This window comes from Stegodyphus dumicola, chromosome 2, assembly GCF_044657685.1.
Source record: "Stegodyphus dumicola isolate Sdum_Otavi_A_Nest chromosome 2, ASM4465768v1".
NCBI lineage: Eukaryota > Metazoa > Arthropoda > Arachnida > Araneae > Eresidae > Stegodyphus > Stegodyphus dumicola.
This window is the reverse complement of record NC_140769.1, coordinates 254,285,666-254,492,793: the sequence shown is the minus strand read 5'-3', so window position 1 is coordinate 254,492,793 and position 207,128 is coordinate 254,285,666. Positions and strand designations below refer to the sequence as shown.

At 32.9% G+C, this 207,128-nt stretch overlaps 2 protein-coding genes across 6 annotated transcripts; one reads left to right on the top strand and one right to left on the bottom strand.

Moving 5' to 3' along the window:
• Positions 1–5,386: 5,386 nt before the first annotated feature.
• Positions 5,387–151,044, bottom strand: LOC118199801 (uncharacterized). Of its 5 annotated transcripts, none has more exons than XM_035371662.2 (22): positions 150,662–151,044; positions 150,389–150,581; positions 143,211–143,381; positions 126,121–126,309; positions 119,973–120,143; positions 110,747–110,872; positions 104,381–104,551; positions 100,734–100,920; positions 93,858–93,928; positions 86,347–86,530; positions 84,476–84,546; positions 73,834–74,029; positions 68,981–69,048; positions 61,571–61,772; positions 53,463–53,494; positions 48,446–48,503; positions 43,970–44,037; positions 35,249–35,527; positions 29,662–30,307; positions 18,216–18,303; positions 17,392–17,446; positions 5,387–12,919 (listed from the first exon to the last, which is right to left on the bottom strand). In XM_035371662.2, exons 1-22 carry the CDS (start codon positions 150,694–150,696, stop codon positions 12,890–12,892), a joined length of 3,291 nt encoding a protein of 1,096 aa, XP_035227553.2. In that variant the 5' UTR covers positions 150,697–151,044; the 3' UTR covers positions 5,387–12,889. The 5 variants fall into 5 exon arrangements, with proteins under 5 accessions (XP_035227553.2, XP_035227552.2, XP_085668183.1 ...); XM_035371661.2 differs by having other exon boundaries at positions 48,419–48,503; positions 150,662–151,043; XM_085812057.1 differs by lacking the exon at positions 5,387–12,919 and adding an exon at positions 16,413–16,464 and having other exon boundaries at positions 48,419–48,503.
• Positions 151,045–151,488: 444 nt separating this feature from the next.
• LOC118199802 (macrophage migration inhibitory factor-like) lies at positions 151,489–180,941 on the top strand. The gene is made up of 3 exons (XM_035371664.2): positions 151,489–151,715; positions 158,326–158,498; positions 180,705–180,941. The coding sequence occupies exons 1-3, from the start codon at positions 151,608–151,610 to the stop codon at positions 180,775–180,777; spliced, it is 354 nt and encodes a 117-aa protein (XP_035227555.1). The 5' UTR covers positions 151,489–151,607; the 3' UTR covers positions 180,778–180,941.
• The last annotated feature ends 26,187 nt before the right edge of the window (positions 180,942–207,128 follow it).

The window sequence follows — 207,128 nt, the reverse complement described above, 5'->3', positions numbered from 1 at the left end:
CAATTAGAGAACAGGCTAAAAAGCTTTTAAAGAAAAGCTGAAAAAAAAAGTTTCATTAAAGAAGGAAATGTAAAATAAACTTTCTATTCGATTTGGGGGCCAGGGGCAACTGCCTTAGTCAGGCTGCTACTTGAATGCAATTTTAAGGGTTTCTGATGTAGTTGACAAAATTCTTCCCTCAAAGCATATGCTTAATTTCTTTTTTTTTTTTTCTTTTTTCTTTTTCTTTTTTTTTTTTTTTTTTTTGGAGGAGTATATAGCAGAGTTCATAGAGCATAAGTGGACCAATTCTTTGATTTACTTAGTTTTTGAGATTTACTTAGTTTAGCTGAATAGCAGGCTATAAGTTCCCATTGTTGTGTAACGAGTTGCATGAGCGAGCCGCCGGTTGCTACATCAGACGCATCAACCCATATACTTAATTGTGCACTGGGAATGGGATGCCGTAACAACATTGCTTTAGCGATATATTCCTTAGATACTTTGAAGGAGAGTGTTGCTTCATCATCCCAGTAAGTAATCGCTTGTTAGAAGATTTGGAACGAGGATGTCTTTTTTAATAGTATGGCCTCCAAGGAATTTGACTAAGGGTGTTAGAATGTGTGAATTTAGGAATACAGCGTCAATAAAAATTAAATAAACCTAAGAATCGGCGTAATTGTGTGAGAGTCTGGGGCTGAGGAAAATGTAGGATGCATTTTACACGATCAGGGAGGAGTTCAATTCCTTCACTCGATAACTTAAATCCTGGGAAATCTTTGGTAGATTGACCAAATTTGCATTTCTTGACATTTATACATAAACCATATTCCTAAAGTTTGGAAAATAACATGTTTAAATGCTCTATGTTCTCATGTTTACTATTAGAAGACACATTAAAAGGTTGACAAAACACTACAAAGACCAAACCGTATCCTCAAACTTTCAAACAAACCAAAGGGGGTACATATAGCTGTTTTACGCACATAATCAAAATTGAATGAAAGTATTGAAATTTGGTTATATGCTTTGATGAGATCAATGTGAATAAACATTTGTTTACCATGCAGATGAGGTAAAATCAGCTTTACATGGAATAGGATACTATTCTTCGAAAGACTATGCATTAAGAACGCAATAGTGGGCAACAAGTCCCCATTCAACAGCCTTTCTTGGGCACCATATGCAAAGGCGAAGAGTAGGAGCTTTTTGAATGTCTCATATGACCCAGTAGAATCATGAGCTGAAATTCAGGTTTAGCAATTTCGAAGCGGTCAGCAACTAACTGTCTAGGTTTAACAGCAACTGGAGGATCTTTAGTATTTTAAATAATGCCCAGTATTGTGTTTCACAGGTTGATCAGGATCCAGTAACATCATGATATTGTAACAATAATTTACCAAATACGTTATTAACACATGTGAATTTTACAAAAAGAATATTATAAATATTTAATTTCGCAAGTACTTTAAAATTTGTTGTTAAATCAAGTAGATGTTTATTACGTCAATCAGGAGATAAATATAAGAAATATAAAAAATCTGCATTTATCATCGAGCAGGTAACATTACAAATATAAAAAGAGAAAGTAAAAATGTGTCTTAAACCAAAATTAACAGTTACTGTTTCACGACTATTATTACACAGATATTAATGGATGATCCATTCGCAGCACGAAAAGTTGGGAGTACTGGTGTTTTCAGTTCAGATTTATTGGCAATCAAGAATAACTGGATTTTGAATTCTTTGAATGTGAAATATCCTTTTGATTGCACCACAACTTGCTTTTTCCCAGAGTGTTGTTCTCTTTTTCCTAAATGAAAAGCAGTTTTCAAAAGAGACAGATTGCCTTTTCATTTGCCAGAAAACTATCTTTCACTAAGCACAACCTTTGAAACCTCAAGAGATTACTAACCAAGAGTATTTCTATTTTTATTTATTTCTCTACTTCTATTTTATTTTTGAAACTCATTTTCTGTGTCTCTTGTTCGGAGGTGTCCCTCACAGGAGATACTACTGTATATACACACACCTTCTTAAGTTTGATATTTTTTTAAAGAAAAGAATACAAAAGTAATAAAAAATATATAAAATACATTTAAAAATTACTTTAACGAGAAAATGCAAGCTTTTCCTATGTTTCAGTTAATACTTCTGCTTTTAACAAATTTTACCATATTAAAGTATGTTTTTTAAAATTAGCCTTGTAAATAGTAATAAAGCATGTAATTACAAGACCGCATTATAAATTTCATTTTCTCCCAACAAATAGATTATAACTTAACTGTTTAAAACTGAATATATACAATACTATTAGAGAAATTTCTACTGAAGTAAATGCTAGATTTTAACATATCAGACTCGGAAAATGAACATAAAATCTGTCATATCATAAATATACATAATGAGCATTAAAACTCAAAGAAAAACATGACACTATTTCTTTAAATAGTAGCTGATCTCTTACTCATCTCACTTAGGCAATCAGTTACTTGATCAATAGCTAATATTACTTTAATGGAACTGAAATCATAGTCATAATAAAAATTTGATATGATAAAGGAGAGTTGCACAAAAGAGTTCAAAAGTGATATTTTCGAAGCTAAGCTGAAAATATCACTACTTATATTTGAACTTTTGAGCTGATATAAGTTTATAAGAAAAAATGCCCTCTATGTAAAATTTCTCAATCACATCTGATTTTCTCTCTAACAGATAAAACTACTCTCTGAAATACAAAAGAGTAAGCAGTTTCAGTTATAAAAAAATCAAACATTATTGGTTACTTACAACAGACAGATATCCTTCAAAAATTAATAATTCCCCACTTAACTAGTTATTTGATAAAATAACAGGCTACATCTCCTTAAAGAGTAAACTAACTGCCATGATTCATCTTACTTTATAAGATTCTAGCTAATTTGTAATTAATTCTAGCTGAGTTGTTTGGAGGCTAGATCTTAACTTGAAACGTGTAGCAACTATTAGCTACGTTCAACTTGGAACAACATACAAGAAGGGTAAAAAGACCCTTTTATTTCAACTCAAGAATAATATGAACAGTTAGCACCTCTGATGCATACAGGACTTCATTTTGGCAGCAACTCAAAATAGAAAACGCAAAATTAAAAACTGATCCTAAATTGAATAAATTAGCCGCAGCTGTACAGAGATATTTAATGTGTAGTAGGCTCTTAGCTACATATTCATAGACTAACTGTCAATTAATATGCACAGCCATAAAATAGCAAGTTTAACTAGCAGAGAAACAACACGGCTGAAAAGCAGACCATGCTCTTAAGATGCTCTGTCTGAAGTAACTCACACACCAGTTTAAACAGTAACTTCCTACCCTATTTTGCATAATGCCTGAAACTAAAATCTCATTCTGGCAAGGAAGCATGGGTTGAAAAAAAAAAGTTTATAGGAAAGGTTGCTTCCAAAATAAAATTAACTGTTAGTTAAAATTAGATGAAACTCAATTTGTTAGTATTAGCTACAGTATTGAGATATACAGAGTAATTTTAATCAAAGTTATAAATTCAGTAATGAAATTCACTGGTCAAACGCAGAATGCTATTATCAACTCACTATAACATGATATATAATAATAATAATGCTTAAGAATTATTTTGCTTAAGAGCAATAATATTTAAGAACACAGTCAATTTAGAAAACTGTTTGTGAAGAAGACAAAGTCGTGCAGAAGAAGTTGCACCTAAGGAAAGAGAAAACTATAAAGAAAGTTAAGAAAATGAAATTACTGCCTGATAAATCTCACTTTGAAGTCTCTGTGGGACTTACAGTCTGTTCCTCAGTACCTGAAGTTGACAGAAGAAGAAGTGAAGTGATGTCTCTTCTTCTGTCAACTTCAGGTACTGAGAAACTATTTAAGCTGCTGTTATGAAAACAATAAAAGAAGGATTTTTTTTTTTCATATTGGAACAAGAAATGCCAACATAAAACAGTTATATTCCTAATCCCACCTTAAGTCTGACAAAAACTAATTATGATCAAAGAAGTGACGGATATATAAAAATTGCTCTAGTTGGTTGCTGCATCTGAAGTTTAGGTACTGGTGACATATTTAAAAAATGTTCACATAAAAACACAGTGTGTCAATAAAATACTATGAGATTTGGTTTAGAAATAATGTTCTATGCAGTTCCCAGTGCCATTTTACTAATTTCTTTTGCTACAAATGATTTTATTGTGTCTTTGTATACATGGCATTTTGCATACTGTGTAATTGAGTTAAATAGCTTATTTTACAATTTAACTGCCTATCATATTTAATTTATTAAATACAAATTTATCAATGAAATAACTGGTTAAAGCATGGAATTATTAATTTATTACACATTTTTACTGAACTGATCAGTTATTTCATGAAATAACGAAGTATTCTGTGAAAAAACAGAATTGCACAAATTAATGATAACATACACGGTTTTCAGACTGTTAATTAAAAAATAAAACTATAATTCACTTTCTTTGATTTTTAGACTGCAATTATTATTTTAAAATATTTTCAGTTTGTTATAGATTTTATATGAATTATTTGCATAAAGGGAATTTCAGGGAAACATGATTTTTTAAATTTATTTAATACCTTACAATTCTGAAGAACTGAATCCTCTGAAATTATAAAGCCTAACTATATATATGTAAGAAAAATAAAGAATATGTAAAAGATTAAATTAGCAGCATAAATTGGTTTTCCTTCTCTATTCTAAAAATAGTAATCTCTCTACACTGTGTCATTTCGAGATTAATCCATGTATTATGACTCTTACATAATTCTGATGATGTAAATGAAACTAAAGCAGCCAATAGTAATTTTACAGCAGCATTAATTATCTAATCAAAATGCACTGAAAACCAAAACTCAGTCAGAATTAAGATTTCACCCTGAACATTACACACTTGCTTTCTACTCTTTGGCTAACTGGACTGCAGACCGTTTGCTCCTTCTTTCTTATTGCAAATTTATCAAAAATGTAAACTTTTGGAATAGGCATAAATACTGTGCCAACTTGTTTGTGGCCACAACATGTTTGCTGAAATAAAAATTGAATTAAATCTATCTCGACTGCCAAATTTCTTATTCACTGTGGACTGCAGTTTCAACATCTCTTAAGGCATTAAAATTCCCGTTGTTCATTATGGATTCATATTATATAATCTATTACATATATATATATATATATGTATATATCCTTAATCTGAGAAATTTTTAATTTTATAATAATAAAATTCTTTTTATTTCAGACATCACCTAAATATTATATATAATTCTAAATGCTTTGCTAGAAAATTCAAAATCATTTTTTTACATATAATTTAATTTCAATCAATTAAAATATGCAGGTGGATATTTTACTCTAACAAAATGAAAAACAAATAATAATCATAAAAAATTATATTTCACTATATTATTAAAAATGCTAAACAAAAACTAAAAGCAATAATGAAAAATATTAAGACTTAAGGAGTTACAGGAGTATAGAATACAGTCTAGCTACATTAATTACACACAGAATAGTTCCTAAACAATTACAAACAACGATTACAAAAACCAAAAGAAGAATTTCAGATTAGACATGAACACAACAATTTTACAGATGAAGAAAAATCACACTAGTAGCATCTATAATTCATTTTAAGGGGAAAAAATTTATTACACCTCTTTTATTTTCAGCATTCTGTGATTTATACAGAAAAATAAATGGTATTTAAAAACATATCTGACAGTAAAGTGTAAATTCTTTACTGTGTCATATGTGTAAATATTTCATTTTACATTTTCCCAAAACATCTGCTACTTCAGGTACATGAAATGTGAGAATCTAAAAATACACAACCATCATAAAAATCTGCATATAATTAGAGATTATTCTTTCAGACAAAAATGATTCTTGTTCTCCATGTGAAAAATTCAAGTGAAACTTAATGGATGCAAACAAACAATTCTAAATTATGTAAACCAGTTATATGAAGTTTTAAATACAAAAATGTATAAATATTAAGACATTCAGAATTTCCAGATCATATAAATACATCTAGAAATAAAATGCAGGATTTCCCTGAAATAAAGAGCAATCCTAATCTAATCAAAATACTTTAGGTAAAATTATGGAAAATTGCACTACTAAATGAGTAATACACATATGTAAAATGATAATGTGTATTTATTTGAACTGTGCAAAGTATTTATGTTAATTAACCGGTTATTTTATGTTACGAATCTATACTTCCACTTCTTTCTTTCCATTTTCCTGCCAGAATGCAAATTTAGCTCATGAGTATTTAAGTGGCGGTTTGGGGTTGTTTTAGTCAGAGCATGTTCTGCTTGCTGAAGGCCAAGTTACTATTAATTATTCTACAATAAAGATTCCTGTCTATGGTGTTGCTTTATTAGTACTGACTGTGCTGCCACAGTAGTGTAGGTTAACAGCCAACTTGCATGTTTAAATATCTCAGTATACCCTTTGGCTTAGTAAGACTTAAATTTAGCTTAATTTTGTTTGATTTAGATTTAGTTTGATTTGAAATTCTACTTTTGAATTCATGCCATAAATGATGGCTGATTTGTAAACACCGGAAGTTTCTTCTGTTCAACTTACTGAGTTCATAATAAAATTAACTTTTACACCTCAGTATTCTGCTTACCTAGACATAGCAATAAGTCACTTAAGTTTGCATAGGTGTCATGACATAATGTATGTTACCAAAATAAGTGAGACTACAATTGTAACAAAAGAAGAATACTTTACATGTTTATTACTATTGTTGATCTTACGATGCTCTTTTTGTTCAGCTACAAGTTCTATCCTAGGCCAACTTTAAGTTATTTTGTAGTTTCTACAAATATAATAATTCTTCTAAGATGACCAACCATAGTTATAGACAATTTTGGTAGAAACCTTCTGTACAGGTGACCACTCATATTCAAAGGTGTACATCACAAGGAAATCACTGCGCATATATGTGATATTTTGAATTATTTAGTACTTATTACAGCTTAACTGTTTATTTAACTGTATCTTAAAAAAAAAAAAAAAACTTAAGGATGGGATGTGTAAAAGGTAACCACAGGCACTTTTTGGGGGTAGAGGAGGGAAGCTAGTTGTTGTGTTGTACAATCTGTGCGCTATGTCTTAATTCAGATTTTAAATTTAAGAATCTCTGGATGTTTTAGATTGTTTTTGTTCCCTTAATCGTTACCTACCACTAGCTGAAAATGTTTAGTTAAAAACCATTACAGATATGCAGACTTCAGCAAAATTAACATGACCTTTTTAAAATTCTTTATCAATTCAATGATGTAAAGTTACCTAACATGATGAAAACAAAAATCAGACAATATAAGATATTAGAAGTCTTACGTGAGTAAATGAAAATTTAAAACAACTTCTAATTTTAACCACAAATTCATATTAATATCAATAAATTTATATAACTGCCTCTAAAGCTAAATAAAACAGAAAAATTAAATTTAAAAAAAAAAAAAAAAAAAAAAAAAAAAAAAAAACACCTTAAGCCAAATCACATGCTGTATGCTGCACTAATTCAATGGTAAGAATTAAAATCAAAACAAATTTAAATATTATATACAGTTTGGCCAATAAAAAACTGAATTGATATAAAATTTTTTTGAAAATCTGTAAACGTCAAATTAATGGCTGTATCAATTGATAACAATGTAAAACACTTTAAAATGAAATCTGGTTGAAATTCTAATTCCATCATCCAAAAACAAAACAAGAGTAATTCTAAAACCAACAGATATATCCATGCAGTGTGAAAATGAAACTCAACCATAAGCCCATTCAAATATCAATTATATTTTTAAGTATTTCGCAAAACAATTTTTAATAGAGTGGGGTGTATTCTGGAGGAAAACAAATTGTGTAAAACAAAGAATTATCATTACAGTTTTAGGAAAAGAAGGTATCTCAATTTCTAAATTTTTGAACAGAATTTACACACTATATGGGGGGTAGTATCTGTCACACATACGCAAAGAGAAAAACCTGCAACATCACAGTTATAAAGCAATTTAGTCATTGGTATTTTTGTAGGATCATTACTGCTACAGTTTGACAGTGGATATGCACCCATCCAAGCACTTTCTTTCAGACGAGTAGAAACCAGAAAATTATGGAAGAAGTATTACAGCATGTAAGCTTTACTTTGAATAATAACATGATTTTCAAATACTGTATTTCTTGCAAATTTCCTTCCTTTTCTTCCAACTTTTTATCATCCGAAAATCCAGAAGAGTGAATAATTTAACTTTGAATGGATGTGAATATAACTAATCAAAAGTAGAGATGGATAAATCACAGATAACTATCACAATATCATTTCTTTAATAGAAACCTACATTCAAATAAGAAAGCATACTAATATTAACAATATCTAATAAAATATCTTCATTTCTACTTCCCTGAAACATGAATCTTGGTAAATTTTACTGCTTCTGCTATTCCTTAGACCTCAAATCATTCACAGGCAATTTAGGGAAGATGAATGTGCAGCTGACTCATCGAAATCCTAGACTGATTGTCAATTCATGTTTGCTTTGCTATGATGGGTTGTATTAAGCTGGCATAAAGTTCCACTACCACACACACATACAAAAAAGTTTGACATGAAATTTTCAGGTAGTTTGTGAGGTTTTGTCTTTGTTTAAGACTAAAACAATCACTATGTGGGTAAAATTTAGGGTAATTTGTTCTCTGAATGCACAAAGACGCAAATATTTAAAAAAAATTTCAGAACTTGGTACTAAAAGGCTAGGGAAAAGCAAGATGATATGGTATATAATCATTACACTTTTTGAACCATTCCAGTTGTTTAGGCCATATTTTGAATACCCTAATATATATAAATATACATGCCTGTGTATGCAAGTGTGTGTATACACACACACACACACATATATATATATATAAAATACAAAGTTCGAGAACCGGATGTCCAATATCCAGACCTCAAAGCCACAAACAATTTCCTTTTTTTTTTTAGTACGCACATTTGATTTTTCTCACATAATAAAACATGTGGAGAGACCCGATTCTTAATTTCACTTCCACACTAAATAAAATACCTAGTAGTAAATAGTAAGTTGATTTTATACTTGCTAATATTTTAATATCCCTGATGCCAACCTGGTGAACCATTATTTATTATATTTTGCTTTCATCACCGCATGCTTATCAACACATGGCAACTTGAGAAATGACTCATGTAGCAATGCCTAAACATTTTTTTATATTAGTAGTATATTCAATAATAAAGAGTATAATATCCTTTTATGTTGACATTATGCTTGGGGATAATTACAGATTTAAGTTAAATGTGCTAACAAATGTTGATGAGGGAAAATTTAAGAAAAATTTCTTTCCATACGCTAAAAATAAATTATGTTAATGATACTCATAGGCTACAAGATTACATTTAGTGCTATTTGAAATAAGAGTAACTTAGTTATTTACATAAGCCCAAAACCGATGGCAAAGTTTGTAAGGCCAATCCAGGTGGAAGAGTTTACAGAAGATTTTTGGAATTTCAAGAAGCACCAAGCAACAAAATTAAGGGATGAACAATTTAGGGAAAGCACTGGGACTCAAAATTTAGAAGTGGCAAAAATTTAGAACAGAACTTAGGGAGGGGATTGGTAGCAGACCTGCAGAGACTGAATTAGGTGGTAAGAGATCTAGTGCAGGCTACTGCCAAGCCTTAAGTATATATAGGAATTTATTTATTCAGAACTCTGATGAGCTTTAAGCATGTGCAAGAATTGGAAGTAAGCATAATAAATAAATAAACTAATAAAAGTTAGGCTTAATTTTTCTCAGTGTGCGACAGAAGCAAGACAAAATTTAATGGAACAACTTATCTTTCGTCGCCAATCTCATGACACATAACCAATAATGTATAATGGAAGTTGTTTAGTTAAGTTAATATTATACTTTACTGATTCCAAAAAATTTCAGTTAATATAACAGATTGTGCTGTTCTTTAAATTTCTGATTTGATCCCTTTTTTTTTACACTCTTATTATTACAATAATTTTACGAAAGTTAAGGTTTGAATTTCCGATTATGTTGAAAAGAGTATCTAATTTTGGAGCTGCAACAGGATCTACAAAGCAAATTCAATGTCCACTAAACAAAAAGTGGAATTACAGAAAAAAGTGGATAAAGATATACCTGTCTCAAAATTATGCAAGGAGTATGGCAGTAGGAAGTCAACTGTATATAAGAAAATGGAAAAAGTAATTTTTCGTAGATTCTAACACCCCACTCGCATGAACAACGGAAAAATGATTTGTCATGCTAAAAGTGACGATCATGACAAAGTGATGACTGAATGGGTCAGACAGCATCGCAACAAGGGCGCGCCTTGATGGATCCAATAATGATGGCTCAATCCAAAATATTTCATGAAGAAAATTAACTTAAATTGAGCACACATATTCCAAAAGTTCACTAACCAATTTAAATTCACCATGTTAAGAGGCAATTAAAAATTTTAGGTGAAAAAGCTTCAGCTGATACTGAAACTGCTGAACTATTTACAGATGAATTCACTGAATTCCTTAAGGGTGAAAAGTTATTTCCAGAACAAATTTACAATGCTAATGAAATTGGTCTTTTCTGGCAATATGTACCGCGAATACCTTGGAAAACTCTACAGTAAAGGCTCCAAACTAGTGCCAAAGATTCCAAAGTGAGACTAACAATTTTACCATGCGCCAATACTGAAGGAATGCACAGGTGTATACTTTTTGTTAATCAGAAAAAATACATGACCTTGATCATTTAAAGAGTAAAGATTTTCCTCTTTATATATCGTGCAATAAAAAAGTATGGATGAAACAAGTGTTAATCAATGATTGGTTTGAAAATCATTTCATACCAGAGGTTCAGCAACATTTTAATTTGGTTGGTTTAAATGATATCTCAAAAATTGTCCTAATTGTAGACAACTGTTACGCTCATACTTCATTTAAAGATAATGTATCTGTATTATTTTTTCCTCCAAATTGTACGTTCAGAATAATGCGCGAACTGAAATGCAAATATAAAGTAGCATTTTTAAAATCCATGTTAAATTTCTTGACTAATAGCAAGATTATTCAAGAATTTTTGAAATATTTTAGCATAAAATCTGCTGTGTGGAGCATCGTAAGATCATGGGAGGATGTATCTCCAGATACTTAAAAAAATGCTTGGCATAATTTATGGCCAGCTACCATATTTCATTGTGAGGATGATCATGTAGGTTTTTGGATATCACACACCAAAGGTGAAATTTTCAAATTAATGTATTTTGTAAAGAAATTAGGAGAAGCGGTAATAAATGAAGATGATATAACAGAAGTTTTTCATAACCATGACAATGGCAAAATCATCAATTAATTAATGGACGGCAAAATCTGTAATATGGTTATAGATATAAAAAATACCGCTATCAATAGTGAAGAAAGTGACAGAGAAGCTATTGAAAATAAGAAATTTCGATTGACAAATTAATCGAAATTCTAGACACAGCAATTACAATGGAACTTTGTAAGTAAACAAGATATTATATCTGTCTAGAGGAAGTATTAGTACAAAAAATGAAGCAATTTAAGCAACTTTCATTGAAAGAAATGATTAAAGTAAACAAATATTAAGACTTTTTGTTGTTGTAAATTTTGATACCTTTTAGATCATAAATACTTCATTCTTTCATAAATCATGATTTCATATTTTTAATTTTATAACTTCTACATGCCACCTTACTAGATTTAAATTGATGATATAATATTGGGAAAAATCCCAAGGCCGGATCTCGGACTTTGTACTGTATAATTTTGCCAAATTTATGTACATACATATTATATTAATGTGAGAAAATGTAATATTAAAGAGAAAAAATACAGCACTTACATATTAACTATTTAAACAATTATTTAAACATCCAATATTAAGATTTTATGCTAAAACATATTAATTTCACACATATACAAAACAATAAATGCAAAACTAACTGTCCCTACATACTGCAATGCTAATTAATAAATGATTTAATTATATATATTTGCACACATTTTAACAATTTTAATGTATAAAACAGAATAAATGTTTTACAAACAAAGTACAATTTTATTTAATAAAAATAAATATCTATAAAAATTCTCTCACAGCATATAAAACAGTTATAAAAAATTTCTAGATATAAAAACAACAATAAAATCTGCAATTTTACAGTTAACAAAAGATATAACTTTTAAATTCTTAAGATAGTGTTAGATAAACAAGTTTGAAATTAGAAGAATAAAACCAATCAGCACAATTAGCTTTTTTCTTACTTGCTATAAACCTGAATAATAAAGTGAAGACAAATTTTTTTGACAGCATTGTGTTTCTTATTACTGCACTATTACAATCAGAGAAACAAATGCAAACAGTTAATCATATTTCTATTAAATAACAAATATATTTATTTTTTTAGTACACTTCACACAAATAACCGACTTAAAAATATTTTAAAATTTCCCATTTTGGACACATGACACTAGCATGTATCAAAGCAGCTTTTTTAATTATAGACACTTCATGCATTCATAATGTCATAAAATCTGAGAATATAAAATATCTTTACATGCATTAGAAATATTACATCATGAAGTATTTAAACTCTAACTATATCACATTTAACGTTAACAGATTTTTGTATTTTTGAAATGGTTATGGAAAAAATTGCTCAGATTTTGAGAGAAAAATCTCTGATTTGCTTATCAATTAGCATCTAAACATTTAATATTTATACAAAAATAATGCAAAGAGATTTAATTTCTTAGGGAACAAAAAATTTATCTTTTCGGTGAGGCACTTTCTTCATTCTTCTAAGCTCATTCACTATCAGATGCTTTGCTTCTCCACTACAAAAATAAAAATTAAAATAAAAAAAAAAAAAAATAAATAAAAATTAAAAATTAAAAAAAAAAAACTTTAAAAGGAAATTACTGAAATGAAATAGCTATCATATTATTTCATTCATAATAATAAAAACTGAATCAAATGATAACATAATATGGTTTTGTTATATTTTTATTTTAATGCAAACAAACATTTTTACATACAAGAGCAGCTTAAAACTCAAATTTAAGGGTCATCACAAAATACTGAAATGAAATGAATATGCATTTGAATCTTAATTTTCCTTGAAAGAGTCTAATCTTTCTTTTAAATTTATTTAATATCATAACAAGAAAGACAAGCATCATTTTAATATTTCAAATTATGCATGAGGATTATAGATCATATCATAATAAGATATTCAGAATATTCAGATAATCAGATTCAGATATTCAGATGAGAAGATTTCATCTTCTTGATATATCAGATAGTCTCCATGGGAATTAGTCTACGTAATTTTCAGATCATTAAATTAAAATTAACAGATAACATTAAAAATATAAACTCTTGTTTTATTTGCTAGGTATTTCAGTTTCATGAAGTAACGTTATGCCAGATTACTCATATTACGCATGTTAAAAGTACAGAGGGTGTTCACACATTTTTTGTAACAATTTTGATTTTCTCTATGAATTTAAATATTAATTTCAAAATATACACCTGATTTGCATCCAGTTGGACTATGGTTTAGTTATCGTCTGCAGCATTAAAAATATTCTTTTTTTAAAAAATGTTACTGAAAAATAAACAATAGATCAAAGGCAATATTTTTGCACTGTCCGAAGAGAAATACACGTATTCAATAATTTAAAAAAATTATGTGAAAAGCATGGTTTTAATATTTCTGCACATAAAATAAGTGACATAATTAATATGTAAGAAAGAAATGTCAAAGTTTACATCTGACTGGAAAAAAGGCAAAAAATGCACAGCCAACAAAGGTGCATACAGCTCTTATTAAATTTAAAGTCGCCTCTCATGCTTTAAAGGAAATTCAGCCCCCCCCCAAAGAGCTACTGCAAAATCTTTAAATATCTCTGTAGGAATTGAGAACAAAATTATAAAATCTGATTTAAAGCTAATCACAACAAAAAAACCTGATGTTCATCACCTAATTGCGAAACACGTTTCTCAGCGTAAAATACTATGTGAAGATTGCTATATGAAAATTATTTGGCAGGTGAAAAATGGAAATGTATGGTTTCAATTGATGAGGTTTGGATATACTTATCTGACTGCAATAGAAAAAAGATCGATTTACAACCGAAAAAGAGGAGAAAAATACTTAATATGTTGGTTAAGAGAAAACAAGAAAACATTTTCTAAAAGTTTTGTGCTTATTACTGGATTCTGTTATAACGAAAACTTAAAATAAGGAAAGTAAAAAAAAAATGTCAAAATTAATTTGGATTACTATCAGAAATATGTTTTAATACCAATTTTTTAAAAAAGAAATTCCATCTCTTTACCCAAACAATTTTCACTAAGTTCCATCAAGATAAGGCTCCAAGCCATACCTCTAATCATATCACTCTATTTTCTGAAAAAAATAATAAAATGAAACCAGAATTAAAGCTAATTCCTTTAAACACATCCCACCCAAGTTCCCTGATGTGTCTTCTATGGATTATTGGGCATTTGGACTTTTAAAACAAGCCCTTTATAAGCGGAATCCCCAAACATTGGATGGTCTCTGGAAGATTGTGAAGGAGGAGTGGAAAAAAATCAACCTTCATGGTTTTAAGAAAAGGACCTTTATCTTGAAAATCGAGATGCAATTTGTTACTTCTACGTATTGTGTGCACAACAAAAACATGTGAACACCCTTTGTATATGTACTCTTATCACATAGTTAATAAGCAATTAAACAAAGAAAACAACACATGAATAAAAATGCTAATCTTAGATTATCATTTTTAATCTTTTCTAATTTTAATATAAGATTCTATGAAAAAAAATACTGTATCTACTAAATCTATAAATCTTTGAAAATGTAAGAGTACAGAGACATTGCACAATTAACATCTGTTTAATAGCTACATTAAGCTGTAAGTACCACTGTGAAATACTTTTAATTTTCATATCTTCTGATATAAATGTTTCAGATATTTTGACTTAAGACCAGACAATAAAAGTTCATATTTTAGAACTAAAAACAATATTTATAAAAAATTATAACACAATTCTTTTGTTAACTCTGACTATATTTTACAACTCATGAGGGAAAAAAAGAATGCTTTAGCAATTAAAACAATTATGTAAGCATGGTGGAAACAGATATGGTTCTTTAGAAGAATACAAGCTATAAGATACTTGAGAAAAAACAATTAAATACGCTCTAGCTAGAAATAATAAATCTTATGGTAGACCTAAAATTACAACCATTTGTTTTCTGTTGCTAGTTAAAATATAATATTTTAACTCCAGTCTAAATGTTTTCATATTTAAACTTAAATTAGAGGCCTGAACAAATTTTAAAGTTTTCCAACTCCGAGTCCTGATAGGTTCTCAACTTTCTTGAATCTTTTACATAATAATATTAATAATAATGAAATCTTATTAATTAAAGCAAAATTTGACACCTGCATTAAATGAAAAATAAATTTCAGAACAGTTTTTTAAAACAAATCTATATTTACAAGACACTGATGAAATTTAATTAATCAAACACATAATTCAAATATCAGAGTCTTGCGGTTCAACTTTCTCAGAAAAATCAGACAAAAATATTTGAGCAACAATTTTCCTTTCTTTTATTTTCCAGAATATTTTCTAATGAATGCAAGTATTGAAGTGAGACACAGATGAACACTGAATGTGGAACATAAATTATCTCCAGAAAATGAAGTGTGGGACATTCAGGGCCTCCACGAAATAATTTTAGCAAACTAAGCCCCGCTGTAACTACAACAATCAAGTTTTTCTTTTAATTAATGTTTCTACTAGGTATCACTAAAAAAAATCTCTCTCAGGATTCAAGTTAGAACATTTAAACAGTTTTTTAGGTTATGATTTGAAAGATTTGAATAATGAAATAAAGTGTAAAGATTCAAATTTTCTTCATGAATCTTAAATTTTTTTAAAGATTTACCAGATTTGAGGATTTCAATGTCTTACTTCTATTTTAAATCTAGATAAAACTGAAATATAGATAATTTACACCATTTGCAAGTATCATACAGTAAGCTCCACTTTACAAAATTAAATTTTCAAGGCTTTGAAAGAGTGAAAATGCAATTACTTAAACTGCACACATAAGACAATATTATTACACCAATATTATAAACAATATTATTAACCAGAAAAGCATAAGATACACATTCTTAAACATCAAAAATAGAAGTATTATAAAACATGGGTTCACAATTCAACTAAATATGGCAATTTCTCGATACTAGATTTACTATTCAAACTTACATAAAAAAGTGTGGGATGTTCAGAAAACTGCTGCAGAAAGATTAATATAATGTATAATGATAGATCAAAATTGCCAACAAAATGACACATCCTAATGCAGATGATAACATGAAAAAAAAAAAAAAATTTTTATTTCATGCTAAAAAGATATGATGATTGCCTTCATATCAAAACATTATACATTATATACATAAAATATGGATATATCTTCAAATGAATTATAAAATTCAGATATAATAAAATGATAAAGCATATCCGACAACCAAAATCCACAGAAAATTCTGATTTATACATCTGGAAAATGAGTTCAAAATCAGCAGTTTTCCATTTAAATTTTAGAAATGTTTCCAACAGCAATGAAATCATTCTGAAAATTAGGCTACGGTAGAGAAATTACAGCATTAAAAATGAAATATATGAAGCATGGGTTGACATGCATTAGAAAATTTTGAAAAGTGAATGTAACTATGAATGTCTTTTGTCGTATAAATACCAATGCAGATATACTCAGTCAGACTGAATATATATATATATACTCAGAACGAATAGCTATCAAAAGTGTTTATCATATGTTTCTATTCAAAATACAAAAGATATCATTATAAGAGCAAAAATGACCGAATCAATAAGAGATGACTCAAAGTGTTAAAAATATTCTTATAGATCATATCCTGAATTAACAAATACATAATAAAATCTTTTCTTTATTTTTCATACAGTATATAAAATTAAAGATGTCAGAAAAATCCTGCAATTAAAATAATGAAGATACATATGAATTGTAAAAAGGGAAAAAAAAATCACTGACAAACTCATTACTTTTTATTTATTTCATATTTAGTGATAAAACTTTTAATTCATACTTAAAAAAATTTTAAATCTCATACTTTATCTCTTAAAAAGAGCTATTAGATAAACAGAAATAGGATTGCAACATAGAAAAATGATGTTAATATATTGTTAACATGCACCAATGATTTACATAAGAAGCACTGAATAGATAATCAGTTTTACATACTTTATTCCAGTCATCATTTGAAGATGGTCTTATAACTGAATTATACTTTGAAGTCCTAAAAGAAAGCGATTTAATAAGGTATGAAAACCAAAGAATCAAGAAACGTTAATAATTATTAATAATATTATTAGTACAACAAATAAAAGACCAGATATCTACACTGAAGAGCTGCAGGAGGCTTCTATGAAGCCTTTATTAAATTTACAGCTAAATTTTGTTTTTGTTGTTTGCCTGTTTATTTGTTCCAAAAAATCATGTCTTGCATAGAATCATACACTGACTAACATTAAATTTTACTTTAAGGCATGAAATAAAAACTTATTACTTTCGGTCAATGGCAGAGCCTATTACTAATAGTCAACACATTTAGAAGAAATAAAATCTCAGAGTCTAGAAGATGTTTTTTTTTTTAAAGAAGAAGAAAATAATATGTGGCGGGCATTGGCATAAACTGTGCCACATAATTAAATTTACTCATTATTTTATGTAATTTATGAGATATTTTGCAATTTTTAAAAATTTCTTTTTCGATTTTAAAACTTGTTTTTAATTTAAAAAAGCTTTTTGTTTATGCACAGTTATTTGTATTTTCTATTTTTGTGAAAGGTAAAACACAATTGGAATTTTATTTTTTATTTTTTGTTTGTTTACATGACAGACTGCAAGCCATTTGTTAAAATTTTCATAGTTTACCACCAAAATCACTCATAAAATAGGGGAATAAATATGAGAAATCTCAAAATTTTATGAAAAAGGAAATAAAACTTTAAAACTTCTTAGCAATTCAGAATAATACGCAATTTATTACTCAAACTTTTTCTTACGTTTCCCTAGAGATCTCCTTTGAAGTCAAATACTTTGCATGCTCAGAAAGATTTTCAGACAAAGTTTCGTTTTCATTCATATGAGCATCTGAGAAAGAAAAAGTATTAAACAATGAGTTAGAAATATTTGGATTACAATATAGTATATTTGGGTACTTTGTTTTCCAAATAAATAATTACACAGAAAATTTAAAAAAATTCATAACAATATGAAAATTTTTAAAAGAATTAATATTCAAAAATTTAAAATCAGGATTTTTGGAACTATTACAATGATATAACTAATCTCAATTGAAAAGGTTCTAAATAAAGCAAATTAAAACACTAAGTAAATGAGCACAGAAAGATGATAATAAATATCTTGTGAGTATTTTTTATTATTTTGTGAGTGGTGGCTAGAAAATTTTCTAAAGAAATTTTAATTTCGTGATTTTTTCAGGCCACTTCTTTCTTGACCTAAAATAATAAAAGACCCCCCTCAGAATATTATTTATCTTCCAACTTTTTGAGATGCTTAGTGTCTTAATAATTCCAGCTTTTATCCAGCTAAATATGTATTCTGCTGCCACATTCTACTGTCAATTTTAAGGCAAATACATAAAGCATACATTTGCAGCAGTCAACAAAATAGGCTTGTAGCTTGGAATCAGCAGGTTCATTCATCTCTCTGCTTGCATTGCATTAAAGTGTTCTATTCTACAAATGATGCCTTATTTAGGCATAATTTGACATATATCATCACTTAAGAATTTGACTTATGACATACATCACCAGTCCTAACACCATCTACCCTTTTTCCATACCACCACATTAAATTTCTATTATTACTCCAATATATATTTACATTTCCAATTATGAAATATACTACAAAATTTAGGCTCATGAAAATTTCAAACAGTTACTAATATTGCTCATGATATTTGGGTTATATATGGAAATTATGTAAAAGCTTTGATGAAAGTCTGTAACATTACATCGAAAATACTATCTTTATTTAAAATATATATATATATATATATATATATCTAATGAACATGCATCCTCTTAAAAGAATTCTCTCTTAAATCCCATTTCATTCCATTTCCCTCATTAAACTATATTTACTCACCTCTCATTCTCAGTTTCCTTTCGATCTTACATTCTATTGAACAATTACATCAAATATACAAATGTTATCAAGTAAAATGTAAGCAAATTCTACATACTAACTATTCTGCTGTAATATATAACTTACTTTTTTGATTAAGGAACTTACATATATACTTTAACTCTTAAGTTATAAATTTACTCTTTAAAACAGTGATAATTACAGCCACTTGCAATAATTTAAATTCAATTTACACATTATATCAAAGGTTCTCAACCAGGATTTCTCAGACGCTTGATATTCCTAAAAGAGAGGGACTACAAGAATTTAAATCACATCAAATTTTGCAAGACATTATGATGAATAAGCTAATAACATGTAATCATATTGAGTGAATTTTTTTTTTGCTTAAATTCAGATTTATAATTTCATTATATATTATTACATTGTATTAAAATCTTAAATCTGTTATAGTGTTTAGGAGTGTAATGATCACAGACAATAAATTTAGTACTACCTGTACAACACCATAGTAAAACCAAGAACATGATGTATGACCAATCACATTCTTTCAAGAAATACCTTTCAGGAGTCAATGTATAAAAGATCACATATTCTCAAATTCTAATGTCACCAAAAATGTGAAATATAAATTAAAAACTCAAACATATCTTCATTCAATTCAAGGAAGATCCCATAAATACCTAAACAATTATTTGTTACAGTTCTCCTTAACCTATTAGTTTCCTCATTAAATGACTTTCAAATATCGGCAGCACAAATTACACTTAGCAATTTGGAAGCTAGGTATTAAAACAATTAACCAGCTATGAAATTCTTTCTGCCATTTATTAAAAATTACAAAACTTTTTAGGAACCTTAAAATGAATGATATATTAGTTCCATATACAGAAATAATATATATTCTTATTTGCAAAAGAAAAATACACTATTTTCTTCCCTAAATTACTCAACAATTCATATGGTTATGACTTTATACATTTTTTTCTTTTTTATTTTAAGCTCTAGGCTTCTTTTGTCATTTGAAATGAGTTTTCATCGTACAATGTAGTATATGTGCAATATATTGCAATATCTGCACAAATCTACCATATTAACTAATACTGGAAAAGCACTTTCACTCGTAATTTTCCTTTTCAAAGTAAAATCTGGGTAGTTCTCTTCTTTTTCATTTGCATGCTTTCATGGTTAAAATTTATTTCTGATTCCTCCTTCTCATTACTGTCCCCACTAATAGCAGAGTGGTTAAGATCACCAAATCCTGGTAGTTTGAGCTGGGTTTGTATCCAGGAGAATGCACTGGCTGCATGATTGTTTTATTCCATGAGTGACATGAATATAAATTAATTGCTCTTAAAAATCTTCCATGACGGTATTCCTCCTCTTAGGCAGATAGACCTAGGACCGGTTAATGGGCTCCACAACTGCGCAATAGGCTGACTTTCTCACTGACACAATACTTTTGTATTTTAAAATTTTCAAATCTTGCATGCACTAAAAATAAAAGGATTAGTGATAATAAATTACATAACAGTCTGACCATGCCACAGATATAATTTCAACAGAACTTATAATTTCAAAAGAAAACTTGTTAGGGAGCCACATCTCCCAGCTGGGTGTTCCAAAATTTCGTAAATTGACCCTTGATAAATCTCATGTGCTTTGTTATAGTTAAACAATCTAACTTTTCTCCACAGTAATTCTGACACAACCTATTTAGCATTTTTAAAAATTAATTTACATAGAGATAAATAAAGTAAGCATGAGAAAGCCAAAAAATGTACAGTGGATTGGTATGAAAAAATAGCAACTGACTGCTAAAATAAATTTTGGATCTGAAATATATGAAGATTATGATCTTGAGCAAATGAAAATTTCACCTGCACTATTTGTTGATTAGATACATTTCAGTTTGCTATAAGAAAATGCATGGTATAGCTATAAGAAAAAGTGAAAATCAGTATGAAATTTATGATATGAGGGGCCATTTCTCCCGAATTTTGGGGGATTATAATCATCTTAAGATATACATTATGCTTAATAGCTTTTTAATTAATGATTCAGGTGCCATTGGAAAGCAGGCTTTTACCATGAATAACAGAACTGAGCATTCCAAAACAGGGTTTATAAAAATTTGATCTAAAAAACATGGGATGATGTACAAAGAAATTGACACGTTAATTTTTATATAAAGCATTAAACATGTTATCCTGTCTCAAAGATCTTTAAAAGGAACTTCTTTCTGTTCATTTTTAGCATGAGGGAAACAGCAAAAATCCCTTTTAACATCAGATTATAAATGGATGAGTTATAAACTACCAATGTTGGAAAACTAACACTGCCCATTCAGCCAACAAGAAGTTGCAATATACACACACACACTGGCCAATGAATTAGAAACCCAAGATCAATATTTTATTGGACCACCTTTTGCATGGATAACTGCTCTGATTCATTTCGGCATTGAGTCTACATGCTTCTGGAGTGCATTTAAATCTTGTAAATTATATGGAAGAGGACAGTACTGTCAGATGCATCTTTTCAATATATCCCACACATTTTCTATGGGAATAATATCTGGGCTATGCAGTGGCCAGGGAAGGTGTTGGAAGTCAGACTGATGTTCAGGAAACCAATTTTGAAAATTCTGGCATGATGTATAGTTGCATTATAGTCCATGAAATATCCATTGCCATTAGGGTAAAAATGCAACATTGCAAGGTGCACTTGATCTGCCAGAATATCCAGGTATCTCATGACTATTTGCTTACCCTCGAGGGCACCACTTCCATGTCAGTAGAACATGCCCATATTACGATACTCCCCTTAGACCCTTGCACAGTGAGAGTAAGGCAAGATGGATTCATCTTCATGGGGTTCTTGTCAAATTAGATGTCTTCCATCAGTGCAAAATAAGATGTTGAGCAATTCATTCGACCACATTACCCGTTTCCAATCCTCAGATGTCCAGTGTTTTCTTTCCCAACACCACTGCAAACAAATTCTTGCATGTTGGGCAGAAATGGGTGTTTTTCTCACAGGCACCCGACTATGCATTCCTATCCTCTGCAATTCTCTGAGCATGGTTTGAGCTGAAATCTATTTGAAAGAGCCTTGGTTGACCATCTGTGTCAGAGTTGACAATCTGAGTCCATCTGAGTTGGTTGACCATCTGAGTCCCTGTTCTGCCATACAATTCGCTGGAGACAACGGCGATCACACTTTCGGAAAACTGTGCTCGAACCGCAGTTATGTCTTCTACAGAAGGACTGTGGGTTCAGATTCCAACTTCTGAAAAGCCTTTGATATGGCTGTTTTAGTGAGATTGACTGTCTTTGAAATCAAGGCCCCTGCTAAACAGGCACCAATAATAAGCCCTTTTTCAAATGGCGTTTTTCCCATTTTACTTTATTCATTGTGAAAAGCACTCTTACAACCTACTTATACTAGCATTCTAACCACACGTAACCCATGCAATAAAAAATTTGCGTACTTCATCCCTAGCATGCATTCAAATGAAAATCTCAAAGAATTCATTGGCCAGCATGTGTATAACATAATAATGTATATTTGGCAAAGTAAATAGTATGAAGAAAATAGAGATTATCATCTGAAAAATTCCTAAATGAACAAATATTGTATGCACACAAGACATTTTAAAATATAAGCGTTTTTTTTTTTTTTTTTATTTTTTATTTTCCTTTCGGTTTTAATCTTGGTTTACATTACTGCAAGATTTTCATATGGTAATTTACATCTATATAAAATTTCTATGAATTGTTCAAACAGAAAGTATAACTTTGTTTATATTCCATTTCATTATGCTTGCTCGGGGGCTCCATTATGCGTGCTTGAACTGACATGAAAGATAAACAAAAACAAAAAAAAAGGCAAGTTAGCAAGGCAGTAGCATTTATTAAGCAACAAATAAATAGCAAATTTGAAAATTTTAGATTTAATTAATTGATTGTAAGTACAATCATACCACAATGGAACCTTATAGCGATTCTGACTTTCAGAGTGGAAAGTATTACAGTACAAAGTCTTTAATCCGGACATCCATAATCTGGAATTAGCTATAATCTGCACCTCAAAGCTACAAACTTCCTGCGCATGCACGTTTAATGTAAAACAGACGGTATAAGCTAGGCTAAAATTATGTAATTATATATTTCAGTTACTGTTACAGATTGTGCTGTTCCTTCATCTTCTAATTGGATCCGGCTTATTATTTTTTGCAGACTGTTAGAGCAATTTTATAAAAAGTAAGCTTGAACTTACAATTATGTCAAAAAGAATTTCCGATTCTGAAGCTATCAAAGGATCTACAAAGCGAAAGCATGTTTCGATGTCCATCAAACAAAAAGTCGAATTACTGCAAAAAATGGATAAAGGCATATCCGTCTCAAAATTATGACAGGAGTATGACATTGGAAAGTCAAAAGTATTTGACATACCGCTTCCGATAGTGGAGAAAGTGACATAGAGGTTATTGAAAACGAAAAAAATTTCGATTGACAAGTCAGTCGGTATTCTCGACACAGCAACCGACTGATTTGTCAATCGAAATTTTTTTCGTTTTCAATAACCTCTATGTCACTTTCTCCACTATCGGAAGCGGTATGTCAAATACTTTTGACTTTCCAATGTCATACTCCTGGCATAATTTTGAGACGGATATGCCTTTATCCATTTTTTGCAGTAATTCCACTTTTTGTTTGATGGACATCGAAACATGCTTTCGCTTTGTAGATCCTTGGATAGCTTCAGAATCGGAAATTCTTTTTGACATAATTGTAAGTTCAAGCTTACTTTTTATAAAATTGCTCTAACAGTCTGCAAAAAATAATAAGCCGGATCCAATTAGAAGATGAAGGAACAGCGCAATCTGTACAGCAATTACAGGACTTGAACAGTGGAACTTTGTAAATGAACAAGAAATTATGTCTGTTTATAGAATTAAAAAGAAAGTATTAGCACAGGACTCGTCGTGACTTCGGCGATTCCGGATTATCGGTTTTTCTGGATTATAGATCATCAGTTTAAATCTGGTAAGATGGCATGCAGAAATTATAAAATTAAAAATATGAAACCGTAATTAATGAAATAAAGAGTAATTATGATCTAAAGAGTATCAAAATTTACAAAAAAAGTTTAATATTTATTTGTTTACTTTATTAAACATTTCTTTCAATGTAAGTTGTTTAAGTTGCTTCGATTTTTGTGCTACAGTCAAAAGTCTTTAATCCGGACGTCCATAATCCGGAATGATCTATAATCTGGACCTCAAAGCTACAAACTTTCTGCGCATGCGTAAATGCATCGCATACGCGTTTATGCACGCATATAAACCTTTACGCATGCGCATAATACGTTTGTACATGTGTGTTTAATGTATAGCGGACGGTATAAACTAAGCTAAAATTATCTATTTAAGTTACGAAATTGCCTTAAATATTTGGTTTAATTTGATCACTTCAAATATTAAGATATTCTATCAAAAAGTATCCAGAGAAAGGATTTTCCTTTTAACTGAAAAATATGTTGCAAATTTCTTCTCTCTAATTTTCTTTTTAACATGTACTTGTTTACATAAATGCTGAAAGAAAGTAAAATAACGAAGTAACATTTATTGAACAAATAAATTACCAGAAACTAAGAACCAATCTCATAATGTAACTTTAGAAATCACTTGAAGCTAGCAATCAAATCTTTTTTAATTATTTGATGATTATAAGAAATTTGTACGAGATGTGAATTATACTATTAAAACATACTTCTTTTTGCTTTCTTACTTCAAGCACAGTTATTACAATAGGTAAAAGGTCCTTTATTAATAAAACTCAATACCACATTTTATGATGATACTTCACATTTGATCTGTAGACATTGTAAAGAAGCTCTTTAATCATAGAAAGAACCTAAACTATATAAAGTATTAATAGCTACTTATTACACTACCTTTACTATTAACCTCACTGTGTTTGTAATTTCTGTTGCAGATATAGAGGGTTTTATTTTTTCTATTAATATTACTATGCCTATAACTACGCTTTCTTCTGTAAATAAATTTAAAAATGATCCATAGAAGTTATGGGATGAAATGATATTCAACATGCAATGAAGTTTTAACAATCAGCAGAGAGGGTAAAATTCTCTTCTCCAGCAAAGTGATTTTCAAGATTATATTACAAAAGAAGCGTCTATATCTGAAACTGATTTTTCATTTTCAACAAGATAAAGAAACTTAGGATAACAGAATGTGAATTTTTTATCTTTTTGCTTATCATGTGATGCTTTAAACTAACTTTTCTTAAAAATGTTCCTAACCTTTAGGTCTATTTTATGCATTATAGTCAGAAAGCAAATAGAAAAATCTTTGTTTTTTAAAAAAGGTAGATCCTTCAAGTAGTTTAACATTTAAACAATCTTAAATCCGAACAAAAATTTCAGCAGGTTCTAATTTGAAACTCAAATGAAAAATAACGACTGCCTTATCTCCTTGGACATATGTGCAGTGATTGGGGTCAAGTCTCACATGATTTGAGCTATGAAACATCTTGGACATTACTTCTTCTTAAAAATGTTTCTTTGCTATCTTTACATTATCCTTTCCCTCTGGAGTTGATCATACTGGCTCATTTGTCATTGTCACTATGACAGCCTTCATTTGAGGGCATAAAATAATCAACCCATCCCTACTGCCCAAAAGGACACCCTATGCTGTCCTGGAGGATAGTGGCATATATCATCAGAGTAGGTAGCGCCATAGCCATTTATGGTTTCAATACTCCCCACACCAATCATGGTGTCCATGCTCCCAGGAGAGCTGATTTTGGAAAGGTAATTCAGCATTGGATGTGAAGAGAGAGAGTTTAATTTAAAGTCTGCCATCTTTGGAGTGGGGTCCAGAGCTGTAGCTAGGGTTTTCAGTGCCCGGAAACAAATGAAGATTTCACACATTGCTTGCTGACAATGAAAATATTTCATTCTAAAATTTTTTGGATACTGTGCCTTAATGCAGATCTGCCCCTTTGACTGTCCCTAGCTAGGCCACTGGTGGGATTCCAGGGGTGTTGCAGCCAAGTATGACTTCTAAACTCCTCTCAGAGGAGCTGCAGATGTAAGCCCACTTTTCACCTCATACAGAAGGGGTAAACATTAAGGCAGAGTATGTAAGACAATAATAATTATTATTATATTATTCTTAATAATATCTATTTACAATGGCACCAAAGAAAATTACCAGTGTAGAGATTACTCAATTTTTACAAACAGAAAATATGAGAAAATCAGCGATGCCCTCACCAGTATTCAAATGTTAGACCTTCCAACTGCTAGCAAGCCATGCTTCCAATTACTCAACGAAGGCATGCAATAAAGCGAGAGAAAAACCTTACATTCTTCTCCCACTTAGAGAGTAACTGCGGAAGATGAAACTCAATCTTGGTGGTGGCAAACTATAATTTATAGCAGCATCTTTTAGATCCAGCCCCACATGTACAGCCATTAAAATTTTTAGGAACAAGAAAATGAGAAAAGTAGTGCCTTCATCAGGATTCAAACTTTGGACCTACTGAGTACTAGCCAGATGTGCTCCCAATTACAGCATGAAGGTATGCAATAAGGCAGGGGAAAAAACCTTATATCAGCAGTGAAAAACGCAACAGGAAAGTCATAGTATCCATAAAATAAGTGAAAACAATGCTTATTACTGTATGACAAATCTAAAATATATCCCATGTGATACAGGAAATGTACTTGTGCATCATCTAAAAGTGCATAAGTGTTAAGTATAAAATTTGGTTTTATTTATGTGAATTTCATGCTCCCAACACATTCCTCTCATTAGCACTATGGATCTAATACATTATCTCTAATTTGAAGAAATTTTACATAAAGAAACATTTCCAAACATGGCTGGAGATGATTTTGCCATTTCACTGCATTCCATTGCATAAGGATTATATGCTAAACCTGAGATCAAATATTTTCTTCCCCAAACAAAAATAAAATGGTGTTAATATTAACAAATCATAACTTACAATTAGTAGATTCTTGATGAATGAAGGGTAATTTTTTTTGAATGATCAGTAACACCCATTCTACTAATAGTATTGATTGAATTATGGTATAATATTTTTATTATGCACTATTACACATAAAAAGCATTCAATGAATGAAATTTACTTGCCAATTCGATAATTGAAATTTACTTTGCATTTTATTGCAATAGGTACTTAAAATGTTTTATAATACGTATATCGTTTGGGAATCTAGAAGAGATTAATTCAATTAGCATTATATTTCCCTCCCCTCAAAAATTTACGCTGAAAGTCTAACTAAATTTGGAAGCGAACTGTTTTTGAGTTCAAGGATAACTGGACTTCTTCCCCCATTTTCATATTAATCATTGTGAAAGTACTGTTAATTAATTAATTAACTATCGTTTAACAATGGCTGAATTGTTAAAGCCATGAAAAACTCCTAGCTTTCCTTATGTTTTCTAATGAGGAACTGCAACAGGGGGAACTGAACAGGGTCACTGCAAATGCTTTTTTATGTTTCCCCCATATAAACATAATTATACATGTAACATAAATATGAATCAGTATCTATCAGAAAGTCCTCTATAATGTATCCCTCCCTTAGTGTATTCAGCCATAATTAAATATTCCAGTTAAATAATTATGTCAAAGTAATACAGCCAGACAGTAAATAAAGATCAGCTCTGAAGTTATTCTATTTCTACCAACTTAGAATTTTTGTATATAGAAAAGTTCATATATTTTTTTCATCTGACCAAATTTATAGCAGACAACTCTATACATACCATATAAAAATGTCAAAGATGTTCTTTATGTATTTTTAAGACAATTATAATAGAAAAGTAATCACTTCAGCAATGCCTGCGCCAAAAGGAATAAATAACTTTCCACAAAATATCATTATAAAGGGCCAAACTTAAAAGGTTGTTGAATCACCTAGACTGTTCACGGTAATATTAAAAAGAATCAATTGCTAATTGACATTTACATTAATATAGTCAACGTTCTAAAATTAAGACTAAATATATATTTTTAAATATAATTATTCTAATATAAAATTCACATTGTGTTTACATAAAATAAATATGATATGCAAAAATACAGGAATGACTCAATTTACACCAAACCATAGCTTCTGAGATTCTGGCATAAAAGGAAGCAATGTACACTGAATCAAACATATAATGAGATCATATGCAAGTAGATGTTGTTTATGTATCAAGACTTCCAATGAACAACACAAATGCTTGAAAATTTTTATTTTTGAAATTTATGTATTAAAAATTATGTAATATTAAATACATTTCATTATAAATGATAGAAGAGATGCTTGTCTGGTCTTCATCTTTTCTGATAATCAGCTTCAATTTGGCTGTAGAACAACTGAATTCTACTTTTTTTAAAGGTAGAACTAAAATTAATGTTCCCAGTTAGGGTTAATTATTAAAAATTTTCCATTCTTTACTAAAATGTAACATCTTCTAACATTGATTTCATTATTAAGAATTCTAACTGGGCTGCAGAGTAACATTTATTGCTAGATTTTCATTGGATAGTTCCAAAGCAAATCTCTTCTGTTTAAAGTTCTTCACTATGACTCACAAATGACTCTTATGTTCAGAACTTTAAGCCCAAGCTTAACATTTATTATTGATTTCTTTACAATATAAATTTTATAATGATGCCAGGATTCTGAATCAAGTAAAGCGAACACTTCCTTCTGTTAAGATTGACATCAGGCATAAAAATGAAATTGATATCAACTGAGGCAGTGAAAATTGAGCCATAGCTGTACTTATATTTTCCTTAAGACTCAACATTATTTTTTATAATCAGTTTACTGCTTTCTTCTTCATTTCATTAAAAATTTATTTCTTTCAATTATGTCAACTACTTTTTATATTTTATTTCATTAAATTATTTAAATATTTATGGTTGCTTTTATAAAGGGCTTCTGTATTTTTCACAAAATAAGCTCTGCTTATAACCATTGAAAAATCCTTCATTGAACATACACAAAAAGTATAAGGATAGTTTTGGGATGTAAATTACATAATACACAAATAAAGTAACACACATAATTACAGATTTAAAATGTTTATAAATATCCCATGACCACTGTCTGAATAATTAAAATATTAACTATGATAATAATAGATAAATAAAAGTTTTATAAAATCAAGTCTCTTCAACAATTTTAATCATTGGGTAATATTAAATCAATAGTTTAAAATAATTAACTGACTAATTAGAATGCAAATAATGGCTAAAATGAAACAATAAAAGGTACCTTTGGACGAATTTTTTTCAGCTGAATGCACATCAGTAATTTCAGAAGAACAATCTTCATTCATCTTAACTGCACTTATATAAGAACTGCGAAATTTCTTCCAAGTTGATGCATCACCATTATAAACTTCATTTTTTACACAGATATTTGTTTGTTTTCCAATATTGGACCCTTCAGTACTTTTTAAAAATTTAATACATTCTTCCAAGTCTTCTTCTTCACTACTCAGAGAAAAACGGTACTCTAAATTCATATTTTTCAAACTTTCAATTTTTTCTTTATCAGCTTTGCTTAAAACTTCTACACAAGGTTTCAATCTACTGCTTTCATACAAGTCAGTAAATTTCTTTTCATTTATGCAACTGCCCGGTTTGTCAGTATTAATCTCACCATTGCTATTATTTGATTCTTCTGTTGAATTCATATAACTATTTTTCTTACCTTTGAAATCAAGATGTTTCATATTTGGATTTTTAATATCAGCTTCAGTTTTTGAAACCATGCCTGTTTTACCAGAACAAAGAATCTTTTCATCACACGCTTTAATTTCTTTATGTAACTTTAAATTATCACAGCCTGTTCGTCTAGCAGATGTAGTCATTTTCGTATTATATGTTCTGTTGTCAGAGGAAGCAACTTCATGTTCCTATCAGGAAAATAAGAAAAGTTTTAACTTTTCAGATTTAAGAAAAATTCTGAACAATAAAATATACACAGAGATTAAGAGTATAAAAAATAAATAGAAAACTATTACAGAATGAAACATTCAGAGAACATTTTAAAAATCATTTATGACTGTTTGTTCTCTTTATGTTTTCATGGTACACAATTAATCAGCATAGTTAATACAATCAAAAGTCTTTAATCCGGACGTCCATACTCCGGAATGATCTATAATCCGGACCTCAAAGCTACAAACTTTCTGCGCATGCGTCAATGCATAATGCGTTAACGCATGTGCATAATATCTTTACGCATGTGCATATGTGTCTACGCATGCGCATAATATGTTTACGCAAGCGTGTTTAATGTATAATGGACGGTATAAGCTAAGCTAAAATTATCTATTTCAGCTAATGTTGCAGATTGCGTAGTTCCTTAATCTTTTAATTGAATCCGGCTTATTATTTTTTGCAGACTGTTAGAGCAATTTTATAAAAAGTAAGCTTGAACTTTCGATTATGTCAAAAAGAATTTCCGATTCTGGAGCTACCAAAGGATCTACAAAGCGAAAGCATGTTTCGATGTCCATCAAAGAAAAATTGGAATTGCTGCAAAAAATGGATAAAGGCATATCCTTTGATTCTTTAACCATTCTGAAATAGGCTTATCAATTTCACACTGCTCTGTGGGGGGGGGGAGACGACACAGCGCGCAATGAAATGGAAGTTGATCTGTCAGCACTATCTTTATTTTCAAGGCAGATGTTTTTATTTTATTTGGCTTATAATTTCTTACTAAATGTAGTATTTCATCTCGATGTACTCGGTCTTTGATACGATTTAAATCAAATTCCTCATCATTATAAATATCACGAATACACATCAAATAGTTTTCTGGTTGCAATATTCTAATTTCGACTATGCGTAATGTATGCTTTACGCATGCGCACGTTGAAAGAAATGTTCAATAAAGAAAACAAATAAATATTAAGCTTTTTTTTTGTAAATTTTGATACCCTTTAGATCATAATTCCTCTTTATTTCATAAATTGCGGTTTCATATTTTAAATTTTATAATTTCTGCATGCCATCTTACCAGATTTAAACTGATGATCTATAATCCGGAAAAACCGATAATCCGGAATCGCCGAAGTCCCGACAAGTCCGGATTAAAGACTTTTGACTGTATAAAAATGAGAAATAATAACGTGCCAGTAAAACTAAATATGAATAAAATAATGTTATTTTTCACCAGTCTTTTACTATGAAATAAAAAAAAAATTAAGTAAAATAAAGAAGTGACACAAAATAATATAGTTTTACTTACACTTGGCATGAAAATGTTTTTAAAATTGGGGAATGCCAAGGTAAAAATAAAAAGTAGAATAAAAGAGAAATACACTTTCTTAAAAAAGTGTTAAAGTCAAAAGTCTTTAATCCGTACTCGTCGGGACTTCGGCGATTCCGGATTATCGGTTTTTCAGGATTATAGACCATCAATTTAAATCTGGTAAGATGGCACGCAGAAATTATAAAATTAAAAATATGAAACCGTAATTTATGAAATAAAGAGCAATTATGATCTAAAAGGTATCAAAATTTACAAAAAAAAAGCTTAATATTTATTTGCTTACATTATTAAACATTTCTTTCAACGCGCGCATGCGTAAAGCATACATTACGCATAGTCGAAATTAGAAAATTGCAACCAGAAAACTATTTGATATGTATTCGTGATATTTATAATGACAAATTATAATTAGAATAATTAAATCATATCAAAGACAGAGTACATCGAGATGAAATATTACAGTAAGAAATTAGTAAGAAATTATAAGCTGAATAAAATAAAAACATCTGCCCTGAAGATGAGGATAGTGCTGACAGATCAACTTCCAGTTCATTGTGCCCTGCGGCGTTCCCCCCTCCCAACCCCGCAGAGCAGCTTGAAATTGATAAACAGATTTTGGAATGGTTAGATAAACAAAGGATATACCTTTATCCATTTTTTGCAGCAATTCCACTTTTTGTTTGATGGACATCGAAACATGGTTTCGCTTTGTAGATCCTTTGGCAGCTCCAGAATCGAAAATTCTTTTCAAACTCACTTTTATAAAATTGCTCTAACAGTCTGCAAAAAATAATAAGCCAGATCCAATTTGAAGATTAAGTAACGACACAATCTGCAACATTAACTGAAATAGATAATTAGATAATTTTAGCTTAGCTTATACCATCCGTTATACATTACACGCTCATGCGTAAAGGTATTATGTGCATGCGTAAATGCATATGCACATGCATAAACGCATTATGCTTTTACGCATGCGCAGAAAGTTTGTAGCTTTGAGGTACAAATTATAAATCATTCCGGATTACGGACGTCCGGATTAACGACTTTTGACTGTATATATATATATATATATATATAATTTAATAATTCTAACTAAAAGCAAATCATCCACGATACACATTAAGAAGACTCTGAGCAAAACTTTTGAAATGTGAGATTTGGATAAAATAAAACAATATTAAGGCATTAACATAGAACAAAATAAAAATGTATAAATTAGATAAATTCAGTACATAAAAAAACCTTTCGGCTAAATACAATATGCAAGAACATCAGCCTATATCAATACAGTTAAACCCTAACATTAAACTATTGAAATCATCAAACATTGCCAAAGAAAATGAAAATGTAAACAAACAAAAAAAAAAATGTACCAATCCTTAATTGGATAGTTAATTTATTTAGCTGTAGCTACATAATCTGACACTGAAAATTCTGTTAGGAGATATTAAAAACACAATATAGCAGAGAGTGGTTACTTACATGCATGAGAATAAATAACACACAACATATGTGTTGGGAGTTTGGAACACAAGTGAATTCCAAGTTCCTCTTTTGCTGTGATTATCAACCAAAATGCACAATTTGTTCCGGCTGTCATCAAGTGATTGCACAAAGGGCGCAGAAAGTAAACTGAGGTCAAGTGAAGTTTTATTGGATTGCATAGTTACAGAAGTATATAAAACAGTGGTGCCATCTATGGGCCAAGAACACATTTAAAGCTAACTTTTTTTACAGTATATTTAGTCAATTTAACAATAACTCCAAAAACTTTCAGTAAATTCAAGCAACCACGTACTACAATACCTTTACATCTCTTAGATACATGGTTCTTACTTCAGACACAGAAAGAATATGGTTATCTGCCTTAGATCATAGTGCAAAAGTTTACGAAATTCAAAACAGCCATTCTGTTGGTATGATTTTGAAGCTTCTGAGTTGAAAATTAACTTCAGAATGCACCACGGCATGTATAAGGATTCAATCATGATTTTCTGTTAAATGTAACTACAGCTTCTATATGATTACAGAAGGCTTCTTAAAGGAGGTCATTATGTTGAACAGTTACTTAATTAAGTAATTCTCATAGCATGTCCTAGTAAACAATGCTGGACATGCAAATTCAGTTTGTTACAGGAAAATACATGGACATGAAAACATGAAAGTGGAACTTCGAACAATGAGGTTCTAAACATCCCGCCCATTGGCATAAATAAGTGTACGCAAGGTATGCTGCTGCCCAAAGCTTTTGAGGGACCATAAGCACTCTCTTATGCTGAATAACATTTACATGTTTATACTTTAAACAAAAAATGGCATCTATGAAATATGAACATACTACGATAAGGACCCTTAGATATATTATATAAAAAAAGCTGTACCACTATGTTATGCACATCAAAATTTCAAATGAAAGCAAATTTGAATACAAAACAAAATAAGCTGAGATATTTGTTTTGATTCCTTGTCAGATGAACACTTTCAAATCATTACTGATAAAGATCATTAACAGTATTTGATGACAAGCTGGTGCTCAAGTTTACTGTAAGATATGTTCTAAGTTTCTCGAGGCAAACAAGCACGTGGGAAAGGTGGAAAAATAGGATGGTAAGGTACAGATGGTCAGGACCACCTGCAGTTCACTAGCAAAGAACTTCAAAGAAGAACTATAGGAATTTCTTTGCTAGAACTCTCAGAATTCCTGTTTTATGAAAGTGATTTTGCACTATCGCCACATATCAAATTTTCTCGTAAATAAAAAGTGTATGCTAGCTTAGGTTAAGGATTACTAATACTGACAATAAAATCTTATTCAGTACCATTAATAAGGTATTTAAAATAGTTGCAAATATATTTTAACCTATTGCAACACACAGAAAAGTAAGTACATAATAATGAATGATCAGGATCGCAAAAACTGATTTAATATTCTCGACAACTGTGACTCTTTTATGAAAATCCCACAATTCAGGAGATTTTACGACTTAATGAGTCGTTGTAATGGAATGGTCATTTTAACAAGCCTAGATACTATACTAACATTACCAGCATGCTTGATTTAGGAATAAAGATACGTAGATATTCACTGTCCAAATCAAAGAAACATTAAAGGAAATAGATGAAACTCAAATTATTTTAAAATAAAAACTGCATGTTTCCCTGAAAAATTAAGTCATAGCCAGATGTTCTTAAAAATATCAAATGACTGCCATCATCCATCAAAGGCCAGCTTAATGATCATTAATCCCTACTTGGCCGATTAACAGCATCCTGGTAGCAAGTAACATCGCCGGCAGATCTGCACTATTGCAAGGGATGATTAGACATTTCTTATATAAAATATTTTGAAGACATTAAGATAAATTATTGGCATAATGGGAATTTTCAACACATTTCATAAAATTTCTTCACGATTCATATATTACCATAATTTTAGTTTTAAAATAAATATACAGAAATTTATATAATCTTGGATTTTCAGCGATCTTAGCTGAATAAATCAAATTCTTAAAATATTTAAAATATTAAATACACAATACACATGCTAATTTTAGTAGAAAAATATACTAACTTCCTTGCACTGAGAGTAACCTTCAAGGAATTCTCCAGGAATGGCGTATGTTGAGGGCGGAGTGCTTTGTCTGTCAATGCGTATAAGTCCCTGCTTCCTTCCACCATAAGCATCTGCAGATATATGTTCTTCAAAATTCATTACTTTACTGGTTGTTGCATCCTCTTTAATATCAAAAGCAGATTTTTTACTCCAGATTGTTGCATTTATTTTTCTTATGGCTCCTTGAGCTTCAGCAACCTCCTTAGGAAAACTGACCAAATCAGGTCGGCAACCTGACTGAAATATCAATGACATTATCAGTACATTTTCCCCCACAATTAAATACATATTGGTTTGCATACATAAAGATTTATTTGCAAAACTAAAATTCAAAAAATAAATCTAAGAATCTAATACAGTACGAAGTCCGAAATCCGGACTGGTCGGGACTTCGACGATTCCGGATAATAGATCATCAATTTAAATCTGGTAAGATGGCATGCAGAAATTATACAATTAAAAATATGAAATCATAATTTATGAAATAAAGAACAATTATGATCTAAAGGGTATCAAATTTACAAAAAAAAAAAAAAAAGCTTAATATTTATTTGTTTACTTTATTAAACATTTCTTTCAAGCTAAGTTGTTTAAGATGCTTCCACAAAAAATTCAAAAAGTTCCTTTTTCTTTTTTCTTGTGTCATATATAGTGGACTTTCCAATGCCATACTCCCAGCATAATTTGGAGACGAATATGCCTTTATCCACTTTTTGCAGCAATTCCACTTTTTGTTTAATGGACAACGAAACATGGTTTCTTTTGTAGATCCTCTGGCAACTTTTTTCAACATAAACGAAAGTTCAAGCTGAGTTTTTATAAAATTGCTGTTATGATAACAGTCTTCAAAAAATAATAAGCTAGATCAAATTAGAAGATCAGGGAGCAGCGCAGTCTGCTATTGAAATGCCTTAGAATCAGTAAACATAATTTTACCCTAGCTTAATAGTGTCTGTTGTACATTATTGGCTGTGTATAACAAGTTTGGCGAAGAAAGCCAAGTTGTTTCGCTAAATTATGTCTTGCTTCTATTGCGTACTAAATTAAGCCTGAACTGTATTAGTTATTTACTATACCTACATTTATTTCTTGCGCATGCTTCAAACTAATCCGAGTCCTGAATAAATAAACTCCCACATATACTTAAGGCTTTATCTAGGGCCGGCGCTCGATACCACCTGGTGCAGTCTCTACGGGTCCTAAGTTCAGCTACAAAAAGCTTTCTTAAGTTCTAAATTTTCACCGTGCCTAAACTTTGGATCCCAGTGCTTTCCCTAAATCATAAAAACCTTTCATCCCTTTATTTTGCCGCTCCGTGCTTTCCCTAAATTCCAAAAATTTCGTCTTTCCTAAATTCTGCCATCCTGTGTCGACATATTCTGCTGCCGCTTCTGGGTTTACGGTGAATAACATAGCAATTATTAGTCCAAAGGGGATTTGACCCTCAAGGACTATTGTTTTTGTTTTGCGATTTTGCGTTGAATCACTATAAATGTCCGTTTCACTTTTCAAACTGTTGCCACCAAATTTTATAGTCCTGCATTATATTTGAAGAAATTAAATAATGGTAAATCTGCATAAATGTATGTATATTTCTCGCATTGTGATAAAACAACGGTACATACAGCCATCGAATTTTGAATGACGCAATCCTATAGCAAATATGGGTATGTGGAAGCCCACATTTCAGATTTGGAATTTTATTTTCGATTTCATATTTTGTAAAACTTTAACGAATTTTTGAGTAACGAACTCAAAGATTTGAAAGCGAGCAATAGCAACAATCTACCGGGGGAGGGGGGACCTTTTTATCTCCAGCATGTGGAACTGTCTATCAGAAATTCTAAAGATAGGCTCATTTTAAAATTATTTTGCAACATTGCTATTGAACTGAAATTTATGGTTTAAGTGTGAAGAACATGATATTTAAAAATAACACACAAAACGTTAAAAAAAAGCCCCTTTGGACGTAATTTAAAATCTGAAACCTTTCAGATTTTCTTAATTTTTTTCTTAATTAAAATAGCACTAAATGTAATCTTTTGGCCTATGAGTTTCATTAACAAAATCTATTTTTAGCATATGAAAAGAAATTTTTGTTGAATTTTTCCTCGTCAACATTTCTTAGAGCATTTAAAAATCTATAATCATCACCATGCAGTCCCGGATCTAATGGGGGGGGGGGGCAGGCCGAGGTTCTTGCCCAGGGCGGCAAATTCAAATATAATGCTGGATCGTTTTGGTATGTTGTTCGCTAAAACAGCTCTCTAATTTTAGTACAATGTTAATAGTTTTAAGGCCAAGTTTAAAAAACCTCTTTTAAGAAGATTTATAATTAAATACTAAGAACCCTTTTAAAGGAACATGAGTTAAAATAAAGTTAAGTACAGCCAATTACAACTATAAGGTCAGAAAGAGGCCAATAGAGGGACTCCAGGCGTCACTGATAGAATCAGACTGACCTTATCAGTAACATCTGGAGCTGGAGTCCCTATATCATTTGCTGTCTGGGCCAGGTGTATTCAAATAAGAAATAGAATGATAGCTTGTTGAAGAAGTCGTCTGGTTCCCATAGCAACGTCTGCTGGAAAATGGAGAAGCATTGTAACTATTTTTTAAGAGCTTACCCCAAAAATTAACCTTGGGCCATCCTGGACAAATGAAATAATTCAAATTAATATTTGTCGAGTATATACAAGACACAGGCATTATGTCTTCAAGATGAAGCAAAGCATTTAGATTTTTTTGCAGCTAGTCACCAACTTAGGCTCACCTTTGGTTTGACTCGGAACAGCAGATCGCATTTTGGATTTTAAAGCTAGATTTACTACTTTCATTTTTTTTTTTTTTCAGTTTTCAGGTCTCTTCTGTAATCCTTTTTTTTAAAGATATGCTTGCTTTTAATAGCCAGCACTATATTTAACAAGATGCAACCCTTTATTTAGGACTGTTCAGTGTAATTATGTCAATTCTTAGTTATTAAGGCAAATTCATTGTGAATTTCATTTAGATTAAAAGAAATCATCTGCGCGCCAAGGGGGAGAAAAGCAGAATGCAGAAAACGAGACAACGACCAAACAGAGAAAACAAATTTCAGCTAAGATGAAAAGATAACTTCATGGAAGAAGCAAATCGTCAGATCCTGCCGCAGTTCCAATTATGCTGAGATTCTAGAGGATATTAATATTTCTTGCAATTTGCACAACCAACAGTCTACAAGTCAGCATTTGAAAGAACAACCTTCTTCATCGACATCAAACGAATAGCTGGAGGACGTGAAACCATGATATAAAGATCTCTTCATTTAGTTGGGGCGGCCCAGAGGCGTAGCTGAGGTTTTCAGTGCCCGGGGACATCTAAAGATTTTGCGCCCCTTTCTGTGTTTCAAGAATGGAAAGCATTTCATTCTGAAATGTGTATCATCAATTTGGCGCCCCCTGGATGCTGCGCCCGGGGATGGATGTTCCCCCTTGCACCCACCCTAGCTATGCCACTGGGGCGGGCAGCAGAAAGACGAAAAGCTAAAAATTATTGATTTGTTGGACGCATGCAATTGCCTGGTCATAGAAAAAAATGAACGGTCACCAACAATCTTTCTTAAGCAGTCAATCAGTATTATTAGCCGGTAATCATCCGGTAAAACGTAAACCTCAATCCCATTAAACGTGATGTCAGATATTTGACATGTAATACAGAACATTAGTAAGTACTGAAAAGCTTAGATCTTGGTTTACATATTCAAAATTACATTCATATAACAAAAATGCAATTTTTTGTACACCATACAAGATTTATTAGAAACGTGGTACTGCCGTTACACCATACAACAGGATTCATTAATTGGAGAAAAGTTTTAGCAAGATTAACTGAGCGTGAAGTGTCTGGAATCCACAGAGGTGCATGATTAAGTGGAAAATTCGAGTACAGTAAATGAAATCGTGGTGAGGCATCGATCACGACATTGAGCAACTTATTCATACAAAGAAAGAAAAATAGCGAAAAATTCTATATACAGTCACAGATGCGGTACTATATCTTTCAACAAACTGTCGTTCTTTTCTTGGGTCTGATGAAATCCCATGTAGCGTGTTCACAAAGTGTCCTTGACCTAGCGAAGGAAATTCACTTACCAAGCATAATTCAACTCTTAAGTACCAGTCAAAGCACCTAACAAAGGGAAAGGAATCATATTTACCCGATATGTGTCTCACACAGAAAAAAATGAACCAGGTGACTCAATACATATAAATGTGCGGTGATTGTGTGAGATAAAGTAAAATTTAATTGATTTCAAAGAAGTTGGTGGAAAGATAGGAGAATGTATTTCTGAACGCATTGTAGAAAATTAGTGTCTTAATTGACACTTGATGGTTTAGATATTGGGCAATGTCAGTGTCAGTCTTACGAAAACGGGTCTAATATGGCTGGCATTTCTAAAACAGTACAAGCTAGAATTAGAGAAATGATAAAGCTGGAGGAATTTGTGCCATGTTTGGCTCACTCCTCGTACTATATCAGTATGCAGTGTCAGGATGCATTCTGCTTCTTCATGCCTGAAAGCAGTTAATCTATTTGAGATTACTCAGAAAATACTTCACTTTTTTGTTGGATGCACTACTCGATGGTATATTATGAAAAAATGTACAAAATACAACTTAAAAGGAAGCAGCCAGACGAAATGGTCGGAAAAATATGTGGCTGTGAAAGTCCTTCTAATGAATTTACCGGAAATATTCAAATATTTAAAAGAAATTAAAGATATTTCTCTTGATGCAGAATCAAAGCATGAGATAAGACATCTGATACATGCTGTGAAAAATTTGAATTTACTATCAACCTGAAAATTTCAGCTAATATTTTTCCAGAGTTCAATCGAGTATATAGAAATTCAAAAGGAATTCCTCTTCCGCGTTCTGTGTAGTTGACGAAAGAACTGACTAAAACTGAGGAATTATAAAGACAGAAAAATCCTATGGAATATTGGATACAATACAGCAGCCAAAAAAATTGCAGTTGAGTCTATTCTGACAAAGAAAGAATTCCAAAGCACAAAAAGCAATCTGATGAACTGTTTTAGGACAAATCACGAATACTTCAACCTGTTCAGATCAAAGTTTCAGCAAATTAAAACATATTGAAAATTATCTACGATCATTGGTGAGCAAGGATCGTTTATCAAGTCTCGCGATTCTGGCAACTGAAAATCAAACCGCAGATCAAATTATGACGATTCCATGCACTTATTTGCAGAACAAAAGGCTTATAGAATAAAGTTTTAATTTTAGTTACTAATTTTGTGATATTTTAATAGTGTTAAGGCAGGTAAGAACTTAAAATTACTTATGAAATAATAAGTATGAAAAACAAGACAGGAAGCACGAATAATCTCAGTAATAGCCATATTCTGTATAATCGTTACAGAATACTTCCTCTCGGCAATAACCCATATTTTGTAAGCAATGTCCCCATTAGTGGCTGAGCAATAAAAGACGCTAAGCACTAGTAGTTCGGTCCGAGGGTCAAGTATAGGTGAATGGGCTGGCTGTAGGAGCATTTCCGTGATCTTCCCCGTGTAACATAGATACAAGCCAGTTTCCCTTACAAAGTTTTTTCCACGGGATATTCCTCCTTTTTCACACAGAGCTTAATGGTGAAACGCATAGTAAATAATCAGACAAATGTCCTCAGCAGTGGCCGAGTGATTAAGACCGCTGTATACTGGTAGTTTGACCTTGCCTGGATTCAAACCCAGGTGAACGGGCTGGCTACATGGTTTGTTTTCGTGGCTTTTCTCATGTGTAATGTGAATACGAACGAGTTTCCTTTAAACATTCCTCCACAAAAGCACTTCTCCTCTAAGCAGATACGAGTCAGTTTGCCTTAAAAAATATTTCCACAAGGCATTCCACCTTTTCCATGCAGTGCCTAATGGCGAAACACATAGCAAATAATGAAACAAATGTCCTGAGCAGTGGCCGAGTGATTAAGACCGCTGAATACTGGTAGTTCAACCTTGCCTGGGTTCAAACCCAGAAAAACGGGCTGGCTGCATGGTTTCTTTTCGTGAATTTCCTCATGTGTAACGTGAATATGAGCCAGTTTCCTTTAAAAAATTCCTCCACGAAAGCATCTCTCTTCTAAGCAGGTAGCCCTTTTGTCTGGTAGCCCTCCTGTAACCAGTAATGCAATAATACGGAACAGTGAGAAGCTTAGGGGATGCCCATTGTCCCTAGAACAGAAAACAAATGGTGGCGAGGACTGGAGGGTTAGAAGCACTCAGAATTAGAGTTAGGATTAGGCTTGAATCTAAAAGTAAACTCACCAGAAAGGCGATTCTCCTGGGAGGGGACGATTTTCTAATTATGTAACTTTGGTACGTATTTTTACTTTATAGCCAAAAAAAAGGCACATGAAGAATTTAGTATAAAATAGAGTTTATGTTTTTACCGAAAATCCTAACTATTTCTGTATTTATTAAAAAAATTAAAACTTTTTAGAGAAACTTAAAGGATGATGGGTGAGGGCTGCAGTTTTAGCTTTTGCCCCAGATCATAAAAATCAAAAATTCGGTGCTGTCACCATGTGTAATGTTAGCATAAAAGGTTGCCATACTCTTGTTATTCAATTACTAATATAAACAAGAGCAATGGCCACCATCAAATTAGGCTTAGCGTCACGTAAACAATTTTAAAATTGCTGATGATTCTAAAAATATTGCACACAGATTTACTAAAGGCATAAAATCCTTAACTGGAAGATAAAAACAATATAATTCAATCATTTTTAAAGAAAAAAATGTACAATTTACAAACATATAAGAGTAAAGAAACTGAGATCACTGAGCTGGGTAATAGAGTGGATATATTTATAAATATATTTATATACGTTTGGCGCAGCCAATTGAAACCAAAATACGAGATGCACATCTACATGCTATGGTAGTCTTATATACAAAATTTCAACGTTCTGAGGCTACTCGTTTTTGAGTTATGCGAGATACGTACGTACATACGTTCGTACAGACACCACGAAAAATTCTCTTCAGAATTCATTTTAAAGCAGTTTTTTAGTTTTTTTGGAGGAAAAGAGTCTTTTATTCTGTCCTTACGTACAGATATCACACAAAAACATTGTTAAATTGCATTCGAAAGCAGTCAAAGTGGATATTTTCGTTGAAATATGCTGCCTGAAGCTTTTCGCGATTACAATACTTCCTTTTTACTTCATACAAGGAAGTAAAAAAGTTTAGACATCACAACATGAGTTATTACTGAAGCTGTATTGATAAACATGCGGTGATGAAAGCAAAATACAATAAATAATGACTCGCCAGGTCGGCGTCAGAGGTATAAAGTAGGTGAATATTTTGGTTTGAGATGTATGCCAAGGACTTACTCAGCTACGGAGCCAAATTATTAATCTCATTAATTTATGCTTACATTATTGTTTTTCCATAACGAGGTATTTTATTTAGTGCCTAAGTGAAATTAAGAATCAGAATTTTTAATTGAAAATCTCAACATGTTTTATTATGGAAGGGAAAATCAAATGCGCATGCATAAAGCAATAATAAAAAAAAAATATGTTTGTGGCTTTGAGGTCCGGATTTTAGATCATTCTGGATAATGGGCATCCGGATTTTGAACTTTGTACTGTATCTTTTATACGTGTAACAAAAATTTACAATACTTTCCTTTAAATATTAAAAAATTATACATCCATGTAAATTTTGTCATGATATGTGATTTCTTTTAGAGTATCAAATGTGAATATATATGCTGACATTTTGAAAAGGTAGTTGTGAGCTTTATTTCTTTAAATAATGATAAAAGTAATGTTCTATACTTAAAATTAACAAAATTTTATAAAGTAAAATGCAGATATTTACCAATCAGCAACATAACATATATTAAGTTAAAAAATATAATTTTTTTATGGCTTCTAAGAGTAGAAACTCTAATTAGTCAAATATAATTTATGCTCTAATTAATTTTGAAAAATCCATACTCTAAAAAGCAAAATTTATGGAAATATTTCAGAATGAATAGGGTTACTTTTCCAGGTATATCCTTAACATAAACATTTTTTTTGGGGGGGAGGATTCAAGAACTTGCTGCAAAAGAAAATAGTTTTGTTTTCACAATTGATAATTTTGTCCCGAGTAAAATAAGCCATCATTAAATTTACAGATGACTCCTATTTCCAATGAACATGTTTATTGATCATTCATGTTAAGAGTAAATCTTAGATGTAAAGACGCAGAACATTTTGTTTTTAATTAACTAAACCACAATACATATTTTATAAATTAGAACATTTCCTCTCTCTCTTTTTATACTGATTAACTCCCTATTCATGTTTAAAACTGATTTTCTATAATTATGTACTTTATTTTATAATTTTAATTACAAGGAGTAGGATTAATACATTTAAAGAAATAAAGCCAGCAGAACAATATTTTTCAGATACCCTGTTTATATGCATAAAATCTTATACACAAGTTCTTAATTTCCTATATTATTCAGCTGCCTATACATTTAAAACAAAGATCATGAAGTCAAATTAAAAAAAAAAAAAAAAACTTTGCTTTTTTAGACAATGAATAATTTAAAAACAATGTTGGGAAAAAATAAATAAATACATTTACATAAAAATAAATAATATATATTTATTAAATACCTCATGTTCAATTATATACTCTGGACTAAACGTTTTCTGACAAAACTCGCATGGTATCAGCACTTCATCTAAAAAACATTAAAAAGAAAAATTACATTAAAAATTATGCTAATGTGAAATTAATTTGTAAAATTAACTACTTAATTCTCAGTATAATTTACTATAACCATATCAGAACCAATCCTTAAGACTTGAAAAAGGTGATATATTGTTTTCACTTGGTTTTAGATAATTTACAAATTGGCTATTTCATAATTAGCATATACTTTAGAAAATATATTGTTATTAGCATATTTTTAAGTTTGAATGAATACACTACATAATATACAAATGCAATTTTCAAATCATAGCAACATAATATGGTCCAAAAACAGCTTGAAACAATTTTTGCTCTCTTCAAATGGAACTTAACACTAAATTACATATTTCTACGTAATCAGAAATAAACAAAACACCCTGTAAAAGTTTTTCAAATGTGGGAACAGAATACTCCTCACAGACATAGAACTATTTTCTGAAATTTTCACAGCCTCTTTTCAAAAAAGGAAAGTGATTACTCTTCATATCTTCTATGATTGCAAAGTCCTAAATGCGCTAAAACAGGGCCTGTATTAGTAAAAAAACTGAATTAACTAAAAATTATTTGCAAGAGATAGTTGCATAAACATGTCAAAACTTGTCTTTATACCAGTTTTAGTTAGAAACAGGGTTCATAGCCATATTTTAGTTAAAAAAATAAGCACCTATAAGCACTTTTCAAGCACATTTTAAGAAAAAAATAAGCACCTGTCTAATTACATTATACACAACTGCACAACCTTAAAAATTAGTAATTTAAAATATGAGAAATGCAGTATTTATTAAGAGAGCCTCAACCATGGAAAATAATTACTTTTTTTAAATTTTAAATAACAGTTCAATTTACAGAACTAGTTTACAATGAGAGAAAAAAAACTATGCAGAACTAAACTATATTACAAGATTTAATGATGAAATTTCAGTTCAAAATAGAGAAAATAAATAATAATAAGGCATATTTATTGTATTTGCTTGGAACCTAATAATAAATACAATTTATTTTTCCACTCATATTGATATTTAAATAATTTAAATCTAAATTCTGAACATTTTTTAAATTTTCGTTATATATCAGTTTTATCTTAACAGATATTGCAAGCAAAGTAATTTAAGTAAAAAAGAGGAACATTTCTGAAATCAGAAGACAGAAATTTGCTTCATGCAGTCATCTTTAATAGTAAAAGCTTAACTAACCAGCATACTTGGAAATTGACGAATATTCAGACAGTCGAGTGTAACTTCAAAAAGAGGAGCGGAGGGGGGGAGTAGACTGTAGCCGCTCTTTAGATTTTTCCGCTAAATAAGTGCTTTTGACATTTCGATATGTGCATCATATAAAAATAAACCAATGGAACTGAAAAATATTCTGCTTAGCAAGCACAGTAAAACTCTTTTAAGTGTTCATAAACAAATCTCGGACAGAACATCAAAATTAATTATCTCTGCAAAATATTGCAAATGTTATTGTGCAATACATGTGCCGTAATTCTTCCCTACGTGATATTACGCAATCGGAATCAACAGCTGCCGGTATTGGGAGTATAAAGAACTAAATAACTGGGGTGCTTTTAATTCTAATTTTCAACAAACGGCGTTAAATTTCCGGAATAGAATCATTCTTCACTTGGGTTGGTAGACTGTAGAACTTTTAGTCCTATTCAATCCAGATTGGAAACTGGAGGAAAAAAAAAAAAAAAAAAAAAAGTCTTTTGCTTGTTTTGCAGCGAACTGTAACAGTTTCAATACTCGAGATTTTGCGGAGAAAGGGGAGAACCTCCCAATCTTCGTACTGTATGATGTATTGGCCAAAAAATTACATTATTCTGACTATTCGATTACTTTCCCTTTATTTAAGCCATTCCAAATATTATTCCTTAGAAAGCTAATCTGGTTTAAAACACAACCATTTTTGGAAGTTTACTATATTTCAGCAGTTACTGCAACTATGTTATTATAAACATTCATACATATGCTCATAATATAAGCATAATGATCATAATAAACACGAATATGAACTGACCAAGCAGAATGAGAATGCAAATTATTAAGATCTTGATAGAAATTCAAACGTGTTTCGTATTTGGGAGGGTGGAAAAGAATGCCGAATGTACCGGAATTTTATACTGCTTTCGCAATTCTTTGACCAACGACGGGCACCTGTCCGTACTCTTCGTGCACACCAAAGGTTATGTTAATGCAGAGAGAGGGGGAAAAGCTATTTCCGGGAGTATGATTCACCATCTGACATTCCATATTAGGAAGAAAAGTTGCTTATTTAGCTTCGGCTTTGGTACGGGGAAAAATAGCGCGTTCATTAAAAAAAAAAAAAAAGCACTAAAAGCAAAAAATAAGCACTAAAAACAAAAAATAAGGGCTTTAAAGAAAAAGTAAGCACCTATAAGGGCCTTTATATTTCATTTTCAAATATAAGGACTTATAAGCACTTATAAGGACTGCTACAAATCCTGTAGAAAACTGAAACAGACTAAACAATATTTGGAAGTGATAGGTGCATAAACATGTGAAGACATGTCTTTGGCCAACAGCATTGCTTAGAACAGAATTCTTAGAACTCTGGAAACACCTCATGTGTACTTAGCCTACACAACTTTATAATAATCTTCATATTATAAATGATGAACTAAAGTGTTCACTGTAATTGTCCCTTTCCAGCCACATATTCAATTCAATTGTCATAAAATGTCTATTTACGTGATAAACATAATTCTTAAATCACCAGACCAGATAGCTCTTCTACAGAGATTCCCTGTTCATCTACATCTGTGTAATATACAATGACTACATTAATATATATTACAACTAAAACAGTTTTGTACTAACCATATATATACCATTAAAAAATTAAAATGTAAGGAAGGACTATTAACAATCCTACACCTTGTTCAAACATTGTGTTTCGTCCTTGCTATGCATATGCAAATCAAAAGCAGAAATTAAATTAAATATAAATTCCCCAAATTTAGCATACTCATATGCATATCAAGAATTTCCTTACATGTAAAGTAATTTAAATTATTTGGGACGAGAAACCTTATTAAAATGCAAATATACTTTTAGAACAAAACGTAAGTATCGTATCAATGAGATGAGCATAACATAATATAATTCAATCCAGTCCATATCATTGTTGGTGGAATATCGCAGAAGACTCACAACGTTTCGGGCTCCTGATGCATCTGCCCAAATGGCGCCTGACATGGACATGTCCAAAACAATGATAAAGGGACCTAAATTGGTAAGAATTGGTAAGGGAGTGACCAATTGCCACAAGGAAGAAAAACGAAATCCAAATAAAAGCTGCAGACCAGGAGAAGCAAGTGTTGGTGAGTAGCAAGTCCTAATAGTTGTGAGGTGAGTGGGTAAACAACAGCAAATATAAAAATACAATTTAATACATTCAAACAAATAAGAAATAAAATACATATGATACATAAGTGAAAACATATGTAGAATATATATACAAAGTGTATTGATTACATAGGAAAGTTACAGTCACAAAAAAGGGCTGTTAAAGCTCATTTTTGTGAGCTTTCACCAGAGCTTTCACCACTAAAGCTTATATAGTTCTGTCCTCAGTGAGAATCATATAGTCAAATATTTTTCCATATGCAGGTATTTTAATGCTTTACTGAAAAAATTCTCGTTAACTTTATGAAGAAAGGTTTTTGACTCTTTCGATTTTAAGGTCCCGATGGAGCGTACCATTGGAAACATAAAAGTGGGCATTCGTCATAAGCCTTAAAAACTTATTTTGCATAACTTGAAGCTTATTCATATCATTCTTAGAAATTGCCACCTAAGCAGGGGAGGCATATGAAAAAATGGGTCGAATTATTGCTGTGTGCAGATGTCTTTTCCGCAGCAAGTTCAATTTTGAGAACTTACCAAGTAGTAGCATAAGGCATTTCATGCCTGCAATAAATTTCCTTTTGACATTTTTAATGTGCTCAGTTCAGGTGAATTTATGACTAATAATTACACCTAAGTAGCTTGCTTTTTTCATGATGGGAACCTCCATATCAAAAAGTGTAAGTCTGATCTCTAGTGGTGCTCTGGTAGTTTTCTTTCTGATGATTAGTAGATTTGACTTTGAGGAGTTGATATATATATATATATATATATATATATATATTACATATGCTAAAGAACAATCTGAGAAAAATTTTTAGACTGCTTTGTACTAACAAAACGTATATCATATATAATATATCACACATAATAAAAAAAACAAATTGAATTTTAATATATGTTATAATTAAAATAACATTATATAATAAAACAAATAATAAATTATACATAACACTGAAATATTAAAATTAAAAAAATATACTAAAATTTAAAAGTGATAACCTTTAAAGGTTTTGCATATATGTTTACTTGGATTTGGTTCAATAAATGTATCTGGTACTTTACTTTCAGGCAAAGAATTCTTCTTCTATGAAGGGGAAAATAATACATAAATAAATAGTTTTAAAATTTTAACAATTTAAAATCAAAATTACTATAAAAATTTCTACAAATATTTGAAAATACTGCATTTTTCTATTTTTTTAATTTGTTTCAATGTAAACCTTAGCTATCAATATAAGGCTTCAATGTAAATTTTAGCTATAAATAATATTTATGTTTCAATATAAATTTTAGCTGTAAACAATATTTATGTTTAAATGTAAACCTTAGTATGAATATAATTCTCAGCTACACCAGTAGCACTGAATATTGTCATTTAGAGAACCTGTCAAAATATTACAAACAGATTTTCAGATTCTTTTTATTAGATCTTGTATGTGCAAAAGCTTAGGAAATCTGGAATTTCCTTGACCTTCCTCGACTTCTACCCCAGAGATTTTATGCTAATTTACAGATGAATACAGGTAAATGATTACCATTCTTCATTCTTCAGATTCAGTCAAATTTTTAGTTGACTGGATTAGAGATAGCTGCTTGAGTGCTTACTTTATACTACTTCACTTTCATCACAGACTTCAACTAAGGAAAAAAAAAAAAAAAAACTGAAGAGGGTGTTAATTTTTCCATGAGTGAGAGAATTAATCTTTTCTGTTCATTTTATCCAATGAATTCAGGAAAGTAAGACTTTCACTGGTAAAGAGCACATGTGTTTATAGCAGTTTTTCAGGATGCTTTTACTGTTTGTGTGCTGTGCACTATGAAAAGAATATATCTAACAATGATTATACTAAATTTATTAAAACATTTTACGGAAACCTAACACAAAATAAATATCAACTGTTGATACTAGGTCAAGCAGACAGCAAATCTAAGGAAGCAGTGACCTGATTCATAAGAAATAAAAATAATATATTATTAAAATATCTTTTTCAAATTATACGTTTTGTATCTCCTACTACTGAAAGACTCCAAGGATATATTTCATGCAATATTGTTATTTCCATTACCTTTTAGTTTTCCAATGAGCTCACTGTCTTTTTAGTTTTGAAGAGTGAAATTATCATCCAGTGAGTGCAAATATATGATTGATCTATAGCTATCTTCCTTGGCTTTTGATAATGACATATATTTTGTTCGCAAGCATTTCAAAATAATTTAACTACCATATTTTTATCGAGTCGCGAAACACTAAATGTATCAAGAGAACAGCCAGCAGTGTCAAATTATAACATTGGGAAATTTTTGCTTTCTCTGATTATAATGACAGATATGCTTCCTATCATTACACTAGTTCCGTTGAAATAAAATGTAATAATATTTTATTTTTAAAAATTTACAAGAAAATTTGAGCATATATACAGTTTTAGTTTCTAATGATATAAGATTAATAAAGCATCTATATTTCTGAAACTCCTAAATAAATGCCCCCCTTCAAAACAACTGATTGATAGATATTCTCATTTCATCAGCATACACTGAAATTTTTCTGTCAATTTGGAAAACACTTTTAATTTTATATCTTTCAAAATTTTAACGCCCCAAAATTTCAGAATAGCTGATATCAATATGCTGTTTCTAATAAATACGACAAATTGGACATCTAATGCCTTCCTTTTAAAACAGCAGAGATTTAAAAAGGGAGGAATTCTATTTCTTTAAAGCTTCTAAATTAGATGTTATGCATTTGATTTATTTAATTTTTCATTTTATTCCAAGGATTTAATTATATACAACTGTCTCTTGTCTTCAGTTTAATCACTAATGGCAAATATCACATCCATCCTCCTCCCTTATATTTATTTATTAATATGTCAATAAAAAAGAAAGTAACTATTTATTAATGTATATACTCCATAAATAAAAATAATAACTCAGCTTGTCATTAATTTTTTTTTCCATTCATTTTAATTTCCTTTCAAATTCAAACTGTCCAACAAAAACTGGAGTTGGAGTCTGTTTTTAGCGACTCCAGCTCCAACTCATTTTACTCCAAAATCTGCCCCACTTCGATTCCAACTCCACAGCCCTGTCTATAACTCACTGATAACTATTTATGCATAAGATCCAATGAATACTATATAAGCATTAACTCGCTGAATACTAAGTACATATATTATGTACTCTTAACAAAAGATCCTACATAAATTAATTACAATATATGGCATTGAGTGTTTAGAGCAATTAGGCTTGTCTCGTCAGTTTTCAACAAACCAGTGTCTTTCCTGTGCATTACTTTATCCCTGTGAGCCATTAGGTTAATCTATTACATTTGATTTTCGTTTAACATTATGTATTTATATTAAGCCAGAAATGTTGGCTTGTGTAAACCCAAGTTGAGTCATTGTTACTTTTTTGTGTTCAAGTAAAAAAATCTTATACACCCTTCTTCTGACTTTTGTTTCTGTAATCACAAGATGTGAAGATAATTCTTCTACTTTTAAAGTCACGAATGCTTCCTAAGAATAGCAGACTTCAGATTCATATTAGGCTTAACTTCAAAATGCGCTCAGGCACACAGATGTTTCAGTGGTTCGAGGTCATGGGCCTATGCAAGAACTTCATTCTTCCAGTAGTGGCAGTATAACCGGCATTTTTGAGAAAGTTCTTCCAGTTTGTATTGTTTGCCCACTTGCCCCATTTGGGTATTTGCTTCTCCCATTCCATACGGTTGCTGGAATCTCTAATTTTTGAAAGTGGTTGGAGTTCCTCTTTTTGTTTAAATTTCTCTTTGATCCTTTTGACATATTTTTTGTGCAAAAATTGCTAATATTCTGTTGCATTAATAGTGCTGTTTCATTTTGTACTGATTTGCTTCCTTCAGTTTCCTTGTTTCTGTGTTTTTCTTCATAATATTTTCTCCACCAGTTTTTCGCACTTGTTCCTCTTTAGGAACATGTCAACAGACAGGAACTTACATTTATAAGTTACTTGAAATCACATGAAAAATTCACTTGAACTCACTTGAATTTCATATGACTTGAACATATGAAATTCTTAAACCATCTGCATTTTTTGCTTAATTGCAAACACTAGAATATCATTATCAAATTTATACAAGTCAAATGTAATCTTATCTTCTTTTCACATTAAAAAAATTATGCATAAATTCAAATTGTCACTTTTTTGTCACATTATAAGATAAACACACATTTTTTGTCTGAAACTGAATACGAATTATATTACCTTCATCTAAAACTTGCTAAATCTACTTTAAATTTTCCCTCTTTTGATCATAAATCTTGCTCTAGAACTGAGAACGCTTGTCAACGCTTAGAAAAAGTCCTTGCTTCTGAATTTCAAAAGCTCATATCCCAGTTAACTTGTCCTCCCCCATCTTGTTAATCTTCCCATTGTAAAAAATAATCCCATCATTACAAAGTTAATAATGATTATGATGATATAATATTAGATAAAGAGGAAAATTCAAATGGAAGCCCTGAAAATGTTTCTGTGCCTGTTAAATATAGGAAATCAACAGAATAATATATCCAATAATACAATAACAAGAAGTGGATGGTTGATTAGACAACCTTCAAGATATAGAGACTTTGTCATGGAATAAAATAATGTAACGTATTGCATGTATCATTTTTATGTAACTTTTTTTTATTGTATGTCATATTGTGAATATATTTGTATTGATATTATTTGCTATTTTTATTATTGTCTATAAACTGGAGGATGGGATGTGACATATATTCAAAATAACTACAACTATAACTGTAACTGTAAATAACTATAATGGCGCTCATGCTATGCGATTCCGTTGTTGTGATGCACGTGTTACTGTGCCAGCTGAATGTCATGTGAACTGTTTAAAAATGTAATAATAAAAGTTTTGAATTCTTGAGATATACTCATTAGTTGAGTCTACTTTGAAAGTATAGAAGTTATCAAGTTTAACAAACTAAACAAGAAGTTACATTTTTAAAGGAGAGAACCGAACCTAGGCCTTGCACAGAAACAAGAGAGCTTGCAGAGCTGGGCCTGGGAAAAAAAAAATTACCCACCCCACGATTCGACTTAATAGTATTTTTCGGGATCAATCTATGCATTTCTCAGGGAATGACAGTAAGTTTCTGACAAAACGGAACCCTGGAGAAGTTCTTGTGTGTGCTCATCATGGATCATTCTGCTCTCCAACACTATGCAAGAATTCCACAGTTATCACAAAGTTTCAACCTTCTCATCGGGATTAGGGTACATATTTTTTATAAGAAACGTATTATTAAAGTATATCAGTTTATGAAACACATTATTCAGGTTTACTATTCATTTTGATTAATATCGTTCAAATAAAAGTTTTCTTTATGTAGAATTATCATTCATTAACCTCCGCTAGATAAATGGTCTCAAACTGCACGCAAGCCAAACGCAAAATCTGAAAATAGCTTTAAAAAAATATAGTGAAATTGAGTTTTCTTATTTAGATAAGAAAACTCAATTTCACTTTAAAACAAAAAGACAATTCCCCCCGCCCATCAGCTTTAAATAACAAAACTGTCGCCCAGATTGGAAAGCGCTTAGTGACTCTGACTGCCATACCGAAGGGTCGAGGTTCGAATCCCAGAGAAGGCATGGAGATAAATTATCTGTCTCTTCACTGAAGGCAATGGTGGATGACCTATTAAGTGCCTCCATAATAATGTGATCACCGCTTCCAGCTTTAGCAGAACCAAAGTCTAAGACGACTTGTGCCCGCTGTTTGGGAGGGGGGGGGAACTCAATTTCAATTTTTAAAAAAATGTAAAAATTCAATCTAAAAATAAAAAAATTATATAAAATTAAAATCATTACTGCATTTAACAAATGTTAAAACAGCTTAAAATTAAACTATTTAAAAAAAAAACTTCCTATTCAAAATGTTTTCTGTAGATTTCTTAACATTTTTAGGCTAGATCTGTTTGGATGTAATTACAATAAAATTACTGAAAATGCAATATTCTTTTAAAGGCAAATGGTGGGAATTCAAAAAGGAACTTACAGCCTTTTTCTGACGTTTTTTGTCTTTTTTACCTGAAAATAAATAAATAATATAATACACACACACACACACACACACACAAAAAAGTTCACAATTAAATATAAATTCAAGAAAAAAGCTTACAATCTGAAGAAACTATTTAAAAAAAGTCATATTCCTAAATTTATTAACCATTTTTGACTTTTAAGAAGCTTGCAACATTAGAGAATGCATAACTTTATTTTGGCAACATTAAATAATAAATGTTATAAAACTTATCTAACCCATTCTTTGTTAGCAAAGAGAATTAAAAACAATTTCTAAATTAGTTTAAATGACTTCGTGATCTAGGTACCAGAGATCAACCAGATTTAATCAGAGATTAAATTTAATTATAAGATTTTTGATGAATGTTGTCTCCTCGAGAAAAGCATATTCTTAATTTACAAAAATTTAATCTGCTATAAAACAATCACAAAATTCAACATTTGTAATTAGTTCATTTTCAGCACATTATTCTCTCATTTTAACAAAGGAAGGAATGCTAGTCAGACTGCTTATAAAATTTTATGCTGTATACAAATAGAGTTTTGTTTCTGATTTGTCTGCTTGTTTTGTACAAAGTCAGATACAGAATATGTAAGAAATTCTACTCTAGGAAAGAGAATCTTAGTTTTAGACAAAACGCTGTCAAACTCAAAGATCCAGATATTTTTAAAAGGTATAAGTTTAAGTTATCCATGCTTAAAAACAGAAACCAAAACTGTGATGTGAGATGACACCCCGTAAAAGAAATAATACTGAGATAGCACTTGGAACACTTCCAAGTCTAAAACCTTGTACAAAAAATGATTAATTTGCTATTAAGTACAAAAGAAGCCAATGAAAACAAAAACAAGGCTTACAGAATGATGATACAGAAAACACCATACTAGAAATTATTCAGAAAGATATCAGGATATGAGGAAAGTGGAAAAGAAGCTACATGAAAAGAGCTTTCCAGGAGAAAATGTTAAAAAAAAACTTCGAAAATGTGAATAACTACAGAGAATCTAGGAGGTTCTATAAGATACTCAATAGTACTATAAGAAAAGAATTCAAATCAAGAACTATTATATGCACAAGTAAGAATGGAGAACTTGCTTCATGAGGTATTGAATGTATGGAAGGCATATTTTCAAGATCTGCTGGAGGACAGAAATGAAATTGGCATCTTCCTTGGAATCTTTGAAGAACCAAATTCTTCCCATGAACATAGAAATGGATCCTTACCCATCTTTAGATTAAGTTATGCTTGCAATTAAAAAACTTAAACACAAAAAATCAGCTGGTCACAACTATATACCATCTGAACTACTGAAGCTTGACAAACCAGTGTTTATAATTGGCATTCAAAATATTATGACCAATGTCTAGATTTCGGAAAAAATACCCATTGAATAGGCAGAAGGCTCCATTTGCTTTATTTTAAAAAAGGAGATCAACTTGAATGCTATAACTTTACTGGCATTAAACTTCAAAATATAACAATGGAGATGTACAAGGCCATGCCGGCTCACTCATGGTCTGGAGTGTTTCCTCTTGGCAATGTTTGGGATGTTTGGTACTTATACCAACCTCCCTCCATATGATTCAGGACGTAGAGTCAATGGGCGATCATCTCCATCCATTTATGTTGTCCAGTCTTTCGCGTGGAAATGGAATTCCCGTAGAAGGCTTCCGCAAACTTTGTGAATCTATGCCTTGTTGTGTAGCAGCCATTATCAAGGCCAGAAGAGACCCAACTCTTTATTGACTTCCTATCCCTAATTCAGTGGCACTTCAGTACAGTTTAAGATGGTTGGATAATGTTTGGAAAAGCCAGAAAATTAAAACTGAGGGCATTAAAAAAAACTGAGGGATCCCAAACTAGAGATCACTAACTAGATAGTTAGATGACCTTGAAAAAAGACTTTGAAACTTTGAAAGTTAAAAAATTTAGTGAAATTGTTGCTGATAGAAGACACTGGAAGAAGCGTCTCGTTGAGGCAGCCAAAGCTTGTAAGGAGCTGTTGTGCTTCTAAAAAAGATAAAAGCCGCCATTTACTTTGATTTTTGCCAGGAAAGATACGGAGAACATTACTTCAAGTCGCTTGCATAAATTACAGCCTATGATTACATTCATAGATGACAATTTGAGTATTGGAAATTTTCTTTTGAATTTAAAACATATTCGGCACACATGTGCAACATTTTGGATCTAATTATGTGTTTGAAAGAGATAACTCTGGCAACAATTTCAAAAGCATTAAGACATTCAAATTTAAATTCATAACTTTCAAGTTATATATACAGGGTGTCCCGTAAATGTTGCAATAAACATCTGGGGAAGGTACAGCACATCACAAGGATTAAGAATTGCATAGGAAGGCATGCCCAGAAACATCATTGTACCTGCCAGAGGGGCTGTACAAGAGAGTGCTAGTGGAAAGTGAGGATTGCCTCATTTGAGCGATAGGTACCATGCGAAGAGCATGGAATGCTATACGAACCGGGAGCTTGCAGACATGCACTTAGTGTATGAAACAGCTGAGGATAATGGACGAACCGCTGCAGGCATTTATCGAGAACGCTTCTCCGACAGACATTAACTATACCACAGTTTGTTTGCACATCTGCATCAAAATTTGTGCAACTACGGGTCAGTCATTAAGAAGTGGACTCATTTTGGACAGTATGTTCGTAGCCATCTGAATAGATCATCCCTGCATCGATGGACTGGGAGTGGTGGATCAGTTACCTGGGCCCCCACGCTCACCAGATTTATGGAGTCTCGATTTCTTTTTGTGGGAAGCCATCAAAAATGTAAAATGTTATGTATTGCGATCCTGAAATGGATCTCATGGCAAGACAAGCCTGTGCAGCTGCTACAATCAAAGAGACCCCCCGGTGTGTTTGAACATGTCTGGTAATAAATGGTTTAATTAAGACACAATAACACACAACAAATACTAATTCAGAAGTCAAACAACAAAAATCAGCATTATATTTTCAAAATTTTCACAGGACTAGTTTCGATGGTTTTACTGAACCACCATCCTCAGCTGCAAAACTGAAAATGAACAAGATAGGAAATAATGATTAGATAAGATAAGAAAGCCAGGACAAGAATAAGCAAGTGGCCCCATCTGTTGGTGAAACCAGAACTAAAACATAATTTCTTTAAAGGCCGAAGGCAAAGATGGATTGGAATTAGGATCGTTAACTAGAACAGAAAGATTTTTTTGAATGTGAAATGCCTCTAGAAAATCTAGTTCTCCAATGGAAGATGTTTTTTGAATAATTTTGGCAGCAGAAAAATTGAAAGTGTGATTTTTGGACCAACAATGTTGAGCAACAGAAGACTTCTGTGTTTCCTTTTTTCTAACATATGCCTCATGTTCCTTGATGCAAAATTTTAAGGCTCTCTTAGTTTGGCCAATGTAAATTAAATCACACTAGCAAGGAATCCTATAAATACCCCAGGAATTCATATCCGGAATGGGGTCCTTGAATATGGAACTTGGAATTTTATTGATGGGAGAATAAATGACCCGAAAGTTAAATTTCTGCAAAATATGTGCAACTTTAGAGCTAATTGATGGAAAGAAGGGAATGACAACAGAATTTTTATAATCTCCTAAAACAAGAGTGTGCCTTTTAGTGTATTGAGATGAGAATTTTTTAACTGCTTGATTAATAATGTTGGGTGAAAAGCCCCTGTCAATAGCTATTGCTTTTAAATAATTTAGTTCTTCATCAAGGGATAGTTTGGAGGAGCAAACCTGAAGAGCACGGAAAACATAGGAATAAAATGAAGCTAACTTTTGTTTAGTCGGATGACATGATTTAAAGTGTGGTGGAAGGCAAACTGATGATGGTTTACGGTAAACCGTAGTACTGAAATTGGATGTGTTACGTGTGACCAGAATGTCGAGAAACGGAAGAGAATTGCAAGTTAAGTGAACTGAATAGCAGGATCAATAGAATTCATTGTTGAAAGAACTTTATTTAAATCATATTTATTACCTTTAAACAGGGTAAAAGTATCGTCTACATAGCAGAACCAAACCAGAAAGTTTAAAGTTTCAAACAATTATGATTCATAAATGATTTTACATCAAAAGAAAAAATGAGTAAATTTCTAGGAGAAATGTTTTCAACCTTTTTTACAAACTCTATTGAATTTTTTATGGTGTAAATGTTATTGTCTAATAGATTTGAAAATCTAGAAACTAAATATTTAGCTATTGGATACAAGGCAGTACCTAAATTTGATACAATAGGGCAGAAAGGAATACCACTTTTATGAGTTTTGGGAAGAGCATATAATCTAGCACAATTCGCAACATATGGGATAAGCGAATGTTTAAGTTGCTAACATTCGCTTATCCCATCTGGAACAAGAAACTTTGCATTCTCTTGATAGTTGCCATTTCTCATCAGTTGTTGGTATCTGTCTAATAAAATGTCTTTCAATCAAATGGTTTAGATTGTCCTCCAAGCTTGGCCGGCCTCTTTTTGAAATGGTGTCTGAGGATTGATACATTTCACTAAGTTCATCTACTAAAGATAAACGAAACATCAAATGGGATTTTTTTCTGCCCTATCTTTTGTAAATAAGATACAAGTTCAAAATAATTTGGTCTAACAAATGAAAAAATATTTTCTTATAATATTTCTTTCCTCTTTTTCGAGCAATAGAGTAATCTCCAAGATACTGGTCTACAATATCTATCTACCGCTCCCATATTTTTATTGTAATCTGTGACAATTGTCATTTTTTTGAAAACTTTGTTATGACAGCGTACATCTACTATGTCATTTGTGTGAACTGTTGTTAGCATGGTCACATCTTTCTTATCTTTCCACTTCATGGCAAGAAATTTACCTCGACGAAAAGCAACATTTTCACCTTTTGCAATTCTCTTTTTTACTAATTCTTGAGGAATTTCTTTTCGGTTTAGTTTTACAATTCCATAAGCGTCTGTTTAAAATTTTAAAAGTATGTCTGCCAAATCTGGTGAGGTATAAAAATTGTCTGTTGTCAGACAATATCCTTGTTTTAGCAGGGGCTTGATAAGTGACATCACAACTTGAATTGATTGGGGCAGATCTTTACATTTTGCATCAAAAAGCGCACCTTTTCCAGTATATAAAATTTGTGACCATACATACCCTGAACTTGATTCACATAACAAAAACGATTTTACTCCAAAACGGGATCTCTTTTTCGGCTGTGCCGAGAATACCGACTAACTTGTCAATCGAAATTTTTTCGTTTTCACTAACCTCTCTGTCACATTCTTCATGTCTTGCAGCAATTCCGCTTTTTGTTTGATGGACATCGAAACATGCTTTCGTTTTGTGCGATCCTTTGGCAGCTCCAGATTCGGAAGTTCTATTTGACATAATCGAAAGTTCAAGTTTACTTTTATAGTATTGCTCTTACAGTCTGCAAAAAATAATAAGCCGGATCCAATTCGAAAATTAAGGAACAACGCAATCATCAACATTAACTGAAATAGATAATTAGATAATTTTAGCTTATACCGTTCGTTATACATAAAACGAGCGTGCGAAAACGTATTCTGCGCTTGCGCACACGCAAATGCGCAGTTGTAAGAGGTCTTACGCGCACGGGTAAACGCCTATGCGCATGTGTCAATGCGGCGCATGCGCAGCAAGTTTTTAGCTTTGAGGTCCGGATTATAGATCATTCCGGATTATGGGTGTCCAAATTAACGACTTTTGACTGTATTATTCTGGTACTGCCTAAAATGAGAAAAAAAACTTTTTCTAGGCAAAAGAAATGAATAGGTTTTAATCCTTTTAGCATGTTGCTTTTAAACTTTCCAGCCCGGAAAAATCACGGGCACAAGAAATAGAGAGTGAAACCTCACCCCATCTTTTTGACAGGAGCAAGAAGGAAGGGGTTAATAACGGCCGATAGACCAAAATATCTTATCCAGAATCAGTGACTCTTGCCACTAATTAAGAGAAATTCTACTGTATGTACACTCTGCACAAAAGGATAGGGGACAGTTCTATATCTTCTATTCTATAGCCAGAAAATATTGATGCTGTGCGTGAACTGATAAAGCAAGATCGTCATCTGACATACCATTAGACTAAGGAATCTCTGGGCATTAGTATGACAAGCATATTAAATGAACCATAAAAAAGATTTGTTTGTGTTGGATACTACATAATTTGACAAATGCTCAAGAGAAGGCTAGTGTTGATTGGTGCAAAGAAAATGTTGGAAAAATATGTTCAAGGTGCATCAAAGGCTGTCTATAACATCTACACACGGCCCTTATAAGAAATAGACCAACCCAAATGGCTTTTCTCCCTCTTCTGACGCATTCCTGGCTGTCACCTTAATCACCAGTAGGGACGACTTGCAGAAACTTACAGTGGTTGGCTATAGCAGTGTGTATAATTGTCAATAAAAAGTTGGTTGTAGCGCCTCATTTTACAAATTAGAATATTTAGATATTTTTATTTTTGAAACTGAGGTTAATTAAAAAAAAATTTAGCATATTTATCAAGCATAATTAATGTTCCAAATAATTATAAAGCTGTGCATGCTTTCAGGCTTGGCTATTTTTTTAGCTTTTCCTATGCTGTAAGGAAATTTGTAACTACTTCTTTTAGAAAAAAATATTTTTAATCTGAACTAATAGAAAATTTCAAACAAAGAATTTTCTCTTATATTTTTTACGCTTTTTATTGGTGTAAATAAGTAAAAAATACCTAAAAAATGAATGTTTGAAAGTTTTTGCTTAAAATTATAGGTTTATTGCTTTTTTAAAATTATAGGTGAATATTATAGCATATTTTTTATAAAGGAGTTTTATTTCAATTAAATTTCACAGTACATCATAATAATAAACACATAACACATAACACATAACATCATAACAACTCCTTAACAATTTTTATACATTTATTCTAATGTCAAAATTGTAAACTGCAATGATTGATTGTGCTAACATTTTAGGTGATTATTTTTTTAAGATTTTTTTTTATTTACTGTGAATTAATTTATTAGCCTAAAGGGGCGGTAGTCCAGAAAGGCAATTAGTTTCGAAACGGCATTTTGCGCTGCTTCATAAACGTCCATTTCACTTTGCAAATTGTTGCCACTGAATATTATCACCTTTTATTATATTTAAAGAAATTTAATAATGAATATATGTATGCTTCTGGCACTGTGAAAAAACGACGGTATCTACAGCCATCATATTTTGAATAATGCAATCCTCCACTGGAACAGCCAAACATTGAATTTGTTCTAATATATTTCATATTTTGTAAAACTTCAACGAATTTTTGATTAAGAAACTCAATGAGTTCATAGCGAGCAATGGCAACATTGTACGGGAAAAAAAAAAAAAAACATTTTTATCTTCAGCGAGGAAATTCTAAAGATATGCTGTCTAAAGATAAAATGGGATAGAATACCATATTCCCTCCACACCTTTAAAGAAATTACATTGCTTTCAGACACGAATAACTTGCCTCTCATTAAAACTTCTTTTCATCCAAGAAATCGCTTTTTTCTTCGTTTGTTTTGTTCACTTTCATAACATGTATAAAATGTGAATTCTTTTCCCTCAACAAAAAATGAACATAAAATTTAATTATCTTTTCTTTCATTCACTTGAAGCACAGCACTGTTGTTAGTAAAATCTGTCCCCTGCCCCTCAAAAAAGAACATTTATAACATTTATTATTTTAAAAGATATGTAGAAACAAATTATATTTATTTCTACAATAAGTTGTGTAAAATAGTACCATAAAATATCCAAATTAGATCCAATCCATTAGCTCAGATTAAAAAAAAATCTTAAGAAAGTGCTGCTAGTTTAAGTGCCAAATTTAAGAATTCAAAATTAACCTTTGAGCAAAGTTTTAAATAATAGTGCAACAAGTAAGGTTGGCATATCCTTTTACAACCCTCCAATTTCTTGTGGAGCAAACTTTAGCACAAACAGCTGGCATTAAAGTTTTGCTCATTTGGTGCAAAAAAAAAAAAAAAAAAAAAAGTATTTCTTAGCTGTAATAAGATATGACCATTATGCTATTAAAGAAAACCTTCTTACTTTTATGAAAAGTAGCAGAATCACTTTTCACTTTACTGCATTCTTGCAAATGCATTTTTTCATAGGCCACATTAAAATGCAATCCACAGAATTTACATTCTTTAGTATTATTTAAACAATGCGCTAAATGATCTTCAAATTTAATTTCTGAAATGCTAAAACCACAGCATGGGCATTTTTTTATATCAATTTCCATACGGGCCTGAAAAAATGCAATAGACATTTAATATTAATATAAATAAACACAAACAGAAAATGTGGCATACAAAAAATTTCCACAAAACAAAGAAATATTTTCATACTTTAATCTTGATGGTAATGAAGAACAAGAACACTTTACATTCAAATGAGCTAGTTAGTGTTAGAGTGGTAATTTCCTAGTTAATGGTAAATTAACAAAATTGTCAAAAAATTGTTAATTTAATGATAGATGATAAAATTTAATGCGCTTAATTTCTCATATCGACTTCTTTCTTAATTTATTTACCTGACTTAGTGCAATAAATGGGGGGTAATGTTACCCACGTCCGTGATTATCCTTAAGTCACACGTGCCCCCTGGGTGGTGCTAAATGGGTAACTGTCACAAAGTCCTGTGGCATACTGAGGTTTAGTGGGATGAGGTTCGGCCTGATGATGAGTAATCTTATGACGACCCAACGGACTGCTCTTCCCTGGGAAAACCGACGATTGTGGGGAGGATTTGAAATTCCGAGGACCTTTGATCTGGAGAGGAGGGGTCTTGGAGGAAGCAGCCATGTAGAGGATACAGGAGAAAAGCTGAGTTTTGCGTCTCAGGCCGCCAGATAGTACAGGAGCCCGGGGCAGCCTAACCAGCATGTCCTGGCTGCTCTATCAGCTGGTGTATAATCTCGCCTGCCTTGTAGTTCCAGGTGGTGCCTGGGTGGGGTCCTGCATGGCAAAGCGGGGGGCTCTTCCGAGGTCACTACTGGCTGCTGAAATCTGGGGCTAGCGCCTCCAAACTGGCTCTTAGAAAATCGGAAGGAATTTTTCTCCCCCTTCTTTCAATCTTATACCAAAATGGATTCTTGTAGTACAAAATTAGATAAAAATGCATCTTCTGAAATCCCCACTATAACCACTGTAATTCGTTCTGAGGGAGTGAATGTGCCCTCGGGTGCGGACGCTCTTCTCTTCAGGAATACAGAAACCAGAACCGCTGGTGAAAGGGTGAATGTGCCTTCGGACACGGACGCCTTGAACCCAGTGAGGATGGATACTGACTCCTCTGTCAGAAGTACTGTGCCAGATGCGCAAGCGGATGACCAGTCACCAATGATAGAGGTTGTAAATAAAAGAAGAGAAAAAAGGCAACGCCAGAAAGAGCGGAAACGACTGGAGAGGGCCATGGAAGGGATCTCGATCTCTGGGGAGAAGGGAACGAAAGAGAAAACAGATAAAGCTGGGACCTCTGGAGCAATCTCCAAACCGGTGAGGAAGAACCATCCAAGCAATGAAGAGTCTCGTAAGAGAGAACGCATTGCTAGTGACACCCCGGAAATGGCCCTCAAGAAACGACGGCTATATAGTCAAGCTGCAAGAAAGGCAATCACTCTGCGAATCGTCTGCAAGGATGATTCCAGAGACATAACATCGGTGGATTCAGATTTCATCACCTCAATAATTGATGACCGAATTATCGATGGTTCTATCACCACCTGCAGGGTCCACAAGACAGTCCTGCAGCCGAATGGCCTCAACATTGCATGTGAGGACCAGGAGACTGTGGACGTCCTAAAAACTTTAATTAATGATCTACCCGGCCCTGAAGAAAACCATCCAGGTTATCATGCCATGGCTCCCGGAGACAGACCCCCCATGAAGAAGTTTTTCGATTGGTTTCCTGGTAACAGGTCACCAAAAGATAACACCAAGCTCCTTCATGCCTGTAACAAGGGCCTTGATGTTAAGAAGATCGCCATCAAGGCAGTTATCCCTGGAGACGGAGGTAATACCTTGGTGCTGGGAGTAGAACATGAACTTATGGATTATCTGGAGGCCCAGAATTTCAAACTTTTTTGTGGTGCCCGTGGCTGTGTACAGTTGAAGGAACCAAGGCAACAGGAGAAATCAATTCCTTCGCCCAAGGATCCTCCAAAGAAACAGTTGACGGAAGAAAGGGAGACCGAAAAGGAGTCGGAACCAGAGCTTTCTTTGGAGGCTCTGGAGAAGACATCTGAATAGGTCTCCCTTGTCACTACTTCCTTTGAAGTAGTATGCTAAGGATGCGGCTTTTAACTAAGTCTCTCCTAAAATCCTTAAGAGTAAGTTCTTTTCTTTCATTTAACCTGTTTTAATGGTTAAGGTTAGTCAGTTAAACCTGCAACATAGCAGAGCAGCTTCATACAATTTAGCTGCTCAATTAGGTAAGCAAGGCACTTTTGTTGCCTTAATTCAAGAACCTTGGGTGTACAAGGGTAAAATCCTTGGTAGGCCCATGAACGCGCACTTCTTTTCGACAGAGGGACCTGATAAAAGACCTAGAACTAGCATTTACATTTCTAAAAATATAAAGGCTATGAAATTATCCCAATTTACATCAGAGGACTTAACTGCTATTTTAATTAAGGACATGAACAGTTCACTGAGAGGAAACATTTGTTTTTGCTCGGTTTACATGGCTTATGACCTTAACATTCCACAAGAATTTATAGATTTTGTGAGTTTCTGTGAAATAAACAATATTCCTATGGTTATTGGGGGTGATGTTAATGCTCACCACCTGTCATGGGGCAGTTCTGATACTAATCCTAGAGGAGAAAAACTCATGGAACTTATAATGAATACCAACCTAACTTGGGTAAATAGGGGAAATCGCCCCACCTTTGTTAACAGAAGAAGAGAAGAAGTCATTGACCTCACATTAACAATCTGATATTTATAACTTTATTGAGAATTGGCATGTAAGTGACAATCCCTGGAAACTGGCAGATTTATATCTGGGTTACCAGATTATTAGGCGTAAGGAATGCGTTAAATACCTAGGATGTTACCTGGATAGTAAACTTACATGGATCACCCATATAAAAGAAAAGGCACAAACGGCCACAAATGTTCTAGTACTTTGTAGGCGAATCGTTGGTAAACATTGGGGCCTTAACCCAAAATCTACTCTATGGATTTATACTGCCATTGTCCGGCCAATGCTTTCTTACGGATGCGTGGTCTGGATTAATGTTATTAACAAAAGCACGTATTTAAACATTTTACAAAAGGTGCAAAGACTTGCTTGCCTAAGCATTAGTGGGGCTTTAAATAGTACCCCTACTGCTGCATTAGAATTTTTACTGCAAATTCCACCCTTGAAATTATTCTTGAGCGGAGAAGCAATTAAAGCCATGTATAGATTGAATAAAAATGGCACATGGTGCCAAAGGACAGGTTTTGGTCATAAAAGCCACCTGAAAAGCCACATTGACATATGTCTGGACTTGGGCAATGAGATCCCTATAATCTATATACCCAAAGATGCAATTACTAAAACAATAGTTCCAGATAAACTATTCTCAACTCATATACCAAAAAGGAATGAGATAGAATCTCTAATTGACCTAATTCCAACAGGATCAACTGAATGTTACACAGATGGATCAAAATCCAACTTTACTGGAGCTGGAGCTATTATTAGGACCAAGGGATCTGAAGAAGATTTCATTAGATTTCATCTATACCTTGGTAAATTTACAACTGTTTTCCAAGCCGAGGTTCTGGCGATCAATATGGTCGCCAGGGAGCTCTTAGCTAAAAATACAGTTGGATAAGCATATATATATTCTCTCTGACAGCCAATCAGCCATCCTTGCCCTGGCTAATCGTGTCAAGTTACAAAACTGTGTTTTGAACTGTACTCAAGATCTCAATTCTCTGGCTCAGGCCCATAATACCATTAGTTTAGTCTGGGTCCCAGGTCATTGTAATTTTGTTGGAAAATGAACTAGCTGATAAAGTAGCTAAAGATGCTTCGCAACTACCCATGTCTGGTCCAGAACCATTTTACCCAGTTTCATATCAAACGGTTAAAAAAGAAGTAAGAAGCTGGATAAAGAACAAACATGATGATATATGGTCTAAACTTCCAGACTGTGCTCATTCTAAATTGGTGCTCAGTACACTTAACTTTTCAGGTAAACTCATACACCTCAGTAGAACTAACTTACGCCAGGTAATTCAAATTGTTACTGGACATGCTTATCTAGCTAAGCATCTCCACAAATGTGGTCTTGTCGAATCTCCTCTCTGCCCAGCTTGTGGAGAAGAAGAGGAAACACCTTTTCACTTTCTGGGACGATGTCCGGTGTTCTCTGTCCCTAGAAATAAATTCCTTGGGTTTCCCTATATTACCTTTGATCAAGCCCTTTTATACAAAGGGCTCTCTGGCATAATAGGGTTTCTGATGTATACTAAACACCTACAGGCAAGGTGAATATGGAACCACAAGAAACAAGCATTGAGACGCCCTATGAGTTCTTTTTTTTTTTTTTTTTTTTTTGAAAAGAAACTATGCAGGGATTTCCCTCTCATAGCTGTGTTTTGGAATATAATGATACCAAATCTTTATACACTACCTGGCCATTTGGCTTGAGAATGCACCTCTGCCCTCCTTATTTATTTATTTATTTATTTGACTCTCCATCGCACTCTTGTTTGGTCAAGAATTTGCGTTTGGTGGTTTGGGAGGGATTGAATCGGTTTTCCATCCAATAGGGAAGTTTTCACGATCCAGCCGACACCTTGAACTTAGAGATGGGATCTTTTGCTGATACTATAGATTTGGTGTCAGTTTGAGATCTTATCTATTTATTACTTACCTTTTACGGGAGTTACCATTTAAATCCCTTGATTTAAATGATCAAATGGCGGAAGAGTAATGGGCAATTTTGCCTAAACTCTTTTCCTTCTTTTCATAAGAAGGAAGTGCCCCTATTGTTATGTTATGTTAGTGCAATAAATACAGGGTGTTTCATAGATCATGGGACCAACTTGGAGGGGTGGTGGAGCATACAAAAACATGCATTTTTTTATAGGAATGCAAGGTTTAAAGTTACGGGTTAAGGAATGAACACAAAAAAAGGACAAAAGAGGAAAATGTGTTTATGTACAAAACCAATGCAAAGTGCTTCTTTGTAGCAATGCAGTATTCACAATAAATGTTCAAAATTGCGACCACCAGCAATAATACATGCTTGGTAACGTCACAAAAGAGATTGATGAACATTTTGAAAAATGACAGGCATATCACGCACGCTTACAGCCGCAATGGATAGTCGTGCAATGAGGTCCTCCAGTGAGCCAATGGGAGTCTCGTAAACGATGCTCTTCAGACGGCCCCATAAAAAAAAATCCAAGCTGGATAAATCTAGCGAATGGTGTGGCGATCAAACGGGTCCACCGTGGCCAATCCATCGGCCCGGAAATGTCCCAAGTAATTGGGGACGTGGTTATGGGCTGGTGCATCATCATGAACGACAGTCGGGACATCCTGCAGCAATTCCGGTAGCACCTCTTGCAGAAAAATATAATAACATAAGCCATTTGTACATGCAGGTAAAAGGTATGGGCCTATGAGGTATTCATTAACAATATGCGCCACACATTCACGGAGAGACGGGTTTGGAATGCATGTGGACGTGTGCCATGTGGATTATGAGTTGCCCACATGTGCGTGTTGTGGCTATTGAAGATGCCATCCTGTGAGAAAGTTGCCTCGTCCGTGAATAGCACATCCGATGGCAAATTTGCCTGCACCGCATACTGCTGCAAGAAGCAATGACAGAAATGAATTTGAAGAGGGTAATCTTGCAAGGCTTGGACTCTCTGCAAATGGTATGGGTGCAAACAATTTTCATGAGCTACTCTCCAAACGGTGGAATGACTCAGCTGCAGACGACGTGCAACAGTTCTTGTACTTGTCTAAGGTAATTCATGCACAATGTTCAAGATGGATTCTTCAATGCGAGGTTGTCGTGCACTTCTTCTTCCACTCCTAGTGTCAGAGATGGCTTCAAATGACACACTTTCACACAGAGACCGATGACACCTCTCGAACATTGTGCGCTTCGGTACATGCCTGTTTGGAAACTGTTCCTGGTACAACCGTAGTCGTTCCCATTATACTGCCGTTCCCATTAGCAACACCATACACGAGATGGATGTCAGCTTTTTCCCCTTGCAGAAACTCACGCATCACGTTCAACATCAGAGTTGTGATTGATCCTCTGATGCGTCAGATCGTAGTTTGTCCGGCTCACTACCGCTGCATTGCCAGCCAATCACAGCCGTAGTTCCTATTACTGTGAGTGTTCCCTTTTTGAACATTCATTGTGAATACTGTATTGCTGCAAAGAAGCACTTTGCGCTGATTTTGTACATAAACACATTTTCCTCTCATGTTACTGTTTTTTTTTTTTTTTTTTTTTTTTTTTTTTTTTTGTGTGTGTTCCTGCCTTAACTCGTCACGTTAGACAATACATTCCTATACAAAAAATGCATGCTTTAGTACGCTCTACCACCACTCCAAGTTTCTCCCATGATCTATGAAACACCCTGTATATAACATATTATTTATATAACAGTATATTGTCTTATAGCACAAGAGGTAAAAGCATTATTAAAAGTTGTGATGGAGTGATTTAAAACCTGAAATGATTGCTAATGTATAAAAGTATAAGATATTAGGTATATAAATACAGATGGAAAAAATAATTATCTATATATTTAGTGGTTTTAATGCAGAAAAAAAATCATACTCATGTGAAAATTAAAAGATCCACTTTACATGTCAAACATTTCCTGCAGAGCAATTTCTAGCTTCTTTTTTGAAAACTGTATTGAATATTACTCTCATAAAGTACTGACAACTGAAAAATAATCCATATATTTTTGTTGTTATTAATTCTTACTATAATATAGCATTATATCACTTAATAATTGGCAACGGTATTTTGCATGCATTTTAACTCGAAAAGGATCTTTTAACCTTTAATCTTTCTAAGCTAAAATGTACAAATTTTGCAAGATTAAAACACATCAAAGATTTGCCATCATCTAGAACAGTGGTAGCCAACTTTTGTACCATCAAGGACATTCTGTGCATCAAGTCATCTATTGTGATCACAGCCCACATATTACATTATTTTAGCAAATATTTAGCAATGTGCCTCAGAATAATAAACATCACTAGCTTCAAGATTCTTACATCATTAATTATAAATTGCCTTAGGGTGTTCTTAAATATTCTTAAATTCAACCAATATTAACAAATTGTTACTTTAACAATGGACTGCAGAAAAAGACCTCACAGATTGCATGCAGCTTTACGGTCATAAGTTGGTCATCACTAATCCCAAAACTCAATCATTTGTGAAATTAAGTGAGAAAAATAAAGTATTACTTTTCCAGCTTTAAATTCTTCATTATTAAATGATTTTAGCTTTTCATCAGTGTTTGTACTTGAAGCACCTAAAGATAAATTTTATAAAAGTATAAAAAACATATATATAAATATCTGAATATATACACATATATATAAAATAGAAAAATAATAATATACACAAAAAGCAGTTTATTTATAGAAGTTTTCAAGTAGCATTACTGAAAAGATTTCATTCAAGAAAGGATAAGTAAAACTAAATCTTGTGAAACAGCAAGTACTTCAAAGAAAATAACCAAGTCAGTATCTTTGTTAAAAGCCATGTTTGTCCATGTCAATACATTCATATGTAGGGGAGAAGTCTCTCAAAACACACTTAAAGATTTCTTCTGAAAATGCTGCTCTTACTTAGCAGAGTGTTAGATGAGTTGCAAGTCATAAACAACATTCTGGAGGAAATGTGGTGAGATATGACGATTCATATTTAGAATACTCTGCAAATCATGATCATTTTGGAATAACATATGCAAAAAATGATAACAGTATTATAAAAAATATTAAAAGAAGCTGCAGAAACAATGAAAGTGATACAGAAATGAGTGCCAACTGGCCAACCAATAAAGCTAATATCACAATTTGAAATACAAAGACTGCTATTTGTTAAACTCAGCAGTTTAATAAACTCAAATATTTTTGAACAGAAGTGATTTTAATAAGCAGCAGGTACTATAACTATAATTATCTGCCAAATGATAAGTACATTTCTCGATGCTTCACAGTGACCATCCTAAGGCACAAAAACAAACTTTCTCTCTACAATAATGGATCTAGAGAAATGTTGTTATCGATCCTTTGCAAAAGATACTTCATTACGGAAATGAGATCGGCCCGATAAAATCAAAAGACCAGCTTTAGCTGATTAGGTGGGCTGGGCCATGCCCAACATTAGTACCACTCATTGTTATGAAGGACAACAGAATTTGTCACCTGAGACGTCATCTACATCCAGCATTCACTCAGGAGAAAATCACAACATCTGCTGATGACAGCATATCTTCCACAATAATGCATGGCAATGCAAGTGCTATCAAGAACCTCCTGCAATGATGGCAAGAGGAAGTACTGGAATATCTGTTATACTGGCCAGATATGAACTTGCATAAATGTTTGTGTCTCTGAAGAAAGGGGCACTTAAATACATGGCAAGCCAAAATCGTATTGAGAGGCTGGTAGCAGAAGAAAAGGGGTGGGAGACCATTAGACTTGGAGGAACAGATGCCAACCCTGCTTCAGCCTCTAATCTATGAGTGATGTATTTACAACACAAGAGCAGAGGTTGCCCATGCTTTAGAGCATCAACATAAGAAAATGTGCTGTTTGCATATAAAGCCTTCCAGCAATTTGGCGGAAGGTGACGAATATAGCAGGCAATTAATTATATAGAGGGATTTGCATTTATACCTACCATAATAAATTCTTTTCAGGACTATCTCAAACTGCAGCTACTTTTTACTCAATCTTGTAACTAAACTTCTTATTTTCAAGACAGTATCATAGGGAGTAGATTACATTACATTGTAATTCATTAAATTAAAAGGAATAAATAAATAAAAGCTTATGATTAAATATAAAATATACAGGGTGCCCACTGAAGTCCGGTACCACTCATTTAACTGCTAAACAGCTGCAGCTATAGTCAGAAAAATGGTGTCTAGGTATAGTTAAGTGAGCAGTACTAATCTCAGATGGTTGGCCGCCTAAGTGCAAATTAAAACTGGCCGCCCTTTTTTACAGATTATATGCTTGATAAAAATTTTGCTGCCCTTAAATTTGGCTGCCCATGTGCTGTGCACCATCTTGGACCCCACTAAGATTGGCCTTAAAAGTGGTTATGCACTACTAGATGAGACGGCTTACAACGCCAACTGGTTGAAAATGGTGGAGTTTAAGCATTTCTTATCTCGAAACGGTGTGATATAGTTGGAAAAAGAGAATTACAAAATTGTACAGCAACATCTATTTAGTATGAAATGACACCTCATGGAGATGAATGTTAAGAACAGAATATTATAAATACAGATTCATTTGTTTGCTGTTTCCAATAATTTGGTGTGACAAAACGATTTCAAAAGAAAAAAATAACTAGTTATCACAAGATACCTTTATTTCAAATGTTCAAATTTTTCTCCAGATGAAATGTACAGAGCGCAAAAAAAAAGGGGGGACAGTTCTATATCTACCGTTCTACTGGGCCGATTCACAAAATTCAAATTGCATTTTTCATGTCTTGAAAGCGAGACTTAGAATATGTATTAGATTTATATATAGCATCGATCTAATATAGATATTTTGACACAAAATCGGATTTTTTGTGAAATAACATACCAATTTTTTCCCATATTTCGATTCTACGTCTCAAATTACGCCAAACTACCACGTTTTTAAAAATAACAGGAAACGGTTTTGAAAAAATTAGCTCACAAAATTTTAGCTCCTCCATGTGAATTGTGTTTGGTATATATTTATTAATCTCTCTTTTTTTATGAAACTTATTTGATTCTTCCTTTCACATTTTGAAACTCAGGTTCATTCCAAATAAAATTCATTCATTTTTATGATTTATTTTTAAAGTTTGTATTTTTAAATAATTTTTATAAATTTTTCAAAAACATTTTTGAATGATAATCTATAGAAATTTTACCATCATCTTAAAGTAGACATATTTCTAAGCATATCTGCAAAAAATTACAGTTTTTTATTCAAAATTTTCAGATATACGTGAATTTATATATTGGCGCGTTTTGAAATTTGGCAGATTTGTTGAAAGCGATAAAACGTCAAATGTGGTTTAGACACTTTGCTAAAATTATTTGAAAGTAGAAACGATGTAACTTTTTTTTCCACTCATGCGCAATGTAAAAAACTAGGAACAAGGTGCCTTTTTTTCCCCGCTCTGGCATAATGGAAGGGAAAGGAAAATTGGTTGCTACATATTAAGAAGTTCGCTAAGTGAATTATTCTTGGCGCAAACTGAAAAAATTTTGCCAAGATAAATTTTTGAATTTCTCCGTAAATTTCGCACCAGTTTTACAAAATTTAATATCTAGGCATAATTTGAGTCGTAGAATCGAAATATGAAAAAATTTGTATGTTAGTTCAGAAAAAGTCCGATGTTGTGTCAAAATAACTATGTTAGGACAATGTTATATATAAATCTAATATATATCCTAGGTTGCGCTTTTGTGACATAAAAAAGGCAATTTTAATTTTATCTATGGGCCGAGTAGAACGGGAGATATAGAACTGTCACCCCCTCCCTACCTTTTTTTGTACAGTGCACATCTGAACCCTTGTTAGATCTTCAGACTGCAAATGTTGTAGCATACCTTGTGACATGTTTGCACAAGCATTTGTAATATGTCAAAGGTCCTGCAATGTCTGCAATGAGGGGTCGCATACATCTGCTGTATCCCCACAGGAAAAACTACTAAAGTCAGGTGAGGTGAACATGGAAGCCACTCTTCAAAACCACCACACCCAATTATTAGTTCTCTGAATTCCTCCATCAGGTACTACTTCACTGATGATATCTTCTGCATAGGAGCACCTTCATTTTGGAAGCAACGATTCCGGAGTTGAGGCAACGGCAGGTTCTCAATAAAATCAATGTCTTGTAGAAGTTTTAAACATTAACCGTTAATGTTTCTTGGTAAAATATTGGGCCAATTAGCCTGTTATTGTAAATTCCACATAAAAAATTAATCAAAAACTGTATTTGATGTTGAACATTGGCAGAATATGATTGATTTTTTAGTGCCCAGTAATAAGTGTGCTGTTTACTGTGTATTTCATTCCATGAAAAGCATGTCTCATATGTCCACACTATATCTGCCAAGAATGTTGGTGAGACCTTTATTTAGACATCTTCCAGATGTACTTCAAATGGTCTGTCGGATCGACATTGATTAGTCAAGCAGCCTGTCTCCCTTAAACGTTTCACAATATGTAGGATGGTTTTGTCTGAAGGATATAGGTCTGCAGAAAAAAGCTGCTAATACAACTGCGCTGTGACCGTGCCTTGCATTCACATTCACTATAAAGTAGAACCATCTCACAATAATAATTTTTTTTTTTAAATCGCTCCATAACATCCAGCTTAACATACGAACCCAAAAAAATATCTCTTTTATAGCTGTCTCAGAAGAAAAGATGTAACTTTTCATAAAATATTAGAAAAAATGCACAAATTTCACGTACCAAGCTCATGTTATATTGAATTGACGCATTTGCAACATGATTGTTTTCGATCTGCATACTGTTTACTCTATTTTCAAAGACAATAAGGGTTTGAACCACAGTCCTCTTGATTGTGAATTACAAGTGATACCACCGTGCCATGATGTGGGCTCGTATTTCATTTGATAGATAATCTTTTCTCCTTTCATTAAATTTTTGTGTATCACAGTTGCACTTTGCAATTCACTTTTTTCTAGTATCCCCTACCCTTTTCGAAATAGGGATGCTAATTCTGCTGTTTTCCTCCAGGTGGTGCTGCAAGTGGTCTCATTTGATAGCGTATAGCCACTTTACTACACCTAGACATCACATTTGTGACCACAGCTGCAGCTGTTCGGTAGTTAAATGTGTGGTACCGGACCCTGTACATAAAAAATAAGATGATGACATTCAGCAAGAAAACCTAAAGCAAGTTAAATAACATTCAAATTTGAAGGATAACAATTTTTTGATACCAACAAATCAGAATAAGTACAAAAAACTTTGCTTTCTTTGTAAATACATATATAATAATTTAGATTTTATTAAATATATTATTCCTCATAACAATATAAAAACTTAACATTTTAAATCATTACCTTTGTCGTGGGACAGAAATTCATTTTTTACAGGGCATTTTTTCAAATGCAGTTCCATAGTTTCTTTAATAACCAACCCACACAACTCACATTCTTCCACCATTTTTGAACAAAATGACAGATGGTTTTGATATCTAAGAACTGGAATGTTTTCATTACAATATGGACACTTTTCAGTTTTAACATCCGAACTTGTCTAGAATTAATACAGACAAAAATAAATAAATACAAATTTCAAAAAGTAAATGGCTTCATAACCATTTATTATAAATTATAAATACTATTACTTAAATTTATAAAATGTTTTTATGCAAACAAAGCACATTTCTAATAGCAGAAAAGTAAGTTATAAAACCTAAAGTAAATCAGTTAGTGGGTGTGCGTATATACACCAAAGAGCCACTGCATTATCACTACCCTCCATCTATAACGATGGGCTCACCCAGGAACAAAACCACTGAACACGTGCTGCTGATGTTGGAGTATATAAAGCAGCTATGCATTTGTAGAGACATTAGGTTTTTTGGAAGAGAGATTGAAAAATTAGCAACACCTTCGCTGGGAATCGAACTGCGGACATCTGGAATATATGCCAGCGTTCAGACCACAATGAAGGCATGCCAAGAAGGTGGCAGAAATACCTTATATACTCCCCTAATAGGGTGACTGGGGTTTTTAGGGGACCCAATCGCCAAATCCTGGGTGAGGAGAATCATCATCTAGCACCCTTTTAGTTCAGGCGCCACTGTAGAGACATTAGGATTATTTGGAAGCAGTCAAAATGAAAAATTAGCACCTGCCTTCACTGGGAATTGAATTGCAGACCTATCAACTATGCACTGAGTGTGCAGACCACCACATCATAAAGGCACGTTAAGAAGACGGGAGAAATACCTTATACATTGTCTTTCCAAACATAGAGTGATTAGCGATACAATGGGAAGAGAAGCTGATTTATCAGACTTTCATAAACATCAAATCGTTATGGCTTGGCGACTCAGAACATCAATATAAAAAATGGCCCGTTTAGTGGGCTGTCCACTTGCAGCTGTTCTGAGCACATATCGAAAATGGTGTATCAATGGCAAAACAATAAGTCACCGGCCAGCAGTGTGTTGTTGCTGGCACATTGATTCCAGAGGAGAGTGGAGATTGCTACGCATTGTTCATCATGATCGAAGAGCTACAACAGCCGAAATTTACTACCAGCTAGGCCCAAACAGTGTTTCTCAATACACTGTACAGCATACATTGCTCCATATGGGCCTACGCAGCCGGAGATCGAAGCATGTTCCTGCACTGATGGCCTGTCATAGCCAGCTGCGTCTGCAATGGGCCAAAAAACATAGGAACTGGACATCAGAAGAATGGAAGAAAGTTACATGGTGCAACGAATCATGTTTTCTGGCCCATCAAATCAATGGGCATGTGCTAATATGCTTATTTCCAAACAAAAACCCTGGCTCCCAGATGCCCAGTTTGATGGAGACAAGTTTGTGGCCGGGGTATTGTGGTGTAGGCTATGTTTTCATGAAGCACATTAGGACCTATAATCCCCATAGAACAATCCAGGGTTCATAGCCACATTTTAGTTAAAAAAATAAGCACCTATAAGCACTTTTCAAGCACATTTTAAGAAAAAAATAAGCACATGTCTAATTACATTATACACAACTGCACAACCTTAAAAGAAAAATTAGACTTGCAATTTAAAATATGAGCTATGCAATATTTATTAAGAGAATGAGCATTACCTCAAGAATGGAAAACAATTAACTTTTTTTTTTTTTAAATTTTAAATGACAGTTCAATTTACAGAATTAGTTTACAATGAGAGGGAAAAAAAACTATGCAGAACTAAACTATATTACAAAATTTAATGATGATATTTCAGTTGAAAATATAGAAAATAAATAATAATAAGCCATTTTAATTGTATTCGTTTGGCACCTAATAATAAATACAATTTATTTTTCCACTCATATTAATATTTAAATAATTTAACTTAAATCGAAATTCTGAACATTTTCTAAATTTTCATTGCATAACAGTTTTCCCTTAACATATATCCCAAGCAAAGTAATTTAAGTAATAAAGAGGCACATTTCTGAAATCAGAAGACAGGAAATTGCTTCATTCAGTCATCCTTTAACAGTAAAAGCTTAACTAACCCCCATACTCGAAATTCCCGAATATTCCGGATAGTAACTGGAAAAAGAGGAGTGGGGGAGATTGTAGCTGTTCTTTAGATTTAAATTTAAGCTAAATAAATTATTTTGACATTTCGATATGTGCATCATATAAAAACCAACGGAACTGAGAAATATTCTGCTTAGAAAGCACAGTAAAACTCTTTTCAGTGTGCATAAACAAATCTCAGACTAAACATCAAAATTAATTATCAATGCAAAATACCGCAAACGTTATTGCGCAATACGTGCGGCGTAATTCTTCCATATGGGATATTACGCAATCGGAATCAACACCTGCCGGTATTCGGAGAAAAAAGAACTAAATAAAGGAAAAGAAAGAGACTTACTAATCTGGGGTGTTTCTGATTCTAATTTTCAACAGACTGTATTAAATTTCCGGAATAGAATCAATCTTCGCTTGGGTTGGGTAGACCGCAAAAACTTTTAGTCCTATTCAATCCAGATTGGACAGTGACCAAAAAAAGTCCGCTGCTTCAATATTAGAGATTTTGCGGAGAAACTCCCAACCTCCGTACTGTATAATGTATTGGCAAAGAAAATGAAATTATTTTGACTATTCGATTACTTTTCTTTTATTTAAGTCATTCCGAATATTATTCTTTAGAAAACTAATCTGTGTAAAAACACACCCATTTTTGGAAGTTTATCTATACTTCAGCAGTTACTGCAACTATACTATTATAAATATTCATACATATGCTGATAATATAAGCATAACGATCATAATAAACACGAATATGAACTTACCACGCGGAATGAGAATGCAAATTATTAAAATCTTGATAGAAATTCAAACGTGTGTAGTATTTGGGTGGGAGGAAAAGAATGCCGAATGTACCGGAATTTTCTACTGCTTTCGCAATTCTTTGACCAACAGAACGATGGGCACCTGTCTGTACTCTCGCGCGCACCATAGGTTACGTTAATGCAGAGGAAGGGGGGGGAAGCAATTTTCGGGAGTATGATTCACCATCTGACGTTGCATATAAAGAAATGTTGTTTATTTAGTTTCGGCTTTGGTACGGGGAAAAAATGCGCTTTCATTAAAAACAAAGGATTAAAAAAAAAGCACTAAAATAAAAAAATAAGCACTAAAAACAAAAAAATAAGGGTTTTAAAGAAAAAGTAAGCACCTATAAGGGCTTTTATATTTTATTTTCAAATATAAGGACTTATAAGCACTTGTAAGGACTGCTACGAACCCTGACAATCCCTGACGTCTGTGTACTATGTGAACATCACTGCACACCAGCTTCACCCATTCATGACAACAGTATTTCCGGCAGGGGATGGTGTTTACCATCAGGATAATGCATCATGCCATAAGGGTTGAATTGTCAGGGAAATGTTCAAGGTACATTCCAGAGACTTTTAAGTCATGTCTTGGTCTCCAAATTCATCTGACAAGCATTTGTGGTTCCACCTGGAAAATCAAATTTATGCTGCCACGCTACCCCCTCACAATGTGTGTGCAGTTTGTGAGCGCTTGGTACCAGATACGTGAGCGCTTGGTACCAGATAACTCGAACTATGTATTAGCAGCTTGTGGAGTCAATGCCACGTCGGGTGCTGACAGTTTTGAGAGCTAAAGGTAGTCCTATATGTTATTAAAAGAGGGGTTATAATGTAATGGACCTTCGGTGAGTGTGTGTGTTTTCATTTCTTGCAGCAATGGCGCAAGAGAATTATTTAAATTTAATTTAAGTTGACCTTTTCTTGTGAAACAATTTTGTTAGTACTTAGCAGCTTGTAGCACTAATTACCTTGTTTGATTTCACTTTTTTCAAATGTATCTTAGTTCAAATACTTTGGTTTTCTTTTAAATATTTTTATGCTTAACTAAAATTTTTTTAAACTCTGTTTAAAAGTTTAACTTGCAGTTTTTTTAATAACAATAGTTATTTTAAATTTTCGAATTTTAGTGAGTTAAATTAGAAATACCATTTAGATTCCCAGATTTTAAATTTTCCTGTCTGAAAATTAAGAATTTTTACTTTAAAAATTCACTGTATTGTAGGTCAGCTCCCTCTTTACTTTTATAATGGATCGTCTCAATCGCATAAATTTCCATATATGTCATTCTAGCAAATGACTAATTTGTAAAGTTAATAATATATTTTTTCATGGTTTTAGATACATGCAATTAATTTATATACGCTCTTAGAATTTAAATGATATTGTAAATTAGTTCGCAGCAATAACTATTTTTACTTTTTCTTTACAATTAAAATTTCTTAATTAAATTTTAATTTTATATTTGCTTTATACAAATAGAGAATATTTGTTAAATTCAAATTTCATTCCTTGCAGCAATGGCGCAAGAGAATTATTTAAATTTAATTTAAGTTTACTTTTTCTTGTGAAACATGTTAGTACTTAGTGGCTTTTAGCGCTAACTAACTTGTTTGATTTCACTTTTTACAAATGTAACTTAGTTCAAATAGTTTGGTTTCTTTTTTAAATATTTTTATGCTTAAATAATTTTTTTAACTTTGTTTAAAATTTTAACTTGCAGTTTTTTAATAACAATAGTTATTTTAATTTTTCAAATTTTAGTGAGTTAAATTAGCAGTACCATTTAGATTCCTAGTTTTTTTTTAAATTTCATTCAATTCAAAAATAAAAATAATTATTTCGGAGCAATAATTATTTTTATTTTTTTCTTTGCAATTAAAATTTCTAAAATAAATTTTAATTTTATATTTGCTTTATATAAATAGAGAAAATTTGTTAAATTCAAATATATATATTGTAATATATTTTGCAGTAATTTACAAAACAGACAATCTTCTTAGTAGAACATAAATTTTATTTTTAGTTCTCGGTGATAGACAAATTTTATACAATTCTTAAGTGGCAAAATTTTAATACTATTCTTAAGTGGCAAAATTTTAATACTACTCCTAGCTGCAAAATCTTCAGAATACTCAATCTTTTTAAAACAATATCTCTCGTTGCTGAGTAACGGTTTGATATAAATATGGCGTTGCCACTTCAACAATAATTATATTTATTAATTAAATAACAAGATATTACAATATAGATATAGATATAGATATTTATATGAGGGTAAGTTGAAAAATAAGTTTCCACTGTCGACTGTGGTCAGAGTTGTCTATGAAAGTCAAAAAATAGAATGAGACATTAAAGATATGACATACCTTTATTTTTCACATAGGTACCAAGTACATTGAAACACTTGTCATATCGCTTGATAAGCTTCAAAAAGCCCTCCAGGAAAAAATCAGGGCTTTGCATATGGAAGAAGCATTGAACGGCTTGTTTCACTTCAGTATTGCTTCCAAAGCGCCTTTCCCCGGAAACAGATGGAAAAGCCGGAAAAAGCCGGAAACAGATGTAAGCTGTTTCCGGCTTTTTCTTCAAAGCCGGAAACAGATGGAAGTCGCTTGGTGCGAGATCAGGACTGTATGGCGGATGGTGTAGGTGCTCCCAACCAAGAGTTGCGATATGGTTTTGCGTAGCCGTCGCCGAATGTGGTCTGGCATTGTCATCCAACAGCAGAACGCCAGATGTGAGTGGCCAAGCCGCTTTTTCCGAATCGCCTCTTTCAATTTCGACAGGGTGTCACAGTAGCGCGTAGCATTGATGGTTCCGACCTCCAAAAAGTCCAGCAACAAAACTCCTTGGGCGTCCCAGAAAACTGTGAGGAGCACTTTACCTGCACAGGGAGTTGTCTTGAACTTCTTTCGGACAGGTGATGACGGATGTTTCCACTCCATAGATGCGGCCTTCCGATTCTGGCGTGAAATGGTGGACCCACTTTTCATCCCCCCGTCACAATCCGAAACAGAAAGTCATTGCCATCTTCATGGTAATGCACGAGATGTTCCAGGCTGACCCCCATGCGTTGTTCCTTCCTGACATTTGCATTCACCACCTTCCTGACATTTGCATCTATAGTGGCCATGCACATCCGTCCAGCTCTCGGTATGTCCTCCACTTGCTGACGTCTATCACTGAATGTGCGACACCATCTCCGCACCATTTGCTTCGATATCACACTTGGCACATAGACTCCACGAAGCAGTTATGAATTTCTGTTCCTGATACTCCACGTGCCCATTCATAGCGGATAACCGCTCTCACTTCCTCCTTTGACCACGAATTCAAAACGCACCATTTAGAATATACGCACCAGCAAGAATTAGTCTTCAAATGATGCAGGGCTAAACAAGTAATATCTCTTTCTACACTGCGCCATTTCTGCATTTCACCTTTTTCTGCGCACCATCATAGACAGCACATGGGTGCATACCCAAACAGACATAAAAATTTCGGGAAAATTCAAATAATGAAATAAAAGAGGATGTGTGTGATTCACAGAAAAGAGAAAGTTGAAGTTACCAATAGAAACAACAAAAAGAAGTATATCTAAAAAAAGGTAATTAACAAAAAAAAATTTGGTTAATAAAAAATATTAATGTTAAAAAATTCTTGTTAAACCACGAGCGCGCGCATCGGGATTTTTTTAAGAAAAAATTGTAAATCTACAGAAAAAGTGTTACATCTGTGCCAATAGTAAATTTTAGGATAAAACTTTTAAAAAATATGCACAGTAAAATTTTTTAATTTCTGCAAATGCTTTTATGAAATAAAATTTCTTAATGGAATAAAAAATTGTATTATATTTTAGCATAGGGGAAGAAATACTGTATTTCTGTTAAGATTCTTTATTTTCTTCATTAGCACTACAGACACCGAGAAAAATGCAACAACAAATATTAGCAGTACTTTGCACAAAGTGTTCTGTGTTCCATAAACAAATATTTTTCACATTCTGCCCAGTGTGTTTTCATTTTTGTGTGCTTTTTTGCTGGGCGTCTTTATTTTTTCATCGTTCCCAATAATTTTTTTTTAATAAAGCAGTTTATGTCATTCTCACTTTTGTTTTTACAAAGACTCAGATATAAACAAACTCCAAATCGTTCAAAATAAACTCCTGCGTATTATCACGAACGCACGCTATTATGTCAGCAACAAGACAATCCATGAGGACCTCAAAATCGATACCATCGTGGTACATCTGCAAAAACTTAACGATAAATTCTTCAAAAATGGGCCAGGAGTGTAACTTCATGAATCATTTCAACATGTTTCATTATGAAGTTCTCACCGATGATCGATTTCTTCGACCTTTCACAGCATACATACTTAGTGGAAACGAAAATTTCCCCACCTAATAACAAATTAGTGGAAATTTTGAGTAATTTTAGTAATTTTAGTAACATAGTAATTTTACTCTTATTTTCTTTTACTTTACTCCAGAATACTGCTTTTCTTCAATATTCAAGAAGCACTTTTTAAAGTCAGCGCCTGGGAGAGTGACTTCCCACGTGACCTAAGAACTTGAGTTCTATGTTCAGTCCTGTTGTAGAACTTTCTGCATTTTTAGGACTCAAATTTCTGGTATTCCTTATATTAATCATATTGAAGAACATGGGGAAAATAGTGATTTTTCGCTATTGCAACCCATTATTTAATTATTTTACTCTTTCCATCAGTTTTGAACAAGTTTACGCTAAGCGAATCAGAATACCCTATTCTACTCACATGATATGGGACTTATTCTAAGTATGCTCTGGGATAGTCATCTTGAATTTGTATGTATGTATTTTGTGTTAACATTTGTTCTGCATTTATTCTGTTATTTTGTAACTCTTACTAAAATTATTGCATATTTGCTTTTCTGAAACATCTTCGACTGTTATAATGAAAACATGATTCTGTTTACACCCCCCCATCACGTTATCATGGACTCAGAACTTCAACTTACAGGACTGCTAGACTGTATTATGTGATGAAATTTGGTTTATTCCGAATGTTGTTACTCTGATGATTACTAGAAAAATTTCCCTTTTATGTAATTATTTCTGCAACTTTGTACCTTTAATGTTTTCTTCAGCATTTTTAACCCGAAATCTCACAACGTATTAACGACTACTTCACACCTCACATGACAAGGTAGTCAGGCCCTCTCAACATCTGCAATCCTGACTTACGTCTCACTCATGCATTCTCCTACTTTCAGCGCTCTATAGCAACTAACTCAGACAGCCGGAACAAAACTTGCAAATCCTGCAAGTTAATCAGCGGCATATCCAGCAGAACTTGTAAAGACTTGGTATAATTCAATAGTAGCTGTGCAACTTCTGCAGTAATGGCCAAACACACAACAACAACAAAAAAAAAAAAAAAAAAAAAAAAGGGGGGGGGTGCGCTTATGAAAGAAAGTCTTCAAATGGGCAAAACATTATCATTGGAAACAACACATATGATTCAGTATACATGGACTTATTTCAAAATGTAGGTATCTTGCTTTTATATCAGTTGTGCTTAAGGTTAGAATGATGTGCTTAATATCAACTACCTGACTATTGTTACAAGCTTTGATTCTTGCTTTGTAAAAATTATAGTCAGTTTGCACAACAACTATTCCACCTTTAGACATGCAAAGTAAGCATGACTAAAATATTATATCCCTTGAAAAATTAAGATTATTATGGATGTTACACTAATGTTCATATCTCCCATGTTCTTAATCTTCAACAAAAACACAGACTCGAGATTCTGGAATCATTTATATCATATAATTATTTGATTATGACAATATAAATACTATTTAACCTCACATTATATTTGATAAACACGAAAATTTTTGTGAACAAAAAGAAACTGTGACTTTTATTTCAAATTTAATTACTAGCTGTAATGGTAAATCTATTGATTATTAACAATTTCTTTAGATTGAATCACAGCAGATTCTTCTCATATATGAAATTCATATGGATTCATTTCCCTTACAATATCCTCTATGACAGGCAACTCTTATGTGGATGGTTGTATGTAATCAATCAAAATTAATTACTCACTATGTTGAGTATCTTATTCTCACCTTGAGAAGATTTTTTAACTAGAAAAACGAGATGTAATTTTTAAGCAGCTAAGTAAATAAAACCAAAGTAATAAGCTGATCTTTTTTGTAAAATTAAGTATGCTAGAGTTGTACGGAAAGTTGCTAGGAATGCAGAGAATTCAACAGAGTAAACAAATAATACAACAAATAAAGATCAATAATAAAGTAAAATAGTAAGTCACATATAAACATAAATTAAATAATTATACCAACAATTTCAATAAATTAATATAACATACGAAAGATGAATAAATTAATGATAGTAAGATATAGTACAAGGTTAAAAGAAATGTAAATATTCTGAACTGCATTTGAATTCATTTGAAAACACATAGCATAACTTTATTCAATAATTTCACAAAAAACATACCTATAAATAAAAATATTTAGAGACAAAATTTTTAAAAACATAAAACAGTGCACTAAAAATGGAAAATGGAAAAGTATAAATGCTTCTTTTGCATGAAATTTTACCAGTTACATTTTAATCACTAAAATCTGATCCAAAAATCTTTACTACTTGTAATCGAAAAATCGTACCTTAATCTTTGCTTTTCATATTCAGTATGTACGATACATTATGAGATAAGTTTTAAAGTCTCTGTTTGATACAGTAATTCAATTTCATAACAAAGAAACACTGAAGTTTAATCTGATTTGGGTTTGAAACATGGGCATGAGTACACATGAGCTGTAATTAAGATATCTTTCGAAACAGATATATTGAAGCAAGTGTCCAGCTGAATTTAAACATTGGTAACAAGGAAATGTTTCAGAAAATTGGTAACACGACAGTTGATATAGTATGACATAAATTTCTTTGGAATTGTTTGCAAAGAGAAAACTTCAATTTCAGATTACAGGCCAACAGCTTGAAAGGAATTTTGCATTATACAAATCGAAATGAATAACTAGTGCTGACATGTGATAAAAATTAAATTTTTACTGTTAAATAAAATTAAAATTCAACTGAAAAAATGAATTTCAATTTTGAAAGCTTCAGAAGTTGTTTCTCTCATACAGACTAACAGTACACATAAGAAGTAGAATTTGAAATTTTGCAATTAATCTACTACAGGATGATAGAAACCTATTTTTCATATTAAAAACATAAAATAACACTTGTGAAACATATTTAAAATAGAAATCATATTATGTTTAAAATTATTAATTTCATTTAGAAAACTTTTATAAAGATTTTTGCATTCTAACATATTCTGCATTCTATCATCCGTTTTGAAAAATAAAAGAATACTCCCATATTTTTATAGTAAAATATGGGACTTTAATATTTATCATGATTAAAATTGGCAATAATATATAGCTTTCACATTCATTTTGCGCTGCTTCACCTCCCCCCCCCCCCAAAGTTCATTCTATTCAATCATACTGTGTATCATTGCACCATATATGATTTCTGCAATTGTTATACTGCTTAATATTCATTAATAATAAGAAAAAATAATTATTAAAAATGTGAAAAAGAGTTTCTTACATTTCTTTCTTTAAATTCTTCAATAACACATGCTGCTTCAGACATTTCTTCAATACTCATGCCTGCTACTCCTAGAAGATAATTTTTAAAACATATAGCCAAACAAAACACAAATTTACACTAGTTACAACATGCAAAGCAACAGAAATTAAAACAGACAGTTTAGTATACTATAACTTAAATTTAATGTGTAAAAATATTCTCACATGTAGCTACATATTGTCTTAACTCTATAATTAAATATTGAATTTAAAATAATCTGAATTTCACATCTTTTCATATCACCCGGAAGTTAAATTTCTGCAAAATACGTGCAATTTTATAGCTAACTGAAAGACTTTCGGGTTGTTTTCTCTATTATCAATAAAATTCCTAGTTCCATGCTTAAGGACTCCATTTCAGATATGAATTCCTGGGGTATTTACAGGATTCTTTGCCAATGTTGTTTAATTTACATTGGTCAAAAAGAGGCTTAAAGTTTTATGTTAAAGAATATGATGCATATGTTAGGAAAAAGTAAACACAGAAATCCGCTGTTGCTCAGCATTGCTGGAATGAAAATCACATTTCCCATTTTTCTGCTGCCAAAATTATTCAAAAAACATCCTCCATTGGTGAATTAGATTTTTTAGAAGTGTTTCACATAAAAAAATAATAATAATAATTAAAAAAAACATTGTAGTTAACGACCCCAATTGCAATCCATCTTTACCTTCAGTCTTTAAAGATATTTTGTTTTAGTATTCCTTCTTTCATCAACAGATGGTGGCAATAGCTTAACCTTCTGCCCAACTTTTCTTATCTCTATCCTTATCTTATCTTTCTTCACCCCTTTATTTGGTTCATTTGCACTTAAGCAGCTGAAGAAGGTAGTTCAAAAAGCTATCGAACCTAGTACTGCAAAATATTTTTAACAATTTATGCTGACTTTTAATGTTGGACTTTGTTTTTGATTGTTATTCAGCGAGATATTTAAACTAAATTTTCTAAATGATTTAAAGAAGATTTTTGCAGAATGAAAGGTTGGCAGAAATAATAAGTTAGAATATTGACTTTGAATTTAATCAATGCATTAATTTTATACCTTAAAAATCTGAATAAAAAAGAGTGACTATTCAAAGTAGTACTGCATCTTTCATTAGCATGTTGATTGCCATGTTATATTATATGCCACCAACACTGCTACAACATGCACCAACTGTTTCTGATTGTAGGAGTTTAGAACAACTAAAACATTTCAAGGCATGCATTTAGTTGAAAATCTTCCATGAAGAATGAAGTATCTAAGAAAGCACGTAAGATTTTTGTTTTTTTTTTTCAAAAAATGTCTTCTTTAGTGATGAATGGTTAAAAATTTTTTTGTATTAAAACTGTTGTTCTAATTTTTCAGAATGTCAAAAAGAAAAATGCAAGCATTATTTTAATGAATCATGTATCATGTAGCAGTGAAGAAAAAATATGTTATAAGTTTTACAAAAATTTAGATAGTAGGGATGAGGAACAATGAAAATTTTTCAGAAAGAGAAGTATAAATAGAATTACATCATCAGATTCTGATACTTATAAATACAGAGCAGAAGAAAATATATGATGTATCTAAAGAAAGCATTCTAAGTATTTCATTTATCTGCTACTGTATGTCTAAACAGCGATTTTTTTTAATCTAAAATTGTGAATAACAGTTTAGGAAATAATAATGGAGATTAATTATGTGCAATGATATAACAGCAATATCAAATCTATAAAAATTTCGTGACTTGATATTTCACTACTACTATAAGCCATAATATTATACAATGATATTTAAATATATCACATAGTTCTTAAAATTTTTTAACTAGACAGACATACTTAACACTTTTACAACTTACCATCCGATGTAATACGTATTTTACATAAAAAGGCTTCATGATCCCTTTTTTCTTTCATAAGCACTAGCTCTGAACAAAAAGGGCACTCATAAAAAACAGATGAACGTGATGCAATGCGATCTGTCATAACAGAACTTTCTACGTCCTCTTTATAATTTGGGAATTTTATTAATTCAGGGAAAATCTAAGATAAGAATGATAAAAATGAAGAAAGTATTACCATGTGTCTTCTAGCAGCACAAATAAATATAACTCTATATCAAATGAAAAGTACTTAAACTTCATAAATGCAAAATAATACTATATATGCATAAAAATGTTTTTACCCAATGAATAATGGGCAAGGACTCTCAGCAAAATACTTGAACATACTAAAGCAAACTATTAAAGAAGGATATATGCTAATGAAGTGTAGCAACTAGTACAGTTTCAGCTAAATACTTATACATTACAAAGTCCGAGATCCGGACTCGTCGGGACTTCGCCGATTTCAGATTTTTCCGATATTAGATCATCAGTTTAAATCTAGTAAGATGGCATGTAGAAATTATAAAATTAAAAATATGAAATCGAGATATAAGAAATAATGAAGCATTTATGATCTAAAGGGTATCAAAATTTACAAAAAAATTCTTAATATTTATTTCCTTTCTTTATTAAATATTTCTTTCAATGCAAGTTGTTTAAGTTGCTTCACTTTTTATGCTAATACTTTCGCTTTAATTCTGTACATACGAGACATAATTTTTGTACAAGCATAGAGTTCCATTGTTCAAGTCCTGTAATTGATGTGTCGAGAATTCCAACTAACTTGTCAATGGAAATTTTTTCATTTTCACTAACTTCTCTGTCACCTTCATCATTATCGATAGCAGTATTTTCTGGATCTAGAACCATACTGCAGATTCGCTATCCATTAATTCATTGATGATTGGGGCATTGTCAAAACTTCCATTATATCATCTTCATTTATTACCGCTTCTCCACATTTTTTTACAAAATCCCTTAATTGGAAAATTTCATCTTAGGTTTGCAATATCCGAAAACCTTCAAATTCGCGGCTATCATCTTCATCATCCTTTACCGTGAAATATAGTAGCTGGCCATAAATTATGCCAATCATTTTTTAAAGCATCTGGAAACACATTCTCCCACGATTTTGCTATACTCTACATAGCAGATTTTATGCTAAAATATTCAAAAATTCCTGAATAGTCTTGCCATCACTCAAGAAATGTAACATGGATTTTTTAAAATGCTGCTTTGTATTTGCATTTCAGAGTGCGCACTACTCCGATATCCATAGTATGAATGATAGATGTACAATTTAGAGAAAAGCATAATACGGATACATTACCTTAAACTAAAACTTTAAGTGACGTATGAGCCGAAACCAAGCAAACCAGCTGAATTCAAATGTTGCCGAACATAGGGTATAAAATGATTTTCAAACCAATCATTTATTTATGCGTGTGTGATCAATGTTCCTTTATTTGCCCGAGGTTTAATGGGGAAAATCTTTACTCCTTTAAATGCTCGAGATCATGTATTTTTTCCGATTACGAAAAATTTACATTCCTGCAGCATTTTCGCATGCCAAAATTGTTAGCTCGCTTTGGAATCTTTGACACTAGTTGTAGCCTTTTCTGTAGAGGCTGCCAAGGTATTTTGCGGTACATATTGCCAGAAAAGAGTAGTTTCATCAGTGCTGTAAATTTGGTCTGGAGATAAATTTTCACTATTAATGAGTTCAATGAATTCATCAGGAAATAGTTCAGCAGCTTCAGTATCAGCTGGAGCTTTTTCACCTGAAATTTTCAATTGCCTTATATCATGGTGATTTTTAAATTTGGTTAACCAATCTGTCAAATATGTGCTCTCAGTTTTTAAGTTCATTTCTTCGAGAAATATTTTGGCTTGAGCCATTAGCATAGGACTCACCAATGGCACCGCCCTCACTGCGACCTGTCTGACCCATTCAGTCATCACTTTGTCATGATCGTCACTTCTAGCATAACGAATAATTTTTCTGTTATTCATTGTGAATAGGGTATCGAAATCCCCCCCCAAAAAAGTTCCTTTTTCTGTTTTCTTATGTCATATTATTTCCTAATCAACATTGACTTTCCAATGCCATAGTCCTTGCGTAATTTTGAGACGGATATACCTTTATACAATTTTTGCAACACTGCAAAAAATGGAGCAACCCACTTTTTATTTAATGCACATCGAAACATGCTTTTGCTTTGTAGATCCTGTTTCAACTTCATAGTTTCACTTCGTAGATCCTGAATTACTCTCTCGAATTAGAAACTCTTTGGCATAATCAAAAGTTCAAACATTAATTTTCATAAAACAGCTGTTATAATAACAGCCTGCAAAGCATAATAAACTGGATCAAATCAGAAAGTTAAGGAGCAGCACTATCAGCTATATTTAATGAAATTCCTTGGAATCAGTAAAGTATAATTTTAGCCCAGCTTAAAATGTATGCTATACATTCTTAGCTTTGTATAATAAGATTGTCAACGAACAACAAGCTGTTTCGCTAGATTTTTTTATTCCTTCTACCACAAACTGAGACAATGAAGCCTAAATTGTATTATTTTAGTTGTTTGTTATACTGACGTCTATTTCTTTTGCATGCTTAAAGCTTATCAGAGTCTTGAATAAATAAATTCCTACATATACTTCAGGCTTATCAAGAGCAGGCACTAGATATCTTACCGCCTGATGCAATCTTTCCGGGTCCTAAATTCTGCTACCAAGTGCCTCCCTAAGTTCTGAATTTTTGCCACCCCTAAATTTAGGGTCCCAGTGCTTTTCCTAAATTCTAAAAATTTTGTCATCCCTTAATTTTGCTGCTCCATGCTTCCCTAAATTCTGCCGCACGGAGCAGCCATACGAGCTCTGGTGCTGGTTCTGGGTTTATGTGAAGAAAAAATCAGCTATTCATAATTCACAAATCACTAAATAATTCAAATATTACTTTTGGCCTATGAGAATCATTAAAAAAATCTAATTTTAGCATATGGAAAGAAATTTCTGCTAAAATTTTCCTTGTCAACACTTGGCGGATTTAACTTAAATCCATAATCATTGCCAAGCGCAATGTTAACATAAAAGGTTACCAAGCACTTTGTTTCTCAATTACTAATATAATAAAAAATGTTCAGGCATTGCTGCATGAGTCATTACTCAAGTTGTCATGTGTTGACGAACAAGAAGAGATAGATGAAAGCAAAATATAATAAATAATGATTCACCAGGTTAGCGCCAGATGTATAAAATACTAGTAGGTGTAAAATCAACAATGTTTCTATGTAGAATGTTTCGGTTTGAGATGTATGCCAAGCAGGAAAAATTATTAATCACACAAATTTACATTAAAATGATTGTTTCTCGAATAATGAGGTACTTTACTTAGTGTCAGAGTGAAATTAAGAATCAGGACGTGTAATGGCAGACCGCACATTCAGTTGATCAATGTTAAACGAATTTTGCATATTGCACATGCGCATACGAGAATTTGGCGCAATTTTAAAAGAAGATAAATACAGTACAGTACAAAGTTCCCAATCCGGACTCATCAGGACTTCGGTGATTCTGGATTAGAGGTTTTCCCAGATTATAAATCATCCAAGTTAAATCTGGTAAGATGGCATGCAGAAATTATACAATTAAAAATATGAAACCGTAATTTATGAAATAAAGAGCAATTATGATCTAAAGGGTATCAAAATTTACAAAAAAAAAAAGGTTAATATTTATTTGTTTACTTTATTAAACATTTCTTTCAATGTAAGTTGTTTAAGTTGCTTCGTTTTTTGTGCTAATACTTTCTCTTTAATTCTCTCTTCTAGAAACAGACATAATTTCTTGTTCAGTTATAAAGTTCCACTGTTCAAATCCTGTAATTGCTATGTCGAGAATACCGAGTAACTTGTCAATCGAAATTTTTTTATTTTCAATAACCTCTGTCATTTTCTTCACTATCAGAAGTGCGCATGTGTAAACGCTTTATTGGCTTTATGCGGATGCAAGCATTAAATGTACTTGCTTAAATGCTTTATGCTTTGCATAAGTTTGTGGCTTTGAGATCCGGACTATAGATCATTCCGGATAATGGACGTCCAGATTACAGACTTTGTACTGTATATGGTTGGTATTGTGTTATCTGGGTGTAAACATTTCGTGGTTTTAAAACTTGTTAGGTTGTAAGCTGCTTCATTACTTAAGAGTGTAAATATCGATTGTAAACTACGCAAATTTTCGTTTAAGAAGGATTAAAAAACAGGAAACATTACAAGATATATTAACTTGAATGCATACTGATTATACTTTTGAGGAATAAAATCAATTGAGTATTTACCATATGTTCCATTCTTATATACTTTACAAATTAAGGAATAAATACACTGTAGGTTAGGTTAAGGTTATTTAATTACGGCAAAGCCTAGATGGCTACCTGTCTAAGGGAAGGGATGCTTTCGTGGAGGACTTTCTAAGGGGAAACTGGCTCGTATACATGTTACACATAGGGAAAACCACAAAAACACTCATGCAGCCAGCCCGTTCGGGGGATTCGAACCTCGGACCGAACTACCAGCGTTTACCGCTCAGCCACTGGTGGGCCCAAAAAGTCCAGTGTAAATTACTGAATTAAAGCCAAAGAAATTATTATAAATAACTAATATTAAATGTAATGTTTATGAACAAAATAAACTGAAAAGAAATGAAACAGAAGCAAATGTAATAAATACAAACAAATTTCCGTAGACCTGCAATTGTAAACAGTCGATAGATGAGGAACAGGCTTGTGTAGGGTTTCTTATGCTTGGTCACCCACGGTGCATTTCCTCCCATGCCAACAGTGTACCATTGAGCATGCGCAGTTCATTAACACTGATCAACGCAATGTGCAGTTTGCCATTACGCTATTGGGACTCTCCACATATTTTATTATGGAGGGGGAGAAATAAAATGTCCATGCGTAAAAAGTTCAAAACCCTTTAAAAAAAGTTGTTGGTAGCTTTGAGGTCCAGATTTTAGATCGTTCCGGATATTGGATGTTTGGATCTCGGACATTGTACTGTATCTATGCGAGCTGTAATATTAATAACAAGCTTCCAAGAAATGCACCTGTATAAAAAATGCCTCCAAATGAAGGTGTCTGACATAAATCTTTAAGAGTTCGTGCTATGAAAGATCTTTAGTATTACATATAATAAATTAGTTAATAGATGGTGAGTTGAGACACAACATCTATCACCTGTTCTTATTAAAAACAAATATAATACTTATAGAAAAGAAAATTTAGCATCATATTAAAATTTCTATTCACAAAAGTAAAATGTATGATATCTCATAAAAGTTATTATTTTAAAAATTACTCTACTAGCATTCATTCAAAGTTCTATCTAGTTAAGCATTTTGTTATGACACACTAGTCAAGGTTTACTTTAAGAAGAATGCCCTTACAATGGATCTCAGAAGAACCAGATTAAATTCATATTATACATGATAAAAACCACAAAACATTAATGCAATACATCTAGTCCACAATTACCAATAAAAACTATACAGAAAACACAATATGACTTACTATTTATAGCTTGACCCTATAAAAGCTTTCTTTGGCTGCAGTATATTAAACCTCAACCTGCTCATTTCACAGTCAAAAATCCAAGTTTAGTCATTCACAGTCAAAAATCCAAGTTTAGTCATAAGTAAGATCTTGTTAAGAAAGTCATATCTGATCTCTAATTAAAAATAAAAACTAATGTTCATTCTGAGTGATGCTTAAGAATCATGTCAAACTTATCAATGATCATCCTGAAGTTCAATATACCTTACAGAATTCTTTAACATTTGCTTCAACCCTTCAGCAGTTACTAGATCAAGGAATTCTTTCTTCCCATTCAATATCTGTTAATCGTAAATCTGTAATGCGAGAATGTTCACTTGTGTTCACTGAGTGTGTAAACTGTAATGCCAGCTGAGTTTGTTCATGACAATAAAAGGGTTAAAACACAAAGTATCATACTCATCCATTATATCTGATCTTGTATATGCTTCTCTGGCCATGCTGTTTTGAAACCCAACAGAATGACTGAAAAATTTTATAAGGTTTTACAGAACAGTTTATATTCATTTATTACACCTCTGACTTCTACCATGAAAGTTTTTTCACAAAAGAAAACAAAAAGCTTCAGTGATTTAAACAAGTAATAATTGGAGGAAGCAATATATGGAATTTTAGGCAGATGAATAGCAACTGTCCATTACAATACTTTTATTGAATGCCTCTTGCAGCATGTGATTTATCATTATTTCCTAGATAATAAGATTAGATCTATTAATCAAGAGAGGTTGCATAGAGGTTAAAACCCTTTTAAATTATTCAGCTGAGGTAGCAGATGTCTTTATTAAGGGTTTGATTATTTTCTAACAGTGCAAAATAAACTATACCTCTGATACTCCACCACATGCAGAGAAAAAAAAACATTTTTCGATGCAAATTCTGGTTTTCCTGAGAGACTTTATATTGGACTTGACCAATAATTTTTTTGAGAAATTCATAAAGAATAATTTTCTCATCTGCAATCCCAATATATATTAAGAAAAGCCTAATTTCATTTTCTGTGAGCAGAGTAATGCCAATCAATACTCATCTAATGATTTTCAGCTGTAAATTCAAGCGGAATTCAAACAGCATGAGAAACATTTTTTATTCATTTTAAGAATCTATTGTTGTGCACTGCATATAGTGAAACTTTCTAATTATTTCTTTACTGTTAATATTGGATTTAACAACATCTTCAACCTCCTTTAGTTGTTTACTTCTTGGTTTCGCTTCAAGACTGAAATTTTTTTCTTTGAAACATCTTAAAACTCCCACAGCACTGATATTCATTAATGGTGTAGGGTATACTGAAAAAGTTTTCATACTGGCTTCTACAGAATTTCCATGAAAGTGAAAATCGTACAGTATGAAATAAAAAACACGCAGTTAACTTATGAAAACATCTACCTATGAAGAAAATTAATGAAATGAGATTCCAGTACAGATGGGAAAACAGTATGGTTCCAAGATTACAATAATCTGCAAAAATCTGGAATGAAAGATCACTTTATTACACTTTTGTGTGCTTGACTATTGGCATGTTAAAATCCTGAGTAATCCTAATAATCCATGAAAATATGCATTATGTCAAAACTTTTATGATTAGCAATTCATAAACAATGTCTATAAGAATTTGTGATATTTGGAGAGATCCATATTGAATTATTTCAAAAGGCATATCAGAATTTGTTTTAAAAAGTTTAAACTATATTTGAAGTACGGTCAATCTTTAATTTTTCTTCATCACCCTGACTTATGAAGGCATTTTTTAACACTAGAAGTGATAAACAGCATTTTGCTTTTAAAAACATCAATAAATATTAAATAGCACTTAATGCATATTGTATTATTAAAAGTAATTTAGAAATATTTTAGAAAAACTTACAAATGACCTAGAAGATGAAGCTTTATTTTCTTCATTTTCAGAGATGCTGTCTTCACAGTTTCTCATGAAAACTGCACAAGAGAGAATTTCATAAGTTAGTCAACACATAAGATATTGATAATTAAGTTTATCTGAATGACAGTAGTATATAATGAATTACACACGATAGAAAAAATGTGTAGGAAAATACACTGCTGGCAATTAAAATTGCACCACCATGATGGAAAGCAAATACAAAAAAGATATTTATTGCACGTAAATAGTATGGCATGAAGACAAAATAATTAAATTTGTAAGCATTTTAGAGGTTTACAGGGGTGTGAAATTAGTAAGAAACAGCTGCCACACCTGGCAGTTAAAACGGCCATTACCCCATCAGGCATGGTGTCAAACTTGGCTTGGATGACAGAAATGGGCAACTCATTCCATGCTGCTTCAAGTCTACAACAAACTTTATCAACCATATTAGATGGAGAGGGGTGGAAGGCCAGTCACTGACCCATGAACAGATGTTTTCAATGCGTAGCAGATCTGGAGAACATGCAGGCCAGAGCAGAAATAGAATACCCTGTGTATCAAGGAAGGTCAGAACACAACGTGCAACATATGATCTTGCATTAGCTTGTTGAAACATGGTGTTTGGGGGCCTCAAAGATAGGGCAAAACCACTAGATGTAAGATGTCAGAAATGTATCCATCTGCGTTCAAATTACCGTTGATCCAAACTAGAGATGTGCGTGTCACATGCCCAAACCATCATACCAGGTGGAGAGCCCCTATACCAGCGGTGCCCAACCTTGTGCTCACAAGCACAAGTGTGCTCGCTGATCATTTTGTATGTGCTCGCCAGCCCGATTAGGTACTACGAACAAAAAATATTTTAAAAATAACCATTCATTTATATTTCTTAATTGTTAAAATATGGTAAGCATTTATAGTCTTGCAAGATGTTATAAAATAATTGATTGCTGACTTATGAACTTGATAGCAAACATGGAATCTTATTGCTACATTCTGATGTTTAGATGGCTCAGCAGGGAAAAAGTACTTCAATGGTTTGTAGAATTTCTTTCGCCAATAAAGCAATTTTTGGAATCCGGAAACGAAAGTTATAAAGAGTTGGACGATAATAATCGGTTATCCGATCTGTATTTTCTCATGGATATAACAGCTAAACTGAACAAACCGAACGAAGATCTCCAGGGAAAAGAAAAAACCCTTTTTCAATTGACTAGGACTGTAACTGCTTTTCAGATAAAGTTAAATTTGTGTATAAATCAGATGAAAGAAAAAAATTTCACCCATTTTTCAGAATTTATCAAGCCATATTAATAACCACAAGGCAATTGAAACAGAGAAATACTCGGAAAACCTAAATGCACTGAAAAATAATTTTGAATTCCACTTCTCTGATTTCCATAAAGTTCAACCAATATTATTATTAATCTCAAACCCACTTGCCGAAATTAATATTTGAGATGTATCACATATGATTGGAAATATGGTTAAGAAAAATGTTGATGTTTTGGAAATGTGCTCACCATAGGCCAAAATGTGCTCACGATAGGCCAACATGTGCTCACGAGAGACCAAAGGCTGGGCATCACTGCCCTATACTAATATCGAAAGGAAGCAGGCGACGTGCGGTCTCCTCGGACACTCCAGATATATCTATGGGCATTACAATACTGCACATAGAACCAGGACTTGTTTGAAAAGGCAACATTGTGCCACTCCTGAACCCAGGTTTGTCATTTGACACTCCAGAGTCACCGTCTCTTTCTGTGCTGCATTGTCAAGTGAAGCCAAGTAATGGTAACCCTGCTGATAGTCCATGCTACTGCAAATGTAGACGCACCTTATGAGCTGAACTGGTGTGCTGCAAACATGCCCATTTCCTGACTAATTGTCTGTGATGTGGTCACATGGCTTTGCAGGGCTGACCTCACAATATGTCTGTTCTCTCTGACATTAGTCATGAGAGAGCGTTGAGATCCTGCATTCCATTCAGTATGATCCTCAGCAATCTACTGATATCCATATTCACATGACAGTGGTTGGATGTCAACCAGTGAGACCGGCGATATCATGGAACGATAGTCTACACTTTCGATAGGCAATGCCCCTGCCTCTATCGAGTTTCAAAAACTTGCTAGTAAGCATTTCCTCTTCTTATTCGAGGCATGACATGATATTTGAGCAAACTCCATCCTTACAAAGCACTTTTTGAATGAGCAATCCAAAACTATTCTTTTATGCAGTGATTCAGATGTTGTTTCTCCCTCCTGCATCGTCTAAATGTGCTGAAATACTAACTTTTTCTTCCTTTCATGTGATTTTGACATATGTCAGATCATTCTTTCCTAGTGTTGCAATTTTAATGACCAGCAGTGTAGTTAAGGAAAAAATTTGAACACATATTGATAAAAAAATGTGGGATATTTGTTCTCAAGTATGATTTATTCATGTAAAGAAAGTTTCTGTATTCAAAGGCATAAAGAAGTCCCTTTTCATCACATTACATCCTAAGAAAAAATTACACTGGAGCTTAAATGAGAATGAAATATTTAACTACAGTAAATAAACTATAATACAGCAATTCACATTTGATTGGCAGATCTGATAGACATTATTATAAATGAAAAAAAAATCAAGAATGGGAATTATGTAAGTTTACTCATAGCAAAATTTATTATGAAAATATCAATATTTGACAACTTTGACTGTTCCATCCATGGTTTAACTGTTGAAGGAGAGAAAGCTGGTTATTTAGTATTTTTATAATTTTTTCACCATAAATTTTGAATACCAAAAAGATTACAAATATGACACAGTTTACCTTAAAAAGTTCTGCTTGAGAATGCCTCTTCTGAGGAAGATAACTCTTATGCTCTTAATCAAGTTTTTAAGTACCCTCTGTTGGTCATTTTATAACATTTCAGACTTTTAGATTTCGGCTTCCCATTTCTACAATACTGTACATAAGTTGCCTTTCAATAATATAATATTTAATTTAATTAACAGTATCACACTTTCAAGCTTCAAAACTGAATACCATCCATACACTGAATATGTTTTGAAAAAAAAAATACTTGAAATCTTGTTTAGAACAACAAATTCATAAGAAACAAATGTTTGAAATAATAGAGGAAAAATAGAAAATTTATTCACTGCAAACTGACATTAAAAAAAGCATACTAACTGCATTTTTTTTACTTAACCTATTTTGCTCAAAAATTGAGATTTAATCCTGATTATTTAAATTAATTCTCCTTCATACTTCCTAGTCCCTTAAATTGCTTCAAGAAACTGTTACTTTATTAACATAAAAATTTTACATGCACATTAAAATAAAAGGGGATATAAGACATAATGCCTTTTGCCTAGAGTCATGCATAAAAAAATATATCGTTTCTTAAAAGATAAGTTTCAAGCAAACAAAAAAGGAAGGGATTAGGAAAGAGAAAAACAACAAATACAACAGCACACAAGCCAGAAAGAGAAAAATAAGAAATACAGTAGTATAAAGCTAGAAAGAGAAAAATAACAAATACAACACACAAGCCAAATCCCATTATAACTGGCACAGTCTACTAATTCTCCAATCTATTGTAGGATAAACCATAATGTTATTCAAAACTATAATTCTAAATTTAAATCTTTAGCCACCTTAATATAAAAATTATATGAAGTTTTAAACTTAAGCCATAATCTGTACTGTTCCTTATTCATGTAGAGTTATAAACAGTAATATGAGATAAAATGTTAAAGCCTACAATTTGTCAACAACTTCTCATTTATATTCTAATACAAACATTAAAAATATATATCTGTAATAATGCTATAATTCTATGGGCTCTTTAAAAAAACATTTCAAAAAAAAAAAAAAAAAAAAAAAAGAAGATGAAGGAAAGGAGAGATAAATATAATTAAAAACTTCTTTATAAAACTGATTTTAAGCATTAGAGAATGCACAATTCATATAATTAAACTGAATATTTAGTGATATAATTTATAATTAACTTCTTAAATAAAAATTTGGATGGATTTAAATTAAACAAAATAAAATTGTATCGGATCTTAAATTATAAACTAAGCTTTTCAGAGGCTGAAATAACTCCAAATTCACAGGCATAACAATGGCATGGAATTTTATCATATTCTAAATGGTTGGAAGAATTGACATTTTCTAACATTTTAATACCTTCTATACTATTGTTTGCTCTTTACTGTTAAAAGAAAATAATGTATATTCTTTGGGAAGAATTTATAAAATTATTCAATAAAAATTTTAAACTAATTTTTTCTCAAAGTTTAAAATATTTTTCATCTATAAACACATTTTTTTAAACAATAATTTTGAAGATTTATGTTTTTGGTGCAAACTGATAATATTTACAGAAATCTTGAAAATAATGCTGGGTTAAGTCACCTTCCAATTTAAAGCATCATATGCTTAAACTCGTTTATTTCTGAATAGCTGCATGTCTCACAAATAATAATAAAAAAGCTGCTACTAGAAATATGAAAACACAGAAAATGTTTCTAAAAAAATAAATGTTTTATTGAAAAAAAATTATACACCAGAAATGGCATATCAGAATAAAAATCATCTTCTTATTTAAAGACTCCTAGGAAGAACTTAAGAACAGGCACATCCAACAAGTTATAATTTTAACACTAATAGAACTGCATAGTAAAAGTCATGAGCAGAAACAAATCCATGAGAAACCTCACAACATAATAACATTTAAGATATTTTCTGACTAATTGCTCTCGTATGAAGAGTCACTAATTAATTGAATATATAAACAATAATAAAAATAAAAATAAAAATGAAAAGATGCATTTTATAAGAAAAAAGAAATTTGAAATTTATGAGGAGGAAAATGTCCATTTGCCAGATTAAAAAAAAATCCCAACGATCAGTGAAATGACAATTAAATAGACAGTGTGTTATATTCATGTTTATTCAAACAGTTGTGTGGTATGCCCATGTGTGAATTGACGCATATATCTAAAAAATATACCAACCACATAAAAATTCTACAGAACTTTCAAAGAGAATGTGGATAATCGGAAAGTATCACATTTAACAAATAAATTCCTTTATTTTCAGCTTATTTACATACATTGTTCAATTTAAATGTACACTGAATATATAAGGGTTCATAATTTTATGCACATTTTGTTTGCGAGGTGGTGAACACTGTCACTATCATGCCTCTGATTACTGTTGTGTAAAAACTTCATTTATAATAACCTATCTATTCCAAACCAAGTGTTTTTTTCCCACATGTGAGTGAGTTCATTAAAATGGATATGTCTGAGGCCAAAATTACCAAACATGGAGCTCTGAAAACCTGAATCTATTTATTCTGCTCTGCCTTTTGTGAAAATTTTCATTCAGAGCACCACGTCAAAGAAACAAATTGTGGGTTTCAACCTATGATTCTTTGAAACTACAATGGATGCTGATACTACCGAGAATGCTATTTGATAGTGTATTATCCAACAACACAGTACAAAATATTATACAGTAGATTTCATCATGAAAATGTTAAAAAAGGTATTAGGAACAGAATCATATCAAAAGGCCTGCCCACAGAGATATCCAACACTTGCCAGTCTGAACTACTTTGTACAGTGATGCATTAAACAAACCATGTTCAATAACAATATGCACACCTCGGAAGAGTTAATTCTGAACATCACTGCTGTCATCCAGAGTACAGATAATAGTTTCATAATACTCTCAGGCAGAGCTTAAATTGCACCATAACCTGGCTCCAATACTTCTCCAATTTTTTAGATAAATTGTAATTCTAGCTGAAGTGCATCAGGGCCCTATATATAAGAGGGCTCTGGCATTTCTTTTAACTAAACCACAATTTCAGCAGAAAATTATTTTGATCTAAAAACTTTATTTTTAAAAATAAAACTTACAAAAATGAATTAATAATAAAAAAAATTTGAAAGGTTTCAGATTTTAAATTACATCCAAAGGGGTGTTTTTTAACATTTTGTGTGTTTTTTCAACCTTTATTTATTAAATATCATATTCTACATACTCAAACTATAAAATTCAGTTCAACAGCAAAATCAAAAATTAATTTTAAAATGAGCATATCTTTAGAATTTCTGATACACAGTCTCGCACGCTGAGGATAAAAATGTTTTTTCTTCCATGTGGTGTTGCCATTGCTCGCTTTGAAATCGTTAAATTTTTCAATTGAAAATTCGTTAAAGTGTTACAAAATATGAAATCGATCATAAAACAAATTCCAAATTTGGGCTTCCAGATGCCCATATTTGGGTGGAAACGTACGTTATTCAAAATTGGATGGCTCTAGGTACCGTTGTGTTATCACAATGTGAGAAACATACACACACATTTATGCAGATTCTTCATAATTTAATTTCTTTAAATACAGTATAGGGTGAAAATATTTGGTGGCAACAATTTAAAAAGTGAATCGAACATTTATAATTTTAACATATAGAAAATAAATATGCAATTTTGAACCCAATGACTGAAAATGTCAGTGACAGTAACAACAGTGGCATAACTAAGAAGGCAAGGGGGCACATCTCTTCCCAGGCTACAGCATCTAGGAGGCATTGATATTATGAAATTTTTGGAATGTTTTCCAAGCTTCGCAAACGGGAGGTGACATGAAATCTTCGGTTATCCCCAGGCACTGAAAACCCTAGCTACAATTCTGAGTAACAACAATTTTTAATTGTACTATTTAATTTATTTAATCTACATAAATCTGATTTAAAAACTAATATAAAGAAGAAACTTGATTCAATATAATGTTTTCATAGGCAGAAGGCGAAAACGATTCTAATTTCTTTTATTTCAAATATTACCTGATTCCTTCTGAAGTTCTGGGCACAATCTTAAGATATGTTCTTTTAATTTATTTTCTGGCACATCACTGCCACATCGAGAACACCTGCCATTCGCACTAGCACAACATGGAATATGTACATTCATATCAACCCAAGGTATACGTTGTTTACAAATATGACATTCTCCTAAATACTTAGATGGGCCCTAAAAATATCAAGACATCATAACAATAAATTACATTAATGAAAAAACTAAATCTCAAAAATAAAATCATTATTTATTCATACAATAATTTACTAAATTTGTTAGTAATACACTCATGGCCAAATTTATCTTTATATAACTAAACATAATGATATTCCATGAAATAACCAATCGATCTAATCCATTTTTTCGGAGAATATGTGAACACAAATCTAATTAGCATTATCCAATTAAAAGTGATCAAATGGTTTCTGACATGCAAATCACAGCCTCACCTACTGTTAATGATGTGAAGTTTGGTTTCAGTTCATGATAGCAAAGAAGAATATTAAACTTTAAAACATACAGAACATATTCAGAGAAGGTGGGTATAGGATTTACTATCTTAACTCTCCACGTGGAGAAGGTTTTGAAACTGAAACCTTAAAGTTTTATAAAAGGCCATGAGTAAGTGATACTTTTTTAATTCCAAAACGACTCTCCCACTTTGTATTTTGATTTATATTTTTTATCCAAGTGTGTACTATCTTAATTGTCCGGACATGTTTCAAGATGCATATACATGGATTCAGAAGTATCATCCCTCTTCATCAGGAACAAAGAAATCTGCATAGATATAATCTGTATAGATATGAAATATCTAACATACTGAATTGTGAATTTACTTATTTAGGCCATTTTTCTGTAATTATTATCAATGTAATTCATGACAGAATAAATTTAGGGTGCAGTTATACAGCAAGAGCTGCTTGTTTGGAAATTTATAGTCCTGCTTTTGGAGAAACTGCATCTGTCATTATATCTGAAGCTTGCTTCATATTTTGGATGAAAATATTTATTAAGTGTATCTTGTGACTTCTTTACATTTGTATTGTTAAGCATATGTCACTGAAAGCTAAACACTTTGTTTTATCTAATATAAGGAGGACTAAAACTGAAAGTGTGATGTTTTTTAAAATGGCTCAATCAAGTATGTTAAATAAAAATAAATAAATAAAAAAAAAAACAGTTACAATTAAATAAAAAATCTAATGTGGACACCATGACTTCCTTGTACACCTACTAAATTATTTTTACTGCACTTCATTTAAATTTATTTCAAATGAAAGTGAGATACAGTCTTCTAATTCAAAATGCCTTTCAGGCATTGCCGATAGCAATAAAAAAGAGAGGTGCATAATTAGCTATTATAGCAATCCCATATATAAAATTTCAGCATTCTATAGCTAATTTTTTCCTAAGTTATGTGAGATACATACATACGAAAAGACATCAGGCCAATACTAGTCAAAAGTCCCAAATACAAAATTTCCACATTTTATAGCAAACCGTTTTTGACTTATGATATATACTTACATACAGATATTGTGATAGAGCTAATAAAAATGGATATTTTCACTGAAATCTGGAAACCAAAATATTTTCATGGCTACAGTACTTCTTTTAACTTTTTTATTTACTTTATAAAACATCTTAAAAAAATAAAATTAATTTGAATAATTTTTTAAAAATTTTTTTATGGAAGAAAGGAAAGGAAAATGATCTCCTAGGTATAATGAAAGAGATGCATGAATCACTAATCTAAAAAAATTACATTATCTGTTACACAACTCCTTTTATTTGTATTAGTATGACTGTAAAATAAACAAGGTTTTGTCTCTCAAAATAAAAGCGTATCTATTATTCGTGTTGTGTTATGACAAATACACAATTACAGATGTGGGTAGATTATACATCTTTGTACTACAGTACCTCCAGAGTCACTAAATGGTGTTTTCTAGTTCTCATCAGCTACAGCAGAGTTTACAAATAATCTTAGAAAAAAGAAAAAGGGTTCCTCTTAACAAGTTCAACTTCAAATTTGGGAGGGTTATACAGCTGTATTCTGTGTTCTGTTTTTTTACTAAGAGCTATCTATTAAGCTCTGTAAGCTAGCAACTGTGTAATTAAAAAAACAGTAATGCTTCGTTTATGCAGACTGGTTATTCTTTTTAGACCAAATAAAATCAGGCTCATTAATTTAAGCTTATATTCTTTAGACTAAAATTTCATAAATAATAATATATTATGCTTATTTTTTATTAAATTATTAATTTAAATAAAAGTATATGACAATTAAACTGACATACAACATTAACAAATATGCAGTCTATAAACATCTGTGCAGAAGAAATTATACACTATGTGCAGGTCTTTTGTCTTTATTCTCTCTGAATTGCTGCCTAGCCAAAACAATGGTGCCTTTTATAGAAAGATTTTAATAAAAGAGAAATAGTTAAGCATTTTAAAGCACAATAATAAAAAATAACTTCTTTAATTTTAGAAAAACAAAAATTAAAATAAGATAATTAATTTAATTTTAAAAGCAAGCACAAAAAAAATAAATTTCACTGTTTTATTTTAGTTGAAATTAAAATATGCACCATATTAGGTTGTTAATTCAGAAAAAAAAATTTAATACCGTATTTCTTCACATATTCAAATCTTAGCTTTTTAGTGCGAGGTTCTCAAATTTTTGTTAATATTTACATAATTTTTCCTTTTCTCAATGTGTTCAGAGAATGAGCTTCCCTAAATTTTAAAATTTGTTTGTCCACATAGTGATTGCTTTCATCTTATTAACAGAAAGACATTTGTAAATTACCTGCTAAGGTCACACCAAAACGTTTTCTTTAAACTCTCTTTCTTCTAACTGTTGAACATGAAAGTTTAATACAAAAACCAATGCAGTACACTGAAGCAAACATAAACTGACATTCAGTCTATGATTTTGTTGAATTATTTGGGTCAAGATTCAAGTTACAGGGAAGGAGAAAAGAAGATATCTTATTAGATATTGTAATATTAATATGTATTCTTATTGGAATGTGGGTTTCTTTTAAAGAAATAAGCTAGTGATAGTTACATGTTGTTTATCCCTGACTATCTTTAACTATGCTCTTACTGTAATTGTTTCATTAAATCATTTGCATAGGTTTCCCCTCTCAATTTTTAGACGTTTCACTTAGTAAAAAAAATGGAGGCAAAATAAGGTTGGAAAAAGTTTCCCCCTCTCCTACCACATATACCTTTACTGAAACAAAATGCATAGAATGAAAAAATAAAGGTCCTCATTTACATTACATTAAATTTATATTTGTTCGTAGCAATTTTGTCCTCAATAAAATGTTAAAATTGGAAAATCAATAATAACTAACACATAACAGCATGGACTATACTTTTTTTTTTTTTTTCCAAATTTATTCTAGATGTTTTAAAAAAGTCACAGAAAACTGAACTTAGAATTCTATACTAGATTTAAAAAAGAAAAAAAAAGGAATCTTCAGCATAGCTTTAAAATTATATTTTATGTTTAAAAAAAGGTACACTATTTTAATAATTCTATAATTAAATAAGAAAGTTTGGAAAATTATAAATCAAATGATGCAAATAAACAAATGATAAATAAATTTCAGCAAACCTTTCTACAAATTTGTGAATGCATATTCATTTCTTTAATGGAAATATCCTGCTCACAGAATTGGCATTTCTCTGTTCTTGATCCACAATGTAATAAATGATCTTCAAGTTCAGTCAGAGTCACTTCAGTTTTGCAATATTCACAACATACAAACTTTTCAATGTTTTGATCCTAAGTAATAGAAAACATTAAAAAATTCATTTTAATGCTACTTTTACATAAGAAAGCATTTATTCCCTGTAACTATGTACTCATAAAATATATAAGTATTTTGCAATTTGAAAAATAGAAGCACAATGGATTGCATTGCTTTTATCCTCATTCACAAATTTAAATTAGTGAGAGCAGAGAAATTTGTTAAGTCAAGCAATTTTTTTTTATTTATGCATCTGAAGATGTATCAAAGTATATAGAAATTCATGAAAAATATTTTTAACAATTTAATATTAACATTCAAACATGATTTACTATCTACTTTTTTAATTTAATATAAACAATTTTTATTTATTTAATCATTTTTATTTTTAAATGCATACATTACAGAATATGTTTGTGCTTGTTTGTAATAAAAATTATTTTTATTTATGTATAGTTAAAAAAAGTTCTCAGTTACTGTTTGAATTTTTTTAATGAATAGAAATTGCTTTCAGTTCAATTTGTAAGTATATCAAAATTGTTTTTGCAACATTATTAAATCTGAGAAATCGGTGAATTGCATTCATGGCTTCTAAAGCTTCTTTGTATGATGGAATGTCAAGTTCAGATTCTGAACATTTTCTTTATCAGGAAAGGGCTACACTGTACTAAAAATTTCTTCTCATTCATTATTCTTGCAGTATCATTACTAACAGTCATAACATTCCAATTCTGCACCTGAATTTTCTAAATCAATGAAAATTGTTTCCTCTAGCTCAATGTTGAAAGAAAATACCAAATCCTACGTGCAAAATGCAACTTTGTGGTGGTTTCTGTGACAGAATATAAAATCTATTATTTGTATAGCATCTAGCAATACAATATCATCATCTGACATTATCAAGCACATTCTCCATAAACTTTTATATCTACTCCTGTTTAAAATAAAAATGAATGCTTAGAAATTCTTAAACTGTGACCAATGAGCAAAATGTATATTGGGCAGTAATACGGAGGTTGCATTTACAGTAATATAAAGGTTGTATTTACAATGAAAAATATTCTGTTGTTAGGCCCTATTTTCAAAAATTATGAAAAATAAATAATTATGTAGATTAATTATACATACAAAATTATTAATCATTCCATTAGAATTAGTAAATGTATGAAAAGCAATTTTAAAAATTATAATTATTCATTTATCAAGTTCAAAACTCAACTTCTACACATATCATATAAACAAAGCCAATTTTTACCATAATTTTACTTTATTGATGTCACACACAGACAAAAAAAAATAATTTTTAAATAAAACTGTAACAAATTAATAATGGATAATTTGAAATTTTGACAGAAGTAACACATATCAGATCAGTATACCACAGCTAATTTAAATTACTTCTAAAAGATTCTTATCTAAGTTTTTGCAATCTGTTTACAGGAAAATTTATATTTTAAAACTCTAGTACTTTATACATTCTGCCACCAAAAAAAAAAATATATATATATGCACCCAAAAAACTCGAGCCACAATCATGAAACTCAGAATGTAATTCGGTAAGTGATATGCAAATGATTTAAATTTTGACGTGAATGAGACAAGTGTTAAGTGTGCTATGCACATATGAGATACGCAGCTGGAAGAGTTTAAAAAAGCATGACTGCTCATGCCATAGAGCCATTCAAACTAATCTATCGATTTGGATGGATAGTACTGTGACAAGAGATGCCTCTGAGACATAATCGGCAGCAGTATGAACAGTTGTTGAACTTTAAGAACGGATGTATAGTAGGCTCAGAGAAGCAAGGTTGGTCAAACAGGCATATCAGCCACCACCTCAATCAGAGCGATATGGCAGTTGGTCGGTGTTGGTGACAATGGATCACGAAAGGGATATTCTACCATCGCATAGGGTCAGGGCACTGCAGAAACACAAATAAGCAAGAGGATCGCAAATCATAAGGGCAGCCATTCTCCCACCAACAGTGTCACTAGCATTGATTCGATGCCATTTACCATCTTCCAGGCATCCGGTGGTATGAAGGGAAACCATTAGAAGATGATTGGCCAATGCTGGTGTCTGCTGCCAACGTCCAATAAGACACCTACCACTGACCTCACATCAGAGGCAGTGTTAACTGGATTTCTGGCCAAATTCGGACAAGCTGAAGTGTGACCGACTGTAGGTATGGGATCTTCAGCGATGAATCCCGATTCAGTTTCAGTGCTGATAACTGAACTGAACTAATGATCAACGATACAATACAGTATTTGTTATCAAGTGGCATATGGTGATTACATAAGATGTGACAGTGTGAGGGAGCAATTTGTTGGGACACATGATCATCTCTAGTCATCCTTCTAGGCATTATGTTGGCTCACAGTTTCTTTGATGACATTTTAATGCCAGTTGTATTGCCTTATGCTATTAAGTCGCCAAGGTGCCACTTATAAGCAAGACAACACTTGTCCACAAACTGTGCAACTCTCCCAACAATGTCTTCAATGATATGAGGTACTCCCGTGACGTGCCAGGTCAGACCTCTCATCAATAGAGCACATTTGGGACATACTTGGAAGGGAACTGCAGCCATCCCAGAATACTGGGGAATTAACTGCCCAGCTGTAAAAATTATGGCATGATCATCTACAGGGGTTCATACATTACCTACTTGATTCAATGCCATGCCATGTTTTGGCTTGAATAGCTACCAGATGTGGCTATACTAAATGATTTATAACATTTTTGTCATAACTTCTTAATAAAGTGATCTTTTGTACTGAATTTTTAATAATTTCTTTATCTCCTCATACATTACATATATGCTATGTTTAGTAATAGTAGTGTGTTTCCTTCTGGACGCATATATTATATATATATTGTGACAGAGTGTATATATTTTCAATTTCAGCGAGAAGAAGAATGGCAAACCCTCATATCTGTCCCTTCCTCAGAGAAATTCTTTTTCAAAATAGGGGCAGAGCTATTCAAATTCATATTATTACTAATACGGAACCCAAGGTTTATGCAAATGACAGGCACAGTCTCTTCCACGATAAAATTTATATAACTAATCTGATATTAGAGCAAGACAGGTTAGATAAGTCACAATAACAGCAGAAATTGAATAAATATATAATATTTGATCATACATAATTAATTACATATTGCAATGATAAAAATAAAATTGAAAAATAAGAAATTAAAAAACATAATGAAGTACTTCAGATAAATAGCTCATTTCTTTAGTTTAAAAAAATTAGGCTACAACTATCTTACTTTTCTACAAAAGCAATCAGTAATTTCTTGAAAAATATATAACAAGGGTTTTCAACTAGTAGTACGCAAGAGAAAAATAGGTGGTATGCAAAGAAGCAAAGTATTTTTAACTATTAAATTCAAAAATTAAAACCCCAACATCTTGATTTTTTCTCTAACACTCGTAAATTTATGCGATCTGAGCTTTGTGCAACAGTGGTGGTGGTAGTAGTACTTTGTAGTGGTGGTACTAAAGGTTTACAGTTTTTGCTTAGATGGTACATGTTAGTCAAAAGGTTGAGAATCGCTGATCTATAAGAAATGAATTCAGGTGCTGCTAGTTATGCAGTTAAGTAATATCTATGACTATGACATAGCTGCTAATTTGAATTTAAATCTGCAATAATTAATTCTTACAATTAAAGTTACACAGCTTCTTAAGGAAATAATTTCCAAAATGTCTGATGAAATAATCTTCAAATTTCATACCTTTCAAATATTTAATTTAAATTGAAAAATACGAGGGCCATCCAGGAAGTAGATTACGTTTCCGTCTGTGTCCGCTAGGGGCGGGGCTAGCGCGGCCATCTTGGGGTCAGAGCGTTGCGCAGCTCAGTCTGCATCTAGCCGTGCTAGTGAGAGGTTCGTGCTGTGCTCCGTTCAGATACTGTGACGGTTTGAAATGTCTGCGTTAATTGAAAATCCCGCGAGCTGCGAGGTGCGCTCAGTAATAAGGTTTCTGACTGCAAAAAACTGTAAACCGATAGAAATCTATCGGCAGCTTCGTGAAGTGTATGCGGACAACATTATCACTGAAGGTGGAGTGCGTCAGTGGGTCATAAGATTTCAAAATGGCCGAACCAATGTTCACGACGAAGATCGAAGTGGGAGACCCAGCATAGTGACCGCCGAACTTCTCGAAAAAGTCGATGCTAAAGTCCGTGAAAATCGAAATTTCACAATAACGGAACGTTCTTTGAGTTTTCCACAAATTTCGCGAAGTTTGTTGCACGAAATCATCAGCGAAAAGCTTGGTTACCACAAGTTTTGTGCAAGATGGATTCCAAAAATCTTGACAGAGGACCACAAAAATCAGCGAATGGCTGCAGCGTTGAACTTTTTGGATGCTTACCATAAGGATGGTGACTCTTTACTCGATCGCATCGTTACTGGTGACGAAACATGGGTGAAATATGTGAACTGTGAAACGAAATTGCAATCAATGCAGTGGGGGCACACAAGTTCTCCCCAAAAACCCAAGAAATGCATGCAAACAATGTCGGCAAGGAAGATGATGGCGACTGTTTTTTGGGACAGAAAAGGTGTAATTTTGGTGGACTTCCTGGAAAGAGGCACTACAATAAACTCTCAAAGGTATTGCCAAACTCTCCAAAAACTCAGAAGAGCAATTCAAAACAAGCGCAGAGGAATGTTGAGCTCTAAGATCTTGTTGATTCACGACAACGCCCGGCCCCACACGGCAAATGTCACTCGTAAAGTTCTTGAATCTTTTAAGTGGGAGTTGTTTCCTCATCCGCCGTACAGTCCCGACCTGGCACCGAGCGACTTCCACCTATTCCCAGCAATGAAGAAGTGGCTGGCTATGCAGCGTTTTGATGACGACGCACAGCTGCAAGAAGAGGTAACGAAGTGGTTGAAGGCGCAGGCGGCCGAATTTTTCGACGAAGGAATTTCCAAGCTCGTACATCGCTACGATAAATGCCTTAATTTGTATGGTGACTATGTAGAAAAGTAGTATTTGAGTGTGGCTTTCATCTGTATATAATAAAATTTGTTTCCTATACTTTGTTTATTTTTTTATTCCAAAACGTAATCTACTTTCTGGATAACCCTCGTAACTGGATATTCTCGTGGCCCAAAAAACAGCTATCACTCAAAGCATTTCATTGTGGAAACCTTTTGTTGATCAATTAAGGGTGAATTTTATTTAAAATTTCAGACAATATTTGCAGCTCATAATAGTCTTTTCTTCAGTCCATAAGAGCTGTCTTATTTAAGGCCATGTCAATGAATCAGATATGGCCCTAAATAGCTAGATATGATTAGAAAAGCTCCCTGACCAATATATATGAGGGATGTTCAAATGAAAAGGTATGAAATGTCGTAAAAAATAAGCCACTTGAAATTCGAATACGTCTATTTAGCATAATGTAGTAAGACATCCAAGGACACGAATGTAGTGTCTGGCAGGGTTGCACACATAAAAATAATCTGGTTGAAATTAGAATATGCCACTTTGGCATAATGTAGTGAGGCATCTACGGACGCGACTTTGGCTACTTTGGCATCTACGGACGCGAATATAGTGTCCAGTGGTGCTGCACGCATGCACGGGTGTCCGCACATGATGCAGGAGAGAAGCAGCCAGTTGTGTATTTCTTACGGTTGATGTGGAAGTGCATGTGAGGACATTGTGGCATTCACATTGCAAAATTCTATGATTGTATAGCAAGGAGGTGACGTTTTTTCTGACTGTGGAAGTGATTACACCGTCCAATATTGGCCATATATGGGGGAGATCGTGTGTCCAACAAGTCAGTGAGAAAGTGAAGTGCCAGTTTTTGGAAGGCCTGAAGTGTCTGAGTGATACCCGAGACCACACCAGGCAAACACAGTAATACTGGGCGACCTCATCAAAAAGGTAAAAGACTGAAGAGATATCTCAAGAGGACTCTTCAAATCAGATGACGAACTGAAGGACACAATGGAAGACTGGCTTCTGTCATAGTTGCAGGAATTCTGGGAAGAGGGAATCCTTTGGCTTGTAAAACAGTGGGATAGTTGTGCTCAGGCCTCTGGTAATTACTTGTGAATAAAGACTTCAATATATCCACAGTGTCATTCCATACCTTTTCATGTGAACACTCCTAATACATAACTGATTTACCCATTTTATGTAAAACTCATAACTAGATAAGGACATAACAGATACATTACTATATCCACTTACTTGAACTGTTTTTCTATTTTCGAAAACTCTTGCCATATTTTCAATGACAGCATCACTCTTAGGAAACTGTTCATTGGTCATACTGCTACTCATATCATATGCACTTCTCTCTGTTCTAAGGTAATGCTAAGAGGAATCAAATGCAATAAAATTTTAAAAAAACATTAATACATGCTAAAAGTGTCAAAATAAACATATGAAAAATAAGATACGGAAATCTAACAATACTTGAATTACTAAAAATATTAATTTTCCAGAATAACAGATATTAATTTCATATTAAAAATATACACGTTTAATAATAAAAATGTTGAAATGTGTCTGCTTACAAATTCAGAATATACTGATTTTATAATCATGAAATGATTTTTCAAATAGGTGAGCTTAAAATTAAAAGACAGTTTATAAGAACTTATATTCACTTAATGGTTACATTTAATTGTTTTTGAAAGCAGATCATTCCTGTTTTTTCTTTTTTGGCACTAATGTATTAAAAATGCTTCTTATTTCCTCAAAATTCAGTGCTTCTCCTGTTCTTTTTGTTTTGCAAAAAAATATATTTTCAGAAGCATACCAGTGTTTAATGATGTCCTTGGTATGAACGATGTGCCTTCGTAATAGAGCTTTATTTATAGAATTTCTCAGGAGAATTAATTAATTTATAGTTTTTAACACTACAATGGCTAGTCTTCTTAATACTCAAGGACAAATGCCACAGTTATTTCACATCAGTAATCAAATCTTTTAAAATCTTTGTCATAATTTCTAAGATTTTTAATAATGTTTTATTTTACTCAGATTGTGCTATAATACTTTATAGCACAATCTGAGACACTGAACAGATTACCTTAAATCATTAAAGTTAACTCAAAATATAGATACTCAAAATATAGATTTATAATAATTTTGTGTGCGTTTTAACAATATTCTAACAGATACTAATTTAATAAATATACATTTAAAAAATTTTAATTAACAGACATACAAGCACTTTTAGTATATTTTCTATAAGCCATTATGTGCATGAAATGTTTTTGGTACACTCTTCTGTTTACCATTTTTTATGCAATAGAGAATTTCCCGGGTTTGGTTTAGATATACAATGCGTAATGTTCATAACATCTATATTACTCCATAATTTGAATGCACTTCCTTCAATAATTACTGTAATTTGTTTCCTCGAAATACCACAAATTTGCAAATGATCCAAATGCTTATTGCTTTAAGATCTGAGACATAGTTCAAGGAATGGGCTCAGCATCATTTTGGTTCGTTTAGATGATTTATGAAATGCATCCCTAAGCATGATATACACTGGTGTGCAAAAATTAAGGACGAAGTCGAAAAATTAGCATATCAGCTGAACGAAGAGGCAGAGCGGACAGAAAGACCAATCAGGAGATTGATGTACGGTAGCACATGCGCAGATATGCAGGTAGACGTAATTGGGGAGTGTCTGAGTAGTATAAAGCATATTGTTGGTGTAAGATCAGTATTTCTGGCAAAGAGATTGCACACCGTATAGCAGTTAAAATCACACCGAGTTGCTGTCTCAGCGAGAAATGGCGAATAATCAATCTGTTAGACGACATCTGTATGCTTTTACCCGAGGTCGAATCATTGGAAAGTTGGAGGAAGGCTGCAGTGTGACAAGTGTGGCTGCAGAGTTCGGAATTGCTCACAGCATCCTTTCACGACTTTGGAGACAATTTCAAACTACAGGAACAGCTATCCGGGGGTTTAGTACTGGTCGTCCACGAGGAACCACACCCACAGATGACAGGTACATTGCCTTACAGGCCAGAAGAAACAGGCGGCAGACAGCGGGACAAATCGCTAGACACATGACACAGGCGACTGGACAATCGATATCGCGTTTTACCGTGGCCAGAAGACTGCATGGTGGTGGTCTGTTTGCATGACACCCTGTACGGTGTGTACCTCTAATGCCTGCCCATCGGAGAAGGCATTCTCTTGGTGCCAGGAACACCAGAATTGGAGAGACAATGAATGGGGACGAGTACTCTTTACAGATGAGAGCAGATTCAGTCTGAGTAGCGATTCTCATCGCATACTCATCTGGAGAGAGCGGGGAAGCCGCAATCATCCCTTGAACATCATTGAAAGGGACTATGGAGGTGGCGGAGTTCTCGTTTGGGGAGGCATCATGCTTGGTAGTCGTATAGACCTTCACATCTTCGACGCAGGTTCAGTCAACAGGACCCGTTATTGTAACGAGATTCTTCTTCCATATGTGCATCTTTTTAGAGGAGCTATGGGTCCGCAGTTCCTTTTCATGGATGACAATGCACCATGTCATCGCACAGTAACTGCCGAACAGCTCTTAGAGAGTGAGGATATTGAACGTATGGATTGGCTGGCAAGATCTCCGGATCTCAATCCCGTCGAGCATGTATGGGATCTTTTAGGCAGACGCTTGGCAGCTCGTACCTTACCACCAGTAACGATTCCGGAGCTTCGATTAGCGCTGCAAGACGAATGGGCAGCAATGCCTCAACAACTCATTGACACCCTCATTCTCAGCAGGGGCAGACGCTGTGAAACCTGCCTAGCAGTCAGGGGAGATCATATTCCCTATTAAAGACCGGATGTTTCTTGCTGGACACCCATCACAGGGATGTTTCGGCCTTCAGTCGCATTGCGCTCCATGCTACTTTTTCAATAAAGCTTCTTTTTATTCCTCTGATTTCTCTTTTAGTAAGTGTTGCTTACATTACTCATGTCCTTACGTATTGGGGATCTTAGGGTATTAACTGTGTTGATTTGGAAAGCTTTTGTACAAAGTTTATTGAAAAAACCGTCTCGTCCTTAATTTTTGCACACCAGTGTACCTTCATGGAGGGCTTTCTAACAGAAACTGGCTTGTATTGATGTTACAGATCGCTAAAACCATAAAGACTCCCATTCTTTTTATGCTTAAAACATAACTATTATGATAGATTTCATTTCGTTATGATCTACTGCAACATTTAACTTAATTGTAAACAATATAACTTTTTTTCAACTTCTTACTTGATATAGTATTCAGTGCAATGCTGGTATTTTCATGGTTATATACATCTAGCAAATAAATAAATTCCTTCCAACTTTCCAAATGATCCATAATTTTTCTTTTAAATACAATACAAAGTCTTTAATCCGGACGTCCATAATCCAGAATGATCTATAATCCGGACCTCAAAGCTACAAACTTTCTGCGCATGCGTAGTGTTTACACATGTGCATAATATGTTTATGCATGTGCGTTTAATGTATAACGGATGGTATAAGCCAGGCTAAAATTATCTAATTATCTATTTCAGTTAATGTTGCAGACTGCGTTGTTCCTTAATCTTCTAATTGAATCCGGGTTATTATTTTTTGCAGACTGCAAGAGCAATTTTATAAAAAGTACGCTTGAACTTTCGATTATGTCAGAAAGAGTTTCCGATTCTGGAGCTGCCGAAGGATCTACAAAGTGAAAGCATATTCCGATGTCCATGAAACAAAATGGGGAATTGCTGCAAAAAATGGATAAAAGCATGAAGAAAATGACAGAGAAGTTAGTGAAAATGAAAAATTTCGATTGATAAGTTAGTCGGTATTCTCGGCACAGCAATTACAGGAACAGCGGAACTTTGTAACTGAACAAGAAATTATGTCTGTTTATAGAATTAAAGAGAAAGTATTAGCACATAAAACAAAGCAACTTAAACAACTTACATTGAAAGAAATGCTTACTAAAGTAAACAAATAAATATTAAGCTCTTTTTTGTAAATTTTGATACTATTTAGATCATAAGGTGCTACTTTGGTAGACGGTTGCACGGATTTTTGGCGATTTACGTTGGCACAATTGTTGGTGCGGTTTTTACAGTTGTCAGCCATCTTGAAAAATGCTGTTTTTAAGTATTTCACGCATAGTAAAGTATTCGAAACTTAAAAAAAATAAATATCATTAAAAATAATAGATTAATTTTTTGTTGAAAACGTTGTTTTTTAAGATGGCTGGCAAATGTAAATAAATACATTTACTAAGAGTATAAAATGCTAAAGTAAGGTTAAATTATTACTTTCATATAACAGAATAAAAACACCGCTATAAAAACATTGCACCAACATTTAATTGGAATAAAATAATTTTTAAATTGAATATTGAATTGAAAACATTATACCAACGTTTAAAAGAATTAAAATTTTTCAATTACTTAAATTCAAATTCTTCAAAATAAGTTTAAAGGATATAATTATTTAATATTAAAACATATATGGCAATAAATATCTTAGGAATTTTTGAAAACAGTGTATTAATTTTTTAACAAAAATTGTATTCAATTATAAAATAAAAGAAAAATACGTACTTACATTTTTTTAAAGTATTACCTGTCGTATATTGATAAGTACCAGGAAAAAAAACGATCTTCATCTGTGATCCTCATCTCACACACTTCATTGAAGAAGCAATTAGCGAGGTTTCCTCCAAAAATTTAAAATAAATTTCATGTGACCCTTGTAACAATAAATAAATCTTTGATTAGGAAAGCCAAGTTGGCCAAAATAAGGTCTCAAATGGCAATTTTCTTATTCTGATACCAATAATTCTTGGTAATTACCAATAACAACATTCATCTTCGAAACAGACACATCCATTTGCTTTGAAATCTGAAGAATTCGAAGAGATAATAATAAAATTTTAAAATGGCGCGGTAATGCACAAATATTCAGTATACAATCAGGGAGCTGATTACATCACGCATAGAATTAAAATTATTTAAATATCACGCATGGAATTAAAATGATTTAAATAATCATTCATAATAAAATCATATTTAAAAAATTGCAAAATTAAATTGTGTTTTAATATTTAACAGCCATAAATAATGTTTAAAACATTAGATTAAATTTATAGATATTAAAACCAATTACTTTTAAAATAATGCGACGTCATTCATTACATCATTCACAACATAAAATTCCATAAAATATAAATACAATTTTTATTTCAAATAAAAATGCAAAATTAAATTCATTTTTATTATTTAGATTCATTTATTTTTTATTATTTAAATTAGAATTCATTTTTATTATTATAATATTTAAAACACGGAATTTATGCATAATAAAACGCATTATTTTTAAAATAAAATGACAACAAAATATCGGTTACCATAAGCAATGGGTTTACCATAAGTCGTATCGCTCGCCAAAATCCATGCAACCATCTACCAAAGTAGCACCGATCATAATTGCTCTTTATTTCATAAATTATGGTTTCATATTTTTAATTTTATAATTTCTGCATGCCATCTTACCAGATTTAAATTGATGATCTATAATGCGGAAAAACCCCTAATCCGGAATCGCCGAAGTCCCGATGAGTTCGGATTAAAGACTTTATACTGTACACACTTTTTACAGGTAAAGTTAGTCACTAATATTAAGGTTGTGCAAAAATTATCAACTATCATTTCATCACCTTTATTTTTATTTAGTTTGAAAAGTCTTTGTTCTACACGTTCTGCCGAGTTTCCTCTTTCATTTACTGATTCATTTTCACCTAAATGAACAGGTGAAATATGAATTTTGTTTCTTAAATCTGAACTGACTTGAAATTTTTAATCAGATTTATCTGTATGAAACTATATTATTACATGCACGTGGATTCGTAATGAATTGAATGCACACAGAGCCGACAACAGCTTGATAAAATTTCTTTTACTAAAAGAAATGCAGTTTACAGTTCTGGAACTTTCCACAAAAGTACTCATACAGTCTCCTCAGTGTAGCAGAGAACAATCAGTAGTTATCACTTCAAACTACTGAGAACATTAAACACAATGTAATGTAAAGTGCATCTAAATAGGAAAGCTGGCACGAAGCTCTTTAAATGTTATCAAGTCAATGCTGAACTAAAAACTGAGAAATGATGCTCTCTCTGGTCTTATATAGTTTTATTCGGCTGCCAAGGAATTTCCATTATCTTCCAATTTTGAAAAATTACTGGAAAGCATATATGGTTAAAGTTACATATAAGGACCAAATATAGTTACAGTTATATACAGGGATCAATTACAATTTTTATACCAATGAGACAGTACCAATGAGAGTTATACAAGTGACAGGAAGCAGAGACCAAGCAACCTAAGGTTAGCAGGAATTGTCTCCACTCTCCTATCAGGAATTTATTATAAAGAATAATTTCGTCACAGCCAAGAATACATAAATGACATATATTTTCCAGGTACATAATGAACAGTTTGGTTTCTTTAGCACTTTTTCTATTCTAATTATTATTTTTATCTTTATTGGTGCCTTCACTCTGTTTGACAAATGTCTTGACACATAATTGTAAGAGTATTTGATTGTATTGCAGATGTTCTTAAATGATGCACAGTTTTTTATAGTAAATTCATTCATACTGCAGATTGGCTGGGGCAAATGAGTGCCAGTTTTAAGTGTTACATATAATAGCTATAATAAGAGTTATGCAGGGAGAAGACCAAAATGTCGCCAAACGGTTGTAAGTTTTACGACTTTTAGCGGTTCCTCGCCAAAACCATCACTAATTTAGTGAGATAGCCATTTGCCCCAATAGACATGAACCTATAAACTTGTTTTTCTGGAAAATTGAAGTTCTTTCAGATTTAATATTTAATATAATAAGATAGATTGTTGCCATTGCTCGCTTTCAAATCGTTAAGTTTGTTACTCAAAAATTCATTAAAGTTTTACAAAATATGAAATCAATAATAAAACAAATTCCAAATTTGGGCTTCCACATGCTTATATTTGCAGTAGGATTATGTCATTCAAAATTCGATGGCTCTATGTGCCGTTGTTTTATCTCAATGCGAGAAATAAGCATACATTTATGCAGATTTTTCATTATTTAATTTCTTCAAACATAATGCAAGACTCTAACATTTGGTGGCAACAGTTTGAAAAGTGAAACGGATATTAATAGTGATTCAATGCAAAATTGCAAAATGAAAACAATAGTCTTTCAGGGACAAAGCTCCTTTGGACTAATAAAAAAAATAACTGTTTTTGCACTTTTCTTCAAGTAATATCTCACCATTTTCGTTCATTCTGGAGTTATATGGATGACAAAGATGTGTGAATTTCAGAATTAATTGCTATGGTAAGACAAATGAAGTACATAAGATAACAAACAGAATGATACTAATAGGCAAATAATCCATTATTTAATTGGATGGCAGCTTAAAACTTCATTATTATTTTTATTGATATTATTATTATTAATTAAAGCATTTTTAAACAATAAACTAGAATAATAACACTAAAAGCTATTGTTCTCCATACAGCTACAGTTAAGATTGGTTTAATTTAAAATTTATCACAGTTAAAGTAATTAATACACAACAATATTTCAAAATTATCTAACTGATATGGAAAACAAAAGATTATGATAAAAGAGTTAACTCTTTGAGCTGTACTTTTTTTGAACTTATTGATGAAAAACAGTCTTTAAATAATACTCATTAGCCAGATTTATATAATTATTTATTTTACTGCTTATTTTCATTATTTCCCATTCAATGGGATAACATTTAGATTTAAAAATATAATATATAAGGAATAAAATATAAGGAAACAAAACAGTTTAAATAAGTTCATGCATACTAAATGACAAAACATTTCATGAATGGATAAAAGCAGTCATGCCAAATACAGATTTTATAAAATACAAATTACCTGATAGTTTTAAATACAATTAACTTGCAGTGCAAAATTTTACATGGTTGAATGCTGTTGTTATTACTATTTTTCCTTTTAACTGGGCATAAAACTACGAAATGATTTCATTCTCTGCTTTAACCCCTTGGGTACGGATTTATTTGAGAAAATATTTGCATGTGGAACGTATATTATTTTTGGTTCCGATTCATCAATAGCTACTTCACTATCAGCAGTATAAAGGTAACAAAATTTATTATTTAGGTAATCCACTATATTTCTAATCTTTCTTATTATGTCATCTTTATTTTCCTTTTCATTATCCGTAAAATGTAGAAAGCTTGAAATATCAAAAAACCTATCGAGTGGCATAGTGCTGGCAAAACTGGAGTATTTATTGCATATCTTTTTGACCAATACATATGCATTTTTGGCTTCTTCATTTGCGACATCAAGATGCATAATGCAATATAAGCTTTCACTTCATCAGAACTTACAGGAAACCACCTTTTTTTTTTTTTTTTTTTTTGTTACACAGCCTTCTTTTTCTATCACTTGTCTGGCATATCTATTCGTCTCTTCTACTATCGTGTCCCAAAAAAATCTTCATTCAAGACTTCTTTCAAAACATCTAAAAGCATAGGATTACCACCTAGTCTATGCAGGCTCAAAGGATTAATTCCAAATATTTCAGAAAAACTTTTTATAACGGCTACATTTTCTCTTCTTCTCATATCCATTCCTATGATACTGGTTCACAAGAAGATTCAGTATCACTGCTCGACAGACGTCTTGTGCGTCTTCGAAACCTTGGTTTTATATTACAACTGTCATCATTTTTGGTTCACGAGAAGATCCACTATCACTGTTTGATAGACGTCTTGTGCATCTTCAAAACCTTGATATTATATTACAATTGTCATCATTTTCTAGTTCAATATCGTCTTCATCACCTTCGCTTTGTATTTCATTGTAATTGTCAATTTTAAGATCACTAAACAATTCTTCTTTAGATTTCTATCACTATCATAAAATATATTCCTTGTTTTTGACATAATGACTGATACAAGCTACAATGAAATGAACAGAATTGTGCCTAACCTCAAATAATGTCTTAGACACATCATCCGCTCCTAGGGGAAAAAAGTGAATAACGTGTCTCAGACGTCAAATGTACTCAAGGGGTTAATTTTAATAATGTGGAAAGGAAAGAAGTATTTTTGGTTTTCAGACAATTTTTAACAAAGACTGACAAAGTCTTTTACATTCTTGCATATGATTTGTTATTTAAAGACCTCTTTAAATAACAAATCATATGCAAGTACGTAAATTTTAATGCTATACAAAAGCGGACTTAAATAAGAGAAACATAAATATCTGAAAATTAAATATTTAATAAAACATTGCTTTAAAATACAAAACATTACATAGTTGTAAATATTTTTAGAACCTTTTTCTCACAATGTTTTGAAGAAACATTTTAACTATTTCTAAAAGTCATTAAAATTGACAGAATGTTTGTTTTTACCTTTATGCAAATTATTGAGTGTATGTCCATTTCTCTTAACAAAACATACTTATTGCAGATATGGCATTTCTCCTTCTGTAAGCCGCAATAAAGATAATGATTCCGCAGCTCAGCAGATGGTAACTGTAATTGGCAATATTCACAGAAAACCCAAGTTTCATAATTAACACCCTATAAAAAAGAAAATTAAAGAAAAATCTCAGTTGATTTTAAGTTGCTTTCTAACACACATTGTTAAAAACTTTATTCTCCCAAATTTTGAATACCTTAGGCATGGTTATGGATTGGAATAGAAAGCATTTTATATTATTTGAATGCATAAAAAAGTTTTCATTACACATATTTGAAATTTAACAGTTAAAAATTACATTCCTTTTGAACCAAATGCATTTTGTTTCTAGATCTTTTACATGCTCTTTAAAAAATGATCCCCCCCCCCCCATTTTCAGCAGTTTAAAATTACTCTCTATTTCTTCCATTCAGATTGAATTTATAGCAACGTTTCTCAAACTGTTTTCCAATAGCAAACATTTTTATAAATTGAATGTTCTGCACACCATTTTAACTTGCCCCATTCAAATGTAATGTTTTTAGCATATTACATTTTTTAGCATTTATTTTTAATATATACTTACTTATATTTTTAATATACAATCAAAGACTAGTTATTTTTTTAATTTACAATTAATCAAAATTCATTTAATTTTATATCGGTATTAAGTTAATAGAAGAAAATGTGTACTTTTGGATAACCTGCCCCTTAACTAAAAATTAAATAATTCTCGGTTCTCATATTAATGAGATAAATTAGTTTGCCTATTCTTTCACGGCTATTCTATGTTTGTATATATACTGGCTAAAAGCACCATATTGCTTTAAATCCCTCTTTTGTAGCGTCTAAAATAAATAGTAGAAAATCCAATGGCAGGATAAACATTAATAAAATTTTATAAAATCTCACTCATAAAAGCATAATAGATGATTGGTATGTGTTATTTCTACATCTGAGATTTTTTTTATTATAGAGAGGTTAGACAACTTTGACAGAGTTAATTTGAATTTTATTTTTTAAATCTTTTGGGGGGGGAATCTATAATGACCACAAGGGCAGACTTTAAGGACCACTGTTTGCAGGCCAATGACTAAGAAATACCAATTTATAGAAATTTTAGGAAAAAAGGGATGAAAATTTATCATAGAATTTAATGAAGCAAAGCACTTTTTTTATCACATTCGGCGGTATATCTGATCTTTTCATGATGATAAGAAGCAAATCAAGTTTTATACTACATTTAGATAAATGGAAGTAACATGAAGGCTATAGAATCATTTCCTGCTTTCATAGATAAAATCAACAAGAATATATTTCAGCTATGATTTGGCAAAAATCAGTAAACAACAGAACTGATGATAAAATTTGTTGAGGACAAGTATATTAAAGTGCTCAGCATTTAGAAATTCATCAGAGAAATTAATCAAAAAGCAGAATTTATATTCAAATCATTCACTCAAATTTAGTAGGTGTACATACAATTTCTATTGGGAATTGCTACCTTTTTTTACATGAGAAGCATTTGTTTACATTTTTCCCTTCATCCCAATGGTATAATATTCTGGTTTCAGTCACTGATCAAAGTGTTTAAGTGTGTAGTAAAAGCTTAATAGAATACACTGTGAAATGCAGTAGAGTGTTTAAAAAAACTTCTCAAAATATTAAGAGCTGTGGGATGTCTGATTGGGAAAAAGAAAGCGAGTTCCTTTTTTCATTTCTTGGCCTCGAATAACCACCTTTGAGAAATTAACAACACACATAGGTGTCTTATTTTTAAACCAAAGATTTAAACATACAGGAATGTCTGTTTAATCTTGAAACATTTTAAAATAGTTTTTGCTAAAAATAAAGATGTAGATAACAGTCCAGTAACTTAAATTAATTTGTGGTGTTCATATGAATAGTCATGGATTGTCTGGGCTGATATAGAGAACCCAGAAAACTGAAAATAACAGAAATGCTGACTTCTAAAATATACAAGGAGTGAAAATGTTTCTTTCACTGGATAGAATGATCCAAAAAATTGCCATATATCTCAACTTTTTTGCTATGCTTTCTCTACTCTTTGAATCTTTTGAAAAGTAAATACGATAAAGATAGGTTCTTTGAATAAGACAAAGTGGAAGGGGACTATTTGCCCATGGATAAAAATGTCTTTATGAAGAATACGGGAAAATGGGCCCTAAACACATTACACATGGCAAAAACCATGAAAAATACTCATCTCATCAGTCTGTTCGCCTGGTTCAACCTACCTGGATTCAGCAGTGTTAACTGATGGGGTGAAGAGTATTCAGAGCTTAACCATTCTGCTACTTAAGAGGTACAGAGTAAGTAAGAATGTAAATCAAATTCATCTGTGTCAATAAATCCTGGTTATGATGGCATTAACATGAAAGAGTTCCTCGTTGACAGAAAAGACACTTTTTATTTATGTTGGTACAATGAAAAATTAAACAAAGACAACAAAAAACATATTTTTCCTAAAATATAGAGGTCTTAGAAAACTGAGTCTAAATATAGTAATACAGTTGTGAATTTTCATCTTCATTTCTGTAGGTGTTACTAGAAGAGTAAGAGAAGTTTCCTCAGCAAATGAGGCTCTGCATTTACAAAATCTTACCATACAGTATACATAATAGCAAATAAGTTACAATATAGAGTTTGATTCTAAGAATGCCAGAATTTAGAACTTCATATGAGAATGATATAACTTAAAATCAAAATGCTAGAACTTAACATCAGAATACTAGAACTTAGAAGTTTTACATCAAAAATAAATACAGTGTTTTAATTCATTTTGACATTTTATCTACATTCTTAGCAAGTACTGAAAAAGGCATCTAATTCAAGCACAGTTTCAAGATGGAATATGCCACTGAGTGTTAGAAATCCTGCAAGGTGCAACAGTGTCACATCCACACAATATAATATACATGCTCACTTACATTACGTGGATATGACTGCATTATGGCTACACTGTGGCATTTCAGATTCTGCTATTAACACTACTAGAGTTGACACAAATGTAATTTTCTTGCACTGCTGCTGAATGACTGCCAATTCGCCTTCATGGCATTACCTACTTTGAGAATGCTTTCCCGTATGATGACATCAATGCTTCCACAATGGTTAACCTATCAAAATTTGACGATCCTTAGGAATCAGCTGACACCATTCAAATAAAGTAATGTCAAACCTTCCATTCCTTATACTGCTTACATCTCTTAAAGAATATCAGCAGATCAAGCAGCATCTTTAATTGTGGATAGCACCATTAAGCACTGAGCTTGTGCAGAAAATTTCACAATAATACAGTGCCAGAAAACGGTTGCCAACTCAATAAAAGTAAGTTTTCTAACAACCTTATTCAAACCAAGTTCCTTAATTTCTAACAGTTGTTATGCAGATTAAGAATGATTTCTATCACTAGGTGTTGCATCATATGAATTCTTTTTTTCACTGGTTTTTAGATGATACATGATAAGAAAATGGAGCAAATTTCTTAACCAGTACAGTTTATTCCTAATTTAAGAACTTTAAAATAAATTTTAATTTGTCTCTTATTAAAATTGGTTATGAAGAAATAAATGTTATTAAGTTAAATGTAACAGAATATAGTTTGGACAAGCCCAAGCAAATCAAGGGGTATCTTCCTTGTAAATGAATGAAGTATGTATTTTTATTAGAAAAAATACTAAGTATCAACTTATTAAGATCTGTCAATGCAATTATTTCATATTACAGTAAATAAATAAAATTTCACCTTTTGAATCATATTTAGAATTTCTATATATCATTGACACCTGAGGGTATTTGAGAAAATTTTTTAAGCTTCTTCTTCATTATTATACTTAGGCTATTTCCACCAAGTAAAAATTTCTGCATATGAAAGTTTATATGGTATTTTCATATCTGCATTAATATAATTGCCATATGATCTCTCACCACAGCAGCACTCTAACCTGTGATGGACATGTCTGGTTTATCTCCATGATTTGAGAAAATGTGCAGCGATTTGTGGGCTTATTTCACATTGATTATTAATTTAATGTTATAAAGAAAAAAATGTTAAATAATAAAGATACATGACTTTTTTAAAAAAAATCTCTTACATACGATTAGTCATTTTTACTTAGGGCAAACTGCTATAGAAAAATTTTATTTGAAAAAAGGTGCCGTAACTCGGAAAAGTTTGGGAACCACTCACGTACACTAATCAAAAAGTACATAAATGCACATGCATAACATTAGGAAAATTTATTTAAAGAGTCCTGAAAAGAAGAGACATTTAGGAATAACTTTACATTAATTTTCCTACAGCCTTACCATCTAATAAGACAGAACTGATATCAAATTTCAGGAATTTCTCATTTGAAACAGGTAAAAAGAAAAGCGTAAAACTCTTTTTCTTCTGTTCTTGAATATAAAAGAAAAACTAATTATTTATCAAAAGATAAAAAATTGAGAACATGCATAAATTTGGCAAAAAAATTTTTATCCCTTATATGTAACGTGACTTGCAAAATGTCCTTTATTTAACACCACTCCAAGTAAATTTTTATTTTCATAACACAAAATTTCCAATAGGTCATATCGTTCAAGTTTCTTATAATGGGACCCAACTGCATTTGATCATTACAATGCATTGCAATGGGACTCAACTGCATCTGAGCTTTGATTTTGGTTTCAGGGGGAAAAATATTCAAATAGAAAAGAACCAGTATTTTCTGATTATCCACAACCCCACCAAAAAGCTGTGAAAAAGAATTTGCAAATAGTTATGTGGTGTATTGCTAAAACAGTTATGTGGAAATCCATACCAGAAATAATTAATGTTGCAGTCCATGTATGCACATAGTACACCTGTTCAGTCCATATATGCACATAGTACTTACCATCCATACAACATGTTCTGCAACCCTCTGAATCTTTTAATCAAAACCAAATAGCTGTGCACTGCAAAAAAAATTACAGAAGGATTTCTTGAAAATGTTAAGTAATTTAGGTTACTTTGATGCTCTAGACGTGAAAAACGAGCAATGCCCTTGCCGGGACTCTAACCTGAATCTCTCAAATACATGCCGAGTGTGCTTACCATTACACCACGAAAGAATGAAGAAAGGAGGGAGAAAATACCTTATAATTTTATTACCAATGTTTACTGCTTTTCAATTTTACTGATTAACTGTTCTTTTATAAAATTCTTAGAGTGCTGTCATTTTGAAAATAGCTCTTGTCTTTCACAAAAAATTAGTTGTCCAGTTCCTGAACATCCCAAAATCATCAACAAATTCACAACGTTTTGGTGGAAGTGCAGATAATCAAAAATTAGCTCAAAAACTATAAAACTGTTTCACAAGCAGTTATTTTAGGTACTTATGTATTATTGCAACAACTTTGGTGGAAGTTGTCTAATTTTCAAAAATGCACCAAACTTTGGCAACCATGCACATAATGATTCTTCTGTTTTAATAAGCAGCATTGCTTTATTTTTTTAAAAATTTTATTTATTCCCCCCCCACCTAAATGTTAACAGTTTTTATATAAAAACTGAAATATTTTTTGTCTTAAAACCAACTTAAAAATTTACATGTATGAAATTTGTATGCAATGGAAGAAAACTGGAGTAAGATTTCTATAACAAAATCATTACAGAGAAACAAATGCTTGGAATCTATTTTAAAAGAACTGCCACAAAATTTCTTCCAGAACAAAAAAAACAAAAACTGGTTTGTAAATAGGTTTATTGATTTATTTCCATGAAAAATACCTAATTAAAGTATAAAATACATAAGTAATAATTTTTTGCCAATATAAGTTATTATAAGCCATTGTTTTTCTTCTATAAAAAATGCTAAACTGTTCCAAGGCACTAATGCACAAATACCTTATTTTATGCTTAACTCTAGCAGTAGCGCAATTGGACAGAGAATGCTGTCTTCATTAATGCTACTATCTCAATTTATGTTTGATTTCAACGACCCTTACATATAAAATCAATCTCAGTTTATGTTTTATTTTTACGACCCTTAAATATAAAATCAATGTATCAATGCATGAAAATACGTATTTAAGAAAACATGGCAAACAGACCTCAGATGAAATTTTGCTTGGAATATCATTAGTATTGAAGGAAGATGATTTAATACTATCCACCATTTCACTGGATACAAGTTTGTATGCAACATCTTCTATCCTACTTCCAGATGAGGAAGATGTGTAATTACTCAATTCTGAAACATCATTTGGTGAAGAAATAGCATTTCTGGCAATAAAACTTTTCTGAAATTAAAAAATGAATCACTAAAATTGATTACAATGTACTTTAATTACATGTAAATGCATACAGCAACACTTTACTGAAATTATAATACAAATCTTTTAAGACTGATACAAACATTTTCAAAAATAAAAAAAAAATTAAAAGCCAGAGAATAAAATTTTGAAAACAAGATTTCTACCTCTCCCTATTCTCCATACAATATTCCATTGCAGTGTTGCTTGCTTGAAGATTTTATAGGTTATATTAAAAGCTAAAGAAATCAGGTTTACTATTTTTTCATCAACTCAGTAATTTTTCTACACTCTCCATCTCCCACGTTATGGAAAATTGCCTCAATTAATGTGTTCCCAGAAAATAAATTGCTAAATGAAACAATGCTCTGAAGAATTATATTAACATACAGAAAATGCAAAAACAGAAACACAAAAATTTAAATAAACAAAGTTTACTTTAATTCTAATTTTTGCATTATACTTATATACATATACACATAAAGTGATACCATCCACTTAACCTTACAAATGATTTTTGTCTTCTATGAAAATGATAAATGTTCCCTTGGAGCAGTGATGACACGACTTATGACAGTGTCATTTAGACATTTACACCTTTCCAAATACTATATTTCACTGAACAATTTGCTTTTTGAAAACTTTTCTTCATGAAAATATTTTTTTGGAAAGTTAAGCTTTTCTCCTCTTGTTCACATTCTGCAATACTTTTAAAAAGTAATCCTCTGAAATTCTTCAAGGGATTTACCATGTATACTTGCATATAAATGCTACTTTGTAAAAGTTGAGGTTTGATTTTGTCATATAATTTATGGTATGATAATTTAAAAAGTCAAATGGAAGGGAAAAAAAACCTGCACCCCTGAAATTTGTATTAAGTTTGTTTCAAATGCACGGTTTCGAATTGAAACTACTAAAATCATATACATAGTGCAGAATTTCAAATGCAAGGCACAGAGGATGAAATATTATGGGCTAATGAGAAGCAAGCACATAAACTCAGTTGAAAAATCGAGATTTCTATAATGAAATGGTAAATAACACATGAGGTTTCAGTGCAGAAGATAATGATTACAAATGATAAATTCCGAGTAAAAGTTAATTTTTCATTTATTTTCTAAAGTAACGACGGTATTCACCTAAAATCGCACGAAAAATTTTAAATGTTACATTTTGAATATGCATATTAAGATTAGATTTTACAACCGATTTTTCACAGCCCACAAGTAGCCAAAAAGTAAAATCACTAGACACCAATATTTCGACCTAGGTTTACATCTCCATGAATGCTCTAATGACATGGAAATTTTTGTGGTTTTTTTCCCCTATGTATAATGTAAATACAACATAGTTTCCCTCAGAAAGTCATCTATGAAGGCATTTCACTTTTCAAGCAGATAATCCTTACATGTGTTACCATAATGAAATAAGCTAAATCAAAATGATTTTTGGGTTTATAGACTAACTTACTTCCATGCGTATACAGTAATTTCACTGTTGATTTTTTAAGGAATTCTTAGTACATTTCTTCAGATATGCACACCTATTTATGTGTATGAACAGCTGTGTAATTGTTAATGTGCACGATACCAAATCTGTGCCTGATGCTAATTTCATGCAAATGTCTACTTTTGTGAAGTGAAAACAGATCACTGCATACATCAGAATTAGAGCAATACATTTTCATTAGACAAAATATCAGAAAATTACAAAGAATGTTCTCCCAGTTAACACGATGATTTGTTTTCACTTGGGGAAAAAAATCACAGATTTGCAAAAATTCAGCAAAATATATATATATATGATGTATGAGTGTTATTAAAAGTTCATCTTTTTCATGAAACTTTACATAGGGTTGCTGCTATCAAGTTTTATAAATTAATATTTTTGAAGACCTTGTGAGTTCTCAAAAACCCTCAAAAACCTTTACCTAGAGAGCATAGTTATTTTATTTTTTAACATACTTCTAATCCCACAAGAACATTTTATCACCCTATCAAAAGGCATAATTCAACTAAGTTACAAAATCCAGGACTACTTATAAAATGTAAGAATTTTCTGGGCTATATTCTAAAGTAGGACCCCACAATGAAATATGGGACTATCCCTATCTGTTCAGTTTATCACAGAAGTAAATTCTTTGACAACAATGGAATTTACATTCAGACTATAGAGTTTTGTTCGCATAATGCACAAGCAAGCTGGTTTCAGATTACAAACTTTGCCTCGAAGAGTTTACCACTGAAATTTAAAAGTATTCTTAAATACAGAAAATTTGTTTAAATTTAACAATTAATCTTCAAATATCTAAAACAACTTTCAGTTAATCATTAGCTTACTAATTTAAGAATTAAGGGGATGAAAATTCAGCATATTAACTCATTAGCATTTATAATATGTTTTTATGAATAGCAGTGCCCTAGGGACTGCACAAAATAATGGTTTCAGATTATTCCCAATCTCAACAAAAACTCACATGCACATTGACTTTATGAATTGCTGGAAAACTTTTTACTGATATTTATTGTTTCAGGTTTGGTTTACTTCATTATTGTAGAGAACGGTGCTATCTGCCTATGATGAAGATGCCTTCGTGGAGCACTTTCTAAGCTAAACTGCCTCATATACACTTACACATGAGGAAAATCTCGAAAACAGCCATGCAGCCCACCCATTCGCCTGGATTCAAACCCAGTTCAAAACTACTAGCGCTACGCAATTTTAACGCTCCGCTCTGGTTGGCCAATACTTATGGCTCACAGGCATAGAAGAATGAATGATGAACTTCTTATGAAGAATATTAAAAAGAAGCATTCATATTTCTCTAAAAAGCACTGCATAAGAAATATAAAATTTTTGTTTCCTAAAAACATTTTATAACAACAAGAAAATCCATATGTACTCAAATATGTTTGTGATTCACACAATGCATGATTTGGCTGTTAACGTTCGTATACTCGAAAATATGCAATAAAAGGAGCAATTCTATTGAATGTTGAAACCAGGGAGGTGGATAATCATAAAATCAAAAAAAAAAAAAAAAAAAAACCCTTTTAAATTACTTCACAACTATCATCATGAAACTTATACTCTTATTTAATAAAAAAAAAAAAAAAAAAAAAAAGAATTAATTATTCAAAATACAGCTTTGCATTTGTTTTACCAGTCTGCTTGTGTACAAGACCTGCAACAAATTTTCCCCTCAACTGCTAGCACATTTCATTTTTCTAGGATGCAATACTCATGCGCTGAAACAACAAATACAGTACACAATTTGAAATCCAGACTCATTAGGACTTCGGCAATTCCAGATTTGGGATTTTTCTCGATATCTTCCGGATTATCAGTTCTATTAGTATGATCTAGTAAGATGACATGTAGAAATTATAATATTAAAAATATGAAATACCGCTTTGTGAAATAATAAAGTGTGGGTGGCTGGCGCAGTAGCGCTTCTGACTCTGTACAATGATTAGTACATTTGTGAGGTTGCATAATACTTAACTGCATTTCTTAACTCAAAAACACATATTTATTACAATTACGAGAAGCTTTTTACACATATATATTTCATGAATAGCATATAGTCCATGGATAGCACAGAAGTAGGATAGTGAAGTATAGTCCTCATGATGTGAGAAACCACTAATGAGAGTCTCTCTAGTAGAGTTCAAAAGCATTCTGGCATGTTGTTTTGTTGGAAAAAAATTACAGATTGAATCAGCGACACCTCCTTTGTTACTTATATTACTTTCACTGTTAATTGTTTAAATTGCTTTTTTTATAGTAATATTTACTCTTTAATTCTCTTGCTGCATATTCCGTGATTTCCCTGGGCAACGTAGAAGTAGCAACATTTGCGCAACATGCAATTTCCGCTGGGATGCATTTTTTTCCATCTATTTAATTGTGCAACCCACTCTTTTTCCATTCATGGTGTTTCATTTCGACTTTTCTGTGATGTATAATTGTTTATTCAGGTCTGGGTTTACAGATGGCATTATTTGTCCATATTTCGGCGAAATATACAATCCATTTGCACTATTCTGCATGCTCTTTTCAAAGCTCAAAGATGTCTGGCAGGAAGTGTTTTGCGACTGATATAATCTACATTCCCGACAATATTTCTGACACTAATAGCAGTTCTAACTCTTGATTTCAAGTATGTTAAAGATAATTATAGCAAAACAATGAGAATTTCTCGGATTCCTGCATGGATAGTGATAAATCTGAAGGTTCATATTCAAAATGTTCAACAACAATGCAAAATTGATATGCAAAATATTCCACCAGCTCTTGCTTCATTTCCTTTTCTTGGCAATCACTGTGGAATGCTTATATCCTTTATAAAAAGGATACGTCACTGCAAAACATAATCATTCTAGAATTCCATTTGTAAATTACTGAGCAAAGCACTTGAAGGAAATTTCAGTGTTTACCCTGGTAGATGTAGTTCAATTCTCAATCCCATGAGATTAACTGCGCGACATTTTGGTAGCCATATAACCTCCAATCCCATCAAGAAAGAGCCTCGTAGACAGTGTGCTGTTTGTTGCTAAAAAAATGAAACTGGCAAAAAAATTTGCAAAGAACCACGAGATAGGAATTTGCCACGAGCCTTGTTATAATACTGAACTTCATTTCTAATAAATATTTTGTAAGAATTTTGCATAATTTCATTAGTATATACATTTTATCTTTGCATTTCATGAAATAAATCACAATTTAACCAAGATTAATCTTCAAAATTTTGCTTTTATATGATTATTCTTCAATTTTAATTTTTTGACAACCTTTTTTCTTATGTTATAATTCCATACTGGAAAAAAAAATCCCTTTTACAAAACAAATTTTGTATATTTTAACTCTAAAATATATGCAGATTTGAAATATGTAATAAAAAAATGATGCAATTTTTTAACCCATTTTGATAAAAAAAATTATGCAGCGAGAGGGTTAATTTTATGGCTAGACACAATTTTTTGTTCAAATTCAAAATTCTACTGTTCCAAGTCCTGTAACTGCCATCTTGAGAATTTCCATTAATTGTCAATTGAACATTTTTCATTCTTAGTGACCTCTCTGTAAGTTCCTTCACTATTATTGGTAGTGATATTTTCTGGATTTAGAACCATACTACAGATTTTGCTGCTCATTAGTTGATTGATGACTGGGGCACTGGCATCACAATGAAAGTCTTCTATTATATCAACTTCATTTGTGACACCCCTTCTCCACAAATTATATTAATTGGAAAATTTCACTTTTTACTTGCAATATCTAAAACCATTCAGATTCAAGGCTATCATCATAAAAGTTAGCTAGCATCTACTATATAATCTTGCAAATATTATGAGATCAGCAACTAAAGGCATGTTGTCCCATTAAATTTTGTCTTGCTTGCACTGTACTCTAATGAAGTTAAGCCCAAAATAATATTAGTTTAGTTTTTTATTATCCTTACACCTATTTATCACATATGCTTATGGCTTATCTGAGTTCCAAATAAATAAATCCCCACATATACTTAAGGCTTATCCTGAGCTAGTGCTACACATTTAGTGCCCCAATGCAGTCTCGGCAGGTCAAAATTTAAAAAAATTGCCACCCTTAAATTTTGCATCCCAGTGCCTTCCCTAAATTTAAAGATTTTGCAGTACCTCATTTTTGTAGCCTTGTGCATCTCTAAATTCTAAAAATTTTGCTTCTTCTAAATCCTATTGCCTAGTAAAATTACACCAGCTCCCAGTCCAGGCCTTACTTAAACAGAACTGAATGTAATCTACAAGTTTCATTTACAAAACACATTTTTTTGCATACAGAAAGAAATTTTTGTTAAATTTCTTCCCTACAACATACTCAACACATTTAGCTGAAGTCTGTAATCATCGGCAAGCATAATGTCGACACTAAAGTTTACTATGCTCTTTGATATTCAATCACTAATATTTAGAAAAGAAATGCTTAGACATAGCTGCATGAATCTTTTTCAAGCTGCCATTATTTATAGTCATGGGATAATGAAAGTAAAATATAATAAATAATGATTCCAATAACCAAGTTGGCATCAGATATATAAATTACTCAATAGATGTAAAATCAACAATGTTTTGATGTAGAATGCTTGAGATGTATGCCAAGAATAAAAGCAGCGATGGAGCCATGTATTGAGGTTACATATTTATGGTAGAATGATTTCTTCAATATAGAGGTCTTTAATTTAGTACTGAAGTGAAATTAAAAATCAGGATTCTCCACGTGTTTTACTATGAAATAATATCAATTTTGCATCCCAGTGCCTTCCCTAAATTTAAAGATTTTGCAGTACCTCATTTTTGTAGCCTTGTGCATCTCTAAATTCTAAAAATTTTGCTTTTTCTAAATCCTATTGCCTAGTAAAATTACACCAGCTCCCAGTCCAGGCCTTACTTAAACAGAACTGAATGTAATCTACAGGTTTCATTTACAAAACCCATTTTTTTTGCATACAGAAAGAAATTTTTGTTAAATTCCTCCTCTACAATATACTCAACATTTCTCAACACATTTAGCTGAAGTCTGTAATCATCGGCAAGCATAATGTCAACACTAAAGTTTACTATGCTCTTTGATATTCAATCACTAATATTTAGAAAGGAAATGCTTAGACATAGCTGCATGAATTATTTTTCAAGCTGCCATTATTTATAGTCATGGGATAATGAAAGTAAAATATAATAAATAATGATTCCAATAACCAAGTTGGCATCAGATATATAAATTACTCAATAGATGTAAAATCAACAATGTTTTGATGTAGAATGCTTGAGATGTATGCCAAGAATAAAAGCAGTGATGGAGCCATGTATTGAGGTTACAGATTTATGGTAGAATGATTTCTTCAATATAGATGTCTTTAATTTAGTGAAGTGAAATTAAAAATCAGAATTCTCCACATGTTTTACTATGAAATAATATCAAAAGCACAGGCATATAAAACATAAAAAAAAAAACTTGCAAAATTCACCAGTAAACTTGCACCAGTAAAAAAATGCATTACTGGTGGTCTGAAAGTCTGAATTTTAGATCATCCAGATATTGGACAAACGGATCTCAGATTTTGTTTGTATAGTACTTCTTTCAGATGTTAAAAGACATTCAAAAACCAGTTGAGAGTACTTACTGAAATTCAAATTTTAATTTTCCTGATTAAACCCAGTGGAAGAGTTTGCAAATTAAGAATGACTACGTGAATACTTTCATGTATTTATTGCAACACACAATGAAATATTTAAGAAGGATAAAAATTTAATTCATCTTATGTGTTACGGTGGGAAAATGAAATTAATGAAAGAAATATATAAACCATTCAAAAAAACTGTTGAAAAGGTTTTAAAAAGAACTATAAAATTCTGAAAAAAAAAAAAAAACTACATTCTATAATTAAAATTTATAACATTAGCTCATTCATAATAAATATTATATCTATTGGGTTGGAGGGAAAGTTCTGTTGTATTTTAAAGAAAATATTTTAATTCATTTATAAAAATATGTGTTTAATATTAATCAATTATATATGCTTCGTTATTTGTTACAACCTGTTGCCATCATTCAGGTAACCTGTAAATTCCTGTTTTGTAGAAGTTCTCGTCATTAAAGTTAAAATTGTCAGCAACTGTCTTAGAAACACTTTCAAAAGACTTGAATTTTTTTCCCATTACATAAATTTTGCAGAGATCTGAACATATGATAATCAGATGGATCAATGTCAGGTGAATATGGTGTATGACTAAGGACTTCCCATCCTAACGCATTCAGTTTTTGTAGTGTCACCATTGCAGTATGCGGTCGAGCATTATCGTGGTGGAACATTATTCCTTTTCTGGACGCTAAGGCACCTTTTTTCTTTGATAGCTGCATTCAATTTATCCAGATGATTGCAGTACAGATCTGCGTTAATGGTTTTTCCCTGTTTCAGCAACTCGTAGTACACTGAACCTTTCCTGTCTCACCACAAACAAAGCAATACTTTTTGTCAATGGATACTTGGTTTTGGAACTGTTGCTGATGATGTTCCTGGTTTGCAGTAAGATTTTTTTCTCTTAATATTCTCATAAAGAATCCACTTTTCATCTCCAGTAACCATCCTGTCCAGAAACGGCTAAACATTGTATCTAATCAGATGTGATGAACACATTCTTACACGATCAGACAAATTCTTTTCCGTTAATTTATGTGGAACCCAAACACTTTGCTTTAACACAAAACCAAGAGATTTAATGTGATCTCCAACAGTTGTATGATGAATGCCAAACTCTTCTGCAATTTCTCAACTTGTTAAATGTAGATTATTTTCCAACATGGATCAAAAAACATCATTAACGATCTTGGATGGTCATCCAGATCGATTACTTTCTTGGAGGCTCAGATCCCCAGAACGAAATTGCTAAACCATCTTTGACAAGTATGAACATTTACAATATATTTTCCAAATACTGCACATAAATTTTTACATGCAACCGATGCGTTGCTTCCTTTTTGCAATTCATACAAAATGCAGTGTCGTAAATGCACTTTATTTGTTGACATGTTTTCACTTTTAAATATCACAAGTAAATGATGAACGTAGGCTTAGACACTATAATTGACCGAGCTATTGCGAAGAGCAATGTTGCCATTTTTAGAATTACAGCCCAAGGGCACTTGACATAAAGAAACCCGGACGTGGAGAAAATCTCAGATGAGAAAAAGAAGAAAAGGGGAAGAAAAGAAGTACCAAAAGGAGCAAGACAATCCAATCGGACAAGTTCGCAAAACGTGACGAGCAATCATAGCTTTCAAGGAGGACCCAAGACAATGCAAATCAATGACAACAACATGAGAAAATACACTACAGCAATAGTTCCAATGACAAATTCAAATACAACTAAACAACCTCAATCAATAGTGCTAAATACAACACAATACAATACAACTGTACAACACAGTTTTAATACAGTAGAATTCCAGAAATCCGTAAAGCTTGGAGTCCAGAGTTTGTGCGGATTTTAGGATTTTGCAGATTTCATGACTGAAAAGATAAAGCACAATATTCGGACTAAAGTGCAAAATGAATAAGGCGTATTAGATACATTTAATTAAATTATTATATGCATTATTGCAACAATTTATTTTATGCATTAAATTATTATTACATATATAAATTGACTATATTATTCATTGTATTATATGTACACAGCATCAAGGTTTGCCGATTTTGCCTCGTGCAAAGATTTCTGGTTTCGGATTTCAGTGTTAGAATCCCTGCTGCTGTAAAATTTCAACAGCTTTTCTTTATTTTTCCGTATATCATACACAATTGTGTCACAATTCCATACCATTCTGCTATAAATCGAGGAGTAGCACCAGCTTACATTTTTTGCAGAATCTGCACTTTTTGCATTACCGTCAATGCAACGTGTTTACGTTTTTCAACGTTGAAAGCAGTAAAATCACGAGGGCATTTCTTATCTATCATTAAGGCAGCACTAAACAATCTCGTGAAATGAAATAAGAAAGCTCAGAAAATACAACAACGTGAATCGTGAACTTGAACAAAGAGTTGAGTGAATCGTCTGCTTTTTTACATCGATGCAGATTAGAGGGAATAAAATTTATCTTATTTTTTAAACTCTTTTATATTAATAATTTAGTATTTCCATTTTGACTCATTATTATTCGGTAATTATGACGTCATTTATTCGGTAAGTATTTTTTTCTTCAATATTTCGTACTCAATGTTGCGGTTTTTGGAACCTATAAACTGAATGTTTATATTCTGAGAGGCAACGCAGATTTCAGGTCAGCAGATTTTCAGTATTTGACTGTACAACCTGTACAACTATTCAACGCAATACACTACAGCAACTCAACAACAACCTAAGTAACCTATTTACAACACTACTATATCATCACAATGTGAAAAATCTCACAGCATTAGTTTTATCAATCTCCAAAAATAATATTCAAGCTGCAGAAGAATTTCAATCAAAATCAGATGCATTGGAAGTATAAACAACTACCAAGTGAGGAGCTAAGTGAAAAAATTGTCGTCTCCTCCTATGAAGATGTGAGCTGCAAGTGGTCTGACGCTTCTATCTTCGAAGAGAATTTCATAATTAAAGACTTGTGAGTAATTAACAAAGTCACATTGCACAGCTTTGTTGAAGAATTTTTCATTAGATCTTCTGATGTAATCTGGAATCGTCTCAAGTTTTAAGTCTCTGTGTAAAAGTTTATTGCGGATAAGATAGTGTAATGATGAAAAGTAAAAAAGGACTCATTTATATTATACAGCAGCTGAAAAATTAAAAAAAAAAAAATCCGAATGACTCAATAGGCAGATTTTTTTTTTATTTACAAGAAAAATCACCTGCCTATTTAAAATAGGACAGAACTTTCCCTCCCTCCAACCCCTTATAATATTTAAAATAAAACTGAAGAGCTAAGAATTATACTATAACAAAAAGTATTAAATTAATATAGTTATTTATGTAAAACTAAACATTGTAACAAATATATTTACATAACATCCAAAACACATTTACCTAAAACTAAACAAAACAGTAACTTTTAAATTGTATTGCTCATATTCAAAGGGCAGAAAAAAAAGAGATGAACAGAACAGTTATGCAATACAAAGTCCGAAATCTGTTCCGGAATATTAAGATCATCAGTTTAAATTTAATAGGATGATGTAGAAATTATAACATTAAAAATATAAAACAGTGATTTATGAAATAATGATGCATTTATGACCTTAACAGGATCAAAATTTGCCAAAAACAAAAGTCTCAATACGGCACAAAGCCAGAGATTCGGACATCCAATATCCAGAATGATCTAAAATCCGGATCTCAAAGTCTGACACTTTTTTTTGCATGCTTTACACGTATGCATTTAATTTTTCCTTCCATAATAAAACATGTCGAGAGTCCCAATTTTTAATTTCACCTAGGCACTAAATAAAATGCCTCATCATAAAGAAACAATCATGTAAGCGTAAATTTTAAAGATTAATAATTTGGCTCTGTAAGCTGCATATCTGCCTGGCATACATCTCAAACCAAATTATTCTACATAGGAACAATGTTTATTTTACACCTACTAGTATTTTATATCCCTGATGCAGACCCGGGGAATCATTATTTATTATATTTTGCTTTCATCACCATATATTTATCAATACATGACAGCTTCAGTAATGACTCATGCAGAGATGTCTAAAAATTTTTTTCAATATTAGTAATTGAATAACACAAGTATGTATTTTAAATATTAGTAATGAACAACACAAGTACCTTTTATGCTAACATTATGCTTGGTGATGATTACAGATTTAAGTTAAATGCACTAAGAAATGCTGACGAGAAAACATTTAACAAAAATTTCTTTTCATATGCTAAAAGTAGATTCTGTTAATGAAACTCACACGCTAAAAAATTACATTTAGTGTTATTTGAATTAAGAATAACTGATATGTCATTTACATAAGAAGTTATTTGAATTAAGAATAACTGATATGTCATTTACATAAGAAGTTATTTGAATTAAGAATAACTGATATGTCATTTACATAAGAAGTTATTTGAATTAAGAATAACTGATATGTCATTTACATAAGCCAGAACCGGTGCCCTACCTCGTATGGCTGCACCGGATGGCAGAATTTAAGAAAAACAAAATTTTTGGAATTTGGAGAAGCACCGAGCCGTAAAATTAAAGGATGACAAATTTTTTACAACTAAGGAAAAGCACTGGGATCCAAAGTTTAGAGACAGCGAACATTTAGAACTTAGGAAAGTGCTTTGTAGTAGAATTTAGGACCTACACAGGCTGCATTAGGCAGTATCTAGTGCCTGCCGTAGAAAACCCTTATGCACATGTCGGAGTTCATTTATTCAGGACTTAGATTAGTATTAAGCATGTGCAAGAAATAGACGTACGTATAATAAATAAATTAACTAACACAATTCAGGCTTAATTCAGTATACGATGGCAGCAAGACTAAATTTAGTGGTACAACTCGTCTTTAGTCTCTAATCTTATGATACATAGCCACTAAAGTATAGTGGAAACTATTAGGTTAAGCTAAAATTAGCTTTACTGATTCGAAAGAATTTCAGTCAGACTGTGCTGCTTCTTAATCTTCTAATTTGATCCAGTTTATTATTTTTTTGCAGACTGTTATTATTACAGAAATTTTATAAAAATTAAAACTTGAACTTTCGATTATGTCGAAAAGAGTTTCTAATTCTACAATTACCAAAGGATTTACAAAGTGAAAGTGTGTTTCAATGTCCATTAAACAAAAAGCGGATTTGCTGAAAAAATGGAAAGCATCCATCTCAAAATTATGCGAGAAGTACAGCATTGGAAATTCAACAGTATATGACACAAGAAAAAGGAACTTTTTGAATTTTTTGTGCATTCCAACACCCCACTCGCAATGAATAACAGAAAAATCGTTTGTTATGCTAAAAGTGACATCATGACAAAGCAATGTTTGAATGGGTCAGACAGCGTCGCAGCGAGGGCTTGCCATTGATGGGTCCAATGCTAATGGCTCAAGCCAAGATATTCCATGAAGAAATGAACTTAAAAACTGAGTGCACATATTTGACAGGTTAGTTAACCAAATTTAAAAATCGCTATGGCATAAGGCAATTAAAAATTTCAAGTGAAAAAGCTTCAGGTGATACTGAAGGTGCTGAACTATTTTCAGATGAATTCATTGAACTGATCAATAGTGAAAAATTATCTCCAGAACGAATTTATAACGCTGATGAAATCTTTCCGGCAATATGTACCGCGAAATGCCTTGGCAAGCTCTACAGAAAAGGGTGCTTTCCCATTAAATCATTGAACAGCATGCACAAATACTGCAGGAAAGCACAAGTACAAACTTTTCGTAATCAGAAAATATACACAACCTCAAGCATTTAAAGGAGTAACGATTTCCCCCGTTACATATCATGCAAATAAAAGAGCATGGATGACACAAGCGTTAATGAATGATTAGTTTGAAAATCATTTTATACTTGAGGCTCGGCAACATTTGAATTCATTCGGTTTACCTGATGACTCAAAAATAGTCCTGATTGTAGACAACTGTTTGGTTCATACTTTACTTAAATTTTTAGTGAAAGATAATGTATTCGTACTATTTTTTCCTCCAAATTGTAAGACCATCATTCAGCCTATGGATATCAGAATAGTACACGCGCTGAAATACAATAAAGTAGCATTTTAAAAATACACATTAAATTTCTTGAACAATGGTAAAACTATTCAATATTTTAGCATGAAATGTAATGTCTCTTATGTGAAGCATCGCAAGGTCGTGGGAGGAAGTATCAGCAGATACTTTAAAAAAATGCTTCACATAACTTATGGCCACCTATCACATTTCATGGTAAGGAAGATGATGATAGCTGCGAATATGAAGGTCTTTGGACATCGCAAACTGAAGGTGAAATTTCCCAGTTATTGTATTTTGTAAAGAAATGTGAAGAAGCGGTAATAAATGAAGATGACATAACGGAAGTTTTTCATTGCAACGATAATGCCCCAATCATCAATCAATTAACGAACGGCGAAATCTGTAGTATTGTTCTAGGTCCAGAAAATACTGCTTCCGATAGTGAAGAAAGTGACAGAAACAAAAAAATTTCGATTGTCAAGTTAGTCGGAATTCTCAACATAGTAATTACAGCACTTGAACAGTGGAACTTTGTACATGAACAAGAAATTATGTCTGTTTATAGAATTAAAGAGAAAGTATTAGCACAAAAAAAAAACTAAGCAACTTAAACAACTTACATTAAAAGAAATGTTTAATAAAATAAGCAAATAAATATCAAGCTTTTTTTTTTTTTTTTTTTTTTTTTTTTTTTTAAAAATTTTGATACCTTTTAGATCATAAATGCTCGTTATTTCATAAATTACGATTTCATATTTTTAATTGTATAATTTCTGCATGCCATCTTACCAGATTTAAATTGATGGTCTAATATCTGGAAAAATCCCAAATCCGGAATCGCCGAGAAGTCCTGACGAGTCCAGATCTCGGACTTTGTATTGCATTTATTTGTTTGCTTTAAATAAACGCTTTTTTCAATATTTCAATTTGCTTCATTTTTTTGTGCTATTATTTTATCTTTAATTCTATAGAGAGAAATAATTTCTTGTTCAGTTGCAAAGTTCCACTGTTCAAGTCCCATAACTGCCACTTTGAGAATTCCTACTAAATTGTCAACTGAAATGTTTTCCTTCTCAACAAGCTTTTTGTCACTTTCTTCTCTATCAGTAACTATATATTTTAGCTTCAAAAGCATACCTTTTTTTTTTTTTTTTTTTAACCATCAGTTAGTTGACTGATGATTCGGGCACTGTCATCACAGTAGAAAATCTATTATATCATCTTCTTTTATTACCCCTTTTCCATGAATTCCATTAATTAGAAAATTTCACTTTTTGTTTGTGACATCTGAAAACTTTCAATTTGCAGCTACCATCATATAACTTAGCTAGCATCTGATATATACTACTGGTGATGTATCAGGAAATTGGTGACTGTAGACATGTTGAGATTGGTGATTATAGACATGCTGCTCTACTAAACTTTGTCTTGCCTTTATCAAATGCTGAGAAAGTTAAGCCTGAACATTTTTCCTGTACATTCTTAAGGCTTACCCGAATCCCAATTAAATGAATAACCCAGATATACTTAAGGGTTATTCAAGGCTGACACAAGTCATTTTGCATCCTAGTACAGTCTCTGCAACTCTAAAATTTTGCACCTTCCTAACTTCTAAAAACTTTGTCACCCCTAAATTTTGTGCTCCAGTAACTTCCCTAAATTCTAAAAATTTTTCCTTTAAAAATTCACCCGGCCAGCGCAGCCTTAACCAAATTATCAGTTCTGGCTCCGGTCTTGGTCTGAACTAAATAACAAATCAGTTATTCTCAATTCAAACAGCACTAAATGTAATCCTCTGGCCTTTGAGTATCATTTACACAATCTATTTTTGGCATACGGAAAGAAATTTTTATTAAATTTCTTCTATCAACATACTCAACACTTTGCAATGGAAGTCTGTAATCATCACCAAGTGTTAATATAAAAGGTTACCAAGCCGTTTAGAATTCAATTACTAATGTTGAATTTAAAAAAAAAATATTGCTTAGATATTGCTGCATGAGTCATTTCCCAAACTCAAATGCACTGATAGTCACAAAGTGATGAAAGGAACAAAAAATAAGTAATGATTCGACAAATTAGAATCAGCACCTAAGTGAAATTACTAATTAGAACTCTCCACTTGTTTTTCTGTGAAAAAATATCAAATATGGAAACATAAAGCATAAAAAATTTTTTAAAAGAAAAGGGAAAAGTTGTTGATAATCCAGAGGTTCAGACTGGGAATCTGGATTTCGGACTTTATACTGTACTTCTAAAAAGAAGAAGGAGCACAGAAAGTAGTACAGACTGATAAAATTGTTTCAGATACAATTGAGTGAAACATTTTCTGCCCTCCCCCCCCCAAAAAAAAGAGATTAAACGGTCTCTTTACCTAATTTTTCTTTAAGAGAGAGAATTTTTTATGACACTTTTTGAAACATCAAGTTTTATTAACTGAGAAGACAGATCTCTAATTTTTTTTTTCTTTTCTTTTTTTTTTTTTCCTAACCTCCTTGACTTCTGCAGAAAAATTTCAGATTTTCCCATACTTTTGGAAAAAAAACTTTATATTTTCACCAAATTTCCCTGATATCTTTTCTATTTTCCTAATTTTCCAGGATTTTTCAGATGAGTGGAAATAAACGTACAGTACAAAGTCCTTAATCTAGACTCATCGGGACTTCGGTGATTCCGGATTAGGGGTTTTTCCGAATTATAGATCATCAATTTAAATCTGATAAGATGGCATGCAGAAATTATAAAATTAAAAATATGAAACTGTAATTTATGAAATAAAGAGCAATTATGATCTAAAGGGTATCAAAATTTACAAAAAAAAAAAAAAAGCTTAATATTTATTTGTTTACTTTACTAAACATTTCTTTCAATGTAAGTTGTTTAAGTTGCTTTGTTTTTTGTGCTAATACTTTCTCTTTAATTCTATAAAAAGACATAATTTCTTGTTCAGTTCCACTGTTCAAGTCCTGTAATTGCTGTGTCGGGAATACCGACTAACTTGTCAATCAAAATTTTTTCGTTTTCAATAACCTCTCTGTCATTTTCTTCACTATCAGAAGCAATACATCGAAACATGCTTTCGCTTTGTAAAGCCTTTGGCAGCTCCAGAATCGGAAACTCTTTTTGACATAATCAAAAGTTCAAGCTTACTTTTTATAAAATTGCTCTAACAGTCTGCAAAAAATAATAAGCCAGATCCAATTAGAAGATTAAGGAACAACGCAATCTGCAACATTAACTGAAATAGATAATTAGATAATTTTAGCCTAGCTTATACCATCCGTTATACATTAAACGCGCATGCGTAAACGTATTATGCGCATGCGTAAAGGTATTATGCAAATGCGTTTACGCTTGGGCAGAAAGTTTGTAGCTTTGAGGTCCGGATTAAAAACTTTGTACTGTAGTATACGTAAACATTCCAACAATTATTAACAATGCACAATATTAAAAATAAATTAACAGAAAAATTACAAAATGTTAAAACAGAAAAAATATTTTTTGCCTACCTTAACAAAACTTAATAGCATACTATATGCAAGTATAAATTAAAGAAAGAAACCATTATTTAATTTTATTTACAGTTTAGGATATATTTGGTTTAACATTCACTTTCTACTTGCTTGTCAATTTTTAAGCATCTAATCCACATATAAAAGAAATCACTTACTTCTAAACAAATTTTTGAATGTGTATCCATTTGGGAAAGCATTATAAATTGTTTACAAGAGGGGCACATTTCAGTTCGTGAGCCACAATAAAGATGATGATCTTCTAATTCATCCATGGGTATAACAATTTCACAATATTTGCATGAAACAGGTCTTTTAAAACAAATTTCCTAAGAAAAAGGGAAAACGTTAAATTTTACATGTGATATTTAAAGAACAGAAGGGAAAAAAACAATCACTTTTGAATTACTTTTAAGAGAGCACTCCTTAAGCTTACTACAATTCCAGAATCCTTACAGCAATCAAATACAAAATATGCCTTATCATATACAAGTTTTCAAATTATACAAAATACATAAGGTAAGTCCATTTCCTAAAGGATTAGAAATATATAACATATTCTAAATAAAAACACAAAATTAATTGCAATATCATCTAAAACTTACAACTAGAAATTTAGAAAGTATTTAATTTTCCTCTTTTTTATATCACCAAGACAAAAACAATGAGCTACACAAAATAAGTACAAAAGATTGACAGAAGATCAGTTATGACTCAATATAGCATTATCTAGTATCTTTACTTCAACAAAAAGATCTCCCATTAATCTTTAATGCTTATTTGCTGGTAATATTTTATGTTGTTAATCTTTTATGATATATGATGTAAATAGGCTTCTTTTCTTATATGTTAAATAACTGTATATAAATTTATATATATTTCTTAAATCACTAATAATTAGTTGTGCGGTACAACCACTACACTACTACAATAAATGTTTTAATAGCAATAAGCATTATGACTTTAAGCTTCTTCATAGCTTGGTACCTCATTTCTACCAACATGTCATCTGGTTGTCATTACCTTGAACTCGGGTTCAAATCCCACAAAAGACATGGATGTTAGCAACTGCATAGTGTCTTTGAAGCATGGGACATTTAAAATATTGTCGACCTGAAAGACTTCTCAAATGCTTTGTGGAACGTAAAAAGGGGTGGGAGACTCTTAGACACATATCCAATGGAATTTTTCTTCAAACCTTGGGAGGAAGATAGGCAAATCTGCACTTTCACTTATAAGAAGTCAAGGCATAAGCCAATGTCATGTGTAATCCTAGCCTCTTGGCCATGATTATATTTTTAGATATGAAAAATCAAACATTTAAGTTCACATTAATACCATATTTATAACAATCAAATAATAATATATTCTTTAAAAAAGGAATAAAACTCACAAGACCCAGGAGGAAAAAGTATAAATAGAGGATACAGACAAAAAAATTAAATCACTTGTCATAAATTTTCACATTACACTGCCATAGTTTATTAGTTTTCAAATAAAGTCACATATCACGCCCATTAAATGTTCAGTTTTCTTGATGCAAGGATTATATATCTGTAACACTTTGTAAATGCTTCACTACATGCTCTTCCATCTTGGACAGGTCTAAAATTTAAATCATTTTCTCAAAATATAAGAAATAGATAAATAGCAATTAACTTACCTCAGTCTTCACAAAAACCGAACCGGGTTTTAAAACTAATCAGATAAAACTAAGGCGAAGATCTTATGAATGCATTGTGACATTACACTAATCCATTATTGGTGCTAATCACATTGTTTAGTGACAATTTTTATTTATTCCAAGTTGCAGTCCTACAATCATTTAATGAATTTTTAAATTTTAAAATATTCCGGTTACATTAATTATGATAGATAGTTGAAGCTTAATATCCATCATTATACAGAAAAATATACAGTACATTTTTGAAAGAAAAAAAAAATTCCTGTTTGTTTCTGATTTAGATAAAGAGCTTGATATCTCTTTGTTAGATCATTTAAAAAAATTTACAACTTTCTGGCTATCTACCGAAAAGTGGCAAACATGTTGCTGACCTTGGTACGAAACATATCTTACATCTATTTCAATGATGTACTCGGTGACACCTATTTTTTTAACATTCTTTATATATATATATATATACATATATGATGTAAAAAATATAAAAAAAATATGATGGCTTTGCTCTACGCGAACAGGCAAGCTCTAATTAACTTTCCACAATTTCAGAATCTTCCCCTAGCCCAGTACTTTCAAGAACATTCTGGCATGTTACATAATCGCTACTACAAATGAAGAGTTCACACCATTTTTTCATCAGACTGCTCCCTGCCATCGCTGCCATATGATCTTGCACTGCTCTGTCATCTCTTCTTCCCTTTGTTAGAATAGTTATGACATTGAAAGCTTAAATGTATACTTATTTTAATTTAAATCAGTATTGGATATGCAGTTTTTGCAGAATATGAAAGAATAATGATCTGCTATTTTAAGTGAATAAGGATATGGAGTTTTAAAAAATTGAGATTCTTCTGTGTCTTCAATTCGGCTGTTTTCTACTCCACAACGACCACACTCGGACCCTGCTAAGCTTCATCATTTCCATTGCTGATCTACTGCAAAAATCACATACATATAAAGAACGTTAAAAAATCGGTGGCATATAATAATATATAAGACATACAAATTTCTCGTTGCCAATCGATAGTTGCATTTGAGGATAGTCTCAGTTTTTCCCACAGAATTCTGATGACAAATAATCCTTAGTCCAACAATACAGGAAACTATTCCAAATAAAATACAGGTATCTTCAACCAGTTCCCTACCTACATTCTAATACTTTGCTTGGAATCTTTCAAAGTGCATGTTTGTAAATTTTGGTTATTTAAGAAGTACAGTTTCATAGACTGTGAATTTTGTTATCCCCTATTGTGGAGCAAAATGCCAACTTTTCTTTAAATGCAACACTTTCTTTTTCCTTGGCCAGTAAAGTTCCAAACCCCACGATGATTCATTATGACAAAAATGAATGCACTCAGTGCAAAAATTAACAATAATCTCCTTCAAATTTTACAAGTGAAAATCCATGTGTATTTAACTATGAATGTTCTATACATCTGACCTGGCACATAAATACTTTTTGGCAACAAAATGCATTGCTCCTTCAATACTTTTTTGTGACTCATTTCGGTGGAGACGTAGATAATCAGAAAGGAAAAAAAAAAACTTTTTTATTATATTTTTTTGTCATAAGCTAAACAATTTTTTAATAAAAATCTATTCCATGATAAATAAAAGGGCAAAAATATCATCATTATTTACACAAAAAAATCAAATTTCTAACTTAATCCATTTTACACTTCCATAGCTGCAACCTTGAAATATGTAAAAGTGGGAGGTTCTTATGCCCAAAACTAAGAGTTTCTGAGAGGTTTTCATGTTCAAAACGAAGTCACTACAAAGTTGGCTTAAACCTACTTTATAAATAGTGCAGTACTGAACTACTTATAGTACAATAATATATAAAATATATTAATATTTGATTAACTACCTTAAATTTTATAACTTTAGCTAATTTCATTTTTCAGTTTCTTTCATTATAAGCCTGGCCTCGGAGCAGCACCGCAGGTCTGGGGTTCGATCCCCAGGCTGGGCAAGGTTGACTCAGGCTTTCATCCTTGGAGTGAATCGATACAATGAGCACCAAGTTCACCTGGGGACTAAACACTGGGGGTCCTGCGGTAAGATAACCACTTGTCCAGGCTAAGATGCACAAGCACCCCGGAGCCCACGGCCTAGAAAGCAGATATCAGGACACTGCCAGGCATTGCTCTCTATGGGTTGTTTGTGCCACTGAGTTTAGTTTCTTTGATTTTTATAGACAGCTTTAATTTTATCAAAATACTTTTCAATATGATGAAAAAATTAATAATCAGCATACATACTATTGTGAGGCTGAACTTAGTAATGTAACAAATTTAATGAACAGTATTTTTTTAACTATATTTTGATAAAATCTTTATATGAAGTTCTATAAATGTCTATACTAAATTAGGATAATTCAGGCCAAATAAAATTTAATAAGAAAAATCATGTTAATGGGTAAGGATAGTGGGAATAAAATATGCACACAAGTTACTTTATTGCTAAGTAACTTTATTTATTGCTAGGAAATATTTTCCTTAGCAATTTTCCTTATGACAGGGTAAAAATTAAAACCTGGAAGATTTAGGGGTCGGTTGGCAGATGTGACGAAAAACCTACTGTACCTAGTACCTAGTAGGAGAGCCTTCTAGTAAACCAGGAAGAGTTGACAGCTTTTTCATAAGCCGGATTGTCTGTATTTTAGGGTACGCCTTGGATTATCGCCAGGTTGCTGTTTCATTTATAGTAAACTGAGAATTTTACGTTGTATGTTATGGAAACCCTATGTGATTAGTTGTATTGCATGATTGTGGTGATTTTGACTGTTGGGAAAATATTTCTCAAAGCTTATTTATGCCTTGGACGTTGGTTAGGAAGTACATTGCTTATTTTGTGTTTTACACTGTAAAATGTACGCTGGTGGTACAATTAACCTGAAGCTTCTGTATGCATTGGAATGAAGGGAAATAGAAAACATTGATTAACTGGTGTATAAATGAAGATTTAAATGGTTTCATTCACCTCTCAGTAAATTACAGAGTCATATATACGGATTTGGAAACCAGAGCTCATACCAACACTGTAGAAGGTATAAGGGGTGTAATAAAAAGGGATTTTCAAAAGAATTGCCACCGACAGTCCAGCAGTATGGAGGATATTTTTTATTCTTACTTTTGTGAATTTTTTGGCAGCGGAAGTATACAGATAATTTTAAACAGTTTTTGGATGCTGGAGCCAAAAATTCTGTGAGCCACAAAGACAGATATTTCTAAATGAGGTAAGTCGATATTTACTTTTTGTACTGAGCAGATAAGATAACATGTATTTCCATTTTTATTTTATTTTGATTTAAAATGCAGTTTATTCAGATAATTTTTTTTATCCTTTAATAGTATTTTACAGCATTATGTTTTGAATGCTATTTACTTGGGAGGGCGTTGCACGTAAACAAGAATTGTGCCAAAAAATTGCCCATTTTTACCAAGGGGTAGCCTGAAAAATGTTTTTTTCTCATAAGCCCAGTGAATTTGAATAAAAAGTCTAAAATTTTACTCTCTATCCTCAATTACATACTTGTGCAATTAAGCCTTTTAACAGCATTATGAAAATATTAACCCCTTAACTGCCGCGGGCGCATATATACGCCTTGCTCAGCCGATGCGTTAACTGCCCCAGGCGTATATATACGTCCTTCCAAACTGCTATCATTTGCTTTGCGCTGCTACACCTAAAATTATTCGCAAAGTTAACGCATTGGCTGCGCATCTGGGCGCATCTGGGGGGCAGTTAACGCATCGGCTGAGCAAGGCGTATATATACGCCCGCGGCAGTTAAGGGGTTAAACATAACTGTACAAAATTATATTCAACTGACATATGTAGGTCCTACGTTATAATAAAATTCAATTTTTGATAAGTACTTATCAAATACCAGTGATTATATTGCTCCGGTACTTCTCAATTTTTAAGATAAATTACAATGTTAGCCGGAGCACACCGGAGCCCTAAATAAGATGAGCTTCTGTACTTCATTTTATAAAACTGAACCACAATTTAAAGGGGGAAAATTTACAATTCCTAACATTTTAGTTTAACAATAAGCAGACTTTGCAATACTCTAATTCCCTAGATATACAAACTCATGAGAACATGAGACGTTCAAGTAAAGTCCCCTCACTCACATGCGGAAACCTTTCCCTTTAAAAAGAAGGGCAATAAATTTGAGGGAGTTTGTTTAAGAACGCGTAAATTTCCTGACATGCCATCGTATCTAGTGTATTGTTATCAATGCTTACAGTTAGTTATCCCCGCAGGAAGGACAATTTGTGTTCTTAAATGTGCGTTAAGTGACAGCGAGTACAATATGAGTGAAATACCGAGATAAACTGCTCAAGCATGTCCTATATGTCTTCCCACAGTATCCACTAATGGGGGGGAGAGGGAAGCATAACCAGCAACTTCATTCATCCTTAGGAGTCAGATTCAGGACTCATTTTACCACTGACACACATCTGCTTGTTGGCTATAATTATTTCAGCAGAGAGCCGTGGTCAAAATGAACGGTCTCTCTCACCAAGATTCCCCTCATTTTTTTGTTTTCACCCACTCATACCCTCATTCTGTTTTGCCCTGGAATTTTCATCAGCTATACTTTTAAGTATATTTAATTTTTGTGATGATATCCCCCCCCCCCTATTATCAGAGCTTAAATTGGGCCGGAGCCCATCAGATCTCAGCTCCGGTGCTTCTTAGTTTTTGTAATAAATCTCCGGAATGCACTGGAGCCCTGAATAAGAAGGCTGTGGCTTTTATTTTAACAATAAAATTATATTAAAAATCTCTTATTAAATTTCAATTCATCTCTTTACATTTTATTTAATTTTTAATTACTTGAATCTTTAAATATTTCAATAAATAATAATTAATTATCTAATAATTATCAAATAAATTATAATTAATTAACTATATAATAATTATTGATTAAATAACAATTTAAAAACATTAATTAATTTGATAATAATTAACTATTTAATTAAAAAATTATTAATGAGTTTAATAGTCATTTTATTTATTTATTTACTGTTGTTCCTCTTTGCTGACGGTCTTCCATAGCGCTTCTGCACTTCTAATCTTAGAAATTAAGCCCTGTCAAATACATAATCAATTTGTAGGTGAAATATTCTTCAATTCATTACTACATACAATCATTGTGTTCCCTTTTAAGATTGGGACTTTATGTGCTTCCTGGTGTGTTTACTGACAATAAAAAAGAATTACCATAGTTTCATTTTCTCTTTGAACATTCATAAGGCTAAATTTCTTTCCATCTAGTTGGTCATACAAAGTATTAACCACTTAACTGTTTCATTTTCTTGCCATATTGTGGCCAAAAATAAGAATTTTGGTTACAGTAGATTTAAGGGTGCCCTTTAGCTTATCGCTAAGTTGTCATTTCATTTATCGCCATGTTGTTGCTTCATTTCCAAACATCAGTTTGGTGCCCCTTGGATTCTGCGCCTGAGGACATATGCCCCCCTCTAGCTACGCCCCTGATTATCAGTATCAATCTACTGCAGGTGTTCAGTTTAAATGCATTGTCAAATGAAAAAAGTATGGAATCATTATATTACATACAAAAGTAATATAATTTCAGAACTTTTTTAAATATCTAAAATTTAATAAAACAAAATACTCTATGCTTTTCGAGCATCCACTTCTCCATTGGCATACTACAGCAAGAACAACTATCCATTGTGTGACTTTCCTCCATATGGCGATCCATTTCGCTACGTGGTATTGGTTCATCACACTGATTACATACTCGGAGTTTTCTCTCGCAGAATGCACTGTGGATGGCAAAATTGTTCACAGAAACATCTCTCTTACTGAAAATACGAAATGTATCATTATTTAATTATAATATTTGTCTAAGCATGAATTACAAGCAACTATACTGCGCACTTACCAATTGTTGCATAATTTCGTTTCCAAATCCATCATCAGGAATTCAAATTTCAAATACAAATAAAATATTTAAAAAGGTAACTATCGGAATTTATAAACATATATACATGATTAAGTCACATGTAATAATACTTAGTTCTCAGTACTATTATACTAATAGTTCTCAGTACTACGAATTTGCAGCACACATGCTAAGTACTATGAAATAAGGCATTATCAAAAATGATAACTTATACAAATAATTTATATTCCTAAAATTTACTGTCAGAAAACTGAAACAATCATTAGATCACTATGAGAGTGGCAAATTTAAGGAATATTGCCCGATCTTATGACTTAGCGTGATAACAATTTTCAAACTGAAACTGAAACTTAAAAATAGTTACAGTTACGTTTAACTTCAAATCATTGGTATGCCACCAACGTATAAAAACTCAGGCCTTTCTTAACAGAACCATGGGCTTCTGGGATTTTGTGGTTTTTAGAGGTCTTTATCAACACAAACTGTCTCAGAAATGACAAAACATTCGCCAATATATGAATCTCTAAACACACAGAACGTCTTAGAGGGTAACATAAGATTTCTAGGAGCCTTAGTCTCCTGGGTTAGACTAAGGCTGATCCAGGGGCTCCATTCTGACCTCCTTGGGTTACACAAAGTGATACTTGGGGGTATGTCAAAAAAGTAGGCTGACGATCGCTTGCGAGTGTATGATCGTGTATCACATAAGATCATATATGGCATGATCTACAAGTGCATTATTTTTCGTCTTCAGGCGGCAGGCAATCAAAAAATGTTTGGAAGATTGCTTCTGTAGTGGCAACGCTACTAAATATTTGTAAGGATTCGAAGTGGTTGTTGTGTGAATGTGTTGAAGTTTCATATCTGTTTTAATTTAAATTTACGGAGCGTAGTAGAGCGAGAGCTACTTTTTCATTCCTAAATCATGCCTACATTAACTATCAACACAAATATCCCGAAAGCAAAGATTCCAGATGGATTTTTGCAAAGTACAGCTAAATTAGTTGCAGAATTGCTTGGGAAACCGCTTTCTGTAAGTTACAGCCCATTTAAAATTAATTGTATTATTTGTGTTGTGAAATTGATTCATTGCACTATATCTTTTAAGAAGCTGAACTGTTACTCTTTGCACCAAGACCGAAATTTTATTCTAAATTTTGTATTTGAAGCTATTCTATTTATGTGCCTGATTCAACATTTTCATTTTTTCTCCGACTTTTGGAGTATGTGAAGTTATCATATGTTCCTTATCGCTAACAGAAAATGAACGGTTTTTGAATATTGGCCGTATCTAGTGGTAGAATTTAAAAAAAAAGAATGAACCCGTTCTTCCCAAATAAACGATAAAACTACTCAAATGTTACAAAACCATTCCTCTTACGTTCATTTTGTTGATTTATCACCGTCATTGTTCGCATTTGCCGATTTAAATTATTCTTCACTTATTCATTATTACTTTTTCGTATTTTCACGTTATTTTTTATGAACTTTTAACAATAAATAAATGGAAATATTTTCATATAATAAAGGAAGTTTTCGGTGGCGCAGAACCATGAGGTTTCCAACTCCTAAAATATTTTGACTTCATGGACCGGCTCAAACCTTTAATCAGATAATATATCGTTAATGCTTTTCCAACAAAAACCTTTGAGAAGATTTCAGGTGTGACGCACAAGTAGATGATTAAATTGAAATAAAAAATATTATTGATTCTCTAAAATGAGAATAGTTTTATGGATCTCCAAAGTCATTAAAATTAGCAAACCGCTACTTTTGTAATGAATCTTCAAAAAGTAATAAAATATACAATGGAAATGTGGCCATTTTACTTCTAAAAAAATTTCACTAACCAAAAATGTAGTAAGTTCCCAGAAGTGAATAATTTAAGTATTGCTGTATCTCTTGCTAAGACAAAAATTTGAACCTGGGAGAGAAGCAGAGTCGTAGCTAGGGTTTTCAGCGCCCAGGGACAACTGAAGATTTCGCACCCCCTACTGCTTGCCAAGGATGGAAAACATAATTCTAAAATGTCGTAACATCCGTTTGGCGCCCCTTCGTTTCTGCGCCCGGAGACAGATGCCCCCCTTTAGCTACGCCCCTGGAGAGAAGCATGGCTATGTAAAATGAAACCAAGAAACAAAGCAACCTGAGATTTTCATAGGGTTTTATCCAGTAAGAGTATTTAGATTTTTTGGTTTTGTTTGAAATTTAATATGTATTTAATGCAAAATCAAATAACCCGAAGAAAGGAAAAGCCCTAAGTATCTCATAGTCTTCGTAATTTTTTTTCAACCAATTACTATTGTAAAAAGTGCCCCAAAATTAATGCAAGATTTGAATTAAATAAAAAAAAAAGTTTTTTTCTTTAAATTGATATTTTTTATTGAATTGTAGAGTGCACAGGATAGGGTTATATATGGAATAACACATCGGGCAAATGGCCTCAACGGCTTTGCTGTCACAAACTCACAATTTTGTTGAAATTTTTTATGACCAATTTGCATAAATGTGGCTGAATTTCATTGATTCAGTGTTGAATTTTCTCCTGCAGTGCGTGCATGTTTGTGGGCCTGTTGGCATAAATCTTTGACTTCAAATAACCCCATAAATCCAATGGTGTTAAATCACACGATCTAGGGGACCGATTCTCATTACCGAAATGAGAGAGTATACAGCCATGTCTCGTGCAGTAATTGAATTCTTTCATGAGCTATATGGCATGTGACACCGTCTTGTTGAAACCACATGTCGACTATATCAATATCATCCAATTCAGGCAGAAAGAACTGTGTTATCGTGTCGCTATAACAATCATCAGTAACATTCATTGCTTGACTAGCTTCGTGGTCCAGTGATGCTTCCAGCCCAAAATCCGCATCCAACAGTGACATGTTAAGGATGCATTTGTTTTTCGACAATCACATGTGGGTTCTCTGAACTCCAAATGCACCAATATTGACGATTAACAAAGCCATCAAGGTGAAAATGGGCTTCATCGAAATTTACTAACTGTGGCCGCCAAACTATCAATTTTTTTGAGATTTTTTCAACAATGAAAATACGTTTTGTACTATCGTGTAATGCTTCTTTTCTACTAACCCTAAACTATCAGCTTTCAATTTTTTTTTTTTTAATAGGGTTGTCAAAACTTTACTGCATGAATAATGGCAAATTTAAATCTTGCGTTAATTTTGGGACACCTTTTACTATGCAGAATTCCGTATCAAGATTGTGTCATTTTCAGTTGGAATTTCGTTTCACAAAGTTTTTTATGACCAATTTGCATAAATGTGGCTGAATTTCATTGATTCAGTGTTGAATTTTCTCCTGCAGTGCGTGCATGTTTGTGGGCCTGTTGGCATAAATCTTTGACTTCAAATAACCCCATAAATCCAATGGTGTTAAATCACACGATCTAGGGGACCGATTCTCATTACCGAAATGAGAGAGTATACAGCCATGTCTCGTGCAGTAATTGAATTCTTTCATGAGCTATATGGCATGTGACACCGTCTTGTTGAAACCACATGTCGACTATATCAATATCATCCAATTCAGGCAGAAAGAACTGTGTTATCGTGTCGCTATAACAATCATCAGTAACATTCATTGCTTGACTAGCTTCGTGGTCCAGTGATGCTTCCAGCCCAAAATCCGCATCCAACAGTGACATGTTAAGGATGCATTTGTTTTTCGACAATCACATGTGGGTTCTCTGAACTCCAAATGCACCAATATTGACGATTAACAAAGCCATCAAGGTGAAAATGGGCTTCATCGAAATTTACTAACTGTGGCCGCCAAACTATCAATTTTTTTGAGATTTTTTCAACAATGAAAATACGTTTTGTACTATCGTGTAATGCTTCTTTTCTACTAACCCTAAACTATCAGCTTTCATTTTTTTTTTTTTTTAATAGGGTTGTCAAAACTTTACTGCATGAATAGTAGCAAATTTAAATCTTGCGTTAATTTTGGGACACCTTTTACTATGCAGAATTCCGTATCAAGATTGTGTCATTTTCAGTTGGAATTTCGTTTCACAAAGTTGCTTCAAATTACTTCTAAACTCAAGATTGCTGTTTTTCATATCATCAAAGAAACTTTTTTAAAATTAAAATGCGTTGTAGGAAACATCGGCATTCTATAGAAATATAATGCTGGATAAATTCTACGGAAATATAATGCATTCTATAGAATGCCTAGGCATAGTGTATAATGCTGAATGATTTTAGGCAAAGTATGAAATATGAGAATTATTACATACTTTCCCTAGGCATTGTGTATAATATCTAGGCATTCTATCGAATGACAAATGCTCTTTAAGCAAAGTTTGTAAAAAAAGGTTATGATAAGGCTATTATTTAAAGGACATTTATTCCACAAAATTACAAATATTATTTTGAAAAATTAATGAAAGTGTGCCTTAAAAAAACTGGGTACTATTCGGTTTCAAGGACCGTAAAAAATTGCCAATGCTGCCAAAAATAATTGTGGCAAGAAAGGAAGTATAATAGTAAATAACTATTTAAGATTGATGTTTTAATTTAGATGAAAGGTTAATTTCATATAATACTTTTTTATTATTATAATTTATATGAAAAAGGCTAAACATGACTGAATGGAAGCATAAGAGTAAATAACTATTTCAGATCATTATTATAATTTACATAAAAATTGCTAAACATAACTGAATGGATGCCTTCATCGCTATTTCGCTACCGACTTATCGCTAAAGCATAATTTCATCTCGTTGGTTGTTCGAATGAAATTTTCTATATTGAATGATGCATTTTCTTTGAAAATATTCTCGGTAAAGTGCAGAATCGCTCACTTATTTGTATGCTGCTTTTTAGAAGGGTAAAAACAATTGGATTTTTGTTAATTTTCATTTACTTTTTAAGTGAAAATAGGTCGATGTGCACATGGATACCGAGTATGTGCAATTCTTAAAAACGCGTCAAGCAGTGGGTGATTCTGCACTTTACCCAAAATTCTATTGCCGACTTTTCGTCGGGCAATTCCCAAATTGTTAAATCCATAGGATATCAAAAAAAGGATTTAAAATCAAAAAAAGGATTTTAAAAATAAACTAGTATTTCAATGGCGTCTTAAGAAATATAGAACTATATAAACTTACTCAATCTGAAATCAGCGCGTACGCTAGATTTGGCGCGCTGTTAAATGGGCGCGTTTACTAGATTTGGCGCTTTTGCGCATACATTTTCGCTGCAATTTTTTTACGGCCCTCGAAACCGAACAGTACCAAAAACTGTTATTTGAAATACGTAAAGTGAGATAATCTTGATACAACGTAATAAATTTGTGTTTTGTATCTGGCTGAGACTGGGAATCGTTATGATCTACATGACAACAGAAATTAAATTCAGAAACAATTGTAAGTTTCACAACAATGCCCTTTATAATATTTTTTTGTTTCTTCTGACACCTCACAAAGGTGGTTTTACAGTTCAGTATCATGACATGTAACATTTTTTTTATCAGGTTGAAAGTTCTTTCAACATTCTGTCACGTCGTCCATGTGCAATACTCAAATTAGTTTTCATGAAGCACGAGAAATAATTCGGTGTCCGTGACCTAATACTGTATTGTACTGATGCTTTCTTTAATAGGATAAATGTTTTCCCACAGACATTATTAACACCAAGTTTGGTCATATCCTAGTGTTACAGCAGCCAGTATTTCTGTGGTTCCTTCTTAGTAGTCATTTTGGCCTTTTTACATCATTAACTTCTGGTAAGTAATTTGGTTTTTCAAAACTAATCAGAAATGTATTTCATTTGGCATTCTATAGAATGCCTAGGGAATATGTGAAATATGAATTGTTTCATACATTGTTGGTTAGTTTTAGGCATTGTATACAATGCCAGATTTCAAACTTTGCAGGTAATAAATATATCAGAAAAAAATAGTGTCTAATGAATGCACATAAAAACTGAATTCAGTGAAATTTTTTTTGTTGAGCATAACTCTGTTTATTACCTGTGTCCCTAATATGTGAAGAACATATCACACTTTTAACGTAAAGTCAGGAATACTATTAATTGAAATATATCGAGAAGTAAAACTCTCTCAGAAACGTGATCAGATTTAAAAAATTAATCTGGATCAATTGTAATATCCATGTCTGCGTGGGACATTGTGCTGTTTTGGGAGGAAAAGGGAATAAATGATTGAAAAGGAAAACCTCTATTATGTAATGTAAATCCATTAACATTTTTTAAATTCAGGTCATAAATTCAATTCACAGTATCAGAAATTCAATTGTTATTTAAAATTAAATTGGAATAACATTATTCTTTGGATAGCTAAACGGTTTTGCAGCTGTTTAAATCATATTTATGTAATTAAAAAGCAAAATAGGAATTTCTTTGACTCTAAAATGCTGCTTTTCTTAGACAAACTTCTTAAATTACTATTAAAAATAATGTAACAGAGCAGAATTTTTTTTCTTTTTGGCTAGTGCATGCTATAATTTTTTTGATCAATGGGTAAATTCTAAAGAAAAAAAAAATAATTCTGCTGAATTTTAATCTCGACTACGTTATACAATTCATGTGAAATTTTAGAAATAGTGCATTCCTCTCCCCCACATGAAATTTTATGTATTGCTAATTACATCAGTGTAAAGTAATATCATAGAAGTGATGTATTCTCAGCAGGCTTAAGTAGAGAAAATTAGTTGGGAAAAGTTGATTTTTTTAACGTACGTAAATACGTTAAAAAAATCAAAATTTAGTTAAACTGTTAAATAATGGTAATATTACATTATTTTACATTGTACTGATGTATATAGTGCTACTTAGTATTAATAAATTACTTCTAATTAGTTAAACTTTTTTGATACTTTTCTATTATACAACTGCCACACATTTTGGTGGGTTTTTTAATTGTAAACATTGTTAGCTTCTCTTTCACAGGTGCCAAAAAAGTGTGGTAAATGCATAACAAAAAACTGCTAATTTTTTTATATGTATATACTTTGTTATATTTGTCACGAGATCTGCTTTCATATTTTCAAATTTTGAATGAACTCTGAAACTGAGTTTGTTTCTAAAAGCGAGCAAAAAGCAAAATTTAATTAATCATTAAAAACTGAATTATTAATTTTGAACTCATTATTAATTTTGGTGACATAAATTGAGAATTCTATGACATATTTCACTAAATTTTTTAGGGAAGTTACTAAATTGTTTAAATTTTATAGCAGAAGTTATAAAATATTTATTTTCAAATTAATTAAATTTAGCCTCTTTAGCAACCACATGAGTGCATTGTTAATTTCTTCCAGTTTCTCCCCTTTTCTTTTGTTTTTCTCCAGTTTTTTTATTTCTAGAAGAAACACAACTCTCCTTTAGGCCAAAGTGCTTGTTTGTATAACTCAGGCTTTCTTAAAAGTTGTATTCTTGATGCAATGTTGAGTGTTCGGACATATCAAAATGAGTAAATTTTGTTTCGGTAAAAATTTTTTACATTATTTTTAAAGTGTATTATATTTTATTTTTATTTATGTGCATTTTTATGGAGACTTGTATGCGATGTTAGTAAGCATGATAAGTAGTTATTTTAATGAGCCGTCATGTATGTTATTTATTAATAAATAAATTTTATTTTTTTCTTAGTATGTTGTTGTCCACATCAATCCAGATCAACTGATGTCATGGGCAGGATCATCTGATCCGTGTGCTGTTGCTTCATTAGGCAGTATTGGAAGTTTGGGAACAGCTCAAAATATTAAGATATCTGGAAAGCTGTTCCCTCATATTAAAGAAACTCTTGGTATAAATGAAGATAGGTAAGTAGAAATTTTGGTAAAAGTATATTTACAGGTACCCCTTGGTGATTTTTGGCGGTATCCATGTACACATCAACCTATTTTCACTTGAAAAAAAATCTCAGAATTGCACAAAAATGGTATTGCGTACACCCTTTATTCATGTACATATTGACCTATTTTTACTTAAAAAAAAATCAGAGAATTGCACAAACTAGGCTTTGTGCATTCTCTTTGTCCATGTACACATCGAACTATATTCGCTTAAAAAGTCAAAAGAGCAGCCAAACAATGAAATAACATAAAGGAAATTCATCTTTGCACTACACAAAGGAACTATCCACTTACCTTATTTACGAATTATCACGTCTTCAGTTGAACAAAATTCCTTAACAGCATCCAAAAACTTCCTAAAATTATCTGAACTAGAATCTGTCGCCACATAAATTCACAAAATAAGAGTAAAAAATACCCTCCGTAGCGACGTTCAACTGCACGCATTTTTGACGATCGACTATACTCGTTTCCTTTCAACAAACAGGATACCTGATAATGGCTACTAAGTAAACCTTGATTTGCACACCATTCAAGTAGTGTTCTTTTCCCCTTTCTTTCAAAATTGTACAGAAACTTCAAATTAATCATACCACATTCAGCCATTTTACTGTCTAAACCACAAAACAAGCAATATTCTTCCTAACCAACACAAACCACAAGCCCTTATGAATTTACGCAATCATGCAACCAATTACGTCATAATAGGATTTTCATACCATTCAACTACTCAGGCTATCATAAATGAAACAACTTGGTATACAAGGGGTACCGTTCTCTCTACTCTAACCGAAATTTTATTAAATTTATTATAAATTATATTGAAGTTTTTATCAATTTATTTATTCTCTTCTCCTCTGGTTTGCCAGATTTTAGAATTCATGATGTATGTATACATGATAATTACAGCAGTAATGTTATTGTGGAGGACGAAAAAGGCTAAATCCATGGTATTATCTCAAGATAAATAGTGAATCTTCACAAAATTTTCATAAAATGTTCATGGCTTGAAATTTTGCATTAAGAGTTTTACAATTAAGGATTTTTGCTAACATTTTGAAAGAGAGAGAGAATAAATAAGTGTACTTGATATGAAACAGTAACTGATGTTTAACTAAACAAAAATTATACATTTTGATATATATAATCCTGTTGTCAAAACAGTTCTTTGAAACCCATCTTGAACTTCAAAGCTTGTGAAGAAATAAGAACAAGGAACACCTTTTTCTGAAGGATGCAGAGTACACTTTCTATTAGCTGAGCAACTGTAAACAATTTAGCCATAATTGCTTATCCGCAGAGAAGTTAAATTTCATGAAACCTTGAATGTGAAAACTCGCGAGGCATGGAAGAGAGACTTAAAACTGTGAAGACAGATTCTTTGAGAAGAGAGGATACAGCCATTATTTAAAGATTTTAAGAATAGAAGTCTGAAGAATTTCTGAGATTGAAAGAGATAAATATGGGGGGATGTCAATTATAATAGGTGTTTAGAAGTAAAAGTGAAGTGTCGGATGATGATGGATTTATTTACATTTGTGGGAAAGGCTTGTGTAATCTCAAAAACATCTAAAATTTATAGCTTTAGCTATTACTTTAATGATGATGAATATAACAGTTTTGCTAATTAAAACATTTGTAATTTGAATTGACTGCAATTGCTCATTCATTATGTGTGGAGTAGTAATTTTTTAATGGAAGAAAACCCTAGGTAAAAATATAGTTTAGGGTACCCCTTGGCGATTTTTGGCTGGCGGTACATGGATACCGATTTTGTGCAATTCTTTGACTCGTTATTTTGGCTTGCGAAGCGGCGCCGCTACACAAAGCCAAAATAACAAGACAAACGATTGCACAAACTCGGTATCCATGTACACATCGACTTATTTTCACTTAAAAAAAATCCCCAAATTGCACGAAAATGGCATTGCGCACTCCTTTGACTTTATCATGTGCACGTCAACCTATTTTCACTTTTAAAAAAATCCCAGAATTGGACAAACTTGCATTGTGCACTCCCTTTACTTTTTCCATGTACACATGGATACATTTTCACTTAAAAAGTCAAAAGAGCACCAAATTCTACAATATAGGCAAACAAAAAATACATAATCTCAATGAAATACATTTTAAACCAAACAATAAAATAACATAAAAAAGGAAAACATGTTATACATTTAAGCCCTACCAAAAGCAATTATTCACTTACCATGATTTTCGAGTTTGCTTCGTACACCCAGTACCACATAAAAATCAAAATATCAATCATACTCAAATGACTTTTTTCAAACCAGGTACTCTTTCTGATCGAACGCTTTACATAGTGACCATCTGAACCTTTCTTCCTACAAACCCATTCAAGTCCATCTAAAGGATTTTTACGTTCTACTAGACGCATATCCTTCCTACATACAGGACACTTATAATGGCTACTTAGTAAACCTTCATTTACACACCAGTCAATTAAAGCTCTTTTCCCTTTTCGCTCCCAATCGTACAGAAACTTCAAATTAATCTTACTACATTCGGCTATTCTACCATCTAAAGAATCAAACCAGCACACACCACAAAACGCTCACAAAACATCCCATGATTCAAAATTTCCCAGAATCATGCACCTGATTACGTCACAATAGGGTTTCCATAACATTCAACTACTCAGGCTACCATAAATGAAATAACAACTTGGCAATAAATCAAACAACAACTTCGCCATAATACAAGGGATACCTTAAAGTCTACTCTACCCAAACCCTATTTTTTTCAGTGTGTTTTCGATGAAAATCATGAAATCTTTCAGCTTAGTATTTACAGTATCTACATGAAAACTTTGAAGTGACTCTAGAAAAAAGTCTACTAATTATGCTACAGTAATATAGATGTATATGCACATTATTAAATAAGCATTGGATATGTAAATGTTACTAAATAATGTAACATTACCAACAATTATTGTGTTTATATTTCGAAATTGATTGCATAAATTGACAATATTCTATAAATCAATGAATTTCTGGCAGCATTATAAATGTTACTGAATGATACATTTGAGCAGAAGGTTACATTTTTATATATTGTCCTAAATGACCATAAATTTTCTTCTGCAATGCAGTGTCTGTCATAAGTTTAAAAAAGTTTAGGGTACTATTCCGTTTTAGGGACCGTAAAAAATTGCAACAAAAATATATGTGCAAAAGTGCCAAATCTAGCAAACCCGCTCATTTAACAGCACGCCAAATCTAGCGAACGTGTCGAAGTGCGTAAATTTAGATAGTTCTATATTTATAAGTCACCATTGAAACACTAGTTTAATTTTTTAATTCTTTTCTAATAAGGCTATGGATTTAACAATTTGGGAATTTCCCAATGATGAAAAGTCTGCAATGGAATTTTTTCAAAGAGCAAGCATCATTCATGACAGAAAATTATGTTTGAACAACCACGAGATGAAATTATGCTTTAGCGGTAACTCACTAGCGAAAAAGAAACCTGTAATGACAAGAAAGGATTAAGAAGTCAAAATTAATTAAGACACAATAACACGCCGAACAAATACTAATTCAGAAGTCAAACAACAAAAATCAGCGTTATATTCACAAAATTTTCACATGACTAGTTTCGATGGTTTTACCCAACCATCATCTTCAGCTGCAAAACCGCAAATGAACAAGATAAGAAATAATGATTAGATAAGATAAGGAAGCCTGGACAAGAATAAGCAAGTGGCGCCATCTGTTGGCGAAACCAGAACTAAAACATAATTTCTCTAAAAGCCGAAGGCAAATTTGGATTGGAATTAGGATCGTTAACTAGAACAGAAAGATTTTTATGAATGTGAAATGCCTCTAGAAAATCCAGTTCTCCAATGGAAGATGTTTTTTGAATAATTTTGGCAGCAGAAAAATTGAAAGTGTGATTTTCGGACCAACAATGTTGAGCAACAGAAGACTTCTGTGTTTCCTTTTTTCTAACATATGCCTCATGTTCTTTGACGCGAAATTTTAAGGCTCTCTTAGTTTGGCCAATGTAAATTAAACCACACTGGCAAGGAATCCTATAAATACCCCAGGAATTCATATCCGGAATGGGGTCCTTGAGTATAGAAGTTGGAATTTTATTGATGGGAGAATAAACAACTCGAAAGTTAAATTTCTGCAAAATATGTGCAACTTTATAGCTAATTGATGGAAAGAAGGGAATGACAACAGAATTTTTATAATCTCCTAAAATAAGAGTGTGGCTTTTAGTGTGTTGAGATGAGAATTTTTTAACTGCTTGATTAATAATGTTGGGTGAAAAGCCCCTGTCAATAGCTATTGCTTTTAAATAATTTAGTTCTTCGTCAAGGGCTAGTTTGGAGGAGCAAACTTGAAGAGCACGGAAAACATAGGAATAAAATGAAGCTAACTTTTGTTTAGTCGGATGACATGATTTAAAGTGTGGTGGAAGGCAAACCGATGAAGGTTTACGGTAAACTGTAGTACTGAAGTTGGATGTGTTACGTGTGACCAGAATGTCGAGAAACGGAAGAGAATTGCAAGTCTCAAGTTCAAAAGTGAACTGAATAGCAGGATCAATAGAATTCATTGTTGAAAGAACTTTATTTAAATCATCTTTATTACCTTCAAACAGGGTAAAAGTATCGTCTACGTAGTGGAACCATGCCGGGAAGTTTAAAGTTTCAAACAATTTTGATTCATAATAATGCATGTAGATATCAGCCAGGATGGGACTGAGGGGGCTTCCCATGGCTAATCCCTCAGTTTGCTTGTAATATTTATTTTGGAAAACAAAATGTGTTTGTTTCAAACAGAGTTGAGTGAGAGAAATTAGCTCATCAATTTCGATGCAAGAGAAATGAAATTCACGAAGTCTGGTTTCTAGACATCTTAATGCACCCTCCACTGGGACATTGGTGAATAATGATTTTACATCAAAAGAAACCATGAGTAAATTACTAGGAGAAATGTTTTTAACCTTTTTTACAAACTCTATTGAATTTTTTATGGTGTAAATGTTATTGTCTAATAGAGTGGAAAATCTAGAAACTAAATATTTAGCTATTGGATACAAGGCAGTACCTAAATTTGATACAATAGAGCAGAAAGGAATACCACTTTTATGAGTTTTGGGAAGAGCATATAATCTGGCACAATTCGCAACAGGTCGGATAAGCGAATGTTTTAAGTTGCTTGAAATGATTTGCGAAGATTTGATCGCAGTTTTTATTTTGGATAAGTCCGAAGGTGAAGGATCTTTAGGGATCGGATTATATGGTCCTTCGTTTAAGAGTTTAGTGACACCATCGATGTAAGTGTTCTTATCCATGACGACTATCTGGCCACCTTTGTCGGCCTTTGAAATGATAATATCCGGGTTAGAATGAATTTTGCGCATTGTAGCTCTTTCTCTCGCAGTTAGATTTGGTTTCAAAAGTTTATTATTGAATTTCACATTATGAGGGATAAGATGCCTAATCATTTCTTTCTGTGAATCTGAAACTTTACTGAACTTGAAAGCTTTTTCGATAGGAGCCAAAATCTTTGGAATCGAGGGTTTACAGGTTTGTGAGAAGTTAAAATTATATTTTAGAATTCTCTCTTGTTCTTCCGAAAGACTAACATTAGAAATATTAACTATTGGCTTGATGTTTACAATGGCAAGATTTTTTGAGCTACTTGAACTGGAAAACTGTAAAAGAAGTTTTTCGAATTTAACTGCAAGGGTGTTTTTATGACGGATAACTGCATTCTCCGTTCTAGACCAAGACTTTTGTTCAAGGGCAGTGAATTTTGGATATGATTTAGCGAGTTCCAGATGAAGCTTATAGAGTTCATGTTCAATTTTGGACAATTGTTGATGTGTATTCCTTATCACGGATCGAAGTAAGGCAAGCCTGCAATTTAACAGAATTCTTGAAACGCGACTCGAAGGTTTTTGATTAGATTTGATTTGAATAAAATTGGGGATCAATTTTTTACATTTACATTTAAGTAAAAAGTCAAGATGATTCAGGAATTTTTGCCGTTTCAGGCGTAATTTAGTGAAACGATTAACGGATGAAGGCATGATAAACAATGCAGAAAATCAAACTAAATTAACTGAGCAATAATAAAGTACACACAATACAGCAGAAAAATCCCTCACTGAAATGAATAGAAAACAAAACGTTTGTAAGCAAAATGCATAAAATCAGACAAGCAAAGAACAATATCCAAATGTACAAAACATAAGCATAACTTGAAAGTTGCAAAAATGTACTCACCGAAACTCCTACAATCACAAAATGGCAGCCACACCACGTGCAAAAAAGAAAGCAAAATGTAAGCTTGTTTGGGGCTTCTATAATTAAGACACAATAACATGCCGAACAAATACTAATTCAGAAGTCAAACAACAAAAATCAGCGTTATATTCACAAAATTTTCACAGGACTAGTTTCGATGGTTTTACCGAACCATCATCTTCAGCTGCAAAACCGCAAATGAACAAGATAAGAAATAATGATTAGATAAGATAAGGAAGCCTGGACAAGAATAAGCAAATGGCGCCATCTGTTGGCGAGACCAGAACTAAAACATAATTTCTCTAAAAGCCGAAGGCAAATTTGGATTGGAATTAGGATCGTTAACTAGAACAGAAAGATTTTTATGAATGTGAAATGCCTCTAGAAAATCCAGTTCTCCAATGGAAGATGTTTTTTGAATAATTTTGGCAGCAGAAAAATTGAAAGTGTGATTTTCGGACCAACAATGTTGAGCAACAGAAGACTTCTGTGTTTCCTTTTTTCTAACATATGCCTCATGTTCTTTGACGCGAAATTTTAAGGCTCTCTTAGTTTGGCCAATGTAAATTAAACCACAAATTTTGTTTTCCAAAATAAATATTACAAGCAAACTGAGGGATTAGCCATGGGAAGCCCCCTCAGTCCCATCCTGGCTGATATCTACATGCATTATTATGAATCAAAATTGTTTGAAACTTTAAACTTCCCGGCATGGTTCCACTACGTAGACGATACTTTTACCCTGTTTGAAGGTAATAAAGATGATTTAAATAAAGTTCTTTCAACAATGAATTCTATTGATCCTGCTATTCAGTTCACTTTTGAACTTGAGACTTGCAATTCTCTTCCGTTTCTCGACATTCTGGTCACACGTAACACATCCAACTTCAGTACTACAGTTTACCGTAAACCTTCATCGGTTTGCCTTCCACCACACTTTAAATCATGTCATCCGACTAAACAAAAGTTAGCTTCATTTTATTCCTATGTTTTCCGTGCTCTTCAAGTTTGCTCCTCCAAACTAGGCCTTGACGAAGAACTAAATTATTTAAAAGCAATAGCTATTGACAGGGGCTTTTCACCCAACATTATTAATCAAGCAGTTAAAAAATTCTCATCTCAACACACTAAAAGCCACACTCTTATTTTAAGAGATTATAAAAATTCTGTTGTCATTCCCTTCTTTCCATCAATTAGCTATAAAGTTGCACATATTTTGCAGAAATTTAACGTTCGAGTTGTTTATTCTCCCATCAATAAAATTCCAACTTCTATACTCAAGGACCCCATTCCGGATATGAATTCCTGGGGTATTTATAGGATTCCTTGCCAGTGTGGTTTAATTTACATTGGCCAAACTAAGAGAGCCTTAAAATTTCGCGTCAAAGAACATGAGGCATATGTTAGAAAAAAGGAAACACAGAAGTCTTCTGTTGCTCAACATTGTTGGTCCGAAAATCACACTTTCAATTTTTCTGCTGCCAAAATTATTCAAAAAACATCTTCCATTGGAGAACTGGATTTTCTAGAGGCATTTCACATTCATAAAAATCTTTCTGTTCTAGTTAACGATCCTAATTCCAATCCAAATTTGCCTTCGGCTTTTAGAGAAATTATGTTTTAGTTCTGGTTTCGCCAACAGATGGCGCAACTTGCTTATTCTTGTCCAGGCTTCTTTATCTTATCTAATCATTATTTCTTATCTTGTTCATTTGCGGTTTTGCAGCTGAAGATGATGGTTGGGTAAAACCATCGAAACTAGTCCTGTGAAAATTTTGTGAATATAACGCTGATTTTTGTTGTTTGACTTCTGAATTAGTAAGTCAAAATTAGTTCGAAGGATAAAAAAATCCCCTTACTTACAACCATTAGGTTAATCTATTTTTGGTGTCAAGAGATGACATCTATTGAATTTTGTGAACTCCATCTGAAGATGAACCACAATACAACTGTAGGCTGAAACAGTTACATGCGTAAGGTGTGTGCCGCAACTTTATTTACTCAGCATTACTTGAAAATCCGTGGATGGAGCAAAATTATTGAAGTAGACGAAAGCCTTTTTAGTAGAAGAAAGAATAAAGTTGAACGGATTCTTCCGCCACAATGTGTTTTCGGCTGATTATGCAAAGAATCAAATGAATGTTTCTTCTTAATCGCTGTTCCAGAGCAATCGGCAAAAACTTTATTGAACATCATAAAAGAAAATATCGCAGAAGGAGGCATTAAAATGTATACTGACTGCCTGGAAATCATATACATCGAATGAACTGCAAAACACTGGTTTTTTAACATTGTACTGTCAATCACAACTAAAATTTTGTGGACCCCGAAATTGAGTGTCATAGACAAACAGTAGAGCGGCTATGGGAGTTCTAAATGGCATAATAAAAGTCGCACCGCTCGACAGCATGTCGATTATTATTTGTCCGAGTTTATGTACAGACGCTTGCACAAAAAACTGAAATATTCTCTGCGATGTTGGGACATAAAAAAATTTATATCTCCTGTTTAATTTCAGTTAAGTTTAGCTTTTTGTTTGTAAATTATAATAACAAAAAATTTATTTACATGAAATTAACCTTTCATCTAAACTAAAACAATAATATTAGACAGTTATTTGCTATTATGTTTCTTTCTTGCATTAACGTTACTGCAATTATTTTTGGCAGCATTAGCATCAACAGTAGTTTGGCAATTTTTTACGGTCCTTATAACAGAATTGTACCTAGTTCAGCATTGAAGATTGCTTGTGATCATTGACCAGTAACTGTTAGTGATACTAGAACCTTAAATCACCATTAAATGCACAATAATTCCTAACTCCCTAAAGATGGCAAAAAAATTATTTCTTAAAATGCTTTAGTACACAATATCACAAAACACCGAAGAAGAAATATCCATGCATAAACAATCAATCAATTCACTGAAATAATAATTCAGTAAATTCAAAAACAATTGTATAGTTTGCAGTATCCTCTAAAAATCAAGGTATATCAGTAAATCCCTCTAAATTAAGATTGTAGTTTTGCATTGTATTTTTACATTTAAGGTCCATGTTCTAGTCAAGCTTCAAGTTTCTAAAAAAAAATACAGTTCAAACAAATGGAGAGACTGAACAGACACTTAAAAATAACATGCAAAGAGGTGCACTTAAAAATAAAATTTTCCAAATTAAAGTAAATATTAAAGCTGTAATCACTGGTATAAAATTTTTCTCTTAAACTAAATTACAATTGTTTTTATAGAATGGCATTCCACTTTCAATATAATTTGGATAGCTACTTACCCTATAACAGAAAAAAATATTAAATTATTTATTTTGCTTAAGAGAAACTGAAGATTACATATTTGTTTCCTTTCGAAATTTAAATTAACATTTTAATTTTATTTTTATTTAATTAAAATTTACCTGAAAAACAAATCAGCAGATGGCCAATTAAAAGCACATATAAATATGATGGTATATAATTTGGTGAAAGTAATCCACTTTAAACAGATACTCACCCCCCAACAAATTTTCAAAAAAATATTCCTTCTTACCAAGAGTACATATCTTGACATAATCTTATAACTAAACCACATACCCTAGATTTGAAATTTCATCTATAAACAATATACTGGAATTGCCCCACCTGCTCAGCATTCAATACTATTCTACACATGCTGTGCTGTATTCCAATTGACATCTGATCACTGGGGTAATCGCTGAATCCACAAGAACACACTGAAGTTGGAATGGAACACATTCTTCATAGATAATTTTTCTTCTAGTCTGCTAGTGGACTGCCAAGACCTAGTCTTTCATAGTTCCAACTGGCAAGAGCCAAGCTGAAAAGAGAGTGCATGGTTTGACATTGGCTCACCAGGAAACTGGACTCATGAAAATGATTGCCCAAGAGCCACAGGCCCTGCCTAGAAAACTAAAAAGTTCCTCCAAATGTTAAAGGGAAGTGACGCTTGGCCCCCAAGGGAACCAATTTTTCTGTTCTTAACTCTTTGAAATCTAGACAAAATCTCTCTCTGCTTACATTACAACATCTGGGAAAACTCCATTTTTCCTTCTCCTAAAGTATTACTGCTTGAAAGATAAAATTATGCTGTGGCCAATACAAAGTTTATATTCTTCCCTCAAACTGATCAAAACAAACTGCTGTCAACATTGCCTGACCTAACCCCCAACAAGATGATTCATCAACAACCATTCAAAGGATTTCAACCCTCTTTTTATCTTTTGAAACTAGAAAATTCATATCCTGTTCTTAATTATTACCTAAGCTAATTTATCTCCTTACTCTTCTAAACAGAGCAATTTATCTCTTAAAACTGCAACTTCCAACAAAGCAAGTGAAGCAAAGACTCCAGTTATTCTTGCATGCGCGCAAACAGGTAAACTGTTGGGGGAAACACTAATCAAGTAATTTAACACTAGCTTTTCTACCTCCAAAACAAGAGATGAACAATCCACTCTGAAACTGACTCGCCTTACTGAACCAATGATAATGCTTCTACGAAAAAAGAGCAGCAATTCTTTAGCTGTTCACTGAGAGCAGTTTTGGGAAGCGTGTCAAAAATTTGATTCCTCTTAATGTAAACACTAGCAGTCCTTCCTTTATTATTTTACCAGAAACGTCTGTGACCTAATTTTTGTGTGTTATGTATGCTTTTGGCTTGCTTATGTTCTATCTAGTGTTTAAAAAACAAAACATTAAACAAACCTATGCATTTCAGCGAAACTGATCACCATTTGCAAATAGATGGTGCTTTTTTTTCGCATCCTGCAGTACGAGGATCTATTTAAAGTAGGTAGATTATAGGAACTAGTTTCTCGAATTCCTATCTATCAGTGCTTCACTAGCCACAGATCTGGTTCCTTCGAAGTCATGATTATTCGCATGCTCATGCTGTAGCTGCGGATCTGATTTCGCTGGAGTCTTCATTATTCACTCTTTCAAATCTAGCTTATGCAGAGTCTTGATTATTTGCTTTTTTTGCTTCCTCATATCTGTTCCTTCGAGTTTCATTTTGGTTCTTTGAATACTTTGTCATAGTACAGTCAAACGTCTTTAATCTGGACTCGTCGGGACTTCGGCGGTTCCGGATTATTGATTTTTCCGGATTATAGATCATCAATTTAAATCTGGTAAGACGGCATGCAGAAATTATAAATTAAAAATATGAAACCGAAATTTATGAAATAAAGAGCAATTATGATTAAAGAGTATCAAAATTTACAAAAGAAAAGCTTAATATTTATTTGTTTACTAAACATTTCTTTCGATGCGCGCATGCGTAAAGCATACATTACGCATAGTCGAAATTAGAAAATTGCAACCAGAAAACTATTTGATGTGTACTTGTGATATTTATAATGACTAGGAATTTGATTTAAATCATATCAAAGACGGAATACATCGAGATGAAATGCTACATTTAGTAAGGAATTATAAGATGAATAAAATAAAAACATCTGCCCTGAAGATAAGGATAGTGCTGATGATAGATCAACTTCCAGTTCATTATGCACTCCTCCCCCCCCCCATTGGATGCAGGAGAGTACTACGGACCGACGTGTTCGATCGCATCCACCTCACTGCACCACTTCACATGATGACAGGAACATTGTCGCATGGCAGTGATGGATCGCTCAGTCACATCACGAACCATAGCACAGCACATTCAGTCTGTAACGCATCATTCAGTGTCTGCGCATACCATTCGATGCTGTTTATAGCAGAGTGGTCTATCCGTAAGATGTCCATTGTTTCGTCTACCCTTGACGCAGAACCACAGACGTCTCTGTTGCCAATGATGCCATGAAAGAAGGATGTGGACGGCAGAATGGAATGAAATTGTCTTTACTGATGAGTCGCACTTGTGTCTGCAACACCACGATGGTCGGATTTGTGTCTGGAGACACCGTGGAGAGAGGATGCTGAATAGCCGTGTTATGTACCGCCACACTGGTCCTGCACCAGGTATTATGGTATGGGGCAGTATTGGATATCACTCTCGTATTCCTCTAGTACGCATTGCCAGTACTTTAACCCTTTGAGCATTATGACCAGGTTTATCCGGTCATCAGAAGTTTTGCTGCTTGGTATCTGTTAGCTTATAATTTAAGATATTTTGCTTTCTTACTTTCTTTAATAATGTAAATATAATCTTAATGAATATAAGTTTATGAAAATGCAGACTAAAATAAGTAATTATACAAACTAAATTAATAAATGCTGTTTAAATACTGGTCCTCATGACGGATCTAAAATCCTGTACCACTCAGAAGGTTAAACAGCCAGGGCTACATCTCCGAGGTGTTGGAGCCAGTTGACCTTCCTTACCTTCAGGGCTTGCCCACAGCCATATTTCAACAGGATGATGCGCGACCACACTTGGCACGCATTGCCCAAGGGTTCTTCGTCAATCGCCAGATTGAATGGTTTCCCTGCCTGGATCGCTCTCCAGATCTTTTGCCGATAGAAAACATATGGTCCATGGTTGCTGAACGATTGAGCCAGATTACATCCCGAGCTGCCACACCAGATCAACTTTGGCAACGTGTAGAAGCTGCTTGGTCTGCTATACCCCAAGATCACTTCCAAAGTCTCTTTGAATCAATTCCGAGGCGTGTGGCAGCGGTGATCTCCAACAATGGTGGCTACTCTGGCTACTGATTCTGGAAGGAACCACACTTTACAGAAGTCTATAAATTTAATCATTTAATACTTGGTCAACATGTTATCTACTAAATAAATTTTGTTGCGATATCTCTTGTCTTTCTTGGTGTTGCAATTTGGGTGGCCAGCATTATAGATAAAGAAAAAAAAAAAAAAGGAAAATACCGGCATTATCAGCGGACAATTTCCTGTTCTTTGGGATATGCTTCCAATTTAAAAATTTATTTTTAAACTGTGTTTTGTAGTAGCAATAAAATACCAATTATAGTAATAAAATAATGTAATCTTTAACAAAAATGAGTTTAGTTTTCATTAATTTTAAACTTATGGAAAATTTTTATTTTAGAATTTTATTGTTGTTCTATATAGAAAGGTTTTTTAGGGAATCTGAAAAGTACAGTTGAAAGAAATCAGTTCATGGAGTGAGAGGATTGGTTGAGTTGATTCCAGCAATCCCACTCCTTGCTCAATTCTTCCTGCTTTTCTCCCACCTCTTCCACTTTGCACACCACTCTTGATCCATGCCTGTTCTGAATGCATTCATCAAGGTCAGTTTTAGTGAGCGATGAATTGTTAAAATTAATTGTTCACATCAGTGACCGAACGGTTCCGATGTGATCCCTTAAAGGAGTGGTTTTGTTCATCTTTATCTAAAACAGATGTCCGGAAAAAATCCCTGTTCTCTCCTGTCATGAGAAACTAGGAACTGAAAATAATGGCCAAGCTTTTAACTGCCCTTGCTACACTAATCCAAACAACTTCATTTAAATTCAAAATAATTATTAATACATAATTAAAATTTGAGACAGTTTGTAATCTTTGTAAATTTAAAATTATAACTTCTCTTTAGAAAACAAAGTAAATGTACACAATATCCTTGTTTCTTATGTGTTTGGCATAGCAGAGTGCAAAAGGACTATTGAAAAGAGTGGCTTTATGAAAAATGTGATATTTAAAAGAGAAAATGTAGTTAAGCAATCTTTGGCTGATAAATTGATTACCTATCTTTATACATCTGGTATGTAAATTAAAATATTGATTATCTATTCTTGCATAAAAATTTGGGCTCATACAATTTTTTGTGGTAACTTAGACGTAAAAGTTAAAGCTTTATTTATTATCTCATAAACTCTTTGTAACTATCATGAACAGTTGACAATTTTTAATGACCTCCTAGTAAGGCAACTTATAAAGGGTCATAATGTTGAAATTAGTTGTTAGAAACTTGTGTTATACCCAATTTAGAGAACTGTTCAGAATTAGTAATGAAAATGTTGTAAATTCCAGTGAGTTTGACTGCAGTATTAATATTAAGGCTCGTTACTTACTCAGCCACTTACACTGCTATTCATGAAACCATTAGTTATTTAAGTGGAGATCAATATGGAAGATTCCACCAAAACGTAAGGATTTTGAGCTTCAGATACCAAGGACGATGAGATCTGTATTCTGATAGATTGTTGGTTGAAACCTAAAGTGAAATTGTCTTGGTACTCACTGTGGGAAACGTAATAAACTTTTTATGCGATTAATAACCAATTAATTTTATGTGAAATTGAATAGGAAATATTAAATTTATTAGACTTTTTAAATGTAATTTTAACAACATGTAATTATAGTATAATGTCCGAAACTTGAACATCCAATATCCAGAATGATCTAATATCTGAATTAATAAATAAAAACAATAATATAAAAAAATCCCTCTTCACTTACGTAGTCTAGGAATAGTTATTATAATAAGCACTAGTCTAGGAATCTTTAGCGTATAAGGAAGCAGGTGATCTGTAAATGGGACTACCTGAGCTTCTTGCATGTCACTTTCAAACGCCTACTCCCTTGGAAGTCACACCATGGCCCAATGACAATAAATTGATTGACATTGTACTGATGTTAGGAAGAATTACACTTTCGGCTTGTTAGTGGTTGTGGGGGATAGAATTTTTCTCCCTAACCTGAACAATAAATGAAGCTCATGTCCTCATGGCAGTTGCCATGTCCTCATGTCATCTTACTAGATTTAAACTGATGATCTAAGATCCCTAAAGTGCTGATGAATACAGATCTCAGACTTTATACTGTATTTTGTTCTATGGTGTTAAATAATTTAATGATAATAAGAACAACAAGAGGTTTTGAATCAGTGTATAAAATTTATTTAAAGTTTATTAACTTACTGAATTTTAAATATTTAGTTATAGTTAAATAAAATTAATGTGAAGACTGAAACTTTAGTAGTGGAAAATATATATTTATCGTTCATACTGTCAAATGATCCATCGTTCATACTTTCAAATAATTTTAATAAAGTGCGTAAAATACATTTGGCGTTATTATTACTTAGAACAAGTACGCCAAATTTCAAAACGCTCTGATGTATAAATTCACATATATGTTTGGAAATTTTGAATATAAAATTCTAACTTTTTGCAGATGTGCTTAGAAATACATCTACTTGATGTATTTCTAAGCACTTTTTTTAAGTGAAATACTTGATGTATTTCTAAGCACTTTCTAAGCATTTTTTTACATAATAAATTTGTTAAATATTATCGTTATCTTTTGTTGCTAGTACTGATTTGTTAAAAAATTGGGATAACTATCTGCTATTTCAATCAAATTGCTCTTGCGTTTTACTTTGCAAGAGAGCATAACAGAAAATATTGGCTGCATAAATTAAAGCAAGTATTTCCATTTAAACTCTTTTCTATCAAGGATATAATATTTTGACGAATAAAGAATTGAGAGGTATTAGTAGTTGTTTCTACTAATTATTTTTAGCTGATCTTTTGAGGATTGACTGAAGAATAAAATCATAAAATTCTGTAGATATATTGTATGCTTCTAAATATTTTGCTAGCGTTATCTTCATACAATTAGCAAATGCACATACGGATTTTGAAAATGCACATCTTAGTATCAGGAAAAATTTAAGAATAAAAGCAACTTTTGCAATGACCAAAGCAGATATCTTTGGTCAGTTAGGCTCCTCAGGATATAAAAATCATTTAATTTTATTACTTAATTGAAAATAGAATCTTGGCTATAAAGAAGTTATATTTTCAGAAGTCAAACAACAAAAATCAGCGTTATATTCACAAAATTTTCACAGGACTAGTTTCGATGGTTTTACCGAACCATCATCTTCAGCTGCAAAACCGCAAATGAACAAGATAGGAAATAATGATTAGATAAGATAAGGAAGCCTGGACAAGAATAAGCAAGTGGCGCCATCTGTTGGCGAAACCAGAACTAAAACATAATTTCTCTAAAAGCCGAAGGCAAATTTGGATTGGAATTAGGATCGTTAACTAGAACAGAAAGATTTTTATGAATGTGAAATGCCTCTAGAAAATCCAGTTCTCCAATGGAAGATGTTTTTTGAATAATTTTGGCAGCAGAAAAATTGAAAGTGTGATTTTCGGACCAACAATGTTGAGCAACAGAAGACTTCTGCGTTTCCTTTTTTCTAACATATGCCTCATGTTCTTTGACGCGAAATTTTAAGGCTCTCTTAGTTTGGCCAATGTAAATTAAACCACACTGGCAAGGAATCCTATAAATACCCCAGGAATTCATATCCGGAATGGGGTCCTTGAGTATAGAAGTTGGAATTTTATTGATGGGAGAATAAACAACTCGAAAGTTAAATTTCTGCAAAATATGTGCAACTTTATAGCTAATTGATGGAAAGAAGGGAATGACAACAGAATTTTTATAATCTCCTAAAATAAGAGTGTGGCTTTTAGTGTGTTGAGATGAGAATTTTTTAACTGCTTGATTAATAATGTTGGGTGAAAAGCCCCTGTCAATAGCTATTGCTTTTAAATAATTTAGTTCTTCGTCAAGGGCTAGTTTGGAGGAGCAAACTTGAAGAGCACGGAAAACATAGGAATAAAATGAAGCTAACTTTTGTTTAGTCGGATGACATGATTTAAAGTGTGGTGGAAGGCAAACCGATGAAGGTTTACGGTAAACTGTAGTACTGAAGTTGGATGTGTTACGTGTGACCAGAATGTCGAGAAGCGGAAGAGAATTGCAAGTCTCGAGTTCAAAAGTGAACTGAATAGCAGGATCAATAGAATTCATTGTTGAAAGAACTTTATTTAAATCATCTTTATTACCTTCAAACAGGGTAAAAGTATCGTCTACGTAGTGGAACCATGCCGGGAAGTTTAAAGTTTCAAACAATTTTGATTCATAATAATGCATGTAGATATCAGCCAGGATGGGACTGAGGGGGCTTCCCATGGCTAATCCCTCAGTTTGCTTGTAATATTTATTTTGGAAAACAAAATGTGTTTGTTTCAAACAGAGTTGAGTGAGAGAAATTAGCTCATCAATTTCGATGCAAGAGAAATGAAATTCACGAAGTCTGGTTTCTAGACATCTTAATGCACCCTCCACTGGGACATTGGTGAATAATGATTTTACATCAAAAGAAACCATGAGTAAATTACTAGGAGAAATGTTTTTAACCTTTTTTACAAACTCTATTGAATTTTTTATGGTGTAAATGTTATTGTCTAATAGAGTGAAAAATCTAGAAACTAAATATTTAGCTAATGGATACGAGGCAGTACCTAAATTTGATACAATAGGGCGGAAAGGAATACCATTTGCTTTCTTTTTTGCACGTGCTTTCTTTTTTGCACGTGGTGTGGCCGCCATTTTGTGATTGTAGGAGTTTCGGTGAGTACATTTTTGCAACTTTCAAGTTATGCTTATGTTTTGTACATTTGGATATTGTGCTTTGCTTGTCTGATTTTATGCATTTTGCTTACAAACGTTTTATTTTCTATTCATTTCAGTGAGGGATTTTTCTGCTGTATTGTGTGTACTTTATTATTGCTCAGTTAATTTAGTTTGATTTTCTGCATTGTTTATCATGCCTTCATCCGTTAATCGTTTCACTAAATTACGCCTGAAACGGCAAAAATTCCTGAATCATCTTGACTTTTTACTTAAATGTAAATGTAAAAAATTGATCCCCAATTTTATTCAAATCAAATCTAATCAAAAACCTTCGAGTCGCGTTTCAAGAATTCTGTTAAATTGCAAACTTGCCTTACTTCGGTCCGTGATAAGGAATACACGTCAACAATTGTCCAAAATTGAACATGAACTCTATAAGCTTCATCTGGAACTCGCTAAATCATATCCAGAATTCACTGCCCTTGAACAAAAGTCTTGGTCTAGAACGGAGAATGCAGTTATCCGTCATAAAATCACCCTTGCAGTTAAATTCGAAAAACTTCTTTTACAGTTTTCCAGTTCAAGTAGCTCAAAAAATCTTCCCATTGTAAACATCAAGCCAATAGTTAATATTTCTAATGTTAGTCTTTCGGAAGAACAAGAGAGAATTCTAAAATATAATTTTAACTTCTCACAAACCTGTAAACCCTCGATTCCAAAGATTTTGGCTCCTATAGAAAAAGCTTTCAAGTTCAGTAAAGTTTCAGATTCACAGAAAGAAATGATTAGGCATCTTATCGCTCATAATGTGAAATTCAATAATAAACCTTTGAAACCAAATGTAACTGCGAGAGAAAGAGCTACAATGCGCGAAATTCATTCTAACCCGGATATTATCATTTGAAAGGCCGACAAAGGTGGCCAGATAGTCGTCATGGATAAGAACATTTACATCGATGGTGTCACAAAACTCTTAAACGAAGGACCATATAATACGATCCCTAAAGATCCTTCACCTTCGGACTTATCCAAAATAAAAACTGCGATCAAATCTTCGCAAATCATTTCAAGCAACTTAAAACATTCGCTTATCCCACCTGTTGCGAATTGTGCCAGATTATATGCTCTTCCCAAAATTCATAAAAGTGGTATTCCTTTCCGCCCTATTGTATCAAATTTAGGTACTGCCTCGTATCCATTAGCTAAATATTTAGTTTCTAGATTTTTCACTCTATTAGACAATAACATTTACACCATAAAAAATTCAATAGAGTTTGTAAAAAAGGTTAAAAACATTTCTCCTAGTAATTTACTCATGGTTTCTTTTGATGTAAAATCATTATTCACCAATGTCCCAGTGGAGGGTGCATTAAGATGTCTAGAAACCAGACTTCGTGAATTTCATTTCTCTTGCATCGAAATTGATGAGCTAATTTCTCTCACTCAACTCTGTTTGAAACAAACACATTTTGTTTTCCAAAATAAATATTACAAGCAAACTGAGGGATTAGCCATGGGAAGCCCCCTCAGTCCCATCCTGGCTGATATCTACATGCATTATTATGAATCAAAATTGTTTGAAACTTTAAACTTCCCGGCATGGTTCCGCTACGTAGACGATACTTTTACCCTGTTTGAAGGTAATAAAGATGATTTAAATAAAGTTCTTTCAACAATGAATTCTATTGATCCTGCTATTCAGTTCACTTTTGAACTCGAGACTTGCAATTCTCTTCCGTTTCTCGACATTCTGGTCACACGTAACACATCCAACTTCAGTACTACAGTTTACCGTAAACCTTCATCGGTTTGCCTTCCACCACACTTTAAATCATGTCATCCGACTAAACAAAAGTTAGCTTCATTTTATTCCTATGTTTTCCGTGCTCTTCAAGTTTGCTCCTCCAAACTAGCCCTTGACGAAGAACTAAATTATTTAAAAGCAATAGCTATTGACAGGGGCTTTTCACCCAACATTATTAATCAAGCAGTTAAAAAATTCTCATCTCAACACACTAAAAGCCACACTCTTATTTTAGGAGATTATAAAAATTCTGTTGTCATTCCCTTCTTTCCATCAATTAGCTATAAAGTTGCACATATTTTGCAGAAATTTAACTTTCGAGTTGTTTATTCTCCCATCAATAAAATTCCAACTTCTATACTCAAGGACCCCATTCCGGATATGAATTCCTGGGGTATTTATAGGATTCCTTGCCAGTGTGGTTTAATTTACATTGGCCAAACTAAGAGAGCCTTAAAATTTCGCGTCAAAGAACATGAGGCATATGTTAGAAAAAAGGAAACACAGAAGTCTTCTGTTGCTCAACATTGTTGGTCCGAAAATCACACTTTCAATTTTTCTGCTGCCAAAATTATTCAAAAAACATCTTCCATTGGAGAACTGGATTTTCTAGAGGCATTTCACATTCATAAAAATCTTTCTGTTCTAGTTAACGATCCTAATTCCAATCCAAATTTGCCTTCGGCTTTTAGAGAAATTATGTTTTAGTTCTGGTTTCGCCAACAGATGGCGCCACTTGCTTATTCTTGTCCAGGCTTTCTAATCATTTTTTCCTATCTTGTTCATTTGCGGTTTTGCAGCTTGAAGATGATGGTTCGGTAAAACCATCGAAACTAGTCCTGTGAAAATTTTGTGAATATAACGCTGATTTTTGTTGTTTGACTTCTGAATTAGTATTTGTTCGGCGTGTTATTGTGTCTTAAGTTATATTTTATTCCAAGTTAAAAACAGGACATGAAGATAGTTGTTCTCTTCTCTAAATGATAAAGGTTACAGCAAGACAGCAACAAGGATATCCCTTTCAAATTAAAAATAAAATATGAAAATACAGGTACTTGCTTTCTGCTGCAAATGAGACAGAATATGGCAGTACCATAATAGCATATATCACTGGTTTGAAAAGATTTAAATCATAGAAGATTATGCAATTGTTTTTTAAATAGTTTTCTTATATGCCTGGTATCTTGACATTTTAAAAATGACTAGTCTGTGTGAAACATGACTAGAGTCTCAAATACTCTGGTCATTTTGTATTGTTTCTCCATTCATGTTTATCAATGCCAGATTAAGATGTTGGCCTAATAGGTCTCAAAATTTGTCGAAATTACTTTTGATAAATGAATAAAGAAATCATATTGTAATACAGTAGAAGTCTAGAGGATTTCAGGACATAAAAAATAAATCATAATATTCAGACTAAAAGTACAAAATAAATAAGTCATATTAGATACATTTAATTAAATTATTATATACATTATTACAATAATAGACATGTACATTATTATATTATTATATGTGATTAAATTATTACATATATTTATTATATTATTCATTTATATTAGTCATTACAGGGATATTTAAAAACATTAAGGACTTATACAATGAAGGCTATTAATAAAGCATAAAATATTTATTTATTTATTTTTACATGTTTCAAACAGTTTTCTGGTAGAGGTTTGTTTTAAAACTTTAGGGTGCTCCAGTGTAAGCTTTTTTTTTTTTTTTTTTTTGTGTGTGTGTGTGTGTGTGTGTGTGTAAATTATATAGAGTCATAATCTCTTGCTCTGTGACTCACCTCTGTGGTTTTAAAAAATTTAGGTATTTTTCACTATGTTCCAAACTCTCATTAAAAGATATTTTCTCACTTCTATCAAATTCACTGTTTGTGTCGGTGTCAGAATTATTTTCTTGCTGTGATGAGTTCAAAACAGAGCCAATGATTTCATCATTGGTCATCTGAACACATCATACATTCAACAATATCTTTTTCTTCCAAAGCCTTCTCATTTATTCTTTCTTTTGAATATAAAAGCAATTTTCTTGCTTTAACCCTTGCTGCACTGACTCTAAAATCAGAAAATTCACTGTTATCGCTCTCAGTTTCAATAAACAGAGAAGATGGCCATGTAATATGGCAGACATTTACTAATGTTGTTTGGGAAACAGAATTTCACAATTTTGCTAACAAATAATTTTTTTTTTTTTTTTTCAATCATAGTGTGACATAGAATAGTCACCTTAAAGAATTTTTTTCAGAAACTCTGATGATTTACTTTTTATCTCGATACAGTTTAGAGGGGGTGGCACCTTTTATCATGATGTCAATAATTTCGTATTTCCGTTATGAGTCATTATTATTCGGTAATTATGACGGCATTGTTCATTAAGTGTTTTTCTTCCATATTTCATTCTCCATGTTGCATTTTCTGGAACCTATAAATTGAATGTTTATATTTTGAGAGGCAATGCGGATTTCAGGAGTTGGTGGATTTCAGATCGGCGGATTTTCGGTATTTGACTGTAGTATTCTTTTATATGACATAAGTGAAGTAATTTGTGCATGGAATACAAATATACTTGTCTTGCTATTGATATTCATGCAGTTTTCTTTAAAATAATTATTGCTAACATTTTAAATCTAGTAAATTTGTGTTTAAAATATATAATCAGTGTTTTATGAACAGTATTATATATAACACTATTTTATTTTTCAGAATGTACATTACTTATGTGAATCTGGAAAGAGCTAATGTTGGATATGCTGGAACAACATTTGCTGACATGTAGTTGCTGCCTTTTATTTTTCCAAAAGGGAAAAAATCTAATTTTTTATGATTAAACTTTGAAATATAATTTTGTATGATTAAGCATATGTTTGTATTGTATTTGTTAACTAAACATTCCCAGTCTTGTTTGATCAACTATAAAATAAATCTCTTATGATCTTTGCATATCCTGTTTCCCCTCATTCTTTTAGAAACACATACATACATGAAAAAAACAGCATTGTATTGTATAAGAAGCATTTTAATTTGAAAATAGCCATTTTCTTTTTAATCTCCCAATTTTTCTCCACAAATTTGTGTTACTGTAAAAGCCTAACTATTTCTAAATTGTATGTTTACTGATAAATAACAGTATTGACTATAATGAGGTGATAAGATTCTGAAAAATACTTGTAAATATTACCACTTTGGCTTTTTATTAAATACTTTAGTTATGCACCAAACAGCCATTAGATTATGACTACCACTCACCTAGAGCAATGAGCTTGTCAGAAAACAAAACCATGGCATGCATGGTTGATGCTGGAGTATATAAATCAAGAATTCGACCTACATAATCCAGCTTATTAGCCTTTCCGCTGAATCACTGTTTAAGTTCTCCAAAGTTTTTGTAACTCCTGGCAAAGCAGGAAACATTATGTACATATCTGTAAATATGTTTATTCTTATTTGCATTGTCAGTGTTTTCTATTCTCAGTTTCGTGTCTTGTAAATTTTAGCATTCAGTTTGTTAGTATTTGCATTACATGCACTGCTTACTGCCCTATGCTGTAACTTTGGCGTCAGTAATGTAATTTTCTGAAACAGCACATTTGGTGGGCTGTTCGTGTGCAGCTGTTGTGAACCAATGGAGAAAGTGATGTAAGGATAGTGAAATGACAAGTCATCGGCTAGCGATTTCTCAAGCACAATCCCCACCAAATCCTGCCATGCTGCCTCAATGTGGCAGGGTGGGATGTCACTGGAAGTAGCTCCTGGTAGTGCCACCCTAGGCGTGAAGGCCGTTCCAACATGCCCAACTAAAGCATAGCGGATGAAGATCCTTCAGTGGATTACCGTCTTGGTGATCAAGTGTCACAATCCTGGAGCCTCAGTGATCTCTCCTCTTAACTGCAACTTTTATCGTTTTCCTTCTCCCTTATGGTTTCCTCTTCTGAGGTTCGGGCTTGTCATAAGAAACTGGAACAGCCTTGTTCCTACTTCTCCAAGTGGCGAGAAAACTGCCCACATGTTTGCCGTGCGTGGAGACCCGTGTCACTGGAAAGGAGGGTCCTGGTAGTTGAGGGGCAAGGTACTATCCCCAACACACTGCTTTGGCCCCTGCTTCAGTTAAACAGGAGGCACCTTGTCATCCTTACGGGTGTCAATCGGCTAGTCACTAGTCCTTCTGTCAGTGGCTTGGGGGGGGAAAGCTGACTTTTGGGAGCTGCTTTTGGAAAAGCTGACTGTGGAACTTCTTTGCGTATAGGTCCGGCTAGCTCTGGCGTAGGGATCTGCGTCCCCTTGTTGGTCTCCATGCTGGGTGGGGCGGTCGGACCCGAATTTTTCTCCATTTAAATATGAACGCTATGATACCTTCCTGCTCCAACAATGTACCCGATACTCCGATTGTGACTAAAAGACTAAGAAGTGACATAGAAAGCAATGTATCAAATGTATTTTTTCCTTGTTTCTTAATTATAACCAGCTCTGAAGAATTGAAAAAAAGTCACCTTTTCTAATAAACACACATCTTTTGTCTTTTATAGGAGAACTGAAAAATATTAAGAGACTTCGGTCTGGAGACCTTTTGATAGATGCCCAGAAAGCAGTCTATAGTCTTTTGAAACTAACTACATTAGAACAAGCAAACATTGCAGTTAAGCCACATAATACTCTAAATTCGTCCTGAGGAGTAATCTCTGAAATAGACTTACTGACAGTAACTGAAGAGGAATTTGTTAAAAGAGTTGGCAGAACAAAACGTGTGTGGTGCTCGTAGGATCAAAATACGAAGAGAAGGTCAACTCATTCCCGCTAAATATGTTACTTCCTTTCATATCTCCTAATCTGCCTAAAAACATAAAAGCTGGATACCTAAACTGTTCAGTCAGGCCGTATATACCGAATCCACTGCGTTGCTTTCAATGTCAGCGCTTTGGACATGGAAAGACCTCTTGTCGCGGTAGCCTCACGTGCTCTCGATGTTCCACCGTCGGCCATGCCAAGTGAAGGCTGCTCTGCTGCCCCATTATGTATAAATTGTAAAGGTGAGCACCCAGCTTTTTCAAGCTCATGTCCGAAATGGCAATTCGGACAAAAAACAAATTCAAAACATTAAATTTACACAAAAGATATCATTTGCAGACGCCAAAAGACTTGTTCTCTCTAATCAGCCAAGACTTAATAAATCTTATGCATCCACAACAAAATCATTCAGATAAATATCAACGGAAACCACAATAACTGCTTAGAAAAAAGAATCTCCGAGTGACAGAAGATCCTAGAAACCAAAAATTGGGAAAAATCTGATGTTGAAAGTAGAAGTGACGGTGACTGCGTCTAAAGGAAAACAGGATGTCCAACAGAACAAACATAGAGATGTTACCAAAGAGAAAAAATAAGCAACAATCCAGGACCCCCAGTCAAAGTTCTATTGCAAGCATGAGTTCAGAGCATTTCAGACGAAATGGACGTTGAACAAAGGTTATCTCTTTTGAAACACCTTTTGCCTCGAAAGTAAAAATAAAACAAGCATCCATAATGGGTACATTTATATCATGGAATTGCCGGGGTTTCACTCAAAACCTGGATAATATCAAGGATTAAATCAACGTCTATCAACCTGCCTGCTTTGCACTCCAGGAGACCTTGTTAAAACCAAGCAGACATGTTAAGATACGGAGATATACAGTAAAAATGGACAAACCATTTGGGGATCGTGCCTGTGGTGGTGTGGGCCTTATCACCCATACACTGCTCTCTTTTTGACGACCTCCCTTCAAGCTGTGGCGGGCGATCCAGATTAATTTATGCTTTTCAATCTCGGTATGCATATTTATTTACCCTCACATGAGCATGTTGATCAGCGAGAGTTAGACATAATAATAGAGCAGCTCCCAGAACCTTTTTTTGCTTTTAGGTGCATTCAGTGCACATAGTACCTTATGGGGAAGTAGAGACACTATAATTAAAGGGGCCGGCAGATCGAATAATTAAAGTAAGATCATTCTGTTTGTCTCCTTAATAATGGGGATTACACCTACTTTCATCAGCCAACTAGAACATTTCATGCAATTTATCTGGTTTTTTGTTCCTCATCTTTACTACCTTTTTGCTCTTTTAGTGTGGTGGAGAATCTCTACGATACTGACCATTTCCCAGTGATTGCAAATATTACAGGGAAGTCAATGACCTCAAGACATCCACGCTTACTTTACAATAAAGCTGATTGGGATGTTTTTGCATCTTGTGTTGTGCTAACTGAAGAAATGGTAAACGATGTGGAGATTAATGCAGCAGTACAGAGTCGTAGCTAGGGTTTTCAGCGCCCAGGGACAACGGAAGATTTCGCGTCCCCTACTGCTTGCCAAGGATGGAAAACATTTAATTCTAAAATGTCGTAACATCAGTTTGGCGTCCCTTGGATTCTGCGCCCAAGGACAGATGCCCCTCTCTAGCTACACCCCTGCAGCAGTAAAAATGATCTCTAAAACTGTTGTACAAGCAGCTGAACTCTGTATTCCGAAGTCTTCGACAAAGTTCCCTAAACCCTGGTAGAACAGTGATTGTCATGAAACTTCGAGAGAGCAAAAGAAAGCTTGACGTATCTTTCGCCGATATCCAACACTGGCAAATCTTCTGCCCTTAAAAAAAACTAAGGCGAATGCAAGAAAAGTTAGGCGGCAAAGTCAGAGAAAAAATCATAGGCAGCCTACGTATCCACTATTACCTCCTCAATGTCTAGCAAACAGGTTTGGGAAAGAGTCCGCAAATCCTCTGGACTATATAATGATTATTTCTTTTTCTGTTTTAATGAAAAGTTGATAAGCACTAGAGAAGAAATCGCCGATGCTTTAGGTAATACATTTGCTGCTGTATCTCGCAGTAGCAATTATTCAAAAGAATTTCTGTCCACCAAGATGCGCTTGGAAAGGATTCAGATCGACTTTTCCCATCCTAATGCAGAATCTTATAATAAAGATCTCACCAAGAAGTGTAATATCTCGCACTGAAAGGACTTGCCCTGGTCCTGATGGCATAAGTTATTTGATGATAAAGCATCTGCCATATGAATTTCTAGTGGTCCTTCTGGTTCTTTATAATCAGATATGGAAGGAACAAATTTTTCCAACTGCCTGGTGCAGGGCCTTTGTAATCCCTACAGCGAAACCCAGCAAGGATCCAAAAAATCCTTTAAATTCCGCCTCATCGCGCTCACTAGCTGCCTTTGCAAGATCATAGAAAAAATGGTAAATCGCCGTCTCACCTACTATCTGGAGAATAATCATTGCCTTACCAAAGTGGTTTCCTTTGGTATCCTAAAAAAGATCTTCACGTGACAATGCCCTGTTTTTAGAAACCGCAGTACGCAATGCATTTGTGAAAAGAAATAATGTGTTTCAATCTTCTTTGACGTGGAAAAGGCGTACGATAGAACTTGGCGGCATGGATCCTTACAGCACTGGGTTGGGATGTAATTTACCCATCTTCATTCAAAACTTTCTGTAGGACCGCACTTTCCAAGTTAAGATTGGTTCGTTGCTTTCTCAAGTATTTGTACAACAAGAAGGTGTACCCCAAGGTTCGGTGCTCAGTATCACTCTTTCAGCCTGAAAATTAATTCCATTTTAAGAGAACTTCCTCCCACAGTGCATGGTTCCCTGTATGTTGATCTATTGTCACGGTCAAGATATGAGATGCATTGAAAGACAACTCCAAATTGCTCTAGAAGTGATTTCTCAAAAAGTCATTTCTCCATGCCTTCATCGCCCACCAGCGGCCGAGCGGTAAAGTCGCTGAACACTGGTAGTTCGGTCCGAGGTTCGAATCCCACAAACGGGCTGGCTGCATGGGTGTTTTCGTGGTTTTCCCCATGTGTAAGGTGTATATGAGCCAGTTTCCCTTAGAAAGTCCTCCCCGAAGGCATCCCTCCCCTTAGGCAGATAGCCCTAGTGTGCTTTGCCATAATTAAATACACCACACCACACACCATGCCTTCATCAGTATTACAGGTTCATTTCAACAATTCATCTGATACAGTGTGTTTGTACATTTTGGATTATATTCACCATTCATGTGGCGCATAATAACCTTCAAGGTTTTATGCCATTAAAAGTCAACCAACCAACTTCTCAGCCACGGTACATTGATTCCAGAGGACAGCGGAGACTGTTGCACATTGTTTGCCATGGCCAAAAGGCTGCAACGGCCAAAATCAACAGTGGCGACCCAGATGGTGTAGTTCAACACACGGATGCCAGTTGCGTATGGGCTTAAACTACCAGTGTTCGAATTGCATCCCTGTGTGATGGCACGTAACCACCAACAATGCCTGCAATGGGTCATGACTGGCAAGTGCGAATATGCCAATTTCCAATGGAAACCCAAGTGCACAGTTGGCCGGATACAAAGGGGTGGCAGCAGTATTCTGGTGTAAGTGATGTTTTGCACCGATGTTGCGACAGAAAGAAAGCGGAATGAAATACCGTCTAAACGACACAGAGATTGAAGCTAAAGTGAACTATACAGTATGGAAGCTTACCAAGAGAAGCTTTTGGTTCTATTTCACCCCTCAAAAAAAAAAAAAAAAAAAAAAACTGAAAGATTTAAGATTTTTAAATTAGGTCCAAAGGGGCGTTCTTTTAATATTTTGTTTATTACCTTTATTTATTAAATATCAAGTTCTTCGCACTTAAACGATAAAATTCAATTCAAGAGCAATATCGCAAAATAGTTTTAAATTGAGCATATTGTTACGAAATGCACGGGCGCGGTAAGATGGCTTCCCCGCAACGCAGTTTTAGGGTTGTCATAAAATAGCAAGAGAATGCAGGGTTGCCACATTTGGCGAAAAATCGCCCATTTGGCGATATACCATGGACGGATGGAGAACCTTCTGGAACGAATACTTACCGGTTTAGCCCAGAATGTTCTCGAACACAAGTCGAAAGTTATATAAACCCTGTTGGTCCGCAGTCAGTTAGTGTGTCTCAGAGAGTGTGCCTCGTCTAGAGAGCAGTGCGTACTCGATCGAATTGACAGCCGGGCGCAACGAGTGACGAGTGGGTTGTCGAGTGCACCGGAGGAGTCTGTTAGTGTATCGCGGTTAGTGCATCGTCGAGAGAGCGTGTTGAGCTCCGGGAACAAATAAACCGAAGAGTCGGGAGCTGTGCTTGTGTATCGTCGAGTGCATCGCGTGGAGAGTCTCGAGAGTACGTGAAGTTCCGAGAACGACCAAACAGAGTCGGAAGTTTTACTCTGGTGCTTTGCAGTGAAGCTATCTCCACCGTTATTGCCTGACAGTGTGAAGGCTGTGTCGCTGATTGTTCCAGTGTGTTTATAGTAGATTTTCGACGACTGTAAAAAGTGTTATTGGAGATGTCTGGATTAATATTGGCTAAACAAAGTGTGTTTCGATACTTCATCAAGTGTCGTCGTTATTCACTCCAAATCTACAAACCCATACGAACGTGAATGAAGAAAATAACGCAACAACTGGTGTCAGAAGACTAGGAAAAACGTAACAATATCTTTAGAATTTCGATACAGAGTCTCGCGCGCTGGAGATTTTTTTTTTACAACGTTGCTATTGCTCGCTTAATCAAAAATTCGTTAAAGTTTTACAAAATATGAAATCGATAATAAAACAAATTCCAAATTTGAAATTTGTGCTTCCACATGCCCATATTCGCAGTAGGATTACGTCATTCAAAATTCGATGGCTCTATGTACCGTTGTTTTATCACAATGCGAAAAATATGCATACATTTATGCAGATTTTTCATTATTTAATTTCTTCAAATACAATGCAGGACTCTTAATATTTGGCGACAACAGTTTAGAAAGTGAAACGGATATTGATAATGAACAAACGCAAAATCGCAAAACGAAAACAATAGTCCTTCAGGGACAAAAGTCCCTTTGGACAAGCTACACTGCACTTTATTGAAAATAATAATAATTATATACGAAAAAAATAAATTGGGAGCCTTCAAAGTTTGTCTGAACATATAAGCATCCATAAAATTTTAAAATTAGTTCATATAATTCTATGCTACTTTTGACAACTATTCAGTTTCTTAAATTACTCGTATTTTTATACGTTATTACTCTATACGAAAACATTTAATATTTGCTATAGTAATACTCAAAGATACTGTTTATCATATTTTATAATAATTTTTAAAAATTATTTCACTAACTTAAAAAATTCTCATCAAAAATTCAAAATTTCTATCATAAATTAAAAAATATCGGGTTTTAACGAAAGTTATCCGCCACCGCAAATATCGTCTACGCAAACAATTCGCTTTGGCGTGTTTAACCATATTTTGTCAAACGATTTTTGGCATTTGAAAGAAACTTGCTTTAGAACACTGTATTGTGAAATTTGTGAAAAAATATCGTCATCATTAAGTATGAGGTGTCTGAAATGGAACTGTCACGCTACCAGATTAGAACCATCATAGACTTCCAGTTCTGTTGCAAAAAGTCAACTACAGAATGTCACCAAATCATGTATACGGCTTTAGGTACTAATGTTGTATTATATGACACTGTGAAGGTTTGCACCGATAGTTCAAAAACAAGGACTATGACATTCAAAAAGCAGAGCGCTCTGACCGGCATAGTGATGTTGATGAAGCCCACCTGCGAGAACTTGTGGAAGATGATCAATATGTAACCGCTCGAGAGCTTGCTAAAGAATTTTAGACATAAGTGCCATGTCCATTAGTCGCGCTATGCATCGCATGAACTTGACGTACAAGTTCAATCGCTGAGTGCCGCATGAGCTAACTCAAGCAGATAAGGACAGACGTATTCGGGCCTGCAACTAATCTGCTCAAATATCAACGCAAAGACAAAGTTCTGGACCGGATCATCATTTGTGATGAAAAGTGGATTTTCTTTAACAACACAGGCCAAAAAAGGGATTAGTCTGCGCCCCGCGAGCCCATCGGCAGCGTCGCAAAGCGCAATTTGTCTAACAAAAAGATCATGCTTTCTATCTGCTGGGATTGCCGCGGTATTATCTACAAAGTGGATGTGGGAGAAGGTAAAACCCTCAACAGTAGGTTGTACAGCGATATGCTAGTCCGTGTTGATGCTGCTATCAAGGAAAAAAGTTGAAATGAGTTTCGGCGCAAAAAAAAAGTAATGTGCCATCAGATCACATGTGTCTGCATTCACCGGCTAGACTCCATGGACTCGAAAGGGGTCTTTTGCCACCTCTATCATATAGCCCCGACATCGTTCCTTCGGACTTCTACCTTTTTTCACTCCTGCAGCTACATTTTTCAGGTGCTATCTTCAGTTCTGCACAGGACATTCGAAATGAGGTTGATCTGTGTTTGCACTCGCGGCCACCAAGTATCTAGGCCAAAGGTTTTAGAAAACTACCGAAACGTTGGCAGAAAATCATAGATTTGGGTGGTGATTACTGCCCCCACTAAAGCTACTGCTTTCATGTTTTTTTTTTTTTTTTCTAATTTTTTAAGAACATTTTTTGGCGAAAAACTTTCGTTACAGCCAGATATAATTATTTATCTTAATGTTCTTCCCTAAAACTAATTTAAGTATCTTAAAATTCCTTATTTAATTTGGTCACACATAACTATGATAAGTTAAAATCTTTTCATGCTTTCATGTTTCAAAATTTCATGTTTTTGCAAAACAGCACAATCAAATTGCAGAAAATTGATAAGAAAAATTAAGTGCAAATAATATAGAGTCCGCAACATATTTGATAATTTTATCTCATTGGTAAACCCGAGTTAACCCTTTCACAACCAGTTTTTTCTTAAAAAAAAAAAAAGATAAATTAGGGGTTTATTAGGTAAAATAAAGTAGAAATAGCAATATTTTGCCCAATTATAAGCAAAAATTTACTGTAAGGGCCATTTTGGAGGTGGGACATATGTGTCCCACTGGTCTTTTTAGTTGGGACACATGTGTCCCATTGGGGTTGAAGTGACAATATAAAACATAGTGAAAAGTTCAGTTTTCTAGTTCTAAATGAATTTCACAATACTTTTGAAACAGTTTTATCAGAAAACACCTACCTACACAACATTATTTATGAAATTTCTATGTATGGTACATTGCAAAACAGTTTTTACATAGTGCAATTTTACACATGGCGCAAACAGTTTTTGTTCGGGTTTCTTTATTTTGTTTGGCACAGCGGGCACATCTTCTTCTTGTTGGCCCTTCTAATGGCAAATGATCTCCAACATTCAACATCAGTTTTGTTGCATTTGACGGTCGACCTGATTTCTTCCTCTTGACAATTGCATTTTCTTTGCCATGAGCAATCATTAATTCGGCTAGGGGGACAATGTATTGCAAGAGAGGTATTTTCCTATGTTTGGTTTCTTGAAACAATATGTGTGCATTCACAACAGCTGTCATCAAAAGTTTATAAAATACTTTTTTCCACCATTTTGTAGATCTTCTGTCAAAATCATATAGGCATATCTTTTGATCAGACAAATCTACTCCTCCCATAAATCTGTTATAGTCGGCAACAGCGGTAGGACAATTTGTCATTACTTTTTCTCCATCTTTCTGCTTGCGTTTTACTTGTATGACATCAGGTCCGTGGCAATTACTCAGAATAAGAACTTCCTTTGAATCTTGCCATCTTGCTGCAAGAATTCCTCTTCTATTCTGGAGAAATTCTGAATCACCTTTTTGAAGTTTTTCGTCAGAGAATTTTGGCATGTCTTTTCTACGAGAAATACAAGTACCAACAGAAGGAAAGGATATGTTATCCAATAAGTTTACACTTGTAAAAAATCTATCAAATGTAAGTGTAACATCTAGGTTACGTATTGTTGAGGAAAGTTTTAGAACAACTCTTTCTCCAAGTATTGTACCCTCATGATCTGTATTATCCATGTCTTTGCCAGAATATATATTGAAGTCATAGGTGTAGCCCGTAGCAGCATCACATCTCTCCCACACTTTGATTCCCCGTTTTATTGGCTTTAGGGGTAAATACTGCTTTAGGCTAGAACGACCTTTGAATTTAGCCATGGATTCATCGATGCTTTGAAAGGGACTATCTTCGCGAGCTTGCATAAATGTCCTTTTGAAACATGCCACCACTTCATCCATATAATATGTCTTTGGAGCATTCGCATCTTTTTCTGGATCATTGAAGTACATTTTTGCAAAGAACAATAGGCATCTGTTACGGGAAATCGCATTTTTGATAGCTTCGTTTCCCAATGAAGAATTGCTGGACCAATAATCTGAAAAGTTCGGTACTTGATTATACGACATGACAAGCATAACTCCCAACACAAGCATAATTTCTGAAGGGTCTGTGTCAGGAATATCTACTTTTTTTTCATGTCTCAGTATTTCAAGGCGCTGGTTGGTACATTGAGAAATAAAAATAAGAAGACTTCGTGGAAATACACATGAGAAACATTCTAATTCATTAGAGGATCTGTTGATTTTGGCCAGTATTGCAGTTGGACGGTCTTTAGATACATGGAGCCGTGGCTCAAAATTTGGACCAACATTTGACCAAATGACAGGATCAGTAGGTTTTGAAATAGTTTTTTTTTTTTATGTTTATTTTTTGCCTTGCACTTATATTTTGATACCTGCTCCGCTTCATCGGGTGAGAAATCATCAGAGTCCGAGTCAACGGAGGGTTCTGATGAATGCTCAAGACATGACAGCTTTCGTTTCGGTGCCCTTGATGTTCCTGAATTTTCTCTCAATTCTTCACAGCTATCACTGTCTGAGGAACTAGGGACATATTCCTTGTCTATATCTGAATCGTCCAATTCATCACTTGAATCCGGTTCATTCAATAATTTAATTATTTCTTCCTTTGTCAATCTCTTCCTGCGATTCATGATATTGCTATGCCTAAAAATACAGAAATGGCCATTTTGAGAATGAGGCATAGATATATTTCAATAACCACTGGGACAATAATGTCCCAATAAAACAGACCATTGGGACATATATGTCCCATAATATTATTTTTTTTTCAAAATCTACAATGAAAATTCACTTACTTCAAATAAACTGCTTGATATGGCAAAAATAGACGAAAATCACATACAACGAAAACAGCACGTGTGTCCACTCATGTATCTTCGCCTAAAATGGCTGCCAGAATGTCCAAACTTTCCCGCTTGTCAAAACTGTTACGATAAAACAAAGAGCTCACAGGGCACTAGTGTCATCTATCGAGAAAAAATTACACTAAAAGGTAGATGTAATCACAGGAAACCAGTGGGACACTCGCGGCAATAAATTTTACGCTTGTTTTTCCCATTGGGTGATTTGGAAACATTTGCGGGACATATATGTCCCGGTGGGGCCGAAAGGGTTAAGTTCACATGAAGATTGCAATTTTCAGTTTTCGTCTTAAGAAATACTATTAGAAAAAGGTGAAAGCTCAAATAATTTTCTGTCGCACATACTTGAAGCACATTAAACACCGATCGACAACCTTGAACCAATGTAATGCTGAATCTTCTGAGCATTAAATCACTTTGATGATTTAAAACACACTTGATTTTTCCCGCTTAAATATTAAATATTGTTGAAGTGGCCGAAATAAATTCTATACTTCATTTTCACATAGACGTTCGAACTTTTTTATTTGCAGATAAGCAGGCACATTTATTTGACTTTTGTAGACATTTTGCCAAAATCCAGGTGACGAATACATTTTCCGCTGAAATTTGTAGAATCTGGTCCAATCCTGTCGACTAAAATATAATGAAAAAGAGAAAAAAAAAAAAAACTTAGCTTAGCAAAGTTGATGGCATAGCACTTGGATAGCTTAGAACGTAGGTACGTATTGAAGAGGAAGAATTCTGACTGGGTAGAATGCTAAAATGTTGAATCCGTAATGATTAGGAAACTTGGCAGCCGAGTGAGATTAAATATTCATTTTTATTTCAACTGACATTTGTGGTCACAATTTACTTGGCACCCAATTATGCATATTTAATACTGTTGCGATAGAAAGAGAGCGGAATGAAATAGCGACCAAGCGGCACATAGTGCGCAATTATCCAGTATGGAAGCTCACCAAAAGAAGGTTTATGGAAGCTCACCAAAAGAAGGTTTATGGAAGCTCACCAAAAGAAGGTTTATGGAAGCTCACCAAAAGAAGGTTTATGGAAGCTCACCAAAAGAAGGTTTATGGAAGCTCACCAAAAGAAGGTTTATGGAAGCTCACCAAAAGAAGGTTTTCGTTTAGGTTAGAAAGCAGAGCTTAAATTTCGCCGGAGCTCGGCTCTTCTTAGTTTTTGGGATAAATTCTAATTCTAGCCGGAGCGCTCCGGTACTTCTTTCATGTAACTGAACAATTATTTCAGTAGAAATTTTATCTCGAAAATTTTATTTTTAGCAATAAAATTATATTAAAAATCGCTTATTGAATTTTAATTTATTTCTGTACATTTTATGTAATTTTAATTATTTAATTACTTTAAGTTACTGTTATAAATAATAATAAATTAATTATGAGTTAATAATAATTATCAGTTAAACTAATAAATATTAATTATTAATATCAATTAAATAATCAATGTGACACTAATTAACTATTTAATTTTTAAATTATTAATAATTTTATTTTTCATTTTATTTATTTATTTACTCTTGATCCTCTTTCTTGACGGTCTTCCATAAGGCTCCGGCAATTCTACTTCTAGAAATTTAAGTCCTGTTAGAAAGGTTTCAGTTCTTACGCAAGCCATGTGACATACATTAATCTAGAAATTGCGCAGTCCAGAAAAGTTATTACGATTTTTATTGCTAATTTAAATTTAGATATATTATATATACATACTCTGTATATTTGTATATGTTCTTCACCCATTGTTTTTTTAATTTTTATTAATCAAGATGTAAATATATGCAAATTTTTTGAAGATAGGACTATACAGCTATTTATCTTCGTGTAATACCTTTTGCATGTGATTATTATTAGAAATCATGACTTGATTATGGATTTAACGTTTTGAAATTTTTCTCTATAACCGACTTGTAAATAGTCTACTTTTGCTAGATGGAAGTACTTGAAAACGAAACTAAATTAACATTTACCTGTACCATTAAGAATCGATGAATAGGATAATCATCTGTGTTTGCTGTATTATATCAAAATATTAATTAATTTGTAATTTCATTAATTTGATATATCGTTGTGCCAGCGTAGTACTGTGTATTCATTCATCTGTCATTTTCATCATCTTGAAAGACTAAATAATAAGCACAGCCATGCGTGAAAGTAAGTTGAGTGAGACCAATTTCTATACTTCTGTGATCCATGTCCACACTTTTTTTGAATTTTTATGCTTCAAGTTCTGGTTATTCACAGTTATATCCGCTTTATATAAAACTTTTGAATTCCAGCTAAGAAGAGTATATTAATTGAAACATCCAGTAGCTGTAAAATTAAACTTAAGCCTTAAATCAGTTATTTTTTCCCCAAATAAAATATCTTATGTGGACACCACATGACTTCCTTGTACGACCTGTTAAATTATACACATTTTTTGCTGCATTTCGTTTAAATTTATTTCCTTGAATTTCATTAGAGATGTATTTCTCATTCAATCATTTCAGTTCTCACATCGTGGAAAGGCAAACATGCATAAATCTCAAAACATCTTCATTAAAAATTGTAAAATACAGAAAAACCTAAAAAACCAAATACAGTTTTAAAATATTTTTACAATTAAAATTAGAATTTCCAAGCAAAAACAAGAAATTCAGACAGCGGGCAAGAAGGCAACATATTTGGTGCACAAAATTAAAAGTTAACTTTTAGTCTCACTGAGCAAAAAGACGCTGAAGTTGCAACACCAGTTGACTTAATTCCAAGGAGGTTCTAACCTCCTTGCTTAATTCACTATCCTACTAAAAGGTTTAGATGTAAATAAATGGCTGCCTCGTTAGGCCTAGCGTCACTTAAACTTTTGAATTGTTGATTATTCTACAACTATTGAATGCAGATTAACTACAGGCGTAAAAACCTTGACCGGGACATAAGAACAATATAATTCAATCACTTTTAAAACCAAAAAAATGTACGATTTTCGAACATATAAGAATAAAACAAAATTGGACTCGCCGAGACGAGTAACAGAGCGGGAATATATGTTTGGGTGTGACCGATTACAACACAAAAGGAAGGTGTACAACTAGATGTTATAGAAGTCCCATATACAAAATTTCAACGTTCTGCGGCTATTCGTTCTTGAGTTAAACAAGATACATATGTACGTATGTATGTAGATGTGACAAAAATTTCTTCTGAATCCATTTTACAATCTGTTTTGGAAATAACAGCCATTTATTCTGTCTGTATATACAGATGTTACGCTGAAACATCGTTCAAATGGATTCGACAGCAGTCAAAATGGATATTTTCACTTAAATATGATACCCGAAATTTTTTCGCAATTTCAATATTACCTTTACTGTAAATATTACCTTACATACAAGGCAGTAAAAATACACGTGGAAATAATCCCTTAAAAACCATGAGAACTCGTGGACCAGTCATTGCTGATAAAAATGTAATAGAAACCAACAGAAATATATTATAAAATTATATATTGTAAAATGTACACATTAGTGTTAAAGTAGTATGAAATGATTTTCCATGGTCATTTAATTTTTGATATTAGGCTAGTTAGAGAAACTGGCATAACTTTTGCTTAACTAGTTGTTAGTGTTTGTTCCTGTATATAAAGTTGCTGTAGGTAGAATCCTGGCAAAATATTTTGTCAAGTATTTTCCAACTGTAGCAGTGTGTTTTATCAAAAGGCATTGTTTGAGACATCTGGATAAAAAATTTCAGGAAATATATTTTGTATAAAATGTTTATTTAAATCTACAGTAGTATTACTCTCAATTAGCGGCAAAGGACCTCATTGATTCTGGAAAGATATTTTTCTGAATAATTCGTAAGTATTTGCAGAACTTAACTGTTCGTGTTTTGTGATGCTATCTGTCGATATTGCAGCACGCAAAGGCCGATGATAATTTTTTTTCTTTAATTCTATGAGCCATAATTAAGTCAATAATATAAAGATCGCATACATAATTTAGAATTCAACGCTTACATGATTTTATATTTCAGAAGTAGCATTTTAAAATTACTATGTATGTTATATGAAAGTTACAAATTTGTGTGAAGGCGCATAACTTCTGCATTTGCGTAACGTATGTGTGTGACGTCTGCCTACTTACAGGATTATTGCCACATTTTTTAAAATTTGCCACTCATACAGTAAAGTTTCATAACATCACTTGCATTGCATGTCATATTCAGAGTGTGATGGAAACAGAATAGTCTGCATCCACCTAAGTTTGAATCTCTTCTTAATCTTCTCCAAAGATATAAGATAGAGATAAATTCAATGGCTGGTCATGGGCGTCAGTCGTGTTTTAAAACCAGGGGGATTGTTGCTACTCGTCATCTACGAACATGATAAGAGGCCACAAGTTGTATGCCAACAGTGACATAAAGTAATAGTATTCTTCACATCTTTCCAAGCAAGAGATAACGTAAATGTGATGTCTTTTAATGCAAACTGCTTCTAAATTGTGGTTACTACCTGCAGATGTGCATAAATAGGTATCGATAGTTCATCTTTAGGTTCTTACACTCCCTTAGTGTTTTTCGTTAGATAAAAGTGGCAGAAATATAGCACAAATGTTTTCCACATTTAAGTCATCAGATTATTAGCCCATTATATATTTTTTATCTCATAGATATTAATTTTGGATTTAAATTAACTTCAAAATAGCCTTTATTTTAATATTACCGGTTAATTGGGTGCCGTTTATGAGAGATTTTACTGTATTACCATATCAATCTCATTCTGGTCTTGACCAATTCCATTTATAGGAAGGATATTTTTTACATATTAGGAGCATTAGGCCATCAGCTTCAAATGGATTTGTTTTCAAAATAGTTTGGAATACATTTTATGATTTAGTCTCTCAGCTACCTTTTAACAGGGTAGTAAAAAAGAACAATTTTACTATTCCTAATTAAGTTGTTTCTGGGAAGGAAAATCTTGATGAGCATGTCGACATACGTTTACAATTTACTGATATCTCTCTCTCATAATTTTACATTTAAACATGCAAAATATTTATCAATACATGCTAGGAATGTTGTCCTGAAAGCACTCACCGTTATTTTTACAGTTTGCATCCTTCCGTGCATTTTTTAAATGTAGATCTTTATTTCATCAATCACTGTCAAGACTCGGATTTACTATCTTGCTGATCTAGAAAATAAGAGAAGTAAATAACCTCATTATCAAATGGTTCTAGTTCTACAAGAACAGCCTTGAACTGTCTGTGACTAAATAAAGCTATTAGACATAAAACTTTTCCCGTTACTGAATATCTATTTAACGTCTTTGAATAATTAGACAGAAGACTTTTCAATTACATATCAAAGGCCTTTGTACGGTGTTGCTGTATGTGAATGATGAAGTGCACTGATATCAGCATTAGATCTACAATTCCGTTATGTACAGTCCAGTCACATTAATGTGACCACGTGTCAAAAGCCAGAAAAACCATCTTTCGCAGAGTGGACCGCTGCGAGACGTGCTGGAAAAGAGTCAATTAGTTTTTTGAAGTTGTTCACTGGGATGTTGAGCCATGCCAACTCCAGTGAAGTGGCAAGCGCTAGGTTACACGGTTGAGGATCCATGGCGCGAACAACCCGATCGAGGTGGTCCTACAGATTCTCAATTGGTTTTTAAGTCAGGGGAATTTGCTGTCCAAGGGAAGTACGGTAAACTCATCCTGGTGCTCTTCGAAGCACACATGTACGCTGTATGACACTTCGCATTGTCCTGGTGGTAGATGCCATCATTCTGAGGAAAAACGATTCGCATGTAGGGGTGGACATGGTCCACAAAGACAGATGTGTATTTCTGTTTATCCACCGTGCCTTCCACTATGATGAGTGCACCCAGAGAATACCACGAAAAATTCTGTTCTTGCAGGTATTGAGATATCATCTTGAGCTATGATTTGGTGGAGAGATTTAATTAGTTCATCTTTAATTCCCAACAGGATTATGTTACCTTAAAGGCAGAATGCAGCTCGTTATTTTAGAATTCGAGGGAAAATTTATTTCTTTAGAAAATCTAATCGGAGTATGCAAGGATCCGGTATTATCTGTTACATATGCCCTATGATGGTAAGCGGCAATCTCAAACGTGATATTAATGCTTAACATTCCATCAATTTCGATTTTGTCACCGGACACAGTCTGGAGGGTGACGTCTAGATGAGTGCACCTTCCAACTCTTGAGCTAAATATTTCCAGATGATGGCAACATTGGCTCCAGTCCGATGATCATATTGCAAGGAAGTCCGCTGATACATCGCACGATGAAGAGTCCATTACTGCCGCCACGCATTGCAGAAATCTGAAGTGCTTTAAAATGGGTTTTTCGCTATTTCGCAACCTCCGCTCCGCCAGATGGTCACTAATATGCATCCTGCATCCTTGCTGAGGAGCGGTATTATTTCCCGTGCCTTGGGGCGTTCTGCAGTTCCTTCGTGTATGGCGTTTACCTTCACAGTTCCAGCACATTAGGGTCGGTTTCTTGTAATTCCTGTTCCGTGTCAAGGCATTCCCTTGCTTGGTTAAATCGTCTAGACCCACTGCCTCCTGGACTTGAGCAGCTCTGATTTGGTAGCGGTGTCTACAAGTTGCTTGCTGGGCTGCCTTGAATTTCGTTGCAAACACTAATGTGCTTCTTAAATTCTTGACATCTGTCATTCGCAGGAGCTTTCTATATTTCAGAATCCCTTATGCCATCGATGAAGCACTGCAGAGACAAGATTTCCTTTGTTTCTGATGGACAGTCGCGAAAAGAGAGGTGAGACAGCCTTTCAACATACGTGGAGAACTCCTGAATTGTTTCAGTGGGCTTTTCTGTTGGCGAGATTTGAACTGAAATCTGCTGTAATCTTTTTAACACTTCTCGCCAAAGCGCAGCTTCAACGCGCCGGAGAGAGCTTCGAAGTCTAGCCTCTGGTTTTCGGGCAGTATAAAGGATATCCACTGCGTCTGCTCTCAGAGAAGCGGAGAGATTGCAGGCCTTAGCTAGGCAATCATATTCATTTGTGTCGGCCACAACAGAAAAGTGAGTCTTGTACACTTGCCAGGAGGTCTTATCATCGTATGTGGATAGCTTTAGAGAGGGATGAGAATGCATGAATAAGTAAAAATTTAAAATCATCAGAATTGCTTCCTGCTGCTGCTATAAATTTTTTAAGGTGTCAACTTCTTTGGTGAGAGCAGAAACTCAGATTTCTTATTCGACGGCAGAAACTGTCTCTTCGATTTGTTCTTTGACGGAAGAAAAAATCTGTCTTCAGTTTCTCTAACTTAGTTTTCAACTGTGTCTATTCTGGCTTCATTTTTTTCTATTATGGCAGTAATTTCTCTTTTCATTTCCTCCTGTATTGCTTCGATCTTTTCTTGAACTGACTCCACGGCCGCTTGCATCTTTTCTTGACCCGCTTTCATCTTTCTTGGCCTGCTCTCATCTCTTTTTTAACGGAATTGACGGCCCCTTCCATATTTTCTTCGAATGCAGCAAAGGCAGTCGCCAGTTGTTCCTTCATTACTCTTTTCAGTGGCATTCAGTCCCACTTCTGGCACCAAAACTTGCTGTGTGTGTACGGGTTCTTAATAGATTGAATGCACACGGCTTAATAAAATTTATTTTACCAAAGAAAAATTTCACAGTTCTGAAACTTTCCATAAAAATAATCGAACAGCTCTTCACAGTATCAGAATACACTGTTACACTAGAACGTTAAACGCAATGCAAAGCGCATCTAAACAGCTGAGTTAATACGAAGATATCTCTTATCCTCTTAACACACGTTGAACTAAACAACTCCCAAACTGATGCTCCTCCAGTGTTATACAGTTTTTCTCCTACCGCTGAAAAATCTCTAATACTTTCGACTTCTCAAAATTATTGGAAGACATATGAGAGTCGGATACGGTTACATATATAGCTTAACTGCATTTATTCAATCACAATACCAATTACAGTTATACATGGACCGGACCAAAATGTCGCCAAACGATTGCCACGTTTGGGGATTTCTCGTCAAATTTGGCGATACAAATTAGTCGCCAAAACTTTCGCCAGTTAGGCGATATCTCGCCAATTTACCGAGACAGTCATTTACTCAATGTTCAATAGACTTGTCCCTATATTCTTATTTTTTCTGCAAAGCTTCACTTCTTCAGAATTTCATGCTACATTATACAAAAGATACTTAAATTTTACATATAATTTCACTAAAAAATGTTTACATGTAATACACAAAATTCTTAACAGTATCTTTAGTCAGCTCCTTATATTTTCAATGTGGTTCAGATTTGTGCTTATCCATCAGTGATATGTAATTATCTTGAAAGCGCTTTTGCGCACAACAGTAATATGGCCTGCAGCTGAATCTCACTGGAGTATAAATGCTTCATTTTCCAGGGAAAAGGTCACACATGGAAGCCGTCGGGCTCAAATATTTCATTTATGTAGTTTTAGGCATTTATATTTCCATTAATCAGCAAATTTCTGCTCAAACATTTTGATGTCATGCATCTCCAGATGATGACACTTTGGTTTCAGGGTAATTATAATGCAACAGGATGCAAAACTTCTATTCTTCTCCTTACCTACTTTATGCCGCCATTACCAGATACCAGGAGTTTGGACTCAACACTCGAAATAACATTGTTGCATTATTCTGCTGTTCAGTTAATATGGGTTTTAATCTAGTTTAATCTTTTAGTGCTTTGCTTGCGAGGTAAAACTGACTTTTCTTCGACCAAATCGCTACTGTTGCACCGAACAATCCTTGCACTTCACATTTCAATTCACCATTTCATGCATGCATACACAAGTGATTTTTTTTTATCATCGAAGTTCAGTGTCATTAGTCTTCTGTCATCAGTTGGTGTCATACATCCTTTTCTACCTTTGTCAGTCTGGTTTTGTAGTGACTAACTGTTCTTATATTTCCTTAAAATTTTAGAAATTGTACCTTAAGTTTTCTCCAGTTTTCCTTCCAATTATTTTGAAATTGTAGCCTTACTCACTTAGTAGTATTATTTTACATTGCTTTCTAAGGCGAGTCAACTCTTTGCACCATTTTTTAAATTTTATTACATTTTAAAAGCTCAGTAATTGAAAGAGAAAAATAAAAGCAATCAAATGACATATTGACAAACGTCATCAGTTGAATACTCTTGTGATTTGACTGGCATTCTGAATACTGAAGCTCATTAACTACATTTAAATGAAGAAACGTTGCGTGACATAAGCCTATTAAGCATGTTGGTTTTCTTTTTGTCTGGTTATTTGACTATAAGTTTTGATAAAATACGGATAATTGAACAAACTTTGATACATTACAAATTTCACACACTGGCTAATGAATTAGAAACCTTTGAGATTTTTATTTGAATGCGTGCTAGGGATGAAGTATGCAAATTTTTTTATAACGTGACTTATACGTGGTTAGAATGCTAGTATAAGTAAGGTCTAAGAGAGTTTTTCACGATGAATGAAGTAAAATGGGAAAAACGACAGATCTTCCACCATTTGAAAAAGGGCCTATTGTTGGTGTCCGTTTAGCAGGCGTCTCGATTTCGAAAACAACAGATCTCACTGAGTTCTCAAAAGCAGCCAAATCAAAGGTTTTCAAAAGTTGGAATCAAGACCCACAGTCCTTCTCTAGAAGACATAACAGGATTCGAGAATTGTACGGCAAAACAGGGACTCTACTGAGATCCAACTGACACAGATGGTCAACCAAGGCTCTTTCCAACAAATTTCAGTTCGAACCATGCGCAGAGAATTGCACAGGATAGAAACGCATAATCGGGTGCCTGTGAGAAACCCACTCATTTGTGTCCGACATGCAAGAATTTGTTTGCAGTGGTGTCGGGAAAGAAGACACCGGACATCTGAGGATTGAAACGGGTAATGTGGTCGAATGGAATCACTCTACACCTTATTTTGCACTGACGGAAGACGTCTAATATGGTGAGAACCCCATGGAGATGAACCCATCTTGCCTTACTCTCACTGTGTAACGATCTGGTGAGAGTATCATGATATGGGGCATGTTCTGCTGGCATGGAAGTGGTGCGATAGAGTTTCTCGAGCGTAAACAAACAGCCATGCGATACCTAGATATACTGGCAGATCAAGTGAATCCTGCAATGTACCATTTTTATTCTGATGGCGACGGATACTTTATGGACGATAATGCAACTGTACATCGTGCCAGAAGTGTTCAAAATTGGTTCGCTGAACATCAGCCGGAGTCGGACTTCCAACCCCTTCCCTGACCACCGCATAGCCCGGATCTTAACCCCATAAAAAATGTATGGGATATGGTGGAAAGACGTATCCTAGAGCACTCTCTTCTTCCATCTAATTTACAAGATCTAAAAAGCTGCATAGCCAAAAAGAGATCTAACAAGATCTAAAAAGCTGCTTAGCATTTACGACCAGAGAATACCATCGTAAATGCACTCCAGAAGCATGTAGACGGGAAGCCCAAACGAATCAAGAGCAGTTATCCGTGTAAAAGGTGGTCCAATAAAATATTGTTACGTTATTTTATTCACGTTCGTACGGGATTCGTAGATTTGAAGTGAATAACGACGACACTTGATGAAGTTCGAAACACACTTTATTTAGCCAATATTAATCAGGACAGCTCCAATAACACTTTTTACAGTCGTCGAAAATCTACTATAAACACACTGGAGCAATCAGCGACACAGCCTTCACACTATCAGGGAATAACGGTGAAAATAGCTTTACTGCAAAGCACCAGAGTACAGCTGCCGACTCTGTTTGGTCGTTCTCGGAACTCCACGTACTCTCGAAACTCTCCACGCGATGCACTCGACGATACACAAGAGTATAGCTCTCGACTCAGCACAGTCTAAGACAAAACTCGACGATGCACTAAAAGACTGTCTCGATACACTTGACGACCAACTTGGCGCTAGACTTCGAGACACTCGCTCAATGACTGACTATCAGCTCGCTAGACGAGGCACACACTCGCCCTCTCGACGATGCACACTCGATACTTTAGACGAGGGACTCTGACTCGCCCTCTCGATGAAGCACGCACTCTATGAGAGACACACTGTCTGCGACCAGCAGGGTTTATATAGCTTTCGGCTTGTGTTCGAGAACATTCTGGGCTAAACCGGTAAGAATTCGTTTCAGAAGGTTCTCCATCCGTCCATAGAATACCACCAATTTTGTCGCCAAATATCGCCAAATGGGCGATTTTTCGCCAAATGTGGCAACCATGTATTCTTTAGCCATTTTATGGCAACCCTAAAACTGGTTTGCGGGGAAGCCATCTCACCGCGCCTGTACATTTCGTAACAATATTGATCTTGGGTTTCTAATTCATTGGCCAGTGTGTGTATCTTTTGATGGATAGATAATTTCTGGTATTACATCAAAGCAGAGTGATGTTAAGAGCCATCAATCCTCGAAAATTAACTTTTTCCTACGGTTTCCATAATGTAAAGATCGTGACTTGAAAAGATCATGACTTGTAAAGATCGTGACTTAAAGAGAACGTGAAATATAAATAATAGGACAAGAAATTGCATTTTACGGTGTGGCAACAAGAAGAGGATTCGGAAGATTTATATATATATATATATATATTTTAGAGAGTTTAAGATTTGGAGTATATTTTAATAGTTATAAGAGTTTTAACTGTAGTAGTTAAGAGTTTAAAATTTTGATAGTTAAGAGCTGCAGTATTTATTTTTTTTTGGTTCTGTTTTAAAATTCAAATAAAAGTATTTTGTTCATTCTGAGAATTTAGCTTTATTCTTCCTACAAGATTCAATATTCATTATATTGAAATAAGGAAAGGATCTTTACTGGCGCAGCCGGTAGGATCGGAGTTTCCCCGCATATAATTACGAACCAAAATAACTCAGGTGAGAGCTCAATTTACCTTGTAAACGTAAAATAATTAATTAAGATTATGAAAAGTTAATTATTGTTTCCGTCATGGAATCTTAGTTTATTTACTTGTCAAAGTAATGAATACGCCAGTGTTCAAATGTAATTTTCAAAGTAATGAATACGCCAGTGTTCAAATGTAATTTCGTTTGACTCGCCAGAGTAAGTGAACAACACATTAAGTATTGATTCCACTGATTGATTTTCGTGCTGAATAAAATTAAATTCATTGTGAATTATATTTGAATAGAAAAAGAAAAAAATTGTTTTCTATAAAACTAAGAGTTTATTGACTGAATAAAATCAGAAATCAGTACTTGTAGTACTGTACAGTATCAGTACTGTAGCGTCAGCCAGCTGCTACAGTGTTGCACATAAAAACGATTTTTTTTTGTTTCCCCAACGAAAGAGAAAACCGCAGTCAGGGAGTTCATACTTTAACTAATGTTAAGGATAAATTGTAGGACGCATTAACAAGAAATTAGTTTTTTTTTATTAAATTTGCAAAGAATAAGGTTTATTTAAAATCGAGACATGGCTTTTATGGGACGTGGGAAAAAAGAGGATTTGCTGGCTTTAGCTGCTGAATTAGAAATTCAAGTAGATCCAAGTATGAAAATCGTGGCGATAAAAAATGAAATAATTCAAAGTGATACATATGATGAAGCATTTGCTAAAGAAGTGTTTTTAACGATTATTGAAGACAGGAAAAGAAACGAAGAGGAACAGCGAAGAAAGGAGAAAGAAGAGCTTGAGGAAAGGCGAAGGAAAGAAGAGATTGAGGAACAGCGAAGAAAGGAGAAAGAAGAGCTTGAAGAAAGGCGAAGGAAAGAAGAGATTGAAGAACAACGAAGGAAAGAAGAGATTGAGGAACAACGAAGGAAAGAAGAATTAGAAGCACAGCAGAAAAGAGAGCAAATGGAGTTTGAATTGAGGAAACTCGAAATTGAATCTCGTGTTCGACTAACACAAACTCCACCAACAAATGAAAATGGACATCATAATTTTGATTTAATTAAGCTTATTCCCAAATTCAATTTAAGACACGATGATATTGTGATTTATTTATCCTTATTTGAAAGACAAGCTAAAAGGACAAAGATTGATCCTAAAGATTGGGTTTCATGTTTATTGACTTTAATGCCATCTGAAATCATTCAATTAATTGGTAGGGAATCTGAAGAAAATTTCGAAGATTATGAGTACATTAAGGCCATTTTATTGAAGAGATTTAAATTAAATTCTGAAAGCTTTAGAAAAAAATTTGTGATACACCAAAAGAGCGCTGAAAAATCATGGAGAGATTTTTGCTACGAAATTACAAGTTATTTTGAAGAATGGATCAATGGTCTTGAAATCACAAATTTTGCCGCGTTAAAAGACTTGATTATTACTGACCAAATTAAGAAAAGTAAGAGACCCTATGAAGTAAGAGACCATCTTCTTGACGACTGGGCGAAGTTCGTTTCTCCAACCAAATTAGCTGATAAACTTGACGAATATGACAGTGTTCGTAATATCTCAAAACGGACTGGTGGTAATCCATTAGCAGACAGAACTAATAAAAAATGGCAACCTCGTTCTCCACTTCCAGAAAGAGCTTTCAGAAATAAATCGCTGTCCGCTGAAAACACGCCAAGAGTGTACCCATCCCGTAAGAGTGACGAACCACAAAAGCCTAGTTTCAAACTAACTTGCTATAATTGTGGAAAAGAAGGTCATACATCTAAGTTATGTACCAAAAATCGGATACCAAGAAGTGCTTCTGCAACAGCACAAAACAACTTAATACAAACACAAGCACCCCTTACAGAAAAAGAAAAACCAGAAGTGCTAACTGCCAAGATCTCTATTCCTGTCTCAAAATCAGTGGACGTGTCTAGAAACATAGATGAATTAAAACTTGTCAAAGTTAAATGTGGAGATATTATTTTAAATGGAATCGTAGACACGGGAGCACAAATCTCAGTAGTCCGTGAGAAATTGGTTGACAACATACCTTGCGAAGGAGAAAGTAAAATAGAGATATCTTCTGCTTTTGGTGAAAACGAAATTACTCCACTAAAGATTTTCCAGATGAAAATTGACGATGATTTTCACGGTAGAGTGTCCATTACGTGTGCTGTTTCAAAAAAGCTAGTTACCGATTTGCTATTGAGTTCTTCAGCTTATGAAACACTCTGTGGTAATATCGAACTGTTTAACTGTGATCGTTATTGGGATGCATCCTCCTTAGAGTACAAAGAGACAGATGATAAACCGTTACCAGTTGAAGAAAATACTACAAATTTGGCTGTTGTTAATCAGCTTTCCCAAGAAAACATAGAGTCTGGGAAAACAACGAATAGAGTAAGACTAGAATTCAAGACACATCAAGAACAAGACGAAACTCTGAAAAAATGCTTTGAATGGGCAAATAAAAATCAAAATTCATATACTTTCGATGATGGCATATTACTTCATTCCGAATATATCTGTGGTGAAAACATTAAGCAAGTTGTGTTAACTTTAGAAAAAAGAAGGGAAGTCCTAAGAATGGCACATGAAATCCCTCTTGCCGGCCACCTCGGTGAGAAAAAGACAATTCAACGAATCAAGTACTCATTCTTTTGGCCTACTATTAAGCAAGATGTTAAAAAATTCTGTGGAAGTTGTAAAGAACTGCCCTTTACAGAAATGGAGAAAACAGAAATGATAGAAGATAAAATTGTTGAACAGAAAGCACAGAAGGAAGAAATTATAACAGGAGAAACTAAGAGGGTAGAAACAGAAGATGAACTCAAAGTGGAAAAGTTAATTGACAGCAAAATAACAGATGTAGAAATTATTCCACCTGAAAGTAAAAACGAATTTATGGGTGAGACTGAAATCCCAGTTGAAAAAGAAACTGTCAATGAAAGTGAAACTCAAGTGAAGCCAATAACTAAAACAGAAAATACAGATGATGCTGAAACTGCAGCTGAAAAAGAAATAATTGCAGATGACAATAAAACTCAAGTAAATCTTGATTATGAGAACATAGAAGAGAAAGAATATATTGCTGAAATTGGAAAGGAGAAGGAAAAAGTAGATGATAAAAAGA

Excerpts from the sequence above, each read along its gene's own strand:
- LOC118199801 (XM_035371661.2), bottom strand. The coding sequence starts at position 150,696 with ATGATGGATTTGGAAACGAAATTATGCAACAATTG. Across the intron at positions 53,495-61,570 it reads TTCTGCTACTTTTCATAAAA|GTAAAAAAGACAAAAAACGT; the intron begins GTAAGAAGGTTT and ends ATTTATTTTCAG. Across the intron at positions 17,447-18,215 it reads AAGGAGATCTCTAGGGAAAC|GACTTCAAAGTATAATTCAG; the intron begins GTAAGAAAAAGT and ends GCTTTCTTTTAG.
- LOC118199802 (XM_035371664.2), top strand. The coding sequence starts at position 151,608 with ATGCCTACATTAACTATCAACACAAATATCCCGAAAGCAAAGATTCCA. Across the intron at positions 151,716-158,325 it reads TGCTTGGGAAACCGCTTTCT|TATGTTGTTGTCCACATCAA; the intron begins GTAAGTTACAGC and ends TTTTTTTCTTAG. Across the intron at positions 158,499-180,704 it reads CTTGGTATAAATGAAGATAG|AATGTACATTACTTATGTGA; the intron begins GTAAGTAGAAAT and ends TTTATTTTTCAG.